This window comes from Ovis aries, chromosome 20 (assembly GCF_016772045.2).
Source record: "Ovis aries strain OAR_USU_Benz2616 breed Rambouillet chromosome 20, ARS-UI_Ramb_v3.0, whole genome shotgun sequence".
NCBI lineage: Eukaryota > Metazoa > Chordata > Mammalia > Artiodactyla > Bovidae > Ovis > Ovis aries.
Genome location: NC_056073.1, coordinates 43696211 through 43984568, shown reverse-complemented (window position 1 = coordinate 43984568; position 288358 = coordinate 43696211). Strand labels below are relative to the sequence as shown.

General features: G+C 44.3%; 1 protein-coding gene and 2 long non-coding RNA genes across 31 annotated transcripts; 1 reads left to right on the top strand and 2 right to left on the bottom strand.

Annotated features, from left to right (window-relative positions):
• Positions 1-45002: 45002 nt before the first annotated feature.
• ADTRP (androgen dependent TFPI regulating protein) lies at positions 45003-171589 on the bottom strand. 29 transcript variants are annotated; one of them, XR_009597676.1, is made up of 12 exons: positions 171307-171589; positions 157234-157368; positions 155584-155685; positions 128288-128403; positions 115663-115814; positions 95509-95620; positions 74675-74768; positions 64514-65267; positions 64195-64364; positions 63027-63181; positions 49529-49610; positions 45003-47044 (listed from the first exon to the last, which is right to left on the bottom strand). XR_009597676.1 is itself a non-coding variant. In XM_060403526.1 (6 exons), exons 1-6 carry the CDS (start codon positions 158856-158858, stop codon positions 97933-97935), a joined length of 570 nt encoding a protein of 189 aa, XP_060259509.1. In that variant the 5' UTR covers positions 158859-171589; the 3' UTR covers positions 95654-97932. The 29 variants fall into 29 exon arrangements, 8 of the variants coding, with proteins under 8 accessions (XP_060259509.1, XP_042092682.1, XP_060259508.1 ...); XR_009597678.1 differs by having other exon boundaries at positions 64195-64329; XR_009597683.1 differs by having other exon boundaries at positions 63027-63072; positions 64195-65267.
• Positions 143093-185674, top strand: LOC121817385 (uncharacterized). The gene is made up of 5 exons (XR_006057267.2): positions 143093-143362; positions 164585-180030; positions 180239-180284; positions 182414-182510; positions 184333-185674. It is a non-coding gene; the product is annotated as an uncharacterized LOC121817385 (long non-coding RNA).
• A 92132-nt stretch (positions 185675-277806) lies between these two features.
• On the bottom strand, positions 277807-284730 carry LOC121817346 (uncharacterized). The gene is made up of 3 exons (XR_006057188.2): positions 284459-284730; positions 282058-282199; positions 277807-281046 (listed from the first exon to the last, which is right to left on the bottom strand). It is a non-coding gene; the product is annotated as an uncharacterized LOC121817346 (long non-coding RNA).
• Positions 284731-288358: the final 3628 nt, after the last annotated feature.

The following is a 288358-nucleotide window of genomic DNA, read 5'->3' as shown; positions in this document are numbered from 1 at the left end:
CACTATGTTATACATCTGAAACTAACACAATATTATAAATCAACTACACTGCAATTTTTAAAAAAGTCCTTGGCATCCAGATGACCAAAAGCACGTGAAAAGATGCTCAACTAATCATCAGAGAAATGCAAATCAAAACTGCAAAGAAGCGTCACTTCATACTGCTCAGAATGGCCATCATCAAAACGTCTACAAACAATAAATGCTGGAGAGGGTGTGGAGAAAAGAGAGCTGTTCTGCACTTTGGGTGGGAATGTAAATTGCTACGGCCACTGTGAAGGATGATATGGAGGTTCCTTGAAAAGCCAAACATAGAACTGCCATATAACCCAGCGGTCCTACTCCTGGGCCTGTATCTGGAAAAAGCCATAATTTGAAAAGATACATGCACCCCCGTGCTCACTGAAGCATGATTTACAACAGCCAGGACGTGGAAACAGCCTATACTGTCCATCAGCAGAGGAATGGATAAAGTAGGCGTGATACATCTATATACAGTGGAATATTAGCTGCAAAAAAGGATGAAATAATGCCATTCTTAATGGGTAGAGTTTATCATACCAAGAGAAGTAAGTTAGACGGAGAAAGACAAATACCATATGATATTGCTTATACGTAGAACCTAAAAAAAAAAAAAAAACAAAACTATAACCTTAATACAAAGCAGAAATAAAGTCACAGATGGAGTAAACAAGTTTATGGTTACCAAGCAGGAAAGGGGAGGAGAATGATAAATTGAGAGATTGGGATTGATGTATACATACTACCATATATAAAGGAAATAACTAATAGGGGCCTGCTATATACTACAGGGAACTCTTCAGTGCTCTATAGTGGCCTACATAGGAAATGAATCTAAAAAGGTGGGGGATATACATATATGCATAACTGATTCACTTGGCTGTACAGCAGAAACTAATGCAACATTGGTAAATCGATTATACTGCAATAACATTTTTTTTTAAAGTTAAACCAAAACAAATAGAATAAAGAACTCCAAAAAAAAGGTCCTTGGACAAGTTAACAGCTTCTAAGTCAGAGTGCTCTGCTCTGCTGAGCTCTGCTGGGAGCTGAGAGTTAAGGCGTGGAGGTTCCCATGCTGATTCTGTTCCTAGAAAGGGCTGGAACTTCCAGCAAACACCTTCCCCTCTATCTCAGCCTCTGTGGCTTTTTTTCTTTTTGCTTGTAAAGCATTGGTATGTCTGGGATGAACTTCACCCAATTCTAAAAGCCGTGAGGAGAGTATCATGCTTAGAGAAAGCTCTTAATGGGAGGACATGATGTGGAGGGAAATCGTCAAAAAATCAACAGAACTCATCTTTTACTTCCACCTTCCCCTGGGAATCTCTGCTTTCTACTCTTCGCTCCTCATCTCCTAAGTTTCTGAGTCTTCTAAGAATTTCCTATGAGGCCTGCTTTGGGCCTGAAAGATACTCTCAAAGCATCAAGAAAGTTGAAACCAGAAAAGGCAGACTACTTTTCATGTTTAAACTGAAAATTTTTAAATGGAAAAAAAAAAAAAAAAACCCCACCAAAAGCAAAAACCCTCCTTGCTTAGGAAGTAGTTGCTGCTAAGTCGCTTCAGTCGTGTCTGACTCTGCGAGACCCCATAGATGGCAGCCCAACAGGCTCACCCGTCCCTGGGATTCTCCAGGCAAGAACACCGGAGTGGGTTGCCATTTCCCTCTCCAATGCATGAAAGCGAAAAGTGAACCGGCAGTCGCTCAGTCATGTTCAACTCTTAGTGACCCCATGGACTGCAGCCTTCTAGGCTCCTCCAATCCATGGGATTTACCAGGCAAGAGTGCTGGAGTGGGTTGCCATTGCCTTCTCCAGGAAGTAGTAGCAGGTTCAAAGTGTAACTAGATCTGAGGAGAAGCTGGCATCTCGTGTGCAAGGGTTGGGCTTCCCAGGTGGCGCTAGTGATAAAGAACCTACCTGCCAATACAGGGGACAGAAGAGACGCAGGCTTGATCCCTGGGTCGAGAAGATTCCCTGGAGGAGGGCACGGCAACCCACTCCAGTATTCTTGCCTGGAGCATTCCATGGACAGAGGAGCCTGGTGGGCTACAGCCCATGGGGTTGCAAAGAACCAGACACAACTGAAGCGACTCAGCAGCAGCAGCAGCAGTGTGAGGGTCAGCTGCAGACACGGCTGGGACCCCACCTCCCCTCAGAGGCCATGGCCTCAGGTTGCCTGGTGAGAGCATCCCAGCCAGGTCCCCCTACCTGCAACCCCTTGTCAATGCCCTCGGTTTGTGAAAGAATGTGTAAATGACAAATTATTCATAATGCTTGGCAAAGAACCTTCGGCTGACTCTGTTCATAGGGGAGCACTGCTGTAGAAGTACTGTGTGTGTGTGTCTGACTCTTTGGGACCCCAGCAGGGAGGACCACAGTGGGGACTCAAGTCCATTGTCAGCATTTTTCCAACAGCATCTGCTCACTTTGTGTCTCTGTGTCACATTTCACTAATTCTCACACTATTCCAAACGTTCTCATCCTTATTACATTCGTCATAGTGATCTGTGATCAGTGATCTTTGTTGTCACTACTGCGATTCACTGAAGGATAAGATGATGGTCAAGAAAGTACTTTTAAATTAAGGTTCGTATGTTGTTTTTAGACATAATGCTATTGTACACTTCATAGACTACAGTAAAAGTTTGTATTACTTTTTTTTAATTGTTACTTGTATATGCACTGAGAAATGAAAAATACCATGGGACTTGCTTTGTTGTGATGGTCTGACACCAAACCCACAGTGTCCCTGAGATATGCCCGTACCTGTTTTCACAAACTGAAAGAAATTTGAGGAGGATTTCTGCTTTTAAGAATAAAGGCAAAAGGCAAAAATCGCATTGATTTATTTTGTGCATCCGTTTACAAGCTGTGTCTCTAGGTCTTGCTCCTTTGCTCCATTTCAGCTTATGAAAGTTTTCATGAGAACACTCTGCCTGCAAATTGTGGGGGCCCGCACCTCTCCGAGCTCTCTACCTGGGGCACACCTGCTGAGCTGTCCATGGCTAGGTGCTCCCGGAGGCCCCGCCCCAAGGAAAACTCTCATTTCAATTACTTGCATGCAACTGCATCCTGCCTTTGCTTTTTTTAAGTGAAGTGAAAGTTGCTTAGTCTTGTTCGACTGGTTGCAACCCCACAGATTGTAGCCCTCCAGGCTCCTCTGTCCATGGGATTCTCCAGGCCAGAATACTGGAGAGGGTTGCCATTTCCTTCTCCAGGGGATCTTCCTGACCCAGGGATCGAACCCAGGTCTCCCACATTGCAGGCAGATTCTTTACCGTCTGAACCATCAGGGAAGCCCAAGGATACTGGAGTGGGTAGCCTATCCCTTCTCCAGCAGGATTGTTTACCAGCTCAGCTACCAGGGAAGTCCTTGCTTTTGTAAAAGGATTTGCTAAAAAGGAATGTGGGCCTTTGTCTTTAAATGTCAAAGCAATGTTTCACTCTAAAAACAAAACCTTTCTTTTGGTTCTTCTGAACGTTACTGATAAGACCAAAGGGGGTAAAACAGGGAAAGAACAAGGAGAAGAGAAGCTTTGGCGCCAGGGCCTGGAAAAGGGCTCTCCGTGGGTGGAAAATATTCCAGTTGTTTCTCCCAGGCAAAACTTGAGGCAACGAAATCATGCTGAAAAGCTCATGGAAAATCAGAGCAAAATATTTTTAGCTGGTTGACCTTTTAGTAAGAGTAGTATCTCCTTTAAAAGGAAAAATTATCAGAAGAATGTTGTGTTACTAATACTTGGAAGGGAGGTGGGAGGGTGGGGGGATAAGCCAGAGGTAAAAATATCCAAGTTTGCGGTATATGCTTTGGGAGCTTGGGTGCCCACTGGCTCATCTTTCCGGCCTGGTTGGTACTGGAGCTTTGTTCCCGCATCTGGTATAACTGCATCCCTCGCCTGTTGGAATGTATCTGCAGAACCATTTCTCAGAGTGTTCCCATACAACCCCCCTCTTTCCCCTCTTCCCTCCTTCCCTTCTTCTTCCTTCCTTCCTTGCTCCTTTCTTCCTTCTCATTTTCCTTACTGCAGCCAGGAAAATACAACACCTGGGAGGTGATGAAGCTTCCGGTTAAGAGCAGACTTCAGTCCTACTGGCCTGAATCTGGGTCTGGACTCTGCCCCTTACTCTATGAGTGACCTTGGACAAGTTGCTTAATTTCTCTGGGCCTCAGTTTCCCCATCTGTGTAATGGGAAGAATAATAGTACCCGTTTCTCAGTGTGGTTGGGTTTGTCACGAGGGTGTATGCTCCTCAGTTCTGTCTCGTCACAACAAAGATTTGGAGTGACGGTTATTAAAGCCCCCTCGGCGTGTCACCTGAAGTCCTCACTCCGGTCCTCAGACCTTCCTGTGACCTTCCTTTGTTCTATTTTCGCGGATTTTTCCCTTCCTTATCTTTTAGTCCCCGCCAGTTTGGACTCTTGTTTTCTATTCTAACTACCTAACATTCCCCCCTCAAGAGATGGGAGGCCCAATTCTTTGGGAATAGGGGCATCGAGGTCTTTCTGGCTACTTCCTGCTGAACTGGGATGGTGAGGGGTATTGGGCCTCCCCCTCTTGCTAGACTCAAGCCTCAGAGCACATGTACCGTGCTCAATAGAAGTGAGTTCTCAGGAGAAAGGGAGATGCTTGTAGTAAGACTGTCTGCCCGGGGGCCACGAGTGCAGGATAAGCCAGACTGTGAGGATGCCTCGTCAAGACCTCGATTTTCCCACTTTCTGTTTTCATGCTAGTGCCTCCTGACTTTATTCCGTTGAACCTGGTGGATTGTTTTGATAGAAGAAACTGAGCTAATCCCACGCTGTGTTCTGCAAAATTCGCTGATACTAGCGTTTCTTTCCCCTCAAGGTACTCCACTGCTCCCCAAATAATGTCACCTCTGGGTGAAATCACAGCGCACGCAGGGCTCTGTTGTGGTACCGTTTTGGTCTTGCTACGCTCTGCCTCCTGTCTGTAAGCTTCTCATCTCCATCTCCTCCCTGTCACCCTAGAATCCCAAGGGGTCTTGCTGTCTAAAGTTTTCACCCCACTGCCTGTCCACTTCCACCCTCTTCCTGGTTTTCCAAAACAGCCTGTCTCAGTGACCTTGCATCACACGCATCTCCTGGGACAGCTGAAAGTGACGTGGAAGTGAAAGCCCCCCAGTCGTGTTCGACTCTTTGTAACCCCACAGACTATACAGTCCGTGGAACTCTCCAGGCCAGAATACTGGAGGGGGTAGCCTTTGCCTTCTCCAGGGGATCTTCCCAGCCCAGGGACTGAACTCAGGTCTCCTGCATTGCAGCTGGATTCTTTACCAGCTGAGCCACAAACAGCTGATATTGGCTAATTTTCAGGAGTCAGCCTAAGGCTGATGCCGTGATGCCGTGATGCATGGTCTTCCTCTTACTGTGCTTCTCTGCTCACTATGATTTCAAAGGCTCATTGCCAGTAGTGAAAGAGGCAGCAGTTCCCAAGCAGTAAGGACTTTCCAAGGCACCCCCAGTTGTGCCTTCCTGCAGGGATTTCCCTGCTCTTTCTTTTGTAAGCCTGGCTCCCAGTATGCCCAGGGTCTCATCTCCCAGGATGCTCATGGCTGAATCAAGGGAACAGGCTGCATGGGTGGATGCTAGACAGATCCCTGCAGAGGGGGCAGAGTGGCCAGGCACCCTTGCAGGCAGCGACCTTGCCTTCCTGGGTATCCTCCTGGCCCAGCCTCACTGCTTGGCACCATTCTTGGAATGGATACCAAGTCTTCTACTTTTCTCAGAAAATCTTGTTGAGCTCACTCTTGCTTGGACACTCACCAGCTACTGGAGAGGAGCGTGCCTCCGGGGCTTGGGAGGGGCTGTCGTAAGGGCTCTGTGGAGCCTCGTCCTTCTGCTGATCAACAGTCTGTCCTACTTTCAGTTCAGTTCAGTTGCTCAGTCATGTCCGACTCTTTGTGACCCCGTGGACTGTAGCACGCCAGGCCTCCCTGTCCATCACCAACTCCCGGAGTTTATTCAAACTCATGTCCATTGAGTCGGTGATGCCATCCAGCCATCTCATCCTCTGTCGTCCCCTTTTCCTCCTGCCTTCAATCTTTCCCAGCATCAGGCTCTTTTCAAATGAGTCGGTTCTTTGCATCAGGTGGCCAAAGTATTGGAGTTTCAGCTTCAGCATCAGTCTTTCCAATGAATATTCGGGACTGATGTCCTTTAGGATGGACTGGTTGGATCTCCTTGCAGTCCAAGGGGCTCTCAAGAGTCTTCCCCAACACCACAGTTAACCAGATGGAATTCCAAACCGTTTACACTCCTGTCACCGCCCCCTCTGAGCCTCCCACCTGACCCCCTGGCTCAGGGAGCTACCGTGGCTCATCCGAGGGGGACTTCCACTTCGCTCCCCTGCCAGCTGCCCTCACCTGCCCTTCCCTCCTTCATGCCTTCCTCTTCCTCTCCGAGCAAATGCTTTGTCCTAGGAACCCCACCCTGGACCCCAGTAAAGGCAGAAGCCCGGGTCTGTGTTCTCTCTCCCTCCCTTGCTTTGGCCCCCAGGACTTGTGAGTTATGTATCTTGGTTTTTCTGAGTTCCCGGATGATTGTCGTGGAGGTGGGGACAATCTGCGATCATGATGAGAACAATGAGGACTGGTCCAGTCTCCAGGTAGCTTTAGTGGGGGGACTGTCCGTGGGGGCTCCCTGCAGGAGCAGGACCCAGGGGAGTGCCCCCAGACGGTCCTGGCGGACAGGCTGAGACCAACCCCAAACAGCAGCCCTGAGCGGGAAAGACCGTAACCCCTGGAGACAATAATGATGCCAGGGTGACTTCCGATCTCTGGGAACGTGGGGAAGAGAGGGGCAGGAAGTGGGAGGGGAGAGGACGGCGGGCGAGCTCCGGGGCTTCGGCGCTTCACTCAGTTTCTTTTGTGGGTTCAAGGCAGGAGAGCCCCGGCGTCTTTCACAACTACGCTGCCTGGACTGTGCCTTGCCTTTTGAAATATCATCATGTATCTGTGTCTCCAGGCAAGAATACTGGAGTGGGTTGCCATTTCCTTCTCCGGGGATCTTCCCTTCCCAGGGATTGAACCCACGTCTTCTGCGTGTCCTGCACTGGCAGGTGGGTTCTTTACCACTGAGCCACCCGGGAAGCCCTCTGTGGAGGAATGCAGCAGCACAAAACCGCATTCTTCCTCAAAGCCCAAAGCAATTTTTATCAGCTTCCAGAAGTTTCCTTTTAAAAATCATCTGCTAAGTACCTATATTTCAGGAACTTGGAATGGGTAGTGTAACCATCAATACAAGGGAAATCATGGTAAGCCAGGCAGGACTTTCAGATCCCCATCAGCCACCACCTCCAATATCCCCGCAGGCCAGGACCTTCCAGAGTCTCATTTGGAGCCTCCCACTCAAGAATCCATTCCCATTCTTGGCTTGGCTGCCCGCAGGCGGGTACAGGAGGCCTGGGAAAGGAAGAAATCCTGATTGAGGCATCACAAGCCTGTTTCCCCTAACACTCGAGTGTGGGCACTCCCAGGCACCGTTTGTTCTCATACAAAGGAAAAAATAGGTGTGTTGTGAGCTCCCTGTGTGCCTGCTTGGTTACCTGATGTTGGGATGGTTTGTTTTCTGGGATGTCTAGCGCCATCCGTGTTCCTTTCTGGGGCGAGTGCTTTGTAAAGACATAAACAGCCCAGCAGGCTGCAAGGAATCAATGTATAGCTGACTCTTCTTTCTTCGGAACTACATTCCTGCAGAGATAAATACACAGAAAGACAGACGGATTATAACAGGGGAAGGGAAGCCGCGTCAGCATGACGGCTCCAGAGAAAACAAAAGGGCTACCTTGTGCAGGGGCTGAAAATAGAACGTAAAGCTACTGGGACTAGGGGAACAGTGGAGGCCTCCTGGGGCATCATTTGCAAAGAGATCCTGAGCCTCCCTGGAAAACATTCTGGGCGGAATCAGTGTGAGAGTGAAACTTAGGAATCCGTATGAGTGACACCAACGGCGAGAGACGCGAGAAACCACCACTTTGGAGGTTTGCTCTGAGCAAGGCATCCTGGCCTCAGGCAAAGGGCTTATTGGGACGCTGCCCTGATTGAGGACGGTGTATCTGGGCCAGTGGGAGGGTGGGGTAGACCTTTGACTTGAGCCCCACTCAAAGTTCAAACAGAAAGATGGCAGGGCTGCTGCAGCACGGCTGTTTCTAAAACAAGACTGTTGTGGTTTAGTTGCTAAGTCGTGTCCAGCTCTTTTGCAACCCCATGGGCTGTAACCCACCAGGCTCCTCTGTCCATGGGATCTCCCAGGCAAGGATACTGGAGTGGGTTGCCATTTCCTCCTCCAGGGGATCTTCCCCACCCTAGAGATGGAACCTGCATCTCCTATGTTAGCAGGCAGATTCTTTACCACTGAGCCATGAGGGAAGGCCGTCCAAAACAGGATATGGTGTGTTAATTTTACATTTATGACTCTTTTAAAAAAGCAGATGCCCTCCCCCCCTCCCTCTTCAGCTGTTTGGCAAGCTTGCTATAACCCCGTGAACCAAGGCAGGCTGTCCCCAGCTCTTATCTTGTACAGGATCTCCATTCCTGTGCATATCAAGCAGTAGCTATGAGAACCTGCTGAAGAAAGGGCAGGGCTCAGTTTCAACAGCATTTCAATGGGCAGTTAACCCTGGAGTTAACGACTCTGCACCCGTGGTCAGCTTCCTCCCCCTGGCAGGCACTTCCACCAGCCCTCCTTCAATTCCAGTACATCTTGTTTACTGGCTAGTTTAAGATCCACTTGGCCACTTGCCCTGTCAAAACAGAGGCAGCCCCTGAACTGCATTGAGAACCATCCTCTGTGAGTGCAGCCAGCTGGGTCAAAAAAAAAAAAAAGGAAGGAAAGGAAGTGGCCTTTTAAGAAACCCCGGTCTTCTGGTTAAAGTAAGAATTACAGTCTTACTTTAGGTAAGTAGCTCTGCAGGAGGGTCTTTGTGCAGCAGCTAACATTTAAAAACATTTAGCCGCCCCTAAATCGGAGTCCCAAGCTCAGAGCCTCAGTGGCTGGGGTTCAATGACAAGATCAAAACGGTTTAAGTTGTAAACATCGGTTGTCTGCCTGAGTCCACCTAATGATGGCTTTCAAGGTGGAAAGTGCCCCCAACAGGAAGTGGGCTGCTTCATTCTGCATTTGCCTTGAAAGCCACGAGTGACCCTTCCAAATTCAAAGTGAAAGTCTCTCAGTCGTGTCAGAATCTTTGCGACCCCATGGACCATACAGTCCATGGGATTCTCCAGGCCACAGTACTGCGCTGGGTAGCCATTCCCTTCTCCAGGGGATCTTCCCAACCCAGGAATCGAACCCAGGTCTCCTGCGTTGCGGGAGGATTCTCTACCAACTGAGCTATCAGGGATTCCAAGCTATCTCTGCCTATAAATAAATTTGTACTGACTTTTGTTGTTGGGATGGTGATCTATGATTTAATTAAGAATGATCCTCATTCTTTACGAGATTGCTGTCTTAAAGACATGAAATAATATATAGCATGCTCCGCTCTACCCAGAAATGCTGGAAGAGGCCCTACCTGCCTCTTTGTGACACTAAATGAATCCGAATCTTCAGCATCACAGAGGTACCTCTTATCTAGAGAACCCAAGGGTGGTTTAAGGATCTCATTGTGTGTGTTCAGTTGCTTTAGTCATGTCCGACTCTTTGTGACCCTATGGACTGTAGCCCTCCAAGCCTCCTCCGTCCATGGGATTTCCCAGGCAAGAATACTGGAGTGGGCTGCCAGTTCCTTCTCCAGGGGGTCTTCCTGACCCAGGGATCAAATCTGCCTCTCTCATGTCTCCTACATTGGCAGGCGGCACTCTGTACCACTAGCGCCACCAGAGGGTGAACCTAGGGAATGCAGAGACTAGATAATGCAATTGCATCGGTTATGGGCTGGGCAGGTGGGCGGCATGGATGAAATTACGGTCTCAGCCCCACAGACACCCTGTTTTACTCCTCATGGACCCAGTCTTGTGACTGAGTTTCAGCACTGAGCCTCTTGTCTCCTTTAAGACCTCCACCCCCATACCGCAGTCTACGGAAGGAGCTGAAAAATGCATCATGTTGATTTCAGGAATAATCTGAATGCTGCCAGGAAAAGGCTTGCTGAAAGCTCTGTGGGATTGATGTGAGTCTGGTAGAAACCAGAGCAAGTGAGCGGAGCAAAGCCAGCCGCCCCTGGCTCTTTCCCCAGAGTGCTCAGCCTCACCCTCTTCTGTCTCTCTTGGATCCATGTCTGGAGTCCTTTTCACACCAGTCGTGTTACCGGCATCATCAGGAGATTTGATGTGGTGTGAATTCCTGCCACCGGGATGGACTGAGAAATTCACAGAATCTCAGAAAACGAGAGCAGGGGAGGCTTATAAGGGTCTTTTTGCGAAGCCTGAGTCCTACAGGCGCAAGCAGGAGCTCTGGGAACTGGCCCCTCCAGATGACTGGCTTCAAAGCTACCTGAGAGTGGGGCCCACAGGCTTTCTGGGGGCTTATTTCTATGTTTCATTCCGGGGGGGGGGGTCCCAGCTTCTGCCCTTGGGCCTACTAAAATCTATCCCATTTGTTCCACACCCACCCCAACGCCTCTTTTGTTGAATCTTAATTGTGTGCCTGTGAGTTGGTCATCCATCCTTCAGAAAGTACCTCCCACCCCAACACCTACCCAGCCTTCCATTTAGATTCACAGTGACCGGAAGTGTTCATTGATGCTTTTGAATTGGGGGAGATGAGGGAGAATTAGTCATTCACTCATTCAAAAATTAATTTTGAGGGTCTTAGTTATGCCAGTCACTATTCTGTGATTGGGATACATAAAGGAACAACAACAAAAATTGTTGTCTTGAAAGCTTATATTATAAGAGTGGGAGGGGCGTACAGAAGACAGATGGTAAGCAATAAGCAATAAATCACACGGCGCATTCGAAGTTATAAATACTGTAGAGAAGATAGAGCAGGTGAAGGGACATCTGGTGCGCAGGTGGAGCAGGGAAGGGACGACGCTAGCAAAATTTCCAAGTGAACTTTCCTGAATAAGGAAAATGACAAACGAGTGTTTCTATTCCTTCCTGTGAAGAATAAATACCTGCCAATAAACAAATACTGGGATAATGACATATCATTGTCTGAAGCATCACAGTTTATTTTCTACAAATATTTTTATTTATCTATAAAATAATACATGGGGAAAATGCAGAAACAGTGTTGGATTTCATTTTCTTGGGCTTCAAAATCAATCTGAACGGTGACTGCAGCCACGAAAGTAAAAGACACTTGCTCCTTGGAAGAATAGCTATGAACCTAGATCGCGAATTAAAAAGCAGAGACATCACTTTGCCAACAAAGGTCCATCTAGTCAAGGCTATGATTTTTCCAGCAGTCATGTATGGTTGTGAGAACTGGACGAAAAAGAAGGCTGAGAACTGAAGAATTGACGCTTTTGAATTGTGTTGCTGGAGAAGACTCTTGAGAGTCCCTTGGACAGCAAAGAGATCAAACCAGTCCATCCTAAAGAAAATCAACCCTGAATATTCAATGGAAAGACTGTTGCTGAAGCTGAAGCTCCAATACCTTGGTTACCTGCTGCAAAGAGTTGACTCACTAGAAAAGACCCTGATGATGGGAAAAATTGAAGGCAAGAGGAGAAGGGGATGACAGAGAATGAGATGGTTGGATGGCATCATTGACTCAATGGACATGAGTTTGAGCAAACTCAGGGAGATAGTGAAGGCCAGAGCAGCCTGGCGTGCATGGGGTCACAAAGAGTCAGACACGACTTAGTGACTCAACAGCTGCAATAAAATAATATTCAGGATACTATTTTACAATTATATACATCTATGTATGTGTATATGTATAATCAAGTGTACGTTATAATTGAAAAAATATATATCAGAGGAGTTTTGTAACTCTGTCAAGTCAGGTGGATATACAGGAAATTTCTAGTTCCCCAAATAGTCTTTTGGTTTCCTCAGGAAGAACTTTCTAAACTGACCCATTTGCATCTCGTGGTGACATGAACCACAGAAGCATCTCCCTGCCTTTGGCCCCTTCCTGCTGATGAGGCTTAAAGACGCTTCGCGCCAGCTCGTAGGAGCAGAGTGGTTCTGAGCTCGGGGGCTGGTGTGGATGGCAAGCTCGGCCACTGCCCTGCCTGTTTCTCTCCCACTTCATTCCTGCCCTGAAGCCCAAGGCAGGACCCCAGTTGCTGGTCTATCTGAAAGCTCTCGGTGCACAAATAAGCACACGGAGGAAAAGGAATGTGCAGCCATTGTTTGAGGATTTTCTGGAATTCGGAGCATTGTGATTTTCGCTGTTTAGAAAAGACTTTGGTTGGCTGTTTATCATGCAGTGCAGGCTCTTGAATAACTTCCTGGGGGAGGCCCACATTCTTGGTCCCCTCGGCGTCTCTTGCCCAGCAAGGCTCACTCCGGGCGTCTTCCCTACATCCTGTCTGAGACTGACCTTCTTTTCTCCGTTGACGAAGCTCCGAGTCCTCATTGAAATGACCTCCTGCACAGGAAGGCCCGGCGGTGGCGCCTGGCAAGAGAAAACAGCCCTGATTTCTAGGAAGTTAGATACTCACACACTCCCTGCAAGTCTCGTTCAGAAAAGGCGAAATGTTTATGTTCTTCCACGGGCCTGAGATGGAAAAACCAGCAGACGTGCCAGGAACGTGCAGAGCAGAGGCGAAGGCAGGCCCAGGGAACACAGCTGGAAGCCTGCCGCGGGGTCGCAGCGGCCTTAGTGACCACACCGCGCGGACGTGGGCGCTGAGACGCGGCCAAAGGCGTGTTCGTCCGCGTCTGCACGTGCGCCGTGTGCTAAGTCACTTCAGTCGCGTCCGACTGTGCGACCCTATGGACCGTAGCCCTCCAGGCTCCTCTGTCCATGGGATTTCCCAGCAAGAATGCTGGAGTGGGTTGCCATTTCCTCCCGCAGGGGGGTCTTTCCCACCCAGGGATCGAACTTGAGTTTCTTATGTCTCCTGCATTGGCAGCCCCCTGGGAAAACCCCATTCGTGTCTGCCCTCAGGCTTCGGACTCAGCCTATTGAAAGCCTGCGAAACCTTCAGCGTTTAAGAGAAAAATAAGCATGGAATTTATCTTAATGTCTAGAATGAATTTTGTTCTTGCCAAATATTTTCTAAAGCTGTGGGGCTTTTTTCGCTTTTTAAGTGGCACCAGTCAGAGCAGGGGAACCCCAAAGAAAGGGATGTGTCCTTTAAATTCTTTCTAGGCCTTCAGTGAGAGCTGCTCGCACTTGATAAAGAAATTTAAGGAGCTTCCTCACTCTGGTAGGATGATCCCATTTTAGAAATAAGACCCTCGTAAGGTCCCAGGTGGTGTTCTTAGTAAAGAACCCACCTGCCAAGGCAAGAGACTTTAAGAGTCTTGGGTTCAATCCCTAGGTTGGAAAGATCCCCTGGAGGAGGCCATGGCAACCCACTTCATATTCTTGCCTGGAGAATCCTGTGGACAGAGGAGTCTGGTGGGCTACAGTTCGTAGGGTCGCAGAGTCAGACACAACTGAAGCCTTAGCATGCCCACACATGCACACAATGGGCTTCGCTGGTGACTCAGCACTAGAGAATCCGCCTGCAGGACAGGAGACCCAGGTTTAATCCCTGGGTCGGGAAAATCCCCTGGAGAAGGGAATGGCAACCCTCTCCAGTATTCTTGCCTGGAGAATCCTATGGACAGAGGAGCCTGGTGGGCTACAGTCCATGGGGTCGCAGAAGAGTTGGGCATGACTTAGCAACTAAACAACGAGGACACAGACAACGCCAGGGAGTCGTGTCCTTACTAAAGTCCTGGTTAGAGGAAAAAGCCCACTGGGGGCTCAAAGGAATCCAATTTGCACTCCAAGGACTTGAAGGTAGAAATCCTGCAGGAGCTCCTCAGCCACCGAACGGAGAGTCCTAGAACAAAGCCCGTTTTGGTCTTTTGTTTGATTAGTGGGTGTACCCTATCTCCTGCGTACACTACGATGCTTATATTGTTTCGGTGCCAGCAATAAAAAGGAAAACGCCACCAAGTGTTCTGGCTGGCTTTGGCATGTGCAGTTTAGGGTGGGAAATTCCCTCGGATTCTGGCTGGCCACCTAGTATTTACTTTTTTTCATAAGTGTGTCAATTTCAAAATACCAGAGGCTCTCCTTAAAGAATCATCACAAAGAACTGGACATTCTGGTGTTTGGAACAAACATTCCAGCTTACTGGCATCACCGGCCTTACTGTAATATCAGTGATAACAGCAGTGACCACACTGCAGTGTAAGATCCCTGGGGACTTCCCAGGGAAAGCCTTTCCATTTATGGTAAAAGCCAGTAAAGAAATGGGGGGCTGATGTTTAAACTCAGTTCTACTGGTGGTAGCACTTCCTAGGTGTTCCAGTGATGAGATCAGTTGGCTTCAATCAACTGCCTCCAGCCTCAGAGGCCCTGGGCCCTTGACCACTCCTGATTGATCCTGTTCAGGAATCCACTCTCGGCTCAAGGATCTTGGGCGTTCCTTGGTCCTAACTTTGGGAAGCTTCTGACTTGCTAGTTTGCTCTATGTTCTGATCCCTAAATCCGATATCCTGGCTTGCTACCTTGTCTGGCAGCGGTCTGGGCCCTGGCTACCCACAGGTGGTCCATGGACCAGCAGGCAGCAACAGCATCCTTTGAGGGCTGGTTTGCAACTCTGAATCTCAACCCTACCCTGGAATGACAGAATGAGACCTGCCCTTTATTAAGACCCCAGGGTGATTAATTAGCACACTCCAGGTTGAGAAGCTCTGTGCTAGAATTCCTGAAATAGAGCCACCCTGTCCTATATGTCCAGGAGATAGACCCGCCATTCACTGCGAGAGTCCAGGACAGTTCTTTTCTAAAAAGAGTGGACCCAATTCAGGAAACTCAGGGGGGCACTGTCAGAACTTGACCCGTTTTCTGCTCTGTGATGTTACCACCTTTTCAATCAAAAGGGAAATGTCATTTTCTATTGAAAGAAATGTATTTGGGGAGAAAAGCTCAAATGAAACAAAAGAAAGGGAAAGCACCCTTCATATCACCCCACTTACAATGAACAAATAAATGGAAGTTTCCCTACAGCTTTTCTAATCCCACCCATGAAAGTACGCACTGGTAATCAATTCTACTTATATCCTACCCAAGATATTCCTATGCGTATATGTTTGCAGTTTGCCCCCTGTCAGCTCAGCAAGGAGGGAAACCCCCATGATGGGCAAGTGCCTCTCTTTGGCTGGAATTGTGGAGGCGCAATGGGCTTCCCTAGTGGGAAGCACCTGCCTGCAATGCAGAAGATTCGCAGGGGGTGGGAATTTGATCCCTGGGTCAAATATGCTCGTAAAGGAATAAAATGAAAAGCATTCGATCCTTGTTCGTATAGGTTTGAAAAAAAAAAAAAAAAAAGGTGAAAGTGAAGTTGCTTAGTCATGTCCGGCTCTTTGCAACCCCATGGACTGTACCTCCCAGGCTCCTCCATCCATGGGATTTTCCAGGCAAGATTACTAGAGTAGGTTGCCATTTCCTTCTCCAGGGGATCTTCCCAACCCAGGGATTGAACCCTGGTCTCCTGCATTGCAGGCAGACTCTTTACTGTCTGAGACCCAAGGGGGCATATAGGTTTACATAGATATAAAATGAAAATCATTCTCAATGATTATTTTTCCATATGCTTTCTGAGTAAGCACAATGAAAACATGTTAGAGGGAGCCCACGGAAAGGCCTTCCATTTAAAGTAGCATGTGTGAAAAGCATGTTGCTGAAAGAGAAGACAGCAGGGGGCCTTCCTCAAAATAGGACAACCCAAACCCAAATGGGAGTCCAGGGTGGCAGCCAGGTGGCTAACAACACTCTGCTTTCTTTTCGGATTTCTTCAGGTCTCCCTGCCAACCCCACAGAATATGTAAGACACTCTCCAATGACCCGTGTTCTTCTGGAGTTTACAAATATGGCTCGAAGTCCGTGGGTGGGGCCAGGAGACCCAGGGAACACTCCCCACGAGGTCGTGAAAGAGCTCCAGGACTCCTTCGAGAAAGGGATTGTTTCCTAACAAATAGTTTCCAATTGTTTTACAACATCCCTGATGTGTTCTAAGCTGGAGCTTTCATTCTTTCTTGGAGGACTAGGCCAAAATCCAGTTGAGGTCATCAATTTCCAATTCTTCTCTAACATTTGTTTGGAAAATCCTTCGCTTAGCTTCCTTGATCCACTTAAAATGCCATTGCCCTGAACCTTTCTAAAATTAAAAGAAGTTCATATATGCATACACCACCTGAGTTGAACAATCCTGATTGTTTATAGCATTTTTACACACTACCCTTCCACCTGCTTGCTTTCGTCCTTTTATATTCCCGGATTTAAGTTTTATTTGTGTTCTTGAAAGGTTCAGGGCCCTTTGGTGACCAGTGCTTTCCTGCACAGGGCTTCTCTTGTGGCTCAGAGAGTGAAGAATCTGCCTGCAATTCAGGAGACCCGGGTTTGATCCCTGGGTCCGGAAGATCCCCTGCAGAAGGCCATAATTACCCACTCCAGTATTCTTGCCTGGAAAATCCCATGGACAGAGGAGCCTGGCGTGGCAGGCTTACAGTTCATGGGATCACAAAGAGCCAGACACAGCTGAGTGACTAACACTTGCACTTTCATTTTCCTGAAGAAATTTCATCTGAGGAAGGGACACAGTCATATGCCAGGGAGACTGCATCTCTTCTTCTTACGTGTAGAGGTTAGGAGAGAAAGGATTGCTCCCCTTCTAGGACTCATGATCCATGTCTCTGTGTATATTGGTTCCTTGTTGCCTGTATAACAAATTAACACAAATGTAGCGATGTAGAGTGGAGAAGGCAATGGCACCCCACTCCAGTACTCTTGCCTGGAAAATCCCATGGATGGAGGAACCTGGTGGAGTCCATGGGGTCGCAAAGAGTCGGACAGGACTGAGCGACTTCACTTTCACTTTTCACTTTCATGCGTTGAAGAAGGAAATGGCAACCCACTCCAGTATTCCTGCCTGGAGAATCCCAGGGATGGGGGAGCCCGGTAGGCTGCCGTCTGTGGGGTCGCACAGAGTCGGACACAACTGAAGCGACTTAACAGCAGCAGCAGCAGCAGCAGTGATATAGAGCAGCAATTTGTCATCTTATGGTTCTGGAGATCAGAAGTCCAAACTCGTCTCATTTAGACTGACGCCCAAGTGTTAGCAGGGCCGGCTCTTCCTGGACGCCACCGGGAGGGTCCTTGCCTTAACCCCTTCCAGCTTCTCGAAGTTGCCAGCACTCCCTGGCTCACAACTGAATATCTCTGACGTTCGCTTCCATCATCACATCTCCTCTGATTCTGACCCTCCTGTCTCTCCCTCGTAAGAGCCCTGGTGATTACAGCCTTTAACTTCATCACATCTGCAGAACCCCGTTGCCTTGGGTAAGATCACACCGTCATAGCTCTGGGGATTAAGATGAGGACATCTTTAGGGGGCTTTATTCTGTCTGCCACAGCCTGAAAGACAAAACTACTGAGATCGTGAGCTTTCAGTGTGCTCGACCAGCTGAGGTGGGATTTTACGTATTGCCTATGGTTTGAGCTGCTTGGAATCAACTCTCTTAATTCCCCCAGATGTCTCAGAGATGGAGAGGCAGAACCATACTTTTGACAGACCTTTGTTGTGGTTGTTTAGTCGCTAAGTCGTGTCCAACTCTTTTCAACCCCATGATGGATTGTAGTCCACCAAGCTGTTCTGTCCATGGACTTCTCCAGTCAAGAATACTGGAGTGGGTTGCCATTTCCTCCTCCAGGGGATCATCCCCATCCCAGGATTGAACCCGCGTCTCCTGCACTGCAGGAGTTTCTATCACTGAGCCTCCAGGGAAGCTTAATTGTGCAAGTGTTATGGTCTATTAGCACAGCTTCCATTTTATGTTGGTGTTCAGGAACCTCTACCTCTTAGTAGAGATGCTGTTCCCACATGTGGTTTTTAATAACTAGAGTTACATTCCCCCAAGAAAGTATATTTATAGATTTCCCAGAAACTCTCTGCTGTTGGTAAACTTGGTCTAACCTAGGGCTTCAACACATCAGCAGAATGAATCCAGGCACCATTAGGGAGGTCAGTGTTCGTCTTGCTTTCTGGTAAATCTCTGATTACTTCCACCCCCACTTAATTGGCCAACAGCCCGTTGTGTCTGCTTAACTTTGTTCAAAACAGAAACTATTTGAGTGTTCTGATGGCTGTAATTCAAGACCTTGTTATATAGAATACGTTCATATTTAGCTTACTTTTATTGACTGTCTGTCATGGGCCGTGAGTTGAGCTGAGCTCCTGGCACAAAGCTCAGTAAGAATGTGATGGAAATGGAGCTGCTGCCAGCATGTTCTACTCCAGTAGGTAAGAGATTAAGTGGCTTGAAGTGATGAGGAGGATGTCATGGTCTCACTACTTCCATTACTCTCTGACCTGCCGGGAAAGAGCCAGGTGACTGGAACCCAACCTGGCTTCAGTATTTTCACCTCTTATTCTCCACTCTCATGGAAACTCTGTTTCAAATTATGTGTCTGCCTATTGTCTGTCCAAAAGCAACTGTCATGAGTTTTTATGTATCCTAAGGGGAAAAAGTGTCAGACTTTATTTTTTTGGCCTCCCAAATCACTGCAGATGGTGACTGCAGCCATGAAATTAAAAGACGCTTGCTCCTTGGAAGAAAAGTTATGACCAACCTAGATAGTATATTCAAAAGCAGAGACATTACTTTGCCGACTAAGGTCCATCTAGTCAAGGCTATGGTTTTTCCTGTGGTCATGTATGGATGTGAGAGTTGGACTGTGAAGAAGGCTAAGCCCGAAGAATTGATGCTTTTGAACTGTGGTGTTGGAGAAGACTCTTGAGAATCCCTTGGACTGCAAGGAGATCCAACCAGTCCATTCTGAAGGAGATCAGCCCTGGGATTTCTTTGGAAGGAATGATGCTAAAGCTGAAACTCCAGTACTTTGGCCACCTCATGCAAAGAGTTGACTCATTGGAAAAGACTCTGATGTTGGGAGGGATTGGGGGCAGGAGGAGAAGGGGACGACAGAGGATGAGATGGCTGGATGGCATCACCGACTCGATGGACGTGAGTCTGAGTGAACTCTGGGAGTTGGTGATGGACAGGGAGGCCTGGCTTGCTGCGATTCATGGGGTCGCAAAAAGTTGGACACGACTGAGCGACTGAACTGAACTGAACTGAAGGGGAAAAAACGGGCTTCTCTGGTGGCTCAGATGGTAAACAATCCACCTGCAATGCAGGAGATCTGGGTTAGATTCCTGGGTTGGGAAGATCCCCTGGAGGAGGGCATGGCAACCCACTCCAGTATTTTTGCCTGGAGAATCCCCATGGACAGAGGATCCTGCTGGTCTACAGCCCAAGGGGTCGCAAAGAGTTGGTCGTGACTAAGTGCAAAAAAAAAAGGAGAAAAATGGAAAACAAAGCCGTAATAGAGGAATTTAAACTAATTTCAGCCAATCTTGGCATTTCTTAGGTTACGTTACAGGCGGTGTGTGGGGGCTGGCCTGGGGCTCTGTCTTCCCCAGTCCCTGGCTTGGTTGTTTGATAATGTTAGGCGTGCAGCTTGAAACTGCCTATGGCAGAGCTATTTATACCATGAAAATCTGCAAATACTACAAATCAGAGCCCTCCTTTTTCTTTCCCCTGAAGACCTAGTTTGCCAGCATACCACTGTCACCAGCTCATGCATTTTGTGTATTTACCAGAGTCAATTAAAATCGGTAATCAGTCAGTTAATTATATGAAGACATGTTAGTATGTGTTAGCAGTAGTAGTTGAACAATGTTTAAAGGAGCAATATTTTAAAACCATAGATCTGTGTGCTGAAAGACGTTCTCTGTCAGTCCGCATATTTTTCCGTTTGCCAGGGGAGGAGGCAGATTTGACTCAATAAGAAGAGCTCTGATCCTTCTTTCTGGATGATGTAAGCCAGATGCACTTGGAAATGCCTTTCTGTGTGTTTCCCCAAAGTTTCAGCTGTTAGGATTCAGAGGTTACGGGTGTTCACAGGGACATGTTAGTCAAAGCTTTGCGAGGGTCGGGGAGAGGCAGAGAGAGGGAATAAACTCAGGATTCAGAGATCTGAGTGGATCCGTCAGGGATGGTTTGCCTCTGCCTAAACTTGCAACAATTAACAAGATAAACAATTCCTGTTTTTCACAAGTCCTTTATTAGTTCCAACCCCCCGCTGCATGTCCAGCCCAGGCATCCTCGGGCCTGAGCCAGGGTCAGCCACAGGCTGTTACGGGACTCTCAGCTGCAGAAACTTCCATGACACAGGCAGGTACGGGGGCTCAGGGAGAATTCAGGCCAGAAGCAGGTGTCTTTACTGTGTCAGTGTTCAGGAAGTTTTCCTTCCAAAGTTAACCAAACTGAACGGATTGATTTGTTATAAAAAATTTTCCATAAGGAGAAACTTTACCATGAAACAGCCCGTAGGAACATAGGCTTTCTGTGATTAGCATCCGGAGAAGAACATACAGATATTTCTTCTGTCAGCATGCCCTGCTCTGCACTCCCTGTTCTGCTGGCTGGACTCAGCCCCACACCGAGCCCACTGGAGCATGAAACTGGGGAGGTCAAGCATCTCACATGGACTCAATCACAGATGTCACCCTCCAGCTTCCAGACCACAAGCCACTGAACCATGCAGGGCGAAGGTTAGCGCTGCAGTACTTGGCGCTTGCTCTGGGTTCCTGGGAGCCGTCTTCTCTCCCCATGATCCTCTGGCCTCCACATGTTGCCTCCCACCCACTAACCCCACCTCATCATATAACCATCCTTGTAAAACTAAGCAAACAGGAAAGATCATATAATTAGCAGTTTACATATGAACTCTGCTGTGTTGTAAAAGCTGGGTTCTTATATTCCACCACCTAAGGTGAACCCGGTCGTGTGTATTTTATATAGTGCTATTGTTTAGTTGCTAAGTCGTGTCCAACTCGCTTGCGACTCCATGGACTGTAGCCTACCAGGCTCCTCTGTCCGTGGGATTTCCCAGGCAAGAATCCTGGAGTGAGTTGCCATTCCCTTCTCCAGCGAATCTTCCTGACCTAGGCGTTAAAGCTGGGTCTCCTGCACTGGCAGGCAGATTCTTTACTGCTGAGTCACCCAGGAAGCCTGTTTTGCATAGTAGGATCTGGAAATGGAGTTTATGTTTCCAGAAGACCCCACAGCAATGACTATAGGTTAATGCAGCAGCTCTTTCCAGAAATTTTACTAGCCTGGAACTTCCTCTGCTCTTGCAAACTTCTTAGTTATTGCAGCCAGGCATAAAATAACCAGGACTAACCTTCTTAACTGTCTAGCCAGGGCTCCTTGAACAAGTTTGTGAGGCTTGACATAGATGTCATATGATGTCATACGATGGCATGGAGAGGTTAGGGGCTGGTGGCTCAGTGAGGATTCCTCTGCCACGAGGTGTGGGCTGGGTTATGATGGTGCTGAGCCTGGAGAGGGAGAGATAGGAGACACAGGGAAGGGTCAGATGGAAAAGATTTTGTTCCTTATGGGATTTAGGGATTCCAGCATTAAGAAGAATCATCTCTAACTCCAAGGGCTTGAGTCTGAGTTTTGGGAGAAGGCAGAGACCATTGACCGACATGGAGAAGAATTAAATGGAATCAGTCCTGGAGCGGTGAATACCTAAGGGAAAAATTCTTGGACCGCATTGATGTTATTACTAAACATGGATTCTGTGGTACTGGTTCATAGGATAATACTATCAAAAGAGATATTAATACTGATTAAGCACTGATTGGCCTAAGGCAGCTGCGCTGAGGGTAGAAGAGAGCAAACTGAGACGGGTCAGCCCCCTCCTCTCCCCAGAAGGCTGTTCCCCTGGATGGGTTACTTCTGCTGCTATGCATTTATAGCCTCTTGAGACAGAGCAAGATTGCTGGCAGCCACTCAGACAAGAGTCGCTCGCCAAGTGAGACCACCTGGAACGTTTCCATTCCAGAAGAGTTTATCCTGAGTCATTCACTTGTTTCACAAACCCTGACTGAGTATCCTGTAGGGCAGGCACCGGGCTTGGCCCTGAGTGTGGGTGTCTGTGCTCAGTTATGCCTGACTCTTTGCAACCCTGTAGACTAAGGCCCACCAGGCTCCTCTGTCCGTGGGATTCTCCAGGCAAGAATCCTGGAGTGGGTTGCCATTTACTTCTCCAGGGGATCTTCCCACCTCCCTGAGTCTCCAGCATTGGAGGGCAGGTTCTTTACCACTAGCGCCACCTGGGAAGCCCTTCCTTTACCTACATTGTTGCAGCATGCCAGGGGCTGTTCACCTTGGAGACCTGCTGCGGATATGGATATGGGTACAGCCCTAGGAGCAGATTTACACCCTCTCCCCTGGATTTTCGAGGAGCCAGTGAGAGCGTACCCGAGGCCGCCGGAACCTTGATGCAGAGTAAACCAGAGAGGCATTGTCCCGCCACCGTGAGCATCCTCAGGTGTGTCTTAAGATGTTGGTCTTGATGGAAGGTGTGTTACTCTCCTAGGGCTCCAGAGCAAAGTTCCACAGATGGGGTGGCTTAAACAATAGCAGTGTATTTCTTCCCCGTGCTGGAGGCTGAAAGTCCAAGATCAAGTTGTTGGCATCACCGGCTTTTCCCTGGGCCTCCCTCCGTGTTCTGCAGATGGCTGTCCTCTCTCCACGTCCTCACACTATCTTGCACGTATCTGTGTATTCATCTCCTCTTGTGAGGATGCCAGTCATATTGAAGCCCGGCTCATCCTAAGACCTCATTTTACCTCACACTCCTGGGGGAGGAAATGGCAACCCACTCCAGGATCCTTGCTTGGAGAATCCCATGGGCAGAGGAGCCTGGGGGGCTACAGGCCATGGGGTCACAAAGAGTAGGACAGGATGGAGTGACCAAACAAGTTCTTTGTGCTGAACTCACTACAGGAAGTGAAAGTCCCTCAGTCGTGTCTGACTCTCTGCATATGGACTAAACATATACAGTCCATGGCATCCTTAGGCCAGAATCCTGGAGTGGATAGCCTTTCCCTCCTCCAGGGCATCTTCCCAACCCAGGGATTGAACCCTGTTCTCCAGCATTGCGGGAAGATTCTTTACCAGCTGAGCCACAAGGGAAGCCTGAAAAGTTTTCTCATTTTTTTTTCCAAGCTACAGCTCTTTGTAAAATTCTTATTTATCTCTACAATTCTTTCCTATGACTACTCAGAATTCCCATCCCACCTGGGTGGCATGGAATTCAAATCCATGGCCCTGTGACTCAGATATTATTGGCACGAAGTCATCTTATCTAAATTATACATGATTACTCCAGTCCTAAAGAAAATGCATCTGGTCGTGAATATACATATGGTCGTAGAAGGAGAGCACACACTGCTTTGGAGGAGAGTGGGAACTATTTTGAGTAGAAGTCTCATGAGCTTATTAGGTCTTTTTTTGTTGTTTTCAAATTCTACTTTTTATGCCTGAATTGCTGACAAAACCCGATCTCTTCCAGAAGAGTTGGCAACAGTATTTAAAAGTCCATAAAAATCAGACAATAGGTCGTTAACGTTTAAGCCAAGTGTTGAAAAGTTATAAGCCGTGGTAGGCTAAGAAGTTACTTTAGGCCTTTGCTAAGCCAGTACAGTTGCTTCATAAGATCTGGTTTGATGTTAATGCTATTTTTACAAAAGTATTCTGTAACTTGATTGTTTGAAAGGGGGAAGAAGTTATTTTCTTGTAAATATGAGAAAGTCTTAGTGGAGGACTTTAGACTGCTAAGCGCAGGCTGAGATTTTTCCTTCTTGTTTGGCTCCTTCAGTTGTGTGGGACTCTTTTGCAGCTTCACGGACTGTGGCTGGCCAGGCTCCTCTGTCAATGGGATTCTCTAGGCAGAAATACTAGAGTGGGTTGCCATTTCTTCCTCCAGGGGGTCTTCCCCATCTAAGGATGGAACCCAGGTCTCCTGCATTGACAGGTGGATTTTTTTTTTTTTTTTTTTAACCACTGCACCACCTGGGAAGGCCCGGGCTGAATTTTAAAAGAGAAAGTTTCTCATGGTCTGGAAAACCAGGGGAGACCACATGGGTGGGGTTTTGGAGTGAAAAACTCATCACCAGTTCGATTGGTTTCCTAAATACTGCCTATATTGTTATTTGATGAATTCATTCATTGTAGTGGCAAAGGAAATGGAACCCACTCCAGTATTCTTGTTTGGGAAGTCCCATGGACAGAGAGGAGCCTGGCGGGCTACAGTCCACGGGGTCACTAGAGTCAGACACGACTGAACTGCTAAACAACAAAAACAGTTCATTGTTTACTTGTGAAATCTTAGGGAAAGAGTAGTTATTATTATTGTTAATATGTATTAGTAATAAGCACAAGAACTATAATAAGGATGAAGACAAGTTATCAATGTCCAACTGCTTGAGAGACTCCTTTTTCTGAATCTTAAATAATACTGTCTGTTAGAGGAAAACCAGTTAGTGCAGCGCTGCCATTAATGCAAGATGTTTGAACTTCTGACCTTTTTAATCTCCAAAAAGAAAGAAAGAAAAGCAATAAGGGCAAATATTTTTGATATCTTGTTTAAAAATTAATATCTTCTGACCTTGGCTTATTAGAATAGCAACGATAAAAACCAGTAGGATAGCTATTTTGTTTCCACCCAGTACTGTAATTTGCTTGGCTGTGAAAATTTCAAGAGGCCAAACTGAAAGGCTGAAGAAAGCTTGTGCTCCAAAAATAGCGTGGAATCTTTCTGGAGGCCCAAGGGAACAGGCAGAGGAGCCTTCTCTCTGTCTGAGGCAACCTGCTGCTCTGCTTTTGCGGTTCAAAGATGGCTAGGTTGCGGGAGGTGGGATGGATCCTAATTCTTTCCTCCAGAGAAAGACCATTTCTTGGCCCCTGAGCAGAGGTGGGTTTACCACGAAGTCCATGAAGCTTGAGCTCTGGTCCCCCCACCCCACGCCCACTGTGCAAAGGCCCTCCTTTCTGCAAAGGACCTAGACAATATGTTCATAAGTAATAAGCCTTTGACAATTTATGGAAGGAATCTTTTCATATGCATTTTCTTAAAGAGGTTCCCCAGATTGTCTGAGCTTCAGGGTCCACAAAACCTGGGTTTCTGCCCTTGCCTCTAGGATGACATTGTTGAGAAGCGTTTTGGGAGATTCAGCAAAATTGTGCTTTTTCTACCCCCAAGTGGCTCTGGCCCCTGACACAGGGACCAGGCTCTTCATGGACCGGAAGCTTGCAGGCCAGGCAAGATAGTCAGTCCTCCATGGGTAAATGGGGGTGCTTTCCACCTAGAGGGCTGTGATGCACAGACCACTGCTCTGTGAAGAGCACCGATGGAGGCCAGCCAGGTGGGAGAAATCGCCAGCACTAAATTATCTTAAGCCAAGCCAAGTGTGTGCTTTTAATGTGAGAAAAGTCCCCGTGGGGAAACTTCTTTGAAATCCCAGGCTAGAGGCGGGTTTTCTGTCCATGTGTACCTGACCGATTGGTTTCGTAAGAGCTGGTACATGTTGTTGACAGTAGCTGCTTCTGTTTCATGAGTTGCTTGCTAGTATCCATCTTTTATCTTCTCTGCATCTAGGATCAGGGCTCAGCAGAGCGGCTGGGAAACAGAAGGTCTTGAAACTATTTGCTAAACACTTTTCTCTTTCTCATTCTCCCTCTCTCTCTTACTCCTCCTCTCTCTCTCTTCTCCTCAGGTGCTTTATAAAAAAGGATGCTGATATACCCCAGGATCTCTCAGGTGAGGCTATTATTGTGTATAATTTTTGTACACAGACCCTTGTAGAGTGTAGGCAGCACCAGGCTTTTGAGTGGCTCTTCTAAGTGACAACTACCGCCGTGTGATTTTTAGGGAAATCAGGCAAGAAGGATTCCTGCCTTCACCTACCCCATCCACACTGATCGCCTCCTCATCAGAGCTGTCTTCCTTTAAGTATGAGAGTTTTCCAGTACATGTGTATGTGTGTGTGAGCACACGCTTAGTCATGTCTGACTCTGTGCAACCCCATGGACTATAGCCCGCCAGGCTCCTCTGTCCATGGGACTCTCCAGGCGAGAATACTGGAGTGGGCTGCCATGCCCACCTCCAAGGGATCTTCCCTACCCAGGGATCGAACCCACATCTCTTGCATTGGCAGCTGATTCTTTACTACTAGCGCCACCTGGGAAGCCCAGTATGAGTCTACTTTTCAAATGGAAATCTTCTACCTTAGTTATCAGTGAGTGCTTTAGTGGGATATTTGGAGGAAAGGGACACACTGGACACCATGAAGATTAGGAACTGAATGGAAGGCAGGCGGCAGCAAAGGCAAATGTTTGCTCTGTGAATGTCCAGAATGGGTCCTGAGTGGCTTCTCAGCTTTGAGGGGGTGGGGATGACAGGCTCATATCCCAAAAGCTTCCAGCCCTGGCCAAAAAAAATCTTTCAGTCCTGCATGCCTGAGGCCTGGGGGTGGGAAAGCCCGCAGAGGTCAGCCCATGGGCCCATGTGCCCCATGTTGGCTTTTCTGGTGGACGCACTGCAGGCCATTGTTTTATTTCAAGGTGTTTGAATGGAGGAGGAAGAAAGTGGTTTGTTTGTTTCTTTTTTTTTTTTCTTTCATGTTCTGGGGCACTGAAGGATAGCAGCGGGGCTTATCTGGACAAAGATCAGCCTTTTCTCCATCCCAACACTCATGAGTCCACCCCAGGGAGGGGCTCTTTTCTTTGAGAGAAAAAGTCGGAGAGCGCTGTTGGCCCCTGCTGGCCCGGGCTGGTGACCCTGAGCCTGAAGAGCTGAATGCATGGACTGTCAGGGAGGAGCAGAGCGGGGCACCTCTGCAGACCTGTATCTGCTTTGCCAGGAGGGCAGGGCCGGTGGATGCTGACCTGGCTGTCCCTGCCAGTGTGCTCCAGCCTCCATGAGAGCCTGTCCGGACCCTCGGGCTTTGACCTGTGTGTGCAACATGTGGTTTTGAACCTGCCTGCCTTTGGCTATTAAGGCCGTTCTCACATCCCTCAGACTTTGTGCCAAACATGGTTATGGACGTTGAGACTGAGAATATTTTTAGTTAAGGCCTGACTCTGTGGTTTCATTAGAAATGAGGCGGAAAAGAGGAGAATTTTCCTTTGAGTTTCGATAGGGGTGGCTGATCTCTATAGGGAGGCACCATGGATGGTCCAGACAGCTGGTGAGCACGGTGTATTGCGATTACCCTTTTGACCGCGTCTGTGTGTGCTTAGCTGCTCAGTCATGTCTGACTCTTTGTGAGCCCATGGACTGTAGCCCTCCAGGCTCCTCTGTCCATGGGATTCTCCAGGCAAGAATACTGGAGTGGGTTGCTATTTCCTTCCTGACCCAGGGATCAAACCCAAGCCTCCTGCATCACAGGCAGATTCTTTACCGTCTGAGCCAATAATGTTGTCATAAGGCTGCCTCACTTTTTCCTACCTTCACTGTTCTTTTTTCCTTTCCAGCTATATCTATGAATTTCCAGCTGTCTGCTGGGCACTTTACGAGGCAGCAGGGGAAGCCCTGCAGTTGCCCTCAGAGACCTCACTGTCTGGGGTGTTTTCTCCATCACATCTGGCATCTTGTGTGTCCTGATCCCCCTTTCTTTTAATATGAATTCTAAGAAGACCACAGAAAAAGGAACTGCTTTTCCCATGTGGCTGATAAACTGGTTATAAAGAGGGGTGCAAAAGAACAGCCCCCAAAATAATCTGAGCAAGGACAGCACGGTTAGAATGAACATAGTTTTCCATGGGGATTACTTTGAAGGATGCCATTTATTTGGAGATGGCAGTTCTGGTGTGTCACTGAGCAAACAAGAGCTGAACTTCCTTACCTAAACAGTCACACAGTTAAACCCCACTATCTTTGGGCCCTGGGAGATTCTTTGGTTGGGCTAGAAAGTTCTTGGGGTTCTAATGTTCCACTCTGATCATTAACTGATGCTAAGAAATCTCCTGTAATCATATTTTTATGTCAGAATTGGGTTTACGCAATTTATCTCACTGGTGTCTTCAATGTATCCTTCTTTCCTTGATAAGTGATAGATTGAGAACTGAAATTATCTATTTCTTCCTAGAGGTCCAGGTGGTTTAGGGAAATGTGGGTGCTGTATCTGTGTCTGTGTGTGTTTGCATTTAGCAAAATGGGCTTGTACTGCGTTCATCACTTTATAACACGTTGTTACTATTATATTATTGCTTTGCGATGAACGCAAAGCCCGATGTCCTGTGAACTCTCCTTGTCATTCTTTCTTCTATGTCATATGCAGTCAGGTGTGTGATCTGGGGAAAGGATGGCCACCTTTGCTAAAAGGGGGTATTAAGAGCAGCTCTTTCCGAGTCTGGGCTGCCCTGGGCAGTCGCCCTGGGTAGGCATGCACTGGAGGCATCATCTTGGTGCTGAACTCCTTGGCTCCCTGGACAACAGGCGCCCATTGTCCCTTGTCAAGGCTGTTCGCTCCCAGCAGACCAATTACTTCATTCCTTCTCTCCCCACCTCTTTAGTTTATTGGAGTCATGCTTTCTAAATTCTTCTTTCTAAGTTTACAGACCTCAAGTCACCTTTCTATTCTCCAGGAAAATCTTAAGGCTCTCATTGCTTGTGTCTCTTTAATGCTCAGTCATGAACTTAGCAACTGTGTCAAGCACGTGACAAGCCCTCCATTCTCCTCCCCGGGACCCTCTCCACCCACTGCCCTGCCTCTCTCCATCTTTTCCTCTTGGGGGCCTCCGGGTACTGTAGTTTTAGTCCTTGTATCCTGAAGGAGTGTTCCCCTGGAGTTGCTCAGCGAGCCTAGGCTGGGCACTAATCCCAGGCTGGTGGCTGTCAGGATTCAGAACCCCTGGGCAGTGCACAGGGGATGGTCCTTGTATGTCCCAGTAATTTAAGATTCACAAGTATGAGAGGTTAGGTTCAAAATCACACGTGCGAACCATGATAGGCTCAGGGGCGTGGGAGAGAGGAGACCATTGGAGAAACATGGGGAGCTGTCTGGGGTGCTGGAGAATCCCTTTCTCTACACCGCAGGGTTCCCAGCTCCTTCTGCCATGGCCCCGGGGTCATGGAGACCTTGAGCACCATGGCAGAGAGAGCTGAGAAGCAGCCAGCAGCAAGATGTGGCTAGGAGATCTATGGAAGAGGCCTGATCAGCTAAGTGCCTTAGATGCTGAAACATGAGCTGGAGTTTCCAGAAAACTCTGGACCTTGCTGCTGCCACATTTCACTTGGAAAAGTACAAAGGGCTCAGCTCACCACTTAAGCCAACAAAGGATAATCTGAGTTTCAACCCAGCACCAGCTCTGATCATCTGATGTCCCTAAGACTTCCCCATGGCAACCTTGTGAGCTGCTTCACCTGGCTAGGTCTCAGCTTTCCCATCTGTGAAATGGGGCTTCGAGTAAATGTTCTCCGAGTCCTTCTTCTACTCTACAGTTCTCTTCCCCTCTACTCCTCCCCCAACCCCTCCTCCTCATCCCAGCCTCATTCTTCACACAGCTGTCTTAGATGCCCTCAGCTGACCGTCTGAAATTCTTCTCTGGGATCTCGGTCAACAGGAGAGTTGCCAAAAGCTTGGAGGTCTGCCACCCCCACAAAGAGTGAGAATGTGTGTTGTTTGGAAAGAAACAGAAGAGGGTCATTAAAGCTAATTATGGAAATGACGAGTTTGTGAGACATCCTAAGAGGAGAAAAATCCGGGTCTCATTGCCTGGTGGTGATGAAATCATTCTGGGTTGGAAGCCTAGCTCCCCTAGAGAAGTTGTGGGAGGAGGGAGAGTTAGGGCCAGAGGGTGGGCAAGAGTTGGTCATCTTAAACCACAGTTGTATCCCCAAGTGTCTGAAGAACTGGAGACCAGGGTAGAATAATATTTATAAAGCTAGCTGGGCAAAGCCCATGATAGCAGCCTCATCCCTCCTAAACTGGTCTATTTCTAGAAATCCTTTCTCCTCAAATGTAAGGAAAGAGAGCTGGTTTTCATTTGTCATCACTGAATTAAACACACAGTGACCACGACTTGCTGGAGACCACTGGCTGTCAGTTTGCTGAGATCTGGTGGCCGCAGAGGATCCGCAGAGTTCAGCAATCACCTTGCCTTACTGAGGGGACTTTGCTTGAATTCAGAGGAGATACAGACAGTCACAGGAACACAGATGGAGTGGCCCTGCCAGGCCCCAGCACACATTTCCTCACAGCAGGTCCTGTAACTTCTCTGGGAAAACCTGAGACCTTGAGAAAGCCCAGTTTAAAAACCACTTGTGTAGTTGAACCTTCTTATTCACTCAAAAGGCTTTTATTGAGCACCAAGAAGAACTGATGCTTTTGAACTGTGGTGTTGGAGAAGACTCTTGAGAGTCCCTTGGACTGCAAGGAGAGCCAATCAGTCCATCCTAAAGGAAATCTATCAGTCCTGAATATTCACTGGAAGGACTGATGGTGAAGCTAAAGCTCCAAAACTTTGGCCACCTGGTATGAAGAGCTGACTCATTGGAAAAGAGGGAAAGATCGAGGGCAAGAGCAGAAGGGGATGACAGAGGATGAGATGGTTGGATGGCATCACCGACTCAATGGACATGAGTTTGAGTGAGCTCCGGGAGATAGTGGAGGACAGGGAAGCCTGGTGTGCTGTAGTTCATGGGGTCACAAAGAGTCAGACATGACACAGCGACTGAACAACAATGTGCTGGGTTTGAGGCTTAAAAGAAGAAGTGAATATGGGAGGTCAGCCATCCTTCTTGACTTAACTGTGCTTCCCTATTTGGAGGTTGCTGAGGATGGTGGGGGCCCGCGTGGGTGAAGTGGGGACACGTGGTTTTCACCACCCACCTTCCTTGGTGAGTCTGCCTTCCGGAGTACGAGAAATCTGAGCCCTCCCTCATGTTCATTCTCGCAGAAGCCCCACTCCTTCGACCCCACTGCCGACCCACTCCTAATCGTGGGACAGCCTGCCTGGCTGTCTTCTCATCTGCCCACAACTGCACCGCCTTGTTGGAAACTCTGAGCAGTCACTTAGCATTCAAGGCGAGGGAGAGCCTGGTGTGTGACCACAGAGCTGCGATGAAAAGTGCTCTCGTACTCAGCACTCCTGCGTTCTCAGCACTAAGCTGCTTCTGAGAGCCCAGGAGACAGACTGTTTATTCTTAAAACCAATTTCATAGGTGAGTCAGACTGCTAGCTCCATCCTCATAATGTGCTTGTTTGCAAGAAGGACGCTGGTGTCCCCCACACCCCGACCTGGCGAGAGTTCTGGTCCTGCGTGGGGCCAGAGTTAAAGAAAGAGCTAGGAGCTTCTGCCACTCTGCAGTAGGGCTTGGCAGCTGTTCCCAGCAGAGCCAGGAGCCCACTGTGGTCCTGGGGCTGCCGAGGGGCCAGGTGACCCCAGGAGAGAGGAACCTAGGAGACTAGGAGCACATGGTGGTCTGGCTCGTTCCTGGCCTGCATCTCTCTTCTCACTTCCTGGGTCCAGGCTCCCTTCATCAGCTCTTACAAGGAGGACAGCAGTAACCTCCTCCTGTCCTTCCATCTCACTATGGCCAAAGTTACTCAGCAGAGCCGACATTCTCAACAAAGCCCTAAATTAGCAGTGATAGTTGTCAGCGGTGGAAGAGAGAGATGGAGAGAGGGCGGGGTGGGGGACAGACAGAAAGAAAGGGAAAGAGGATCCCTTGATGCTGCCAGACTGCTTGTACTATGAAGCTAAGATCTCTGAGCATGGTGGTCAGCGACACCCACGCACAGAGTGAACACTCAGCACAAATGTTTCTTTAAGCAGAGTTAGTCATTCCTTTATCTATGTTTCCACATGTGATGTACACCCTCCTTCATACCAAACATTTCTTTTTTTTTTTTTTTTTTAATTTTGATTTATCTTTGGCTGTGCTGAGTCTTCATTGCTGTTCACGGGCTTTTTCTCCGCTTGTGGTGCTCAGGCTTCTCGTTGCAATAGCTTCTTATCCTGCAGAACATGGACGGTAGCCTGCTCGGGCTTCAGTACTTTTGGCTCCTCAGCTGCAGAGCGCAGTCTTAGTAGTTGTGGTACACGGCTTAGTTGCTCTGGGGCATGTAGGATCTTTCCGGACCAGGGATCGAACCCATGTCTCCTGCATCGGCAGGCAGATACTTTAGCACTGAACCACCAGGGAAGCCCCAAACATTTTTATTCTAATTATCTATTTCTGTGACCATCTTGGCTTCCTTGGTGAACCAGATGGTAAAGAATCTGCCTGCAGTTCAGGAGACCCACGTTTGATCCCTGGGTTGGGAAGATCCCCTGGAGAAGGAAATGGTTACCCACTTCAGTATTTTTGCCTGGAGAATTCCATGGACAGAGAAGCCTGGTGGGCTACAGTCCATGGGGTTGCGAAGCGTCAGACATGGCTTAGTGACTGAAGAGCAACAAGACATACGTGTGTGTGTGTGTGTGTGTGTGCGCACAGATGTGTGCATATGCGCATGAGTGGGTGCACGCATGCAGTGTGCCTTCACTGCCTGGGAATGCCTTTTCTTTGAGATATCGTTGCCTGGTTTCTTGTAGGGCCCTTTCTCTATTTTGGTGGGGGAAGCTTCCTTTTTTTCCTCTTTGCTTGGCCTTATTTTTCCCCATATGGAAATTTTCCCTAGCCCTTTATAAACGGGATCACTGGCAGTGAATGCTTTTCCTGACCTCTCTGTACCCCTGGTTGGTAGAAAGGATTCTAAGTCCTAACAGCAAATATTTTTAAAGAAATAGGAACTCTTGGACATAATAAGGCTTCTTTTTACCCACTCTCCTTGCACACAACTGTGTATTTAATAGAAAGAAATGAAAAGCTATATTTTGGCTCACAGAGAACAATAGACACAATGAGGATAGAGCTAGTCATGTATGTGTTTTTTTTCCCCCTCCCCAGACTGTTTCTCATTAGAAGAGAGGTATGTGGAGGAGTGGAGGTTGAAGACTGAATTGTGAGCCCAAATCTTCCTATGTGACTAGAACTGTTAGAGAACAGGGCTAAGATGGGCAGTTTCCTTTGGTCGGTGCCTGAAACTGACATCCTGGATCTCAATTTACTGCTTGTTCATAGAAAAACAGCCTGTGGGTTTGAATAAGAGCCCATCGGAGCAATGGAGTGACAGATACAGCATCCAGGGAATTCGGGGAGAGAAGAGGCCAAAAGACTTCCAGGAAACAGGCCAAGCTTCTGCAGCAAACTGCTTTATAGCTCACCCCTCGGCCTTTATTAGACTCATAATGTAGTTACAGTGATCCGGGACCTTTTCATGGAGTCGCACCTTCCTAAAGGCAGAGGCGTTTCAGAGCTGTGCAGGGAAGTCAGGAGCTAGAAGAAAGAGCAATGCAAGTTGTAGCTCTGATAATCAGCTCCCAGCCTGGCTCAGGAGGAGTCATCAGACAACTGGCAACTCTGTCTCCCCCACTTGGCTACACCCTTTCCTCCAGAACTAAGGTGCCTGGTGCAGCCCTGACTCCAGGAACAAGGGATTGGGTGGCTGCACATCGAAGGTAGAAAGCATGTTAATGTGAAGGGAACAGTACATGTTGAAGGGCTGAAGTAGATAGTTCTTCATCAAGCTTTTCTATGCATGCAAATATTCTACTCATACTATGATTTTACAGAGTTTAAGGCATTTATAAAAATTTTAAAATAAATATCTGTTAAATCCTTAAGACTGTAGAATAATTATAAAGTGGCATGAATATAACAGAGGAGTTGGGTTATCTCTTCCCCAGTTGCATAGTAGTGTTTTGTGACTGTTGTCAGGCTGAAAAATACTGGTGGAATCTGTTTCTCAATCTCTGCGTGTGTGCTCAGCCACTCAGCCGTGTCTGACTCTTTGGGACCCCATGGACTGTAGCCCACCAGGTTCCTCTGTCCATGGGATTTCCCCGAGCAAGAATCTTGGAGTGAGTTGCCATTTTCTCCTCCATTCCCAGTCTGTTCAAGGGGTTAATAATAGCTCCTACTTTGTAAGATTCCATGAGTGATAGCTCACTGGTACGAATCAGAGAACTCTGTAAGGGCTTGTGTTTGCTATGACCAGAACTTTAGTAGTAACAGTAAAGGTGTTGGTGCTTTCCTGGTGGCTCAGTGGTAAAGAATCCCCCCACCAAGGCAGGAGACAGGGAGATGCAGGTTGGATCAGGAAATGGCAACCCACTCCAGTATTCTTGCCTGGGAAATCCCATGGACAGAGAAGCCTACAGTCCAGGGGGTCACGAAGAGTCAGGACTGAGTAACTGAGCATGCATGTCAAAGGTAGCTGCAACAGAAGGGGGAAGTTTGTCTTACCAGTGAAAAAAATAAGGAATGAAAGAGCTGGGGTCCTTCTCACATTTGTCCATTTATGAAAATGTGTGTTTGTATTCATTTCAAGCGGCACTGAGATGGATTCAACTGAGGTGGCTGCTGCCGGTCCTGCCTGGTGAGAGGACTTGACTTCAGTGGTTTTTGACTTTCGGAATCTAAATGTGAATGAACCCCGCTGTCCTGGAGGCTCATCAAGTCTTTACCCCTCAAGGCTCTTTCCAATTACTCAGTGAAAGAGTACAGCAGGAGAAAATGGACATGCATGCTGTTAGTGCAGGGAGACTGATGCCATCTGAAACTCTATTTGTAGGTCTGTAATATTCTCCTAAAAATCCCTGTGCCCAGAGTCAAATTATGGTTCCCTTTACTATGATCTATCTTGAGAGAATAGTAGAAGGTTGTGGCTGGATGAAACCTTTTAAATCAAACCAATCCCCCATTTACAAATGAGGAAACCAAGGCCTGGAGAGGTTAAGCCTGAGGTCACCGAGCTAATTAGTGGGCCTTGAGAGAAAATGAAGCTTTGCTTTTTCTTTTTAAGAGGGTCCTGGTGGCTCCACTCTGAGTGCATGTTATAACTGCCTTTGTGTAGTGATACCAAAACTTTTTAGTCGAAAAGGGTATTCTTTGAAATATGAAGCCAATTCTCTCCCTGCCAAGATACTTAACAACAGCAATGAGCTAGGACATCTGTCTGTCATGGGGAATTTGGGAGGCAAATATTTTTACAGAACCTAAGTGTTCAAACAAACATGAGCAGCAAATATGGTCTCAATTCCAGCTGAGCCATTAAAACTTGGACAGGGGAGCAACAGAGAATGCAAATAGAAGGTGGATAGGAAATTCAGAGTCTAGGCTTCTTGTATGAATCACACGAAAAAATGAAATTAATGCAGGCTTGAGTTTTCTTTAAACGACATGACTGCGTTAGAAGACTCATCATTGGTTTCTAGGAAAGCATTTGAATTTATAAGTTTCTCCTTTGGAGTGTAAGTCTCTGGTTAAAACTTGGCAAGGCTGGCTGTATGCTTAGAGGATTGGGCAACCTGAGCCAGGGAGAGTCTTGTTTCTGCCCTGCAGGACTGGGGTGGCTTGGAATTGTCAGGGCTGTGAGTTGGACGTAGAGCCTCTCCAATAGAGTCAAGCCAGGACTTGATTAGGCAAGCAGGACCAGGGCAGAGAGAGGTCATGGATGGGGAAAATGCAGTATGGGAGGACCAAGAGCAAGGGCCAGACTACTGGACTAAAGTAACTCTAAGTCATTGGGTGAGGTGGGAGCTGTCACGGAGGGAGGCATCCAGGCCTAGATTTGCTCCTGGTAGGGGAAGGCCACATGGGAGCAGGTAAATGAGGGGTCTTGACTTTGAACTTTCAAGTTCTTTTTTAAAAGAAAATTTATATTTACTTACCTATTTGTATTGTGATTAAAGTCACATAATGTCAAACATGTTATTTTAACCACCCTTCACTACACAGTTGAGTGGCCCTAAGTACATTCACATTGTTAGTGAACTCTCACCATCAACCATCTCCTGATTTTTTCACCTTCCTAAACTGAAACTCAAGGATACTTGTTCCTTGGAAGAAGAGCTATGATCAACCTAGACAGCATATTAAAAAGCAGAGACACTAGTTTGCCAGCAAAGGTGTGTATAGTCAAAGCTATGGTTTTTGCAGTAGTCATGTATGGATGTGAGAGTTGGACTATAAAGAAAGCTGAGGGTAGAAGAATTGATACCTTTGAACTGTGGTGTTGGAGAAGACTCTTGAGCGCCCCTTGGGCTGCAAGGAGATCCAAGAAGTCCATTCTAAAGGAAATCAGTCCTGAATATTCATTGGAAGGACTGATGCTGAAGCTGAAATGCCAATCCTTTGGCCACCTGATGTGAAGAACTGACTCACTGGAAAAGACTCTGATACTGGGAAAGATTGAAGGTGGGAGGAGAAGGGGACAACAGAAGATAAGATGGTTGGATGGCATCACCAACTCGATGGGCATGAGTTTGAGCAAGCTCCAGGAGTTGGTGATGGACAGGGAGGCCTGGCGTGCTGCAGTCCTTGGGATCACAAAGAATCTCAGACACGACTGAGTGACTGAACTGAACTGAATACTGAAACTTGGGCTTCCCAGGTGGCTCAGTGGTGAAGAACCTGCCTGCCAATGCAGGAGATGCAGGTTCCATCCCTGGGTTGGGAAGATCCACAAGGGAAGAAAATGGCAACCTGATCCAGTATTTGTGCTGGAAAATCCTGGGGACAGAGGCGCCTCATGGGCTAGAGTCCATCAGTTTGCAAAGAGTCAGGCTCGACTTAGAGACTAAACAACAACATACTGAAACTCTGTTCCCACTAAGCACTACAACTCCATCCCCCACCTCTGGCCCCTGGTGTCTTACCAGTGCACCTTCTGACTCTAAGAATTCGACTATTCTAGATTTCTCATATGCGTGTGTGCTAAGCTGCTTCACTCGTGTGCCACCCTTTGCAACCCCATGGACCGTAGCCCGCCAGGCTCCTCTGTCCTTGGGATTCTCTAGGCAAGATTACTGGAGTGGGTTGGTTGCCATGCCCACTTCTGGGGGATCTTCCCAACCCAGCAATCAAACCTGCATCTCTTATGTCTCCTGCATTGGCAAGCGGTTTCTTTACCACTAGCACCACTCGGGAAGCCCAGATATCTTGTATAAGTGAAACCAAACAGTATTTGTTTTCAGGTGGTTTTGAGGTAAAGGGTGGAGCAAAGAGGTGTGTTCCTTGATGCTCCTCCTACACTTACCCATGAGTTCAAGGTGGGCCAGGAGTGCTAGGTGATGCCAGGACAAGTGGAAATGGAAGCCCTTGGGATAACTAACGTTATCCGAACTGGAGGGAAGCCTGGCGTGCTGCAGTCCATGGGGGTCGCAAAGAGTGGGACACAATTTAGCGACTAAACACCAGCAACAGCCGTAAATATTGACACAGACCCGATTCTCCCCTTCTTGTTAGGGAAAAGCTATGCTCTTACAGAACAATGGGTGCAATTCTTCACTGTCTCTTTCGAAATACTCCTGCCTAGATATAGGAGGATCTTCTCTCCCTAAAGCAAATGACAGTCTTAACAAACCCCCCCAACCCCCACCCCTGCTGACCAGGAATACGTGATTGCCTACAGGACTAACTTGAGGAACCTCCTGAAAAACTAGCTTCCTCAGGCCAAGGCGACAGTTACTGGAATTTCAACATTAGAGATCCTTTCTTTAGCGTCGACTGTAACGCTGACAGTGCAGCTTGCCTTTAGAATGTGAAATACTGCTGGGGTAAATGAAGGAGGAAACAGACAGAACAGGCTCCATCTTGAAAGCAGGACTCCATCGTGGGCTGGACTGTGGCCTGTGAGCTCTATGCGCAGTATCTATGGAAACGACATACCAACTGGAAAACCAGGCCCCTGGAAGGAAGAGCCCAGGGCTCGTCCCTAGACTCTCTTTACCCTAATTATCTGTGTAACTGAACAGAATCATACATTCCATTATGCTTTTTGGGGTATGACCACAGGCCTATTGATAATTGTCCACTGTCAACTGCCTAGGCTTAAGGCATATGAATCACAGGTTAACTTTGATTGTATCTTTCTTTTCCTTTGTTCAGACTAGTTTCAGGGAATTTGGGGAGGTGGGTTTGGGCATGTATACTTAGGGCATGTAAGGTTTTCACAAAAACTGGTCGGGGTCCTTGGCTAAGAGGAGACTCTGCCTTGGGCCTACAGGTGTAATAAACTGCACTCCACTATCTACGTTGTCCTTCTGAGTAAGTTTGTTTCCCAGAACACGTGGCTTCAATGTGAATTAACTCAGCAGTTCAGGGTCCTGTGTCAGCTCTGAGTGAGGACGGGTGGGGAAGGAAAGCTGAGAGGTAAAAGCAAGGGCCATGTGTTGAAAGGGAAGAAGAAACCCAAGGTGAGCTCTGCTTATTGCAGAAAGCTTTCCAGGTGGCTCAGTGGTAAAGAATCCTGCCAATTGCAGAAGGTATAGGTTCCATCCCCTGGTGGGCAAGATCCCCTGGAGAAGGGAATGGCAACCCACTCCAGTATTCTTGCCTGGGAAATCCCATGGACAGAGGAAGCTGGTGGGCTGCAGCCCATGGGGTCACAAAGAGTCAGGCGCAACTGAGCGGCTAAGCAACAACAACATTGCAGAGGGCCGTCCTGGAAAACACTGTTGCTTGTCTGCTTCTGATAAAACACAGAAGATGTGAGCAGACTTGGTGCCAGGTATTAATAATGTCCTACGTGTCCAGGGAAAGGCAGAGAAGACTAAAGCCTCTCCTCACTGTGGGTTGTACTTTCCTTAACAGAATCGCGATGCATTTACACAGTGATGTGCACTTCCGGTGTGCGTCCATAACCGATATTTCATTTCCTCTTCAGAGTACTGTGATGGAGTAGGAGGAAGCACTGTGAGAGCAGGCTATAGGGAAGATGAAACCTGAGGGCTCAGGGAGGTAAACTGGTTTCCTTGATGTCATAATGTTAGAGGTGATCTATTGAAAAGCCTCAGTGGATTCCTGGAAAATTAGAGGAAGAAGCTGGTGATGATGGTGGTGAGTCGGGGTAGGGCTAGGGTTTGTAAACACTCTGGAAAGGAACTGAAAGTTTAATTCTTGCAGAACTTCCCCAGGGTCTGGTGGTTAAGGATCTGCTTGCCAGTGCAGGGGACGTGAGTTGGATCCCTGGTCTGTGGTCATAGTAGTGTTAGTCGCTCAGTCATGTCTGACTCTTTGCGACCCCATGGCCTGTGGCCCACAAGGTTCCTCTGTCCATGGGGTTCTCCAGGCAAGAATTCTGGAGTGGATTGCCACTTCCCTGGTCCAGAAAGATCTCAAATGCCGTGGGGGCAACTAAGCCCGTAAACGACAACTACTGAGCCCGAGTGTTTCAAGCCCATGCTCCATGACAAGAGAAGCCCCTGTTCGCCACAACTGAGAAAGCCCTGTGCAGCAGTAAAGACCTAGCACAGCCAAAGATAGATACATAATTTTTAAAATTTTTCTTAAAAAAATATTTTTTGTACATACATATGTGAACTTTTATTGAAGAGATTTTTACTACATTCTCAAAGTAGTCCTTGAACCACAAAACTAAGACCTTTAGGCTTTTCAATGTGTCACTGGAGTGGTATGGAAAAAAAAAATCACCAAACACAACCCTTTCCGGAAGAGATTAGGGGTCCATAAGTGAAGTAGGGAGTCCAGGCTGGGAGTGGTGGTCCCTCTGCTTCCAACATTGCTTAAATGACCCTTCCTTGGGCAGCAGACAGTGTGGCTAGGAAGACATCCATCTTCATTACTTACTCAGAAGACCATCCAAAAGCACACAGGTACCGATCCTAGAGCATTTGTTCATATGTAACAGAGGTTCAATCTATAAAATGTTAATTTATAGGCTTGTTATGATGCCTATAAGTTTCTTTGAAAGTTGTGTCCGACTCTCTGTGACCTCATGGACTGTAGCCCGCCAGGCTCCTCTGTCCATGGGATTTTCCAGGCATGAATACTGGAGTGGGTTGACATTTCCTCCTCCAAGGGACATTCCCGACCCAGAGAATGAATTCCAATCTCCTCAGAGTGACGCTCTGTGTGTGTTACTTTAGGTCAATCTCAGGTACTAATTAAGACGGCCTAGTTTGGATGGAGGACCCTGGTAGGCTGCAGTCCATGTCACAAAGAGTCGGACATGACTAAGCGACTTCACTTTCACTTTTCACTTTCATGCATTGGAGAAGGAAATGGCAACCCGCTCCAGTGTTCTTGCCTGGAGAATCCCAGGGACGGGGGAGCCTGGTGGGCTGCCGTCTATAGGTTCTCACAGAGTCGGACACGACTGAAGCGACTTAGCAGCAGCAGCAGCAGCAGTTAGGAGGTGGCCAGCCAGGGTTATATTAGAAAGGTCATTCACATCTTTTATAAGGTCTCCTCATTCAGTTACATTGCTTTGCTAATTCATATAATTATCAACAATGGGTTTTTATTGATGAAACTAGAGTCTTGTTAATTACTTCTCATTGTGAATTTAAAGGGATTCAAGATGCATAAATTAGAGCTCAGAGGTGCTCCTTCTCTGTGAATGAATAGGACCTAAGATTCAACTCAATGACAGACCCATTTCACATCTTAGCTTGATCCCTATTTGGTCCTGCATCCCGTCATTGGTTTAAGGGATGAAATGGTGTCAATTACAATGTTTTGACTCTTACCTAGGAATTTTGTTGTATCTGCAGTGAGCAAACGTGTTACAGGACATGTTTGGCACACCTAAAGGAACAGGCAGCTGGGGCTTGGTCAAGTTTAGAAACCCAGTTGATGAATTGTTCTAAGCCTGTTTTGTTAATGGATGTTTATCAGATAGGTGTCTGTGTGTGAAAATTTGGCCTGAGACTCACTCTCAATATGGCTTGCTAATGAGGTTGCAAAGGAAAGTTAACTATTTTCCATTCGAATGTTTTTGAAAGCTACTAAAATTTACCAAACCAAACTGCAAAAGTTGTCCATGACCAAGGTGAATTAAGTTACTTTCAATAATTCTGTTTGTCAGGCTTCCCTTGTGTCTCAGCTGGTAAGGAATCCCCCTTCAATGCGGAAGACCTGGGTTTGATCCCTGGGTTGGGAAGATCCCCTGGAGAAGGGAAAGGCTACCTACTCCAGTATTCTGGCCTGGAGAATTCCATGGACTGGATTTATTCCATAGATAGATTCTATTTATCGGAAGGTTGCAAACAGTAGATCAAATGTAGAATTTACTTACATGGATTTGGAACATTTTTATTACTCCAAAATAGTGTGAGGCAAAAAGGCTACTGTTGAAGAGGATTCAGTGAGATGAGGAAGAAGGGGTAAAAAAGTAAGCGCAGTGAGACAGCGTAGCCGAGGTCTTCCGAGTCTAGGTGAAGATCTGCTCTAGAGCACACTGGGGAAGGGAGGCCTCACTTCTGGATGGAATGAATGGAAACAAGAGCAGAAGCTCCACCTCTCTCCCTGCCCCCGGCAGAATAGCTACAGAAAGACAATGAAGACTTTGGTGTTTCTAGAAATTCTTAAAGGTGCCCGGAGAAAGGTTCTAACTGGATAGTGAGTACAGCAGGACCATAATATCTTTGAAAGCTTTCTACTTCTGTTTGTGGAACTCTGTAAACTGGGAGCACTGTACTTGTCTCGTGATATCGGCTTGGACCACACCTTTGTAGGGATTCCCTTGGTTCTGTGTTTAGCAAAACCAATGAAATGTTTTCGTCTGTGCCCCGTTGCTCAGTGTCTGACTCTTTGTGACCCTACGGACTGTAGCCCACCAGGCTTCCCTGCCTGTGGGATTGTCCAGGCAAGAATACTGGAGCGGGTTGCCGTGCCCTCCTCCAGGGGGTCTTCCTGACGCTGGGATTCCTGGTTCTCACTCCTAATAATCGTCATTGGTGAGAATGTGGAGAACTTGGAAGCTTCAGACATTGCTAATGCGGATGTAAAATGGTGAGACTTTGCAAGACAGTCTTGCAGTTCCATACACAGTTAAGCATGCAGTTACCATATGATTCAGCAGTTCCACTCACTCGCAGGTGTCCGTCCAAGAGGAATGGGAAGATAGCCGCACAGAAACTTGCATATTCATGTCTGCTATGCTGTTCTGTCATGTCTGACTCTGGGACCCCATGGCCTGTAGCCCACCAGGCTCCTCTGTCCATGGGATTCTCCAAGTAAGAAGACTGGAGTGGGTTGCATTTCCTTCTCCAGGGAATCGTCCCATAGCATCAGTATTCTTAATAGCCCCAAAGTGGAAACAACCCAATGTCCAACAACTCTTGGATGGATAAATAAAATGAGATATAGCTACATAAAAGAATATTATATAGCAATAAAACAAACGAAGCACTGGTGTATGCTACAACATTGGTGAACCTTTAAAACACTAAATAAAAGAAAGTGGAAGTGAAGTCGCTCAGTTGTGTCCAATTCTTTGCGACCCCGTGGACTGTAGCCAGGCTCCTCCGTCCATGGGATTCTCCAGGCAAGAATACTGAAGTGGGTTGCCATTTTCTTCTCCAGGGGATCTTCCTGACCCAGGGGTTGAACCTAGGTCTCCCGCATTGCAGGCAGAGGCTTTAACCTCTGAGCTACCAGGGAAGCCCAAATAAAAGAAGCCAGGTGCAAAACACCACATATATTATGATTTCATTTTATGAGATGTCCAGAACTGACAAACAGAGACAGAACAGAATTGACAAAATAGGGACAGAAAGTAGACTAATAGTTGCTCAGGGCTAAGCAGGGGCTTCCCAGGTGGTGTCCGACTCTTTGCGACCCCGTGGACTGTAGCCCACCAGGCTCCTCTGTCCATGGGATTCCCCAGGCAAGAATACTGAAGTGGGTTGCCATTTCCTTCTCCAGGGGATCTTCCCGACCCAGGGATCGAACCCAGGTCTCCTACATTGCAGGCAGATGCTTTAACCTCTGAGCCACCATGGCCAAAGAGCGTGGCAAGATCCCTTAGAGAAGGGAATTCCAGTACTCTTGCATAGAATATTCCATGGACAGAGGAGCCTGGCAGACTACAGTCCTGGGAACATGAAAAGTCAGACATGACTGAGCAACAAACAGACACTTTTGAGCAGATATGCAGTGGCTTTGATTTGTGTTTCTCTGATAACTGGCAATATTAAGCATCTTTCATGTGCATGGTGGCCGTTTGTGTGTCTTCTTTGGAGAAATGTCTATTCAAATTCTCTCCCACTTTTAACTATGTGATTTGTCTCTAGTCATAACAGTTCTTTAAATATTCTAGATCCAAATTCCTTATCAGATATGTAATGTACAAAATTTTTCTCCCATTCTGTGGGTTGTCTTTTCACTCTTTTGATGGTGTCTTTAAGGAACATTAAGTTTTAAAGTGTGATAACTTCATAGGCTTTTAAATGTGAATTACATCTTCTATATCTTTGGGTCATTTACATATAGACCTTATTAAATGTGTGTGTGTTTGTTCAAGTCTGTCAGCTGTATCCAACTCTTTGCAGCCCCATAGACTGTAGCCAGGCTCCTCTGTCCCTGGGATTTCCCCGGCAAGAATACTGGAGTGGGTTGCCGTTTCCACCTCCAGGAGGATCCTCCAGACTCAGGGATTGAACCCTTGGCTCTTGCAAGTGGTTTGTTTCCCACTGAGCCACCTGCAAAGCCCAAGGGGCCTTATTAAACATGTGATAATTAAATATTTGCTGAAGAACATATAGTGTATTGATCTATATGAGGCAGGTTCAACTAGATATAAAGGACAATATGTATATATTTTTTAATTTGGCTGTGTTGAGCAGCTTGTAAAATCTTAGTTCCCTGACCAGGGATCAACCAGAGCCTTGGCAGTGAAAGCAAGGAGTCCAAACCACTGGATCACCAGGGAATCCCCTAAAAGACAATAAAATTGATGAATGCTTCCGTATTAGGAAAAACACACACACACACACACACACACACAAAAGTAGAGTTCAGTGACTGAAGGCACGTCGTGGAGAAGGGCCCTTGCAATCTTGTACAACTAGGAATCATTCCACTTGCCTGGTATCAAAGTTCCCCTAATTAGCATCATCGTGAGAAGAAATAATATCCTTAGGGAACAGAACTCACATAGAAAAGGACACCCACAAGAGACTATAGTTTATACTTTTCTGCATTCTCCTGCTTAGAATGCTCAGAGCCTGGTGAGCAATAACTGTTCATTAATGAGGCCAGGTATTCTTGCTCATGCTCAGTCCAGTTACTTTACTGTATAACACGGGCTTTTTGGTAGACGTATGTGTATTTATGCATGGGTGAGCACTTTTATTACACTAGTGGATGAAGCCAGAGTCCCAAGTTGTTATCATTATAGCATGAATAGAATGAAGTATTTTTTTTCCCCTTGTTATTTTTCTTGTCTTTCTCCCTCCACTTCCCCCAATCCTGCCACTTCCCGTCTAAACACAGGAATATACTAATCAGGGAAACATGCACTGCTGTTTAGTGAAGGGGTCAAATCCATTTGGATGGAATTCCAGGCTGAACTTGCTAACAATGGCAGGAAACCGGGTCCTTGAGCTGGCTGTGGGAGGAGCTGCTGAGCGATAGATTGTTGAAAGAGCCGGCCCTGGGGTGTGCTACTTTGGCTTGCTTAGTGTTTGGAATGCTGTGCTTGTTCCAGACACAATGAGGGATCTGTCTGTCCACACAGGAGAAGTTGTAATTACAGGAACAGAAGCTATGCTGCTGCCCCTAATTGCAGATGGTCTGTACACAAGGCGGCTAATTTGTTCTCTGGACTGTGTAGGGACAGGCGGGATTTTTAATTTAATGATGTGGGTGATTAGGGGAGAAGACCTTGTATCTTATGTCCACTTCATCTTCTTGCGGGTGTTGCCAGGATCCCTTCTGACTACCTGTCTTCTTGACTTTGATAACTCAGGCCAGTATGTGACCTTGTCTCTGCTGAGAAGACGGGGTGTTGAAAGTCTCTCTGTCTTTGGTGTCCTAAAACCTTGACTGGGTGTGACCATAACATCCTGTAGAGAGGTCTCCTTGTGTGCATCATTTAGGAACCATCTCCTAATTAGCGAAGAAGGCTGAAATCCAGCCTGACACCATATTCCGGAAAACAACAGATGAGAGCTTGGAGCCAAACATAATCATCAAGTGGATTTTATTTTTATTGTGAACTAGAATCTTTGTCTCTTTATCTATTATTATACAATATAGTAGGAATGAACTGAAAAGTAGCGTAAGGAAAGTTCTGCTCCATGAGCTTACAGTCTTGCGGGGATCAAACGTCCATGAGCAAGGCAGGGGGATTGTACCATGATAGTTATGAATATTTCGTGGCCTATAGATAAGAGCAATGAAGAATGTTTTGAGAAAAAGCCAAAAACCTTCTCTCACAGATCAACGCTCAGAATTGCGACGCAGATCAGTACTAAACCAGGCACTGTTAAGGCAGATAGTCTGACTCTTAGACCAATCAGTCACACTTCAGGAGATGGAAGGAAGGACATCTTTCCTCCACACAAGGCAGTAAGGGGAGTTGTGGACCCCCAAATAAAATCCAGGCTTTGTTCGCAAGGACTGACGTGTCAGGGAGCCCACTCTAGCAGCAGAGGGGAGAGTGGAGTGGAGGGGGCAGCTGAAGGCAGGGAGACGGAGAGGATGTTCTCAGGTATTTCGGGAGAGGTGATGACAGCTATCAAGGAGAAGGGGGAAAAGTGCTGGGAGTTGCGAGGAAGAAATTATAGCAGTGATTCTTAAATTTTTGGGGGGAAATGAAGCCTTTTGAGAATCTGATGTAAGCACTTTTGTATTAAATGTCAAACTTGCTCATTTGCTCCTTTCAGCATCCGTGTGACCTCAGTGACAGGGAAGCTGGGCTGGGAACCCCTTTGTATGGGCCTTAATCTTCAGTTTGGATAGAAACTGGTGAATTCTCACCACATCACGGGGGTTGGAGAGATAGAGTGAGAAGCAGCATTTAGCAAAGACTGACTAGTTTTATCACGCTCTGAGGACCGGCCCCGCCATGCCCCCAGCCCAAGCAGATGGGAAAACAGATGTTATATACGATCTTCAATGTCCTACACTGAAAAATGTCAGCTCTCGAGTTGGAGCTTGAGGTTGCCTAGTTCAGGATGCCCATCAGCTGCCTGCTGGAGCTGCCATATTTGGTCCAGGTGTGAATTGCGATGATTCCCAGCTTTTTTCTTTCCTGAAATTCTTTGGTGGCTCCTGTCGGTACAGCTGAAGTAGACACTCACTACCTCATTGCTGACAGTTTTGGGAGCTGACCGCAGAACATTCAAAGAATGGCATCAAGTGACTTTCCTCAAGGTCATTTCCTGTCTATGAACTCTATAAGGATCACATTCCTTAAGGATGCGTAGGGGTCAAAAACAGCCCCTATTCTGTCAGGCGAGAGACGCCTGGGCCAGCTGTACTAGCCAGATGAGTGTGTGTGTGAGTGTGTGTGTGTGTGTGTGTGTGTGTGTGTGTGTGTGTGTCTACATCCTCTGTGACATGCTTTGCTGCTGAGCACACCCCCTCCCTGACACTTGGCTAAAAACAAACCAGGTCTGCTAGGCTGCCTGACTCATGCTTGAACTGGAGTCTACACCCCGAGTCAATAATTCTCATTTTAAAGGCAAATGTTGAGCTCAACAGCTATTGGGATTACGCTGCCTGGGGCAGCTCTCTGTATTAATTTGACTTACTAGAAACAGCACCTCCTTAGGTTCTTGAAGCAGGACTTTATGCAATGTAGTCATGCTATACTGAAGAGTGTTTATGATTCTTGAAGACAAAGTGTGGAAGGTGCCTGGGCCGCAGTTGATGCCTAATAACATGGACATCAGTGTTCACTTTACTGCGTTCCCTCTGCCTCAGTGGGATGGGGTTTTCTTCCTTCCCCCTTTATTTTGCATTAAGAGCTTTATTTATTTATTTGAAGGAGAAAAGTATTCGGTCTAAGTGATGTATATTATACACACTCCAGAGGGGCTTTCGCCACCTCTCCCATCACCTCTGCATTTTGCATCACCAAAGAGAGGACACTGGTTAGAGCCAGGGTGATGGACAGGGAGAAAGAGCAAGCACAGGTCAGGCACCCACCTTTGGCTCTTCTCTGACTTGATAAAGGCCCGTGAAAAAGTCTCCTAAACTCCTGGGACCTCCGTTTGTTTGTCTGTAAAAAGAGAAAGTGTCAGTCGCTCTGCTGCTGCTGCTGCTAAGTCGCTCAGTCGTGTCCAACTCTTTGGGACCCCATGCACCGTAGCCCGCCGGGCTCCTCCGTCCATGGAATTCTCTAGGCGTGGATACTGGAGTGGTTGCTGTTTCCTTTACCAGGCGATCTTCCTGACTGACCTGGGATGGAACCCCAGTCTCTTGAATTGCAGTCAGATTCTTTACTATCTGAACCATGAGGGAAACCAGAGGCTTGAACTAAAATATCAGAGAATTCAGGCTCTTGCTGGGCTGTTTCTGGGGGCTGTTCTCTCTCAAGGATTGACTTCAGTTCCTATAGACATTTTTCTCTTCTGGCTGATGCTTAGGATCACATTTCCTGTGGCTGGCACACTAACTCTTTGCCCTGAATGTTCCTCTGGAGTATCAGGCAGACAGGGCATGTTTCTGTTTATCAACCTACACATTTCCAAGAAAATTATGTTTCCCCCCTGTAATTCACACACATGGCTTGCGCATGTGGAGATTTTAAAACACAGTCGATTTATAGAGGGGTGAATTTCCCTGTAACATAATTTGCATTAATAATTCCCAAGATATAATTTGCATTAATTATGTCAGCTAGTTAAAACTAGCAACCTGGCATGAGTTTGTTAAGACAGTAAATATCACTCTTCTTGTTTTTCTTATATTCAGGCATGAAAGGTTAAGAAGTACATTTCCAGTTCATAAAACATCACAGGGATTCATTGGGTCTCTTTATGTTTTATTCGAGGGTATGGAACATGAACCTTTGCTCCAAGTGAGGACTGACCAATAGGGTGAGAATGCTTGGGCCAGGCATTCTTAAAAGAAACATTCTCAAACCTTCTCAGCATCCTAGGATGCTAGAGTTTGGAAGGGATCTGAAGAATTTCTGGGCAATTCCTTTTCTTTCTCTCATTTGTCCTTCTTTTAGGTCAAACCTGAGATGCATTAAAATTTATTATTTTAAAGAAAGTTTTCACTTAGAGGAAGACACCTCTGCAGGAACACAAATTGCCCCAAGTGGTGGGGGTATGTCAGATGGGAATTTTTTTCAGTAAGAAACATAAATTCCTTGTATTAGAAATGTACCAAATAAGCTGTATCAAGGTTTTTCATATCTAGTTCATTTGAGAGGCATATTTATTAATACATTCTGTGAACGCTCAGAAGTCAGTGTGGATTTTGCCAGCAGGTGGCACCAAATGTTTTCACAAGAAAAATAACGTTGCGAAGGAAAACCTCCTATGCATCCTCCCTACTAGTAAAAAAAAAAAAAAAAGGCGTTTAAGTGAGTGCTGCGGTTCATTCACCCAAATTCAGGAAACACGTGCCTTTCTTATTTGATAGCTCTTTGGCAGTACACTGTTGTAGTTCAGGGTGAGTTATTTCCTTAAACTTTGTTAAAAGGGAAGTATGGCAAAATAAAAGACTTGAAACAAAGGTTTATTAGAGTTCTGCCGACCAGTTAAAGTCCAGTCTCTCAGCCTACAAACCCTTCCATCAGCCTCTTCTAGGCCTGCAAGTACACAGGATGCCAAGACAAAGAGCAGTGAGATGCTTCAATTTTCCCTTTTTATCACAATCTTTTTTTTTTTTTTTTTTCAGACTCCTAAGCCAGCTTTTATGGTCTGGCTAAAAGTTTGCTCTTGTGGTGCTGATCGTCTGGTGGAAGAACCGGGTACTAACCAAGTCACCTACATGAATGTATAGAGGCCAGCTGGGGAAAGTGCTCTGAAGGAAAGGAACACTATTGCATGGTACTGTTGAAGCGAGGAGGCTGACCGAGATTCAGGGGCAGTCATGGTTGCTTAGGGCAGGGACCCTGCCTGGAGCTGAGTTATGAAGGATGAGGTGGGATTAGTTAGATGAAGGCGTGGGAGGAGCTGAGACGAATGTTCAGACCAGAGAGCAGAGACTTCAAAGACTCTGGGACGGGAGCGAGAAGGGAGACTGAGACGCAGACCTGCAGGTGAGGGAGGGACTCAGCGATGGGAAGGGAGATGGATGCTGTTACACGAGTGAAAACTCATCATGATCTCTGCACTCTTTTCCATTTCTATTAAATTTTCCCTCCATCAGAAAAAATCCAAAAAGGTCAAAACACTCTCTCCAAAATTCAGTTACTACCTGATCCCCACTAGTCCCCTGCTTTTGTAGTATTATTGAAGTCAGTGTCCAGCTATTTCTGAAAAGTTTGAGCATTTTCCTTTCCCTGGTGTGCTGGGCTGTGCTTAGTCACTCAGTCGTGTCTGACTCTTTGCAACCCTAGGGACTGTAGCCCGCCAGGCTCCTCTATCCATGGGGATTCTCCAGGCAAAAATACTAGAGTGGGTTGCCATGCCCTCCTCTAGGGGATCTTCCCAACCCAGGTCTCCCATGTTTCAGGCAGATTCTTTACCATCTGAGCCACCAGGGAAGCCCTTCCCCAGTATAGTGACATATAAATAGACACAAGTACCTTTGGGGAAGGCAAGGAGGAAAATTTACAGAACACACTTGCAGCATTGGTAGAACTTGACTCCTTAGGCATTTTCCTTTTCCTGTCAATAGAGGATATGATTCTGTGAATTGATTGGGGTTTAGAGCTACCGTATGACCCAGCAACTCCACTCCTGGGTATATATCAAGAGAGAACCGTAATTCATAAAGACACATGCACACCGATGTTCATTGCAGCACTATTTACAATACCAAGACATGGAAGCAACCTAAAGGTCCATCAATGGGGGAATGGATAAGGAAGATGTGATACATATAGACAATGGAATATTACTCAGCCATTAAAAAAGAACGAAATAATGCCATTATGGACTTAGAACCCAGGATCTACTGCAGAGCCCAGGGAACTCTGCTCAATAATCTGTAATGGCCTTTATGGGAAAAAGTTGAAAAAAGAGTGGATATATGTATATGCATAAGAGATTCACTTTGATGTACACCTGAAACTAAATACAACATTGAAAATCAACTATACTCCAATAAAAATTTAGATGACTCAGACATTTAGAATGGTGGTAGCCTTAATTCAAAAGACTTGAAAATTTTTTCAGTTGTATACATCAAGCTGGCCCGGAATCTCCACGACCAATCTACCACACCCTAAAATCTTGCTAGGTCCATCTATTCTCATGAGCCCTAATGTCTGTTAAAGTAACCACATTCATTTGTATCTGACTGTTCTAGTGTAACTACTTACATTTTGCCACCTTGGGACTTTTCATTGTAATCAAGGGGTCCTGTTTCTACCTATCCCAAACCCTTACAAAATAGCCACTGCACTGCTTCTCGAAGATGCTGGTATTTCCTTTACCAGTGTCTGTCTCAGGCCTTGATGATGAGATCATCTATAGGCCTAAATCTACAGCCACATTCCTCTCTCTTGACATCTTTGAATTCTTTTCTGTAATTAAACCTCACCATTTCCGGCATCTCAGCTTTCCCTAGGCTACAGTCTAATTGATCTCAAGTCTTCTTTAGCCAGCAAAGCGAGCTAATAGAACCACTCTCTGTTGCTCAAGCTAGCATCACTGCATCCGGAGTCACTGCTTGGTGCATCCAAATTTACCTTGATCAAAATGATGTTCCTTCCTCCATGACCAGTAAGCCCTTGTGATCCCTTTCTTCACACATATTCAGACCTTTGCAATATAACTGAGTACAGTCCTGCAAATCTTCTCATGGGGAAATCTCTTACTGGATTTGACCTTGTAAATATCCCTCCTCTTCTGGAATGTGCTGCTCTCCGACTTCAGGTATAGGGCTCAGGAAATCAAGAAACTGTGTGGAGTGGGGACAGCTCTCAGGATATGAAGAATCTGTGTATGGGGTGGGGACAGAGCATGATGAGAGTCTGGTCCCCTCTTCCAAGATTACTAATGGCCTCTGGGAGAAGACAGCAGTGTTCTCAGATCAGACCCGAAGCACCTAATCAGACAAGGAAGAAGAGGCTGGCAAGGGAGGCAAGAAGGGCCAAGAGTGAACTGGGGGCTGGGAAAACTGGAGGTCTCTGAATCCTCCCACGCATCCCCATTCCAGTTGTCTCCCAATCAGTGTCCTTTGTTGTTCAGTCGCTCAGTCATATCCAACTTTGCAGCCCCAGGGGCTGCAGTACGTTGGGCTTCCTTGTCCTTCATCATCTCCCAGAGTTTTCTCCATTTCACATCCATGGAGTCAGTGATGCTATCCAACCATCTCATCTGTTGCCCACTTCTCCTCTTCATGCACATATGCATTTTGGAAACTGGGACTTAGAATTTCTAAGTCAATTACATGCTTCCCCACCCCACCCCACAACCCTGGTGTGGACAGATCACACTATATTCAGGGATCACACTATATTCAGGGATCACACTATATTCAGGGATCACACTATATTCAGGGGATCACACTATATGGGGATCACACTATATAAGAATCACACTATATCCAGGGATCACACTATATTCAGGGCATCACACTATATTCAGGGATCACACTATATTCAGGGATCACACTATATTCAGGGCATCACACTATATTCAGGGGATCACGCTATATTCAGGGATCACAGCTCTGCCAATGGCCAGTGGTGGGATCACAGGCAGTCTTTTGCTTCTCTCACCTGTAAAAGGAGGGTGTTGCCATAGAGGATTTTAGGGTCTTTTTGATCTATACTTTTCATATATTGAGGGAGTTAGGAAGAGGGGCTGGAGGAAAAAATAAGAAAGGGAAGAACAAAACAGGCATTATGGCTTTTTCGTGTGGCTTTTTCACGGCCCTAGGTCTTCTAACAGCACGAGGAAGACTGTATTCTCATGGCAGAGTGAGGAAATGGCAGTTCAGAGAGCTCAAGTCACCTGCTCAAGTCTACTCAGGAACGAAGCAGCACTTGAACAGGAGCCGTCTGGTTTTGAAAATCCTGCACTTTCCGCCAAACCGCCCCGTCCCCTGCTCTAAGGGAAACACGAGAGTCAGCAGCTGCTTGCTTGAGGCGTTTTTCCTTCCCCCAGCTTTGGGTGCTCGCTCTTAGATGCCTCGGGTCCCCCAGGTTCCTCTGACCCTGTGCTGTCCCATCCTGGCGCACGTGTCCTTGCCCTACGTTAACCCACTTGCCTTCTCTCTTTTCAGCTTCCCTCTCTCTTGCTGAAATGCAGTCAGGAGACGGTGAAATGCCCCGAATGAACTATCCCAGGCTCCCAGGACTGAGTGCCGCTGATAGCTTGCTAATCTGGTTAATATATATGTTAATGGGAGAAGGATAAAGCAGAGGCAGGGCTTTCTGCCTTGAAGCTGTGGAATGAATTAGACATCCGTTTCAGTCCAGTATCTCTAAATTATACATCCATATAAACTGTGAGTTTAGGGCTGAACACCATTAATTCACAGCTGATGTTGCTTCTAGTGTAGAGGCAAGAGCCCAGGGCCATGAATTGGGAGAGCAGAGTCCTAGCTCCAACTCCGGGGGACGTGGAGGAGTGGGGTGCAGAGCGATGAGAGACAAAGGAGAACTTCCGAGCACCTGCACTCCCACGGGCAGCTATCAGGTCTACCCCAGCCTAGATGCTTTCCCCAGTTTTCTGTGTGTGCTGCCCTGAGCAGAGATCAGAATGCAGATTGAATGAAAGTTTGGGAAATTAGGTTAGAAACAGATGACCAGTGGCGAGTTCTGAACGGATGTGACTGCTTTTTCTCATCTCAAAGAGTGTAAGGACTGCATTTCCCCATGGTAACACCGAGGCACGGTGGTCTGGTGGGGAAAGCGGTCTACTGGGAATCAGAGCACCTTGCTTTGGGCCTGGTCTTCAGTAAATTAAGTAAATCCTCTATGCCTCCGTCCCTCTCTTCCCCCCTTTTAAATCAACTTTATTGAAGCATAATTTACAATACAGTAAAGGTACTCATTTTAGGTGTACAGTCCCTGTTGTTTGGTGTTTAGTTGCCAAGTCGTGTCCGACTCATCTGGTGTGCTGTGCTGCGCTCGCTCAGTCGTGTCTGACTCTTTGTGATCCCATGGACTGTAGCCCAGCAGCCTCCCCTGTCCATGGGGTTTCCCAGGCACGAATACTGGAGTGGGTTTCCTCTTCCAGGGGATCTTTCCAACCCAGGGATCGAACCCACATCTCCTGCATTGGCAGGCAGAGTCTCTACCATTGTGCCACCAGGGAAGCCCATAAGGCTTGATAAATGGATGTTTGCCAAAATCAAGATATATGACTTCTCCATCAGCCTCAACTTCTTTATAGATGTAAAGCTATAAAGATGATTTAATTCTTGGGTTTTGACAGTTTTTGTTTTTTAAGAAATTTGGCTATGTCACCTCTGCCATTAAATTTATTGGCATAAAATCATTCATAATATTTTCCAGTTATGCTGCTGCTGCTGCTGCTAAGTCACTTCAGTCGTGCCTGACTCTGTGCGACCCCATAGATGGCAGCCCACCAAGCTCCTCTGTCCCTGGGATTCTCCAGGCAAGAATACTGGAGTGGGTTGCCAGCTCTTTCTCCAATGCATGCATGCATACTAAGTCCTTTCAGTCATGTCTGACTCTGTGTGACCCTATGGACAGCAGCTCATCAGGCCCCTCGGTCCACGGGATTCTTCAGGCAAGAATACTGGAGTGGGTTGCCAGTTCCTTCTCTACCTATTATGCTAGCAAGGCCCATATTATTATGGACACTTAATATTCAGCAAAAGTTCAAGGGTAGCCCTGTTCAAGTCTCTGAAACACTTTCTCTGTGCAGCTCTGTATTCTCCTGTCCTTTGTCCGATATATTCTTTATATCGCTTTAGCCTCCCTGGGTTCAGATGTCTGTATTCTCAATTCACTGAGACTGCCACGCTCTGGCTAGGTTCCCTTGTCCTGTGTCAAGCTCCAGAAATTGCCTACAGGAAGAAAGCTGGTCAAATTGTCATGCTCATATTACTTGCTCTTGTTTTTTTAGTGATTACAGTTTTGTATGCCTATTTCCCAGTAACTAAAAACACTTGTTTCATACATTTTGTCTAGGTTTATACATGTTTACAGTGGAAGAACAAGTGTAGTACTAGATAATTCTATTTGAATGCAAGTGAGAGTCCTCTGAAATATTTTTTATCCAGTAAATTATAGGTTCTAACAATATTTGCCTGGCCTATTTCACTAGATGATTATAAAGATAAATTAGGATAATGTTCATCAAAGTCTGCTTTATACACTGTAAAATATTATACAAGCCTGTTATAATAACAATAACAGCAACAATAACTGTCATGATTAAATAAATCAGCAAGGACATCAGTAAGGCACAGCTCTTAATGATAAAAGAATTACAAAGAAATACCTCCAATCTAGGGAGTTATGACATATATATTGAAAGTCCACATCAAAATAAGGTGACAAATATTAGGTGCCATATAGTAACAGTATAGCTACTCTTCATTAAGTACTTAAGACATGCTAGCTAAGTTCTTTATAAACATTTCTTGTAACCTTTGAGAATCTTTTGAGGTAGATATTAGAATCTTTTCTCCACAGATTAGGAAACAAAGTTCAGGAAAGTTAAGTAACTGAAAGGTTCGCATAGAATGTGCTAGAGCTTGAATTTAGACATATGACTATATCTTGAGTCTCCATTAGGAGGTTAGACCATCACTTTTATGAATTGAGAAGATAAAGAGGGATATATTGGCTTGAAGGCTAAGGGAATGCTTTATATAGAAAATGGCAGTGTAGATGGATCACTTTGAAGAAAATTTAAATAAGAATAAATAGGAATACAATTTTAGAAGAAAAGGATTACAAAGAAGCAAAGAAATAAAGATCGTGTGTCCCAGAGACAGGGACTAGAGTAAATTTATTAGTTTGTAGGAGTAGCAGCTATGTGTGCAGCCACATTGAGTAAGGCAGTGATAAATTAAGTTTAAGATATTGATCCATTATTTCAATTTTAACATATCTTCAAATGTGATGCAAGTGTCAGCTGTTGCTTTTGTTACTTAAAAAAGTAACAGTTACCTGTGCCAACTTATTTGACTATTAGTGCTTTCCACCGGTGTTATTCCACAATCTTGCAGTTTTACAAAGCATCTATTCATTTCCTTAACATCTGTGAGTGTCTGCTCTATAGTAGGCCTTGTACTAAGTATGGAGGATATAAAACAGAATCTGATATTGCTCTTGCTTTCAAGGAATTCAGTTAATTTTCAAGCAGGAAGCTCTGTCAAGCAGACAGAACTTGGGGGGTAGAATTCTGGAGAGAAGTCAAGGCTAGAAAAGTAAATTTTGGAGTTGCTGACATGTGCGCAGGGAACCCACGGACCTAGAAAGACAAACGATGGAGAGATTTAAGAGAGCAAACAAGAGCAGCTGGAACTTTTAAAAAAACTTCTGAACCTTACACCACTCACACAACTATTTTAGCTAATCTTGCAATAAGCAGAAAATGAGAAATGTTACTTTGCAGTCACAGGCTAGTTACTATTCCAATGTGCACACTCCCTCGAATCAGTGGAGTACTCAGTAACTGGGGAGAAATGGATGTCGATGTTACTTGGGTAATCAATATCTTTTAAATGCTTATGATGAACCTGTGGTTAAATGCTTCTGAGCTTGAACTGAGATTTATTTTCTTAGGGAAATGTAAATCATTTTCTCAGGACTCTCGCTCTTGGAGTAGAAGAAAATAGCTCCTTCCCAGAGGTAGAGCTGAACTGTGCTCAGTGTATTGGGACTCATCTTTTCTTCAGGAAAAAATTTTATGGGGAATTAATAGCAATGAAATCTGATCACCTACATATGACAAACCCAGGGATTTCTCTATCCCTCCTATATTACAATGGAGCGGACTGCAGAGGGTTCTGAATAAAAGGACTTGGGAGATCCTGGGGGCCTGAAGGCAGCTGCAGAACTTGGCCCCTGGCCAGGGATCCCAGAGGTCAGGATCATTGAGAGTCACCAGGGAGGGAGTTACCCCCCTGGGGATGCTGGATGAAGAGATGGTCAGCCTGGGACAGGAAGAGTGAGGAGGGGCAAAGGTCACGGGTCAGGACCCTGGAGAAGGCCTGTGAGTAGGGTGTGGGAAAGACAAAAGGATTGAGAGGAACAGAAGACGAGAGCAGTTTCAGCAAAGTGTTGACTCATAGAAGATGAAGAAGAAAGATTTCGTCAGAATCAAACACAGCTACATGAGATAACACAACAGATTTTTAAAAAGCTGAGATTCGGCTTTGCAAAGTCATCAGCAAAATTTTGGTTCTAATTTCTCATCTTAACTTTCTGAGATCACCAAGATGTTTTGTTAGCTGCATTTAAAAAAATAATTTTATTTATTTCTCTTTTGGCTGAGCTGGGTCTTCAGTCCTGCGTGGCTTTTCTCCAGCTGTGGGGACCAAGGGCACCTCCCTAGCTGTGTGCACGGGGTCCTCCTTGCCACGCACTGCTCTTGATGTGGAGCACGGGCTCTAGAGTTCTCCGGCTTCGGGAGCTGCGGCCTGTGGTTGCGGCTCCTGGGCTCTAGAGCACAGGCTCAGTAGCTGTGGTGCAGGGGCTCAGTTGCCCCATGGCATGTGGGATCTCCCTGGACCAGGGATTGAACCCGTGTCTCCCACACTGGTAGGTAGATTCTTTACCACTGAGCCACCAAGGAAGCCCCATTAGCTGCCTTTTTTGTTCCTGAAAGCTGACCTTGAAGATCAAATCAATTTGTATACATACATAAAATGAGTAATAAGCATATTTGCTACTTACTTGTAAGATCATCTACAGAGAAAAACACGAGAGAAAAGAGGTTAAATATTAATGCATATGTAAGTTTATAACAGTTGATGAAAGCAAGTTCAGGAGCCTTCTCCGTACAGAAGCCAGTGGTTCCCTTTGTCTACAAGCCAGAGCACTCCTTATTCTGCCTGAAAGTCAAAACTCTGCCCTTTGTCGCCCAGTACAATGACCCCTGTACCCACCTGTGTACCTTTGCTTACCCCTCCACTTAGACTTCCTTTGCTCTTTTTTTCCACAAGTATTTAGACTCCTTCTGTTTACCAGGTAAGGGGATGACTGTGGCGACTAAGACGGCCATGGTCCCCGGTCATGTGAAGCTTGACGTCTTGTGGGAGAGGAAGACATTAAATATCACATATAAGTTGTGTGCAGAGGAAATTGATATACAGCTATAATGGCTAAATAAAAAGAGCTGGACTCAAGTTGGTGTAGAGCGGAAACTTATGCCAAGATCTGAAGGGTATGTAGTAATTAAATTGGTAAAAGGTGGGGAAAGTGTTGGAGATAGAGAGAACAAGGTGAAAGGCATAGAAGATGAGGAGGAAACAGCCTAGGATGGGGTGGGGAGGAAGGCAGGGGGCAGGGTATGCCATGACCTGGGTCAGAAAGAGGCTTTGGTCTTTTCCCAACAGGTGATTGGAAGTAACTGAAAGATAGAAGCAGAGTAATCACACAGTGATTTTTATGCTTTAAAAGATCAGTCTGGGGTAATATGCATGAATAAGATTATTTTTGTATAATGACAACAGTAAGTGAAATTTAAAAGAGGCCATCGCCATCACCCTGATATCAAAACCAGACAAAGATACCTCAAAAAAATAAAAGAAAATTACAGGCCAGGATCACTGATGAGCATAGATGCAAAAATCCTCAATAAAATAAGCAACCTGTACCCAGCAATACATTAAAAAGATCACACACCATGATTAGGTGGGATTCATTCCAGGGATGCAAGAATTTTCCAGCATCCGCAAATCAATCAATGTGATACACCACATCAACAAACTGAGGAATGAAAACCATATGATCATCTCAATAGAAGTAGAAAAAGCTTTTGACAAAATTCAGTACCCATTTATGATAATAACTCTCCAAAAAGTGTGCCTAAAGGGTACGTACCTCAACTAAATAAAGACCATATAGAGCAAACGTACAGCTAGCATCATACTCAGTGGTGAAAAGCTGAAAGCATTCCCTTTAAGATCAGGAACAAGACAAAGACGTTCACTCTTGTCACTTTAATTCGACATAGTTTTGGAAGTCCTAGCTATAGCAATCCTCTTACAGCAAGTAAAAGGAATCGAAATTGGAAAAGAAGTTAAACTATTGCTGTTTGCAGATGACATGATACTATACACAGACAATCCTGAAGAGAGTACCGGAAAACTACTAAAGCTCATCAATGAATTTGGTGAAGTTTTAGGTAACAAAATTAGTACACAGAAATCTGTTGCATTTCTATACACTAACAATGAAAAATCAGAAAGAGAAATTCTAGAAGCAATTCCACTTACTATTGCATCAAAAAGAATAAAATATCTAGGAATAAACTTGTACTCTGAAAACCATAAGATGCCGATGAAAGAAATCAGAGAAGACATAAGCAGATGGAAAAATATACCATGTTTGTGGACTGGAAGAAACAATATTTTCAAACTGACTATACTATCCAAGGCAAGATACAGATTCAATGCAATCTCTATCAAACTACCAATGGCATTTTTCACAGACCTAGAAGAAAAGAAAGGCAATGCCAAAGAATGCTCAAACTACCGCACAATTGCACTCATCTCACATGCTAGTAAAGTAATGCTCAAAATTCTCCAAGCCAGGCTTCAGCAATACGTGAACCATGAACTTCCAGATGTTCAAGCTGGTTTTAGAAAAGGCAGAGGAACCAGAGATCAAATTGCCAATATTTGCTGGATCATCGGAAAAGCAAGAGAGTTCCAGAAAAACATCTGCTTCTGCTTTATTGACTGTGCCAAAGCCTTTGACTGTGTGGATCACAATAAACTGTGGAAAATTCTGAAAGAGATGGGAATACCAGACCACCTGACCAGACTCTTGAGAAACCTATATGCAGGTCAGGAAGCAACAGTTAGAACTGGACATGGAACAACAGACTGGTTCCAAATAGGAAAATGAGTACGTCAAGGCTGTATATTGTCACCCTGCTTATTGGCCTTATATGCAGAGTACATCATGAGAAATGCTAGGCTGGAAGAAGCACAAGCCATAATCAAGATTTCTGGGAAAAATATCAATAACCTCAGATATACAGATGACACCAGCCTTAGGACAGAAAGTGAAGAAGAACTAAAGAGCCTCTTGATGAAAGTGAAAGAGGAGAGTGAAAAAGTTGGCTTAGAGCTCAACATTCAGAAAACGAAGATCACGGCATCTGGTCCCATCACTTCATGGGAAATAGATGGGGAAGCAGCAGGAACAGTGGCTGACTTTATTTTTCTGGGCTCCAGAATCACTGCAGATGGTGACTGCAGCCATGAAATTAAAAGACGCTTACTCCTTGGAAGGAAAGTTATGACCACCCTAGACAGCATATTAAAAAGCAGAGACATTACGTTGTCAACAAGGGTCCATCTGGTCAAGGCTATGGTTTTTCCAGTGGTCATGCATGGATGTGAGAGTTGGACTGTGAAGAAAGCTTAGCACTGAAGAACTGATGCTTTTGAACTGTGGTGTTGGAGAAGACTTTTGAGAGTCCCTTGGACTGCAAGGAGATCCAACCAGTCCATCCTAAAGGAGATCAGTCCTGGGTGTTCATTGGAAGGACTGATGTTGAAGCTGAAACTCTAATACTTTGGCTATCTCATGTGAAGAGTTGACTCATTAGAAAAGACCCTGATGCTGGGAAAGATTGAGGGCAGGAGGAGAAGGGGATGATAGAGGATGAGATGGTTGGATGGCATCACCGACTCGATGGACATGGGTTTGGGTAAACTCTGAGAGTTGGTGTTGGACAGGGAGGCCTGGCATGCTGCAGTTCATGGGGTTGCAAAGAGTCAGACACCACTGAGTGACTGAACTGAACTGAGAACAAAAGAATTGTGTACCATGACCAACACGGGTTTGTTCTGTGATGAAAACCTGGTTCAAGGCGAAATTTTGTCAGCATAATCTACCATGTTAACAGGTTAAAGGGGAAAAGTCACATGATCATATCATTCAATTGAGGATGAATACTTGACAAAATCCAAAAGCCATTCATCATAAAACAATCAGCAAAATAGGGGTCGAGGAAAACTATAATCTAGTAGAAGAATGTTCATAAAAAAATCCTATAGCTGCACCAGTTGTAATGGTGAAAAACAGATACTTTCCTTTTAGGATGGGGAACAAGCCAGGATACCCACTCTCACAACTATTCAACACAGAACTGGAAGTTCTAGCCAGTGCAGTAAGGAAGAAAAGGAACTAAATGGTGTCTACATTGGAAAGGAGGAAGTGTTCCTGTTTTCAGATTACATGTTGTTTCACAAAAAAATCACAAGGAATGTATTGGGTTGGTCAAAAAATTCATTGAGATTTTTCCATTTAAGATCATCTGAATTTACAGGAAAATCTGAATGAACTTTTTGGTCAACCCAATATTGCAAACTAACTCCTACAACTGTTTAGTGACTTCAGTATAGATACAAGGTCAACATAAAAAAATCTGTTGTATTTCTATACACTAGCAATTAACACGTGGAACTTGAAATTAAAAGTACAATACTGTTTACAATTGTTAAAAAAATTAAAATATTTTGATGTAAATCTAGCAAGACATATGCAGGATTCATATGCTCAAAACCGCCAGACAGTGATGAAAGAAATCAAAGGAAACCTAAACAAATGGAGAGAGATTCCAAGTTAATGAACTGAAAGATTCAATGCAGTTAAGAAGTCAGTTCTCCCAAAGTTGATATACAGATTTAATATAGTTCTTATCAAAATGTCAGCAAGATTATTTTGTAGTTAGAGACAATATTATTCTAAAATTTTCGTGGAAAGGCAAAGGAGCTAGAATGTGTAAGACAACTCTAAAGAGAAAAAAAGAAGCCTGTACCCAACAGGCCCTGTGAGAATTAGGGCTTGTAGGCTGCTGTATGCAGGGCTGCCCGGGGCAACAGGTCGGGTGTCTGCTCTGTGCTCTTCTATTGTATCTGCTGAGACCAGTGGCAGTGGCTCTGTGTTTCTTCTATTACATGAATAAAACTGAGATTTATTGAGGCGCTGTAGGCTCAAGAGGATCAGTTCTGTTTTTCCCTTCATCTTGTTTTTTTGTGCTTTGAAACCTGCCTGAAATTTTAAATATTTATAACATTCTTTGCATAGAAATTGTGTCTCTCTCTTTGGATGTATTCATCTTATTGGCTTATTCATTCATTTTAGGGATGTTTTACACACTGAACCATGAAATAATTTTAGTCTTGTAACCAAGGTGTAAAAATGGTCCCCAAAGTTTTCCTATGCTCTTCTTCTAGCTTCCACAAATGTTAACCATAGTACAGTGACCAAAACCAGTTAAAACAGTATACACATGCCTTTAATTAATTGACAGGCCTTCTTCAGACTTTACCAGTTGTCACACTAATGTTCTTTCTAGGATCTAGCATCTAAGACAGCATCAACAATTGCATTTAGTTGTCATCTGGCTTCAGGGTAGGACAGTTCGTCGGTGTCTTTTTGTCCTTCGTGAACTTGATACTTTTGAGACCTCTTGATTTGAGCTGATCTCAGTTTACTTGTGGTTGATTTCAGTTCTGCAGGCTTCTCCCTTTTAGGCCCTGGGTCTTGGAAGCTTGGGAGCTGGAATGCGTAGTCAGCTATTCAGTCATTATAAGCCTGTGTTCTTAGTGAAGGGCACGTTCATTTAGAGGAAAAAGAACTGCTTCTGGCCCCACCCCTGAGCTATAAAATCAGTTCTTAGTGCAACTAATCCAACACTTATAGTTCACCTCCTGGGTTTTTATAAAACATTTTTAAGGCACATGAACTTTAAGTGTTACATTATTTAATGTACTATTTAAAACAGCTAAATACCTGGGAGTGTCAGTTTGAAATCCCTATCATTAGTCATCATTAATTCACTAGGCACAGAGCTAAATCATCAAAAACGAATTCTTAGGCCAATTACTGGATCAACTGAAATTCCTGAAGACTGGAGTCACCCATAAATAACCTCAGAGTTTAACAGTTCTTTAGGCCAAATGCACCAACAACTGATTGTGGAGCATGGAGGGACTGACCCTTTAAGAGATTTACCGGCTGGGTATCATTACCAACATCTCCAGAACAGATATGGGAGGCTGACAGCAGTTCAGAAGTTCTTTCAAATTTTTAATTTAGTTGCCACATGAAGCTGATAACTGAGCCGGGAATCAGAAACCCAGTTCCTGCTTCCCAACTTATCACTGCGTTGCCATAGTCAAGGAACCTAACCTACATCATTCATCCGTTTTTGGAAAAGAGGGGATTGTGTGTGCTTGATGCTGTACCAAGTGCTGGGTGTCCTATGTTGAATCAAAACAGATAAAGAATAGACCAGGGACTTCCTTGGTGGCCCAGTGGTTAAGCATCTGCCTCGCAGTGCAGGTGCACAGGTTCAATCCCTAGTCAGGAAACTAAGGTCCCACATGCTGCAGAGAAACTACGCCCGAGCAGTGCCACTGATGAGCCTGCAAGACACAGCTGCAGAGCTCATCTCCACAACAAAGACTCGCGTGCTGCAACCAAGACTGGACGCAGATAGACAAATAAAAAACAAGCTAACAAGCCAAACAAAACAAAACAAAAACACCTCAGTGCCTATCAGTAGATGAATATATGATTTGTCGTCTGTCTATACAGCGGAATGCCTGCCTGCATGCTAAGTTGCTTCCGTCGTGTTTGACTCTTTGTGACTCTACGAGCTGTAGCCCACAGTCTCCTCTGTCCTTGGGATTCTCCAGGCAAGAATACTGGAGTGAGTTGCCGTGCCCTCCTCCAAGGTATTTTCCTGACCCAGGGATCAAATCTGAATTTCTTATGTCTCTTGTCTCGGCAGGCAGGCTCTTTGCCACTGGTGCCGCTTAGAAAGCCAATACAGTGAAATACTACTTAGCAATAAAAAGGAGTTAGTTATTGATTAACAGAATCTCAAAATAATTATGTTGGGTGAAAAAAGCCAGACAAAAGCAAACACTGTGAAACAGAGGCTCAGAATATGTGTGCTTACCTTATGAGACGGAGGATTCACCACTGGCTGCAAGGATAATCGGATGCTGCGTAGATGAGAGGAAGAACGGTCAATGGTGAGGGTCAGGTATGCCCTGCAGCTTTCCCTCGGTGTCCCAGTTTTCTTAGCCAATGAAGGAGTATTTCTTAAGATTTCTGTGACAATCAAACAAGGTCATTTATGTGAAAAGTAAAAGCAAAAGCATTAGTTCCTAAGTCATGTCTGAGTCTTTTTGACCCCATGGACTATAGACTGCCAGGCTCCTCTGTTCATGGAATTCTCCATTCAAGAATACTGGAGCGGGGAGCCATTCCTTTCTCCAGGGAATCTTCCCAACTCAAAAGGTTCATTCAGTTCCAAAGTTTTATGGATTTAAAAAAAAATAACATTTTGCAATTTATAAATAACATTTATAAAACTGTATATGTAGAAATGCTTTGCAGTTTTCAGTATAATGTGAATTGTCAGTTTTTTTTTTTTTTAACCTGTAAAAATTTAGAACTGAGCCTTTTGGTTCAAGACTTAAAAAAAAAAAAAAGTAAGCAAGAGTTAAGTGGCTGGAGTCTCCAGATAGCTGGAGACTCCATGAGGCAGGACAGTGTCTAGATGGCAGGCTCTGAAGCAGCCAGCAGAGGGCCCAAAGGAGGGCAGCGACGGGAAAGCTGACTCCCTGAAGGACATTACTTCTAAAGCTGTTTTTTCTGTAGATTTAAAATGCAATAAAGACGGGTGTCTTAGAAGCATATATACGCTTTGAAATCTCGTACATGCTACTATAAATAAGTTAAAGAATACAATTGGCATTCTCATAAAATAGTTTTTATATTAATGTGTTTGAATTTGTATAACACATATTACCAGTTCAAATCTGGGAAAATGCCATCACTTCCATTTTAATTTAATTGTTTGTTCAATATCATCTCCCTATCTCACCATCCTAAACACACACACACACACACACACACACACACACACACAAAGTTGATGATACCAGTTGAACTGACTAGATGCTTTAACTCCACATGTCACTCCTGTCATGTGGATGGAGGAGCCCGGTGGGCTGAGTCCATGGGGTCGCTAAAAGTCAGACACGACTGAGCGACTTCACTTTTACTTTTCACTTTCATGCACTGGGGAAGGAAATGGCAACCCACTCCAGTGTTCTTGCCTGGAGAATCCCAGGGACAGGGGAGCCTGGTGGGCTGCCGTCTCTGGGGTCGCACAGAGTCGGACACGACTGATGCAACTCAGCAGCAGCAGCAGCAGCAGTCACTCTTGTGTTGACCTTGCTTTTGCCTTGTACCTCAATGGTCAGCATTGGAAATAAAAGCATTTATTCTATGGGAATCACAAATAAACATCTTACAATTGCATTTATAGAGTTATATATCCAATAGCACCTATAATATAATTGCAAAGCAATATTGAGTACTTTAGGTGATTATTTGTTATGCTTTTTGAATATAGTTATTTATTTATTTACTTACTTTTGGGCTGTGCTGGGTCTTTGCTGCTCCTCAGGTTTTTCGCTAGCTGCAGCAGGCTACTCTCTAGTTGCAGAGTGCAGGCTTCACATTGCGATGGCTGCTCTCATTGGGGAGCACGGGTGGACTTTGGGGTGTCTGGACTTCATTAGTTGCCACATGTGAACTCATTACTTGAAGTTCCCAGGCTCTAGAGCGCAGGCTCAGTAGTTGTGGCACGCGGGCTTTGTCGCTCTGTGACATATGGGATCTTCCTGGATCAGGAATTGAACCTGTGTCTCCTGCACTGGCAGGCGGATTCTTTACCACTGAGCCACCAGGAAAGTCCTTCTTACGTGTTTTTTTCAAGTAAACTTTTAGAACAGTTTTAGAAATACAGAAAGGTTGTGAAGATAGAATAGAAGTTTCTGTTTACTCCATTCTGAGCCTCTCCTGGGGTTGACATCTCCCATTACTATGGTGCATTTGATCAAAGGACTAGCCAGTATTGATACATTATTATTAACTAAGATTCATGCTTCATTCAGATTTCCATAGGTCTTACCCCATGTCTGCTTCTGTTCCAAGGTCCCATCCACGATGCCACGTTACATTCCGTCCTCAGACCTCCTTAGGCTCCTCTGCGCTGCCACAGTGTCTCAGATTTTCCTTGTTTCCAATGAACTTAAGGTTTTAAGTTTTGCTGCTCGGGTATTTTGCAGATGGTCTCTGAATTGAGATTTGTCTGATGTTTTTCTCATGATGACACTGGGATTCTCTGTGGTAAGAAAATCACAGAGGTAAAATATCATTTTCATCCCATCGCATCAGGGACACTTCATTAATATAACAGTTGATATCAACCTCAGTCACCTGAGTTATTAATAAATGTGTACTGTGATTTGTGTTGATTACTCTGTGCTGTAGTCAGCCTGCCATTTATTTTTTTGTTTTCCAATATTTTGAGAATTTGAAAACATACAGAAAAGTTGAAGGTTTAAGCTTTTATAATAGCTTTTTTTTAACACATTCCTCCGACGTGGATGATACCGTTGGCCTTTTACCACACTCACTTTATCACATTTACTACACACACTGTATCATATACTTGCCTGTCTATCCATTCCATCATTTTTCACATCGTCAGGCGCGTGTATACACCTTGGTTCTGGCTCGTCCACAACAAAGATTTGGAGTGACGGACATTAAAGCCCTCGGCGTGTCACAGCTCTTGGGTCTTGGACAGACTGTGTTATAGCTCTCAGGTCTCAAACGGACTGTGTTATTGCTCTTAGACAAATCAGTGTTACAGCTCCATGTTACAGCTCTATTTTATTTAGATAATAGCAGGAAAATCCATCCTTGAGGCGTGAGGGCATGTTGACCCAAAGACGCGAAGAGAAGAGCGCTCCAGTGCAAGGGGGTTCAGTTCAGTTCAGTTCAGTTCAGTCGCTCACTCGTGTCCGACTCTTTGCGACCCCATGAATCGCAGCACGCCAGGCCTCCCTGTCCATCACCAACTCCCGGAGTTCACTCACACTCACATCCATCGAGTCCATGATGCCATCCAGCCATCTCATCCTCTGTCGTCCCCTTCTCCTCCTGCCCCCAATCCCTCCCAGCATCAGTCTTTTCCAATGAGTCAACTCTTCGCATGAGGTGGCCAAAGTACTGGAGTTTCAGCTTGGGTGAGGGGGAGAGAGGGAGAGAAAAAGTCCCAGGCCTTCGGCTCCTCTTTCTATATGTTCCCCCTCCCTCCCCCACCCCGGGCCTGCCCTGTGTAAACTGGGTTAGCCAGGAATGCAGTTTGTTCTACCTGAGGTCCTCACTCTGGTCCTTGGACCTTCCTTGGTTCTATTTCTGTGGGCTATTTTCCTTCCGTATCTTTTAGCCACTGTGGTTCTGGACTCCTTTTCGCTGTTCTAACTACCTAACAACATCAACCCACCTTTTAAACAAATTCTGTCATTTATTTAATTTTTATATTTATTGTTAGCTGCGCTGGGGCTTGGTTGCCGTGCCCGGGCTTTCTGTTTTTGTGGGAAGTGAGAGCTACTCTTCCTTGCGGCGCTCGCACTTCCCGTCGCGGTGGTTTTTCTTGTTGCAGAGCACATACTGTAGGGTGCGCAGGCTTCCGTAGCCATGTCATACGGCCTTAGCTGCCCCTCAGCATATGGAATCTTCCCAGACTAGGGAGCGAACTCATGTCCCCAGGGTTGGCAGGCAGATTCTTAACCGCTGGACCACCAGGGAAGTCCTGTCATTTATTTCAGATACTGCCAGTTTTGCCCTTTAAAGTGATAGAAAATACAGCCAGCCTCCTTGCAAAGAGACCAAGGGAGAGAACCGTGCTGGATTTTAAGATAGAAATTTTATAGATGTGAGGGAAGGGGCACATTTAGAAGAACTTGAAAGCTAAAAATTAGCCTGCAAGTTAAGAACGGCAGAAGTCCTTTGGCATGATGAAGTAAGTCAGGATGCTCACTGGAACCCCAAAGATTGCCAGACATTTGCATGGAAAGAAGCAACACAAAACTGGTTCAAAGCCTGCTGCCTTTAGGACATTTGAAAAGAATGGAAGAGCATTTGACAGTTTTAGATACCCAGGAGCATGACTCCGAAGGGATCAGTTCAATTCAGTGGCTCAGTCATGCTCGACTTTTTGCAACCCCATGGACTGCAGCACGCCAGGCTTCCCTATCCATCCAAAGGGATACTGCCAGAGAGACCAGACTTTGCATTCCCATTTCCAGGAACCCATCCCCAGCACTATGCCAGGCATGCTGGGATACCATTTTGGTTATCCACTCCTCTAATGTAAGGAGTGAGTAATGTCTATCTCCCCTTGACTACACGTGAGTTTCTCCAGGAGAGTGGTCTTTGTACAATTTGCTGGGGCTGCTGTCAGAAACGAGTACAGGCTAGAAGGCTTACACAACAGAAATGCATTTTTCACAGCTTTGGAGGGCAGAAGTCAAAATCAGAGTGTTAACAGGGGTGGTTTCTTCTGAGGGTGGTCAGGGAAAACCTGTTCTAGGCCTTTCCCCTTGGCTTGTAGACAGCTATCTTATCCCTTGTCTCTTCACAATATCTTTTCTGTCTACTTGTGTTCAAATTTCCCTTTTTATAAGGACACCAATCATACTGAATCAGGGCCCACCCTGATGGCTTCATTTTAACTCGATTGCCTCTATGAAGGCCTTGGGCTTCCCCGGTGGCTCAGCGGTAAAGAATCTGCCTGTAATGCTGGAGACGCAGGTTCGATCCCTGGGTTGGAAAGATCCCCTTGAGGAGGGAATGGCAACTCATTCCGGTATTTTTGCCTGGAGAGTCCTATGGACAGAGAAACCTGACGAGCTACAGTCCATAGGATCCCAAAGAGTCAGACATAACTGAAATGACTGACCATGCAGACGGGAAGGCCTTATCTTCAAATAAGGTCACATTCTGAAGTACTGGGGTTGGGACTCAAATGCGTGAATTTGGTAGAGGGACACAATTCAACCTGTAAGTCTTCAAGCTTATTTTTTGCATAACCCTTAAAGAATTTGGAAAAACTCTGTGTCCCTCACACAGTTTAACATTGGCATTTAAGGATTTAGCTCATAGATTTAAATTGTTCCAAAGAATAAAATTTCTGACATTTTGTAAATATTAACACTTGAAAATAAAATGGTTACCCTTTTAAGTGTATCCAAAGAAGTCTAAATACTATAACAATTTGACTCAATAACCATAATCCATTATGAAAAATGCATGCATAATTTCCTGTGGAAAGTTTATTTCTTTCCATTTTCTCTTTCCATTCCGATTCTCCCACAGAATTTTATCTTCATTTAATATATTTTCATGCCAGAAAGTCTCTTTTTGAACCACCCTATCATACTTCTCCTTAACAAAATAGTGAATGGAAATTGAAGTTTTAAAATATGTTCTATTTCTTGGGATCATAAGGCTGTATTTAAACTTTCTTGTAGATTGAGTTGTTGCAATTATTATTATTAATACAATTGATGAATATAATTTTTTTATAAAATACTTTTTCTATTGTAATTTGTTAAACAGAAAAAATGAAGTATCATTGAAAATGTTTCTCTGAAATAATGCTTGTCTCTCTAGTTAATTCTTAAATCCATTGATGAGTGGCATAATGCTAGAACAATACAGATTTCTGCATTGATTTTATTTTTGCCCCAACCTCATTTTTATAGCAGTAAGAATGAGAAGCAGAAAGACTTGGGCACTTGCACTAGAAGGTGAAGTGAGCTCAGAGCAGGGCCTTAGGATGGTGGGGGTGGCTTAATTGATAAGTCATGCCTGACTCTCGAGACCCCATGGACTCTATCCTGTCAGGTTCCTCTGTCCATGGGATTCTCCAGGCAAGAATACTGGAGTGGGTTGCCATTGTTTCTGTGGGTTATCTTCCCAATCCAGGGATGAAACTGGGCTCTCCTGCATTGCAGGTGGATTCTTAACCAATTAAAGACTCCAGGCCACTAGGATACTCTGTGTGATATTAATAATTTCTGTAATAGCTGAAAAATAAAAACATTAATTTTGTTACTAATCAAAACATTTATCTTATCGTGTTTTAAAATATATTTTCATCAAATTTAAGTGGCAGATTTATCTCATTTAATTTATTTTAAAAAAAGTCTTCCCAGTATAAATAAAACCAGTACCTTTTGTTAAACCTATCAGCAGGATAAGATTTATTTTCTGACAGAAATGTTTTAACTTCATTTTTAATTCAAATGTTAATACCAAATTAAAAAATCTCATTATGTATTCCTTGAATTTAATATTGAGTAAATATTAAATACTACTACAACTAAGAAATAAATTTCAGAATGCATATAGTAAAAAGAGATTTTAAGAAATGCAGATGTAATATAATTTATTTACTTTATAAGAAGTTATACAAACAAGATAATGAATTGAGAGGTTGTTTCTCATTATTTAATTTATAATAATGTAACATACTATATTTAGCAAAAATCATAAATTATTTTGAAGTAGGTATGTGATAAAAAGCATGCTGGTTCTTTGGCAAAAGTGTTTGTGTATACATATTGATTGTTGGTATTTTGCCATGAGGAATAATTAAATTAGAAGCAAGTATAAATATCATAAATAAATAGCACTATTAATTTTTAGACCTTAAGATATGTTCTTAGTATTTAAAGGAAGGAAAAAGAACCTACGCTGAAACTCATTGAGCTAGAAGCAAACATATAATTTTATTATTTTTTTGTTAGAGGACTAGAAAGGATTAAGTGCTTTATAAATAAAATTATATGAGAATTTTCTTCAACTGTAATACATGTTTAATGATAAGCTTTTATCACATGCCTTTTAGCTGCTTTATTGAAGCACACACACCAAGTCAGAAAGGAATTATATTTCATTTGTGGATTTTATCCAGTTTACTTTGCACAGTTTGGTAGCTCCAGGAAAACAGTTCAAGTGCATTTAAAACAAATCCAAGTCACTAGCATGTATTCCTCTGGTTATTCAAAGCTACTTTTTTTTCTGGCTGATGATATCTTTTGTACATAAATATTGAGGACAGCCTTAAAGAAAGGCCTACACCTGAAATTGCCTATACATGAAAAAGCATTGAAAAAAAGTATTAAAAATATGTTACCTGTGACTTGCTCTCATAAACTTCCCCTACCCCACCACTGCCAATAGAGTTGCAATTTTTGACATTAGTCTAGGAATAGTGGAGGCAAAACAATAGAGGTAAAAATGCAGAGGTTATCTCTTCTACCCATCTCTACTGTATAAATGAATTTTCCATTTTAACCCCAACTTCACTCTTAACAGAAATGTGTGTAATATAGGAAAGACTAGAAGACCAAGGGCTTTATGGTACTCTAAGTATCACGAAAGGAACCTTCTCTTTTATTTATTTACCTAAAGGTTTTTAAACTCAGGAAAAACACACTGAAGTAAGATTTGGGATGAATGTGGAAGGGCCTTTGTGATCACAGGCAGCTCCTTAGGCCAGTTCAGTAAAACTCTGTGTTTGTGAACTCCTTGAATAACCCTGGTGTGAAGACCACCAAATTCTTGGATATGTTCAATTTTAATATATACTGCCAAATTGCCCTGCAAGGTATTTTTGGCTAATTTGTACTTCCACCCCCTGTGTATAGGCATTCCCATCACCCTACCTGCTTGGCAACATTTGATATCATCAGACTTTGAAATTTTTTGCCAACTTAATAGGTGAGAAAAGTTATTTCATGGATTTTGCTTCCCATTTCCCAAATTATTGATAAGTTTGGGTTTAAATATTTGTTGGCTATTTGTGTTTCTACTTCAGCCAATTGCCTTTTTATTACTTTTCTTCATTTTTTCCCTTTTGGTCACACTGAATGGCATATGGGATCTTAGTTCTTGAACCTGCGCCCCCTGCGTTGGAAGCAATGAACCACTGGACTGCCAGGGAAATCCCACTTTTCCTCATTCTTTGATATTATTTTTTTAAATGTAATTTTGAAGTTCCTTATATGTGTATATATTCTATATGCTACTCCTTTTTCATACATTGCAAATATTGTATTCTAGTACGTCACTGTCTTATAACTTCAGTTATAGTCATTGTCCTCATCATTATCATCATCTTTTTAGTACGGTTAACAATAACCATATAGTTAAAGTATATTGAGTGCTTACCTTGGAGGAAGGCATGGCAACCCACTCCAGTATTCTTGTCTGGAGAATCCCATGGACAGAGGAAGCTGGCGGGCTACAGTCCATGGGGTCACAAAGAGTTGGACACAACTGAGCGACTAACACACACACACACCCCTTATGCCAGGTCTACTTAGGTACTGTAGGAGTATTACCCAATTTAATTCTCACAACAGCCCTCTGAAACTGATGGTTGTTATATACCACACTTTAAAAACTGAGCTATAGAAAGGCCTAAGGAAATTGACCGAGGTTGTTCAGCCAGTAAGTGGCAGAGACAGAACTGGCACCAAGGCCATCTCTTTCTGAGCACTCATGCTTAATCACCGTACTGTCTCATATGACTTCACCTTAAATACAATATAAATAGTATTACAATCTTCAAGTTGCTTCATTTTGTTATAGTATAAGTGGTATTGAGTGTTGTAGTTAAAAACTGCTGTCCACTTCATTTTGAGAATTGACACGAAGTTCCCACAATGGGTTACATACTACGCTAGACTTGTGGATTAAGTAAAGAAAGAAAAAAGACAGTGTCCCACTCTCTGAGAGTTTATAGTGCAGAGGGGAAGATAGACAATTGCAGTACTGCGTGATGAGCATTGTAATAGGATTCAGCCAAAAGCACAGAGAGAACTCATAGCAGGGGTCCCTAGCATGCAATCATGTGTGATCATGTAAATAACCACTTGTATGAATGATTCGGGGCTTCCCCAGGGGGTCAACAGTAAAGAATCCACCTGCCAATGCAGGAAATGCAAGAGACATGGGTTCGATCCCTGGATCAGGAAGATCCCTTGGAGAAGGAAATGGCAAGTCACTCCAAGTATTCTTGCCTGGAGAATCCCATGGACAGAGGAGCCTGGCAGGCTACAGTTCATAGCATTGCAAAGAGTCAGACACCACTGACGCGACTTAGTACACACGCATGAATGATTCATATTGAATCTTCAGTCAATAAAACTGCCTTATCTCTATCATGTGTGCCAAACTTCCCTTATCTTACATATTAGTTGGGACCTAAATGTCTTAATTAAGCTTGTTTATCTGCTTGTTGAGATGTTTTTGGACTCTCCTTCACCCGTGGAAAGTTTTAGCTCGTGTTTCCATCAGTTGCCATTTACAGTTGCTTAGTATGCTATTGGGTGGAGAAGGCAATGGCAACCTACTCCAGTACTCTTGCCTGGAAAATCCCATGGACAGAGGAGCCTGGTAGGCTGCAGTCCATGGGGTTGCTAAGAGTCGGACGTGACTGGGCGACTTCACTTTCACTTTTCACTTTCATGCATTGGAGAAGGAAATGGCAACCCACTCCAGTGTTCTTGCCTGGAGAATCCCAGGGACGGGGGAGCCTGGTGGGCTGCCGTCTATGGGGTCTTAGAGTCGGACACGACTGAAGTGACTTAGCAGCAGAGGCAGCAGCAGTATGTTATTGACATCCTTATTCAAGTCTTTCACCCATGAAAAATTGACAAGAGTGCTAAGATAGGTTTCTCAGACAACTCTGGGGACGACAACCAGGCCACTGCTCAGCACTGAGAAGACAGTTCACCAGTGTTCCATGTGCTTCTAGAACACAGAGGGTTGTGGGGGGGGGGGGGACAGAGCAAGGTGGTGACCCACCTGACAAGCAACTGGGGCAGCAGTCGTGGGGGTGGCATCAGTGGTGGTCACTGCTTCTCCTTTTCTCTTTCCTTTATATTTTTACATACCCCACCAATTCTGTGTCATCCCTTCAAGAAATATAATGGAGCTTTAAGTTTCTGGCTGAGCTGAAGATGACAAGATTTATGCTAAAACTGCCAGCCCTTCAATTTATCCCTCTTTCAAATGGCAAAAGTAATGCTGGACACTAAACGAAATTTTTGAAATTCCTTAATGTGTTTTGGAGAGAAGAAAGATTAAGGAATGCATGAGATTATTTTCATTTTTAAATATTTGTGCTACCATCGGGGGAAAAAAAATGCATCGAGCGGTTAAAGCCCTTGTGATTTCATAGCAGGGCAAGCGTTGTTTTATCTGGATTCTTCCTATTGTGTCATTCCAGATTGGTTATTTTTAAGCACACAAGCACAAATATTTATTTCTTGGCTGCTCGTTTTTGGTCTCACCTCAGTTGCTATTTTAGCAATTGTCCTATAAATGGACAGTACTGTGATCTCACAGAGGGCTGGAAAAGGGAGAGGAGAAAAGCAAGAGGCAAGCATGATGACATGGCTGGGAGGAGCGCGGAGCCATGAGTGCTGTCAGCCAGAAGCCAACAGGAAAGCAAACGGTGAAGATGCTGCCCCAGGGGTGGGGATGGGCTCTTTGCCATTTAGGGGAGAGCTAGGTTCTTTTGAATCATAAGAAGTGAGCCTGGGGGACATCGACCACAATGGTAAACAAACAAGGAGAGAGTTCCTTCATTTTCTCTCTATTAAGCCCTGATGGAAGAGGCAAACATGGAAGGAACAGCAAAGCAGAGACGCAGTTTGCAGAGCGGGGCCAGAATCACAGGGCCAAGTAGGGAAAGGTGGATTTCACGTAGAGAGAGTAGCTTAATAACTGACTTAGTGACAGAGCGTGCTAGGATGAAGTCCTAGCCATTTATTATGAATACACTTATAAGCATGGTCAGAATCAGGATGGCAATTAAGGCAAGTAGGGGAGGACATAGACTTTTCCTTGGAAGGAAACTATTATTCGTTTCTCTATGAAAATGTTTATTCTTACAGTCGCTTCCACGGGGTTGGTCATTTATGCCGTGAACATTGCTCATCAGCTCGTGCGTTTACGTAGCACACATCAGGATATGCCATCTAGGGTTATGGTGTTGCTGCCTGGGGCCTGTCTGCAGGAAAGGGGGCTTATTTAAAGTTGAGTTTTCCACGTGGTGGCAGCAAATTTGTCTGAAGCCTGGCAGTGTTGTTTTGTTTTCACCATGGTCTATTCTCATTCTCTGTTATCAGAAGGTGTGTGTGTGTGTGTGTGTGGAGGGGGCTGGGGGGAGATTGATTTAAAAATATTAAAAAATAGAAGCACTACCTCATCCCTGCTACTTAATCCATTTTTGCAATCTCTTGGGAAATTAGAGAGAGGGAAGGAAGTCTGAGTCTCTCTTTAGGCCCTGATTATATAAGATGAGGTTAGTTTTCCCATCTGGTGCATGGAATCCACCTCATGGCTTTGCAGTAATACTTTCCTGCCTCCCTTAAGTCTATTTGCGTCTCACTAAGCACACAGAATAGGGTGTAGCTTAGAATAGAAAAAAAAAAAAGGAGATGGGAAGGTTAAAAAGAGGAAAAAAATATGTGGAGGGCAAAGTGGGAGATAGAGAGTAATTTGTTTCTAAGCTCGCTTTTCAGAATGAGTCCAACCTACTAAGGTCCAGTCATGCATTCAGGCATTTACCATTTATTGAACATTTACATGCCAGGTATTGCAGAATACAAAATCTCAAGACAACAAGGCATATAAAGACAAATAAAACATGACCCTTACCCTCAAGAAGCTTTCTGTCCAGTAGAGAAGCTGTGTGAGTGAAATCAGCCACAGTGCAATATGTCAAGAGCTCCATAGAGACGTGCACAGGGCACTGGGGGAGAAGAGAGAAAGGGTTCAAAATCTCATTAGAAGTATGGAAGGCTTCCTGGAGGAAGTGGTGCCATTAGCTGGTTGAAAACAAAGAAGATTTGGGGTAGAGAGGCAAGCATCTTTTAAATCATAGGGCCAGAAACTAATTCAGTACATCTGGAGCATAGGGGAAGAGACAGAACAAGAAAGAGAAGAAGGTGGGGCTGTCAAAAAGTGAAGGATATGGAATTTCCCCCCATTTGCAGGCTAATAAGTTAACTGGGTACCATTTCAGGGATGCTGGCAGGTGACACACAACTCCTAGGTCAGAGGCAAAGGACTTTACTGTCAATGGTTTAGCAAACATCATGGGCACCAGCCTATTTACACTGGTTTTCCTTCCCCTCCGTGTCCCACTCAGCTGATATGATAACCTAGATGGATGCTACCCATTCAGTGGGTTTGCATAGCGGCTGAGAAAGTCAAAGGCAAGGACACAGCAGTGTTTATGGAAGCAGTCAACCATCCAGTTCCCCTCGTCAAGGGAGTGAGCAGGGGCACAGTAGTCATGCTGTGGGTGCCTCATGTGACCGGCTCCAGTGGCTGCTCCGGGTCAGGAGATGGGAGGCTCTTGCAGTCTGGCACCCTCAGCAAGAGGGGAGAGACACTTAATGCCCCTGGTGGACGGTCTCCCAACAGCGGCTAGAGAGTTAAGCAGGGGCTACACCAGTAAGGGAACCTTAGGCAATGCTAAGGAATTTGAACTTCGAAAGCATGAGGAGTCATTGAAGACTTTTGATCAGAGAACTGTGATGATGATCACTATAATTTGAAAAGATTACTCACGTAACTGTGTGCTGAAAAGATTAGACAGATAGCTGAGAGAACGCAGAAAAACAAGTTAGGAGGCAATTCCAGCGTACCATGTGTGCAGTTAACTGCCCAAAGTCAAGGTGCTAGAGATAGAGCTGGGGAAAGTTTGCAAGTCCAAGGATATTACAGAAGGTAAGATCTAAAGCATTTTTGTGGGTTTAATAAAGAGAAGAAATTGAAGGAAAAATGTGATAGGTGATATTACCAATAGCTTACTTTGTGTCCTACGTTATATTAGCATTTTACATGTATTAACTTACTTAATCTCATAGATACTGTTAGTATCCTTATTTTACAGATGAGAAAACACATGGGGAACCTAGAAGGTGGCTTTCCAGTTACCCGGTTAGGCAGCTGACTGGGTGGTGCTGTCCTCAAAGAGATGAGGACCTCAGAGGTGCAGCTATGTAAGTGTGAGGGTGAAGCGTTTGGTTTTGGCTGCTGTTATACACAGAAGGTCTGTGTCCCCTCCAAATTCACATGTTGACACTATCATCCCGAATGTGATGGTATTTAGGGCCTCTGGGATGTGATTAGGGTTACATGAGGTCAAGAGGCTGTGATGATATCAGTGCTCTTAAAAGAAAAAGGAGTCAAATAAATCTCTCTCTCTATACACACACACACATACACACACAGAGGCACCAAGTTAAGGCCATGTGAGCTCACAGCAAGAAGTATGGCACTATGTATGGATGTGAGAGTTGGACTGTAAAGAAAGCTGAGCACAGGGATTGATGCTTTTGAACTGTGGTATTAGAGAAGACTCTTGAGAGTCCCTTGGACTGCAAGGAGATCAAACCAGTCAATCCTAAAGGAAACGAACCCTGAATACCCATTGGAAGGACTGACGCTGAAGCTCCAATAATTTGGCCACCTGATGCAAAGAACTGACTCATTGGACAAGACTCTGATGCTGGGAAAGATTGAAGGTGGGAGAAGAAGAGGATGACAGAGGATGAGATGGTTGGATGGCATCACTGACTCGATGGACATGAGTTTGAGTAAGCTCCAGCAGTTGGTGATGGACAGGGAGGCCTGGCGTGCTGCAGTCCATGGGGTCTCAAAGAGTCGGATGAGACTGAGCAACTGAACTGAACTGAACTGAACCAGCCAGGAAGAGGGCCCTTACCAGGAATTCAGTCAGGTGGCACTTGGATCTTAGACTTTCCAGACTGCAGAACTGTGAGAAACAAATTCCTGTTGCTTATACCACCCATTCTGTGGTGTTTTTTTATGGCAGCCTGTGCACACCAAGACAGCCCAGATGAGTATGAGGTGTCTGGGGAACATCTTACTCATGCTTTCTAGTAGATATTTCAGGTCTTTGTTGGAGATATGGATATAGAGGCAGTCACTGAGTGGGTGGTGAGTGAGCTTGAATGTAATCCTGAAAAGTATAAAGAATGAGAGGAGCAAAGGGCCATGGAATGGAGCTGTGCAGAGTGCCTACATTTTGGGGTCAGGCAGAGGAAGAAAGCCTCCAAAAGACAGAAGAGGAGTAGTTGGGGTGTTGGAGTCTGGACTCTGGTCTAGCATTCCTGTGCTTGCTTATGCGAGTAAAATTGAACACGAGGGGTTAAGAGAAGAGATCAGCTATCTTGTCGGTTTTGCTGAAACAGACCGCTGTTTGTAAAAGTGCTGGGAGTCTTTAAAGATAGTAGAGAGCTGAGACGGGCCAAAAAGATCACATGATAGAGACCTTTACTCTTTCACTGCAGTTAATTAACAGCCTTTATTTCAGGGAGACCATAAAGGAGAAAAGAAATGCTACAAAACAGAAAGAAAGAAAACATGGGCATAGGGTCAAACAGTAAACTTGTTTTAAAAGGAGATGATTATTATAATTAATGGTGATCCATATGGACAATGTCAGTTTGTGAAAGCTGTGTATTATTTCTATTTTTTTCTCCTTCTGCAGACCTCTGCTAACTCAGCTACTCCTTTCTTCTGCTCTGTAAAACCTGGTCACCATGTTGTCTTTATATTTATGGTGTGGGTTTTGGTAGGGGGATTCTAGATGGCCAGACATATAGCTATGATAAGTTGTTCTACAGTAGGCAAATATCCCGAAATAATAAAAAAAAAAAAAAAAAAGAGGGAGGGAGGCTGGATAATGTTCTTAGTTAAATGTAATTCAACATGTAACTAAATTCATGGTCACCCATGATCAAAGTGAAGTCACATCCTTCATCTAAAGATGGTCTTCCCCAAATACTGACTATTGCCCACTACCTAATCAATTGAAGAATTACTGAGACTTTAAGGTGGAAGGGCTTTTAGAAATCACATTTTCTCACTTATTTTTACACAGTAGAAAATTGAGGCCTCTGTAGGTTAAATCATATCTCCAATAGGATGGTGATATTCAATATTGGATTGGTGATATCCAAAATTGGATATATCCAATAAATTAAATCACCAGCAGCATGGTGGCAGGCTCTAAATTAGCACAGAGGTTTTCCAGTAACTTTACTGTTACTCTTTGCGTGTGGTATACATGTGAATTGTTGTTTTATTGTCACTTAGCTGCCAAGTCGTGTTGGACTCTTTTGCGACCCCATGGACTGCAGCACACCAGGCTTCCCTGTCCTTCACCATCTCCCAGAGCTTACTCAAACTCATGTCCATCGAGTCAGTGATGCCATCCAACCATCTCATCCTCTGTCACCCCCTTCTCCTCCTGCCCTCAGTCTTTCCCAGCATCAGGGTCTTTTCCAATTATTCAGGTCTTTGCATCAGGTAGCCAAAGTACCAGAAATTCAGCTTCAGCAGCAGTCCTTCCAATGAATATTCAGGGTTCATTTCCTTTAGGGTTGGCTGGTTTGATCTCCTTAAATATATTATTATGTGTTCAGACACATTTGAATATATTTTTTAAAAACTGCTCCCTTCTATACATTTAGGCTTTTTTTTTTCATTTACAGACATGAATTCAAAGACCTATTAAACTAGACAACAAAATTTTATTTGTAGAGTATCGAACTAAATTTTTGAAGACCTTAACTCTTTCATCTTTCTAAATCCTGCTTTTCAAAAGCTTCTTTGGTAACCTTTCACTATGGTGATGAAGGAAACAACCTGGTTAGCTTGACATAAGCCCAATTTCTCTGAGAATCCTGCCCAAGGAGGGTTCCTTGGAACACAGGGTGGTCTCTGAACTGTGAAGAGGTGAACAGGAAGCAAAAAACACACAGAGGAGGAGAGCTGGTGAAACTACAGGGCTTTGGCAGCGATCTCTCTAGCTCCTGCGTGGTCTTTTCTGGAGAACTTTGTCTCCTTGAATATTCACCTTTGAAACCTGCTCTCAATTGCTGCTTATAAAAATAGCAGTTATGTCACAGATGCATGTCATTCTTTCTGACATCAAACAGACAGCTCATGTTCTTTGTTGGCATTGTTTCCCGAGGCTGAAGAACAGCCTCCCTTAGCAGGCATGGGCTCATTAGTCATAAGTCTCCATCTTTACTTTTCATTTCTTATTTCCATCAGAACTTGTAGCATCAATAGTCAAATCATTAATTTTCATGAATGTTTACATTTGCTACTGTTTTTTCTGTTTGTCTTTGAAAAAAGCACTGTCGAAAGTTTGGATGTCATGCTCCTGTTTAGCTGCTTCTGAACGTGGTGCTTATGCTTAAGTCGTTTAGTCGTGTCCGACTCTTTGCCGCACTTTGGACCGTAGCCCACCAGGCTACTTGGTCCATGGGATTTTGGGGGCAAAGAATACCAGAGTGGGTTGCCATTTCCTCCTCCAGGGGTTCTTCCCAACACAAGGATCAAACCTGCACCTGCTGTGTATTAACTCTGTGGCTATAGCCAAGTCCCCTGACTTCTCGGAGTCTTATTTTTCCCTTCTATAAAATTAGAAATGTTATGCCTCACCTGCTTCTTCAATAAGGTGAAGTGGGAGGGTTCTTGTCATTTTCTGCTAAGTATGATAAACAGAATGCAGAGATAGACCCAGAGATTCGCACCCCTGGTATACGTGTACCCTGTGTAACCCTCTCTCCTTGAGTGTGGATGACATCTGTGAATATGATGAGGTTTTGCTCCTGTGAAGTTTTTTTTTTTTTAAGTTCTATTTCAGCTTTATTTTTTTCAATTAGAAAATAATCACTCTTTGTGATGAGTAAAGACTTTTTAATAGCTACAGTAAGAATGTAGACTTTAACTCTCATGCTAACCAGTATGGAGGATCTCTCTCCCTGTCCCCAAGTTGTCTCTTTTTATCTTCCTTTAAAAAATATTTTTATTTTTAAATTAATTTTTGTTGTAGTGTAGTTGCTCTGGCTTTCCCAGTAGCTCAGCTGTAAAGAATTTGCCTGCAATGAAGGAACTAGAGGAGACTGGGGTTCAATCCCTGGGTGGGGAAGATCCCTTGGAGGAGGGCATGGCAACTCACTCTGGTATTCTTGCCCAGAGAATCCCATGGACAGAGGAGCCTGGCGGGCTACAGTCCACAAGGTTGCAGAGTCAGACACGACTGAAGTGACTTAGCACACATAGATGCTTTACGATGTTGTGTTAGTTTCAACCATAGAGTGAAATGAATCAGCCATACATACACATATATTACCTCCCTTTTGAACTTGAGGTCCCTTTCTGAACTTTCCCATTCAGGTCACCACAGTGCTTTAAGTAGAGTTGTCAATGCAAAGGTAGATTTTCCTGGGTTGACTTAACCTAAGCCAGTGAACTCTTAAAAGAGAGCTGAGGCCTCCCTGAAAGAAAATATGAAGTCTGAGATACCCTGGTGGTCCTGAAGAAGCAAGCAGTCTAACTGTGAACTTCCCGTGACGGATGGACCTGTGGACATTGCGAGAACTTGAGTGCTGCCTCTGAGAGCTGAGAATGGCTCCCAGCAGACAGCTGGCAAGAAATCAGGGGCCCCAGACACAGAGCTGCAATGGTGCTACCTGAGGGGGCTTGGAAACAGATTCTTCCCCCGTTGACTCTCCAGATAAGAATGCAGTTGGCTGCCACCTTGATTATACCCTTATGAGACCCTGAACAGAAAGTCCGGCTAAGGCGATGCCAGAATCCCCAGGCCACAGAAACTGTGAGATAATCAGTTTGTGTCATTTCACACTGCTAAGTCTGTGATAATTTATTATGCAGCAGTAGGAACTGATACACTCAGTACTGAACACCACGAGGTGAGAGTAAAGGAAGTCAAGACTGCCTTTCTTATCCCTCTAGCAGCTGGGGCACCAGCTTGGCTGATCAGATGTGCCCACCTGGAACTCTGAGTCTGGAGGGAGGTATACAGACTCGGGTGCTTTTAGAGGTCAGCCCCGGAGAATGGCTGCAATGGTGGCGCAATCCCAGTGCTGGCATAGTCTGGTGAAGAGTCTGACTAATTTCCACTGCGATTAGTCAGGAATCATGTCTGTTATTTGCCTCCAAGTTTATTGTAGATTATTATAGATCATATATGTAAAAGTGCTTTGTAAACTTTGGCAAATTGTATAAGCATAACTCTCATTTTAATTATTTCTCTGGTTTCACTTTCCTTCAGGTGCATATGTTTGACCTTTGTCTCTCTTCAAGCTATTATAATTCTTGGTGTCAATCTTCATGCTACCATTCCAATGAACAAAGTTACCTTTATTCTTAAAAAATAGAAGTAATGTGTAAGTCTGTGTGAAGATGAGATTATTAGCCAAAAAAAAAAAAAAAAATTGAGTCAGAACATTTAGGAAGTCATAAAGAGGGACTGTTTCCTGGGAATTTGTAGGGCTTAAACTTAGGTTTAAGGATATGCTTTCAGTCACACTCAAAGATCAAACAGCAATCTCTGGCTGCCTGGAACCATTTAGAACACAAGTGTCTGCTACTGTGTGGGTCTCCAGAGAAGATGCTTCCTTGACCATTTTTCTGAATGGATTTGACTCTAGTGAGCATATGTTCCAGTTGATTCAAAATCACATCTTCGCTTGCAATGAACCACAAATCTGTACATATCCTCACAGATTTCCTGTATCCCTGTCACTGAAAGGTACAGACTAAGGAATAACTGCAATGGAAAATATCATCTTTGAAAAGAAATGATTGAAAAGCATGGTTAAAAAAAAACCCAAAAACGCTGCATTTATCAGCGCCACCTCAGTGGGTAGGAGTTTGGGCAGCTAATCAGAGTCCTTGCAGCTATGCTCTTAGATTAACATGTTGGGATTTTGAGGCTATAAAAGTTTGAGAGAACTTGATGACTGATCTATTTTTTTTTGACTGTCTAAACCCAGGACCATTGGGTTAGTTTACATATGGCCACTGGGGCTCCGGGAACTTTTTATGCAGAAAGTCCCCTGCATTTAAAGGGAAAAGACTATAACCCTGACTTTCTCCACTCATGACATTAGCATCTAGTTACCAGCAAGGGGAAATGAGGTTTTTGCCTCTGACTCATGGCCAGAGATCTCCGGTGAACTACTAGTCCTACTAGGGGCTGGAGGCTGCTAGAGACAATGAGTTCTCTTTAGAGCACAGAGAATATGGAAGGAAGAAGAGGAGTTGGGCTGTTGCATGGTGCTTTGCTGAATAGCTTCCCCCGTAAAACAACCAGAGGACTTCATTTAAGTTCCTGAATAGGGAAAAAGCCACCAACACTGCTTTAAAAAGCAGTAAAAGTGAGTAAACATAGCAGCCTTGAGTAGCAGTTTACCTGTAACCCTTGGAACAGAAATGCTGATTGTACCAGAAAGCCAGCAGCCAAGTGATACCCAGTGGGAGGGGGTGGGTAGGGGTGGGGACAGAGTGTGCTGGTGGTAAAGCAGCAGCTGCAGGATAAGCAGAGCAAAAACAGGAAGCCTGCCCTCTGACCTCCGTGTCAGCAGACTCAGACTGAGCTGGATGACAGGCTTAGAGGATCAGTGTGGCGACTGCCCTAGGCCTGGCCATGTTTGTCCCCGAGGAATCTGTTACCCTGAGGCCGCTTATGTCGATTTGCCTTTAGTGGTGCAGCCCAGCATGGGGCGGGGGGGCGCAGGGGGGAGGAGGCAAAGTGTGGACAGGGAGTGTGGTAGTGCTTTTCTGGTTTTTAATTTTTCAACAAACATTTTGACTGCCTTGGGTCCTACTTGTGGCATGTGGCTCTCTCCGATTGTGGCATGCAAGCTCCGTGGGGCCTGGGCTCTGTGTAGTTTGCAGCACACAGGCTCTCTAGGTGAGGCGTCCAGGCTTAGTAGTTGCAGCAAACGAGTCTACTTGCCCCAAGGGCATGTGGGATCTTCGTTGCCCGGACCAGGGATCAAACCCATGTCCCCTGCCCTGGAAGGTGGATTCCCAACCATTGGACCACCAGGGAAGTCCTCATCAATTGAGTTTTTCATTTATGTTTTTGTATTTTTCATTTCTAGATGTCCTACTTGGTTCTTCTTCAAATCTGCTAGGTTATTTTTTCAAGTTTCTACTTACTGTAGATTTTTTATTTTTTTTAAACATAAGTATTTTATAACTTGCCTCTGGTTATTCCAGGATGGGAAGCCTTTCGGGGTCTGTTTATATAGTTTCGTACTTTTCTTTTGCTGCTGTGTCTTTCCCATGGTAACTTCTTGTGACTTGATTGTCATCGCCTTCTCAGTGTTCCTTGTCCATTAGACATAGTTTTTGGTGATTCCTGTGGGTTGAGTAAAGGAGCCCTTCTCCAGACAGTCTTGTCTTTGCCCTTCCAGACATTTATGGGCGCTACTACTAAATTCTGGAAAATAGTGAGGACAGAGGAGCCTGGCATGCTGCAGTTCATGGGGTCACAAAGTTGGACATGACTTACCAACTGAACAGCAACACTTCTCTGTAACCAGTTCAAACTCAAATAATAACTTGAAGTTTTCTGAACTACTTCTAGGATTTGAATTCACACTATAAATTCTCAAGGGGCTGGTCTCTGGGTAGAATTATTGGAGTTCAGATTATGTGTGTGTGTGTGTCTGTTTTCCTTCTTTGCTCTATTAAGACATCTCTGTCTTTGGATTCTTGGTTTTGGTGGTTTTTTGTTTTTTTGGAAGTTGGGAGTAAGAAGTAGGTAGTCTTACTTCTGGTTTACCTTTATCCTGTGGTGGGTTCTCCCTTTGGGATTCTAGGTTAACAGAGGTGGTATCTAACACTGGTCTTTCAACCTGGGTGGACCCTGAGCTTTGACTTGTCTCTTTTACTTTGTCAAGTCTTCACAAGAGTAACACAAGTCCCCCCTATATGTCTTCAGGGCAAAAGGCTTTGGTTGTTTTTCTCGCCTTTCTGGGTTCTTAGATTCTCTTAGAACTTGATCTGGTAATTCCTCATTATCTTATCATTCCTTTGATTCTTTTAAGGAGACTGGAAATTTTTACAAACTTTTAGGAAAATTATTTTATGAATTTTTATCGGGGGGTAATGCAAATGGCCCATCCCTTTATTTTTAGAAAAGGAGGGAAATTAAACTTGGAATGTTTTTAATAGTCTCTTTTTCACCGTTTTCTGAGTATAGAAGCATTCCCCTAAACTGGTAAATTTCACTATGTTTACACAGTGAATTTTTAAAATTCTGCATGAAAAGAAAGAAAAAACAAAACACAAAGAAGGCCAGTAGACACTCAACAAATGGAGAGAAGTATTTGAAACTCATACAAAGAGTTAGACTCAAAGGAAAAGACTGATTTCTTAGAATACTTGGAATTCTACATTGTTATTGGTTGATATGTAATAAATTACTTCAAGCTTAGAACAAACATTTATTATCTCTCAGTTCCTAAGGATCTAGAATCTGAGAGCAGCTTGGCTGGGTGGTCTGGATCAGTGTTTCTCATGATGAGATTGTAGTCAAGCTGTCGGTAGGGATCACAGCCTCATCTAAAAGCTCAGCTGGGCCTAGAGGACCCACCTCTAATGTCATTCATGTGACTCTTGTCAGGAAACCCCGGTTCCTCACTGGCTGCCTGCTGGAGGCCTGGGTTCCACAACAATGGCCTTCTCCATCAGCAGGTGGCTGAGAGGGCAGCTGGTTTCTGCCAGAGTAAGGAGCTTGAAAGAATGGACCACCAAGAGGGAATGACAACATCTTTTACAAGCTGATCGTGAAATGACATGCCATCACTCCTGCCATATTGTATTGTGTCCCTGAGACCAACCCTGGTAAGACACGAGAGAAGATTACACGAGGATGTGAATATCAGGAGTTGGGGGTCATCTGGGGTCACGCTTGAAGCTGCCTGCTGTAAGTGCCTACAGTTCAGTAAGGCAAAAAACTCTCAAAACAGAGAAATGGAGAAAAGATACAAAAGTCTGTTCATAGAAACACATATATACTACACAAACTAAAATACATCTTAAACATAAAAAGACTCTCAACCTCACTCAAAATAAGGATAATGTAAATTAAAACTATATTGAGATACTGTTTCTACCCATAAGATTGTATAACCCACTGTATTGTTGAGAATTTGGGGAAACAGGGTTTTATGTCTTGTCAGTGAGTGTAGACATTGGTAAAATGTCTTTGAAGAGTAATTTGGCAATAACTCAGTAGTTAAAAAAAAATTCAACACTTCCACTTCTAGGAATTTTTCCTAAATATATTCTGGCACATATGCAAAATGATGTCTGTATGAAGATCTTTACTGCAGCATCAACTTATAATAGCAAAAGACTGGAAACCATCTGAATTTCCATCAATAGGGAACCGATTACATAAATTATGGTAGTACACATATAGGAGAATTTTATTAATCTCTTAAAAAAGAATGAGGCAGCCCTCTTTACACATAGTTAAGATTTTCTCCAAAATGTGTGGAAGATGTGAAAGCAAGGTGCAGAACACAACGTCACTACTTGTGAAAAAATACTTCTATGTAAAAAAATACGTATATGCTTGTACATGAATATAGTATCTCTAGCAGCACATGAAAGAGATTGGGATTGTAGCTTGCTTTCTTAGAGGGAAACTGGGTAGTTAGGGAACTAAGAGTATGAAAGAGACCTATTTTTTATGTATTCTCATTGTACTTTTTGAACTTTATAATATGTGCATGATTTAATCACTCAAAAGTAAGTAAAATATTAAAAAATATATATTGGAATAACCTGAAATCATGGTGCCCTGAGCTAGGCTGGTGTCAACAGAAACAAAGAGAATTAGAATTGGCACGACATGGTGAGTAACTGGAAAGGCAAGTGGAAGAAGGAAGGGTCCAGGATGGTGCTCAGCTTTCTGCTACAGGACCCAAGTGAGCAGAAAAAGAGCAGCGAAGAGTATCTCTCGTAGAGGAAAATATGTATATTTGATAAGACGATTATGTTTTATGGAAAAATCACAATTTAAAAAACTAAAGGCTATTATTTTCTGTTAGTTCAGTTTAGTCGCTCAGTCGTGTCCGACTCTTTGCGACCCCATGGACTGCAGCGTGCCAGGCCTCCCTGTCCATCACCAACTCCTGCAGCTTAGTCAGACTCATGCCCATCAAGTCGGTGATGCCATCCATTCATCTCATCCTCTGTTGTCCCCTTCTCCTCCTGCCTTCAATCTTTCCCAGCATCAGGGTCTTTTCTAAAGAGGCAGTTATTCAACAAAGGACAGGAGCTTCAGTTTCAGCATCAGTCCTTCCAATGAACACCCAGGACTGATCTCCTTTAAGATGGACTGGTTCAATCTCCTTGCAGTCCAAGGGACTCTCAAGAGTCTCCTCCAACATCACAACTCAAAAGCATCAATTCTTCGGTGCTCAGCTTTCTTCACAGTCCAACTCTCACGTCCATACATGACCCTGGAAAAACCATAGCCTTGACTAGACAGACCTTTGTTGACAAAGTAATGTCTCTGCTTTTCAATATGCTTTCTAGGTTGGTCATAACTTTTCTTCCAAGGAGTAAGCATCTTTTAATTTCATGGCTTCAGTCACCATCTGCAGTGATTTTGGAGCCCCCCAAAATAAAGTCTTTCACTGTTTCCATTGTTTCCCCATCTATTTGCCATGAAGTGATGGGACCAGATGCCATGATCTTAGTTTTCTGAATATTGAGTTTTAAGCCAACTTTCTCACTTTCCTCTTTCACTTTCATCAACAGGCTCTTTAGTTCTTCTTCACTTTCTGCCATAAGGGTGGTGTCATTTACATATCTGAGGTTATTGATATTTCTCCCAGCAATCTTGATTCCAGTTTGTGCTTCATCCAGCTGGCATTTCACATGATGTACTCTGCATAGAAGTTAAATAAGCAGGGTGACAATATACAGCCTTGATGTACTCCTTTCCCTATTTGGAACCAGTCTGCTGTTCCATGTCCAGTTCTAACTAAATCTGCATACAGATTTCTCAGGAGGCAGGTTACATGGTCTCATAATTCCATCTCTTGAAGAATTTTCCACAGTTTGTTATGATCCACACAGTCAAAGGCTTTAGCGTAGTCAATAAAGCAGAAATAGATGATTTTCTGGAACTCTCTGGCTTTTTTGATGGTTCAATGGATGTTGGCAATTTGACCTCTGGTTTCTCTGCCTTTTCTAAATCCAGCTTGAACATCAGGGAGTTCACAGTTCACATAATGTTGAAGCCTGACTTGGAGAATTTTGAGCATTATTTTGCTAGCGTGTGAGATGGGTGCAATTGTGCAGTAGTTTGAACGTTCTTTGGCATTGCCTTTCTTTGGGATTGGAATGAAAACTGACCTTTTCCAGTCCTGTGGCTACTGCTGAGTTTTCCAAATTTGCTGGCATATTGAGTGCAGCACTTTCACAGCATCCTCTTTCAGGATTTGAAATAGCTCTACTGGAATTCCATCACCTCCACTAGCTTTGTTCTTAGTGATGCTTCCTAAGGCCCACTTGACTTCACATTCCAGGATGTCTGGCTCTAGGTGAGTGATCACATCATCATGGTTATCTGGGTCATGAAGATCTTTTTTGTATAGCTCTTCTGTGTATTCTTGCCACCTCTTCTTAATATCTTCTGCTTCTGTTTGGTCCATACAGTCTCTGTCTTTTATTGTGCCCATCTTTGCATGAAATGTTCCCTTGGTGTCTCTAATTTTCTTGAAGAGATCTCTAGTCTTTCCCAGTCTATTTTTTTCCTCTATTTCTTTGCACCGATTACTGAGGAAGGCTTTCTTATCTCTCCTTGCTATTCTTTGGAACTCTGCATTCAGATGGGTATATCTTTCCTTTTCTCCTTTGCCTTTCACTTCTCTTTTCTCAGTTATTTGTAAGACCTCCTCAGACAACCATTTTGCCTTTCTTTTTCTTGGGGATGGTCTTGATCACTGCCTCCTGTACAATGTCACAAACCTCCATCCATAGTTCTTCAGGCACTCTGTCTATCAGATCTAATCCCTTGAATCTGCTTGTCACTTCCACTGTATAATTGTAAGGGATTTGATTTAGGTCATACCTGAATGGTCTAGTGGTTTTCCCTACTTTCTTCAATTTAAGTCTGAATTTGGCAATAAGGAATTCATGATCTGAGCCACAGTCAGCCCCCAGTCTTGTTTTTGCTGACTGTATGAGCTTCTCCATCTTTGGCTGGAAAGAATATAATCAATCTGATTTCGGTGTTGATCATCTGGTGATGTCTGTGTGTAGAGTCTTCTCTTGTGTTGTTGGAAGACGGTGTTTGCTATGACCAGTGCGTTCTTTGGGCAAAACTCTGTTAGCCTTTGCCCTTCTTCATTCTGCACTCCAAGGCCAAATTTGCCTGTTACTCCAGGTATCTCTTGACCTCACTTTTGCATTCCAGTCCCCTATAAGGAAAAGGACATCTTTTTTGGGTGTTAGTTCTAGAAGGTCTTGTAGGTCTTCATAGAACTGTTCAACTTCAGCTTCTGCACCATTACTGGTCGGGGCATAACTTGGATTACTATGATGTTGAATGGTTTGACTTGGAAATGAACAGAGATCATTCTGTTGTCTTTGAGATTGCACCCAAGGACTGCATTTATGGCTACCCATGTCTTCTAAGGGTTTCTTGCCCACAGTAGTAGATATAATGGTAATCTGAGTAAAATTCACCCATTCCAGCCATATTGGTTCATTGATTGCTAAGATGTTGATCTTCACTCTTTCCATCTCCTGTTTGACCGCTTCCAATTTACCTTGATTCATGGACCTAACATTCCATGTTCCTATGCAATATTGCTCTTTACAGCATCTGACTTTACTTCCTTCACCAGTCACATCCACAACTGGGTGTTGTTTTTGCTTTGGCTCCATCTCTTCATTCTTTTTGAAATTATTTCTCCACTGATATCCAGAAGCATATTGGGTACCTACCGACCTGGGGAGTTCATCTTTCAGTGTCCCATCTTTTTGCCTTTTCACGCTGTTCATGGGGTTCTTAAGGCAAGAATACTGAAGTGGTTTGCCATTCCCTTCTCCAGTGGACCGCATTTTGTAAGAACTCTTTATCATGACCGTTGGTCTTGGGTGGCCCTACATGGAATGGCTCATAGTTTCATTGAGTTAGACAAGGCTGTGGTCCACATGATCAGTTTGCTTAGTTTTCTATGATTGTGGTTTTCATTCTCTCTGCCCTCTGATGGATAAGGATAAGAGGCTTATGGAAACTTCCTGTTGAGAGAGACTGACTGAGGGGTAAACTGGGTCTTGTTCTGATGGGTGGGGCCATGCTCAGTTCAGTTCAGTCACTCAGTCGTGTCTGACTCTTTGCGACCCCATGAATTGCAGCACGCCAGGCCTCCCTGTCCATCACCAAATCCCAGAGTTCACTCAGACTCACGTCCATTGAGTCAGTGATGCCATCCAGCCATCTCATCCTTGGTCGTCCCCTTCTCCTCCTGCCCCCAATCCCTCCCAGCATCAGAGTCTTTTCCAATGAGTCAACTCTTTGCATGAGGTGGCCAAAGTACTGAAGTTTCAGCTTTCGCATCATTCCTTCCAAAGAACACCCAGGGCTGACCTCCTTCAGAATGGACTGGTTGGATCTCCTTGCAGTCCAAGGGACTCTCAAGAGTCTTCTCCAACACCACAGTTCAAAAGCATCAATTCTTCGGCACTCAGCCTTCTTCACAGTCCAACTCTCACATCCATACATGACTACAGGAAAAACCATAGCCTTGACTAGATGGACCTTAGTCGGCAAAGTAATGTCTCTGCTTTTGAATATGCTATCTAGGTTGGTCATAGCTTTTCTTCCAAGGAGTAAGCGTCTTTTAATTTCATGGCTGCAATCACCATCTGCAGTGATTTTGGAGCCCCCCAAAATAAGTCTGACACTGTTTCCGCTGTATCCCCATCTATTTCCCATGAAGTGATGGGACCAGATTCCATGTTCTTCGTTTTCTGAATGTTGAGCTTTAAGCCAACTTTTTCAGTCTCTACTTTCACTTTCATCAAGAGGCTTTTTAGTTCCTCTTCACTTTCTGCCATAAGGGTGGTGTCATCTGCATATCTGAGATTATTGATATTTCTCCTGGCAATCTTGATTCCAGCTTGTGTTTCTTCCAGTCCAGCGTTTCTCATGATGTACTCTGCATATAAGTTAAATATATAAGTTAAATATGCTATGCTCAGTAAATCTTTAATCGGATTTTCTGTTGATGGGCGGGGCTGTGCTCCCTCCCTGTTGTTTGACCTGGGCCAAACTTAACTTTGTTGTTGTTTTTCAGTGGCTCAATCCAATCTGATACTTTGTGACCCCATGGACTGCAGCAAGCCAGACTTCCTGGTCCTTCACCATCTCAGGTGCTCACACAGATATCTATTGAGTTGGTGATGCTATCCATCCGTCTTATCCCCTGTTGCCCTCTTCTCCTTTAGGCCTAAGGAGTTCATGGACCAGCATATCATGTAGTGCCTGACTTGCTATAGACGCTCAATAGATATGTTAGACAAATGTCTGAAAATTAATTTTTTAAAATGTGTTTATCTTTTCATAAGGATTAAATATCTGCCCAGATATTTGCAGAGTGAGAGCATTAAATAGATTGAAAATAAAATACCTCATCATCTCTTTATCGAATGGGGAAGGGACACAGGTGGAGAAACAATGATGTTCATGCAGCAAGTTGCTAATGAGAATAACTCATAGGACTTTCACAACAGAAGGGAATTTAATCTAAGAAAACGAAAGAGTGAGTTTAACCACCAGAGGGCTCTCATCATTCCATTTAATTGTAAGCCCAGAACTATTCATGAGATAGACAAAACTGCGTCTGCAGACCAGAGGAGGATGTATGGTTTCCCACTCCGTTAGCTGGACATGACCATTGCAAGGACATCCTGCCGAGTCGTCTTACTACAAGATGAGAGAATTGAAACTAGCCAGTGTGCTTTAAACACTCTGTCTCTGAACGTCCAGGAGGGCCTCTTTGTCTTTTGTTAGTTGAAAAATGAATTTATCTCTAATGCCCTATGATAATGCAAGGACACTTGGGAGGTATTCCCATGTGTTGCATGGAAGGAAGAGGAGAGTTACAATGGAGCTTAAAGTGGTGACGTTCGCTAAAATTTCAGCGCTCTGTCAAGACTTAGAGGAGTCTAAAACTAGAATTGCTGGGTTGGCATTTACAAGTTTTCATTGCCTTCTCTCACTTTTATATTGTTGGGTCATTTGTAATGGTCTCTTATTTGTATTTTTCAGTCAGGGAATTATTGGGACCCTTTTGTTGATTTTGTGAAGCTGTGCAAGTGATAGATTAGTGTCCCTCCCATTAAAATTTTCTGACCCCTGGTGCCCCCATTATTAACCCCTCATTGGATTAATAGAGCCTTTGAGTTAAGAGAGCAGAGAAGGAAATGGAAGTTTATTGGGGGCCACACACTGGGCTGTGTTCTAGTTTCGTTATTAAAGTCTGTCCCTAAAGTAACTCTAACACAAAGTAAGTATTGCTCTCTCAATTTATATAGGAGGAAAGCCAGATCTGAAAGGTTGAACGCATTACCCAAGATGGTAAATGTTGCGGACTCACTGAATTGCTTACCTGTGAAGTTCATCGTCTTTCAGACCAGCCTCAATAATATGAGCTTGCATGCGCGTGTGTGCACGCTTAGTCGCTTCAGTTTGTGTCCAACTCTGCAGTCCTATGGACTGTAGCTCACCAGGCTACCCCGTCTAGAAGGTTCTCCAGGCAAGAATACTGGAGTGGGTTGCCATGCCCTTAACTCGTGCGTTCTTTATCCCGTGGCTACCCAAGGAGTCTTCTCCCCAGACCATTTAGGAGCCTTTGAAAGTGCAGCTCGTTGGTGGAGCAGTGTGTTCAGTAGCCCCTCCAATGAGCCTCTGCAATGCCTGCTGAAAGTGTGGTGTGATGGCAGCTGCAGCAGCACCACCAGGCCCCTCTGCACATGCAGTAGGAAAGGGAGGGATACTGTCCCCCAGCCCTCCATCATCCCCTGTGCAGGGGCCCGTGATGACCCTTGCAGAGCTTCTGCAATAACTGCCATGGTCTGGCCATGGCTATTCTTCTCATCTCGGGCTTCCCTTGTGGCTCAGCTGGTAAAGAATCTGCCTGCAATGCAGGAGACCTGGTTTTGATCCTTGGGTTGGGAAGATCCCTTGGATAAGGGAAAGGCTACCCACTCCAGTGTTCTGGCCTGGAGAATTCCATAGACTGTATAGTCCATGGGGTCGCAAAGAGTCAGACACGACTGAGCAACTTTCACTTTCCCTTCATTCTTCTCATCTCAGATACTAATGGCCTCTGACTGTGGAATGGTCTGCAAGTAAAGCACAAGTCGGGTTGATGAGGCTCCAGAGTAATTGTAACATATTGATCATTTGTGTTGAACTTTTTTAAGAATGAGCTTTGCCCCCAGAAGGAAGGCAGGAGAACATATGCTTATGGATTTGTCCTGACCCCTTTATTCCTTTACTCCTGACTCCTTTACTCAATGGACATGAGTTTGAGTAAACTCCGGGAGTTGGCTGACAGGGAGGCCTGGCGTGCTGCAGTCCATGGGATTGCAAAGAGTCGGACATGAACTGAACTGAACTGTGTAAGAATGGGCTTAGCCCCCAGAAAGAAGGCAGGTGAACATATGCCTATGGATTTGTCTGACCCCTTTACTCCCTCTGACCCAGTGCACCTGGTAAGCAATGTCACATGGACAGAGGTAGTGTGAGGCTGGTTGTAAAATCTGTAGCCATGGAGGGCAGTAGCCGTTAGCACCTCAGTTGGGAAGTCACACCCAAAGCTATGGCCTCATGAGCATCATTAGCACATGTGAGAATGTGCCAAGGATGAATCTCTGTGGTCCACAACCAGCCCCTTGCAGCCCAGCCCCTAAAGCAGAGAACTTTGATACACTGAGGCCTGGTACAGTTGTGTGTGGAACAGTCTCAGAATTCGATTTTCAAAGCAACATTCATGCATTAGATTTTTTTCTGAAATCTGTTCCACTGAATGAACTCATCCAAGGAAGGACAGACTGTTGTTTCCTTGATTGGATGATGTGGGATCTGGGGAGACTCTTGAATGAAGAGAGGAGAGAGAATTTGTCAAACGGAAGCTGAGGGCTTATTATAGGCCTATGAGTCACAGGGGCTGCAGGCGTCATCAGAGAGGGTTGAATGAATAAGGGGCAGGCATGGAGCGAGGCTTGGGAAGGAGGGGCGCAGATGAGGAGGAGGAAGTGAGGCTGGGGAGGGGAAGGGAGAGGGGTGTGTTAGCCAGGGTTCTCCAGAGATGCAGAGCCAATAGGTGGGGGTGTGTGTGTGTGTGGGTGTGGGTGTGTCTTGGTGTGTGGGTGTGTGTCTGGGTGGGTGTGTGTCTGGGTGGGTGTGTGTCTGGGTGTGTGGGTGTGTGTCTGGGTGGGTGGGTAGGTGGAGAGAGAAAGAGAGACAGAGGTTTCACGGAGGTTGGCTCAGCTGTCGTGGAGGTTGGCAGGTCCAAAATCTGTAGGGTGGGCCTGCAGGCTGGAGATCCAGGCGGGCCAGTGCCGCGGTTCAGATCCGAAGGCTGATTGCCAGCAGAGTTCCCGACAGGAGCCTCCACTGGGTTCTAGCCGTCGTGCTTTGTCTCTGCTAGGGAACAGCAATGACATCTACAGGCAGCTGTGAGAAGACCCCACCAGAAAGCTCTGGAGAGGACTGTGAACCACCCTCAGAGGCTGGCCCCGTACTCTGCCCGAGTCACCTCCGATACTGCATCCGACAGAGCAGACCGTCAATGAAGCCTCCCAATCTGCTGGGTGCTAGGATGGCAGGGCCTCAGAAGGCAGTGAGGATAGAAGGCGGGGGCTCTCCCAGGCGATGTTTAAAGCAATCAAAACTTACTATATTCAACTAGGCCTCAGCTGCTGCTACTTCAAAATAATATACAAACAGAATTCCCATATATCAGTGCTTCCAACTTTGGCTGCCCATTGGAATGACCTAGAAGTGCTTTTAAAACTCCTAATGCCTAATCCAAAGCCTAGAACAATTTGGAATTTCTGGAGGAGGGATCTGGGCAAAATTATTTTTATAAGCTTCTCAGATAACTCCAAATATGCAGGCAAGACTGAATAGCTCTTCTGTATACAGCTCCAGCAGCTCTTTGCACTATGGCTGACCTTGAGAAACACAAATCTGAACTGCACAGGTCCACTTTTACGCAGGTTTTTTTTTCTGTAGTGAATGCTACAGTACCGCATGATCTGCTGTTGGTGAGATCTATGGGTGTGGAATCACGAGTACCGAGGAACCTCGGATCCAGAAGGCTGACTATACAAGATACAGGATTCTCCACTGTGGGCGGGGTTGTCACTCTTAACCCCTTCATTGTTCAAGGGTCAGCTGTATTTCCTTCCCCGCCTCCCCACATTGCATGAGGCTCCCCACAATGTCCATGTAACCCATTTTCATGGCCATTTGAGCTGCTCGGGCTCTGAAGAGAGAGTTTTCCACCATAATGTGATTTTCCTGGGGCCTGTACCTTCCCATGCCATATCAGAGGGTATAAAATGATCTTGAGGAGTCAGCAGAAAGGACTGATCATGAGGGAAAGACATCATGAAGGAAACAGAAGCAAGATTTGGTAGAAGTTACATGGTGTAAAGAAAAGGAGCCATCCGAACTGACCAGACTGGGCTTGGGCTCCATTTTTCTAGCGTAACTTTCTTTCTTGGTCATATTCATCAACCTCATTGAGCCTGTTTCTTTATCCTTAACATTGGGATAATTATGTCTGCCCTTCAGACAGGGAAGGACTGGAGAGATCAGTTTCGTTTAGTCACTCAGTCATGTTCGACTTTTTGTGACCCCATGGACTGCAGCACGCCAGGCCTCCCTGTTCATCACCAACTCCTGGAGCTTACTCAAACTCATGTCCATTGTGTTGGTGATGCCATCCAACCATCTCATCCTCTGTCATCCCCTTCTTGTTTTAGCTAAATGTTAATTAAGATTATTTAGATACTGGATAAACAACTTATCTGATGATATTCTATGTTAGGGGCTGAGTCCGCTAGCACTGGGAGGGTGTTCAAGGGTGACTGTGTGAGAGATGCATGAACTAATGAGTGACGCATGTAGAGGAGGAAAGGGAAGAGGCAGGAAGGCAACACGGAAATGTTGAGTTGCTGCCTGCCCTGGGCACCTCCACCCACCAACCGGGGGAAAGGGGCTTGCTGCCCTTGAATCTCAGGTGTACAAGCACAACTCTTATAATGCACACATAAACACATGTACACACAAACAGCTCAGACTTTGCTGGCTTTCATCCTTGGACATCCGCTTCTAGAGTTGTGATCTCAATCTCCGTCCCAGTGAGCAGCCACAGAAAGAGCACATAGCCTTTTCATTAAACCCACCAGAATGACAGCAAAGTCTCCCTTCATCATTGCTGATACAGTCACACAAGTAACCCCTATATTCATTCCATGCCGATGGTCTAATATGGCCCCCAGGTGGGCCCGAGTGAGGTTCATCTGTAACTGGGAAGAATATTTTTCAACCCATCTTTTCTTTCCCTTAAAGTGAGGCTTACCCACACTGCTGAGCAAGGCGGCCGTGACTGAACTGGGTGCAGATAGATCTCTTGGCCTCTTTCTTTTGGTTTGGTGATATAAGGGCACTGGAAGTTCACGATGGCAGGAAGTCTAAAGGGGAAAATGCAGGCAGTGCCAACGCAATTTATTTCACAGTAAAAAGAATTTTATTTAACTCCATGATTTTAAAAATTGGCCAAGTTGCATTAATGCATGTACATAAAATGTCCAACATGAGTACATTTTAGGATTTAGTTAGAAAACTTTTCAAATGGAATAAAACATGCCTCGAATAAAACTGAGAGTTCTCAGAATCCTGTACCAGATTCCTGGCAAGGTAGAAGTCGTATAGTATTTGTTTTCCTAACTCTGCGTCATCTAACTTCATCATTTGAATCTTAATAAAATTAAGTGTTGAGTGAAAACAAATCCCCAAAGTGTAACCAAATATATTGGCTCAGGCCAGACTTAAGCCTCAGCGGAAGGTTTTGTAAGCTCTCGCAGTGGAAGTGTTTTTTCTCTTCTTCCTGTCAGCATCTCAGAGGAGCTGAGCCTGGCAGAGCAGCTGCTAACAGACTGAGCTGGAAAAACTAGGCTTGGTTCTGTATTCCCAGGGGTGCAGCAAGATAAAAGGCCGCACGCCCCAAGCCCTAATGCAATGATGGCCACCACATTCCTGTCCTCAGGCCACGGTGTGCACTTGGCCAGGGTCATACACAAAGTATCCCTGGTGGCTCAGATGGTAAAGAATCCGCCTGCAGTGCGGACGACCTGGGTTCAGTCCCTGGGTCAGGAAGATCTCCTGGAGAAGGGAATGGCTCCCCACTCCAGTAATCATGCCTGGAGAATCCCATGGACAGAGGAGCCCGGCAGGCTACAGTCCTTGGAGTCACAAAGAGTCGGACACAACTGAGTGACTAACACTTCCACTTTCATACACATAAGCTAAGCTAAGTCACTTCAGTTGTGTCCAACTCTGTGCAACCCCATAGACGGCAGCCCACCAGGCTCCCCCATCCCTGGGATTCTCCAGGCAAAACACTGGAATGGGTTGCCATTTCCTTCTCCAATGCATGGAAGTGAAAAGTGAAAGTGAAGTCACTCAGTCGTGTCCGACCCTCAGCAACCCCATGGACTGCAGCCCACCAGGCTCCTCTGTCCATGGGATTTTCCAGGCAAGAGTACTGGAGTGGGGTGCCATTGCCTTCTCCGTTCATACGCATAGTAGGCACTTTATAATTACTCATTCAATGAGCAAATGAATCCCACAATATGATGGAGTACAGTGTTGTTCAACTGATTGGTTGCAACCCTATTGCTATTGTAGTAAGAAATCAATTTATCACAAAATCTTTCAAATAGTGGAAAATAATAGGGTAGAAAATAATTGGTCTATCATACATATTAAAAGTGTGTTTTGTGTGTGTGTGTTTCTGCTGGGTCATGATGTAAAATGCATTTCTGAAGGCATCAGAATTGCTTCAGGAGCCAGTGGGATCACTTTTCGTCTTTGCTGTCTCTTCTCTTCTTAAGAATGGTAACAACCCTGCAGTGACTTCTCTCCCCAGTCATAAAGCAAGTTTAAATTCTTGTGGTGCAGCCAGTTGGTCAAGACTGCAATCATCAAGTGTGGTGGGTCACAGCCATGCTTCTTCAAAGGGATGCTGAGTTTCTTTGACCCATCAGTGGCTAAGATCACTGCCTACTCTATCTGGGGGTACTCCAGCCATAGATTAGCTCTCAGAAGGAGGGGTGAGCATCACGGCACACATAGCCAGTCATTTCTTGGCAGCCAGGTGGTAAAACATTGTGGACTAGTAAGGTTTGTCCTCTGAGTCCAGCTGACTCTTTCTGTACTGTTCCTTTTCTTACAATATCCCATTTTTATTCTTCTAAGCATGCCTCTTGCCATATTAAAAGACATTTTTAAATCATCAAATATCCTTCATTGATAATTGGACATGGATGAGTGTAAGTCAATAGGTAACTCTCTCATAAGAAGTGAAAGTGTTAGTTGCTCAGTTGTATCTGACTCTTTGTGACCCCATGGCCTGTAGCCTGCCAGGTTCCTCTTTTCATGGAATTTTCCAGGCAAGAATACTGGAGTGGGTTGCCACTTCCTTCTCCAGGGGATCTTCTTGACCCAGGGATCAAACATGTGTCTTCTGCATTGCAGGCAGATTCCTTACCATCTGAGCCACCAGGGAAGGCCTCAGAAGTGTTTATGTTCAATATGTCTTTCCATGTAAAATGAAAGGTTTTAGTTTCTAGTGAAGGAGGTTTTTTGTACATTGGCAAGATATTTGGGGTGGCAGAGTCCTCTTTCCAAGGTCCCTGAAGACTCATACCATGGAGTGACTGACGAAGTCTTAGTTATGATGAAGTAAGAGTTAAACTAGACCACGCCTCAGTGACAGCAGGCATCATCTGTGAGGAAGAGGTGGGCAGGCACCTAAAGGAAAATAAATTTAGAGCTAAATATGGTTTATTTCTGATGCCCTCCCCCCTACCGTTTAAAGGTCTCCCTGACTTGAATCCTAGTATCCTATGGGCTCTCCTTGGGTTAATCAATGTCATTCTGATAGTCCAATCTGGAAAGTCACCTGTATGCAGTGTTTATTCTTCAGGCCTTCCCTCATCTTTCTTTTTATTTCTTTATAAAAATTTACTCATCCTAAGTCCCATCCTATCCATATGCTTTCCACTGCTATATCATGTGAAAATTTGATCACCATTGTCAGTAGGATTCTGGGACTTAAGATGGAGAAAGTATCTTAAATGAAACAGTGAATCTCATGCTGGGACTCTCAGCTTCCGGAAAAGGAGGAAGCTATTTGGTGATTCAGTTCAGTTCATTTCAGTTGCTCAGTCGTGTCCAACTCTTTGCGACCCCATGAATTGCAGCACGCCAGGCCTCCCTGTCCATCACCAACTCCCGGAATTCACCCAAACTCATGTGCATCAAGTCGGTGATGCCATCCAGCCATCTCATCCTCTGTTGTCCCCTTCTCCTCCTGTCCCCAATCCCTCCCAGCATCAGGGTCTTTTCCAATGAGTCCACTCTTCGCATGAGGTGGCCAAAGTATTGAAGTTTTAGCTTTAGCATCAGTCCTTCCAATGAACACCCAGGACTGGTCTCTTTTAGGAGGGACTGGTTGGATCTCCTTGCAGTACACGGGACTCGCAAGAGCCTTCTCCAACACCACAGTTCAAAAGCATCAATTCTTCGGCACTCAGCTTTCTTCACAGTCCAACTCTCACATCATACATGACCATTGGAAAAACTATAGCCTTGACTAGACGGACCTTTGTTGGCAAAGTAATATCTCCGCTTTTTAATATGCTATCTAGGTTGGTCATAACTTTCCTTCCAAGAATTAAGCGTCTTTTAATTTCCTGGCTGCAATCACCAGCTGCAGTGATTTTGGAGCCCCAAAATAAAGTCTGACACTGTTTCCACTGTTTCCCCATCTATTTCCCATAAAGCGATGGGACCAGATGCCATGATCTTTGTTTTCCGAACGTTGAGCTTTAAGTAAACTTTTTCACTCTCCTCTTTCACTTTCATCAAGAGGCTTTTTAGCTCCTCTTTGGTGATTAGGCCTGTAAAATTTGGAAGTTGTAAGTAATCCTCAGGTGAGTCTGCACGTATTTTCAGTACTTTCTCCCGGCATGGAGTTAGGCATTATGGGGGATACAGACAACTACCTGGGCTCCAGGAGTTTGCAGTTAAGTGAGGTGGAATGGGGAGGGGACATGCCAAACACTTGCATGCATCGCTTCAAGTCATCTTACTTGATCGGGATTATCAGGTGATTTTAAGGAACCAAGATTCAGAAAAGTAAACTGTTTTCCCCAGGTTCTATATAAGTACTGAGTGGTGGAGTCAGCATTTAAATTCAGGTCTGACCGGGTTCTGATGCTTAGGTTCTTTTCAGCGTTCCTTATCGTTACGGAAACAGAATCCCAGAGGGAGAGGTGAAAAGGAGAGCGTAGAAGGCGAGGCGGGGCCTGCGGCGGGAGTTGAGAGGAAGAGCCCGCAGCCCTGGACCAGCAAGAGAGAACTCTTTAGAACTAAGTGACACTCAGAGTTGGAAGCCGAAGGACAACTTCTTTGATGACAGCTGGAAGAAGGGTCTTTCCAGGCTTGTTGTCGCACTCAGTCGTGCCCGACTCTTTGCGACCCCATGGACTGCAGCACGCCAGGCTTCCCTGTCCCTCACCAGTTCCCAGAGTTTGCTCAAACGAATGTCCATTGAGTCGACAACGCCATCCAACTTATCCAAGTAGGATGGCCAAGAAAGGAAAGGCTTGGGGGTGGAAATAGAAGTGTGCTGAAGGACAAAATCCTGGAGATCTGATTAAGGGAGTGAAAATTATTCCTGTGGTCTGCCTTTGTTTTTGCTGCTGCTGCTGCTAAGTCGCTTCAGTCGTGTCCAACTCTGTGCGACCCCATAGACGGCAGCCCACCAGGCTCCTCCATCCCTGGGATTCTCTAGGCAGGAGTACTGGAGTGGGTTGCCATTTCCTTGCTTTTAGTGCATCTTAATTCAGTTGAGGGTGGAGGAATCATTGCTGGAGATGCTTTCCCTCTAAGGGACAGGAGTTCAGGAAGCTCAGCCTTCCACGCAGTTTTACCTGGAGCCACTGCCTCTGAGAAAGCAGCTCAGGATCCCCAGGAAAGGGCCTTTCTCAAGAGTCCCTGGTGACGCAAGTGGGGAGCTTCCGGGGAGCCAGGCCGAGGGAGCCAGGTGCTTCTTCCTTCCTTTTCTGGAATCCAGGCCAGTTTCAATTTACATAACACAGCTTAATCCACAGAAACAGGAGCTGGAGGCAAGTTCTTTCCCATTTTCTTTTTTTCTCTTCACGACACAGAAACCTTTATTTTCTCCCTACACCACAAACCGGTGCTGTTAAATAATATTGGATAATTGCACCTGTCGTACTCCCCATATTGTGCTGGAGAAAAATAATTGCTGGTTTTCTGCTTTGCAGTTTAGCTGTGACTCCGTCATTTGACTTGGAGCATGTCATTTTCTCCCATTTTAGACTGTGTACAGTCAAACTGTGTGAAAGGACTCTCAGATAGCGGCCCTGCGTGCGTGAGTGGGCGCGGGCCTCATTCAGCAATGATTTCTAATTTATACAGCATTGAAAATCCACTGCTATAAATAAACAGTTCTGACTGGCTTTGCTACCTACTCAAATGCTCTTATTAAAAAAAAAAAAAAGAAAGGAACCATCAGCTACATGAGAATGGAAAATAAAGTCTGGATATGGACTCAGGTTTCTGACACTTGTGCCCTTGGGGTGGGGGTACCCAGAATTGGAGTGGGCTCAGCGCTCAGCCAGGCAGTCTTCTGGAAGACTGGCCTCCTCACTCTTTCCTCAACCCCCCTCCCCACACCCCACACTCTCCGCATGCCAGCACCACGCGTTTGGGGATTACAGTGTATGAAACTGACTTCCTGTAATGACAAGTATTGCAAGCAAGTAGGTGCAGAGGAGCCAAAAATAGCTTGGGAAACGAATGACCCATTCGCAGGGAGGATGGGGCTAATGCCTGGTTTGTTTAGGCAAACCAGGCAAGTCTTCTCCCCAAACTCAAAATTGGTGTCACATGGGAGAGAGCAACTCCAGAATATAAGCACAGGATAGACCAGCCCATGAGTTTGAGCCAGCTCCGGGAGACAGTGAAGGACAGGGAAGCCTGCCGTGCTGCAGTCCATGGTTGCAAAGAGTCAGCCATGGCCGAATGACTGAACTACCCCCAAGATAAATGAGGTCTTGGAGGTGAGAGTGGCTCTAAATTCATGACCCTGTACAAATATTGCCAGTTTTCTCATCATTATCATTTGGTTTGTATTGTTCTCTAACCACTAAGGGTCTAACACAGCTTTATGTAGGCGGCTGACACTATCTCCCTTTTAATGAACACATTAGTGTTCGTGACGGGTGTTCTATTGCTTCTCCTTTCTTAAGCTACAGCAAGACCAAGGAAGCACTGTGTGATTACGTCTGTGCTCAGTGGGGAATGGTTCTGAGGTATTTCTAGGGCTGGAATAGCTACTGCACGGTGGCCAGTCATGCAGCTAGCAGAGTTTAATTTGGTCCCAGGGACAGTGAAGTCACAAATAGAAATCTGCAGGCTCATCCCAGGCAGGAGCTTACTATGATTCTGAGAAATAGGCAGCCCGAGTCATTCGGGGGGTGTGGAAAATTTGGGTGATCCCCTGTGGGCTTCACCTTTGGAGAATGTCCCCTGTGACAACTGCTTCTGGGCTCCCGCTGAGACCACGTGTGTGGAACAGTCCAGAAGCAGCTGGTGTGGGAAAGGAGGTGGTGTTTCCAGCTTCAGAACAAAAGACTCGAGGCTCGTATTTGCATAACTGAAGAGGAGTGGAGATCCGGCAGGCCTCTTGGTGCCTGTCCTGGTCTTCCCCTGTCCTCCCTGCCCTATCGGAATATTCTGCTCTCTTCCCTAAATCCATCAAACCGCCCTTGATGTCCATTTTCATTGCATTTCTCCTATATCATGTTAGATTGGAAAGCCCAAGTACAATTCACCCAACCCCTATGGGTCTGCTGGAGTTTCGATGGACTCGAATGTGATTACCTACCACTAATCATTTGTGTTCTTTATAAAATGTGTCTGAAAATAAAGAAAAAATTCTCTAGGAAAAGTAAAGCAGGTTTATGAACACGTTCGTTAATCAGCTGACAATCAGCGTTTGTAAACCATAACCTAACTAAGCCACGAGATGAGCTGGATGTCCACTGAGCCAATGGACATGAGTCTGAGCAAACTCCTGGAGATGGTGAAGAACAGGGAAGCCTGGCGTGCCTCAGTGCTTGGGATCACAAAGAATTGGACACGACTGAGCGACTGAACAGCTCAGCGAAGTGCTTCATGCCAAAGCTGTCTCAGCAGTCATAATCATGTCACTTCCCATCCAGACTGTTCCCCAAGTAAAATGTACATTTATTTAACGAATCAATCAGTGTTCCCATGTAAGAGATTCTAACGATGTCCCTGTGTTCCATGTTTCCTTGCCCCAAATGCTTGCTCACAAAGGGATAGATTTCCCAATATTTTTATAACTTATTTTCTCATTGCCCCAGTTAATTTGCTAGCAGCAGCCATCTTCCTACATTTCCATTTACAGGAAAAAAAAATAGATGAGAAACCCATGAAAATAACTAGCTTATGAAAGTGCTTCTTTTGAGGAAAATTGGGATTATTCAGAAATGGGCCAGGACTGGGAGTTGGCAGGTCTGGGAGATAAAAGTTGTTGTCTTGGTTCTAACACTATAGGTTTGGCTGCATGAGGTAACTTCCCGTCTAGGTCCTCAGGCTCCTTCTCTGTGAAGAGTGTGGATGACCCTAAGTTCCTTTCTCTTTAAACATTCTCTGACACTGCATTTCTCTAAACATTCTCTGACACCGCATTTACATGAGTTTCTTTGGCCTTCAGTGAGACGTTGACCACAGACCATCCTTCCCAGAGGTCAGACAGAGGTCACAAATTCTGCGAGAGCAGGAATTGTTTTAGGGGCAAATGTTTCAAAAAGCCAAAAGTCCTCAAATTAATCCCCTACTTTCATAACCCTTGTTTAAAATTTATATATCATTCTCTGTCCCTTCTACTTTCCTATGTTGCTCCACCACCTTCCCCTACCAGGAAAAATAAAACAAAGATGGGAAAAAATTTCTCATGTTTTCTTCCTTCTTAGTTCTTGGAAAACGGTGTCTGATCACTTCCTCTTCTTCCCCGGTTGCATTCTGTCACCTGTACAAATGAGAACAGAAAAAGACCTCAGTCATCAGGGCTTCCCTAATGGGTATTCTCGTGTGGAGAGTTGAGGAGACTTTTCCACAGGCGAGATGATGTACTTGAAGAGCTCTGAAATCCGCCAGCACTGCTGCAAGCACAGGAGGGGACATTTCTGCTGTCCTGCTTGGGGCGTGGCTCACAGCTGCCCAGCTGACCAAAGGGGCGGTTGGCATCCTGTGGCTCTGAACATTTCCTGTGAACCACTGATGGCTGTTGCCTTCAGCATGTGTTTGAAGGCTGCACATAGTCTGTCGACAAATTTTGAGACTTTGCAGATGAAGAGACCACATCAATCAAATGAGAGAGGAAACAGAAGCGTGGCTATTTTAGGGGCCATTCTGTGACCTTTCACCAAATCAGTTTATTGGCATGGGTAGAAAAGTACTGGCATATTGGTTAGTGCTTAGTAAGCTTATTAGAGGGGTATATTCTACTGAAATTGTAGCATTAGATTTCTAGAATGACTTCCATTTAGCCAACCATTGGTACCTCCATCTTTAATGATCACAAATCTTCGCATAAACTTTGAAACTTCAGAAACTTCATTAACTCATTGTCCTTCCTGTCTTGCCAAATGCAGTCTTTTTTCAGCTCAGCCTCTTCTCAGCCCTTCTAGAGCCCTGTTACTCCTGGCTCATATTACCACAACAGTCTCAGCTTGCAGTTCCAGGCTTTATTCTTGAAACCCTACCCCCTCCATCAGTTATATCCTTAACAGTAAACTTTAAATAGCTTATCATTGCATTTTGTTGGAACCCCCCTTCTCAGAGGTGTTAGAGACTGATGACATGAGGTCCTCCTCTAGCCGCCTCATCACACTGATTTTCTAGGGCAGCTAGCTCCTAATCACTCAGCCCCCACAGCCACCTTTGAATTCATGTCTCTCAGCATCTTTAAGCACAGTCTCCTTTCTTCAGTTCCTCGTCAATCCATACTACATCCAATAACTTAAGTGAAGCCTTGCTGATTTATCTAGCTTTACATGTTTCACGTTCTTTTCATTGATGCTTCCTCTTGTTTTACATTTTTGATGTGAATTCTCTTTGCCCCAGTTAGGTCTTCTCTACATTAGGTCTGTAGACATAAGCACAATATCTTCTCTTTTCTGAAGTAGACATTTAGGGCCTTTAATGAATCTGTTTTCAGGTACACAACACATGGCTGCTAAGTCGCTTCAGTCGTGTCCAACTCTGTGCGACCCCATAGACGGCAGCCCACCATGCCCCTCCGTCCATGGGATTCTCCAGGCAAGAACACTGGAGTGGGTTCCCATTTCCTTCTCCAATGCATGAAAGTGAAAAGTGAAAGTGAAGTTGCTCAGTCGTGTCTGACTCTTAGCGATCCCATGGACTGCAGCCCACCAGGCTCCTGTCCATGGGATTTTCCAGGCAAGAATACTGGAATGGGGTGCCATTGCCTTCTCTGAAGCAACACGTTAGTTCTCTTGTATTGAAGAGTTTGCTCATTGTAAACTTCTCAAAGTTGTTCCTTCTAGGATTTCTCTGAGGCAACCTAAAACTTTGTTTATCCATGTTGTTACCAACCCTCAGCACTTCAAGTCTAACTGTAATCAAAAGCTCATTGCTTCAACCCTGGGTGCCAAGGACTGAGGATTCCTTCTCAAGTCAAGAGACACAACAGAACCATTGCTTCAACCCCGGGTGCCAAGGACTGGGGATTCCTTCTCGAGTCAAGAGACACAACAGAACACGACGTCTTGGAGAGAAACAGCAGAAGCAAGAGTGGAGGCGATGGTGGGAAGTTCCTCAGGGAAAGGAAGGCAGGTGGCTCCTTCCACTGGATCAGAGTCTCCATGTCCAACCACGAAGCTCTGAGGGCACTCACACCCTGTGAATCATATTTTTTTGTTGGGTTCTAGAAGGTAGGGATGGGTTCTTAGTCCTGAATTCTCATGGGGCTCAACAGTCTCTAGATTCCTTTGAGTCTTCAGAATTTATCTCTGAACATGTTTTCACAATGCATAGCTGGTTTTTGTATATACATTGTAGTTTTTTGACTTGTGGTTATTGTGGAGTTCATATATGCTGATCTGTAACTATATCCATTTATTTTAAACTGGTAGTCATTTAAGTTCAAACAGACCCTAAAGTTCAGCTCAGTTCAGTTGCTCAGTCATGTCCGACTCTTTGTGACCTCATGGACTACAGCATCCCAGGCCTCCCTGTCCATCACCAACTCTTGGAGCCTACTCAAACTCATGTCCATGAGTTGGTGATGTCATTCAGCCATCTCATCCTCTGTCATGCCCTTCTCTTCCTACCTTCAATCTTTCCCAGCATCAGGTGGGCCAAAGTATTGGAATTTCAGCTTCAGCATCAGTCTTTCCAATGAATATTCACATTCTAAAGGGTCTACATTTCCCCCTCTCATCCCCATGTTTTGTGTTTTTGATGTCACATTTTATATCTTCATGTCTGTCCCTTCCCTGTTTATTGTATAGTTTATTTTACATTTTTATCTTTTAAGCTTCATGCTATCTTATGTCAGTGGTCGATCCACAGCCTTTAGTATATATTCGCCTGTACTAGTAGGATTTTCCCCTTCCTATAATTTTATTTTTTTTATAGCCTTTTCATTTTTATTTAAAGACCACCCCTTAACACTTCTTGTAAGATCGGTTTCTCTCTCTCCAGGTACTCCGTCATGTCCGACTCTGTGACCTCATGGACTGCAGCCTGCCAGGCTCCTCTGTCCACGGGATTTTCCAGGCAAGAACACGAGTGGGTTGCCATGTCCTCCTCCAGGGGATTTTCCCTACCAAAGGATCAAATCCGCATCTCCTGTATCTCCTGCACTGGCAGGTGGATTCTTTACCAGTGAACCACCTGAGAAGTAAGATTGGTTTAGTACTGACAAGCTCTTGATTTTTTCTTGTCTGAGAAGCTTTTTATCTCTCCCTCAATTTTGAAGGATAACCTTCCTGGGAGGAGTATCCTAGGTTGTAATTTTCTCCTTTAAGCACTTTACCTATATCATGCCACTCCCTTCTGAACTGCAAACCTTCTGCTAAAAATCAGTTGATAGCCTTAGGCAGGTTTCCTTGTATGTGATGCTCTGTTTTTCTCTTGCTGTCCGTAGACTTCTCTTTTTGTCTTTAACCTTGTCCGTTTTAATCATGATACGTCTTAGTATAAGTCCCTTTGGGTTCAACTTGTTTGGAATTCTCTGTGCTTCTGTACCTGCGCATCTGTTTCCTTCTTCAGATTTGGGAAGTTTTCAAACCATGATTTTATCAAATACATTTTATATGCTTTTTTCTCTCTCTTCTTCTGGGAAACCCTAAGACACAAATGTTAGTACAATTGATAATGTCCCAGAGGTCTCTTAGACTATTCTCATTTATTTATTCTTAAGTTTGTTTTCCTTTTTGCTGTTCTGCTTGGGCAATTTCCATTATTCTATCTTCCAGATGCATTGCTCTATATCATGTAATCTCCTGCTCATGCACTCTAGAGTATTTTTCATTTCAGTCATTGCATTTTTCAATTTTGACTGATTCTTTCCTGTATTTTCTAGTTCTTCGTTGAAATTCTTATTGTGTTCATCTATACTTTTCTCCAGTTTAGCATTCTTATTACTATTTCTTTGGATTCTTTGTCAGATAAATTATTTATCTGTTTCATTAGCACTTTTTGTTGTTTGTTGTTTCATTTGAAACATAGTGCTCTTGTCTTCTCGTTTTGTTTAACTTTCTTCATCTGTATGAAGTCAGGTGAAACAGATGCTCCTCTCTGTCTTGACGTCAAGTCCTTGTGTTGGAGCATTCCCCTGGAGTCTGCGTGAGCCCCTCAGCTCTGGCGGGAGAGCCGGCTTTGAAGTGAGCATGTCTTCATCCAGGGTGTGCTGCTGGTCATGGCTTTGGAGGGGCGAGAGCCAGAACCAGGTGCAAGCAGAGCTGCTTCTGTGCTCAGTGACTGTCACTGCTCTGCTGGAGGGGGGGCGGTGGCTGGGGGCAGCGGGGCTGGAGCAAGGACCGCTGAGGTAGCTGGTTTCTCTCAGGTGTGACGGCCGTCTCCATCTTGGTTTGGGACAAAGGCAGGGCCTAGGGCCTTGGGGCCGCACTTGGGTGCTGGTTTTACTCTCTCCCCCGTGTGTGCCCTCAGTTAGAGGCTGATGCCATGCCACTGAGCTGACCCCCCCCCCCCCCCCCGCCCCACCGCCCCCCCGAGAGGATCTGTCCTGCTGCAATGACACTCACCCTCCGGAGTGTGGGCAGGGATTCATGAGCTGGTAATGGCTGCCTCCACCCTGGTCAGAGCAGGGCCAGGGGCCAGGCTGGCTCCTTGCCCTCAAGGGCACACATTCCCGCTGGCAACGGTGGCCTCTGCCTTAGAGGAGACCAGCACCAGCAGAGCAAGAGGGGCTGGAGCTGGAGCCTGGTGCGGGCTGGGGGGCACCCCGAGGCGGCCCCCAAGCATTTTGCAACCAGTTGCCTCTGTGCTGTCGTGGGGAGAACGCAGACCTGTGTGTGACCTCCTTAAGACAGGAGGCTGTCTCTCACAGCGTTTAGTAAACCCCACTGGTTTTCAAGCCAGCCAAGCGGGCTCATCTTTCCCGTGTCGGACCCAAGGGCTGAGGTGCCTGATATGTGGTTCAAAGTCCTCGTTCCCCAGGGAGGATCCCTTCGCCCATGATATCTCCCCCTCCCCTGTGTCCCCCACCAGTGAGGGGAGGTCCTGAGCAGATTGCTTCTCCTCCCTCCTCCTCAGCTCTGCGTGGATCTTTCTTTACAGCCTGGGTTGTAGAATAGCTGCTCTGCTGGTCCCCAGGTTGATTTCGGCGAGAGTCACTCTATGTGTAGTTGTGGTTCTGATGTGTTCATGAGGGAAGGTGAGCCCGGCATATTCCTACTACCCTATTTGGATCTCCTCCCATCCTGAATTATTTCAATCCTCTGTTTATCCTCCGTTAGTACCAAGGAGTAGAGATATTTTAGGCCAAACATTTAATGTTCGTCTCATGCAAGATTCAAACATTTTCTGCGGGCATGGTAAGGGAAACCACGCCTTTAGTCAACATCACTATGAACACATACATAATTATATACCTTATTATTCGTACAGTTGGAACATGGGATAAGTACAATCATACTATTTCAAAACATTGACAGCTATGTATCCACAATCATAAAAGCTACTGATTTAGAGCTGAAAATCTGAAGAACATTTGTTGAGCTTCAGAGGCTTGGCTTGGAAAAGGGTGAGAAGGCAGATTGTTGGGGGGATATGAGGTGTTAGAAGAATGAGATTCGAACATAGACGAGTGCAAGTTACAGTGCAGAAAGTAGTGGGAGGAGATGGAATTGAGAGCTGGCTGGAGAATCCTCAAGGGAAAAGAGGCTGAGGAAGAGGGAAAAGTAATAATCCTGAGCGGACTCTCTTAGAGCTTAGAGAGATGAAGTTAGGACAAGAAATGCAAAAAGGAGCTGTTTTCTTCTTTTTGACTAAATGGTGCCCAGTGGGGTTATGCTTTATACATACATGTGGAGACAACTGACAGTAGGATTCTTTTTATGAAATGATCAGGGACAATATGCAAGATCGACCTTATAACAAATCTCTTCATGGATAAAACCGAGGGGATATACTAGATGGCCTCTAAGCAGCTTTCAACAATACAGTCTCCTTTAAATAAATCTGATCTATAGGAAATGATATTAAAGGAAGATTTTAATATCATTCTGTCCAAGGCACCATCACAAGGTTACTTGGCCAGATTGGAATCTTCAGCTTATAAACTATCCTGGTGGGGAAAGAATCTGTGGTCTTGGGCCTTGACAAAGGATACACCTGGCACATGGCCCTCATGTGAATGTAAGGACAGGGACCATGGGCCCCAGGTAAGCTGACTGCCTCTCCAGCCACACCTACATATAAGAGGCTCTCCATTTTGGCCTGGAGGCACTTGGCCCCTTTCAAGCCTGATATCTCTTGTGGTTTGTTGGGTTTTTCTTCCTGAGGGACTTGTGTCCTGGCGTCAGCATCTTTATGTCTTATCAAGAAGGGGGAAAAACAAAAAGCAAAGTTCAATATTAAGTGGCAGAGAAGGGGGCCTGTGTTGGGACCCCATGACAGCCCCTCTCTCTGAGTATTCAGAGTGGAAGCAATCTGTCTAGAGCATCTCTAGGTGTTCAGACATGGTGAGCCAAGCTTTCAGTGATCTAACAAAGACTGCATCCCCCCGTTGGCTTTCGTCAGTGATGGAAATCCATGTTCCACCTCACTCTGCCTGCAACATAGAAAATGACTCTTACACAGTGGGTTTCTGGCCACAATAACTGGCTCAGTGCTTGTCCACCCCTCTGTTCCATGACACAGAAAAGCTAGTACAGGTCTGGGAATGAGATGGTAACAACTCAAGCAGGTTGGTCCTCTGGAACCTCTTGAGAGCTTTCGGAGCCACAATGTCTTTTTGAAGGCTAGCGGCACCTTCCTGCGGGCCTGACAGGGTTGTCTCCTGGTGCCCAGGGCTTGCTCTCTGCATTTATATACCCCTGGAGAATGTCACACACTTCCAAGTTTACATTTGATTCCTGGTGTCACTCATGGTTATTGCCCTTCTAAAACTTCTCCTCATTTTCACCCACTGACATGACACATGAGGAGGCAGGAAGTGTGTAGACATGACCATCATTACCAACACCCTTCTCGTCCAAGCAGCTGACTTGGGAAAACACCATATTGCACAAGGAAGCTAGTAGATTCAATTATCTCAGCTGGGAGGAGTCCAGCGTCCTGTGGCACATTGGGCCTTGTTCTCAGACCAGCAGTGTCCATCTCTCTGGGGGCACATGCTGGAAGGACAGAATTCCAAGCTTTTCTTCAGATCTACTGAATGAGAGTCTACATCTTAACAAGATCCTAATTTTAACAAGATTTGCAGGTGTATACAAGTTTGAGAGGCACTGTTCTGTGACAGTGGTTCTTGACCCTGACTATAAATTAAAATAACTGAGAAGTTTTGAAAAATACCCATGCCAAGTCCCCATCTCCACGGATAGATTTAATTGGTCTGGGGTGGGCTTGGGACTTAGTATTCTTAAAACTCCCCTAGTGATTTCGTAAATCCATAGTTACATTTGAGCACGACTACTAGAGAGACCCCTGCATGTGACCTGGGTCCTAAGGGATACTTCTTGATCACCTGGTGGCTGGCTGGTGACCCCCAGCGAGGGTAGCTCAGGATTTCAGTAGCAGAGATTCCAATTACTTTTAGCCTCAATTAGCCTGACCTCCCATTTCACTCTGTGAGTTCTTTAGGAACTACACTGCTAAGCTGCTAAGTCGCTTCAGTCGTGTCCGACTCTTCGTGACCCCATGGACTGCAGCCCACCAGGCTCCTCCCTCCATGGGATTCTCCAGGCAAGAGTACTGGAGTGGGGTGCCATCGCCTTCTCCAATGCATGAAAGTGGAAAGTGAAAGGGAAGTCGCTCAGCCATGTCCGACTCTCCACGACCCCATGGACTGCAGCCCACCAGGCTTTTCCGTCCATGGGATTCTCCAGGCAAGAGTACTGGAGTGGGGTGCCATCGCCGTCTCCAATGTAGAAGAAACTACACTACCTCTGTCAATTTCGTTCTGTTAGGTGGTTGCTCCCACTCCAGTGTTCTTGCCTGGAGAATCCCAGGGACAGAGGAGCCTAGTGGGCTGCCGTCTATGGGGTGCACAGAGTCAGACACGACTGAAGCGACTGAGCAGCAGCAGCAGCAGCAGGTGGTTGCTACTTTTAACCACCTTCAGCTGGGGAAAACTGATAATGTATGCATGCCGTTCAGGAGATGATTGGAATATCCACACAGAAAAGAAGGTTACTGATTTTTCCTTGGTGAGAATGAAATTATTACGGCAATAGTAATAATGTAATTATTACGGCAGTAGTGACTAATCCTGTGTGCCAGACCCTGTTCTTGGCAGTTGACACTTCCCAAGTCATTTCTGATCCTCCAGAATCCTATGAGGAGGGAACTAAAATTGTCTCCATGATGCATAAGAGAAAAACAGAATGTGAGGACATGGAGTGCCTTGCCCAGGGTCACAGGTCTGTAAGTGCTGAGCCCAAAGGAGGAGCCCAGGCAATCAGGCACAGAAGTTTTCTCCTAACCACTGCCTCCCACCACATCATCAAAGCACTCCTCTCAATTTCTGTTCTCATCCAAGGAAGCTCAGGCTGTGGGAAAGGCCAGAAACAGAGTTAGCCCTCAATTCAGATGGAGGAGCTGGCTACCTACACGTTTCCATACATCTAGAACAGAGGGCTTGGAGAGGGACTCAGAGGTAGGAGGAGGTGTTGTTCAAGCCTGGCCAGGGTAAACAGTGGAAACAGTGTCAGACTTTATTTTTGGAGGCTCCAAAATCACTGCAGATGGTGACTACAGCCATGAAATTAAAAGGTGCTTACTCCTTGAAAGAAAAGTTATGACCAACCTAGATAGCATAATTCAAAATTAACCAGGACAGTCCTGGGCAGACGGAACTGTGCAATTGCCCTTCATACAGGTCATCTTATCACTGAGGACCTGAATGCATTAATGCAGATAGGTGAGCAAGAGTCAAGGCAGGGCCTAACTAACAGAGACCCTTGTGAGCCTTCTGAAGACTCAGACTTTCATCTGTCAATTGAGGAAGACTTACAGAACTTTCAGGCTTCCCTGATAGCTCTGTTGGTAAAGAACCTGCCTACAATGCAGGAGACTCCAGTTCCATTCCTGGGTCAGGAAGATCCACTGCAGAGGGATAGGCTATCCACTCCAGCATTCTTGGGCTTCCCTGGTGGCTCAGCCAGTAAAGAATCTGCCTGCAATGCGGGAGATGTGGGTTCGGTCCTTGGGTTGGGAAGATTCCCTGGAGAAGGGAAAGGCTACCCATTCCTGTATTCTGGCCTGGAGAATTCCATGGACTACACAGTCCTTGGGATTGCAAAGAGTCAGGCATGACCAGTGACTTTCACTTTCACTTCGTTTACAGGGCTTTCAGCAGAATCAGTTCAGTTCAGTCGCTCAGTCGTGTCCGGCTCTTTGCGACCCCATGAATTGCAGCACGCCAGGCCTCCCTGTCCATCACCAATTCCTGGAGTTCACTCAGACTCATGTCCATCGAGTCGGTGATGCCATCCAGCCATCTCATCCTCGGTCGTCCCCTTCTCCTCCTGCCCTCAATCCCTCCCAGCATCAGAGTCTTTTCCAATGAGTCAACTCTTCACATGAGGTGGCCAAAGTACTGGAGTTTCAGCTTTAGCATCATTCCTTCCAAAGAAATCCCAGGGCTGATCTCCTTCAGAATGGACTGGTTGGATCTCCTTGCAGTCCAAGGGACTCTCAAGAGTCTTCTCCAACACCACAGTTCAAAAGCATCCATTCTTCGGTGCTCAGCCTTCTTCACAGTCCAACTCTCATATCCATACATGACCACAGGAAAAACCATAGCCTTGACTAGACAGACCTTAGTCAGCAAAGTAATGTCTCTGCTTTTGAATATGCTATCTAGGTTGGTCATAACTTTTCTTTCAAGGAGTAAGCACCTTTTAATTTCATGGCTGCAATCACCATCTGCAGTGATTTTGAAGCCTCCAAAAATAAAGTCTGACACTGTTTCCACTGTTTCCCCATCTATTTCCCATGAAGTGATGGGACTGGATGCCATGATCTTCGTTTTCTGAATGTTGAGCTTTAGGCCAACTCTTTCACTCTCCACTTTCACTTTCATCAAGAGGCTTTTTAGTTCCTCTTCACTTTCTGCTATAAGGGTGGTGTTATCTGCATATCTGAGATTATTGATATTTCTCCCGGCAATCTTGATTCCAGTCTGTGCTTCTTCCAGCCCAGCATTTCTCATGATGTACTCTGCATAGAAGTTAAATAAGCAGGGTGACAATATACAGCCTTGACATACTCCTTTTCCTATTTGGAACCAGTCTGTTGTTCCATGTCCAGTTCTAACTGCTGCTTCCTGACCTGCATACAGATTTCTCAAGAGGCAGGTTAGGTGGTCTGGTATTCCCATCTCTTTCAGAATTTTCCACAGTTTATTGTGATCCACACAGTCAAAGGAAATAAAGCAGAAATAGATGTTTTTCTGGAACTCTTGCTTTTCCATGATCCAGCAGATGTTGGCAATTTGATCTCTGGTTCCTCTGCCTTTTCTAAAACCAGCTTGAACATTAGGAAGTTCAGCAAAATAGGAAGTGAGAAATGTTTTCACATGTTTAGTTCTGTTTAGTTGTAGGTGATTTAACTGTTCACTGGGGACATGGCTAGCTTCCCAGGTGGCTCAGTGGTAAGGAATCTGCCTACTAATGCAGGAGACTCAGGAGACGCAGTTTCAATCCCTGGGTCGGGAAGATTCCTTAGAGTAGGAAATGGCCACCCACTCCTGTATTCTTGCCTGGAAAATCCCATGGACAGAGGAGCCTGGTGGGCCACGGTCCACAGGGTCACAAACAGTTGGACATGACAGAGTGAATGAACATGCAAGCCAGTGTTCACTGCCATTGGAATTTTATGTGATCTAATTTCTCTTTTAATTTCTTATTGAACCAGTTATAATTAAGATCAGTTCAGAATATAACACATCCTATTCCAGTGCTACATAGAATTCATATATAATACCCATTCTATTCTTAAGGAGTTAAAAATCTAGAGAGAAGAGAGAAACACAGCCACTGATGGTAGTGTCTGTCGCTAACATGAATATTCACATATGCATGATGCAAATGAGTGACCACATGTTGACACTAACTCATTTGCTGGGGTTTTTGCTTGTTAAAAGGGCTTTGTGTTGAAAACAGCAATTTCAATTATATGAATGCAGTGACAATTGTGTTTTTTTAAATTCAATAAAATGTTTAAAAGTCACTGTAGCCTGTCAATTTTAAAATTAATCCTATTGAACTCAATACAATTGATTTAAAAAGTTATTGTTCTCTAAGCTCTGAGTAATCACTTTTTTTCTCTGCACATTTTCTGCCAAGTTTTAAATGGATTAGTTTTCTTCCTCCCTTTCTTTTTTTTTTTTTTAATATAGATTTTGGGAAGGCATCAAAAACCTCCCCAGAACTTCAGGAAGCCAAAACTAGTTAGAATCAGAAGTCAGCACATCTGAAATGTCAACACTCTTTTTTTTTTTTTTTCCTGGATAATTTCCTGTGATTTGAAATCCTGATTTTTTGTGTAATTTTTAGTATTTCATTTTTTTCTTTTAAAGTGTTTACTTTCAAGGAGAATATTGCCTTTGAGGCTTTCTTAACCAGTTAAATTCTCCAAGAGTCGAAAATATGTGAAAAAGCCAGGCTGTATGCTTATTTCTCCAGGGTCTCAGTCTCCTCTCAGAAATAGACACTCTTGTACTGAACCTTCAGACTGTTGGTTTTTCTTTTTAATTTTTTTGCATACACAGGCTTATGTTTTCACACCAGTTCATAGATTGGGCGGAAGATGCCACTTCTATTTTAATAGAACAGAATGGCTCGTGGGTGTGTGGTGGGGGACTGTGTGTGACTCTTGCCTTCCTTATGTACAAAATCAGAATGGAATTCCTGCACTTCTCCTGGGGTAGGTAACAAATCATGGATATTTCGCAACCTGACTTTTCCGTGGTTACTTTTCCAAAAGAAAATATTCTGGGGGTGGGAGCAGTAGGGGGAGCAGGGAGGAGAATGAAATCTTTCACTTTAAAACCAACTAAGTTGGGCTTATTTTTTTGCTATGAAGAAGCAACGTAGTTCTGCCTGCCTATAATTAGAAAGCTCAGCTCTCTGACATACTCACATTGCCTAAAACCTCCAACGAGAATTCTGATCTCAAGTACAGGGTGTGATTTTACCTGATGAACACTTTACTGAAGTCTGAGAAGCAACCTAGTGGGAGAGGGCTGGTAACTCTTCAGGGAAGGGACAGCTGAGGGCGGGAGGAGCTCAGGTCACCTGGACCCATTTCAGTCGAAGAAGAAATCTTGACATTGAAGAGCTTGTGAATCTCAAGTCCTCACTCAAGAGAGGGAGGTTCTGAGTCCATTTTTTCATGGAGGGGATGGTGACACCATGCTCTTTGGATCCAAAGCTCTCTAAACAAGATGGCGTTTAGCTGTAAAGTTAAATGAGGTGTCGTTTGGAGGGGCAATGGGGGAGATGATTTGATGGGGTCTTTTGACAAAGTGGGAACTTCCCCCAGGCTTTTTCCTACTTTGGACAAAGGCATCAAACATTACTGCCTTCTGCTTTACTTGGGTATCCTTCTGTTTTCAGGAGGAGTAAAGACACATAACAAAGAAATGTTTCTGTAGGTAAAAGAGAAAAGCACTGACCCCATTTCCAGTGGTTGAGCTTCTCTCCAAATAGGTAGATGCCGATGATAAAGATGTGGCTGAGAGAGAACAAGGCTGCTAGACCCACTGGGCTGAGTTTGGCAAACACAGGATATACCCATGTACCCGTCTCAGAGTAGATCCACAGGGTCCTGCAAAAAACGACAAATCACAATGGTTAGGGCAGCAACAGGGAGAAAGCCGTAGTCGCTTCAAGACCAATGAGATCCTGGAATCCAGGCAGAGGAAAAGAAGCCCCAGGGGACATTTTTTTTAACAGCTGAGGTGTTTTCTGAAGCTACAGAAGTGAGTATTTCTTGGATAACTAGACTGTTTCACTGAGACCTTCTGTTTTATGCACTGGGCTGGGCTGTTTTACCCAATCCATTAAAATTCAACGATTGTAAAAGAATATGGGAAAATATTGTACACATCATTAGCTAAACAAAATGTAAAAGAACATGGATTATTTCTTCCCCTGAGAGATGTGACCTGCTGAGACATTGAACTTGCTAAGATGGTGCCCAATATGCTCACTCTCAGCCAGATAAGTGGGGTTTGCTTTTCTGTACCTAAGAGTGCAATGTGGCTTTCTATTAGCTCCCCCAAGCCCGTTGGGGTAGGAGGGGCAGAGATCGAGCACTACTACTTTAATACAATAGGCCTGGGGTTTAATTGCTGGCCTCGATTTCAGCTCGGGGAAATAGCCATAGGTAGAGTATTAAGTAGGAATGGATGGATCTCCAGGAGGCTCAGATTTTGTTCTTGTGAGGATAGAATATAAGTCATTTCTGTCAGCCAAGAGAAGGAAAAGAAATGCTAGCAGAGGAGCCGTGATGTCTAAGTGAAGCCTAAAAATGCAGTTTGCTGGAAACAAACTGCGTCAGAAGATGCCAGAGTCTGAAATAACTCCTTAAATATGAGGAAGATGATATAGCAGCTACAGTTTATAGCTGGTTAAGAGTGCAGAATGTGGAATCAGGCTTCTGTGATTCGGGTCCTAGTTCTGCTTCCTACCAGCCATGCTGCCTTCACTAATTTATTACGCTTTCCTCTCCCCCTAAGCTCTGTATAAAGTGGGGGTGCCCAGGGCATACACTTTATAAGGCTATTGTAAAGATTAAGGGTGTTAATTTAACACATGCAAATTACACACAACAGTGTCTGGCATATCGTAAGCATTCTATAAGAGTTTAAAAGCTTCTCTTCTCCGAGGAATGGCACAGCGGGCATGCCTCAGCAATTTCTTTATGGCTATTTATCCCTTATAAAACTTAGCACAGCCTAGCTTATGCTTCAGAAACGATGTTCAGATTTGGATATCCCAGGTTGTCATAGGAGTTCAGATGGAGGAATGAAAATTGTGCACTTAATTCACCTTTTAGAACCCAAGCATTGTTGGTAGTTTCGAATAGTTTGTCAAATGCTTTGTTGGAAGAGAGAAGGGCTAATATCAGGGCCAGGACTAGGGTGAGGTGAGGGAGGTGAACCTAAGTTCACCTCTAGTATCAAAGGACACAACCAACAGAATATAAAAGGCAACTTACAGAATGGGAAAAAATATTTACAAATCATGCATCTGATAAAAGATTATTATCTGGAATATGCAAATATATAAAGAACTCCTAGAACTCAACAGGAAATAAAAAATCCAATGAAAAATGGAAAAAGGACTTGAATAGATCTCTCAATAAAGAAGATATACATGTGGTCAACAAATGCAGGAAAAGATACTCAGTGTCGCAAATCATTAGGGAAATGTGAATTAAAACTGCGGTCAGATACTACCTTCATGCTCATTAGACTGTCTTCTATTAAAAAAAAAAGAAAGAAAACACATCAAGTGTTGAAGAGAATGTGCAGAAGTTGGAACCCCTGGGCACTGTTGTCGGTGGGAATGTAAAATGGTGTAACTGCTATCAGTGTGGCAGTTCCTCAAAAAATTAAACCTAGAATTACCATATGATCCAGCAATTCCACTTCTGGGCACAGACTCAAAAGAATTGAAAGCAAAGACTCAGAGATATTTGTACTCCTATGTTCTATGAGTACCAGCATTACTCACAATAATTAAAATATGAGAGCAACCCAAGCGTCCATTTAAGGATGAACAGATAAAGTGTGGTACAGGTGCACACACACAATGAAATATTATGCAGCCCTTGCATGCGTGTGTGCTGAGTCATTTCAGTCGTGCCCGACTCTGCAGCCCACCAGGCTCCTCTGTCCATGAGATTCTCCAGGCAAGAATACTGGAGTGTGTTGCCATGCCCTCCTCTAGGGGATCTTCCCGACCTAGGGGTCAAACCCACATCTCTTAAGTCTCCTGCATTGCAGGCAGATTCTTTACTGCTGAGCCGCCGGGGAAGCCCTATGGCACCCTCAAAAGGAAGGAAATCCTGACATGTGCTACAACATAAATGGAACTTGAGAATACTAGGTAAGATACGCCAGTCACAAAGGGGCAAATAAATACTGTATGATTCCACTTATGTCAAGTGCTTAGGGTCATCAAACGCAGAGACCAAGCAGAATGGGGCTGAGGGGAGGAGGGAATGGGGAGTTTCTGTGTAAGGAGTACAAAACTTCAGTTTGGGAAGAAAAGCATTCTGGAAAAGGATAGTGGTGATGGGCACAACAGTGAGAATGTCTTTAGTGCCCCTGAGCTGTGTACTTGGAATGGTAAATTTCATGCTGTGTGTGTCCCTCGTTTTGGCCCTGCTGCCGCCGCTCTGCTGCCCTGGACTTGTCTAGATGCTGCTTTCATGTCCTCAAAACAGGACTGGATTGAAAACAATAACAGTTATTAGCGTTATGACTAATGCTGGAATTCTGTGACACGTGTATCCCGTGGGTGCATTCTAGGACGCCCATGCCACTTCTTTCCTGCCTGGCTGCATTGCATGACAGGACAGAGAAAGGGACAGAAAGGAACATTTTAGGGACAGAAAGCAAATACCCTCAGGTACCTAGGGCCAGGCGTTTGGGGTCAGTGAGGAGCTCCAAACAGACTCCAAACGGCTTGCATCATTTCGTTTGCTTTGTTTACTTCCTAGAGTTGAATTCAGGGCTTCCTAGTTTCCATGCACATTTATATAAGATAGTCTACAAATAAGGACGTTCCCCTAGAGTTCCCCTGGAAAGTTTCTGTTTATTTACTTTTTGTTTCCTCCAGAGTAAGGTTTGTAAAGGAAAGTTCCTGAGGCAAGTTAATGAAGTCTGTGCTTTCCCAGAGAAGGTGCAGAGAAAGTTTTAAGTGTGATAACTGATGGCGGGGAAAGTAATGTAAATACAAATAGAGTGTCAGGGGAGATGGCAGTCAATTTAATGCAGGGCAGTCCGCAGAGAGGCTTGAGTGCAGAGATAGCCATGCTCAGGTGCTATTACCTCTTTATGGCTTGCCAGAATATATGTAAAAAGGGAAGAAAGAGAGGGAGGGAGAGACGGAAGGAGAGGGCGGAAGATGGGAGGCATGGGGGAGGGAGGGAGAGGCACTCAGCCTGTGTGCAGCTGAATCATCCTGGTTCTCCGCCTCAGTGTTAGGTCCTCCCTGGTGGTGGTGGTGGTGGTGGTTTAGTTGCTCAGTCGTGTCTGACTCTTGCGACTCCATGGGCTGTAGCCCGCCAGGCTCCTCTGTCCGTGGGATTTTCCAGGCAAGAATACTTCAGTGGATTGCCATTTCCTTCTCCGGGGCCGGCCCAGCAATCGAACCCAGGTCTCCTGCACTGCAGGCAGATTCTTTACCACCCGAGCCATGAGGGAAGCCCCAGGTCCTCCCTAGATACCAATCTGATTCCATGGAATCCTATTTAGGTATTTCTGCAGGGCACTCATTTCATGATTTCAATCCAGGCTCCTTCATTCCGTCCACTTTCCATACTGCAGTAACTCAATAATGTCTCTAAAAGAGAAATACCTATTAGCACTCCCCCTCCTCCCAGGGGATCCACATTGATTTAGGAAAATGCCCACGCTCCTCCCCCAGCCTACTTGGCCATGACCTGTCCACCCGGCCACCCATCTGTCCTCAGATCTGCAGCCCGACCGTTACGGACCCATTTCTGTTTCTTGAACGGACCAAGCTCTCCAGCTTCTGCACCCTGCTATCGTCTCTGGAACAACTCTGACCTTCACCGTTCCTAGGCACACTTCTTACTCTGTCCCTAGCTGGATCTCCCTCACGTTTGAATTTCAGCTTAAAAGTTCATTTCTCCAGAAAAAGTTTCCTGCCCATTCTTCCCACAGTTCCCACCACCCCCATCCGATTAGGCTGCCATGCCATGCGCTCCCCCGACCGTGAATTTACCCTGGTCTCATATTCGTCTGTCTTCCTTCAGGGCTTCTGGGAGCTCTATGAGGACAGGGATTTTATCTGATATGTGTTATCTGTTTCCCAAGTTCCTTATTTTTAAATAAATGACTGTTGAGGTGGCACTATGAGCACCAGTGTTTCCTTTTAACTGCTGTTCGCTGTGGCTTCTACAGGCAGGCCTTGGCTGCTGACACATCAGGAACACCGCAGAAGTGTAAACAGTAGCCTTTCAAATAGCAGTTAATTGGCTGCTCATTTTATTAATACTTTGAAGAGGCCAATGCTTCTGACCCTCAGTTCGGCAATGAATACTGTATATGGAGCTGTCTGCCGTGTGAATCTATGTGAGTCAGGCTAGGAGGGCATAACGTGGTAGCCAAACATTAATCTTTTATAATCTCCTCATCCTAAATCTTGTAGCATCAAATGATGATCATGAAATTTGTATTTTCTGTATCTTATCAATAGTGGAAGTCTGTTGGGTTAGAGGTTAGTAGATAACTAAGGGTTTGGTCGGCTGCAGGCCCATAATTCTCAACGTTTTAATTCTCATGTCATATCTTTCGAGACCAGCAGAATAAACAGAATGATAGGAGCCTCTGGTTCCATGTTTTTTTTTGTAGACTTCATAAATAACCCTGTGAGAGGGTCACAGTTACATCTGATGCCAGAAAGCGAGCACAGTCTGCATTCACATTTTGCAAATAAATTCGACAAGTTAGCAGAAGACTTCCTGCACTGAAAATGCCCCTGAGAACTTGTTACCTGGTGACTACTTTGCATGGAGGTGGAGCTGGTACTGACTTCGAAACTCCTGCCTCAGTTCACCTATCTGTCCAGGGTTTCTGTTCCTAACGAAATATGAAGGATGATAGCTTCCCAGGTGGTTCAGTCAGTAAAGAATCCGTCTGCTATGCAGGAGACCCAGGTTTGATCCCTGGGTCAGGAATATCCTCTGGAGAAGGAAATGGCAACCCACTCCAGTATTCTTGCCTAGAGAATTCCATGGACAGAGGAGCCTGGCAGGCTACAGTCCATGGGGTCACAAAGAGTCGGAGATGACTGAGCTACTAACACTCACTTTCCTAGCTTTAATAACTACAAGAGTTAAATTTTTTTAAAATATAAAGTTGTGAAGTTCTACTAGTGCCCTAAAAATAAATTTCCTGCATGATTTACTTTCAAATAAATCTTAGGTGGGAAGCAAAAAGCATAAATAAACAAACAATAATTTTTTTTTAAAGGAGTGAAAAGAAACTGTGAAGCTAGAGTGTTAGATAAACAGTTTACCTGGATGGATGTTTAAAATATCAGCATTAATGAGAGTTGTTGGGGGTGGCAGCCTCTTCATAGCATTTAAAACTGTTGTCTACCCTCGCTGGAAGGCTCCCTTCTGCCTCAAAGATTCCTCCTCCCTCAGGGGCATGGGGTTCTTGCATCTTCCTGGTTTTCTACCATCTGGTCATTCTTGGCTACTTTGTGGCCCCTTCGGCCCTTAGAGGAGGGCGTTTCCTCAGCCTTGGCTGCCTACTTCTTTCCTCTTCCCTCTGTCGCTTCTTAAGAAACCTCATCCCACCACGGGGGCTCCACTTCCTGCATCTCCACAGTCCCACCTCCTTGGAGACTGCCAGGTCTGCACTTCCAATTGCAAGTTCCTCTAGACAAGTGGCTCATCTTTGACTGAAGATTTAGAGTTGTCTTTAGGGCGTTAGTCACTCAGCCATGACTCTTTGTGGCCCCATGGACTGAATGTAGTCCACCAGTCTCCTCTGTCCATGGAATTCTCCAGGCAAGAATACTAGAGTGGGTAGCCATTCCCTTCTCCAGGGGCTCTTCCCGACACAGTGATTGAACCTGGGTCTTCTGCATTGCAGGCAGATTCTTTACCATCTGAGCCACCAGGCTGAGTCCAGAGTTGCCTTGGGGATTCTAAAAATTCTGATGCCCAGGACATATCCTGAACCAATTAAACCAGAATCTTCTGGAATGGGACCCAGGTATGGGCTTTTAAATTGGCTTCTTAACATTATACCCCAAAACTATTTATTTTCTAACTTTTCCATATCTTCACCAACTGAAAATCCTGAGAATTCTCCTTGATTTTTCCTTTTCATTAGCCTACTACACACCAATCAATCCATAAAACCCCATTCTGTTCCACCAACAATATATCTCAGGTATGTCCCTCATTCCTAATTGTACAGCTACATCCCTTTTCAACCTCTTCTTATCTCTTACTTTTGTAACAGGCATTTTGGGAGAGCAGGAGTTGAGATTTGCACAGGAAGAATGAAAAGTGTAGACACTCATTTCCACGCCTAGCCCTCCATTTCCATTCCTCTTCAATTTGCATACAGGCTGGCCTGGACCCCAGATCCTGATAACAGGGGAAGCTGTGTGACATCTTCATATTTATTTTCCTATATTAATTTACATGAGGGCTAAGGAGTTCTTCTGTGGAAAATGAGGCTAGGATTCTGACCCCAACTTTGTAGGCTGTAAAACAATGGTGCCATCTAGATGGTCCTGGCCTAAGGGGAAAGGGTCACAGTGGCTCTGGGAGGGAATTTACACAGTGCACCAGAGGGAGTAGGAGAGGATTGTTGGTGCATGTATAACAAGGAGGCTGGTCCTGGAACTCAGCTCAGTTCGCCCTTCTGGCAGTTTCTAACGTCTTCTCTGGGTAAGATGTCTGTGTGTGTAACTATGCATGTGTAAATGGGTGCAGAAACTTAGAGGGTTATTACACCCGAGTGAACACAGAACAGAAGAAAAAAATCATTTCTTTCCCCATAAGAACTGCAGTTGAGCAGTGACTTTCCAGATCTCTCTCCCCAGGCTGGGTTATAGCTGCCTATCTGTGTGACACTTGCGCCTGGCATGGAATACCAGACACGCTGGCAGAGGCACCTACTGCACCAGCGGATTTCTGGTCTATCAAGAGCAAGGTGCTGGTGTGCTGCAGGCAGCTGGGGCTGCTGCAGTAGCAGCAGCAGCATCCTACTTCTGCCAACAGCGGAGACTGATGGGCAGGGGCAGTGTGTGCCGGGACAGCGGCGGGGCGGTAAGCTGACCTTAAGGCAGGTCCCAGTGGGGGTGTTGGATCCCGGAGGTTGGGTACTGTGACTTTACAGTCCATGAGGGAGAGGAATGCTCAGGACAGTGTACACAGGGCCATGTGTGAACGCTCACTGAGTTATTAAGATCCCTTGGAGATGGAGGTCTTGGAGGACTAGGCCCCTTGCAGAAGGATGTTCCAAGCATCCAGACGTGGGGTGACACTGAAATTGTGAAATATCCGTGGATGGCGAATAAACCATTGCGGCTGAACTAGATGACTTCAGAGTCTTCTGGATGACTTTTTATTTGGACATTGCTTGATTCTTGCTTTCTACGTCTTGCCGCTTCAATCCATTATAGGTACTGTTGTCAAGATAGTTTTTTTAAAGCATGACTCTCTGGCCAAGTTACAACTCTCACTGCTAACGGCACGGCAAACAAACAGCAGCAATAGGCACATCTCACATAGTCCATAGCGTGTCCAACCCCGTCCAGCCTGCCATCTGCAAGACTGTGAGCTGGCAGTTTCAGGGTCATTTCCTGTTAGTTTCTTTCACTAGTAGGTCCGGCTAAAGTGAAACCATTGCTTTCACATGATCTGTGTCCTCTTGGCTTTGCATTGGGTTGTGTTGTTCAGTTTCTCTCTCTCTTTTTTTTTTTTTTGCTGCTCCAACCCAGCCAGTCCTTGAGGGCCCAGATCCAACGACACCTTTGATGAAGTCCTTCCCACATGGCCCAGCCAGATGTAACCGCTTCCTCCTTGTGTTCCTGTTGGCTCCTTGTACTTGTTATGACATTTTATCACTTCCTATCTTGTGTTCTTATAATTTGTATGCATGGCTCATCTCCACTTATTAAGTACAAACCCCCTCCAGGCTGGGGCTTGGCCTTATGTAACTTTGCTTTTCCCAGCAGGACCAGTCCTGTGTTAGGGGAAATATTTGTTCAATAAAAGAGTGAATAAAAGCCAGCAGGAGGAACATTTCTGTTTTTCTGCTCTTCAGCACAGCCTCAGAGAGAGTTAGGTGAGGTGTTCCAGGGCGAGAGAGAAGGGAGGAGTGAGTGGGCCACCATATTTATAGATGACTAATGCTTTCCAAAGGAAATGAAAGATTTACAGTTATTACTACTTTGCGAAGCTTTATTTTCCCTCTTCGGGGCCAACCCTCCAATTTTGCAATCTGAAAAATAACAAAAAAGCAAGTGCCACATAGGAGGCCGTCCCCATGGTCTTGGGGACTATTTTTAAGTCATTGTAATGTGGTTTCAGCAGAGAAATGCTTCCCTGGGTCAGGGTTGTTGCCATTTTTTTGACTCATGTTGGTTTCCCACGCTCTCTCTGGCTCGGGACCATATTCTTTACCTCATTCCTGCTATGCGGTTTCCCTATTTGAGCATCCAAACAGACATGCCTGACAGATGACCCTAAAATATCTCCATGGATATCCACAGTCTGTGGGACCTTGTTGATGGCCATCTGTGGCTGAGAAGGCCCATGTGCCCCCAGAGTGTTATGTAAGGGTGGAGGCAGCTGGCAGCAATGAATCTGAGCTCCCCTGGCGAGGCAACAGCCAGAGTGGGGAGCTGTCAAACAGGAGGGCAGCAGAGAAAGCTGGCGTACAGGTGCCTTTGGTCCATTCCAGCAAAAATGAGGCCTACTGTCCAGAGTGCTGATTTTGTACTTCCTTAACGATTTGTTATTGTTGTTTCATCACTAAATTGTGTCCGACTCTTTCATGACCTTGTGGACTGTAGCCCACCAGGCTCCTCTGTCTGTGGGTTTTCCCTGGCAAGAATACCGGAGCAGCTTGCTATTTCCTTCTCCAGGGGATCTTCCCGACCCAGGGGTCGAACTCCTATCTCTTGCATTGGCAGGCAGCTTACTTACCCATGAGCCACCTGGGAAGCCTCTCATTAACGATAAGAAAACCCAAATCCCAAATCACTTCAACTCCCTGTCAGGGTCCACCAGCCTACATTTCTGCGGGTGATAGGGCTCCATCCCTTCCCTTCATTTGCTCCATTATTTCACGGTAACGTACAGTTTGAGCACAGACCCAAGAATGACTTCATGCAAGCTTTTAGACTCTAGAGATGATGGTAAAACTGTTTGCATTCTCACCCTCTAGCAATTAGTAGCGTATGTTTTACACAGTGTTAGTCCAGGCTTCTCTGCCATGGGATTCTCCAGGCAAGAATACTGGAGTGAGTTGCCATTCCCTTCTCCAGGGGATCTTCCAGACTCAGGGATCGAACCTGGGTGTCCCATATTGCAGGCAAATTCTTTACCATCTGAACCGCCAGGGAAGCCCCACACAGGGAGTGAACAAATTCTTGGCCATCTGAATACACTGAAAAGAGAACTGGATTTGAAAGTCCTTGATTTAAGTCTCAGCTTTGATTTTCCCTCGCCATGTGACCTTGGCCATGTCATGTTTAATCCGCTGAGCCTTCCACCACCCACCCTCTCTGATTCTGTTTGGAGATTGATTGCTATCGCCATCTGTAAGCCAACATCAACTCTCCTGAGTTACTGCAAATGCCACAGACCGGCTTCCCTGTCTTGTTCCTCTTTAATTTCCACACTTTTCAACCAGAATCATCTTTCTAGTCACCTTTCTTCCACAAGCCACGTCATTTCACCTGTCTGCGAAAACTTTCACAGAGAAAACCCCTTCCGTTTAGAAGTCTGAACCCACTGATGCGGATCCTTGATCTAATTCCTTCCTGTCTTCCAGTTCAGCCACGCCCTCAGCTCCTCCAGCCTTTCAGACATGCCCTTCCCTCTGCCTGATGCTCTTTTCCACATGGCTGTTGACTTAACTTCTACTTATTCTTCGGGTCTCAGCTTAGACACTGCCTCCCTTGAGAAGCCAGTCCTCGACATCCCCCAGCACCCTGTGCTTGTCCCTCTGAGAGTCTCATCACCCTGTCTGACCATCGTCTCTTTTCCTTCCTCTGCCTCAGGCAGTTCTTGAAGGCAGCCTGGTATTTTGTACATCTGTGCGTCCTCATACCCTTGCTCAATGCCTGGCAGTGAGGAATAAGTGCCTTCTTGTTACACCTCCTTTCTCCAACACCCACATTCCCTGCATGTCAGGGTACATGCCCGGGCAGCTAAGGGCCAAACCCTCTTGACCACTGTGTTTCATCTTTATGGGCATCACAGTTTTCTCAAATACCAGTGGCCTCAGGTGCTCTTTGACCTCCTGGGTTTCTGAGGAGAAAGAGTGAGGGTAGATATGAGGATTGATGATCAACTCCCAAGTCCTTAGGCAGAAAAAAATTAATAGACTAAAAATCCCATCTTATATACAAAGTCTCAAAGTTACCCTTGGCAAGAAAGAATAAAATCAGCTGAAAGTCCACCAAAAAAAAAAAACCAGTATGGAAATTCATGTGCATAATCAACCAGCTACCATCCTGCTTCTTCTCAACACACACAAGAGAAAAAAATGAATCTTTTATGCATATGCTTACCCCACCCCAGGTCCTAGATATTCTGTAGTTAGGGATTTATTTCTTTGGTTAAGCCAGACTTAGAAAATACACAGTACATGTCCCACCACTCTCCAGTTCAGTTCAGTTCAGTCGCTCAGTCGTGTCCGACTCTTTGCGACTCCATGAATCACAGCACGCCAGGCCTCCCTGTCCATCACCAACTCCCGGAGTTTACCCAAACTCATGTGCATTGAGTCAGTGATGCCATCCAGCCATCTCATTCTCTGTTGTCCCCTTCTCCACCTGCCCCCAATCCCTCCCAGCATCAGAGTCTTTCCCAATGAGTCAACTCTTTGCATGAGGTGGCCAAAGTATTGGAGTTTCAGCTTTAGCATCAGTCCTTCCAATGAACACCCAGGACTGATCTCCCTTGGAATGGACTGGTTGGATCTTCTTGCAGTCCAAGGGACTCTCAAGAGTCTTTTCCAACTCTGCTCTCCAGTCACATGCTATTGGCAGATATTGATAGGTGATAGCACAAGTCTTTTAGGGCCCCAGAATCCTCCTCGACACCGTGTTCCAGACCTCAGCTACCAGCAGGTCCCCAATTTATGCTTTATTCTCTCAAAACGTCCTTTGTTAAAAGGCAGAGGCCCGGGCTAGTGAACAGTGTAGGTCAGTGGAGAGCTGGGGTGGATTTATTGAGCGAGTGATTTCTTAGGGACAGGAGAAACCTGAAGGGACTTTGTCCTCAGGGAAAGAAGGCTGCAGAAGTGTGGGAGGAACATATCCTGCAAAAGGGAAGGGAAGGCTAGCGAGGAACCAGCACCTGAGTTCCTGAGTTCTGGGCACAAAGCTCACGGCTCTAAGACAAAGGCTGGGGAAGCAGGTGCTGCTGGAGACCAAGCCTGTGGACTGTGTTCTCTTCCAGGCTTTTGTCTCTACCGGTGCACTGCCCTGGGGGAAACTTTCCCCCAGTGGGGGTTGGGGAGTTAGCCAGATTGGCAGATGTGAGAAGCTCAGGTGAGTCGAGGCTAGAGTAGGAACACCGTGATTTACATTCAATCTGCAGGTATTTTGCTTGGCACCCCCCACCCAGTAGAGCCAGAGCTTGGCCGTGGATGAGAAGGCTGTGGAACGGAAAGGGGGGTTTCCAGTTACCGGGTGCATGGCCAAGCACTTTCCCTTGACTACAGACATTGGGCAAAATTTCTGAGAATTAGTGTCGCCAGGTGGCTGAATGATGAAATCTAGGCCAGCTCCTTGAATTATCTCCCAGGCCTCCAGCTAGGCTGTTCTGCAAGCCCCTGGGCAGTTGCTCAAATGCCCTCTTGGTGCTCGAGTGCCAGATGTTGATGCAAATAAGCCCACGGTGATCCAGGCAAGCAGGATGGACCAAACCTTGGCTACTCAATCTGTCAAATGACTTTTCAGATGGAATATGTTTGGATGCCCTAGCTCATTCAACCATTCAAACATTTTAATTACAGATGGAACCAAAGATCAATGTTTTTCTAGGGAAGGTAACATGCATAGCTTTACACTGATGAATTCTTCATGGAGGGGGTGGGAGAGCTCGTGACCTGCTGTGTGTGTGCATGCATGCATACCTGCGTATTCTCGGGCAAGTGATGTTTCCACGGGCGGCAAAAGCGAGCAATAAGATTCATTTTTTCTTGCAAATTAAAAGATGGTAAAACCCTTGCTGTCCCAAGATAAAGGCACGCTTATAGAACAGTGTGCTGCTTCTGGAATATTCCTCAGAGTCTGGAATGACCAGTCCAAGTTGATTTTTCTCTCTGCCAGTCTTACCTGCTGACATAGGCGAGCCCAGCAGCAGTCAACAGAGTGAGTCCTTTCTTCCTCAACGGGTAGCAGTGTGGTCTGAGGATGACCTCGACTAGCGAGAAGGGCAGGATGAAAGTGTGCTGCAGGAGGAAGCGTGAGAGCTCGTCAAGTCAGGGAGCCCCAGCTGCCCGCAGCAACCCCTCCAATTCTCTCTTTCCCTCCAGTCTCCCCTCCTACATAGACACCAGATGAAACTTTCCAGAACTTGGCTTGGCTCTGCTCCTCAGATGCCAAGGGCTTACAGTGGGTCTCTACTGCCCACCACATCGATCCGGACTCCTCTGTCTGACTACCAAGGCTCCTGGTAACACGCAACCACCCTTCTGGTCTTGCGTATTGCCTGCCTAACACACACACACACACACGCACGCACGCACGCACATGCAACACTTCGTCACCGACCCAGGCTGTTTCCTTCCCTCTTTGCACTCAGCGTGCCTGCTCCCCCTTCACACCCCTGTTCATGCCTCGACAGTCTGTGTGGAGCGTGTCCCCCCCTACCCCGCGCCCCCACCCGCCCGGGTTCATCTCGTCCACGCTGTTCGCAGCCAGCGCAGTCTTCCACGCGGCTGTCTCTGAATTTCCCTCTCGCTGGTTTCGCTCCCCCAGTGCCGCTGCATTTATACCCCGTGCCTGGAGTCTAGCACTCGCGCGTGTTCGTTGCCTCTGTCGGGGAGAGGCCTAGAAGCCATCAGCCCATCTCTGCCCGCCGCGGGGCCCCTGGCTCCGTGGGACGGTCCTGCTGACAGTGACGGGTGCTGGGCAGGGGGCGGGGAGAGGCTCCTCTGAAAACCGTCCTCTCCCCGCGCCTTCCCTGCTTCACCTCCTTGTTTATAACCATCTGTTTTCTCACATCTTTCAAACTCTTGAACACTAGGTTTTACTAAACGACATAATCGCGGATGAGTGGTGTTTTCTGGCACAAAGACTGCCGTGTCCCACTCCACTCTGGTTTCCGGGAACTCATCTGGGAAAGGTGGCTGGAGTCTACTGGCAACGTCCTTTCATCTATTAAACGCGTTTATTCAGTTCCTCTGTGGTACTCTGTGCTTATTGGCAAACATCCCGCAGTGTTAGTATTTTACACTGTTTACGTTTAGAGCGAGCATCCCTCTTCCATCCCTGCTCCCCAGTTCCCTCAGCTCTTGGGAGCCTCTCGCATCAACAGATGCATCCGCCAGCTCTATCCGAGCCCCACTGCTGAGCCCCGGCACAGCCGTGTCAGCACCTCAATCACAGCAGTGGCCGGGGCTTCGGAATGTCACAGAGCCGCGTCACATGCTCCCGTGCCCGGCTGTGCCATTGTCCCTGTGATTGCCATCCTCCCCGTCGATGGTGACCCCGTGTGGAGTGGGGTGAGTTCAAGGTTCTGGGATGTCCACAGCGCCAGATGTCCAATGGCAACCTTGCCTGCGGCCGGCGACTGGCTGGAGTGTGGTTGCGGCTCCACAGGTCCCTCCTCAACCCATAGCTGCTGCGCACGCTCCCAGCGATGGCCGCCTCAGAGCCCTAGCAATACTCTGTGACTGACACCGATGCCCCTTTCATCCTCCAGCAGGCCAGAGATGGGGCTGTCTGCCCAGTAGAGCTGCCTGCCTCTCTGCTCTGCCTTCACTCCGTCAGGAAGGTCCGACTTCTATTAGGAACCATTAACAGTCCCATTATACTGGCCACTGATCTGATGGAGTTTATTATCCCTGCCCACAGTCAGCAGCTTCTGTTCTCCACGTTAATGATCGCTTGGAACAGAATTCCTGTGTTACAGTGTGGTGTGTTTGCATGGGGAGCAAATGAGTTCACAGTGATTAATGCTTTTACGACAAATAACTCAGGAATGCACGACTGGTCGCCTCTTCTAGGAGCCTGCCCTTTGCAAGTGACATTCAATTGGATTTCCAAATGAGTTCTCCCTGATGGCTTCTGGGAAGTTCACTTCAGTGATGTCATTAGTGATGGGCCATATACTGTGGCTTAATACCAGCTAAAAGGTCTTTAAAAGAATCACATTGTTTGGTCAGGGCGGAGGGGTAGGAATGTGGGAAAGAGGAAGATTGTATTCTGTGAGCTTTCTAAATACTGAGCTACTGTGAAGAGCCAGGTGTGACGCCATAAACCTCTTGGTATTCCAGAGGTACTGGCATTTCACCTCAGGTTGACATAAATTACATAACCTTTCTCAGGCAGTACATATTTTTGAAAAAACAGGAGAAAAATTTAGTAAGAGAAAAATCAAATATGCTTTCTGCTTCCAAAAAATCTAATAATTAGGCTGGGATTGACACAAATTAGAATGCTGCCAAAAATTACTGAAAACAGTGACTCATTCTGTATTTCAATTAACAGTTTCTCAGTTTCCCTTATAAACAGTGAAGCTGACAAAAATTAATTATCTCAGAGGGGGTAAAATATTTCCTTCCAAAGTAAACAAAACATCATGGGCTGAAACAATAGTATGCGTAAACAGAGGGGATGGGAGGAAGCTATCTTTCCTCATCAGCTGAGCCATCATTTCGGTCGATTTTTATTTAAATACCTCATTCCAAGAGCATTGATTAAAAGGCAAGTGTTGTTCTTTTTTTTCATCTTTTTCTACTAAGTTACACCTGTCCTTCTATCCTTTGTGTGATACCCACTTCCATCTGAACATCTTGGAGACAGAAATATAAGCATGAAAGATTGATTTAAGTATTCATATAATAATTGCACTTCAGATTCCATGGTTGCAAAGTAGCCTTGCAGATAAGTACTAAAATTTGCCAGCCTATGGAGAATTCCTGTAAGGTTATATGAATGGCAACACAGAAAGTAATGAGCATTTGTTTTTACTAACTTCATTGTAGACAAATAGCTGCTCTAAATAGCTTCCCTGTGTCTGAGGCTCAAATTAAAACAGGATGCATTTGCCTGACTATTGAGAAAGACACAAGTCTTGATCACTCAGATTGCCCACAGAGGCAACAAATCTCCCTCCCTTGGAAGGCTAGGATAGCCACACTCTTATCTCCAAGATTCTTGGGGATCTGAGAGCACTTAATTGTTTTCAGTGAAAGAAACCCAGAGAGCTGAGACATTTTAAAAATCAGACAGTAACATTTTAAAGTCAGTTCTCTGCCTCTTTCCTCGATTTCATTTCCTTACGACACCAGCTCTTAGGTTGAGTTGACCAATATAAATACGCCACCTTCTCAGACTGGTCATTGAGAGGCTTTTCCCTCCATGTGCTGTTCCTAGCCCTGAGCTGGTGTAACATTGCCCAGTTCACATTTGCTCCAGTCTTCTCCCTCCTTCCTCTCTGTTCGGCAACACTTGGATCTGAGAATTAGTTCCTTCTATTGGCTATCCCCAAACTGAGATTCTTTCTCTCGAGTCTCTAAGATCACATCTTTGGTTTGTTTATGATACTAATGGATAGACATTTAAAATGAAGTTTTAGTGCGCCAGTAAGATTTTCCTTCTTACATACACAAGAAGATTTTGGCTTACTGTATATTAAATATATTATTTTTAAAATGTGTTTCAAAATGGAAGCCTTCACAAAATCTCCTCAGGGCAAACACATGGTCAAAACATCAATTAAAACGTAAACATAAATAAAACAATAGACACGAAAATGGAGGCAAAACAAATCTTAATAGAACATTGTACCCAGGCTTGTCATTACAACGGCAGATCATGTTCCTTAAGCTTGAGAACTACACACGGTGAAACACACACAGTGAATGGTTGCTTTGTCAGTCTTAGTAAGGCAGTCTCTGGCTTTGATCATATCCATTTGCCAGCTAGAAAACTTGACCTCACTCCTCAACGGCTTCTCTCACTGCAGTTTCTGCCTCTAAATCCCAAAGTTTGGGACAGGGGTGATGGTCTTTCTGGGAATATTTTGTATCCAAAAGCAGAGACCATCTGTATTCTCTGTGGCTGTTATGTTACTAAAGGTGCCGTTTTGCTGCATAGATGGTAATCTAGGTATGTAGACATAGGTTATATTACTTATTTATCTGAGGGACTTTTTTTCACTCTTCCACCAGGAGTCTTTTCCATCTCAAGTACGAGAATTTATGAAAGATAACTGGATTTGTAAAAATTCCCTCTTTTACTTTCTAAGAACTCAAGGGCACAGGTTAGGCACCACTGTAATTAAAGTGTCAATGCTTGGGTATGAGGGACTGGGAAGATAAGCCACCCACAGAAAGAGCTAAATGCTTCTCTTTGATCTTCAGAGTCTTTGGGTAAAAATTCAGAGAACAGAAGTTAAAAAACAATAGTTTCATTTATTGCAGAAGAGTAGTAATGTTTGCGGTTTACTCTGACTGGGGACAATGGAGGATGAGATGGTTGGATGGCATCACCGACACAATGGACATGGGTTTGGGTGGACTCTGAGAGTTGGCGATGGACAGTGAGGCCTGGTGTGCTGCGGTTCATGGAGTCGCAGAGTGTTGGACACGACTGACCGACTAAACTGAACTGAATTGCACCAAAAATAAGATGAGTTGGTAGATAGATAGATACATAGATTTATGACAAAGCAAATACAGTAAACTATTAATAGTAGGACCTAACAGGCAGGTTACAAGTATTCTCTATAAAATTCTTTCAGCTGTGCTTTATGTTTAAAAATATTCCTAATAAAATGTTGGGAGCAATGTGAATAGTCTTACTTACCTGGAAAGCGAAATGAATGCTCCATTGGGCTGAGGAAGAAAAGCATGCCGTCATTTATGAACTTGTATGTGACTTGAGCAGGTGGTTAAATGATAACTTTCTGAATCCTCTGAACTTTCTAAGTGATTTTTTACTTACTACGCTATTGTCCTTTGGGTTAATAAGTAGTTTAGCCAACATTTCAAAGCAGCATTCTTCTATTAATAGGAAGCTAGTTGGCTCTGATGGTGTCCAGCCTGGTGAAGAAGTGCCCATTTAGAGTGTATCCAGTTAAGGATGAGACAAAAGAAAGATCTGGGCTCTTAGGACCCTGCCTGCCTCTTCCTGTTCTCCTCCTCTCTGTCCCTGCCTCTCCAAAGCACCCAAACCCCTTCCTCCAAGCTGACTCTTTCCAGCAATAATAAGACCCCAAACACCAGCTGTAATCAGTGACGCATTTCTTTTCCTTCTCAATCCAAACTCGATTCACTTTCCCCCTCAGATGCTTCCCATGCCCACCTATTCCTTTTATCTTCCGCAGTATCACCTTGCTCACTTTCTCCTATTTTGGTACATACTCAACATTGCAATTAGACCAAGCCTCTTAAGGCAAGTTTCGTGTTACTTCTGCGGCTCCCTGTTGCCTTAGTCCACCGTCCACTCCTCTGACCTCATCTGTCTCTCGCATTTCCCACAGTATCTCCAGAGGCTTCCACTCAACCCCAGCTCCTCATTATTGTGTTTCATTCTGTCTCCTTCTCTAGAACTCCTCCCTCTTCTCATCGACCTAACTCTTTGCTCAATTCTTCCCTCTCAATCAGACCCACACACCTTTGAGATGCCTCCCAACCAAAAGCACATACATTAACATGAGAAGATGTGAACGGTCATGAGGACCCAGGAGAAGAGTGAAACAGGAACGCGCCTGCCAGAGGTTTGCTGGACTGCGGTGGTCGAGACTCAGACTTAGCAGTTCCATTCCAGAGCCAGAATGAAAAGAGAGAGAACGTATACAGTTCCTTGTCTAGGGGAAATTAAGCTTTTCCACTAGTAATTAGGCCTCAAAGAACTTTTTTTCTGTTGCATTTTATTATAAAGAGAAACTAAAGAGCCTCTTGATGAAGGTGAAAGAGGAGAGTGAAAAAGCTGGCTTAACGCTCAACATTCAGGAAACTAAGATCATGGCATCTTCATGTCATCACTTCATGGCAAATAGGTGGGGAAACAATGGAAACAGTGACAGACTTTATTTTCTTGGGCTCCAAAATCACTGCAGACAGTGACTGCAGATGTGAAATTACAAGACGCTTGCTCCTTGGAAGAAAAGCTATGACAAACCTAAACAACATATTAAAAAGCAGAGACATTACTTTGCCACTAGGCAAAGGTCTGTTTAGTCAAAGCTATGGTTTTGCAGTAGTCATGTATGGATGTGAGAATTGGACCATAAAGAAAGCTGAGTGCCAAAGAACTGATATCTTTGAACTGTGGTGTTGAAGACTCTTGAGAGTCCCTTGGACTGCAAGGAAATCAAATCAGTCAATCCTAAAGGAAATCAGTCCTGAATATAGATTGGAAGGACTGATGTTGAAGCTGATGCGAAGAACTGACTCATTTGAAAAGACCCTGTTGCTGGGAAAGATTGAAGGCAAGAGAAGGAGACGACAGAGGATGAGATGGTTGGATGGCATCACCGACTCGATGGACGTGAGTTTGAGCAAGCTCTGGGAGTTGGTGATGGACAAGGAAGCCTGGTGTGCTACAGTCCATGGGGTCGCAAAGAGTCGGACATGACTGAGCGACTGAACTGACTGACCAAAGCAATAGTGCACTGGTCTCCCCAGTGTCCCCATAGCAGAACATTTCAGAGACCTCAGTACCCTAAAATGATACAATCTGATACAATCTGGAAGCAAAATTATAAAACATACTTTGAGGGGGATTCTGCCAGTAAGGGGATAACACTGTACGATCACCTAGGCTTCTGAGGATCAGAGCGATAGAGGGACTCCAGAAATAACATCTGTGCCACGAGCGCCTTTGTTGGCTTTCACTCTGTGAGTCAGACAACAGCCAGTGTTTCTTTCTCTGTTTAGACCCTAGAGTGTAGGTATGATGCCGCAGAGATCTAAAGGCTTGCAGGAATTCAGAGTCAGTGGCGGTGCTGACATTCTTTTATTGCAAATAAGCAGCCTCACCACAGAAACCATCCTGCCTCTCAGAGCTGAGCGCCCAGCCCTTTCTGCCACCTCTGGGGCCCAAGTCACAGGCGTGTCACACCCCTGACACATCCTGCTTCTGCATGAGATGCAGACTCTCCCCTGCTCTTCCTGCAGCTCTTTTGGTTTACATTAGGCTCTTCTGTGCTTAGTTATATTCAGTTTTCATTTTTTACACTGTTAATTTCATGTATTTTTCTTCTATTCTCAATTAGATTATAAACAATTTAAGGTCAAAGCTCTCACTTCCTATTTTTTTCTGTTTTCAGGACTCCCTTTTACCCTCTGATCAATACATACTTTTTGACTGATTTACTTCATTGGAACCTGTGTGTTACAAAGAAGAATTAACCCCCTAATATGGACTGCAAAGCTCCCCGTGATCCGGTTGCCTGCCCCACCTGACTTCCTTGCCCTGCGCCACCTCTGTCCTACGACCTTCACCCAGCCCTTACCCCTCAACTACACTGCCCTCCACCCACGGTCCCCGTTCTCACCCCTGGTACATTACACACAGCTATGTCTCTCCTTCCTCAGCCCCCTCCACCTTCTCGAGACCCTTGTAGGGCTCAGGGTAGGTATCACGGCCTCCAGGGCAGAATGGAACCTCTAGCAGGCACCCTTCCTTGGCAGGGCTGGATCACCCCCTCTGCTCACCTGCATCACAGCATCACACTATCTCATTTGCCCAATTCTAGCCAGACCTTCCAGAGATAGGAACAACTCGAGGCTGAGGGCTGTCTCCAGGTGACCTCCAGTGTCTAACACAGGGCTCAACCTCTCTGGCCACTGAATACCTGTGGCATTAATGCTTGAATCAGTGAATCAGCAGAGTGGGACAGAAGAGAAAGAAGGGTTCTTCTGCATAGCCTGGGAAGACAGTCAGTGTGCCGGAGCGAGAGGACAACAGCCACAGGCTAGACGCAGCTGGCCTTGGCAGCCGCAGATCAGGCTGTGCCCATGGTTAGCGGGGCCGCAGAGTCAACCCCACTTCAGACTGGCCACCTTCACCCTCTGACATGGCTCTAGTGTGTGCATGCATGCTGAGCTGCTTTGGTCACATTCGACTCTTTGTGACCCTGTGGACTGTATTGCGCCAGGCTCCTCTGTCCATGGGATTCTCCAGGCAAGAACACTGGAGTGGGTTGCCATGCCCTCATCCAAGGGATCTGCCCCACCCAGGGATTGAACATGCGTCTCCTGTACCTACTACATTGCAGGCAGATTCTTTACCACTGAGCCACCAGGGAAGCTATAGACGGCACTCCAAATCCTGAAAACGGGTATGTTGTGGGTCACAGGAGCACCTGTAAGAAAATGTGACTCCTGGAAACAACCTCTGGGTGCCCACATGATGTCAACTAAACTATAGACTCAATAAAGATGGGTCACCCTCCCTGCAGCCCTGCAGGAAGTCAGGAGGTGTTGAGTCAGCAGACTCTCTTTTTCTGGGGCCCACTGGCTGGGGCCCTCCGTTCTGAGACTGGCCCAGATGGAAACTTGCCAGGTTTTGTCCGCTGTCCTCTTTGTACCCCCTCCTCCCTGTCCATCTGTAATCCATGCTCCCTCCATGCTGCTGTGCCTGGCTCCACAGAGCACACACATGGAGACTTGTTTTTAAGACATAGACAGATGGGCAGCTCTCTAGAAAGCTGCTCCAAGTTGTAGGAAGGAGACTGTTCTTTTCAAGAAAGAGAGAGTTTGGGAAGCGCAAGAATCCACCCTTGCTTTAGAGTCCCCGTCTCTCAGGACGCTGTCCTGTCCTCTCGACAACTCTCTCCTCCCCTTGTCGCTAAAGGTCTCGATGTGGAGGCAGCTGGCTTCCCTGGGAGACAGCAGTGAATCGGGAGAGCATCGGGTAAACACAGGCACTGGGGGAAAAGTTCCAAACTCTCCGGGTGATGGATCCTGCAGTGGACCATTTCCACACTGTCTCTTTCCTGCCTCCAGCTCTCCTTGCTTAACCCATCAGGGTATTCCTAAAGGGACTCACCCGCTGTTTGGCAAGAATGGTGGTTGCTCACTGAGGATTTTCCCAAATGTATGTAAGTGGTTGATTGAGGGTTAGCCTATAAGTTAGTCTGTATGAGGCGGGTACATGAGTTCACTGTGTCTCCCACGTATAGGAAAGAGATGGATCAGAATGGGGTCTGGAAGCAAAAGAAAAGTTTGCTTGGGAAATGCCCTCATCTGATATCCATCAACCACCTTGTGAGCAGCAGAGATTTCAGCATTCCAGGCCATTAAAAGGTCCAGAAGATATGGTCTTGGAACTCACAAAGATACTGATGAATTTCAGCCTACACTGACTCTAACACTACAGGCTGCACACAGACCTGGGCAGGTTCTCTGTCACGGAGGCTTTGACAGCATTAAGCAGCAGCAGGCGGCACTGGGTTGAGCCCTTGAAGTCCATATCCAAAGAGAACATGTTGTCATTCACCGCAAAGACCACCTGCTTCTCCTTCACACACTAGGTAAGAATTCATCACACCTAAGAGACTCAAGGATTTCTCTCAAACAGCTTTTGAGGCATCCCAGAAAAGGAGTGTCAAGACAGTCTGTGTCTTAACGTCTCATAGACAGTCACTAAGCTGTGTTTTGTTATCTCAAAATAACAGTCAATCTTCATTCTGTTTTATTAAAAGCAGATAACTATAATCACAGACTACTTTTTCAGTTATGAGCAATTATTTTTCTTGCTGAGCATCAAAAAGCCCAACAGTGAAAACAAAAGGGATCTTTATAGGATAGCAAACGGAAGAAGCCCGGTAGGACAGAAGGTACACAAGTTTGGTGCCCAAAAGAGAAAGCTAGCTGGAGATAGAGCTGTGTGAGCCATCAGAGTGAGGATGATTATTTAGTGGTAATTGATGAGATAACCCAAAGAAAGCGTGAGAGTGAGACTAATAATAAGGAATCTAGAAGTAAACACTGTGAAAGCCAGGGTTTCTCAATCTCTGAACCACTGACGTTGAAGAAGAGATAATACCTGGTCATGGAGGGCTGACTCTGCCTTGTAGGAGGTGTGGCACGGTCCTTGCTTCAACTCACTAGAAGCCAGGAGCGCCCCCCACCCCCAGCCCTGGTTGTGACAATCACGACTGTCTCCGCATATCGCCATGTGCTCCCTGGAGAGCAAAAGCAATCCCAGTTGAAAATCCCTGATTTAAGTGATGGACAGAAGAAGCCCATCTTGCAAAGGTAGTTGAAAAGGAGTCTGGCAGTAAGGTAAAGGCAGAGAGTATTTTGAGAAAAAGATGTAGCCCAACGCCAAGGAAAGGTATAGCGCCCTTGGCTTTAGGGCTGAGAACACGTGGTGAGCAGAGAGCAGCTTGCCACCATGTCCCCGGTTGCTCCTTCTTCCTCCTAGGCTGACTCTCATGTTTCTGGTCCAGTTTCCTGCATCTCTGGGTTTCGACCTCCTCTTCATAGTATTGTTAGGCTTGGACCTTGGAGCCCCTGCGTCTGGGAGAAGGTTAACATAAAGATGCTTCTGTGGCTGCCACGGCCTTCTGTCCTACAAACCCCCAGGAGTGGGCGGAGATCTAGACATGTTTGTAAGTGTAAAATTTGGGAGCCTGCGTGTGGGACAAGCTGATGACAAGTCCGCTTGTTCAGAGCCCTCTCCACTCCCAGGAATGCCAGCCTGGGGGACTGATATAGTGTCCCATTGCCAAGAAATGTGGCTGACTTCCTTATTGCAGTCTTCTTAGGAAAAACAAAACAAAGTTTCTCAAAAGGTCACAAAATTCCGTCTTACCATGGAATAGTAAAATGCGGCTTTTATGAGTTCCTAGATGTGTTTGGAGAGAGGTGCTCTAAACACACGAGTTTTTATTCTCAACCAGTTTGTGCTAGCTGAGCTCTCCAGGATGCCCCTCTGAAATGATTTTGCATTTTCTGGTTTCCAAGTTCAGGGGGAAAATAGCACAAAGGTTTTTGTTTTGTTTCTGTTTAGTTTTTATAGCTTTCAGATCTGAATTTTCACTGGTAAACTCTGTTCTCAGTAAGGGAAGTGAAATGCTAAAATCTCCCTTGCCTTTATGAGGCCTTCTTTTTTTTTTTTTTTTTCCACTTTCTGTTCTGCCCTCAACATAAGGCTCTTCATTATGATGGATTCTTAAAACATTAGGTTCCATGAAGCCCCCTAAGTTGTTCTTTTTCTCTTGGTGGAATTCCACACTACTGGGCTTACGTTTCACATATACTAACGCACCCCATTACTTACTAGCTTCTGCCCATTAACAAGAACCCTTGGTTGGATCTTATCAAGAATCTGTCTCAGAGCCAGGGCTAGCCCAGCCAGAAAGAGGAAGGGGAAACTGACCTTTCACACACTTTCATAGAGTTAAAAAATAAATAAATAAAGAGGCTATTTTTGCAACGGATTCTTCTCCTCTTCCCTTTGACTGCTTTTCTTTCATCTGATTACCACTGCGGTCATTTCTTCATCCCTCTCCTTAAGTTCAGCCTTTGCCACCCTTCCTCCTTGATTTAATGGGTTTTTTGGAACTCTCTTTGGCTACTTGAATACTCAGTTACCTAACAGCTGAGAATGGTGATAGCAGAGGAAAGTGTAAGCCTGGAAATGGTTTCTCCAGAACTGTTTTTGAGCCACAGTTCAGTCCAAATTAGAACAAATATCAACTGTTTTAATAAAAGATATGTCATTACTATGACTCTGTACAACTCGTTGAGCATAAATCAGTCCTATATCTCAGATAAAACAACTAAAAGCACCAGAGATATTTCAAGGTACCAATAATCTCTCTAGAATTTTCGTCACTTATAACTTTCTGTACAAAAGAACACCTCAAAGTTTCAAGCATATAATATCAGCCACAGACTCTGAAGGCAGGGCTGCTAAAGGCTTTTTCTCCACCTTCAATGCCCTTTGGCCCCACACACCTCACCCTGTACCACAGGAGGAACTCTGGGGTCAGTGAAGGGCACAGAGGAGCCGCCAGGGCAAGAGGGGAAAACTTCGTTCATTCTTTGGTGCAGCCGAATTTCATGACCTGTCTACCCCAGGCCGTGTGCTGTACGAGGTGCTGCGAGTAAATGTACACAAACCTTACAGTTTAATCAGCAAGATTTTCCATAAACAACTAAACAGCCACATAGATTCCAGTCATGATAAGTGAGCTAAAGAAACAAACAGGAATCTACTTATCAGAAGGAAAGTGGAGGGAGGCGCTTGCTTTTCCATAACACAGTCCAGGAAGGCCACTCTAAAGAGGTTTTTAAGCTGGGATTTATATGATAAGTGCAAGGCATGGAAGAGCGGACAGAGAACATTCCAGGGACGGGGGACAGCATATGCAGAGACCCTCATGTGGGAAAGAGCTCTGACAGAGGCAGGAACAAAGCAGAGCTGAAACCGCTGTAACACAGGGTCAGGGGTGACAGGCTCCATCAGAGTCTAGAACATTCAGCCGGGCCCAGGAGAAGTTCGCGCTTTATTCTAAGTATCATGGAAAGTTATGCAGGCACTAGGAGAAAGACACGATTTCCTGTTTATTGCGTTGCTCTACGGAGAAGGTTGAGGATGGAAGCAGGAAGACCGGTTTGGAGGTCTAGATGAGGAGTGAAGGTGGACACCAGGGCGCTGGCCTTAAAGAACACCATCGTTTAGGGCAGGCAGAGGGCATGTCAGAGACTGAGGCAGGAGGAAAACTAGTCGGTCTGCTGTCAGTAGAGCCAAAAAAAGGCAGAGTTTCAGGGAAGGAGAAGTGCGGTAGGCTGAATGCTGCTGAGCGGTAACTAAGGTGGGGGCAGATGCAGGAGCCCTGGGTTTGGCGGCATGGGGACACTTGGCGAGCAGAGTAAAAGGGATGAGCAGAATGTACAGGGAACTCATGTGGGTCTGGGGCAATGCTCTCGGGTGCTGCTCTGTTTGGAAAGGCACGCATGCTTCTAGTATGTGTGGCTGGAATAGTAGTATCTGCCCTGAAAGGGACTTCTAATTAGCCAACCCCACAGCCCCCAGCAAGTCTGCCTGCAATGAGGGAGACCCAGGTTCGATTCCTGGGTCAGGAAGATCCCCTGAAGAAGGAAATGGCAACCCACTCCAGTATTCTTGCTTGGAAAATTCCATGGACGGAGGAGCCTGGTAGGCTTACAGTCCATGAGGTCACAAAGAGTCGGACATGACTAAGTGACTTCATTTTCACTTTCTTTCTTCCATAGCCCCCAGAGGGCTTCCCAGGTGGCACCAGAGGTAAAGAAGCCACCTGCCAATGCAGGAGACAAAAGAGACGTGGGTTCCATCCCTGGGTTGGGGAGATTCCCCTGGAGGAGGGCACTGCAACCCACTCCAGTATTCTTGCTTGGAGAATCCCACAGACAGAAGAGCCTGGTGGGCTACAGTCCATAAGGTCGCACAGAGTTGGACACGACTGACGGGATTTAGCACGCACACACGCCTCTGTTGATAAAGTCTCCATGTGGGGGCACTGGGCAGCTTCCGGAGAGCTGAGAGCTTGGTTTCCAGTTAGCTCTCTCAGTGGGAGAAATCCCAGTTAACAAGTAGGACATGCATTTCTCCCCTCCACTCACTAGTAGATCCCGATTATTCTGCACATGTGTGTGCAGAACTCCCCTGTTGACATTAACAGGAAGGTAAACCAGGCAATCTTGGGACTTTAAAACCCAATCCTGAAACTTGAATTATATACGAACAAATACACAGCATGTACCAGAATATTAAAAAAAAAATAACAAACTTGTGCTTAATTGTTACATTGCCTAGTATGAAAGGCAGGCAATTTGATCACCTCCAGAGATCACTTTAGGATCAAGAGCCTCTTCTTAATTGCCAGGAAACTCTCAGGACCTCCTCTCCAGGGACAGTCGCCAGAAGTAGAAAGGAGAACACATCACCAAAGTCATCTATAATCACAATTTAGTATTATTAAATAGCAGCCTGTGGAATAAGCCTGAGGGAATGGGGCTCTTGTCCCTAATAAGTGGATGAACAAAAAGGGTGATTTAATCGTTAATTCTTTCTTTGCTTTTGTCTACCCTTTTAAAATGAGTACTGCAGAAACTTTGTGTTTCCCTTTCAAATATATTCTGACCTTCCCATAATGCCACCGCACCCATCCCCACCCCCTAGCATATCTGACTCCATTATTAACTGGAATAGCTCAGTTAGGAGTCGGTTACGTAATTTAGAGATCTGTGCCTTCAAGAACACTACAGTAGAAATGCTTCTGGGGGCATATGAATTTAATCCTGCAGAACAGGTGTTTCTTTAAATCTACCTTACACCGGGGTCCCGTTCCCATGCTTGTCTCCACACCTTAGAGTAGCCTCTCACTATGGATTTGAATTTTTATCAGTTTTTTTCCTATTCATTTTTTCCCTTTCTTCTGATGTAGAATTCATACACTCCATTTCTATGTGGCTAAAAGACACTTACTCCTTGGAAGGAAAGTTATGACCAACCTAGATAGCATATTCAAAGCAGAGACATTACTTTGCCATCTAGTCCATCTAGTCAAGGCTATGGTTTTCCCAGTGGTCATGTATGGATGTGAGAGTTGGACTGTGAAGAAAGCTGACCACTGAAGATTTGATGCTTTTGAACTGTGGTGTTGGAGAAGACTCTTGAGAGTCCCTTGGACTGCAAGGAGATCCAACCAGTCCATTCTAAAGGAGATCAGTCCTGGGTGTTCATTGGAAGGACTGATGTTGAAGCTGACACTCCGATTCTTTGGCCACCTCATGCGAAGAGCTGACTCATTGGAAAAGACCTTGACGCTGGGAGGGATTGGGGGCGGGAGAAGAAGGGGATGACCGAGGATGAGATGGCTGGATGGCATCACTGACTCGATGGACGTGAGTCTGAGTGAACTCCGGAAGTTGGTGTTGGACAGGGAGGCCTGACGTGCTGTGATTCAGGGGTTGAAGAGTCAGACACGACTGAGCAACTGAACTGAACTGAACTGAACCTAGACATTAGTGTAGTGAAAGTGTTAGGCACTCAGTTGTGTCTGACTTTTTGCGACCCCGCAGACTGTAGCCCACCTGGCTCCTCTGTCCCTGGGATTCTCCAGGCAAGAATACTGGAGTGGGTAGCCATTCCCTTCTTCAAGGGACCTTCCGGACTCAGGATCAAACCTGGGTCTCCTGAGTTGCAGGCAGATTGTTTTACCCTCTGAACCTTCAGGTAAGCCCATTCTAGACATTAAAACATGCTTATTTAATGTGGCAATGGCTAATATAAATCATTATTTCTAGCCCTCCCCACCAGCAATTGAGGAGGGGCATAACTTACGTCTAATCAGCTCTCTCTCAACTTACCATATTTTCATCCAGGATTTTAGTTCATTCTTTTTAAAATCACCGTAAACTGAACATGTTACTTGTCACCACTTTTGGTATCTCGCATTTCCCTTTTGAGGCCATTTTCTATCTTCCTGCAGTATAACCTTTAGTATTTTCCGTTACTGTAGGTCTGCAGGTGATAAGGTCTGTTTTGGTGTGTCTAAACACGTCTTTACTTTGTCCCTGTTTCAGAAGATACTTTCAGTGAGGAAATAGGTTGGCCATTTTTTTCTTCGATACATTGAAGCTATGATTCCACCTCTTCTGGCTTCTTTGTTGACATCGAGAAATCAGCTATCAGTGTAGCAGTGTTCTCTTTTGGGAAGATGCATTTTGTTAGTCTGGCTACTCCTAGGATCTTTTTGTCTAAGGTGTCTGTGATGTCATACAAGAGATGGATGCTCTGTGTCTTGTGTGTGTCTTCTTTTTAATTGCACTTTTTGAATCTGAGGATTTGTTTCTCATAAATTTCAAGAAATAATGAGTGATTCTCTCTTCAAATACTGCCTGCACATCGCTCTTCCTTAGCTCCTCTTCTATTTTATTTTAGCTTTGGGGAATTTCCATTATTTTCTTGTAAGTCAAATGTTTACTAATATTTTTAAAATATTTTGTGTGATATTTGAGGTGTCTTGTAAAGTTTGTGTGTGTGTGTGTGCGTGTGCGTGTAGTTGCTTCAAGCTACTCTTGCTCCCTGTAGCCAGAAACTGCCATCACTCAGGACCTTGTTTCCTTTGGATGAATGATTCTCTCCTCTAGTTAAGGGTTGAGGGCATGATTTGGAAAGATGCAGGAATTCACTCTCATTATCAGTCAGGATCCCGCAGGAACGGGGAGCCCACTGAGGGTTTCCAAGCATGAAGATTCCAGAGGCTTTGGCAGTTATTGGAAAGGGTGAAGTGGTAAAAGCCACAGAGACTTCCACTACGAGATAACGATCAAGGAAGTTGGCCAAGAAGCTGCAGCAAATCTCAGCAGTCTCTGGGCACTGCCTCCCTTGGACTTAGCCACTGAGGATCAAAGCCTGCGATTCCTGGGTGCCTGTCCAGGAGCTGATGCTAACCTCACATCTGCACATCTGTTCTCAACGAACATTAGATAAAAACGGCTTCCTTATTTTACATCTCCACTTTTACCTCTCATGGGTGTGCCTCTCATTGACTGACTCTTACCTGGAACCATATGGAGAAAGGGATTCTAGGAGCTGGCATATGGTTCCAAGCTTACCTCTTGCTACACAGAGGATGGAGAAGGGGGGGACTATGATTCCAAGTTCACAACAGTTTGGCATAGGTTGCTACATATCCCTGATAGCATTTTATATTGCACACATATCATTTTATCTGCTCCTAGTAGCATCACCTTTGTCAACAAAGCTATGGTTTTTCCCATAATCATGTACGGATGTGAGAGTAGGGCCATAAAGAAATCTGACTGCCAAAGAATTGATGCTTTCAAACTGTGATGCTGGAGAAGACTCTTGAGAGTCCCTTGGACAGCAAAGAGATCAAACCAGTCAATCCTAAAGGAAATGAACCCTGAATATTCCTTGGAAGGACTGATGCTGAAGCTGAAACTCTTAATACTTTGGCCACTTGATTTGAAGAGCTGACACATTGGAAAGGACCCTAATGCTGGAAAAGATTGAGGGCAAGAGGAGAAGGGGGAGACAGAGGATGAGATGGTTGAATGGCACCACCAACTCAATGAACATGAGTTTGAGCAAACTCTGGGAGATAGTAAAGGACAGGGAAGCCTGGTGTGCTGCAGTCCATGGGGTCACAAAGAGTTGGACACAACCTAGCGACTGAACAATAGCATCAGGGAGGATTAAGAAGAGTAAACACACCTATTTTAAGGAATTAAATCCCAATGTAAGTCTATTAGCTTTTCCAAACACCACACAGCAAGACAATCCCAGAAATGGGGCTAGAACTGAGATTTTCTGGTACCTAAGTAAAATCTTTACATTAAATCAAACTTTAACTTGTAGAAAACTTATTGATCTGAGATGGACCATTTCTGCAACTGAGACCCAGAGCCAAGACATTTTGCTTCCATTCATCCCCAACTAAGGTTTAGGGATCAAGGTCCAACACCTTTCTTCCTAATATTTATCCATTCTAACTTTCTAGCCCAAGAAGAACCTTAACAGATGTGAAAGGACTTATGTGAAAATAGATTTTGGTTCACCAGATGGCACATTTCCTGATGATCTGCACCTGGAGTTGTCTTAGACTATATATACCATGCTCTAAAAGTCACTGTCTCAAAAGATATTGCGTCATTCCCGTTGGATATGCAGCTTAATATTCCAGTTGTCAAGTATCATTCAACAAATATTTCTTAAGCACCTTTTTTGCTAAGCTTACAATTTCTGTGATCACCGTGATATTTTAATGCCACTAACTCTGACATGATTAGGTTCGCAAAGTATTTTAAAATATGTCAGAAAAAGTATGCATATTAATTTAAAATGTTCCCACATATAAGCCTGAAACTAAACTCCCTAGGTTGAATGGAGACAAAAGACTTTTATTAAATACTGTTTGATAGGTTAAGTATTTTAGCAGCTCTGCCAATCACTGCTACAAAAGAATGTCAAGCACGAATTGGGTAAAAAGGGAAATTTCACAGCATTATTGTCTGTTAGTCACATATCCTAAAACAATAGCAAAAACAGTATTTTCAAGCAATCACTGGTCATGCCCTCTTGCTCCTCATCAGCAGCCTTGTTTCTAACGTCAGGTTTTTATTCTGTTATTAGACATTCATAATTAGATAGCTGATTCTTTGAGTGACTAGGTGGAGTGGGCGCTACCTGCCTATAGATTTTTGTAATAATGGAGATACTCTTTAGCTGCATCTGGGCCATACTGGCTGTCAGACCAGAATTAAAAGACGGTGCACATACATCCAGCACTCAGTGCAGAATCACTGAGCATAAGAGCAGGATCTTCTCTTTGAGCAAACCTTTTGCTCATACTCTCATAGGTTCTGGCAGTCACCCCTGCCTCACGAGGCTCAACACTCACAAACTCCCTAGGTCCCTAGAGAAAGAGCTCATTCTCGTCTCCATGTTCTCACTCCTCTTAGGCTTTGCTCTAAATATAAACTTTTAGAGAAAACAAATGAATCTAGTGAGTACATGAAGGTGATAGAAAAGGGCTGAAGCTGGTAAGTAAGTTACGGTGGGTTGGAAGAGCTGTTGAGATTTAGGAAGCAGCTGGCAAGCAAGTACCTATATATAAATGACTGTGCCCATTGGGTTGGGAGGGACAGAGGGCAGGGCTGGGAATTCAAAACTTTGAATATAAGCATGTGAGAGCTAAGAAACCATGTGATCGGTGTATATAATATGTGGGCAAGTGGAATCACCATCAAATAGACTAGATAATTCTCTATAGAAATCATCTTCTTGTTGTTGTGGTTTAGTTGCTAAGTCCTGTGTGACATTTTGCAACCCCATGGACTGTAGCCCACCAGGCTTCTCTGTTCATGGGGTTTCCCAGGCGAGAATACCGCAGTGGGTTGCCATTTCCCGCTCCAGTGGACCTTCCTCCTGCAGCAACTCCTGCCCTGGCAGGTTAAATCTTTACCCCTGAGTCACCAAGAAAGCTCATAGAAATCCTCTCCTGGAGATGAGAGTAAGACCTGCAGGTGAGAGGAAGATCAGAGGACTCGGAGAGGCTCAGTTCCCAGTCAGGCATGAGTGATTGCTCTGTAGGCAAAGAAGATAAAGAGACCAGGGAAAGAGATGTGGGCGCTGGTTGAGAGTCTGGCAGCAGCTCCCTGTTCAAGGGTAGGACTCTGCAGCTGTCAGTGTCTGCTGCCGGGTTACGAAGCAGCTAGAAGCATGAAGGGGCTTTTCTGTGCTGGCTTCCTAATTAGGAAGGGGATGTCCATTCAGATCTATCAGAGAAGGCTCTCCCACCTTCCACCAGGCTGTTTGTGGGCATTTTCACTTCTGTTCTGAGATCATGGGACTTTAACGCTCCCCTACACTTAGGTCTGTCTAGTCAAAGCTTTAGTTTTGCTAGTAGTCATGTATGGATGTGAGAGTCAGACTATAAAGAAAGCTGAGTGCTGAAGAATTGATGTTTTTGAACTATGGTGTTGGAGAAGACTCTTGAGAGTCCCTTGGACAGTAAGGAGATCCAAGCAGTCCATCCTAAAGGAAATCACTCCTGAGTATTCATTGGAAGGACTGATGCTGAAGCTGAAACTCCAATCCTTTGGCCACCTGATGCAAAGAACTGACTCGTTTGAAAAGACCCTGATGCTGGGAAAGATTGAAGGCGGGAGGAGAAGGTGTTGACAGAGGATGAGATGGTTGAATGGCATCACCAACTCGATGGACATGAGTTTGAGTAAGCTCTGGGAATTGGTGATGGGCAGGGAAGCCTGGCATGCTGCAGTCCATGGGGTCGCAAAGAGTCGAAAACGACTGAGCAACTGAACTGAACTGAACTGAACCTACTTAGATTCTACTTATTTGTCTTGGAATTTCAGGGAGGTTTAGGATCTTCTATTGTGAGTTTCTCCATCCTGGTTATTCTCTAGCATCCTCGTGGTGGTATTGCACATGGTTGTCATGGAAGTAGGGATTAATTACATCACACAGGAGGGGAGAACTGCTAGCAAACCCTCAAGGGCACCAAATGATTTCAGTTATTCAAATTCCCAGTAACTTCTTAGAAGATGTGTATAATTTTTGATCATTAAAAATCTTTGATCTTGATTTTGAAATTGGGATGTATTTTCTACTGGTGTTCTTCTATTTAAAGGGCAGCCCCTTGATAGAGTATCACTGGATAATAGAATTTTAAAAGAAAGCTACTCTTTAGCACACGTTGGAAGTTCTCTGAATTGAAATTAAAAAAAAAAAAAGATATACTTTCACCATTCTGGTTCCTACTCTCAAGTGATGAAGAAAGCAGGTACTATGATTGCTTGGTTCTAGTTATATAAAACTCTAAGTGGACTGGTAATCCTTTGGAAGTTCATTATCAGAATCTCCTCTGTTTACCTTAAGACTTCCTAAAGGGTAAGATGGCTTTATTGTCCTTACTCAACTCACTCTGCCTTCTAATTCCAGCTTAGCTTCTGATTTCACTGCTGAGCTTTAAGCTTTCATTTAACCTCACAGTGTTTCTCTAGTCCTGTTGGAGAGCCTAATCTACCTTAGATTAGGAGGTGAATGGAAAGAATAAGGTATTTTAAAGCAAGAGGACAACTTATAAATAACACTGTAGTGATCAAACCTGAAAGAACACCCAAGTCAATATCAAGGTGTGATGAATGATTTTAGTTTCACTCTTGCCCAGGAGCTTTAGGACAGGGCCCTGAAAAAGGGTCTTTCCCGTGGTTACAGCATCAACACATCCAGTCACTGGCTTAGCTAGAGCCGCTCTTCCCTCTGCAGAGTCACACGAAAGGTTATTTCCCAACACCCTTCTCTGGCCATTGTTGGTGGTCACGGCCTCTTTTTCTAATGTGGACTTGGTCTAGAGAACAAAATGTTCAGAGAAGGTTTAAGAATGCAATGGTGCAACAGATGAGAAGGAGGAGGAAACCATGGACAGAGGAACGTGGGCAACTGTAGAGGGGCAAGGCATGGAAACAGACTCTGCTCTAGACCTTCCAGAGGAGCGCTGCTGCTGACACCTTGAGTTTATCCCATCTAAGACCCATTTTGAGCATGTGATTTAGTCGCTAAGTCATATCCAGCTCTTGCAACCCCACGGACTGTAGCCTGCCAGGCGCCCCTGTCCATGGGATTCTCCAGGCAAAAGGACTGGAATGGGTTGCCATTTCCTTCTCCAGGGGATCTTTTCCACCCAGTGATCAAACCCAGGTCTCCTGCATCACAAGCAGATTCTTTACCAACGGAGCTACGAGGGACGCCCCTTGAACTTCTGACCTCTAGAACTGTAAAACAGTAATTTGTACTGTTTTAAGTCATTAAGTTTGTGTGAATTTGTCACAGCAGCAGCAGGAAAGTAATACACACAGCACCGCCAGAGCTCTCCTAGGCCCCCTGGATCAAACTTCTCTCCTACAAGTCACCAGAGATCACAGCTGCAAATCCAAGGATCGTCTTCCAGTGACATTCTCACTTGACCTCTCAGCAACTTTTGACACAGAATATTTCTTCTTTCTTGAGATATTTTTATACCTGCCTTCCAGGAGACTGAGCTGCACTGGATCTCCTCCTAATTCATTGACATCTCCTCCAGCTCTTCTATTGAATTCTCTTGCTTTTCCTCACAAGTACTGAAATTTGGAAAGTCCTAAGGCTTAGTCCTGGGGTATCTTCTCTAACCATACTTATTTTGTAGGTGATTTTATTTAATTTTAAAGCAATTTTTATAATGAAGACAATCAAATTTATGTAACCAACCTAGAAATTGCCCCCCTCTCCCAGGCTTATACGTCCAGCTGCTTATTCGGCATCTAAACTGTGTTGACCAATGAGCATCCCAAACATGTCCAAACAAAACACGTGTCCTCCACAACCCTTGCACCTCCCCTACCATCTTACCTTCTATGTGTCTTAAGCTAATAATCTTGTCTCCCTTTTTTGCCACAATTCAGTGAATCCTGATGATTCTACATTCAAGGTCTATACTGAACACCAGCACAGCACATCCACGCACTCAGACTAAGCCTCCAAAGGATCTCACCTACCATCCTATGAGTGACATGGGCTGGGACACTGCTTTATCGGCAGAACATGCTCTGGCTATTGTCCTATATCTTATGGAGAGAGAGGTAGATGGGAGGCAGAGGCTGTCATAGGAACCCTGGCCAGGACACCCTCTTTCTTTTCAGACTTGGACTTTCTGGGGAATAATACTGGAGAAGAGGCAGTTGTTTTTTAACTGCGGCAAACATTCTACCAAAGATGCTGCGGACCACAGGCTCTGCTTAGAGCAGGTTGAAAGGATAGGTAGGAACATGCGTATAGATAAACCATAAGCTTCTTGAGATTAGGAATCATAGCTAATATTTCTCTTGTCTGCCCATGAATAATTCTTAATTTTACTTGAACTCACTTGGGGGCCCACTTTTCAAGTATATGCTCAGTTATATCAGGAGATTTTCATCTGAGGTCCATAAATGGACCTTTGAGGGTCTAAGAGCCTTCTACAACTCTGCACAAAATTTTGTGGTTATTTGTGCTTTCCTTGGGAAAGAGTTCATAGACTTCCTCAGATTCACAAAGGGTTCTATTTCCTAAAGGCTAAAAACCACTGAGCTATCCAGAGATACCTAGATTGTGGGTCTCCTTTGCCCAGAAGGGCTGGGATGAGGAACCAGGGAGGCATGGGTGAGGGGCTTGTAATGTTGAGGACAAAGGGTGGCCGTTTAATACTGATATTCCCACAGGCGACCTTCTATTCTCATCAGGACTCACCTGCCTCTACCTAGCGGCCCAACAGTTTCACACCAAGCTTACGGGTGGGAGAGAAAAATCTGAAACTGAGCTTGAATTTAGTGACGGACAATGTCTTGCATGCTGTAAATGAGGAGGAAACTGGAAGAATTGGAGTTTCACTTCCAATTGGAAGAATTGGAAGTTTCTGCTTCCCCAGCAAGCTCTCAGACAGGGTTCAAAGGCTTTCCAGGTTGCCCAGTCATGACCCTCAGCCAGGCTGGGACATACAGGGCAGAGCAGTCCTCCCATCTACCTTCTCCACTTGACAGTTATCACATACCGCTGCATAATACTACCTATGTATTAGTGTCTACTGTTACCTCTATTAGCTCAGCTTTGCATGTGTAGACCAGGCTCAACAAGATTTAAGGGTGCCAGAAGTCAAAACTCTTGTCAAATATCCATCATGGCGTTATCTATAAGGTCACTACTTCATTATTGTTTCAGATGAACAAATGACAACACGTTAAATAACTAGGTAGCTGGATTTGGTATTTACTCCAATCTAAAGAGCCAAGATAAGGCCTATCTCATAAGAACAGATAGTTTTGAAATCTCCATTAATGTAAATGAAGGCTTTTCTGTTCTAAAGCTCTGTGATCACGGACGGAGAGTCTTACATGATAACAGATATTGATATTTATGCACTCCTTGGTAATTTATAAGGTGCTTATATACACATGCTCAATAATCGGGTGGTATTTTCAAATGCAAAGGGCCTCTGGTGGTGGTGTGGGGGGGGGAGTGGTTCTCTGATATTTTCACCTTTCATTTGGAGAAACCTGAATGATGTAGGTTGATTTCCAGAGAAATAAGTTCCCCAGATACCCCAGGTTAGGATCTAACTGTTTTCTCAGTTACTGAGTCCTCCTCCTGCTGTTTAAATCTGTCTTTCCTGGTTCTATCTTTAGTAGTCATTTAGATAATGCCTGAGGCATTAATGTTTTCCTGGCAAAACCTGGTGGAATACTTTGTTGTTTCTTTCCCTTCTTTCATGAAGACTGGAGAATGCTTGGCAATGAAACAGTTGGATTGATCTACTTTAAATAAGGCAGCCTGACCATGGTGGATGTAGGCATTTCATTGATGTTACTGTTTGGTTTGAATGTACAGCAAGGATAGAAAAACGTCAATTAAAGATGATCAGCTTTGAACGGTCTTACTGTAGTGGCAAGTCTATAATGAACTGGAGGGGTTAGGCTGGAAGGAGACCAAAGACTTGAAACACAAAGGTTTTAGAACTACACTGTGTCAAAGGGGAGAGTGGTATTTCTTAATTTGACAAATATTACTCATACAACCCAGGGCAGCACCGCTAATGGCAACAGGAAGAATATTCCAGAGCTAAGGAATAGCAAACGTAAATGCTGTTGTGAAATGAAAGACCCTTTCAGGAAAGCATAGCACTGGTTTTGTACAGCAGTCATTCTTATAGTGTGGGAAGAAAAAAAAGGAACAATGCCGGTTCCTTTTAAGGCCAGGCCCAGCCCCACGTGGAGGCAACGAGACCAATGTCCGGTTTGACTACCCGTCATCACTTTGGCTGCCACAGTGGTGGTTTCTGGGTATTTTTATTTACTCATTTGAGTTGTCATGCAAGGACACTGTTAAAATGTAGGAAGTGTTAACAAATTAACCCAGTAACAGTCATTTCTGTATTCTTTTGTACCAGTATTTAGAAAATTAACAGAGAGCATTCCTTGAGGCCACAGACCAGGAGATTTTAATACTGAGGACAGAAAATGTCCAGAGTAAGAGTCGCAGGTTGGGGGAAGAGGGATGAGAGGCAGTCATGAGCACATTGGATGTGGATCAGACATGAAAAGGAGCCTGGAAGTTTGGGGATGACCCCACTGGGAGTACCCAATGCTGGTTTTGCTGACACCAACATTTTCACTAGAAATGGCTCTCTTGAGAGATTTTCCAATTAAATTAACAAAATCACAGAAGAATCTGTGTCTAACCCAGGGCAGGTTGCCTTTTTTGCTCTCTTTTTCACTCTCATCCCACTTTTTGACCCTAGCTCTTTCACGTTAAAGGATTCGGGTTACCTGATTGGCCAAAAGTCAAGGAGCAGGGTCAAAAGAAACCCCTAATTGTGAAGGTACGCAACTATTTTATGTTCTGTGTTGTATAGTATCTGCCTTGCTAATTAACTGATGGATAGGATGTACATTATGAAGCTGTCTGCTTCCAAAAGTACCAAAAACCCATATGGCTGTTTAGCAAGCTCACATGTGCTGGGCATCACCATCACAACTATTTGGAAGAAACCTAACTTTACTTCCATGTGGGAAAATGGTACCCCAAAGAGGTAGGAAGCTTGGAATAGATGTAGGAAAACTACTAGCTGGGCTAACAAAACCTCGAAAAGGTATTTATTTGATACATGTATTTGGCTCCAGATAAAAGACACTTTCAATACTCTGCCTTTTTATTTCAGTAACGTCTAGCTCAGTCAGTTGTCTCAAATAGCTTCATTTTCTTAAGTAGTGCTTTGGCTTATTAGCAGGCAGATGGGGATTTTGGATTTTTTTAAGTGAGAATTCTCACTTTGCTATGTTAATCAAGCAAAGTGACATCCTTTTTGATTGCCTGGTGAATTATGAAACCAGATCGAACCGAAAGTTCTGCACTTACTGTAACATAAGGTGATGAAGGGTGAATCAGCCTTGGATTTAAATACTGTCCCACTTATGAGTTCAGTGGTCCCAGGTAAATCACTTAAATTTTCTGAGTATTTTTTAAATTTGGAAAAAAAAAAGTCAGGATTGTAGTTGTTATTGAAAGAAAGTTGTGTGAATTAAATGGGCTCCTATTTGAGGAAAAGGCTTAACACAGTGTGTGTGTGTGTGTGTGTGCGCGCGTGCGTGTGTGTGTGTGTGTGCATGTGTGTGTGTGTGCGCATTCTCAGTCACGTCTTACTCTTTTCGACCCTATGGATTGTAGCCCACCAGGCTCCTCTGTCCATGGGATTGTCCAGGTACTGGAATGGGTTGCCATTTTCTCCTCTAGGGGATCTTCCTGACCCAGGGGCTGAACCCACATTTCCTGTGTCTCCCAGATGGGTGGGCTGATTCTTTACCACTGAGTCACCTGGGAAGCCCATGTAACATAGTGTAACTGCCCTAAAATATTCAGAATATTCCCTATGTAAGGGATTCAGATTAATGCTCATGGGAAGCTGGGAAGGTGAGGAGGTGATCTGACACAGAGAAGGTTGTAGGAGGGGTCTCTGAGAGGTGCGATTTATTTAATACACAGCTTTTGGTCCTGAACTCTAAATGAGATTGGAATTTTATACCTTAGTTAATAATTAGTATCTCACTGAGAACATATTTAAAGTGAAAGTATGTTTTTTTCCTAAGAGGCAGGCCACGTGGTAGAGCAGAGTTAGTGGACTGAGCCGCTTTTCCAAACTGCTAATCATGTAAGTTTCGGACAGTGGAAAAGTTGAGGGTGCGAGAAAGCCTGTGGGCCCGAGGAGCCTTGACATTCCCTGTTGTTGTTCAGTCGCTCAGCCAAGTCTGGCTGCTTGTGACCCCAAGGACTGCAGCATGCTGGGTGCCTTTGTCCTCCACTATCTTCCGGAGTTTGCTCAAATTCATGTCCATTCAGTCAGTAATGCTATCTAACCATCTCCTCCCTGCTGACCCCTTCTCCTTTTGCCTTAACACGCTACTCCCTTGTGATTTCCCGGAGGTTTTTAAACGTCATTTGCTTCACAGACTCTCGGACCTCCTTCTGAACTCCTGACTAATGTGGAAATGCATTTTGTAAATATTGAGAAGTGGAGCAAGCTCTCTGAACAATTGCTTTGTGCCCATGACTCAGACCTCCTCCTTCATCCCAGACCTGGGCAGTCCTGCTCCAGCTCTGCTTGTCCAGGCCACTGTCACTGGTATCCAGATACCATGACCTGAATAACTCAGAACAGGTCCTGTTTACTCTTCAGCTCCTCAAAAATAAATGCATGAATAAAAAAAATCAAACGGGAAACAGAATTATGCAGAACATTTGTGATAAATGTTCCTGATCAGGTATCAACTAAGAAATTACTTCTGAGCTGTGACATATGCTTTGAATATTTGGGTGGTTTGATGGGGGAGGTATTTAAGTATAATCGACACGAATTACATATTAGTTTCAGGAGTACAACATAATGATCTGATGTTCGTATGTACTGCCAAATGTTTACCACGATAAGTCTAGTTAACATTCAGGATGGATTAATCTTAAAGCTTGCTTGATTCAATTCCTAGGTAGGAATCTCATTACATGTTATCAATATTTGTTTAAGTTGCTTCTCTTTCAGGACTGGAACCTCCAAGAAGTTGCCTGTCCTTTTGGTTTCATGTCTTTTCAATGACTTCATAAGCAACTTGGCAAAGAATTTTGCCTGGACATCCCATCTGCTCTCAGTGACTCTGACTACAGCACCACTTTTTGTTCATTTCATATTCTCAATGTGCTCTTTAAATAAATAGTGACGGGGTAAAGCCGGAGGAGTGAACAGGATGCTGGGGCTTGAGGAGAAGCTTGGAAACATAAATAAGGCACTTGGAGTTCTCAGAACAGAGTCTATTGCTTTTCAGGATTCACTAAATTTTCCTTTTACTCACCATTGCATGATTCAACCACACTGGAAAGACGGTATCTAGGACCTTAGGGTAAATGAGTTCTCTATCGTAGAGAAAGATAATCCAGAATGCCAGAAATACAAACTGCAAAATAGAACAGAAAAATCACACCATTAGGTTTTTTTTCAATCAGTGCTTCCTAAGATAGTCAAGAAGACATAGCAAAATAAAAATAGATACCAGCTTTAAAGATACATTCTTATATAGAATTATTAAATGAAGGAAAAAATTATTTATCATAGAATTACAATGCTCAGTCTCTGGGGACTTCAGAGAGTTAGGAATCACTTGTCACTGTGGCAAAGAGGATGTAGAGACACAGGATTCGCAGATCATTAAGTCATTTCATTTTAACCAATGACTTCTCTCTCCTCTAAGCTTCCCCAGGAGGGTTGAAAGCAGCCAAATGCAGTGGCTAAGCCTTACACGTGGCTTGCCCACACTCTAGGTAGGCGTGGCCAGGGGAAGCAGGAAGACTGGGGTCAGGGTTGGGGGGTGGTAGCGGGGCAGATAAGTGACAAGCCCCCAGGATAATCCACCAAGCTAGTTAACTGACAGTTGGATCTCTTTCTTGCTCAGAACTGGATTGATCTCCATCCTCTTGTACCCCTTGGCTATCTTTTCAAAGTCTCTGCCTTCCATGCTACAAAATCAATGCAGAGATGGAAAAAACAAAAACAAAAACATTAATCTTCTGATCGTCCTGTCTTCTTAAATTCCAAAGGCTCAATTTCTAACTCTTAAAAAAAATGAATAAACTCCATTGTTAAGCAACTTGGCCTTTAGAAGATTTTGGGGGGTGGAGGAGGTGTCGTGCAAAGTAAGATTGGAATGCCAGTACTTGCTCTGCTATCTGAGAACTCATTAGTGCTTGGAGAGTTTCATGCTGGATTTAAGTTTAAAGTTTCAATACTGTAGGAATCAGGACAATGACAGGTGGAAGGAGATAGTAATTTTTCATTACAGGTCCTGCTGGGCCGTTGGTGTGCCTGGCTTCAGTTTGTTTTCATTCTAACTAATGAATGAAATCATAAGTGATGTTGTAGGAATGTGGGCAGTAGCAGCTACAACTGCCCCTTGCATATGTCTTGCTTTTTCCCAGCGTTCACTCATTCAACAAAAGGCATGAGGCCCCACCCACTGTGGGCCCTACCCCAGGTATTTCAGACAGACTGTCTCTCTCCTCTCAAAACGTCAACTTTGAAAGGTTTCATACCTTAAAAAAAAAAATGGTTTCCACTTGCAAAAGTAACAAATGCCTATTGTTCAAGTGAAACCAGATGTATGAAAGGCAAGTTACTCATCTTCCTCTTTAGCACCCTCCATTCCCATCATCCTGATGGAACCAAGGTTATCTTGGATGTATTTTGGTTAAGAAAGGTCCTTTAGACTTCCCTGCCAGACAATAATAAGGATCTCGTATCAAACATTCACAAAGATACAAAAGCTAATGATAAATCTTGGCAGTGATTTGTCTTATTTCCCCAAGACACCGGGCAGTGCAATGCAGTCCTCGGGCCATTTACGCAAATACAGTTCCCAGGGATTACGGTAATGGGCTCTTGCTGCCTCGGAGAAGCGTTGGTCCGTATGACACGTGCCTTATATCACCTGCATATCTTTGTAACTTACTGTGGATAGTGGAAAAGCCAGTGTGGTGAAAAGCAGGTCTCTGAAGGCCGTTACGAACTTAATGTCTTTTTCCCCTTTGGTTCTTTTCAGCACATCTTCCAGGCAGGCCACCCCGAAGAAAATGGCCTGCAAGAGCTAAATTCATTACAACAAATGAGCACATTCTCATTTCCTTTAATTAATACATTCTTCACTGAGGTGAAGCACCATCCCTCTGGGAGCAGGATTGATTTGAGAAGCAGGGGGCTGCTGGCTGTTCTGGTTGGGAGCCAACTGGAAGGCTGGTCTTTCAGCTCACTGGGCCCTGACCTTGCTCACTAAAACGGATTGTGTAAAGTTGTTTAGGGGATAATAATGTGTACAGTAGTTAGCGTAATGGACTTGAGTGAAGATGGAAACAGAATAGAGTCAGCTTAACAGGAGAATGTAACGAGATAGATGCCCTGGCTGCACAGAGGAGGGGAGAACCAAATGAACAGCGCAAGGGCGCAGCACCAGACTCAATGGTGGGTGTACTCTGGCTCCTTCCTAGGAAGAAAATAGCTTTAAATGTCTGGTGTTGCAATCTCATTAGAGAAGCCAGAATCAGGGTCAAGGGCACCATGAAGGAGCTCTGTGCTCCCCCAGGGGAGACCCCCACAACGGCATCTTGCTTGTCTGGGGAAGAAGCCAGTGCCCCCTCCCCACCTCATTAAGTGGGGGCTGATTCATGCGAATGTATGGCAAAACCACTACAGTGTTGTAAAGCAATTAGCCTCCAATTAAAATAAATAAACTAAAAACAAAAAAAAAACAGAGAGGCAATCCAAAGGCTTTGCAGAGACTCTCTGTCTGAGGGAGTGGTTTCAGTCCACGGGGACAGAGCACTTGGTGGGCTCAGGTACATCTCTGAGCACCCTGAGGGTAAAACAGCAGCACGTTGTTACAGAGCACCAGTTTGAGTGCCCTGCGTCGTACTGAAAATTCCCACTGGCTATCTGTCTCACGGACGGCGGTGTATATGCCTCCGTTACTCTCTCTGTTCGTCTCACCCTCTCCTTCCTCCCCACTGCCTTCTCTGTAAGTCTGTTCTCCTCGCCTGCCTGCGAGGGGAAAGGTGGGAGGTGGGAGGGAGGTTCAAGAGGGAGGAGCCACATGTACAATGGCTACGGCTAATTCCTGCTGATATCTGGCAGTGAAAGTGAAAGTGTTAGTCGCTCAGCCGTCTGACTCCTTGCGACCCGAGGGATTGTAGCCCACCAGGGTCCTCTGCCTGTGGGACCGTCCCAGCAAGAATACTGGAGTGGGTTGCCATTCCTTTCTTCAGGGCATCTTCCCCACCCAGGGATCAAACCTGAGTCTCCTGCATTGAAAGCAGATTCTTTACTGTTTGAGCCACCAGGGAAGCCCCCCCCCCCGCCCCCGCCCCGATGTGTGACAGAAACAAAACCAATATTGTCAAGCAATTATCCTTCAATTAAAAATATTTTTTTTAAAAAAAGAAGTAGGGCCATTTTTGAGGACATAGATCACAATCAGAGCAGACTCTGTCCATTCTCACAATTTGCCACACACCCACAGCTTCTAAGAAGTGTCATGACAGTACATACTAGGAGCTGGTTTTGAGTTATTGCCTCGGAATCCATCCTGTTCCTTGAGAGCTCTGATTGGTACGGAAGGAACAGCCTGGACTCTGCTCTGAGTCTGAGTCAGGCAAGTTCTGGTATCTGGGCAGTTGGACTAATTAATGATCAACCACGTCGGTGGCTAGAAAACAACCTTGGTGTCTGGAACCCCAGAAGACCTCTAGCCGAGCTGGCCTCCTGCCGCTCCTTGGGCAGCAGGGGTGAGCAGGAGAGGATGCTGGGGGAAGAGGGCAGGGACGCTCCCACCTGGGTCCTCAGACCTGCAACACCCCCACAGCCTGTTAGAAATGAGGTTGCTCAGCCTCTCCCCACCCCATCCCCAGCCTGCAGAATCAGAGACTCGGGGGACAGGGCCCAGGAATTTGTTTTCTAATAATCTCTTCAGGTGATCTTTGTAAAGGTTTAGTAGGTTCTAGAACCATGGGATTAGACACAAATTTATCATTTACAAATCTTACTGACTACTCAAAAGTATGATAGCTGTTTTGGGGAGGGGGTAATAGTTGACTTTTATTGATTTCCTGTTTTATGCCAGGCACTGATCTAAGCGTTCAGTTTCTTGTAGCAACCCCCTGAGGTAAGCAGTATTATTCCTCTCTGCATCCCATTTTACAGATGAGAAAACTGAAGCTGAACAAACTTGCCTGAAGTCTCATGGTTGATAAAAATCAAGGCCAGGAAACCCAGTTTGTTTTTCAAGCCGACTTTACAACCAACAAACATACAAACCATGTGTCGGTTGTCTAAGAGCAAAGATGAAAGCACTGTGGGAGCTCAGACCAGAGACCACTATCTCCAGGTGGGAGAATTAAAAATGACTTCAAAAAATGCCAAAGTCTGATTCTCAGCCCCCAAAGATTCTAATGTGATGTGTCTGGGGGTGCAACCTAGCTTCAGGATGTTAAAACATTCTCTCCGGTGATTCTATCAGAGCAGCCAAGGTTGAGAATCACTTGTCTAGAGGAACTTGCTTTTGCAAACGCAGACCTGGCAGTCTCCAGGGAGGCGGGGCTGCCCAGATGCAGAAAGTGAAGCTCCATGGTGGAATGAGGTTTCTGAAGAGACGACAGAGGGAGGACGAGAGAAGCGGATGGCCAAGGCTGAGGAAACGCTCTCCTCTAAGGGGCAGGAGGGGCCGCAAAGTAGCCAAGAATGACCAGATGGTAGAAAAGCAGGAACATGCAAGAACCCCTCTCTGACCCTGAGGAGGAAGCTTCAAGCCAGAAGGGGGCCTTCCAGTAAGGGTGGGTGTGCAGCAAAGCGTGGGAAGTCACTTCAGTCTTGTTGGACTTTTTGCAACGCTATGGGACCCCAGCCCACTAGGCTCCTTTGTCCATAGGATTCTCCAGGCAAAAATACTGGAGTGGGTTGCCATGCCCTCCTCCAGGGGATCTTACCCACCCAGGGATCGAACCAATGTCTCTTTAAGTCTCCTGCATTGGCAAGCGAGTTCTTTACCACTAGCACCACCGTGGGCAGTAGTTTTAAAGGCCAGGAAGAGGCTGCCACCACCCCATACTTGTTCACTCCTGCTGTTCGGCCCCTTCAGAGCTGCAGAACCGGGGGGCGGCCTCTACCCGTGGAAGCTGGCCGCGGGGCCTCGCCTTCTTTCCTCCCCAGCGGCCTTCAGCTTGCCCCCCGAGGACAGCGCAGGCAGCTGCTGGAGCCAGGGAGGGCCGGCGGGGGCCTGGGCCCCGGTGCGGAGGCCTGCACCATTCTGTCAACACGGCAATTCATCAGGCTCTGAGCGTTTGCCAGGCTTTCCCTCCTCGGGGAGAGCGGCCTCCGCCCAGCATGTGAAGTCCATGTGACCGCTTTCCGCAGCGGGACCTTCCCCGTGTCATCCCACATCAGGCGCGTCCTGCCTTTCTCTTGCCTTTTCCCAGTCGCGGAACGTGGAAACTGGGCTCTCACCCGCTCTTAGAGCCTCCAGGCCTTCTCCTTCTCCGACACAACTTGAGTCCATGCCACAAACCCATCAACCCCGTCTCCCCTCTCCCCTCAGCTCGCAGGCGGAGGCTGCCTTGGAGAGATGCCCAATGTGGACGTGAGGCAGCCTTGTCTCTGCTGATCTCCACCCGCAGTGCCGCGCCACCGTCTACATCAACAAGGAGTCTCTACCGGGGCCCTTGCGGAGGAGCCCAGGAGGCAGGCCATAGGGGGTTGCCAAGAGAAATAAATAAGGGAGACTGAGGGCTTGAGGGTTTCCCAGGTAGCCCTAAAGGTAAAGAAAATGAAAGGTGCTCAGTCGTGTCTGACTCTTTGAGGCCCCATGGACTATAGTAGTCCATGGAATTCTCCAGGCCAGATCCTGGAGTGGGTAGCCTTTCCCTTCTCTGGGGGATCTTCCCCACCCAGGAATCGAATCCAGGTCTCCCGCAATGCAGGCGGATTCTTTATCAACTGAACTATCAGGGAAGCCCTCAAAGGTAAAGAACCCACCTGCTAATGCATGAGAGATGCGGGTTTGATCCCTGAGTCAGGAAGATCCCCTGGAGGCGGGCATCACTACCCTCTCCAGTATTCTAGCCAGGAGAATCCCATGGACAGAGGAGCTGGTGGGCTACAGTCCATGGGGCCACAGTGGCAGACCGGACTGAAGAGGCTGAGCATGCACACAGGGCCTAGACGATGCTCACAGCTGAGCTGGGAGCTAGGAGAGGGAGGCTTCACGCAGAGCCTCGAGGTCAGGTTTGAATCAGCTCACAAAAAGGACACTGGTCTGCTCATTCTCTAAGGACGATACACTGGAATGTTGAGAAGACACTCACAGAAGGAATAGTCAAGGGGGAACATGGCAGCTGTTACGGACTGAATGGTACCCACTCCCCCACCCAAATTCACATGTTAAAGTTATAACCCTGAGTACCTCAGAAAGGGGTTGTGTTTGGACGCAGGGCCTTTAAAGAGCTGATGAAGTTAAAATGAGGACGGTAGGGTGGACCCTAGCCCACTAGGACCGGAGTCCTTATAAGAAGACGAGATAAGGACACAGAACCACACGGAGGGTAGATCACGTGAAGACAGGGAGATGCAGCCATCTGCAAGCAAAAGAGAGAGGCCTGTAGAAGCAACCCCGCTTCCTTGGTCGTGGACCTCTGGCCTCCAGAACACTCTGAGGAAATTTCTGCTGTTCAAGTCCCCTAGCCTGTGGTGAGCTGTTATAGCAGCAAATTAATACAGTGGCATTAAAAGAAGATAGAACAACTGGCCACCTTTTATGGCTCTTACTACAAAACTACTGTTGTTTACATTCCTCAACTATTTTGGCTGCTCAGAAAAGCAGAGCTGATGGTATCTTCTCAGTCAGGGTTTACTTCAGAGTTGCTGCTCTCTGATTTATCTTTTCGTCCCTAATTCCGTTGGTTTTTTGGTGCCTTCTTCTGAAATGCTGCTGATCTAAGTTTGCTCGCAGTCTTCCGTTTTTATTGCTAGCTGACAAACTTACCACCTGGGAGAGCTTAATTTACATTTTCTTATAACTAGTGCAATTTAAGAAACCAGAGCTAAAGGATATTCAGTTTTTACATTTTTACGTCTTCACAAGATTCACAAAAATCTTGAGAACACAGAAGCTTATTAACCTTTCTAAGCCATCAAGTTTATTTTCCTTGCTTTAAGCCAGAACCCTATTAACCTATCCCAGGAAATGAGAATTGCTTCATTTAAAAATAATTCCACAGAGGGAGATTCCACAAGTTTCCTGAGCAAGACGTTACAGCTCTGATTGAATGAGTCAAGTAATACAACGCCCAGCTCAGCTCTCTGTGCCTGACTCAGACAGGCTGGGACTTTCTCAGGTCTCGCCTTCAGAATGATGCAACACTTGCAGTGGAGATTAATCCAGAATAAAGCAGCAACTGGGGACTAGTTGTGAGGAGTTTTATTAATATATAACTGTGGTGGTCAGGGTGGTGGGGTTGGGGCAAGTAGAGGAAGGCTTTGCCAAATGGATCCGAATTGGGGCTTTCCTGGAGATCCAGTGGTGAATTAAGAACATTGAGGGACAGATTAGAAGGAAGATATATTTGTCAGAGTACTTGGCCCGTGTTGTGCAGCTGGTCACAGCTGGCTTCCGTGTAGGGGCAGCATGGCCAGGGGGTAAACTGTCTTACCAGTGGGATGGGCTTCTCTAGAAAGTCACTCTTACTGGTGGGAGTTATGTTTTAATCATTTGTTTGTGCAGCCAACATTCACAGAATGTCTGTTAGGTGCCAGAAATTAGACATGATACAGACCAGGGCAGGCTGTATGTTAATATGTCTTTATTAGGAAGAAGAAGAAAGAGGCGGCGGCGGAGGAACCTTTTCTGTACATTGACTCACATTTTGTGGGTCAGGTTTCTCGAGAAACAGTATCTGAGATGCTGAGAGCTACCCGACGAGTGTTCAAAGAGAAGGGCTCAAGAGGCAGGGAGTCAGGAGAACCGGAAGGGCAGCTCAGCTGCGTGCCATCAGCTGCTCTCGCACTCCAGGAAGGAGCTCTGGAGCTCACCCTGCCTTCAGAGTTGTCCTGGAGCCCAGCCTCTGGAGCCCAGGTCCTCCGGTCACTGGCCTTAAGCCCTGGTCCTGGTGGCTCCCTTCTGCTGAGGATAGCTGTGGGACAGGCGCTCATCTGTGAGGCATCAGCAGTCAACCCTCCTCCCAGGAGCTGGGGATTGAGTACCTTGAGGCTGGGAAGGGTGGGAGTCCGTTCGCCACACCACACAGCCACTACGTATGAGGCACAGAGAAGGTAGGTAACTCACTCAGGAGCACACAGCAAGTGAGGGGCACCTAGGAAGCTAGGCCTTCCTTCAGCCCCTAGTCTTTATACTGTGCAGAGTGAACCTACCAGAAGGCTGTCGTGGTTACTCAATAAATTGCAGTTCTTTTATTTGGGTGCCGGTGGGGACTCTCTCCTCCTATCAGCCCACATTCTTTCCACTCTCTGAGAGGTAAAACAGTGATCTCAAGTGTTTTTGTGGAATAGACAGTTAAGTGTATTTCTGACTCTGTTTGAGTGTGAGAGTGACTATATTAGACTGATGATGGAAATCAGGGGTTGGTCCCAAGTATGGAAGTCGGCTCTGGATACTGTAAATGAATCCCTGTCTTCTCACTGTTTGTGGGCTACCTTGGACTTTGGACGATGAAATGTCCCCAAGCATCTCTCTTCCCCTGGCCCTGCTCTGCCATCCCCAAGGACCTATGCGTTGGAGTTGCTGTTGTCATCCTGAGAGCTTGAAAGCGAAAGTGAAAGTAGCTTAGTCGTGTCTGACTCTTTGTGACCCCATGGACTGTAGCCCACCAGGCTCCTCTGTCCATGGGATTCTCCAGGCAAGAATCCTGGAGTGGGTTGCTATTTCCTCCTCCAAGGGATCTTCCTGACCCGGGGATCAAACCTGGGTCTCCTGAATTGGCAGGCAGATTCTTTACCATCTGAGCCGCCAGGGAAGCCAAAGAGCCAGAGAGCTTGGTGATACTCGAGTCAGAGCTGCCTGACTTGGGCAATTTTATATGAAGAGCGGAGGGAAACGTCAGTGCCTCTGTCAGTGAAGTGGGGTGTGGGAAACAGGAAGGGGCTCGCCCAGAATCTCCCCTGGAGATCCCAGTTATGAGGCGCCACCTCCAACCACATTTCAGAAGGAAGTTGATTTTTCAAAAGAGGAAAATCCAGCAAACTGTATGAATTCTGCAAGCCAATTTAAATTGTAGCTGAAAATTCCCTCTATCTCCTCTCCCCAGCTTGCATTCCCTGCGGAATCCAGGACCGCCCCTGGATGGAAGTGGAGTGAACAGAGCGGAGGGAACGTAACGTTTGCGGAAGATCTGGGCCCTGGAAGCCTAGCCAACATGAGCACCCGGAGGGTGTCCGACAGCACTGCCTGGTCTCCACGCCCACCTTGTGGGAGCTTTCCCATTCGGTGGGATTCACTGCCCTCTACTTGAGCCTGCAGGCTCTCCCCTAGGGTACCCCCCCCGCCCCCGATCCCCTTGAGTATCCACTGGGCATCTGTTATGTAGATAAAGCAGTGCCTTCACTGGGCGCCTCTGCCAGCTGGAGAGCTGGAGCACGAAGCCCATGGAGGCAGATGCTTGAGCAGTGGGGCAGGTGGCTGATCCTTGCCTGAATCCATGACCCACCACCCATGGTGCTCAGGGAGGGGACCGATGTCCCACAAAATCCCCTCCCCTCGGCCCCACTCCTGTTCTAGCTGAGATGGCTAGAAACTCACCAGCACTCTCCCACCTTCTCATTCCACTGTTTATTGCTTAACACCATTCTGGGCGCTTCCCTTGTCCCTCACAGTCTGTGGTTAGGCACTATTTTTATTTCTGTCTGACAGATTTGGAAGTAAGAGACAAAGAAATACCCAGCCCAGGGTCAGGAGTGGTAGAACTGAGGAGCCACCCACAGAACCCACACTCCTAGAGCCCATGGTGATAACACTAGGCCACGCTGCCTTCCCTCTCCACAGAGAATTGGCTGCCTCTTCCCTGGGTCAGTTTACTCCCTCGGAGACTCACATCTCTCCTCTCCTTCTTCTACTCTCCTTAGGCACCAGGCAGGAATCGGTCAGGGTGACCAGCTCTTCGTGAAATTCTCACAAATCACCTCACACCCCAGGCATCAATCCTTTGAATCCCTTGAGGTGGCCTCAGAAAGAAATGGGACACTCTTAGAATGCTGACTTGTATTAAGTCAGACTTTGTTCTCAGGGTCCATAATAGATATTCAGCCCACTAGAAATTAAGGCTGTCTAAAGAAGTGCAGGCATGCTAAGTCACTTGAGTCGTGTCTGACCCTTTGCGACCCCATGGACTGTAGCCCACCAGGATCCTCTGTCCATAGGATTCTCCAGGCAAGAATACTGAAGTCGATTGTCATGCCTTCCTCCAGGGGATCTTTGTGACCCAGGGATCGAACCCGCATCTCTCATGTCTCCTGAATTGGCAGGCGGTTCTTTACCACTAAGAAGCCACCTGGGAAGCCCCATTTAAAGGGGAGGGGTGTAAATTTCCTGGAAGCAGGATGGGGTACTGATCAGTAAATTTACGTAAAATAAATCCAAGAGTGTTATAGTAAGTTATGAGACCTCCATGACTTTATAAATGCAACCATTAGTTAATTAGCCATTTGCTAACACTAATCATTAGGAAACACAATCCTTTAAGACCTCAAGAGCTACAAATTTTAAGGCCCAGTATTTCACGTGAAGTCACATGTTTGAAGTCTGATCTTAAATTAATCCTCTAAAACATATTCAACCCATCTTTATCAATTGGAAAATGCTTCATTAAGTCACACTTTCAAGATGACACCTAACAAAAAGGAAACAGCCACAGGTAAGCCCCTCTCTGTCCATTTGAAGGGCCTGAAGCTGTCCAAAGAGACTGTACTGCTCAGGAATGCAGAAAAGTCTGAGGTCAAGTCCAGTCCATATACGAACGTGATCGTGAACGTGAACATAAAGTCGCTCAGTCGTGTCCGACTCTTTGCAACCCCATGGACTGTAGCCTACCAGGCTCCTCTGTCCATGGGATTTTCCAGGCAAGAGTACTGGAGTGGATTGCCATTTCCTAGACACCAAGTTTTTTTTATGGGATAATCTGTGCCCATCACTATAGCAAATACAATGTAGACTCGTAGAACGTTAGGGCTGGTGAAGACTTCAGAGATTAAACTCTTGTTCTAGAGCTATTTACAAATTGATTGAAATGTTAAGAATCACATGTGGGTGGAGACATGCAAACAATATATAAATAAGCAGAGACTAACAGATGCTGGAAAAACTCGGGGAAAGGGAAAAACAAATCTGGAAAAAACAAAGTGGCTCAGCAGAGATTTTTAAGGAAGATCTGAGATTTCTTTCAGGTGGTCTGGGAAAACAGCAATGTGGTGGAGAAGCCGGGGGGCCTTTCGTTCAAGGATGGTGTGACTGGATAGACCAGTGACGGCGGGAAGCCTGGGGACCAACGCTGGAGAAGACACAGGGCTTCCTGGAGAAGGGACCAGACTTACTGGGGAGGGGAGCGCCAGACGAGAGCAAAGTAGGCAGGTGAGCTCCTAGATCAGGACTTTCTATTGGTCCTGTGAGGTAGGAGGGAGCCACTCTAGTTTCTTGAATAGCTGACCAAACTTCTCAATCAGGCTCACGATGTTTGAAACAAAATAAAACCAAAACCATTTGTCAGGAAGATTAATCTGAAATCTGAGTGATGGATGGTTGCACTGATAGTGAGAGGACAATGAAGAGATATCTAGTCATCTAGGTACCAACTAATAATGAGAGAGGCGGTACGACTCGGGAAGAAGGGGAGAACCTAGCAAGAGGGAAAACAGGACTTGGTGGCTCATTACTCATATGTGGCTCATACATGAAGTCACATATTTGAAATCTGACCTTAAATGAATCCTCTAAAAACATTTTTAACCCATCTTTATCAATTGGAAAATGCTTCATTAAGTCTCTTTCAAGATGACACCTAAAAAAAGGAAACATCCACAGGTAAGCCCCTCTCTGCCCATTTCAAAGGGCCCGAAGATGTCCAAAGAGTCTATACTGCTCAGGAATGCAGAAAAGTCTTCCTTTTGTTACTCAGGGAACTAGCACTAGGAAAATTACGAAGATCATGGCATCCAGTCCCATCACTTCATGGGAAATAGATGGGGAAACAGTGGAAACAGTGTCAGACTTTATTTTTGGAGGCTCCAAAATCACTGCAGATGGTGACTGCAGCCATGAAATTAAAAGACGCTTACTCCTTGGAAGAAAAGTTATGACCAACAAAAGCAGAGAAATTACTTTGCTGACTAAGGTCCGTCTAGTCAAGGCTATGGTTTTTCCTGTGGTCATATATGGATGTGAGAGTTGGACTGTGAAGAAGGCTGAGTGCCGAAGAATTGATGCTTTTGAACTGTGGTGTTGGAGAAGACTCTTGAGAGTCCCTTGGACTGCAAGGAGATCCAACCAGTCCATTCTGAAGGAGATCAGCCCTGGGATTTCTTTGGAAGGAATGATGCTAAAGCTGAAACTTCAGTACTTTGGGCACCTCATGAGAAGAGTTGACTCATTGGAAAAGACTTTGAGGTTGGGAGGGATTGGGGGCAGGAGGAGAAGGGGACGACAGAGGATGAGATGGCTGGATGGCATCACTGACTCGATGGATGTGAATCTGAGTGAACTCCGGGAGTTGGTGATGGACAGGGAGGCCTGGCGTGCTGCAATTCATGGGGTCACAAAGAGTCGGACACGACTGAGTGACTGAACTGAACTGAACTGAACTGAATGTGTCTTCGACAGATGAATGTCTTTCTCCTTTCTTGGAAATGTGATGGCTCTGGGACATGTAACTGAGCTAGAAGTCAGTAAGCTGGTTTGAGGGAGTAGGTGATGAGTCCGCTCTTAGCCACGCTTATAGTGAAAGCTGAGCACTGAAGAACTGATGCTTTTGAACTGTGGTGTTGGAGAAAACTCTTGAGAGTCCCTTGGACTGCAAGGAGATCCAACCAGTCCATCCTAAAGGAAATCAGTCCTGAATGTTCATTGGAAGGACTGGTGTTGAAGCTGAAACTCCAATACTTTGCCCGCCTGATGCAAAGAGCTGACTCATTTGAAAAGCCCCTGATGCCGGGAAAGATTGAAGGCAGGAGGAGAAGGGGATGACAGAGGATGAGGTGGTTGGATGGCATCACTGACTCAATGGACATGAGTTTGAGTAAGCTCCGGGTGTTGGTGATGGACAGGGAGGCCTGGCGTGCTGCAGTCCAATGGGGTTGCAAAGAGTTGGTCACGACTGAGTGACTGAACTGAACTGAGAGTGAGATAGGACAGCCATACTAGAATTTAGATTTGATTAGATCATCAGTCCTGGCTGACACTGCTCCTTTTACATTGACCCTCCTTAATATAAAGCAAAAAGATACAGAAAGGTGAGACTTCTGCTGTATTATTCTAATTCTACAAAATCATTTTTTTGTTATTGTTTTCTGTTTACTTGTTTTCATAAAATTCTATGATTGAAACAGGCAGTCACCTTGATATTTTTCAAGCATGGTAGAGCTGTACTCAGGCTTCCTAGGTGGCACTAGTGGTAAAGAACCTGCCTGCAATGCAGTAGACAAGGGTTTGATCCCTGGGTCGGGAAGATCCCCTGGATGGGGGCATGGCAACCCACTCCAGTATTCTTGCCTGGAGAATCCCACAGACAGAGGAGCCTGGGGGCTACAGTCCATAGGTTTGCAAAGAGTTGGACATGACTGAATCGACTTAGAATGCTCAGAGCTCAAATCTCAAATTTCAGGTCCCAAAGTCAGATAACCAGTGAGGAGGAAGCTGAAATTCCAGGCCTCTGTGAACTGAGCTTTCTGAATTTCCTCTCCTTAGCATTACAGAGAGTCTTTTTTTTTTTTTTTCTTACCATGCATTACGTCTGCCTGGATTATGATGCCAAAGAATTGGAATCAAATACTTATATTGCACCCTAGATTTAGGTTAAAAATTCCAAAACTTAAATTAGCATCCCCAAAGGATACAGCATTCTTAGCTTTTAACTCTAAAAATAATGTTACATATTCCCCAAATGTTTTTTAGAAATCTATTTTTCTCCCGTTCACTTATACTTCATCATTTCATTCATCCCATTGTGGTCAGCTGGGCTAGGAAGAGAAGCAAGGAGCAAGCGATGTGATTGGTTTGTGGATGGTTGAAAATGTGCATTTGCCATTTGGTTGGGTGATTTGTCCTTTAAGATGGAGCCTGAGCCTATAAAAAACTTGAAGTGGGATCTGAACGTGGCAAAATGTATTTGCTTTTCTTAGATAAATCTGTTAGTCTGGGTGTGCTGTAAAATGGCATTATTCCTCCACTGGAAATTGCACTTCCTACACAACATACGCCACTCTGCCTTCCCTCACAGACTTCCCCAAGCAAAGTTCAAAATCTCTTCTGCATATGTTGTCAATGTCATCAGGAAACCATGAAACCATGACTTTAGTTCCTCGTTTAGGCTCATCTGAGAAGCACTTCAAGGTAAGATTATTTTTTTTACCCCTGAGAAGGAAGGATTTATTACCTGCAGCAAGTAAGGAGAACACTTGGGGATCTCTCATCAAGTAGTGTCTCCCCAAATAGCAAAACTGGGGAAGGTTTAAGCTAAAGGAACCTGCATATTCATGAGGGGGCTTGAACAGAGGAGAAATAAACATCCAATTGGGGCAAGGACTCGTGGACACAGTAGAGGAAGGAGCGGGCGGGACAAATTGAGAGAGTAGCATTGAAACATGGACATCACCAGTTGACAAAAGGATTGCTAGTGGGAAGCTGCTGTGTAACACAGGGAGCTCAGCCCGGAGCTCTGTGATAGCCTAGAGGGGTGATACGGGGGGAGTGGGAGGCAGATTCAAGAGGGAAGGGATATATGTATACATATATCTGATTCCAAAGACATGGCATCTGGTCCCATCACTTCATGGCAAATAGACGGGGAAACAGTGGAAACAGTGGCAGACTATTTTTTTGGGCTCCAAAATCACTGCAGATGGTGACTGCAGCCATGAAATAAAAAGACGCTTACTCCTTGGAAGAAAAGTTATGACCAACCTAGACAGCATGTTAAAAAGCAGAGACATTACTTTGCCAACAAAGGTCTGTCTAGTCAAAGCTATGGGTTTTGCAGTCGTCATGTATGGATGTGAGAGTTGGACTATAAAGAAAGCTGAGCGCCGAAGAATTGATGCTTTTGAACTGTGGTGTTGGAGAAGACTCTTGAGAGTCCCTTGGATTGCAAGGAGATCCAACCAGTCCATCCTGAAGGAGATCAGTCCTGAATGTTCATTGGAAGGACTGATGTTGAAGCTGAAATACCAATATTCTGGCCACCAGATGTGAAGAGCTGACTCATAGGAAAAGACCCTGATACTGGGAAAGATTGAAGGTGGGAGGAGAAGGGAACAACAGAGGATGAGATGGTTGGATGGCATCACCGACTCAATGGACATGAGTTTGAGTAAACCTTGGAAGTTGGTGATGGACAGGGAGGCCTGGAGTGCTGCAGTCCATGGGGTCACAAAGAGTTGGGCACGACTGAGCGACTGAACTGACTCTGACTAATATCTGATTCCAGCTGTAGTATGGCAGAACCCAACACAACATTGTAAAACAATTATCTTCCAGTTAAACCTTTTTTAAAAAGAACAATTTTTAATAATTTTTTTAAAAAAGAGATAAGATTCTTTTAAAAATAATTTTTAAAAGTGTTTCACAATTAGTCAACACAAGAGGTAACTATGGATAACTCCCAAAGTGGGTTTCTCAGAGCAAATTGCCAAATAAAAGAGAATGCCCAAACTCACAAACTATGAAGAAGAAAGATAATGGAATTTTGGACTGGATAAAATCAAAGGGTGTTAACGTTTAAGGCACTTATATGAGAGACAAATAGCTTGCTTCCTGATGCGTACTTACCAGATTAAGCAGTGTTAGGTACTTCCATTTTCCCCCCTTTTGAAAGATTAGGGATATCTGCGGATCCTTTCCTTCTAGTGAGATATAAAAGTTGAGGAAGATATACCAGCTCAAGACAAACAAGTGGTATACGCACGTAGACGTCCTCGTCATGGCTAGGTCTAAGCAGAGAGCCGTGAGCTGCTTCCTTCCAAAGTGCTTGTAACAGCTGACGTCCTAGGGCAGGCGGGAGACGGAGCGCTGTAAAATACACCCCTCTGAGACTGACAACTCCAACACAGCTGGGAAGCTCTGCTTGTGCTTGTCAGTATTTAGGCTTTGAAGAGGGCAGGGAGCCATGATGCAAGAAGTGCCCTTTGCACTATTTGGCTAGGGTGGGGCATGATTCAACAACCTCATTGGTAAGTCAAGTCTAGTGAAATACCGTCACGGCCAAATACTCTCTTTTCTACCCTTTCCTTTGGGGAAAGGAAAGCGTGAGAAAGTTGCCGTAATATATCCTGAGAGAATGAGAATGAGGTTGGCAAACCTGCTGGAAGAGATCGTGGGTACGTTTAGCACACAGACGGGAGTAACTAGAAATGGGAAGGGTGTTGTAATCTTGTTCTGAAGGTCTCTGAGGCCCTCTGAAATCTAAAATAACCTTTGATCCTCTATCGATCAGCCCCAGGGTTTTAGCTGCCCCTCCCCCATCCCACAGATTTTTATCTGTATCCTAGAAAACCAAGAGTTACTGAGAGCTGTCCCACACACTCTATTTGCATAGGGATTTCTATTCCCTGGGAGGAAAGAAGTACAGCAAGAGGTCTGTAGCCAGAGAACAGGAAGAGACGTGTGGCCCTAACCCCAACAAACCTGAGTTCGGACACCGCTGGGAGGGAATGAGGGTCTCTGCATTGTCTTGGAGTGGACAAGAACATGCTCAGGCTGGGCTAAGTTTTCAGAACTGGGCCCTGCCACAGGCCCGACAGAGGGGACCTCAGAGAGGTCTGGAAGTGTCTACCTTGTGACATCACCAGCTCGTTTCCCCCGGGCAACTGGCTCCAAGGGTTCTGAGCAGATCCCTAAGGGAAGTGCCCCTGGTGCAGTTGGTAAGTCTGGAGTGGGCGGTGCTCGGTGATTTAATCAGAGCTCACAGGAACTAGGGGAAAGAATAGCAGGCACAGGATCCCAAACATCAGGCGCTAAGCACGAGGGAAGAGCAAGCCTGAGCCAACAGTATAGGGTCTGCATTGGAAGCATTCTCAAAGGAAAGGGTAGTCTGGGAAATGAGAAATATAAAATCCCACACACAGGTCCACAGCCTAAGTTAACACCGAATATAATAATATTGCCTAATATAGTACTTACCATGTGGGAGGTATTGTTCCGAGTGCTTTGTGCAACACTCTAAACACTGCTATCAACTATGTTCTGTTGTAACCCTCACTTTCAGATGAGGAAATTGAAGCCCAAGCTGAATACATTCAACAGAAACTAAGAGGCAGGTTGAGTTGCAGTCTGAACCCTAACCAGAGTGAAGTGAAAGTCGCTCAGTTGTGTCCAAGTCTGCGACCCCATGGACGGTAGCCCACCAGGCTCCTCTGTCCGTGGGGATTCTCCAGGCCAGAATACTGGAATGAGTAGCCGTTCCCTTCTCTGGGGAATCTTCCCAATCCAGGTATCGAACCCAAGTCTCCCGCATGGCAGGTGGATTCTTTACCCTCTGAGCCATCATGCCTGACCACAAAGGAACCATACTTGCTCTGTACACCCTCAGACGCCCTTTGCAATATTTCTCCAGTTTCTGTTACGCCCGCTCTAATCCTCTACTTCTTCCATCAGAAAATTTTCTCAGGAAAGGATCAGATACGTCTTAAAACTCGGTGCTCCTGCGAATGCCTGTGCTATGTCCCCCAGGGTGGATTCCTAGTAAGCATCATCATAGATTGAGGGACTTTTATCTCTTTATACAAAACCTCAAACACAGGTCTGCAGATGGGTAAGGATTTGAGGAAATATTGGGAAAGGAGAGGAGATAAAGGCCTCAATCTCCCTGGCGTTTCCCAGGGAGCTGGTCCAGCCCTTTGTCCATCTCACACTATGTATTGACCACAGTGATTTTGCCACCATCTTGGTCTCTACCACTGCTTTCTAGCTTATGACCAAAATTTTATACTTCTAGTCCCAACCCTCTACCCATCCCCATCAAGCTTCAAACATATCTTCAGCTACCTGTTGGACATTCCCTCAATTAGTTAGATGCACCCCAAACTCAAGATGTATAAGATGAACTCACTACCTTACCCCACACCTGACTATTCCCTCCCTTCTCTGTGCATATGGACCCATTTTCTTCCTGGGAGTCCTCCTTGTTTCCTCCCTCTCAAGATGCCAAGTTCATCTCCCCAGTCCAGCTCGAGTCAGGCCTCTTCTTTCCATTTCTCCTACAGCTACCCTAGTGCAGTCTTCTTCATCTCTTTCCAGTACTGCAGTAACTCTCTTCTAACTGGTTTTCCTAATTCTAGTCTCATCCCCCAACTGTGTTCTTCACACGGTCACGGAGTGATTCAACCTAAAATGCCAACCTTCAACATCTTTCTCTTTCCCCAACTCAGGTCCCTTTACTGTGTCGGTATCATTAATAGAATAATATCCAAGTCCCATAACTTGATGAAGTGGCCCCTCTCACCTAGCTTTGATGCTCTTTCCTGCCTCACTCTTGTCTCATACTTCATGCTTCTCCGACAACCCAAATTGGCAGAGTTTCCAATCACACCAGCTATGCCACATCCTGTGCCCTTCCCCTTACTGTTTCTTCTCCCTGGTGGCCTCCTTCCAACATGTCTTTGACTTGGTATCCCATAACCATTTACTAATACAGTTCAGCAGTTTCCGTCTCTTAGAACCCTTAGCTGAACCTCTCCTCAACCAGGCCATGTTGAATAGCCATTTCCAGTCTTCCTTAATACCCTGTGCATCTCTGCAAATTGCATGATGGTTAGTGTCTTAGTGCTGTAACAAAGATACCGCAGACTGAGTGGCTTATCAACAACAGAAACTTATTTATCTCCGTTTTGGAGGCTGGGAAGTCCAAGGCCAAGGTGCCGGTAGATCCTGTCTGGTGAGAGCTTGCTTCCCAGACAGTCACATTGCTGCACATGTGGGAAGGGGCCAGCATCTCTCTGGGGCATCGGTTGTAGTGACCCTAGCCCCATCACCAGTGCTCCAGCCTCATGACGTAATCATCTTCATAAGGTGATATCTCCCTATACCATCGCTTTGGGGGTAAGATTTCAACTCATGAATTTTGGAGAAACACAGTCGATAACAATTAGGAATTTATCTTTTTTTTTGTGTTCCATTATCTCTCAAACACATACAGGTGGTGTGTTTTGATTCCTAGAGCTTAGCATAGTGTTAAGCACACAATGCTGCTGCTGCTGCTAAGTTGCTTCAGTCGTGTCCGACTCTGTGCGACCCCAGAGACGGCAGCCCACTAGGCTCCCCCGTCCCTGGGATTCTCCAGGCAAGAACACTGGAGTGGGTTGCCATTTCCTTCTCCAAAGCATGAAAGTGAAAGTGAAGTCGCTCAGTCATGTCCGACCCTCAGCAACCCCATGGACTACAGCTTTCCAGGCTCCTCTGTCCATGGGATATTCCAGGCAAGAGTACTGGAGTGGGGTGCCATTGCCTTCTCCAAGCACACAAAAAGAACTTAATAAATATCTGTTGAATAAATGAATATGTGCATACCAGGTGTGCTTGTCTAATGAATTCTGCAGGCCAGAATACTGAAGTGGGTAGCCTTTCCCTTCTCCAAGGGATCGTCCCAATCCAGGGATCGAACCCAGGTCTCCCGCATTGCAGGTGGATTCTTTACCAGCTGAGCCACAAGGGAAGCCCCTTGTCTATTGAACCTTATTATAAAGCTGTTTCATTCATTAAATACCTACTATATTCAAAATGTTCAGCTGCTGGCTTCTGGGGAGGGGGTAAAATACTACAATGAGTAAGACATAGGCTAATCCCTGTAGGAACTCACAGTCAAGTGGCAGAGACAGATATATAAACAAAAAATTATAGCACGATGTGATAAGTACTGTAATAGAGGCAGGCATAGCGTACTAATGGAGCCTAAATTAGCCTGCAAATTATTCTGTCATTCTAAATATACAGAAGACGGAGTTAAAGATGAATGCATTGACTAAAGCAGGGGAGGTTCTGGAGGTTGTGCAGGAGAAAGCAAGAATGAATGTAATCTCCCTGAAGAAAGTTGTTAGGGCCACCAACACAGGGAACAGTTTTGTCTGACAGAAACAATAACCCATTCCTAGGCCAGTCACAGAATGACTAAGTGCAAAGGGCTGGGGCTCAAACATGGGCTTGCGTCTACTGCGTGACCTTGAGCTGGTCAGACATTGGCTTCCACTGGGGTGTTAGTTAGTTCCCTCAAGTAAGAGATGGTGATTGTCTCGCTTCCTAAAACCAGGATGTCTGCTGGGCTAAAGGAGTAGTTGAAGAGGGCTAGCCTCTAAAGAGACTGGAGGGAAGCCCCACGCCCCCACAGATGCACACCCACTCCCAGGCATGCCATAGAGCCAATCACAGAGGAAGGGTTAGTGGAAGACCCTTCACAGTGATGGCCGCGGGTAGCACAATGGTGAGAGGGAATTAAGGGCTGTGGAGCTCAAAATTCTTGAGGTTATGGCGAAAAGGTTGAAGGATTATGGTTTCGTTCTGGTGCAAGGGAGGGACCTCTCCAGCTGATGATGCTAAGCAAACTAACTGGTAAATCTTCGTCCCTTTAAGCTTCAAGACAAGTTGGTGGGACTTATCTGTATTCCACTTACCCTGTTAAACTATATAGAGCCATTTTGATTTGGCTCATTCCTTTCAAAGTTGATCTGTACCTCCACAGCCCTTACACACTCTCTTCACTTCGTCCACCGTTTAGTGAACAGTCCCATTATTAAATTCCCGGCTGAGTGGGGGCTACCTCTTTCTGCTGCAGTTCTGGGGAGCCAGTCAGATTCTGAGCTCCTCCCGGGGTATCTGATACACCTCTGGGTCCTCAGCACTTTGTACATTTTGCTCTTTAGTCACCAAGTCGTGTCTGACTCTTTTGTAACCTCGTGGACTGTAGCCCACCAGGCTCTTCTGTCCAGGGGATTTCCCAGGCAAGAATACTGGAGTGGGTTGCCATTTCCTTCTCTGGGGGGATCATCCCGACTCAGGGATCAAACTTGCATCTCCTGCATTGGTAGGTGGATTTTTTTTTTTTTTTTTTACCACTGAGCCACCTGGGAAGCCAGCACTGTTTATGGTAGCAGGTAAATTCTAGATGCTAATAAACTTTGTTTGCATGGATCAGTTCTGGTATTGTGGTTTTCTTAATATCTGCCTGGGGCAGGGGAAGTTTCTCTTACCCTTGGATTTCCTGATCATTACTGCTCTCATCACCCAGAGCTGTTTGTATTTATCTAGAAGCCCTGCTGCCTCTGAACCAATATCACCCCTACAGTCTTCTAATGGCTCTTTCCCCCAATAAAAAGTAGGTATTTCTGGAAATAATTAAATCTGTGTCATGCCCAGTTGAAGCCAGTTTCAGGGGGATTAGCATCTTCCCTCCAGTGGAATTTGCATCCCTAAGGGCCCCTCATCCATTTGTTGTACAAGTGGCTGAGAACTGAGTTAGAATGAAGTGTTTCACCCTTTGGGTTATTTATGTCCCATCTAACAGCACTTGTTTCTCTCGGAGGTCATTGTTACTGCCCTGCTTTTCAAAAGCTAGAACATTTATTAAAGGTTCCAATCTGAAGTCCATTTGGTGAAACCATGTGTGAGTTTCCAGCCACCATACCAAGCCAACTCTGAAAGGCATCAGAACCTTTTTTCTTCCCTTTTCCAATCTATGAGGACTTTCCTGGCCCTTCATGTTGGCTGTTGCATCGGGAAACCCCATCCAGATCTGCCTTACTCTCTGATCCAGCTCTGCTTTCGCAGTGGAATGCAGTGTCTGAATTAACCTTCTTGGACCCACTCAAAGGAGCAGCGTTCTCTCGATAATTTTGATGGTGTGTTTTCAGTTGCAAGGCCAAAGGACTCTTCCTGTTTATAAGCATGAAATTGACTCACATTGTCTTGAAGGTTTAGAGCAGGAAAGAACCGTTTGAGGTCAGATGAGAAAGTAAAGCTCAGAGAGGTTAAGGGACTTGCCCCAAATCACACAGCTATTAATGAGGGGAGCAATGACCAGAACACAAGTGTCTTAACAATCGGGCCAGTGAGTTTCCACTATTTCTTGAATTGCTTTGTTTTGTACCCAAGTTCTAAAATTTTCAAGTGTATTTCTCTTGCTTTAATTAGTGTATTAGTTGATTATGTGAGGTCTGATGAAGTTATTAATGAGAAACTGTGTTCCTACAAATGACTTTTTAAATGCTATGTCAGATTTCATGTTTTGCAAAACTGTGTTAATCAGAAATGTGTGAGTTTTCTCATGAAAGAAAGATATTTCAGGTAGACTTTTACATGTTGAACTAATCAGCAAAGTTAATAAATGTATTCAATACTGACCAATCAGCAATTCCAATGTCAACCTTTTAAAACTCATGTGACTGCCTATTTTCCTGGGAAATTCACCACAAGAAGGTTAGCAGTTAAGCTCTGGCTACCTAATTTTAGCAGTCTATACAGTACCATGTTAAGTCATGTATATTTGTATATAGAAACTGCACTCTGATTTGCTGATTTTTTATCTAATAGTTATGCCATTTGTTGAAGAGCGGTATTGAAGGCCCTAACAATAATTATAAATTAGGCTATCTCTACTTTCCAGTCTCTCGGTCTTTCCTTTATGTGTGTGCTGCTGCTGCTGCTGCTAAGTCGCTTCAGTCGTGCCCGACTCTGTGCAACCCCATAGATGGCATATGGTATATATGGTTGTTTGGTTGTATGGTTCTGTTGTTTGGTATATACAACTTCAGAATCACTTATCTTCCTGGTGATTAATCCTTTTAACATTTTGTAATGTACCACCTTGTCTCTAGTAAGTTTCTTTGCTCAAAGCCAACTTTATCTGATATTAATATTATTACTCTTTCTTTTTGAAATTAATGCTTACATGGTACATATTTTAAATCTTTTTACTGTCAGCCTATCTATTTTGTTGACATTAAAGCAAGTTTCATGTAAATATCATTGATGAGTTGTGAGGTTTTTCTTAACCCACTGTGCCAGTCTCTGCCTTTCAATAGATATATTTAGGCAATTACATTTAAGGGAGTTTTTAGTTTATTAGGACTTAAATTTTCCATTTAGTTACTTGTTTTCTTCTTGTTTCCTCTGTTTTTTGTTTGTTTTTTACCACTGTTCCTCCTTTCATGCCTGCTGTGTGTTCATTAAACACTTCTTAAGATTCTATCTTGGTTTAATTATAGTATTTTTGAGTGTATCTGTTTGTATAGTTTTCTTAATGATTGCTCTGGGTATGACAATATACATATGTGCCTTATTACAGCCTCCTGGCACTTACTTCCATTTTAGTCTTTTTACCTTCCCCACTTTTAAATATCCTAGTCTTAGAAATCAGATTGTGTTACAATTTTTGTTCTACTCATTAAGCAATTTTTAAAACTCATGAGAAGAGTTAGTCTATTGTTTATACCACATATCTGCTCTCTGCATTGTTCTTTCATCCTTTCTGATGCTTCAAGCTTCATCCTTTGGTCATCGTCTTCCAGTTAGAATTATAGACATCCCTCAAGATCCTTGGGTGATTCGTTTTAAGACCTCCTGCAGATCCAAAATCCAAACGTGCTCAAGTCCCTTATATAAAATGGTGTAGCATTTGCCTATAACCTAGGTACATCCTCCTGTACATGTTAAATCTCTAGATTACTTAGAATCCCTACTATAGAATAAATGCTATGTACAGGCAGATCTTGGAGATATTGCAGGCTCAGTTCCAGGCCACCACAATAAAGCAAATAACATCATAAAGTGAGTCACTTGCAATTTGTTGGTTTCCCAGGGCATATAAAAGTTGTATTTACACCCTTCTATAGTTTATTTAGTGTGCCGTAGCATTATTTCTGAAAGAATGTACATATCTTAATTTTAAAAATACTTTATTAGTAAAAAATGCTAGTCACCATCTGAGCCTTTGGTGAGTCATTGTAGAAACATCAAAACTCACTGTTCACAGAACACCAAACAGATATAATAATAATGAACAGGTCTGAAATATTGTGAGAGTTATCAAAATGTAACATAGAGACACACAGTGACAGATCTGTTGGAAAATTGGTGCTGATAGACTTACCTGATGCAGGGTTGCCACAGACCTTCAATTTGGAAAAAAAAAAAAAAAAGCAATTATCTGTGAAGTACCATGAAGCAAAGTGCAATCAAATGAGGTATGTCTATGAATAGTTACAAATACAATAAAAATTTTATGTTAATAATTTCCATCTGGCAAATTAACCTTTTGCTTTTTGGAACTTTCTGGAATTTGGGGAGGTGGGGAATATCTTTGACCTGCAGTTGGTTGAATCTGTAGATGTGGATCTCATAGATGTGAACACGTTCAGTCATGTCTGACTCTTTGCAAGCCCATGGACTGTAGCCTGCCAGGCTTCTCTGTCCATGGAATTCTCTAGGCAAGACTACTGAAATGGGTTGCTATTTCTCTCCAGGGGATCTTCCTGACCCAGAGATCGAATCCAGGTCTTCTGGATGCAGGTAGGTTCTTTGTCGTCTGAGCCACCAGGGTCTTTATAGATATGGAGGGCTGACTGTAGTTTCTTTAGCCATGTTTTAAGGGCCAGTCTGATAGTAACAAAATTCTTTTAAGTTTTCCCTCATCTGAGAATGTTTTTATTTCCCTTTCATTCCTAAAGAATAGTTTTCTAAGATGCGGAATTCACTGTTAACAGTTCCTTTATTTCAGCACTTGAAAATACTGTGCAGCTTCCTTCTGGCCGCCACTGTTTTAGGTAAGAAACATGCTTGTATTTGAATCTATGTTCCGCTATGGTTAATGCTTCATTTGTCTCTGGTTGTTTGGAAAACTATCTTTAGTTTTCTGAAGGGTATTTACAATGTGTTGTGGCTTGAATTTCTCTGGACTTCCCATATTTGGAGATTGTGTAGTTTCTTAAGTCAGTAGATTTATATCTTTTACCAAATTTGAGAAGTTTTCAGCCATTAAAAAAAATGCTCTTTCATCTAACTCTTTTTCTATTTTCCTTCTGATCTCCAGTGGTATGGATTTGGCATCTTTACTTGTTGTCCCATAGTTCCCAAAGGCTCTTCTAATTAGGTTTTGTTTTTCCAGTCTATTTTCTCTCTGGTTTTTGACTTGAGTAAATTGGTCCAGAAATGATGTTTGGCAGAAACTAGAAGAATTCTATAAAAAAAATATTCCTTCAATAAATAAATATATGGAGCTTCCTTTAAAAAAAAAAGTTAATTGATTGTATCCTCTGTTATCTCTACTTTGGTACTGAGCCCTTTCAGTGAGGTTTTCTGTTTTTTGTTTTTTTTCTATTACTGTATCTGTCAATTTTATAATTTTAATTGGGTTCTTTTTTATAGCTTCTACTTCTTTGTGGATATTTTCTATTTTTCATCTGTTTCAAGAGAATTTTCAATTGCCCATTAAAGCATTTTTTAATGCTTCATATTAAATTAATGTAAAGTTGCTTTACACTCTTTGTGAGATAATTCCAATATCCTATTCATTTCTCTGTTTGTAGAAGTTGATTGTTTCTTTGAATCCAAGCTGTGCTTTTTCTGGTTTTTGATATGGCCAGGGTTTTCAATTGTATCCTAGAAATTTTGATTATTGTCTTAAGACTCTCTGAATCCTATTTAAACATTTTATTTGAGCAATCAGTCACCCTGTTTAGGATTAGCACACAGGTCCTGGCCTGACTTTCATAGACCATGGTTCTAATGACAACCTAATTTCCTGAGCCTTTGTGATGCTACCTTTATTTACTTTGTGTATTTGGTGCCACTGGGGGGCCCAGTATTACAACCAGAAGTATCTCTGTACATCACCAAAAGTCCATGGGGAGAAAATCATGCCCAAAGTGAAGACCATTTCTCTATAGAAACCAAAAGAATTCAATGTCCTCCATACGGAAGAGGCCATGAGCCTGTGGGGAGATGGGAGTATGCTCTCTCCTGAAGCTTTAGCGAAGCACCTCAGGATCTCAGTTTGTGTTTACATGCACTGGCTTGGGATGAGGAAAGGCTTCATTTGCCTCTTGTTCCATCTCAAATTTATACTCAGGGAGGATATTGATAATGACTCCTATAATGGACCAGAGTTTGATTTCCAGTAGAACCCAGCTCAGAGATTAGCCCTTGACAAACAAGTGGTCTTTATTAAGGAATTACAGCTATCGAGTTTCAAGGTGAAATCCTCTTAGTATTACGTCTATGGCAGGCATGTTTATATATTCTGCTTTAAGACATCTGCCAAAGATTGTTATCCGATACATCCTTTTTTTTTTCATGTTAGTTGGTTTTCTTCTTATTTCTGCATTGCTGAAATGACATCAGGCGACCTTTTGAAAGTTTTTTTTTTTTTGCTTTTCTGCCTGGAAACATAGGGCAGTGTTTCATAAAAGCAAGGAAAAGGTTGCTGTATTTTTTTTTTAATCCCCTTAACAAAAAAGTAAACAAAAAGATCCAAAAATGCATACAAACTGCCAAACTGTTTATTGCAGAATTGACTCATTTGGTCAAAAGGAGTTGTTTTGGTTAATAATTTACTCAACTGACTCCTGAATAGAAATGCCACACTTGACCTGTATGAAAATGAAGTGAAACCTCCCAGAACACTTGTTTACAAAATGGCTGAAGTTTAAGGTCAAATCTGTAGGCCCCTTTGGCATTTTCTGTCTGCCAACCCTGTCTGAATCATTATGTATCAATTATTCATCTAGAATGTTTCACATTGTCTGGTTGGTGGAGGTACATTTTCCATCATTCTCCTCCAGAATCATGGCATTTTGGGGCTACTCAAAGGGATTCCAGTTTTTATTGGTGCCAAAAATAAATCACATGCTAATACAGAATAAACTCAGCATCTCTCTCTTACCTTCAACAACAGTAGATTTCTTTGAAACCTGGCCTGCTCAGGATGAGAATGTTTGATAGCTTGTGAGCTCCTGTGGACAGAAGCGCAGCTGCTTCTCAGCTGGTCAGAGGTAAGGTCTCTTCCTGACCCTGTACTCCAGTATCAACCTTTTGTATACTTGTCTTCAAAGATATCAAAACTTTTCCCATGATATTCTGCCTTTTCCCCTTCCCTGTCCACCTTCCAAGATTCAGAGGGAGTAATGTTAAAATGATATGGAAAAGGCTTACATAGGGAGTAGATGAAGCCTAGCCACTTGTCCTCAATGTTGACCTCAAACCACGAGCCCTCTTTGCCAATGAGCTACTTGAAGTGCTGAGGAGGTGACTTTTTTAATGTTCTTGGGAACAGTGATTGTTTCATGGCAGGCCTATTGACTCCCAACTGTTGTAATAACACAGAACAGCTTTTACAAAGTTTTTGGCTCTCTGATGGTGTTAAAGTGAGCATCCCTGGTCCTATGAGCCTAGTTGTAGCTTTCAAAGTGAGGACTGTCTTAGGAGCTAAAAGAGGATACATTGGGCCTAGAAGCCACTGGGCAAAGTGCCACACAGGAAAACCCAGCACTCAGTCCCAGCCCTGCCGTTTTTCTCCCATCAGTGACATCATTATGGGGATACTGAGAGAGAGAGAGGGGATGACTGAGGAAAGGTTTGCAAGATGCTGGATGATTCGGGTGGTGCTCAGATTGCTTTCTGTTTGGTGAACCTGCTGGTCTGCAGCTAAATGTTGACTTCCAAACAAGCATGGGCTCCAGGGTGAAGTGAGGCAAAGCCTGGCCACTTAATGGCCAAGAGTGTGGGCTCCGAAGTCAGTGTGTCCTTCTTCAAACCCTAGTTTCACTTCTTCTCACCCATGTGACAGCAAGCAAGTGAATGAAACTCTGAATCTCAGTTTCTTCAACTGTAAAATGGGATAATAAGAATGCCCAACTCATCACAGATTGAATGAGACAGTACATGTGAAGTGCTAAGTAAGTATTCAGTCAGTGTTAGGTTTTATGATGGGAATTACCCCTAGCCTGTCTGTCCTCACAGGTGGCACCTGGTCAGAATGCCCGTCTAACCGACAGGTGCCTCACCACTAGAAAGTACAGGAACGGAAAGTGGCAGGGCCGACTTTCGCAGTGTATCTTTGCTGAAGGGCATGTTGAGGTGCTGAATCTGTCATAGGTTCTTCATTGCAAGAAGGCTAAACTCTTTCCAGAAAACATTTGATGGGAACGATTTTCAAGCATATTTTAGAATTCTCTTAAGGTCAACATTAACTTGTAAACTGAAGAAGAGCTGTTACTCTTGACCTGGGGCTTTCCATTAAGCCTGTAACCCAGAATTCCCCAGTGCCCACTGAGTGATTTCTTAGGAATTGAAAAGAGCAACTGAAATAGACGTGAAGTCCAAGGTTTGTGGATTATCACAACTCTTTCTTTGTGTGTGTGTGTGTAACAGGGGCAAGTTCATGTGGGCAAGGGTAGGTAAGAAGAAAAGTAAATGGTAAGTGTTGACCTGGAGTCTTTGCTTTAATCAAGGAGGATTGTAAGTAATAATCAGAAGTCTTCTGCTAACAGTGTGACATATGGGAAAATTCATGTGTGTTCAACTGTTGACCAAATTCTGAAGCCTCCGAAAACTGATATTGAATTCATAGCCCAAATATTATCTAGTCAGTATTTTCTTCTGAAGGAATCAGAGAGCAGGAGTGTCTGTTCCTCCACTCAGATGGGGACCCACTTGTGTGGCTCTAATGGACCACACAGGGGCCCAAGGCTCCTGGGAGTTCTCTGAGTTTGAGAAACAGAGGAACAGCTTTCAGGACCACAGAGATCGTAGACTAGGAAGAAAAGGGAAAAAGTTGCAAAAGGTCCTCACATCTCTCTGCCCTGCCACTTCCAGCCCCAGCCCAGCAGGGGGACAGCGGGACGCTGAGCTATGGAACTTTCCCCAAGCCCACAGAAGAAGGAGCCCCTGGGCCCATGCCTAGAGCTCCCGAGGAGATGCAGTGTGGGCCCTCTCAGGGAGCCTCCGCTGCACAGACCAGAGGAGGGTATTTCAGCCTCCCATCCTGCATGGATTCCCTGGACTGAGTGTTTGTGTCCTCTCAGAACTCACATGTTGAAACTCTAGTTCCCAATTGGCAGGTGTTTGGAGACGCTTTGAGGGGTAATTAGGTCATGAGGCTGGAGCCCTCAAGACGGGATTAGTGCTGTTAGGAGAATACACGGGAGAGTTTGCTTCCTGTCTCTGCTCTCTGCCTTGTGAAGATACAATGAGAAGATGATGGTCTACGAGCTGCGGAGTGATCTCACACCAGACACTGGGTCTGCGGGCACCTTGGTCTTGGACTTTTCGGCTCCAGAACCACATGGCATAAGTTTCTGTGCTTAAGTCACCCAGTCTGCGGTGTTTTGGTTATATCCGCCTGAGCTATCTAAGACAGTGGGTACATGCGCTTCACCGGCCTTCCATTTATTTGGGTGGACAGAGACATGTTCACAATGTGAGACAACGTGACAGTGGACCCACTTGGCCTGGTGTGGACGGAATCTGGCTGAAGGGTAGACTGAGGGCCTCTTCAACTGCCTGAGAAAAGGAACAAGATGAGGAAATAGAGCATGTCCTCTGAAGTGCGGAAACTACGCGCTTATTGTTGGGCAGTCGCTCAGTTGTGCCCGACTCTTTGCAATTCCAGGGCCTGCAGCACATCAGGCTTCCCTGTCCTTCACTATCTCCCGGAGTTTGCTTAAACTCTGCTGAGTTGGTGATAATATCCAAACATCTCATCCTCTGTCGCCCCCTTCTCCTTCTGCTCTCAATCTTTCCCAGCTGAAACCAGAGCTATTAAATATTGGCCATTTAAAATTATTATAACATATTATTTTCATTCATTCGTTAAACGAAGATCTGATCCACATAAATAATAACGCACTGTTTAGTAAGCACATCAGAGACCCAGGCATGTACAAAGCACTTCACACAAATTCTCTCGTTGTTTTCCTTCCCACAGCCCTCCAAAGTAGCTTCTATTGTGCCATTTCACAATTGAGGAAGCCGCATCTGAGGGTCTGAGTGGTTAAATAACTCATCCAAGGGCACAACAATAAATAGCAGAACTGGGACTTGAAGGCATTTCTCTCTGACTCAGAAACCAATTATCATATGGGGACTCTGTGTGCTTTCTTTGAAACTACTCTGTGAATCTAAAGTCATTCCAAAATAAAGAAGGTTATTTGAAAAATAACACCCATTGTCTAAATCGATTCACTAGACTATTTTTTCAAGCAACGTGTGAGAGTTTTGCTTTGCTTATTTGCTAAATTTCCTGGAAATTTTGAAAGTGTATTACATTGTCACCTGGGGGTCCTTCCGGCATCTATATTCCTAAAGTGTTCTTCTTTTATTTCTTCACGTAAAACACTGAGTAGAGCCTACCACGTGGAAAGCTCTCAGTAAATGTTAGTCATCACCACCATCATTATCACATCACTGTCTTCACAAACAACCATTGGTTACTTTATATTTTAAAAGCCAGCGAACATATTAATCCCCCCTCCTAGACAGTGAATGACTCAAGAGCAGGGCCAATAGTAGGTGCTTAACCTATTATTGAAACAAATAAATCCCTGTGCTCACAACTAGATCTTGCAGTAAAGACTTCTGACCAATGGGCGGTTTGTTCTTGCTTCTGTCTCTAATTCTCCTTAGACCTGGGGGAGCAGGGGTGTTGCCAAAGTGCTGTGTCCTCCGTGACTCTTGGCCACTTTGTAAGAGAAGCAGCAGCCTTGTTCTAGCCAGCTGATGGCTTGGGGTCGGGATGCAACTGACTTAAAAGCACCTGTTCCTAAGACAGTTTTCCTCTTGCATGTCCTCCTTTGGCTCTAACTCGGTCAAGTCCAGCTCCCCTCTTTGCTGTGCTGTGCATCAGGGGAAAACCCACACATGGGAACGCAACTGGTGTGCTCCCTCATCCCTCACGGACACAATTTAAAAGGAGGCAGATTATGTTTTCTTGCTGTCATGTTTGTTTCATACGCCATGTCCCCATTTTCACTAAATGCCAACGACTGCTTATGAATCCCCAGGAGCCGGGAAGATTGGGGGCATGGTTCCAGAAGCCTGATGCATCAGGAAATGTGAACTTTGAAAAACAAAAGTTTTCACTGAGGCTTTGCTGAGCTAGCACACTCTGTGTGTTCACTGAGACGGCAGGCCCCATCACATGAGTTTGCTCAACCAACTGGTGATGCCTGACCAGGGTACTGTTTTCAAAGATGTTAGTTCTAGGTAATTGCTGGAAAAACCCTCTAGCTCAGCACTACCCAACAGAATTTGCTGCAACGCTGGAGATTTTTACGTCTACCTTGGCCAGTAAGGTAACTACAAGCCACATGTAGTTATTGAACACTTCAACTACAGCTAGTGCAAGTGAGAAGCTGTGTTATCTGTTTTAACTTACTGAGACTTAATTTGCCTCATGTGGCTAGTGGGGAAGTCCAGAAGGCTTAGTGGTAAAGAATCTGCCTGCAGTGTAGGAGGTGTGGGTTTGATCCCTGGGTCAAAAATCTCCCCTGGAGAAAGAAATGGCAACCCACTCCAGTATTCTTGCCTGGAAAATCCCATGGACAGAGGAGCCTGGCTGAATATAGTCCATAAGATCACAAAAGTTGGACATGACTGAGCGACTAAACCACAACAAAGTGGCTATCCTACTATCATATCATAGTGCGGTTCTGGGTGAGCAAGACTGGGAATGCAGGACACTCAATGTTAAAACAAGACAATCCTAGGCAAACCAGGATACTCTATCACTCTAAGCAGATCCCTTTGCAAAATATGTTTGGCATTTTCGGAAGCGTGAATTAGACCCGTGCTGGCTATAATGTAGAGTGAAAGGGAGAGAAACGCAGAGGCAAGATCAAGAACTGAGTTTTCCTTCCCAAGCAAAACACAAATAAAATATTTCTTCAAATGAAGGGATTGATGTGCTCATGGAGTTGATTCTTCAAACTGAAATAGCCCATGTAAAACTGCAATAAAAGTATGAATATAGGAAACACCAATAAGACACTTGGCCTCAGACTATCTGAGGGCACCACCAGTAACCTACTTGAGCATAGTCTGAAGCCCACTCAGGTGGGAAAATAGAAGGTAATTGGTGGTGAATTCACTGAAAAACCATGCCTGTTTTGATTTCCTCCTCCCAGCCAAGGGAAAGTCTTCTCTACCCCAGAGTTTCATCTACCTGCCAGCCAGCAAGCCTGAAACTCACCTTGAATGGCTTCCTCTGGAGTAAGCATTGTCCTCTGTTAAAATACAGATATCTTCTAAGAAGGGTCACAGAGGGCCATATATTAGTATCATTTTGTAATTCAAAAATTTATTAGATTGATCTGAACTACCAAGATTGTGAAGGAATGAAATAAAGCAGTAGTCTCCCAGCACCTTTGAGTATGTATTCTTATCAAGAAAACTTTTGATCTCTGTCCCCAGTATATGTATATTTATTGGTAACTACTGTCTATCCAAGAATACACAGAAGAACTGTACAAAAAAGATCTTCATGACCCAGATAACCACAATGGTATGATCACTCACCTAGAGCCAGACATCCTGGAATGCGAAGTCAAGCGGGCCTTAGGGAGCACCCTATGAACAAAGCTAGTGGCTGCTAAGTCACTTCAGTCGTGTCCGACTCTGTGCGACCCCAGAGACGGCAGCAGCCCACCAGGTCCCGTGTCCCTGGGATTCTCCAGGCAAGAACACTAGAGTGGGTTGCACTTCCTTCTCCAGTGCATGACAGTGAAAAGTGAAAGTGAAGTTGCTCAGTTGTGTCTGACTCTTAGCGACGCCATGGACTGCAGCCTACCAGGCTCCTCTCTCCATGGGATTTTCCAGGCAAGAGTACTGGAGTGGGTTGCCATTGCCTTCTCCGAAAGCTAGTAGAGGTGATGGAATTCCAGTTGAGCTATTTCATTTTCTAAAAGATGATGCTATGAAAGTGCTGCATTCAATATGCCAGCAAATTTGGAAAACTCTGCAGTGGGCGCAGGAAAAGGACTGGAAAATGTCAGTTTTCATTCCAATTCCAAAGAAAGGCAAGGCCAAAGAATGTTCAAACTACCATACAATTGCACTCATCTCACACGCTAGCAAAGTAATGTTCAAAATTCTCCAAGCCAGGCTTCAACAGTACATGAACTGTGAACTTCCAGATATTCAAGCTGGAATTAGGAAAGACAGAAGAACCAGAAATTACAACAACTGCTGGATCATTGAAAAAGCAAGAGAGTTCCAGAAAAACATCTACTTCTGCTTTATTGACTATGCCAAAGCCTTTGACTGTGTGGATCACCACAAACTATGGAAAATTCTTAAAAAGATGGGAATACAGACCACCTGACCTGCCTCCTGAGAAATCTGTATGCAGGTCAGGAAGAAACAGTTAGAACTGGACATGGAACAACAGACTGGTTCCAAATTGGGAAAGGACTACATCAAGGCTGTGTATTGTCACCCTGGTTATTTAACTTGTATGCAGAGTACATCATATGAAATGCTGGGCTGGATGAAGCACAAGCTGGAAGCAAGATTGTTGGGAGAAATACCAATAACCTCAGATATGCAGACGACACCGCCCTTATGGCAGAAAGTGAAGAGGAACTAAAGAGCCTCCTGATGAAAGTGAAAGAGGAGAGTGAAAAAGTTGGCTTAAAGCTCAACATTCAGAAAACTAAGATCATGGCATCCAGTCCCATCGCTTCATGACAAATCGATGGGGAAATGATGGAAACAGTGAGAGACTTTATTTTTGGGGGCTCCAAAGTTACTGTGGATGGTGACTGCAGTTGTGAAATTAAAAGATGCTTTCTCCTTGGAAGAAAAGCTATGACCAACCTAGACAGCATATTAAAAAGCAGAGACATTACTTTGCCAACAAAAGTCCCTCTAGTCTAAGCTATGTTTTTTCCAGTAGTCATGTATGGATGTGAGCATTGGACCATAAAGAAGGTTGAACACTGAAGAATTGATGCTTTTGAACTGTGGTGTTGGAGAAGACTCTTGAGAGTCCGTTGGACTGCAAGGAGATCCAACCAGTCCATCCTAAAGGAAATCAGTCCTAAATATTCATTGGAAGGACTGATGTTGAAGCTGAAACTCTAGTCCTTTGGCCACCTGATGCAAAGAACTGACTCATTTGAAAAGACCCTGATGCTGGGAAAGACTGAAAGTGGGAGGAGAAGGGGATGAGAGAGGATGAGATGGCTGGATGGCATCACCGACTTGATGGACATGAGTTTGAGTAAGCTCTGGGAGTTGGTGATGGACAGAGAAGCCTGGCGTTGCTGTGGTTCATGGGGTTGCAAAGAGTCGGACACGACTAAGCAACTGAACTGAACTGAACTATCTATCCAGGGCTTTCCTGGTGGCTCAGATGGTAAAGAACCTGCCTGCAAAGCAGGAGACCAGGGTTCGGTCGGTGGATCTGGAAGATCTCCTGGAGAAGGGAATGGCTACCCGCTCCGGTACTCTTGCCTGGATAATTCAATGAACAGAGGAGCGTGGTGGGCTGCAGTCCATAAAGTTGCCAAGAGTTAGACACGACTAAGCAACTAACACTTTTACTGTCTATCCATATGTTTTAATAAAGCATTTTTAAAAAATATTTTGAAGAAAAACCCCACTTTCTATTTTGTCTTATTTTGCTTTGCTTTGCTTTGCTGTTCTCATGTCTCTAGTTCATTTGCTCTAAATCGGCATCCATGTTAAAATGTGTTTGTAATTTCAGTCAATTGGTTACCTGAATCGCGATGGCTTTAAAAGTAATTATGTCTGAGATGTCTTGGTGTCATTAAAAAGAGTTAAAAATTATCTTGTTTCACATTTTAGCATAAATTACTTAGGTTTTATTTCTCTTATCTTGCTCCTTCACATTTAAACCTTTCTTGTACATTTCTTTTTCTTATCATTGGACCATTGGAGGATGGTGGTGAACTGGAGATACAGTTGTTGAGATACATATGAGAATGAAATCAAGGCATTGGGTCTGGCTCCTTTATGGACTTGTGGTCTTGCTGTCAGCGGTCACTAAACTTCATTGTGCACAAGAATTAGCTAGAGATCTTTTTTAACCTCTGATGCCAACCCAAGAGATTCTGTTTCAGTGGGTCTGGGGAAGAATCAGCCTTTGGAATAAGATCCCCTCCCCGCCCCTCCCATGCAGGCAGTCCGTAATTGGGCTGTACTCATATCTCCAGAAATACTGGAGGAGACAGTGGGAATGGGTGATCACCAAGGTACCCTTGCTGCTGCTGCTGCTAAGTTGCTTCAGTCGTGTCTGACTCTGCACGACCCCAGAGACGGCAGCCCACCAGGCTCCCCCATCCCTGGCATTCTCCAGGCAAGAACACTGGAGTGGGTTGCCATTTCCTTCTCCAATGCAGGAAAGTGAAAAGTGAAAGTGAAGTAAAACAGTCTTGACTTTATAACATGGTGACAACAGCTCAGAAACGTGACTTCCGTCACAGAATTGCTAGAAATGGGGAAATGGAGGGGCGGAGTGTGTGGCTGTGGGTGTAGATGTAAGCGGATGCAACACCACGTTTCTATGACACAACACTTAGAATTGATTTTCTTTCTCAAGAAGGAAGCTTGTTTTGAATGTATCCGTTTTCAATATGCTAAATCCTTTAGAAATTATACCTTTTTAGTCTTAAGCTTCTGAAGAATTATTTGCAAATTCATGTCTCATTAACAACTGTGCCACACACAGCCCCGGAAGCCCCCCAAAAACAATTGTTTAAATCAGATATCTTGATTTGTGGTTCACAGTGAGACTTAGGTCAGACGCTGGGACACCAAGAGAACACACTAAAAGAACCAAGAGACACTAAAAGAACACAGACAGCTGATGACGCACAACTGTACACTTTCCTTTCTGCCACAGATGGGTTATATAATCAGGAGGACAGAGACAGTTGAATAATTCTCTTCCTAGGAACCTCTTAAGCCCAGTAAGCGTACAGACCCTAAATAGATGAGCCTAATCCCCAGATCCTGAGCATATTCAGACCTGTCTGTACCAGCATGAACACAGGGCGTGGTTCTGAAGATAGAATTTTATGTATGCCTACTGATTAAGAGAATGGTAGTTATTGTTGGGGAGAAGACAATGGCACCCCACTCTAGTACTCTTGCCTGGAAAATCCCATAGACGGCAGAGCCTGGTAGGCTGCAGTCCGTGTGGTAGCTAAGAGTCGGACATGACTGAGCTACTTCACTTTCACTTTTCATTTTCATGCATTGGAGAAGGAAATGGCAACCCACTCTAGTGTTCTTGCCTGGAGAATCCCAGGGACGGGGGAGCTTGGTGGGCTTCCGTCTATGGGGTCGTACAGAGTCGGACATGACTGAAACGACTTAGCAGCAGTTATTGTTGAAATAGAAATAAAACCCCAATTCAAATTTAGGCTTCTCGTAAAGTCTTCTTGCAATTCAATATTCACTTTCACCACTTTCTTCTCTTTTCTTTGTTTAGAGACATGCATGACCTCGAAAAGTCAATGTGGGTCATTAGAAAATGAACTTCTTTCTTTGCTTATAGGAATTAATTTGGCAGGCCATGATTAATTGAGCAAGAATGCTTGCAGTAACCATATTTTGTGTATCTAACCCTCTGAATAAGATTGCGCCCTGTGATTACTTTGAAATGCTGCCTAAGTTTACGTTTTGAGGGCTCAGGGTTGCCAGAGGGCTTTAGGGAGAGCCTCATGATGTGAGAGAGGAAGGTTTCTTGTTGCTTGATTTCACAGAAGTCATATTCTCAAGCAGAATTCTGTGATTTGCTTCTCATTGAAAGCATGTCAGTCCTGAGAGAAAAGTATTGATCATTCTAATCAAATCCCTGAGATTTGCTGGTTTAGTTCAATAGGAAGATCTAACAGGAGAAGCACCACGACTCACCCTAACCAGCAAGGTAAACTGTGATACAGAGGGTTTACGTGAATTTAGCACCTTATCCTATTCCCCTCTCTCCGGGGCCACAGCGGTCCACCAACAGATTTCTTCCCCACTCTCTCATACACCTTAAGGATGTTTTTCAGTGTTTCTCAAGTACTTATCAGTTTCATCCCTTTTAAGCTGAGAGGCTGAAGAGCTGTGACAGGGTGGAGCAGGTTGCATCAGGCTTGACCAGTGGCACTTAGGGGCCAGTAGTCGGTGTGTGTGTGGGGTGCCCTTTTCTTCCCCTCTGCTGCTCCTAGCTGGAAACTTTGCCACCAAAAGTTTTCCCTGGCTCGTTGGTGGTAACTCATCTTGTTGATTGAAAAATAAAAGAGAAAAACACTGGGCACCACGGTGCATGTCAATACCTGGGACATCGGGAAATAAGGCAGGCGAGACGGTGCTAAATTCCTCTTAGCTTTATTCTTTCTCAGGGTATAGGGGAAACTTTTTCTGATTGTGTTAGTGAAAGTGTCAGTCGCTCAGGCGTGTCTGACTCTTTGCGACTTCATAGACTGTAGCCCACCAGGCTCCTCTGTCCATGGAATTCTCCAGGCAAGAATACTGGAATGGGTTGCCATTTCCTTTTTCAGGGGATGTTCCTGAGCAAGGGATCAAACCTGGGTCTCTCGCACTGCAGGCAGATTCTTTACTCACTGCAGGCAGTGAGCTACAAGGGAAGCCCTTTTCTGATTGTAAAGAAGAGAATAAATTACAGCTGGACCCCTAGGCTTTGAAAGGAAGAATGATGAAGGAAAGGGGCGTTTCTCAACTTGTACGCACTCAGTGCTCCAGAGATGATTCATGGAGCGTTCAAACGCTGGGTGCCTGAGGCCCTCCCACTACAGCTTGGCTGGGTAGGTGTGTTTGGTGTGGCCTAGCATTGGTGTGTTTGGTGTGGCCTAGCATTGGTGTGACCCCACTCCAGTACTCTTGCCTGGAAAATCCCATGGACAGAGGAGCCTGGTAGGCTGCAGTCCATGGGGCCGCTAAGAGTTGGACATGACTGAGTGACTTCACTTTCACTTTTCACTTTCCTGCATTGGAGAAGGAAATGGCCACCTACTCCAGTCTTCTTGCCTGGAGAATCCCAGGGATGGGGGAGCCTGGTGGGCTGCCATCTCTGGGGTCGCACAGAGTCGGACACAACTGAAGCGACGTAGCAGCAGCAGCAGCAGCAGCAGCAGCAGCAGCAGCATTGGTGTGAACACCAAAGGAGCAAGTGGCAGGACACCCCTGGCTTGCTCTTCTCTGTGCCTCATTGGGTTTTTCTGGCCTAGATCTTCCAGAGATGGTCACTCAGCAGCACAGGGTCCGCAGTGACAAGTGTACTTGCCAGGGGCCTTCCGGCGGCAACAGTGCTGTATTGGAGAGCTAACACAATAATGACTTAGTGGTTTAAAGTTTAGGAAAGTTTTCACTAAATTAGAGGAGGAGGAAGAGTACTTGAGCACATCACTGGGGAGGATGCGCAGGTGAGGAAGGCCTTTCAGTGTTTCAGAAAGCACATCTCTATAACACCCTGCTGACATTTACCCTATAGGAGTTTGATAATAGATACTCACTGTCAGTGGGTATTTTAAGAACACAAGGAAACAAGATGCCCTGCGTAGTGTTTAAGTTGGAGAAAATGACACGTGGAGGAGGAAAGGGCATCCTGCTCTTAGATCTCAATGTATCTAGTGGGCAGGGAGATTCCTCATCACCCCCTCACCCCTCCATCATCTTTGACCAAAGAAGTTTAAAAGGCATTAAACCTCTCCATGCGATTTCACATGAGAACTGGAATTGAGCAGACATCTGGCAACACTTCACTGGCACAGAAAACAAATGTTCAGAAACTCCAGCTGGAGTTCTAAGAAGCCGCACAAATCCACGTCGCTGCCCACCCACTGGAGGGCCCCTTGCCCTCTCCACAACTGCTCATCTTCACACCCTAATAAAGCTCAAATGCCAACTCCCAGGCATGGAGCTCACGTCCGGCGGCCCGAGTTTCCTAAGAGTGAAAGGCAGGGAGTTGAGACCACACCAGCTTCCTGCGTGCAGGGGGTCTTCCAACCCAGAGCTCCGCTGGCCACTGGCCACCTCTTGCCCAAAGTCAGAAACGCTGAGTGGGCCGGGCAGTGCCCTCGCCCGCTTACCTGGTGATGCAGCCACCTCTCTGTCCCAGCCAGCTGTCGGTCTGGTAGCATGTTTACCTGCAACCTGTTTTTCTTAAGACTTAGCCTCACCTTGTGCTGTTTCCACAGGGATGGCTCTGTTCCCAACCACGGTCATCACATGCTAAGTTGCAAAATAGAAGAACGAGAAGGGCGACACTGGTCTGGGGAGTCCCTGGGGCTGGCTGCTTGCGAGAATGCTCTCAAAGGTAAGCAGCCAGCACGCCTGACTGATGAATGGGAACAGTTGTGGCTCCCAGGAAGTGGGGGCACAGTCGCTGGCAAGAGCCACTTGTTTTTTTTCGTGAGTGGGTGTTCAGAGGCAACACCCTGCAGAGCTGGCATCGTGCACCTGAAGGAGGAATGTACAGAAACAGGGCGACGGAGGGAGAGGGTATGCGTGCGTGTGTGAATACAGCACAAAAGGTTTCTATCACTGAAGCCAAAAACTGGATTCCCTTTTTTTGAAGTTGCTTTATTGAAGTGTCAATATACAGAAAACCGCACATATCTAGGGCTTCCCATATTGGTGATAGTGGTAAAGAACTTGCCTGCCAATTCAGGAGACATGGGAGACGCGAGCTTGATCCCTAAACTGGGAAGATCCCCTGGAGGAAGGCATGGCAATCCACTCCAGTATTCTTGCCTGGGAAATCCCATGGACAGAAGAGCCTGGTGGGCTACAGTCCATAGGGTCACACAGAGTCAGACACAACTGAAGCATCTTAGCATGCACACACATATCTAAGGTGTACAAACTGGTGAGTTCAGATGTATGCAAAGACATGATACCATCACTATAATCAAGGTAGCAGACATTTCTGAAACCTCCCAACTTTTCCTGGTATTCCTTAGGCTTTTTAAATTGTTTTTGTTTCTTGTGATCAGAACACCTAACATGAGAGCTACACTCCTAACAAAATGTCAAGTGCACGGCCCTGTCTTGTTAACTGTAGGCATATGCTATACAGCAGATCTCTCTAACTTATTCATTTAGCATAACTGAAACTTTATACCCATTGAACAACAGCTCCACATTTATAACTGGTTTTCCTTTAACTAAACCTCTATTTTACAAGAAGTTGCAAGAGCTTTGGGTTCTCCTCCCATGAAGCAGCATGATTCAGCAGTGGTTTTCAAACATTTTTTTTAACACTGGAAGCCTCTTTTTTTTTTTTCCCCCAAAGTCCTATTCCTGAGCCCCAAACTACAAAAGAGATCAAAGCAGAGGTCCTGTGGTTGGAGTGGGTGCTGGCCCCAGAGACCCAAACCCTTCACTGATCCCCCTCTCTGTGTTCAGGAAAACCCCAGAGGCACCCACATGGAGGCCCTAACGCTCCCCAGAAAATATTTAACAAACACGTGGATGAGTAGGAAGGAGTCTGGCAAACCTGCGTTTAGATTCTGATTCTGGTGTGTGTGATCATTGAGACCTTTGGTCACTCATTAACACCTCTGCACCTCAGTTTCCTCATCTGTAAAATGGGAGTAATAACACTTATGTAGCTACAAGGACGGCAGAAAATGCAATTAAGGCACTCAGCACCCAGTCTGGCACATGGGGCTCTTTATATGACTTGTTGGCTTAGTTATTTCGGGGAGTGTTGGGCTGTGGCCAGGAGAGTAAAAGAGTGACAGCAGGGAGACTTTCCTTAGCTCAGAACTGTTACAGTGGTTACTATCTTATTTGGCAGTCCTTTCTTAAAAGCATCTGAATGCTTTGTTTGGTATTCCCTCTTTGAAAATGGGGCAGTGAGGAGAGTAAATAGACAACACATTAAATGGGACAAATCTATTTGCAAATTATATATCTGATAAGGGTCTAATATTCAAAACATATAAAAACTCCTATAACTCAACAGCAACAAAATCATATCAAAATAGGTAATGACTTGAGTAGTTATTTGTACAACTCCAAAGAAGATATACAAATGGTCCTCAAGCTCTTGAAAACATGCTCAACATCCTTAGTCATTCAGTTCAGTTCAGGCGCTCAGTCGTGTCCAGCTCTTTGCGACCCCATGAATCGCAGCACGCCAGGCCTCCCTGTCCATCACCAACACCCGGAGTTCACTCAGACTCACGTCCATCGAGTCAGTGATGCCATCCAGCTATCTCATCCTCTGTCGTCCCTTTCTCCTCCTGCCCCCAATCCCTCCCAGCATCAGAGTCTTTCCCAATGAGTCAACTGTTTGCATGAGGTGACCAAAGTACTGGAGTTTCAGCTTTAGCATCATTCCTTCCAAAGAACACCCAGGGATGATCTCCTTCAGAATGGACTGGTTGGATCTCCTTGCAGTCCAAGGGACTCTCAAGAGTCTTCTCCAACACCACAGTTCAAAAGCATCAATTCTTTGGCGCTCAGCCTTCTTCACAGTCCAACTCTCACATCCATACATGACCACTGGAAAAAGCATAGCCTTGATTAGACGGACCTTAGTCGGCAAAGTAATGACTCTGCTTTTGAATATGCTATCTAGGTTGGTCATAACTTTTCTTCCAAGGAGTAAGCATCTTTTAATTTCATGGCTGCAGTCACCATCTGCAGTGATTCTGGAGCCCCAAAAAATAAAGTCTGACACTGTTTCCACTGTTTCCCCATCTATTTCCCATGGAATGATGGGACCGGATGCCATGATCTTCATTTTCTGAATGTTGAGCCTTAAGCCAACTTTTTCACTCTCCTCTTTCACTTTCATCAAGAGGCTTTTTAGTTCTTCACTTTCTGCCATAAGGGTGGTGTCATCTGCATATCTGAGGTCATTGATATTTCCCCCAGCAATCTTGATTCCAGCTTGTGTTTCTTCCAGTGCAGCATTTCTCATGATGTACTCTGCATAATTAGGGAAATGCGAATCAAAACTACAATGAGATACCACTTCACATTCACAAAGTTGGCCATTGTAAAACAGAAAATGACCAGTGTTTATGAGAATGTAGAGAAATCATAAACTTCCGACATTGCTGATGGGAATGTAAAATGATACAGTCAATCAGTCAGTCAGTTCAGTCGCTCAGTCGTGTCTGACTCTTTGCGACCCCATGAATCACAGCACGCCAGGCCTCCCTGTCCATCACCAACTCCCGAAGTTCACTCAGACTCACCTCCATTGAGTCAATGATGCCATCCAGCCATCTCATCCTCAGTTGTCCCCTTCTCCTCCTGCTCCCAATCTCTCCCAACATCAGAGTCACTCCCAACATGTGAGTCAACTCTTCACATGAGGTAGCCAAAGTACTGGAGTTTCAGCTTCAGCATCATTCCCTCCAAAGAAATCCCAGGGCTGATCTCCTTTAGGATGGACTGGTTGGATCTCCTTGCAGTCCAAGGGACTCTCAAGAGTTTTCTCCAACACCACAGTTCAAAAGCATCAATTCTTCAGTGCTCAGCTTTCACTATAAGCGTGGCTAAGAGCAGACTCATCACCTACTCCCTCAAATTAGCTTACTGACTTCTAGCTCAGTTACATGTCCCAGAGCCATCACATTTCCAAGAAAGGAGAAAGACATTCATCTGTCGAAGACACATTCAGTTCAGTTCAGTCACTCAGTTGTGTCTGACTCTTTGTGACCCCATGAATTGCAGCACGCCAGGCCTCCCTGTCCATCACCAACTCCCGGAGTTCACTCAGATTCACGTCTGTCGAGTCAGTGATGCCATCCAGCCATCTCACCCTCTGTCGTCCCCTTCTCCTCCTGCCCCCAATCCCTCCCAGCATCAAAGTCTTTTCCAATGAGTCAACTCTTTGCATGAGGTGGTCAAAGTACTGGAATTTCAGCTTCAGCATCATTCCTTCCAAAGAAATCCCAGGGCTGATCTCCTTCAGAATGGACTGGTTTGATCTCCTTGCAGTCCAAGGGACTCTCAAGAGTCTTCTCCAACACCACAGTTCAAAAGCATCAATTCTTCGGTGCTCAGCTTTCTTCGCAGTCCAACTCTCACATCCATACATGACCACTGGAAAAACCATAGCCTTGCACAGCATCTATATAGAAGGGTAGTAGTCCCTTAAAAAGTTAAATATGGACTTGTCATATGGGCCTAACAATTCCACTTGTAGGTATGTACTCAAAGGAATTGAAAACAAATGTGCAAACAAAAGCTTGTAAAGAAATGTTCACAGCAGCTTTATTCACAACATGCAAAAGCTGTAAACAACCCAAATGTTCATCCACTGATGAGTGGATAAACCAAATGGGCTCTATCCATACCACAGAATATTACTCATCCATAAAGGGAATGAAGTACATGCCAAAACATGGATGAACCTTGAAAACATACAGAGTGAAAGAAGCCAGACACAAAAGGCCAGATATTGTGTGGTTCTATTTATATGAAACATAGGAAGGAGCAAATGTATAGCAATAGCATTCAAATGAGTGACTGCCAAGGACTGGGGGAGGTAGAAATGAGGGAGTCACTGCCAGTGGGTAGCAGTTTCCTTTCGTGGTGATGAAGAAGTTCTGAAACCAGATGGTGCTGATGGTTGAGCAGCATTATGAATGTACTTGATACCACTGAATTGTACACTTCAAAATGATTAAAATATAAGTTTTCTGTTATGTGTATTTTATCACAATTAAAAAAAATAGGACAAATGCTTATCTAGCCAAGATACAGCTTGTGCATTTTAAAAGTGATTTTGGTTTTTCTTTTTTCTTTGACCTTTTGGCATACACATAGAAAACACAGCCCTAAAATGCCAGGACATTGGTTCTAAAGAAGACTCATTCTTGTTTCAGGGGCTCACCTCCCTCCAGAGGGCCAAGGAGAACTGAACTGGAGAATAAAAATGAAAGCGAAAAAGTCACTCAGTCGTGTCTCTCTTTGCGACCCCATGGACTGTAGCCTGCCAGGGTCCTTCACCCATGGAATTTCCCAGGCAAGCGTTCTGGAGTGGATTTCCATTTCCTTCTCCAGGGTATCTTCCCGACCCAGGGATTGAACCCGGGTCTCCCGCCTTGCAGGCAGATGCATTGTTGTCTGAGCCACCAGGGAAGCCTACCTGGAGAATACGAGTGCCCATTCCACCCTCGAGGGATACCTTGAAAGGGAAATATTCCAGGAACCAGACCCAGAGCCTAACTGGGTTGTGACAGAGCACCCCCGCTTGATTCCTTGGACATAGGTACTCTCAGCCTTATGGCAGGGAGGGGTGCCACATTCAGGCCTTGGTTTATGACATGGCCCTGCTAAGCTCATAACACTTTCCCTGGGCTCCTGCCCTAGGAAGGGACATGTCAGGAGCTGTAGTTTCAGGCACCTTTCCTGGGATTTCGAGTGAGACCCAGCTCTGGGGCAGGATTTGGAATCCCGTGGGCTGTTTGGCCCACATACCTCCCCTTGGGCCACCTTTGCTGTTGCCGTTATTTTTAATTGGTGGGGCAATCACTGTACCCCTTTGCACAGCTTTCATCTGGAGAATCTTAAAGCTCTTTACCACCATTCCATTCCATCACAGCCCTTTTTAGCAACAATCTTTTTTTTTTTTTTTTTTTGCATTCCAAGCTATAAAAACAAAATTCTTGGTGAGGCAAGCAGACTCCCTTCAGCCAACTAAAGGACACTCCTTGGGTAAGGAAACTCCTGCCCATTCACTTGGGATGGCCTTAGCTCACATCTGCCTGTTACACACAAATTCTGAGCCTGGTCTGAGCCAGCCTCTTGGGGTCCAAGCTCTTCTTAAAGGGAGAGCTGGATTTGATCTGCTTCTTTTGTCTTTAGCTAATTCCCGTTTTATCATTTAACAGGCTAAATTTAGTTCAGCACTCCATCTTCATAGTTCAGCTTTCCAATGTGCCATCAGGAACAGAAGTAACTTTGAGTGGGAGGCATTGGAGAGGGGTGGTGTGGGGCCTGGGCCAGTAGGTAGGAGGAGGGGCTGCTATATTAGCAGAGCTGGCTTCTGACACTTCTAGGTTGGCCTCAGACACAGAACAGACCCAAGTACCACAGAATCCCTCTGATCCAACTGAACAGAGGTTTAGAGCTGCAGTGAAATAACTAATCAGTTCTTTCCTTCTTACATCCATTCAGCAGTATGGTGTGTTGGCATAGCACACAGTACTTGTTAACCACTCCAGGAAAAGAAAGAGCCACTCACACTGATTAGCTGTCAGAACTAATTTTCAGCCGTGTTATTATATGGTAAGGAGGAAAAAGGAAATCCAAGGAAACTGTGCTTACGGCCAGTGCCTAATCAGGTTTTTTCCCCTTCATCTATTTCATACAAAAGCTGCCTAGAATTACTGGTGTGAGCCATTAGGTTCCTCTCTTCAAGTGTTAATTAAATGTGATATTTTAAAATATACACTCCTCTTTCCAGGTAGAACAAACTGAGCCTTTTGTAAACTGTTCGGTGCCCGTTGGTCCCCCTTGCAGCTCTACTTCATTGCCTTGTACCTTCTATTCCCCTGTTGGGCCACAGTTCCAGCAGCAATAAGTACAGAGCAATTATTTCTGCCAGAAGTGTTCCCCCTTTCAGAGCCTGAAAGGGGGTTGCCTTATTTTGGTTGTGTGTATCTGTGTGCTTGAAAGAAAGGCATATTATAATATCAGACCTCTTTGTTTTTCCTCTTTTAATACCCACTGGTTCTCCAAGATGTCATTGGCAAACACAACACCATTTGCTTTTGTTCCCTTTATAAATATTTTCCACTTGAGCCCTATTTCTTACTTATAACTGCTGAGTGTCTTGCTACAGAAAACAACTGTTCCAAAGTAGTAGACTGAATGAACGCAGTCTGTGTGGTTCAGATTGAGGAATATTTACTCTACTTTTGAATTGAAATGCCTCAGAATCTGAAGCAGCTTATAGTCTCTTGGGTCTTTGAAAGCAACTCAAATGGTCGGTTTGTGTGTGTGAGATGGGAGCTGGGGGCAGGTGGTGAGACCTGGAAAATCCAATGAAGCTGTCCTGTCTGTTCCAGTCATGAAATTATCCATTCAGTAGCAGTCGCTGAATGCTTGTTATGTGTTTGCTGCTCTTACACAAGTTAGGAAACCCAAGGTGACCTTCTAATCTAAGTAGAAAGCTGTACTAGACACTCCATATCAAGAAGTTCAAATCTCATTGTTATTATATATCTATGAAAGGTGGAAACCCTATTGATGCCTCAGTGGGAAAGACTCTGCCTGCCAATGCAGGAAATGCAAGAGATGTGGGTTCGATCCCTGGGTAGGGAAGATCCCCTAGAGAAGGAAATAGCAACCCATTTCAGTATTCTTGTCTGGAGAATCCCATGGACTGAGGAGCCTGGCGGGCTACAGTCCATGGGGTTGCAAAGAATCAAACACAACTGAGAAACTGAGCATGCACACACAAACCCTATCCACGAATCTGGAGCATTTCCCTATCTTGGAAGAATGTTACCATAAGACATTACATAATTAAGTACATTTTTATTCTAAAAAATGAATAGATTTTGTATTTTGCCAACAGACAAATCCTCTATAGTCTTGTACTCTGATAAATGTTCAGATCACTGTACAGAGTGCCAACTCTGTTCTTGCCAGAGTTTATTGTAATAAGATGCTTGGAAGTATTCTTTTTGTCTAGGTTCAGATCATCCAACAGAGCTTCTGATTCTATGCTAGGTAATAAGGATAAGAGGTAGGCAATTGGGAATCACATGCCTGGATAACATCCTCAAGGTTCTGCCTTCTTCCTCTGAACACCCATGTAGCCTTTGGTTTTAATTTTATTTTGCTACTATGACTCCTTCCCCCCAAATAATGGTCTGTACCTCACCCTAGATCAGGTTCTACTAACCATTCCTTTTTTGAAGCATTGTAGCAAGACAAGCCGTGATTCCTTAAATGATTTAAGTGTTTGTTAAACTCTTGATAGATTTAAGCCAACTTCCCAGGACTCCTCAGGGGTATGTGACTGGGTAGACTTTGGAGAGCTCAATTCTAATAGGATTCTCATTTCAAACATGCATCTAAGTATACAAGTGCTAGAAGGCAAGCACTGGCTCTTCCTGTGCCACCCACGGTACCCTGTCTGGTGCTAGGAGTAGGGAGCATGCACCATGTATCGCCATAGGGTAATACACATGCAGTGTTCCGCTAGTTGGCAGTCCCAGCTGACTGTTTTTGTCGAGTAGTGAAAATGAACCCTGACTTTTCCTTTTCCCATGCACTGATTGGAGATGTGTTGCATCTGTTGAGTAAGAATGCTCTAGAACTCATTTAAGAGCTCGCCAAATCTCGGGCCTTCCACCCTCTATGTTCTTACAGTGACATCATGATGTTTTTCCTGCTGTTGATTTGCTTTCAACGTGTATTGTTCTTGCAACGGTCCTCCCTGCTGTGTTAAACAGTTCGAGTCCTGCAGGAAGACTTGGCCTGTGATGGGTTATGTTTTCGAGGTGTCTACATCATGTCTCTCATTTTACAGCCTTCTTGCTTTATAATCTTGCCACCCTCTCGTAAAGCGGTGAAGCTTATTTCCCTCCCTACTCTCTTTGGATTAGGAAGTGACTCTTTTGATTAGTGTAATATTTCCTAATTACACTGTGTACCTCCACGGCAAGGTCTTAACTTTTACTTGCCTTGACTTTCTGGAAGGCTCCTTCTTAGACTCTAACAACCATGCTGGGAAGAAGCCCAAGCAGACACATAGACAAACCCACATAGAAGAGAACAGAGGCTCCCAGATAATAGTCCAGTGAAGCCCCCACATAACCACCAGCACGACTAGCATCCATGTGACTGGGGCCATTTTGGATCTTCTAGCTGTCCCAACACCCAAGCCAACATCGAGAAAAGGAGGACTATTCCAGTTGTGATAAATAAAAAATAACCTTGAGCAGAAATACTAATTAGTAGAATTCCTGGAATTGAAGGACAGGCAATGTGAGGAGCATTTTGGATAACTGGAATCTTCCCGATCTCTGTTTAATTTCCTGACTGCTTCTTTGGAAAAGTGGGAAGGATAGAAGGTGAAAAGAAAACTGAAACCTTTTAAAAATTAAGATTTCTTCTTTTTTTGATGTGGACAATCTTGAGATTTACTGAATTTGTTATGATATTTGTTCTGTTCCTTGCTTTTGGCTCTTGGGCCTCAAGGAAAAAAAATAAGTGTGGGATCCCAACTGCCCAGGGGATTGAACCTGCACCTCCTGGGTTGGAAGGCGAACTCTCAACCACTGGACCACCAGGGAGGTCCCCAGAAATGTTTTTGTTTGGGTTATAACACCTTAAAGGTGGGCCCTGGGGCTTCCCCAGTGGCTCAGATGGTAAAGAATCCACCTGCAATGCAGGAGATGTGGGTTCGATCCCTGGGTCAGGAAGATCCCCTGGAGAAGGGAATGGCAACCCATTCCAGTATCCTTGCCTGGAGAATTCCATGGACAGAGGAGCTTGGCAGGCTACAGTCCATGGGGTCACGAAGAGTTGCATATGACTGAGCAACAAACACACACACTCATACAAAAGTGGGCCCTATGTAGCCTACTCAGCTCTGTCTTGTAGGAGATGTTCAGTGGTCAAGGGAGTGAAGTCAGAGGCAGCTTTCCTCCTTGATCCCCTGGACTGTTCCTCTCCCCCCAACCCTTTCCCACTCCCTGAAACTACCAGGTAGCTTTCGTTCAAATAGAAATCGACATTGTTTATCTATAAATATCTTCAATAGCATTCAAACTAAGCAGGTTTTTAAAAAATCAACATCAGCTAGGATTCTAGCATTGATAGGAGAGCCTCTTACCATTAGGGGTCTTCGAAAAGATTCACATGAGAATGATGTTTTCAATCCTCCCCCAGCTCCTACCCCCACCCCGGAGCAGAGGCATTGAGTAGAGATGCGCCTGCCCGGCAGAAAGGGAGATTCTGTTTCACTAGACTTAGAGAGAGTTGGAGAGTTTTAAATCTTGGAATTAGCTACAAATGAGTAATATAGCATTAGCATGAGCTGGCCATAATGTCCCTCCTAAGACACATCCCTCTTGTTTGGTTATTCTGCTTTTGGAGCTTCAGCTGAACTTCCCCTGAACTTCAGCTGAACTCTCTCCTGGTTAGAGATAGCCATGTTGTGGAGCGGTGCTCCTTACATTTTAATGTGCAGGTGGACTACCTGAGATCTAGATAGAATGCAGATTCAGCAGTTCTGGAGAAGGCCTAAGACTCTGCATTGCTAACAAGCTCCCAGGTAATGCAATTGCTGCTGGTGCCCAGAACATGCTCTGAAGAGGAAGGACGTGGTGGATTTACCCCAAACGTCAAAGAGCCGTGAGACATGGATTCAGTCCAAGTTCTATATGATTCTGTGAATGTCTCATTAAAATTCTGACTTTTTGTCTGTAAAGTGACCAGTAGTAGTGTCTGCCCCTAAGCATTGTTTTAAGATTTCAATGAGGTAACCAGTTAAGCACTTTATAAGTCTTTATCAACTTATTGGTTGATGATCTTGAGCCTTACTTGGATGCTCCGCCAAGTGTGTGTTGGATAATGGTGGGCTTCTTACAGCAGAACGAAGAAGAGGATGATGGGGATTTCTCAGATTCTCAGTGACTGACCATCCTTGAGTCTGAGTGGAGGGGAAGCAAAAGTTAAAACTGATTTCGTTGATACCACTAAGGGCTGGTTGAGACCCCAGTGCTTAGGAGATGTAGCAGTTAGCTGTGTCCCCATGCATTTCTGAATAAAAGACAAGAATACATATTTCCCTTTTGATTTTTTTTTCTTATCAAAGAGAAAGGATGGGAAACAGAAAATATTTATTTAACTAAAGTGTTAGAATCAATGAATTTGTTGTACAGTTGGAGCAATTCTCTCCTAGGATTAAAAGTGATAACTCACGTCAAAGGCCTTTGAAATCTCCAGTGCTTACACAGTTCTAAGGCTTTATTATTGTAGAATGTCATTGTTGAAAAAGACTTCTTTGACCACATGTTGATCATGTTGAACTAGTAAAAGTCTTATAATTCATCTAAATAAACGTGGTTTGCCTAAGTCCTGGCTGGTAAAGCTGAATTACAGCTATGTTTAAGTGCCATGATTGGAGAGAAACAGCTTAGATAAAGGTCAAACAAGAATCACATTCCCTTGAGCAGTCATTAAATTTCTAGAGCAAATTCCTATCAAGCCCCTTTCGATATTTGTAAGTTTTTCTCCAAATCTTTTTTTTTACTTGGGTTTTCTGCCAGAAATGAGTGCAGATGCATCAGCTACCTCGCAAGAAAAACCTGTTCTCACAAGTTTCGTTGCACCACTTGGCAGAGAAAAAGGCTTGGGTACAGGCTGAGAACTTTCACATAGATCCAGAAGGCTTGGGAATTGAGCCACTTGACTTCCCGCCCATCACCAAGAAGAAATAAACTCGGAGGCCAGGATCTAAGATTCCCCTCATCAGAAAAGGGAGAAACTCTCCAGCTTTCTTTTTGAGGCAAATTCCATAGATTGTTACAAAGATAGGCCATTTCAGAATTTTCCAGGATGATGAGGGAGCTCATGGTTGCCATGGTTCCCTGGCTTCCTCTCCCCCCACCTCTCTCTCCCAACCTCCATTGGTTCAGGAGAATCTAACCCCATGAAGACGTGCTAGATGGGAGGAGGGGTGGGGCAGACAACGGAGTAGGGAGAGAGATTATTTTTGTCGAGCCATTGTGTGTCTTTGGGAGTTCATGAGAGATAAAGGATGGACTCACTTTAATTAAAGAGTAAACAGTGAAGGCAATGGGATATGTAACTAGGAAGCTATTGAGAATGTCTTCACGTTACTCACAAGTTAGTAATTTCCCCAAGAGTGGGAGTTTCTTTCAGATATTTGAAGTTTATTTTTAAGCTTTTTGGAGTGTTAGAATAGCACACACAGTTTCTTGGTATTTTCATGGTATTAAAAGGTTTCAGACCCAGGCATTTTAGAACATTTTAGATTGACTAGAATTTGTTGTTTATCGTTTAGTCGTGTCTGATTCTTTGAACCCCTTGGACTGCACCATAGGAGGCTTCCCTGTCCTTCATTATCTCCCTGAATTTGTTACAAAGATATAGTCAAATTAGTTAGAAACATCCAGGGACCTCTCAAACTCATCACAGGGCTTACTTGAAACATGTAAGCCAAAAAGTTCATTCGGGGTTTTTGCAAGATGTTATGGGAAAACCCAAATGAATGTTATGGCCAACCCAATATATGTATACGTATATCCCTCATGATCTTCTTGACGCTTATAGGTTTGAAGGGGTAGCCTTCTCACTGTCTACAGTCCTTAGCAGCGTCCTCAGATCATTATTGTTTATGCCAAGTCACTTTTCATAATTGTTACTGTGGAATATGTAAGTTAAGGGCATTTTCTGAGAACCTGTTAGGTAGCTACTGTGGCACTAGGGACTTGGAGGAAAACATACCTTCAGAAGACCTGGCCCTTAGGGCATGATAGAAGAGGCTTCTGAAAATTTTTAAGGAGAAAAGCCAGTCATGTATCTGGATCTCAAACAAATCTGCCCATGTTCCCAGGCTACTTGAAGGGAAAATAAACAATTTAACTTACTTACCATTTGTTGATTTCATAGATAATTTTATTTTAGTACTGTTAGGCCTAATGGACATGCAAAGCTGAGTGCATGGTGATTAAATGAATCTGAATCAATGAAACCCACTAAAGCATGGCACAGAGTAACAGTATAATAAATGCTATCTTATGTTATATCATCATCATCCTTTTCATCATTAGTTCTGTCACTAAGGACCTCTGTAGAGCAAATGACATGCATATATTTATAGAAGGCAGAGCGTATATGGATTACTTACTATAAGTTGGTACAGATAAAATTCTGTAGGAATCCAGGGAAAGAAAATTCAAACTGGAGATAAAGAATAAAACATATAATAATAGGGAAACACAATACTCTCCATCTTCTCAATATTGTATGTCTGAGAAGGCCAGGGAGTAAGACTTTTGTGGGAAAACATGGTAATTTGGCTTTCAGCACAAGAACCTCAAGTATTCCTGATTTCCTTAAATAATATGTTGTGGTTCTGTGCAACATTAAGTGATTCCAATCCTTCTAAGGTTTATTTATGTTTTTAATCATATGATCACTAAATGAGGGATTCTCCAGACCTGCTGTTTGTCAAGTGTCTTTGTTGTTGTTCAGCTGCTTTGTCATGTCAGACTCTTCAAAACCCCATAGCATGCCAGGCTCCTCTGACTTCCACTCTCTCCCAGAATATGCTCAAGTTCATGCCCATTGAGCTGATGATGCCATCCAACCATCTCATCCTCTGCTGTCCCCTTCTCCTTTCACCTTCAATCTTTCCCAGCATCAGGGTCTTTTCCAGTGAGTCAGTTCTTCACATCAGGTGGCCAAAGTATTGGAGTTTCAGGTTCAGCATCAGTCCATCCAATGGTATTAATAGACTTTTGGACTCAGAGGGAGAGGGAGAGGGTGGGATGATTTGGGAGAATGGCATTGTAACATGTGTACTATCATGTAAGAATTGAATCGCCAGTCTATGTCTGACGCAGGGTGCAGCATGCTTGGGGCTGGTGCATGGGGATGACCCAGAGAGATGTTGTGGGGAGGGAGGTGGGAGGGGGGTTCATGTTTGGGAACGCATGTAAGAATTAAAGATTTTAAAATTAAAAAAAAAAAGAATGTTGGAAAAAAAAATAGAATTCTAGCTTTTGATAGGTAATCCTGTTGTCACTCCATTTTTATCTTTATGATTTTGTAAACTTTGTATGTGGAAGTTAACTAGCCACACTAGCAAAATAATGCTCAAAATTCTCCAAGCCAGGATCCAACAGCACATGAACCAAGAAATTCCAGATGTTCAAGTTGGGTTTAGAAAGAGCAGAGGAACCAGAGATCAAATTGCCAGCATCCACTGGATCATCAGAAAAGCAAGAGAGTTCCAGAAAAACATCTACTTCTGCTTTATTGACTATGCCAAAGCCTTTGACTGTGGATCACAATAAACTGTGGAAAATTCTGAAAGAGATGGGATTATCAGACCACCTGACCTGCCTCTTGAGAAACCTGTATGTGGGTCAGGAAGCAGCAGTTAGAACTGGACATGGAACAACAGACTGGTTCCAAATAGGAAAAGGAATACATCAAGGCTGTATATTGTTACCCTGCTTATTAACTTATATGCAGAGTACAACATGAGAAACGCTGGGCTGGAAGAAACACAAGCTGGAATCAAGATTGCCGGGAGAAATATCAATCACCTCAGATATGCAGATGACACCACCCTTATGGCAGAAAGTGAAGAGGAACTAAAAAGCCTCTTGATGAAAGTGAAATAGGAGAGTGAAAAAGTTGGCTTAAAACTCAACAGTCATAAAACAAAGATCATGGCATCCGATCCCATCACTTCATGGCAAATAGATGGGCAAACAATGGAAACAGTGACAGACTTTATTTTGGGGGGCTCCAAAAATCAGTGAAGATGGTGACTGCAGCCGTGAAATTAAAAGATGTTTTCTTCTTGGAAGAAAAGTTATGACCAACCTAGATAGCATATTCAAAAGCAGAGACATTACTTTGCTGACAAATGTCCATCTAGTCAAGGCTATGGTTTTTCCAATAGTCATGTATGGATGTGAGAGTTGGACTGTGAAGAAGGCTGAGCACTGAAGAATTGATGCTTTTGAACTGTGGTGTTGGAGAAGACTCTTGAGAGTCCCTTGGACTGCAAGGAGATCCAACCAGTCCATTCTGAAGGAGATCAGCCCTGGGTGTTCTTTGGAAGGAATGATGCTAAAGCTGAAACTCCAGTACTTTGGGCACGCCATGCAAAGAGTTGACTCACTGGAAAAGACTCTGATGCTGGGAAGGATTAGGGGCAGGAGGAGAAGGGGACGACCAAGGATGAGATGGCTGGATGGCATCACTGACTCGATGGACGTGAGTCTGAGTAAACTCCAGGAGTTGGTGATGGACAGGGAGGCCTGGCGTGCTGCGATTCATGGGGTCACAAAGAGTCAGACACGACTGAGTGAGTGACTGAACTGAACTGATTTTCTTAAAACAATGCATCCAATCACATTACTCTTTGAAAATGCCTTCTCGCAGATCTCCATGGCTGTTGACTATTGTTCTAAGTTATAACAACAGAGTGGCACACGGAATCCGTCAGGTACACGTGTCCTGGTGAGATTCAAGAATGTGATGCTGCTTTAATCCTCTTGTTAAAAACAGTGCCATGTTAGCACAAGCTAGGGTTCCAGCTTCAGGCTAACAGAAAATTGTATGAGTCATTGATCATGGAACATTGTTTGTTATCTGCTGCTGCTGCTGCTGCTGCTAATTCGCTCCAGTCATGTTTGACTCTGTGCAACCCCATAGATGGCAGCCCATCAGGCTCCCCCATCCCTGGGATTCTCCAGGCAAGAACGCTGGAGTGGGTTGCCATTTCCTTCTCCAATGCATGAAAGTGAAAAGTGAAAGTGAAGTCGCTCAGTCGTGTCCGACTCTTAGTGAACCCATGGACTGCAGCCCACCAGGCTCCTCCATCCATGGGATTTGCCAGACAAGGGTACTGGAGTGGGGTGCCATTGCCTTCTCCATGTTTGTTATCTAGGTCTCCTAAAGAGACACTGTGAAGTTATAGATTGTGATAGCTTCTTATGAAGTTGCTTAAAAAGAAGCTGACATAATATGATTAATCTCCCACACAACCTTTACATATCTGGTGCTTGGAAAAGTTTTCATCAGATTATTTTTTGAGCATGAAGTATGTATGTATTCAGCATTGCCCTAGGCACTCTAGGGGTTACCCAAGAAGCATATGGTGGGTCCTCTGTCCTTCAGAAGTTTTAAATCTACCTGAAACAATATGAATCATAAGAGCAGGGCACGTGGCTCAGTAGAATCCACGATGTTCTGCAGTACGCTTCAGGCAGGAAGAGCTTTTAAGAGTTCAGAGAGGACAGACACGAATGTCGATTGGAGTAGGTAGGTTAGGGTCATGTCTGGGGGCTGGAGAAGAGCTCTTTTGATCTGCATTATAGAGCAGAAATGGCCTCTTGTCGGAGCTCCCTGGACTCAAGAGCCTTTTAGGAATAAAAATCATAAGTGTGCTCCTTGTCTAATGAAGAATATCCTGTGTGTCTCGCATGTGTTCAAAGATGGCAGCTGTAAGGAGCTGGGCCCAGGAGTGCTTTGATTACACTCCACGTTCTCGCTGAGCCAAGCCAAGTGATCAGCTGCCTTTCCCCGAGAAAAATGTCTGAGTTATCTTGTTAGGGAAGAGGAAAGTTTGCTGTCATCCTTCTACTTGCTACAAAGGACAGAGGAATATTTCTCAGCTGAAAGGAAGAAATGTGTCTAGTCATATCCTCAATGTCGCTGGACATTAAAAACAGCAACATCTTTTCTGCCCCCTTTTTAGACGGCGCCTTGATAGAATGGCATGCGGTCGCCAGTTTCACAGGGTCTTCATCTGTGTGTTTTCTGTTTTCATAAATTAGCCTGCACAACAAGGCCATTTAGTCAAAACAGCAAAGCCAGGGTGACAGTGGGTCAGGCTGATGCAAAGGCTAGCATCTCAGATTTAACCCAGAGGATAATTTCCTTCCTGGTCGCCAGCATAACCACCCCAGGTTACTAGCACCAACAAAGTATGGTTTTGTGGCTGAAAATATATAACATATACACTGAGCGTCCAGAAACAGTTTCTCCTTTGCTTGCAGCGGCAGATACAGGGCCCTGGAATCGTCTGTAACCAGCATGAACACCCAGGCAAAGCAGCTTGGACCAAAGCCTGGTGGCTAAGCAGAAACCTCCAGCCATTCACTCCATAAGCTCATTCATCCAACTACCAGTTGCTGAACACCTGTGACGTGCTGGCCGCCTCTCTAGGAGCCAGCTATGTGAAGATAAAGTCTCACTTCTGAGCTCTCTCTACACCTGCTGCTGCTGCTGCTGCTAAGTCGCTTCAGTCGTGTCCGACTCTGTGCAGCCCCATAAGCGGCAGCCAACCAGGCTTCTCTGTCCTTGGGATTCTCCAGGCAAGAACACTGAAGTGGGTTGCCATTTCCTTCTCCAATGCATGAAAGTGAAAAGTGAAAGTGAAGTCACTCTGTCGTGTCCGACTCTTAGAGACCCCATGGACTGCAGCCCACCAGGCTCCCCCGTCCCTGGGATCTTCCAGGCAAGAGCACTGGAGTGGGCTGCCATTGCCTTCTCTACACCTAGGGAGCCATAGACATGGATACCTAATCAAAATGCAGTATGGGAAGATGGTTATAAACAAGGTGTCCTTTATTTCAGTAGAAGGCATGACTCACTCTAAATGAGGTGAGAGGATTTCTGAGCTGCTGTGACTTGAAGGGTAAGTGGGAGTTCCGGTGGGAAAAGGGAGGAGGGCCTGCAGTATGAGAAATTGCAAATAGTCCCATATGGATGGAGGGTCTGGAGGTTTGGGTTGCTGAGCTGGTGGTAACTGATGGAAAGATGGGCTGAAGACAGACTTCCAAAGGGGCCTTTGATGGGTCCTCTGTCCCATGGGTCCTCTGCCAAACTGTTTTTTTTTTTAATACCAAAAACATTTTGTATTGAAAACTGTAGTCACTCAGTTGTGTCCAACTCTTTGTGATCCCACGGACTGTAGCTCACCAGGCTCCTCTGCCTATGGAATACTCCAGGCAAGAATACTGGAGCGGGGAGCCTTTCCCTTCTCCAGGAGATCCTCCTAACCTAGGGATCAAACCCAGGTCTCCCTCATTGCAGTCAGATTCTTTACCGTTCATATATATACAAACTTTTATATACCCTGAAAAACGGGTTTCCCTGGTGGCTCAGACGGGAAAGAAACTGATTGCAATGAGGGAGACCCAGGTAATAGTTGTAGGTGAACAGTGAAGAGACTTGGCCATGCGTATACATATTTCCATTCTCCTCCAAACCCCCCTCCCATCCAGGCTGCCACGTAACCTTGAGCAGAGTTCCGCTGTGCTTCCCAGCAGGTCCTTGTTGGTGATCCATTTTCAATCTAGCATGTGTACGTGGTGGTGGTTTAGTTACTAAATCACCTCTGACTCTTGCGACCCCGTGGACTGTAGCCCGCCAGGCTCCTCTGTCCATGGGATTTTCCAGGCAAGAATACTGGAGGGGGTTGCCATTTCCTTCTCCAGGGGATCTTCCCGACCCAGGAATCAAACTGGGGTCTCCTGCATTGAAGGCAGATTCTTTGCCAACTGACCTATAAATCTAGCAGTGTGTACCTGACCTTCCCAAAGTCCCTAACTATTATGCCAAACTTTGGAGTCAAGGGGAAGATCTCTAGCAGTTGATCATTGGGAGAATAACATGGTAACTAGGTGTCTGTTTTGGATGTTTCACTTCGCTTGTGGCTGGGGACTAGCTGGAAGTGACACAGGCCGGAAGAGAGTTATTAGGCTTTTCATTGCATGTGAGGGAGAGTTCCTGCTCTGGGTTTGCAGGAGTCTCAGCAGCCGGAGATCAACTGCCGGCCAGTTCTCACCACCACAGAAGTGAGTGCTCTGTGGTTCTCCTCCTTGATTCAGCCAGTCCCTCGGGTGCTCCCACATTTACTCCTTAGATCTTTATTGAGAAATTGCTATGTACTAGATGCTTGGAGGGCTTTCCTGGTGGCGCAGGTGGTAAAGAATCTGCCTGCAATGCAGATTGCGTTGCAATGCCTGGGTTGAAAGATCCCTTGGAGAAGGGAATGGCAACCCCCTCCAGTATTCTTGCCTGGAAAATCCCATGGACGGAGGAGCCTGGCGGGCTACAGTCCACGGGGTTGCAAGAGTCAGATGTGATTTAGTAACTAAACCACCACCACATACACACGCTAGATTGAATTCCAAGGACAGAGGAGGCTGGCAGGATCACAAGGAGTCAGGCACGATTGAGGAACTAATATACACAGACACTTGGGGATATGGTAGACATGTTCTACCCTGCCCTCTTAGAGTTTAAATATTAGAGCAAATGACAATCAGATCAGTAGTTTTTGTAACTGAGTTTGATTCACCTGGACACAAGTTAAATACAGCATCTGAAGACTGACAGTTGAAGGCATGCTAAAATAGTGCCCTTCAAATCTTCTCTGAATTGCCTAACAGGGAACCTCTAATGATGGGTTGAATGAAGGGATAAATAAATGAATGGATGCAAAGAGATGTCAGTCCCTCAGAGCTGCCTACGCCATGGACTTTTCCTGGCTGTGGGCTCCCATCTCCACACTTCAGTCCACAGGCAGAGACAGACTTACAGAGTGGGGGTGTTCAGACACTGAGACCAGGAAAACCTACTTAGGTACCCGGTTCTACATCTGCTAGGCTGGGGAAGAGGAGCAAGTCCCTCGACCTGTCTGTGTCTCAGTTTTCTGATCTTGAGAAAGTCTACCTTGCCAGGATAATATATAAACTATTAAAAGAACTTCAGTATAAAGATTAAATAAAATGAGGTATTTTAGGGCCAGGCACAAAAGACCACAGTTAAGGAGAAACTGTCATGGTTCTCGGGTCCCCTTGTGGCCTTTCTATATACAGAGAACTTGAAGGAGCTTCAGAATGACCCCAGCTCATGCCGCTCTTCATCCTAAATCCTTAGAAGACTCTCTGTTGCCTTCTTTTTTTTTTTCTCTCAGTACAGCACTTAAGGCCATTTCTGATTGAGTTACGACCTATCTCTCCAATGTCATTACCCTTTCCCAATCTGGTATTACCACCATCCCTCCTAGGGCCTCTGCATTTCAGAGAATCTTAGGATCATAGAAAACTAGTCAATCTAATCACATGGACCACAGCCTTATCTAACTAAATGAAACTATGAGCCATGCTGTGTAGGGCCACCCAAGAAGGATGGGTCATGGTTGAGAGTTATGACAAAATGTGGTCCACTGGAGAAGGGAATGGCAAACCACTTCAGTATTCTTGCCTTGAGAACCCCATGAACAGTATGAAATGCAAAAAGATAGGACACTGAAAAATGAACTCCCCAGGTTGGTAGGTGTCCAGTATGCTACTGGAGATCAGTGGAGAACTAACTCTAGAAAGAATGAAGAGATGGAGCCAAAGCAAAAACAACACCCAGTTGTGGATGTAACTGGTGATAGAAGCGAGGTCCAATGCTGTAAAGAGTGATATTACATAGGAACCTGGAATGTTAGGTTCATGAATCAAGGCAAATTGGAAGTGATCAAACAGGAGATGGCAAGAGTGAATGTCAACATTTTAGGAATCAGCAAACTAAAATGGACTGGAATGGGCGAATTTAAATCAGATGACCATTATATCTACTACTGCGGGCAGGAATCCCTTAGAAGAAATGGAATAGCCATCATAGTCAACAAAAGAGTCTGAAATGCACTACTTGGACACAATTTCAAAAATGACAAAATAATCTCTGTTCGTTTCCAAGGCAAATCATTCAATATCACGGTAATCCAAGTCTATGCCCCGACCAGTAATGCTAAAGAAGCTGAAGTTGAATGGTTCTATGAAGACCTACAAAACCTTCTAGAACGAACACCCAAAAAAGATGTCCATTTCATTATAGGGGACTGGAATGCAAAAGTAGGAAGTCAAGAAACACCTGGAGTAACAGGCAAATTTGGCCTTTGAGTACGGAATGAAGCAGGGCAAAGGCTAAAAGAGTTTTGCCAAGAGAACAGACTGGTCATAGCAAACACCCTTTTCCAGCAACATAAAAGAAGAGTCTACACATGGACATCACCAGATGGTCAACACTGAAATCAGATTGATTATATTCTTTGCAGCCAAAGATGGAGAAGCTCTATACAGTCAGCAAAAACAAGACCAGGAGCTGACTGTGGCTCAGATCATGAACTCCTTATTGCCAAATTCAGATTTAAATTGAAGAAAGTAGGGAAAACCACTAGACCATTCAGGTATGACCTAAATCAAATCCCTTATGATAATACAGTGGAAGTGAGAAATAGATTTAAGGGACTAGATCTGATAGAGTGCCTGAAGAACTATGGACGGAGGTTGGTGATACTGTACAGGAGACAGGGATCAAGACCATCCCCAAGAAAAAGAAATGCAAAAAAGCAAAGTGGCTGCCTGAGGAGGCCTTACAAATAGCTGTGAAAAGAAGAGAAGCCAAAAGCAAAGGAGAAAAGGAAAGATATACCCATTTGAATGCAGAGTTCCAAAGATCAGCAAGGAGAGATAAAAAAGTCTTCCGCAGAGATCAATGCAAAGAAATAGAAGAAAACAATAGAATGGGAAAGACTAGAGATCTCGTCAAGAAAATCAGAGATACCAAGGGAACATTTCATGCAAAGATGGGCTCAATAAAGGACAGAAATGGTAGGGACCTAACAGAAGCAGAAGATATTAAGAAGAGGTGGCAAGAATACACAGAAGAATTACACTAAAAAGATTTTCATGACCCAGATAATCATGATAGTATGATCACTCACCTAGAGCCAGACATCCTGGAATGCGGTCAAGTGGGCCTTAGGAAGTATCACTATGAACAAAGCTAGTGGAGGTGATGGAAATTCTAGTTGAGCTATTTCAAATTCTAAAAGCTGATGCTGTGAAAGTGCTGCACTCAACATGTCAGCAAATTTGGAAAACTCTGCAGTGGCCGCAGGACTGGAAAAGGTCAGTTTTCATTTCAATCCCAAAATAATGCAATGCCAAAGAAAGCTCAAACTACTGCACAATTTCAGTCATCTCACATGCTAGTAAAGTAATGCTCAAAATTCTCCAAGCCAGTGTTCAGCAATACATGAACCATGAACTTCCAGATGTTTAAGCTGGTTTTAGGAAAGGCAGAGGAACCAGAGATCAAATTGCAAATATCTGCTGGATCATCGAAAAAGCAAGAGAGTTCCAGAAAAACATCTATTTCTACTTTATTGACTATGCCAAAGCCTTTGACAGTGTGGATCACAATAAACTGTGGAAAATTCTGAAAGAGATGGGAATACAGACCACCTGACCTGCCTCTTGAGAAATCTGTATGCAGGTCAGGAAGCAACAGTTAGAACTGGACATGGAACAGACTGGTTCCAAATAGGGAAAGGAGTACGTCAAGGCTGTGTATTGTCACCCTGGTTATTTAACTTATATGCAGAGTATATTATGAGAAATGCCAGACTGGATGAAGCACAAACTGGAATCAAGATTGCTGGGAGAAATATCAATAACCTCAGATATGTAGATGACACCACCCTTATGGCAGAAAGCGAAGAAGAATTAAGGAGCCTCTTGATGAAAGTAAAACAGGAGAGTGAAAAAGTTGGCTTAAAGCTCAACATTCAGAAAGCTAAGATCATGGCATCCTGTCCCATCACTTTATGGCAAATAGATGGGGAAACAATGGAAACAGTGGCAGACTTTATATTTTGGCACTCCAAAATCACTGCAGATGGTGAATGTAGCCATGAAATTAAAAGACACTTACTCCTTGGAAGAAAAGTTATGACCAACCTAGACAGCATATTCAAAAGCAGAGACATTAATTTGCCAAAGCAATGGTTTTTCCAGTGGTCATGTATGGATGTGAGAGTTGGACTATAAAGAAAGCTGTGCACTGAAGAATTGATGCTTTTGCACTGTGGTGTTGGAGAAGACTCTTGAGAGTCTGTTGGACTGCAAGGAGATCCAACCAGTCCATCCTAAAGTAAACCAGTCCTGAATATTCATTGGAAGGACTGATGCTGAAGCTGAAACTCCAACCCTTTGGCCACCTGATGTGAAGAACGGACTCTTTGGAAAAGACCCTGTTGCTGGGCAAGATTGAAGGCGGGAGGAGAAGGGGATGATAGAGGATGAGATGGTTGGATGGCATCACCAACTCAATGGACATGAGTTTGAGTAAACTCTGGGAGTTGGTGATGGACAGGGAGGCCTGGCATGCTGTGGTCCATGGACCCAGCCAAGAGTTGGACACAACTGAGAGACTGAACTGAACTGAGACCTTTATTTTGTATTACTCCAGGTTAGAATTTGCCAACGTGAGTTATTGTATGAGATTTGGAAGGGGGCAGGAGAAGCCATTATTTTACGGAGGTGATTACATTCTGACTGGTGGTAATTTGGTTTTCATGATCAAATATTTGTTCTTTACCAGGAGCAAGCCAGGAACAGTTTTCCACAAGAAGGATAGTATGGATAGGCCAAAACGTTCACTCAGTTTCCCCATAGTGAATGGAAAAACCCAAATGAACTTTTTGGCCAACTCAAGAGTTAGTTTGCTGAAGAAGACAGACGTAGCTATTCATCTAATAGGTCTGCAGAATGAGTCTCCTATCCAGGCTTTTAGATTTCTAATCCAGCATCTCAGACTTCTTTCACCATCTGATGTGCTAGATCAAAACACCCAAGTTTTAGAGCAGCTTATGCATTAATAGTTGTCTGGATGTGTGACAGACCCTTCTCTTGTTTTCAACCCCTGGCAAAGCTATCTGACTTAATAAAACTCACTAAATCGATTAGAACCACACACTTAACTGTGACATGTGCGACCTGCTGTATCTAGCTATTTCTACCAGACCTTGTGCCCCTCAGTGGTAGGAGGCGTGTGTGTGTGTGTGCATGTGTGCACGTGTGTATGTGTTAGTCGCTCAGTCTGTTTGACTCTTTGGTAGAAGGCGTAAGACAATGCAACTTCAGTTGCATCTCCATGGAGCACCTCAACATCCCCTAGCCTGCTGGGCCCCTAGAAATTTCCCCATAGATTTGGGTTTCTGCTCTCAGTCACGAGAAGAGCATATCCCAGGTAAGGGTTGGTCCTTTAACCTCGTTCCCAGAAGAAGATACCTGAAGCAGCACCAAACAGAGCTACAGACAAGCAGAAGATCTGTGAGCAAGACAAAGCTTGTGGTTATAAACGTCTGAGACGTGGGGCTTCTTTGTTATCACAGTAAAATCTAACCGATGTACCTCTCTTGTCCCAGCCAGATGTATTTTGTAACCTCTTGCAGGCCCCTTTCTTTCCCACTACTGTTTTCTTGACTGGCAAGTCAAAATGATGTCCTTCATTCTCTTGTTCCTGATTCCAGTCTTCAATTCAGAAGTCTTTTCTTTCTTAATCCCCAGATGGGAAATAAGTTCTCCAGGTTTAACACCAAAACACTTTAGTTACATCACTCTAACGGTTCAGCACTTTCTATCTTGCACTTTACGATTTGTTTACATGCCTTCTGTAGCTCTTCTGGTTGGTTTCTCAGTATCTACTCCTTGTGAAATGGTTAGTCTAAGCCAAACATTTTGGTCCCATTCTTTCCTTAGTGCTAGTTTCAGCAGTGCTCCTGGAATCACTCCTTGGCTAGAGGAAAAATAGGGGAAAGCTCTGCTGGATTTCTAGGAAAAGTTTCCTTGTTCCCCCAGTTTTTTTTTTAAAGAGGTACTGAAGAAAGAGGCAGCCCTTCCTACCTACCCCCCAGCACCCTCCCCAACACCTTTCTTTCTCTGCTCACAATGTGAAGATCAAGCAAACAATGTGAAGATCAAGCAAACTCCAAGCTGAAAGCACTGAGAAGGAATGTCCTGCCTGCATAGCTCCAGGCCGTGAGCCACTACCCCAGAGGCCATCCCCAGAGATTTCTCCGGGACACCAGGGTGGGCCTCACCCAAGTTAGACACTTGAATAATTTACTGCATGAGTTAATAAAAAGAAAGTGTTTCAGGTTCTATATGTTTGGGATATAAGATCTTGGAGTAAATCATAATTTGATAATGATGATGTGATGGATGGCTGCCTGGGAAGTTGGTGGAGAAGCTGCTTAATCGAGATACTCATGTACGTTTGCTAGAAAGCAAAAAAAAAAAAAAAAAAAACTTTTAAGGAAATAAGAATCACTGAAAAGGAGAAAAAAAAAACAGAGAAATAACTTTCTGGAACAAAACTTGTATAATCTCCCTTTCTGAGGTCTTTGTAAGCCAGATGAAAGATTGTACAGATATTCATCTGTGCAGGAAGTCCAGGTTTCTACCCAGAGGATTTCAGTAAGTGTGGCCAAACTAAATAAGGGTGTGAACCAATTCGCTGGTGTCACTGACAAAAAGCTACACTTTAAATCCGGTCATTTATCAATTTTATGTGAATAAAACGGACAGATTTCTTTTTAGTTTTCATATTTCTCTGTGTAATAGTTTTCTATCGTGTCTTTTAAAGAATACGGTTTAATGTCTAATCATCACAATTCAGAGTGGTCATTTTCAAACTCGCTGTGGAAGGTTGTGCATAGCGATCTGATTTCTATCAGTAAGCTGTATGTTGATGATTTCTGTATTGAACAAACTCGTAGGTGATACATCTTAGGGACCTTTCTAGCACGGAGGACCTTGAGGCTCCAAAATAAGGATGGTCTTTTGAAGACCTGAGAAAATTGTTTTAACTCCTCTGAATTGTTCAACTTCTAAACATGGAATAATTAAAACTAAAGAAACACTTTCAGTAAGGTAAGTGAGGCCTTTTTTTTGTTGTTTCATCTGGAGAAATAGATATTGGTGCCAGGGCTATGTTGATAGGGGCCGTTGAGCTTTCAATTCTTAGATAAAAAAGGAAAATTACAAAATCCATTATATAATCATTAATTCCTAAATTCCTTCACCCTTGAAAACAAGAAAAACCCAGTTTTTCTCTATCTGTAATCCTTTTACCTCCTACCTTAAATCCTAAATGCATAGGTATTCCTGGGGAGAATGAGAAAAGCAGGGCCTAACACGGTTACTGAGAAATTAAAAATGGAAGTTCTCATTTAAGTCATTGCTTGCTTGCTCAGGCGTGTTTGACTCTTTGCAACCCTATGGACTGAGGAATACTCGAGTGAGTTGTCATTTCCTCGTCCAGGGGAGCTTCCTGACCCAGGGATCGAAGCTGCATCTCCTACATCTCCTACAGTGCAGGCGGATTCTCTACCTGCTGAGCTATCAGCAGGGAAGTCCATCCTGCACCAATATTTTCCCTCTTGCAACACTGAAAAAAAAAATTGCTTCATTCAAGTGAAATGGTATGTCTAACATGACAGACCTCTGAAGAATCAATATTCTTTCAAAAGTGTGGGATTTTGTCCTCTCGTGCACAGTGTGATTCTCAGTATTGCTCTCAGCCTGCAGAGGCAGTGCCGTCTCAGGGCAGTGACGGAGGTCGGGCAGGAGCGGAGAACCTAACGTATGATTTCTGACTTGGATATCGACTGACAAGAAAATGTGAAAGTAAAATCATTCTTTGTCCCACGATTCGGTTTGCTTCTTTGGAAAACGACTACATCATATTACAAAATCTTAGCACACAGTGCTGAGGAAAGCGGGTCAGATATTCTCTTTCAGACTTTTCTTTATTTGAAAAAAAGCACTAACTTTTGATTCATCAATTCCAGTCTTACAAGGAATAAGTTCTTAGCATACGGTTGTTGAATCACATCTTATAATAGCACTAAGGTGCATTTGTGGGCGGAAGGTTTCGTTCACAACATGGATTCAGAACAGTGGGCTTTGTTTGACTTTCTGGGACAGATGTTGAGCAGCCATCCAAAGGGTAACCTTGACAGGGACTTCTTAGTGGGGAGAGGGCTTGAAAGCAAGAGGAGGCAAGCTGGGGTCTTGCGCTAATTCAAGGCTGGTAACGAACAGGATAAGTGGGAAGCAGAAGAGAGGGCATGTTCTTTCTTCGTTTCTTCATTTACCTTGTTGGTTAGTGTTAGTAGCTCAGTTGTGTCCGACTCTTTGGGACATCATGGACTGTAACTCACCAGGCTTCTCTGTCCATGGACTTCTCCAGGCAAGAACTCTGGAGTAGGAAGTTATTTCCTTCTCCAAGTGATCTTTCCAACTCAGAGACTGAATCTGGATCTCTCATGTTGCGGGCAGATTCTTTACCATCTGAGCCGCTAGTAATCCCAGTGGCTTCTATTTACCTTGTCTTCTATTAAAGATACAAAATCAGTGCTTAATGAGATAGTGATAATATTTTAGACGTTTACGACCAAAGATTAATTGTATACCAATTCTAAGTTGCCTAAATAGTGGTTTGTTGTCTTTGCTTGACATATTTAACACAGTAATATTGTGGTAGTTGACTGCTGCTAAGTTGCTTCAGTTGTGTCCGACTCTGTGTGACCCCACAGACAGCAGCCCACCAGGCTCCCCCGTCCCTGGGATTCTCCAGGCAAGAATACTAGAGTGGGTTGCCATTTCCTTCTCCAATGCATGAAAGTGAAGCCTGAAAGTGAAGTCGCTCAGTTGTGTCTGACTCTTAGCGATCCCATGGACTGCAGCCCACCAGGCTCCTGCGTCCATGGGATTTTCCAAGCAAGAGTACTGGAGTGGGGTGCCATTGCCTTCTCCAGGTAGTTGACTAGAGACTCTGAAAAAGGCAATTTTTTTTTTCAATTTCCTTTGGAGTTTTATTGGTATTCACTCATTTTTACAAAACATTAAGTAGGAGGCTAAAAATAAACATGACATATGAAGTGGCTGTGAAAACTGCCTCTCAGGTCTCAGCTACAGGGGGCATAATTGACCAACAGCCCCGCTACTGCATTCAGAAAAGCAGCACCACCACCTTGGCTCCAAGACCTTGCTTCCCATGGGCTGCTCCGAGGCCAGTGAGTGAGGGAGGCAGGGTTATTGCTCGAACCCTTTCCTGGAAGACAGGGACTCTTCAGATGGACACTTGTGGCTGTGCATGCGTGCATGCTGAGTCATTTCAGTCATGTCTTCCTGACCCAGGGATTGAACCCCGAGTCTCTTGTGTCTCCTGCACTGGCAGGCAGGTTCTTTGTGGCTTGAGGAAGCCCTTGTGGCTCAAGGCCTCCCCAATAAGTTTGCCAATACTTCCTTAAAACTGCGCTGCAGGCTGAGATCCTTCATCTCCATCATCATCCTTCATCATTCATCTCCATCATCATCCTTCATCATTCTTCTCCATCATCATCCTTCATCATTCATCTCCATCATCATCCTTCATCACTCTTCTCCAAGGTCTTGGCTCTTCTAGCTTCTTCTGCTTCGTTCCCTATCCTTCTCCCAGAGACATGTCCCTTTGGGAGATCTCATCTTGAGTCTCTCATTGGGGTTCAGATTAGCACAAGGTAAAGGACGGAAGCCAGTCATTTGTTGACTGATACCTATGTAACCAACAGCATTCATTTTTTAAACCCTTCATTTGATATTTATTGGCTGTCTAACATGTGCCAAGCACTGTGGTAGCATTTAATGACAACAGAAACAAATATTTGAGGTCTGAAGAGATTTCAGAGACCTTAAAAGACCAAGTGTTGACTCAGTATCCAATCTCATGATTGAGACGTAGAAAAATTGTGGTTTAATTTTGGAAAGAGGCAGCAGATTACTAAAGAAGCAGCTGGACACGCAGGCAGGCCATGAGGGTTACATTTTCCTTGGCACTATCCTCTCTACAGTTTGATCCACAAACTCAACTTTCCAGCGCTCCAGATTTAATTAAGCTCTTATGCACTGACTCACACCAAGCAGACAAATATTCAGAGTCACTGTTGACCTCCACACCGCTGTATCTAGTGCTCAGATCTCAGTCCTCATCTTACTGGACTATCCATAGCATTTGGCAGTCACTCTCTCTGCTCTGGAAACTATGACATCACCTGGCTTCCAGGCACTGTAGGCTTCTGGGTTTCCTCTTCCCTCCTGGTCATTCAAGCTTTGTCTCTTGCTTGTTCTTCCTCATGCATTTGGCCTCTTACCATTGTTGTGCTCTGGAGCTCAATCCTTGGACTTTTTTTCTATCCTTCCCCTCAGCAGTTTCATACAGCTCCTTAAAAAAATATTATCTTATAATATAATAAGATATATTTATACAATAGTGACTCCAGAATTTATGTCTCTAGTTCACACCTCTGCTGCAAATTCCATACTCATGTTCAAATGCCTAGTTGACATCTCTATTTAGATGTCTAATTAACATCTCACGCTTAATATGTCCTAAACAGAATTCCTATCTTCTCACCCTAATTCGCTTTTTCTATAATCTGCCCATCTCTGGTAATTGCAACTCTTTCCTTTCAGCTACTCAGACCAAAAGCCCTGGAGTTATTCTTGAACTTCTTTCTTATGTAGCCTGTACTCAATTCAAGAGTAACTTCTTTCAGCTCAGCGTTAAAAATATTTCCCAATTGCAAACCTACATTACCACCTCAACGATACTGTCACCTTGGACTGAGCCACCTCCATAGCTCTCCCCTCCTGTACTCTTGGGCTTCCCAGGTGGCACAGTGGTAAAGAATCTGCTTGCAACATAGGAGACACAAAAGACTCACGTTCAATCCCTGGGTCCGGAAGATCTCCTGAAGTAGGAAATGGCAACCCACTCCAGTACTTTTGCCTGGAAAACTCCGTGGACAGAGGAGCCTGGTGGGCTACAGTCCGTGGGACTGCAAAGAGACACGACTGAGCAGCTGAGCACACACACACTTGCCCTCTTGCATCCATGCAGCATTATAATCTTCTCAGCACAGCACCCAGTGATCATGCTAAAAATTCCATGTTAATAATTCCATGATGTTAAAAATTCAGGTTAAAAAATTCCAAGTGAAGTGTTATGAACTAAATTGTGTCCCCTCGAAATTCATATGTTGAAGCCCTAATCCTCAGTACATCAGAAAATTCATGTATTTGGATACAGGGTCCTTATAGAGGTAATTTGGTTAAAAAGCAGTCACGAGAGTTGGCCATGATAATCCAATATGACTGGGGTCCTTCTAGGAAGACCAGATTAGGACACAGATGATACCCAGACTGAGGGACGACACCACAGGAGGCCGCCTCCAGGGAGAGAGGTCTCAGGAGTAGACAACCCCATTGGCACGTTGACTTTGGATGTCCAGCCTCCAAAACTACGAGAAAATAAAGTTCTGTTGTTTATGCCATCCAGCCTTGAAAGCAGCCTTGTGGCAGCCTTAGAAAGCTTTTATGAGATGATAAAATTCCTCTTCTTAAAATCCTCCAATTGTTTCCCATCCTCCTGAGAGTTCTTACAGGTGTCTACAAGGTCCACAGACTGGTCCCCAGATCCCAGGCAGGGGGTACGTGGTGGAATGACCTTAATCGCCAGCAGCCTGAAGCCTCCCACACCTTTCCCCACGAGCTGGTCGCTCTCTCCAAGCCAGTGGCACCACTGACCTGTATCCTCTCCTCTGGACAGCATAATAAAAGTGAGCTCAGTTTTCACCTTTCTAACCTCTCATTCTGTGTTTTTACTTAGGGCATCTTCCTTTGGCCATGTCTACATTATTGATTAGACTTTAGGGCCACATAAACCTTGAATAAGTTATTGAAACTGTGAGTCTTAATTTCCTCATATATAAATGGGGAATAACTTGGGAATAACAATATCTATTGTGTAGAGTCTTTTTTATTGAGTCAGGAAAAGTGTATTGAACATGGTAGGTGGCAGGCACTGTGCTATGAAGATAAAACTATGTAAAATCTATAAAGCATGACCCTCATAACTTGGCTTATATGAGTTGCTTGATAAGTGATACTGTTATTGGTATTTCACTATTTTTTATTATTTATTGTTGCTGTTATGACTGTTTTCTAATCCTGATCTTTACTCTGAGAGATGGTTTATCTTTTTAATGTGGCTTTTGCATAGATGATCTCATTCATTATTTGCTACTTTTCAAGTTTAATCCTAATAATCCTGAAACCCCACATTTCTGCAGTTGATCATCCTGTCTCTGGTTTCCTCCTTCACATTCAAATGTCTTAAGAGGGTTAACTTTGCTCCCTGTCTCTCTTTACTCATCTCCCACTTATTTCTCAACATGCTCCAATCTATTTTTTCATCTCCATCTCTTTCCGTAACAACTTTATCATCGGTAATCTAAGACCCTTGTTGCTTGTATTAGTTGGCTAGGACTGCCGTAATGAAACAGCTAAGCAGTTTAAACAACAGAATTTGTTTTCTTACAGTTTTGGAGGATGGAAGTCCAAGATCAAGGTGCCAGCAGTTTTGTTTGCTCACAAGGCCTCTCTCCTTGACTTGCAGATGGTCACCTTCTCCCCGTGTCCCCACACAGATTTTCCTCTGTGTACACGCGTCTCTGGACTCTCCTTTTCTTCTTATAAGGACATCAGGCGTATTGAATGAGGTCCCAACCTCAATACCTCATTTAACATTAATTACCTCTTTAAAGGTCCTGTCTCAAAAAACTATTAATGGGGCAGTAGTGCTTCAACATTTGAATTTGGAAAGGTAGAACCCAGTCCAGTTCAGTTCAGTTCAGTTCACTCCCTCAGCTGTGTCCGACTCTTTGTGACCCCAAGAACCGCAGCACGCCAGGCCTCCTTGTCCATCGCCAGTTCCCGGAGTTCACCCAAACCCATGTCCATTGAGTCAGTGATGCCATCCAACCATCTCATCCTCTGTCGTCCCCTTCTCCTCCTGCCCTCAATCTTTCCCAGCATCAAGGTCTTTTCAAACGAGTCAGCTCTTCGCATCAGGTGGCCAAAGTATTGGAGTTTCAGCTTCTACATCAGTCCTTCCAATGAACACCCAGGACTGATGTCCTTTAGGATGGACTGGTTGGATCTCCTTGCAGTCCAAGGGACTCTCAAGAGTCTTCTCCAACACCACAATTCAAAAGCATCATTTCTTCGGCGCTCGGCCTTCTTCACAGTCCAACTCTCACATCCATACATGACTACTGGGAAAACCATAGCCTTGACTAGACGGACCTTAGTTGGCAAAGTAATGACTCTGCTTTTGAATATGCTATCTAGGTTGGTCATAACTTTTCTTCCAAGGAGTAAGCATCTTTTAATTTCATGGCTGCAATCACCATCTGCAGTGATTTTGAAGCCCCAAAAAATAAAGTCTGACACTGTTTCCACTGTTTCCCCAACTATTTCCAATGAAGTGATGGGACCAGATGCCATGATCTTTGTTTTCTGAATGTTGAGCTTTAAGCCAACTTTTTCACTCTCCTCTTTCACTTTCATCAAGAGGCTTTTTAGTTCCTCTTCCCTTTCTGCCATAAGGGTGGTGTCATCTGCATGTCTGAGGTTGTTGATATTTCCCCTGGCAATCTTGATTCCAGCTTGTGCTTCATCCAGCCTAGCGTTTCTCATGATGTACTCTGCATAGAAGTTAAATAACCAGGGTGATAATATACAGCCTTGATGTACTCCTTTCCCTCTTTGGAACCAGTCTATTGTTCCATGTCCAGTTCTAACTGTTGTTTCCTGACCTGCATACAGGCTTCTCAAGAGGCAGATCAGTTGGTCTGGTATTCCCATCTCTTTCAGAATTTTCCACAGTTTATTATGATCCACACAGTCAAAGGCTTTTGCATAGTCAATAAAGCAGAATAGATGTTTTTCTGGAACTCGCTTGCTTTTTTGATGATCCAGCAGATGTTGGCAATTTGATCTCTAGTCCTCTGTCTTTTCTAAAACCAGCTGGAACATCTGGAAATTCATGGTTCATGTATTGCTGAAGCCTGGCTTGGAGAATTTTGAGCATTACTTTACTAGCGTGTGAGATGAGTACAATTGTGCTGTAGTTTGAACATTCTTTGGCATTGCCTTTTTTGGGGGTTGGAACTCAGTTCATAATATACGAAATAATTTTTTTCTTTTTCTTATTTTATTTGACATTACATAGAATTTAGGAGTATTGTCCACTCTAACCTTTCTGAAACTGTTTCTTCTCTAGGTTTCTAGACCCCCCCATGTGCTCCTAAATTTTCTCCTACTCTTCTAAGTGCTTCTGAGAGACCATTTTCAACTTTATCTTTCATGCTCCAACAATTAAATGTTGCAGTTCCTGGACCTTAATTTCTTCCTTTCTCACTCTGTCCTCTCTTTCTTCACGAGCTCAAGCCCCCACATGGGATCCCACTAATACACAGGAAACTCTTCATTTTTTAAATCAATAAATGAGAAGTGTTGACCTGCTTGAAATATAAGAAGCCTTAAGAAAAGCCAGTGTTAATGCTATTTTTGCTTTTTTTTATTTTTTAGTGCTATTTTTTGGTCCTGTTTAAAATGTTTGTTATATTGAAAGACGTTTACCCCCTAAAATCACCCGTCATTCCACTGCACCACCACACCCATGGGAGGGAATTTCCAGGGTAATCTCAGATTTACTTGTGTGGCCCTTTACAGAGCTGACCCACAAGTGTAACTCCTCTTGACATCAAGGTGGTGGGAGAATGGGGAATTCCAAGTTGCAGAGTGCATGAAAAAACTTTTAAAATGTTGACTGATAACCATCTCCGGTGCGAGCATTCTGTGACTCTGTCATTGTATAGTTAAGGACTCTGATGTTATTACCACACACCCCCAGTGTGAAAGAGGGGAATTTTTTTTAGTCTGAGCTGAGTTGTTACTGTGCTAGATATAGTGACCAGTTTCAAGATACTACAGCTCTCCAGATTTTAGATGCAGTTACACAGTTCTTGAGATAATATGTTACTAATTATTATTAACTATAAATGAAAGAGGCAAAATCAAGTCATTGGCAAAGAACGCATACATTGAGCATCTATATTAGGTATTGAGTGTTGTGCTTCTAAGGGAGAGAGAAAGCAAGAGATGATAAGATGGGAAGGTCCCAAGACAAGCTCATGGACCTCACTAGTGATGTGTGACTGTTCATTCTACTCAGAACCATCTGCTGCTGCTGCTGCTGCTGCTAAGTCGCTTCAGTCGTGTCCAACTCTGTGCGACCCCATAGACGGCAGCCCACCAGGCTCCCCCATCCCTGGGATTCTCCAGGCAAGAACACTGGAGTGGGTTGCCATTTCCTTCTTCTCAGAACCATCTACATTGGGTTATCTGTTCAATCTACTAACACACACACATCTTAGCTGTCCACCCTCTGCGCAGACCCTCTGTATGTTCACCCAAAGGCAGCCTAACTCTACTTTCGACTTAAATATGCAGTTCCAACCATCCAAGCTTCTTTCACCAGGAACTATTTAATTACACACAGTCCGTGTTTGTTCTGAGCTGAATTAGCCTAAGTGATAATTTGATCAAAACCTCCAACTGAATTTTGCTCAAAGGCATCTAACTTGTCAAATGTCATATAATTACCATTCCTATATTTATATATGTATATTCTTTCAAAGACTCTGACACAAGATAGTTCCAGCAAACTTTGAGTGACTGTTTCTTGGATTGGGGGGTTTCTCTCTTTGCCTAACAAGTTTGATTGTATTTAAGAACACATACACACTTAAAAATCTTCCTTTCTCTGGAAAATGTAGAGTTCCATGTGTCAATTCTGTGCACTGTGAGGGACGTAACCTCATTCAACCTTATCTAAAACTTGAGGATGGATGGGATTTCCCCATGAGTGCCCAAACCAGTGGGGGCAGGGGCAGGGGCACATTAGAAATAATGGAGAAACAGATACCTTAGGTTAGGGGTCCTCAACCTCTGGGATCTAATGCCTGATAATCTAAAGTGAAGATGATGAAATCAAAATATAAATAAAGTGCACAATGCATGTAATATGCTTGAATCATCCCGAAACCATCCCCCCCCCCCATCTCCTTGGTCCATGGAAAAAATTATCTTCCACAAAACTGGTCCGTGGTGCCAAAAAGTTGGGGACCGCTGGTTAGGTAACTTAACTTTGAAGAAAAAAATAAAAGGAATGACTTCACCCCATTTCAAGTGGAGTTAAGTGGGTTTCAGTAAAATGGAGATTAAGTGTGCTAGGATGATTTGTTCTTCCCAGGCCTGCTCCCTTTCCCATCAACGCCTCTGAGTTTTTCCTATATATGGGGCTCTCGCTGAATTCTAAAGGAACCCGGGGAAGTGAAGAGGAAATGAGAGCAGGATGAAAAAGGACCTCTTGATTTCAGCTGAGTTTACCTAGATGGTAAAAAGGGTGGGGGGGGGGGCGGGAAAGTGACAGTTTCAACCTTAGAAAGCAGTATGGTAGTATGAAAAGTCCACTTGAGCTCAACTTCAATTTCCTCTTTGATGGCTAAATAAATGTTAAATTACTTTGTAAATATTTTTAAACGAGTGGTTTTGGAGTGGGAGCGGTGAAGAAAGAAAGGGGGAGAAAAGGTTAACTACCACACATAAAACAACCAGCTCACAGAGCCGCTGGCCAGCTTTTACAGCTGGATTCTTATAAACTCCTTGAAGAGTTGGGTGAGGGACAGGTTTATGAGGTTACCATGGTAGTTCCACAGGTTTTTTTTTTTTTTTTTGACAAAATATTGTGACCCTGAAGCAGATGTATGATGGGGAGGTAGGCATAGGGGCTGGGACAAGTATAAAGGAATTTAAGACCCTCACTAAATATTTCAGCAGAGAGTGTCTCAATGAAATGTCACTGGATTTAATTAGCCGTGGAGTGAAAGGTGAAGGGTTAATCCAAGGTCAGCGTGGGGGAAAATGAAGCCTGCGACACGAGCAGCTCTGATATTTGCTGAACGCACACTCTCGGCCAGTAGAAGAGTAAATCAGCCCAGCGTGCGGAAGAACAGGCTCTAAGTCAGTTTGATGTCACGGTGTTCGCTTATTTCATTTCCATGTGTGTTTCTCCCAGGTTCTGTCAATGCAGTCCCTTCTTCTGAAGTGTTGAAAGTGTCTGCCAACTGAGAAAGAAGTGTTTTCCAATTTTTAAAGTGAGAAACAATTTGATTGAACTCAATTAGAAACTATTAACTTTTGTTTAATTGTGTTTGATGTTTGTATTTGCCTGTTTACACTACAAAAAAAAAATTGTTTCTCCTTATTCTGAAGGAAAAAAATTTTTTGGAGCTGACATTATTTTCCTTCCCGAAGTATCCATAACAAACTTAGTTGAGTAGAACACACTCTGTGTGCAATAAGGCAAGATTTGTCCGGCATCTTGAGCACCTCCAGTGTTCATTAACTGATTCCACAGGTATTTCTTGAACATCGAGCTGTGTTCCCACTAATCAAGTCAGAAGTGTTCTGTCTTCATAGAGCCCCGATGGACGGGGACGCAGAACAGCGGCTTCTCTTCAAGGCAGAGCTCTCAGGTGGCGAGAGGATAGTTTTAGTACATGGACCAAAAGAGTGCTTAAATGGTTAGTCACCTCTGCAGTCACCAAATGGTGTCGGTGGTAAAGAACCTGCCTGCTGATGCAGGAGACGTGAGAGACACGGGTTCAGGTTCTGGGTCGGGAAGATCCCCTGGAGGAGAGCATGGCATCCCACTCCAATAATCTTCCCTGGAGAACCCTATGGACAGAGGAGCCTGGCGGGCCACAGTCCATGGGGTTGCACAGAGTCGGACACGACTGAATGACTGAAGCACAAACACGTGTACCTTTGCAAGGAACAGTTGCTGAGACGCAAACTGATTGGCCAAAGCTCACCAACTATTCTAGTGTGTACAGACATACTGAATAGTTCTCTGACTTAACCAGATGCTTAACCAGATGCTTCATAGTATTTTTTTTGTTTTGATTATGCAAGTTTGACTTAATGTTTAAAATTCAATCAATATAACTAACTATATTTATACAATAAGCAAGAAAAATTATACAATCATCTCAAGAGATATAGAAAGATCATTTGGTAACATTCAAGTGTTTCTTATATAAATTCCTCATATATACTTTTATGTAATATTAAAGACATATTTTAACTTAAAAAAATTTTTTTTCTGGATCCACACAAATATGTTTAATACGCAACTCAAAAGGAGTATTTACAGGGAAGCCTGATGTGCTGTCTGAGTCCCTGGGGTCTCAAAGAGTTGGACAAGACTGAGTGACTGACCAACACAGCTCTGGTCGGAGTGATGTGAATGAGAAAGTTTCCCCTATTCACCACTAGGAAAAGAGGAAAATCAGCTGGCTTTTACAAAGTCGTAAAATGGTGAGCTCCCAAGAGGCTACTGAAAAATGTGAAGATGAAAAGCAATCGTGAGCCGACGTTTAACCATGTTATCACATTAGGCATAGACATCAATCCAAGCCAATCACAGCAGCGTTAGCCAAGGAACGCTAGCTTCAGCAGAAAGCAGTGGGCAGTTCTAAGCACCCTGGATTCTGTGGAAGATTTTAGAAGGCGCTCCAATCAGGGATGGGCTTAAGGGGAATGGCCAAAGATTAAGTATAAGCCAGGGTGAAGGCTGCGGGCCCCCACCAGCTGCCCTTCCAGGGCTGACCTTGGAGCTTAAGGGCCTGACAGCTGTGAACTTTAGCAGTTGTGGAAATAAGATACCGCAGTTTCTTTACTCCTACCCCAAGAGCTCGTGCAAGTCATCCAGTTGAAATCTGTTTACTGAAAGCCTCTCTGGGCAGACACTGGACTGAGTGCTGAAGCACAGTCCTGGACGAGACTACACTGTCCTTGCGCAGATAAGTTGAGTTGGTGGTGCAGGAGTGGGAGCTGGTGATTTGGATATTTCTGTAAACTGACGTTTTCATTAGACTGTGTTGAGTCCCTCTTGCTCTGGTGCTGCTGGTGATCTCTGCTGTCCAGGTACACAGAAGCACAAGGACCTTTACTCTCGGAGGCTCATGGGTAGCTGCCACGAAGGGGAAAATCCCCTGGAGGTCTCTGCAGGTGGCATGAGACGTCACCAGTGCCACCTCAGTACTTGGAGGATCTGTACTGTACTACTCTCCTTGCAGCTATTCAGAACTGTTAGATTGGTGCACACTGGCAGTTCGCATTCTACCTCCTTTCATTGCTGAAAACCCAACACTCCGTGGGAACCGGCCTGTTCTACAAGTGGCGTGTATTAAGAAGCCCATTAACATAAGTGTCTGTGTCTGGAAGAGTCATTGGGAAAACAAAAACAGGGGATATGATACTCCTAGTTTAACGACATAAATTTTCATGGGATTCTTAGCTGATTGCCTCATAAATGCTCAAACTAAACTGGCACTAATCACTCTTACTCATCCATAGATTTTCATCTTCCACTCAAGAAGTGTGTGCATGCGTGCTGAGTCATTTTAGTCATGCCTGACTATGCGATCCTATGGACTGTAGCTCACCAACCTCCTCTGTCCATGGGATTCTCCAGGCAAGAACACTGGAGTGGGTTGCCATGCCCTCCTCCAGGGGATCCTCCCTACCCAGGAATCAAACCTGTGTCTCTTATGTCTCCCGCATTGGCAGGTGGCTTCTTAACCACTAGCGCCACCTGAGAAGCCCCTGCTCAAGGAATTCGTTGCTGTTGTTCAGTCGCCCAGTCATGTCCAGCTCTTTGCAACACCCTGGACTGCAGCATGCCAGGCCTCCCTGTCCCTCATCGCCTCCCAGAGTTTCCCCAAGTTCATGTTCATTGCATTGGTGGTGCTGCCCAGTCATCTCATCCTCCAAAGCCCTCTTCTCTTTCTGCCCTCAATCATTCCCAGCATCAGAAACTTTTCTGAGTCATCTGTTCACATCAGATGACCAAAATGCTGGAGCTTTAGCTTTGGCATCAGTCCTTCCAGTGAATATTCAGGGTTAATCTCCCTTAAGATTGACTGATTTTTTCTCCTTGCCATCCAAGGGACTTTCACAAGCCTTCTCCAGCACCACAGTTCAAAGGCATCAATTCTTTGGCATTCTGCCTTCCTTATGGTCTAGCTCTTACGGCCATATGTGACCACTGGGAAGGCCACAGCCCTGACTATATGCAAGACTAATGTCGCTGGGAAGACCACAGCACACTGTCTAAGTTTGTCATTATTTTCCTGCCAAGAAGCAACAGTCTTCTGATTTCATGGCTGCAGTCACCATCCACAGTGATTTTGGAGCCCAAGAAGAGGAAACCTGTCACTACTTCCACCATTTCTCCTTCTATTTGAAGGGAGAACAGATACACTTAATTTGAACTAAATGAAAGCCAAACAACACCAAAAATTCTGCCTAAAAGTAATGGCTGTCACTGTTAAATACTTCTTAAAGCCAGTTTTGGGAAGCAGTTGTTACTCCTCGAAAGAAAGGATGTAGGATCTCAGTTCAGAAGTATGCACGTTTCTACGATGTCAAGAGTCAATGGCACAGTTACTCTGTTTCCGATTCTCGGTTAACCAGACGATTATCAGAAAATTCTCCCCTGCACTTTGTTAATAGGAAAAACCCTTCCATGATTGTAGCTCTCTTCTTATAAATTCAAGTAGGATGGTTGTATGAATATGCTTCGTATCTCTTAAAGCTGTAAATGTCTGCTTAGTGTAAAAGAAAAACAATTTAAAAACAGGCTGACCCTGAAACTCCAAACCCATTAAGATCTTCTTGAAATCTATGGAAGAAGAAAGCCAAGGTGAGGTTGAATTTGTTTTTCCTATTGGGAAATCAAATAGCAAGTATGGGTTCCCACTCAGGTCTGCTATGCTTGTTGATAACCACTTAAATTTCCTGTGAGCTAAATCCTCCATGACCGCTTCGATAAACATTTATGAAGTACCTTCTTAAAAGACAAGACTCTGTACCAGATTTACAGGTAATTTAAAGATGATATGAATCTTACTGAAGATTTGGTATCTGGTGATGAAATCTTATTCATGGAAGTAGGGTGTAAGTGGTGCCTGAGCTTATATATAACAGCATTCTCTTGGTGGTTTGGTTTTCTTATCTGCAGATGTCCATGTTGGGAAAAGCATTGCCAAAAAAAAAAAAAAAAGAAAGAAAGAAAGAAAAGCAATGCCAATCAAAGCCTCCAAATTGTTCTACACTGACACACTTTTTTTTTTTTTTCTGAAAAAGGTTCTAGCAACAAAATTTCCCAGCTCTGAGAGTGAACAACATAGAGGGCATTACACTAAGTGAAATAAATCAGTCTGAAAGAGACAAATACTGTGTGATCTCACTTATATGTGGAGTCTAAAAAAAAATAAATCACGCAAACAAAAACATGAACTCAGATACGGAGGATAGACGGGTGCTTGACAGAGGCAGAGGGGTGTGCATTGGGATGGACAAATGGTTGACTGTGATCAAAGGTGCAGTCTTCCAGTTATAATGTAAGTTATTCGCGGGGATGCAATGTACAGCATGGTCGCTCGGTTATTACTACTCTACTGTATATTTGAAAGTTGCTAAGATAGTGGATCGTCAAAGTTCTCATCACAAGAAAAAGATTCGCAACTGTGTATAGAGGTGGATGCTCATTGGACTTGTGGTGATTGTTCTAGAATACATTTCCCTCCTCAGTTTTGAATACATATAAATATCAAATCACTATGTTAGGTGCCTGAAACTAATGTAATATGTTGATTATATTTAAAAAAAGAGATAAATAAAAAATACTTGAGCCTTCTTCTGAAAAAACCTCACTTTGCTGACTTTTGAAAGAACCCTTAGGGCAGCAACTGAAGCTCTCACTTGGGTATGGGTGTTTCTTTGTGTTGCTGTTTGAATGACAGGGCCCATTCATTCATGTCATGGTTTTGAATGATGAATTTTCTTTAGCTCTGGGCAGGTGAGCCTACCTACAAATGGCCATGGCATAGAAAACACACACACACATACACACACCTAACATATGGGTGTGTAAAGCCCCTCCAGGTTAAGTATGCAAGACAGGGAGGCCTTTGGGGAAGGAAGGTGTTGCTGAGCTCACCTGAGTAGTAGGAAAGCCATTGGTCGGTGGACCAAGAGTCAGATACTGATACCATCAGCAAGAGCCAATGCAGCTGCGGGAGGCAGAGAGCATGACCCAGGGGCAGGCTGGGAAATTCGGTGGAGCTTCAGATGTTGGGATTAGGATTTTTGAGGTTAAAATGAATGGCCATGAGGAGCTGTCGGAAGATTTTTGAAATGTGGATGTGTTTAATCATTTAATGGAGGTGCTATAAAACTCGATGGTCACCAATAGCCTCAACGGTCACAGTGATTATTCTCAGGCAGCTGCTGTTCTGCCGGCCTTCCAACAGCACAAAGTCCTCGGAAGCCAAGAGCCAGCTTGCAAGGGGCAAGGGCTGATGGGAAGAAAGTGATGGAGACCACTCGGCAGCCTCTGTCATTCTCTGGGGCTCCAGAGGGAGTGGTCACCTGAGGCATCTCCAAAATCCAGGTCTCTTAGAAAGATGTGACAAGCAGGGCTCAGTGCTAGAACATCGGGGTGCAAGTTATTTATGGCAGAGCCCCAGCTGCCGCCAGAATCCCCCTTCCTAAAATAGCCAACAGGTGGGTGACCTGGCCTTCGGAAACACTGTGTCAGAGCATGCATGGAATACATGACTGCTTGCTTTCTCTTGCTTAGACAGCACCACTTTTTTTGTTTTTCCTACTCATAAATCCACCTCAATTAGGAAATTCAGTTAGCACAAAAACTACTAGCGCAGTGCCATTCAATAGGTATTAAAAAACGTCTGCATACTGATTTGTTAGAAACTCCTGAAAGTGTGTTTTGGGGGCGGGGATTGAAACAGCCTTTGTTCTGTTGGAATCGATACATATCATCCATTTATCTTCTTCGTGTTGTGGTCTGTTGACTTCTTCTTCTCTAATGTATGTGCCAAGTGCTTGCTGCTTCATCTTTCTAAAAGAAAGAAAAAACAGGGCCACATTTCCTCTCTCTCAGAAAATGAGGGTGACTTTCGAGAACTCATTTTAATTAAAATCTCTGCCCTTTGTGCATGGAAAAGAAAGGTGGAACAGCCTTCATTTTCCTCTTGTGGGTGGACTGTCAGGGGAGGAGGCTGGTGCTGCAGCTCAGGCTGTGGGCTGGTCTCCCACGCCCACCTCTGCCCTCTCCAGAGCAGGGAGACATTTACAGGGTGGGGCCAGGCCCCAGCGAGACCAAAGGCTTCACCACCTCGGCCCAGGGGACTGTCTCTGACCTTCAGGCCTCCACTGATGGCTCTGACATTTGTTCCACCGGGCTGGCATCCGAATCTGGAGATCCCTGAAAACACAGAAAATAACGTATGGTGAGGAAACAACTCCCTAACTGGCTCTTCAGAGCTTGTGCTTTATGTTGAACGTGGATGCATTGGGTTGAAAGCAGGGATGCTGTTAAGCCACAGGGTGGGGTTAAAAAGAAGAAAAAAAAAGACAGTGAAAGAAATGGGATTTCCAGAGAGCAGGAACAGAGGTCCTCCAGTGAGGGAAGCACCCACAGGGTGAGGGCTGACTACCCTGAAGATGTGGTAGTGAACGTGAGGATGAGGAAGGAAATCCTTCTTCCTCTCCAGAAGTGAGGAACCAGGACAGACAGGGGGAGGAACTAAGGTCACCTGGGAATATGTACAGCTTACAGGCAAATGGTGCAATCTGGGGTGAGTGACACGCAGATGGGGACAGAGAACCCCAGAGCCTGGGACTCAGAGAATCTGAAATCGGCTCTTGGCATGCTTCCAATCAGCTGCAGGCTCTTGGCCACAACATTTTATCCTATCTGAGCCTCCATTTCCTCATCTCCAAAGTATAAGCATTGCACTGAGTAACATCTAAAGTGCCTTTCATCTTTCACAGTGCTGGCCTGAGAGAAGCTGTCATTTTGATTTGGTTCTACGAGGATCGTGTGTTGTTGTTGTTTTTTAAGCTGGAAACAAGGAGAGTTTGCATAACTAAGGTGTGCTTATCTTTTTCAGATTATTATTTCCTTTAATGTTTAGCCTTACCCTCCTTGGCAAGGAGGGTAACGTGAAACATTAAATTTGCCATGTGCGATGGACCCAGGCATTCTGATCCTCACATGCTAAGATGCCTGGCAGGAAGAGCTTGGCTTGGTTAAGCTTCCCAGGTTGGTTATCAGCCTCTTCTTCAGCACCTGTGGGACTGTAGCAGAGAACACAGGGTTATCACTCACTGGCCCTTACACCAGATCTGCAGGAAACTTACAAGTACAGCAATGATCAGTGACCGAGAAATAAGTCCGCTGGAAAACCAGGCAGCCAGTGAACTTTTCCCTTTAGAAATACTCAAGGAAAACTGCATTTTGGACTTTAGACTTGAAAGGGTTCACGTGGGTATTGGAAAAATATTGGCTTGGCCAGAGAGTTTGTTTGGGTTTTTGGTGGTGTAGTGGTAAAGAACCTGGCTGCCGATGTCGGAAACATAAGAGATGCAGGTTTGATCCCTGGGTTGAGAAGATACCCTGGAGGAGGTCACAGCAACAAAATCCAGTATTCTTGTCTGGAGAATCCCATGGACAGAGGAGCCTGGTGGGCAACAGTCCACAGAGTCACAAAGAGTTGGACACAACTGAAGTGACTTGGCACGCATGCACCCACCTAGTATGTTAGGGTGTTATGCAGAAAAACCCAAACAAAATGTTGCAATTGTTTTTGTTCAGTCACTAAGTCGTGGCTGACTCTTTGTGACTTCCATGAACTGCAGCGTGCCAGGCTCCCCTGTCCTTCACTATCTCCTGGAGTTTGCTCAAATTCATGTCCATTGAGGTGGTGATGCTATCTAATCATCTCATCCACTGCCATCTGGAGGAGGGAATGGCAAGCCACCTTGGTATTCTTACCGTGAAAACCCCATGAGCAGTATGAAAAGGTCAGCCCAATACTTGGCTATAAAAATACGAAACTAGTAAAGACCACAAAAGTCACCTAACCTATCCTTGTTTTTTTTTTTTTTTTTTTTTGTGTGTGTGGGGGGGGGAAGAAGCTGAGGCTCATGAAAGTTGAGTGAATTCTCCAGAGACACATAATTGATCAAGTAAAACTGGGCTCCACTTAGGGCCTTTGGCTCTCAATCCAATGCTCCCTTCTCAGTTAGTTTCTTCTGAGCAGAGCTGAACCTACTTAGAGATGAAGATGTCACTCTCCTAGGTAGCAGGCATCAAACCTACACATCAAGAGTCTCCCAAACAGCCTGTCCCAAGACATAGAAGCTTTTTGGGAAATGGTTTCAAGTTTTGTTAGTAACGACATTGACTATAATGTCCTTGCAAACCCAGTTTGCAGCCTGAACTGTCTCTCCACTGTGTGTAACTGTCAATCTGGCTGCCAGGTTACTCCTGAAATTTCCCAGAGAGGCTGAAAAGAGGAGGAAAGCAGGGAGATTCACAGAGTAATTCTTGAAAGAATTCCATTATGACAGCACTACTCCTGATCCCTACACAACTTATATTTTCTACCTGCAATGAAACATATATCATTACAAGAAAGATAACAAGCAAAAGAGTAATATTAGAATAATAATGATAGATTTGTTTCTGCTGTTTTGTTATATTTCTGCAAATTATATTTCTTGCTCTTTGCACTGACCTAGATATTTGTGACAGGTTTGTGGAGCTGCCATTGTTTTATATAAACAAGCTTGTTATTTTTAAATATTAAGTCTAATGATTGCTTCATTACCATCAACTCCCTCTTCCCTCCAAATCACTCAGTAGATGAAAGACATTATAGAACATTATTATTATGGATCGTGTTGGAGACAGCTTTTCCTCGAAAACTTTTTTTTTCTCAAGATCAAAATCAGATCCCATCCTTTTAAGGAACAGACCTGAATTTAACTCCCTTTCCTTTGTTCTTGGTTTTAATTTCTCCCCAAACTACAGTTGGCCTTCTGATGTCCTTCTTTCCCATTTAATGCCAATAATTTGCACTTCTGTCCGCTCTTTCATCTGGTATATCACAAGGCCGTTTGAAACGGTCTCTGCTGGACTTCAGAGGGGCCCTCTAACCGGTAGATCCTTTGATGACCTTCTTTTCAAAATGTATAGCAAGAGCAAACTTTGCAATCATAGAAATCCCTTCTGTAGTCTAGGCTTAGGGGATGGTAAGTAGCAGCCAGACTTGAGTGACGTGGGTGGTCACGTGGGACGCGGGGAGCGTGGACGCACAGTGGAAGAACTTGTGAAGTCGGCTGTGCCTGCACGACACAACCCTCTTCAAGGAACAAAGTGCCCTAGGGACCTCCCTGGCAGTCCAGTGGTTAGGACTTTGCTTTCCAACTCAGAGGCTTGGGTTTGATCCTTAGTTAGGGGCTCACATCCCACAATCTTTGTGGCCAAAAAACTGAAATATAAAACAGAAGCAATATTGTAACGAATTCAATAAACGATCGTTCACTGAAGAACCATTCAAAATGGTTCACCTAAGAAAAGAAGAGAAAAAAACAAATGGCCCTAAATCCTTTGTCCTGTCTCAGTGGTTCTGACTTAACACAGAATCCTTGGCCTGGGAAATAAAATCAGTTACGTGTGTTCTCTGGATAAGCTGATTAGACTTGGATGAGAACTGGTATCCTGCCAAAGTCACTAATCTTGAGAGAGATCTGCCACTTTATAGGTAGGTGGTTGGCATCAACTAGCCAATAGCAGTTTCTGTTTGTTTGCTTTTATCTTTTGTTCATGCCGCATGGCACGTGGGATCTTACTTCCCTGACCAAGGATCAAACTCACATCCCCTATGTTGGAAGCAGAGTCTTAACCATGAGCCACCAGGGAAGTCTCTGGAAGTATTTGACATGGAGATCATCTGATCTGATTAGCTCTGGGGAAAGCTCAAATGCAAGGTGAACAAAGAAAGGTCCGGCTACTTGAGCTCAAGTTTATTTCCCTAGCAACCCTGAGATATTCTCTTGGAAGAATCTAAAATATACTGCAGACCCCAGGATGAGAAGAACGGAAACCCACGGTGACAAGGGATGGAAAATTATCCTTCTACTTCTTGTTTCCATGGGTGTGCTAAACCAATTTTCGCTTTACAGTTACAATTACTCTTTGCAGGAGAGTGCATTGTCCTGTTAGCCTCAAAGAACTTGACTAGCAGGACCAGCTCTATCGAGCAAAAATGAAAGAATACAGTACTTTTACAGCTTCAGATGACATGGACATACCCTGGGGCAGCCTACTGGTAAATCGGAGGTGATCAATATCTCCTTAGAGATGAAAACAAACTTAAAGGGATAAACTTACAGTGTGTATGGTATTGTCATATCTTGTCTTTTAAAGGAACTAAAATGCTACAGTGAAGAAGAAGGATGAGTAACATAAACATTTACCTCTCTTCAACATTAAAAAATGAGGTACTCACCTTAAAAAGGACCAATATTGTACTGCAACCTTTTATCAACGGGGCTTCCTTGGTGGCTCAGATGGTAAAGAATCTGCCTGCAATGAAAGAGACCTGGGTTCGATCCCTAGGTTGGGAAGATCCCCTGGCGAAGGGAGTGGCAACCCACTCTGGTATTCTTGCCTGGAAAATTTCGTGGACACAGGAGCCGGGGTGGCTACAGTCCAAGGGGTTGCAAAGAGTCAAACACGACTCTGCTTCGCAGAGGGCATATGGAAATGCCAGAGTGTTTCCTGGTTTAGCAAGAAGACCCCAAAGTCCCCCAGGGAAGGAGTGCCCACAGAGGGCAATCTGTATGACCCTTGGCCTTGCCATCTGGCGCTGGATCCTCACGTTATTTCCTGGCCTTCTAGGGACCAAGCTCTCCAGTGGCATGGCCAACTCATAGCTCTCCCCTCAGAGTCAGTTACAGGTGGGCTTATAGCTTCTAGATGGGGCTCTTTCTCCTCCAGAACAGTGGTTGGGAGCCACCCTTGAGGCTAGTTGGGTGTGAGAACTCATTTGGGAATACTCATAGTGGAGCAGGAAACGGCAACCCACTCCAGTATTCCTGCCTGGAAAATTCCACGGACAGAGGAGCCTGGCAGGCTACAGTCCATGGGGTCCCAAAGAGTCAGACACGACTGAGCAAGCGTGCACACATCCACACCCATAGTGCAACAAAGGGCAGGCTACCGCGTGGCACATGGATCATCTTTTGGGTCACCCCCACCTGCTGTAGCCTCAGTGGCTTCTACACTGAGCCTTGCCAGGCACAGGCTCTGCGTGACCCCTCTCTTTGTTGGAGATATTTTTCTTTATTTTACTTTTTTTTTTTTTTTTGTCCTTTTTGCTAGATATGGTTGGTACCCTGCCTCCAGGGAGCACTTGAACATGGGGACTTTTTGGAACTCCCTTGAAACAGACCTGACCACAGAGTACTCGTTCAGGTTTAGATATGAACAAGAATAAAAATTGGGGCTCGGTTAAATGTCACTTTCTTTTGGTTTACTACTGAACCAGATAAAGCAGTGCCAAGGGAAACATACATGATCAATGACGTGGTGAGTGGACCCAGCCCTCAATTCTGCCCTGGGATTTCACAGAATTCTCTCCAGCGGTCAGTGCAACCCCTGAGGAGTATGAAAGTTGTTGGGTCACAGAGTTGTGGGCCCCTTCGGCTGGAAAATGTAGCTGACTACATCAGTACCCAAGAATCTATGTACTACTATATAAGGACATCTTCACAGCATCGCACAATCATATACTTCTATGTTATATTCTTAGTGTATTATTGGGCCCCTGCCATCCTGGATGTAGAATACCCTAAATTCTTTACTTAAGTCCTAGTGTCTGACTTTGTGCCAAGGGAAAAACATAATACATATTTTGGCTAAACGTCAGGAGACATATGTTCTAGCCCTGGCTATGCCCCTAACTAACCAGTTGTGCAGACTTATACAAATCACATAATCTCCCAGAACTTTGGTTTGCTTAACTATAAAGGGAGCAGTAGGTGGGATCTCCAGTCCTTTCTAGGCCTAAAGTTCTACATGTCTGATCCAGGGTCTCCCTCAGGTATAAAAGGGATAGAATTGTAACTCATAGGCTTCTGGGCCTGGTGTAGGGGATGGATAATGTGCTTTTGAAATAAATCATAAAACTGACCTAAAAGCAAGAAACACAAGTGAGTAATGATGGACTTTAAGCATCAAGGCAGCTCTAAATCTCATTCAGCCAAAAGGCACAGCCTCTGAGAAATTCCAGATGGGCTGCTGATCACTTCATGTCCTAGGGAGTTAGGAGGAAGATAACCTAGATCTTCTTTAGATTTAGAGAAATTTGCTGGTAAAGTGAATGTGGTGGGAACTTGAAGAGAAAGTGAATTCTTGGTAACCGGGGTGAAGATGGTCAAGTGAAAGAAATACTTTAAAATTTCTAGGAAAAATGTTAAGCTGTATCAACCAAATGAGATACTGAAGAAGCAAAGAACTCAGGAGTTTTAGGATAGTCTAGAATATTTTCACCTGATTATACAATCATAAGAGATGCTGAGCAATGGGAGAAAAAGAGACATAGGAAATTTAGTTCTCAAAATAATTCAAATTTAATAAAATATGTGTAGTCCTGGAATAGTAACATAGAATCAATAACCTCTTCCCTTTCTTAGTAAATGTCCAACTCTCCATCCAAATAATTCAGCCAGAAACTAAGGAAAGTTACCCTAGAACCCTGCTTCTCACTCTTATTCATCCAGTTGCCAAAGTCTTTCCATTCTTAAATGAATTCATGTCTCATTTTGGTCTCCACTGCCACTGTTTTAATCCAGCCCTCACTGTATGTCTCAATTTACTACAAGACTCTCCTAGTTTGCACCCTTGTAGTATCCTCTAAACTCATCCTGCTAAGTCTGCTGCTAAGTCGCTTCAGTCGTGTCCGACTCTGTGCAACCCCGTGGACTGCAGCCTACCAGGCTCCTCCGTCCATGGGATTTTCCAGGCAAGAGCACTGGAGTGGGTTGCCATTGAGATCCTAGAGAGATCTATTTAACCTACAGATTTGATTATATCACTTTCCTACTTGAAGCTAGTCATCAGATCTCCACTGTGTATAGAATTCCAAATGCCAACGCACGGCATAAAATGCAATTGAGGCTTTGTTTCTAGGCATGCTCATTCACAAATGGCCCTCTGGATGATGGCTCCATTGCCTCAGAGAGAGTAGGTGTTTAATAAATGCAACTTGGATGGGGGAATGAATTTGTATGTGCATTTTAATATCTGAGCTAAGCAAAGGGCACATATTGTTGCCTAATGAGCAAAAATGGGTGTTAGCCTAGGGAAATAATATATTTTCCAGGGGATGGAGAGAGAGCTTACTGAAGAGCCATCTGAACCTGTTGTCAGTGTTATTTGGGCAAGAAACTGTGGAGCACAGAAAAAGTACAAGGAAATCAGATAAGTATCATGGTTTTTAATATAAACTGGTAAAATTAACACCACTCTCAGAAACAATTGTAATTAGGAATATCTTATGCAGATTTGGGGAAAAGTTGTTTTCTCCAGGAATCACACTAACCTCACTTCTTGTGGGGCCAGGTGACTGGTCTGGTGGATGAGAAGAGTGAGATAGATACCACGTAACTAGATTTTAGTGATGAATTTGACAAAGTTCCCACTCTACCACGCTGCAGTGAGGGAGACACATGAAAGGGAGACAGTTTCTAGTGGCCTACCCTGGAAGTCTGTCCTCCTTCCTGTTCTGTTCAGTAGCTTATCCCAGTGCTTGAATTAAGATGTAGAAATCACATTGACTGAATTCTTGGATTCCATCTGTGTCATCAAATATTTTGCAAAGATCTCAAAAGGACTTGGAGGCAGGAGGAGAAGGGGACGACAGAGGATAAGATGCCTGGATGGCATCACCGACTCGACGGACATGAGTTTGGGTAAACTCTGGGAGTTTGTGATGGACAGGGAGGCCTGGCGTGCTGCGATTCATGGGGTCGCAAAGAGTCGGACACGACTGAGCGACTGAACTGAACTAACAAAAGGACTGCAATAAAAAAGGGGGGGGGTCCAATATCGTAAAATGAAATTTGACAAGAATATAAGGACCTGTATCTTTTTCCACAACAGTATCTGTGTACAGGTTGGGGAGACTGGCGGCTGCCCATACAGTCTGAGTTGACAGAGTGATGCGAGTCTTCCTGGAAGTGAAGAATGTGGGTTGAGGAAAAGGATAGCCCCCTTTTGCCGGTGCATCACACCTGGCCTTTTGCTTTGGGCGTAGGTTGGCATCGAGTTGGAGCAAAGGTGGAAGAGAGCCAGTAGAATGCTTAAGGTGTTGCAGCCCAGGTTAGTGGTGTAGAAGCCACCTGCCGATGCAGGAGACGCAAGAGACCCAGGTTTCAATCCCTGGGTCAGGAAGATATCCTGGAGTAGGAAATAACACCCCACTCCAGCATTCATGCCTGGGAAATCCCATGGACAGAGGAGCCTGGTGAGCTAGAGTTCAGGGGGGTCACGTAGAGTCGGACATGACTGAGCAACTGAGTGCAACACAACAACAGCAGCCACACCCAGCGGAAAACAGTGGAAGGATCTGAGATGAGCAGCCTGTAAAAGGGAAGGCCCGCTGGCCAAGGCAGCCTTCCACATCAGAAGGGATATCATAGGAAAGTAGGACCTTGCTTGGTCTGCGGTCTGGTCTCATAGTAGAGCTGAGACAAATAGATGGACATTACATGGATGTAATCACATTTGAAGTAAGGGATTTATAATAATCACAGCAATGATTGGAAACCCACATAGGATATGCTATTGATTCCATCTTTTGATGGGAGATTGGCCTGAAAGAACTTCTAATGTGCCTTCTAACCTCCATTAAAAAAAAATATGCAGTAGCCATATATAATAAATTGCAGAAAATGGCCAAAAAAACCTTTCCCATTCCTTTGTGCACATACTTCTGCAATATGACTCGGCATCATCTCCCATGAAGAGTTTGTTTCCCAACCTCTTGAATCTGAACTTGGCTATAGAACTCCCTTTGATCAAAGCAGAGGCTTGAAAAGTACTTGCCTGTCAGGACTTTCTCTGTTGCAGCCCTGGGAATCCTGAAATTGCTGTGAGCCCAGGCTATCTTTTGGAGACACTCGACCCAGTGAGCTACTCACCAATAAGCAACGCAAGAGTAGACCATTCTAGACCAAGCTGCCCCTTGACCACCTGCCCACTGACGAAAGGAAAAAGAGCCCAGATAAGACCAGTGAGCCCAGTTCATGTCGCTGTGTCAACATCATCAGCTGACAAATTATTGCTGTTTTAAACCCCTAAGTTTTGGGAGGATTTATTACACATTAAAGAAACGGAGATGACAGGCTATACATGACTCTTCCTGAAATGTTTGTTTGTTTCACAAAGTCTTTTCAAGAAGGAATCTGAGCATTGTTCTTTTTTTCAGTCGAAGATGGAATCTACTCGTAACGTGTTGTATGGAGAAAGGGATGGGTTGAGATGGGATAGAAGTGGTGGGAAATATGGGAAGACCAGCAAGAATTCTGCTGACCTAAAACTTCTTTTTTAAGTTATTTACAGACATGAATAATCACTTATATGGTTGAATATCCTAATGCCTGCATGACTAAAAACAATCACCAAAGACATGAACACACAGAAAATGTGCTGTGTCTTTGGGTGTCTTCCAGAAGCGTGGCCCATGAACAAGGAGAGGCAGATTTAAACTTTCATTTATCAAGTTTTTAGGCAGGTTATTCCTGATGTTAATAACTCCACTTTGCAAAGCATATTCTAGTTTAAAAAGCACTTTGCATCCATTATATATTTATAGTTAGTATTTCACACCTAGAATGTGAGAGGTGTGTAAAGCAGATGCATTTTAGCTGGGGTTTTCAGGGACAGTCAAGGTCCTGCTCTTCCGCTGCAGCAGTGCTGAGTGGGTGTGAAGGACAAGAGGGAGCAGGGTTAAACGATGAAGGTGAATCCCCCTCCCACCTCCCCCGCCTCCCTGGGTGGGAAGTAAGGTGCTCTCCCCTTGTGGCTTGAAGAAGACAGCTTGAAGGCTTCTCACATAGCTCGGGCTTGAAAGACCAATATCAAGCCCTCTCTTTCCTTTGTCTGCTTTCCTTGGTGTGGTAACGTCTCCAGGAATGTTATTTATTTATTTTTAGGAACATTTCTAGATTTTCTTCACAAAGCTTCATTTGAAGCTATTATGCTATGAAAGAAGAAATATGACCTTTGCTGCTGCTTCATTTCATGTTTCCTTTTGAATTTCCTGTCTTCTGAGCCAGAAGCCCTTTCCCTTTCTAACAGGTTAGGCAGGGCAAAGGCCTGAAAATGGGCTCTTCCGAGTTTATCAAAGCCATGGGCTTCTTCTGCCAGGCACCCCTGGCCCTTTCTTTTTGCACTAGCTCTTTTCCTAACTTTGCTTCTCATCTTCTTTGTCCTGCTATTAGAAAGATGCTTTCGGTGCTTCTCCACTCTCTTGGGGAACATGCACATTCTTTGCTTATCCCTCTTCTAATAAGAGCCTCTAAGTACTCATAAATGCTGACCAAAGAAGAGACTTTCAATCCTGATTCCTGGGTTGGTGTGGTTCTTTTCCAAATAAGCTTTGGACACATATTCCTTCAGAGAGTTCAGGAGGCTTATCCTTCTGCAGACCCACAGGCCCTTTGAGGGTGCCTGGCTAATGGACGAATTGATTGATTCACTGACTTAGCAGATAGCACTGTGGAAGTGTTACTGAAATGTTAATTAACAGATAAAGCAGTTCTGTTCACAATCCCCTCACCCCGCAAACTAGACAATGTCCATCGTCCATGGTGCTCTGTAAGGGTGGTTTCTCGGGGCTAGTTATTGCGAAAGTGATCAAATACATACATACACATGTGCTCAGGCACTGCAGTCATTCCAGCTCTGCAACTCGATGGACTGTAACCCACCAGGCTCTTCTGTCCCTGGGATTCTCCAGGCAAGAATACTGGAGTGAGTTGCCAAGCCCCCCTCCAGGGGATCTTTCTGACCGGGGACTGAACCCGTGTCTCTTATGCTTTCTGCATTGGCAGGTGGGTTTTTACAACTAGCACCACCTGGGAAGCCCAGGCATACACATGTGTTTATGTATGTTCAATATGTGTCCTCTTATGTGCATCCACTTAATTATATGTAAGGACCTCGTGCTCTTAGAAAGCTTAATGTAGAATAATACTTTGAACTTACAAATAGCCATTTTCACTTAAAGATTCCCTTTCTTTCACTAGAAACTTTTAAGGTGTCATTTTTTCCTCACCACCCCCACACTCTCATCTAGAAAGATAGATTGGGTCGATGTCAAAATAACAGAAAATTCTTTTTATAGGCATCGTAGGCAACATTCCATTGTCAATACAGTAAACAGAAGTAAGAAATATCAGTATTATTGGGGAACAGTCCAAAATTCAAATTCTTCTCTGGAGATTATCTATTTTAGCCTCCTGGTTAGACTGAGTAATTCCTTCATTCACTTTCCAAACATTTGGCACAAGATTATCATACAGGGCATAAGTTACGACCATTAGCAAATTTATCCAAGCAAAAATGGGCAGCAAAAGGGGTGTAAAACTTTCTAAAGTTCAGTGTCTCTTTTTTAAGGCAATCACTCCTCTCAACAAAAATAGAATTTAGGGAGTGCCAGTCAGAGCATCCTGCTGACTGAATCATCTTTACAAAATAGTTGTTCTATTTTCAAAGTACTAATATGTTTTTTTCAAATCATGTTTAGACATTATGTAGCAAAAAGGCTTGAACAGAGAGATTAACCACCATGTTTGTGTTATTAATAACACTGGCTGAGACTGATAATCTGCTTAGAAAATTATTTCTCCTGCCACACGCAGAATTTTATTTTGTGTATTTCAGTATTGCTATCTGATGGTCCCAGTGGTTCACTGTATTTATATAAAGAGTCTTTGCCTCTTTTCAGAGCCTGAAATGTTTAAGTTGTAACACATACCCTTCAAAGACTTCCATGTGAAAAGTAGAATGTATTTTGGAAAACTTTTTATATACTTTCCAGAGTTATTTACTAAAATATGTTGCCTTGAATCTCTGTTTATGAGTGGTCCTCAATCAGAGGCAGTTTTCTCCACCTGGGTGATATTTGGCAACATCTAAAAGATATTTGTCATTCTCACAACTGGCATCTAGTGAGTAGACGCCAGGGGGTGTTGCAAAACATTCCACAAAGGCCAAGACAGCCTCCCACAGAACAGAGTCACCTGGTCCTAAACTTCAATGGTACCAAGGCTCTGAGACCCTGGTTGTGTGTCACGATACCACGTTTTATTCCGTCCAGTAGAGAATTCCACCCATAATAAACCAGCACAACTACCAGCGGTCTTTGGATTTATGATCCTCTCACGCCGAGGACACAACCCCTCCCCTTTCTGCATGTGTCTAGTCAGGGAGTGGACCGCCAGTTGGAGCCAGAGACTCTAGCTTCTTTCACATATGGCTCAGAAAGCTCAGTGTGGCGAAAGGGGATTTGCTGCTTCCCCTGTTCGTCACAGCAACTCTGCTGACTGCCTATGGAGAAGTGAGGTAAGGAAATGTCTTCAGTTGATATGATGGGAAAGGAATTTGATATTTTAAAAAATACTTATTATTTATTCTACCACTGGTTTGCAACATGACCTTGGGGAACTCCCTGGCTGAAAACCATTGTGACTCATAAATTCTTGGTGTCTGTCAAATGCTGAGAGCGCATGGTCCTGCCTCCATCACTTTATTTTTCTAACTCATTTTATAGAAATCTTCATATATATATATAATGTCATATATATATATATATATATATATATATATATATATAAGTATGGTAGAAAACAAATTCTACTATTGCTTTCCCCAGTAAATCCTATTTCTACTATTTCTACTGCTGCTGCTGCTGCTACTAAGAAGCTTCAGTCGTGTCTGACTCTGTGCGACCCCAAGACGGCAGCACACCAGGCTCCCCTGTTCCTGGGATTCTCCAGGCAAGAACACTGGAGTGGGTTGCTGCTTCCTTCTCCAATGCATGAAAGTGAAAAGTGAAAGTGAAGTCGCTCAGTTGTGTCCGACTCTTCGCGGCCCCATGGGCTGCAGCCTACCAGGCTTTTCCGTCCACAGGATTTTCCAGGCAAGAGTACTGGAGTGGGCTGCCATTGCCTTTTCCACTATTTCTACTTACTTCTTAACCTGAAGTCCCTACAAAAGAAGTGATTTTCTTGAGATATAATCAGGGAAGGGCCCCATAGGGATATAACTAGTCAAATATTTCCTGGTTTTAAAAATAGTAAATAGAATTTGCAAATATAAACTTATCAATTTATTAATTATTTGTTGTCATGAAAACCAAAATTTCAAGGTAATAACTATTCAAGTTTCTAAATCTGAAACCTAAGTGTTTTATCCTTTGCACCAGAAGTAATGTCAAGTATGACCTTAAGGTATATTTTAAGTTACTATAAGTTTGACACAGTGGAGAAATAAGGCAGTGATCTAGAGCAGATTGGTTTATCTTTTAAATCTTATTTGTAAATTGAGAATAATAATCATACTTTACAACACTGTTGTGAGTTGAAAAAAGTTAGAAGTCTTCATATTAAAACAATCTTTGGAGAGTTAAGCAGGTGGATGAACAGAAAAAGAAAAAAACCCATCCCTGGATCCAAACTGATGTACAATGTCAGAATTCCAAAGAACTCATAGAAAAGTCTAAAAACTTCCCAAGAGAGGAAGAAAAACTGACCACAGGCCAAAGGATGAAAATCAAATCAGTATCAGACTTTCCATTAGCAACAGTAGACTCTAAAAGGCAAGGTGACAGAATCAAATTCTGATGGAAATTATTCCGTACACAGCGAAATAATCAGTAAAGTACAGGAATAAAATAAAACCATTTCCTGTTATGCAATGAAATAAAACATACACTACTCATACATCCCATATGGAAATATTATCTGAGGGATTACTTCAGAAATTAAGAAACTTTCAAAAGAAAATAACATGATACACAGACTGAATAACAATGAAATGTGACCTAGAAGAGGTTGAGCAAGACTGGAAGCAAATTCAGAAAAAAATCAAATAGTTGTTAACTCAACATGCTCTTTGGAGCGCAAAAATTAGTGGTACAGGATCATATTACTCTTATACTGATCCCTTCACGAATAGCATTTATATAATCATAATATTTGCTCTTTTAGAGTAAATATCTAATAAAGCATATGAGTTAATTAAAAGCTTAAGACTTAATCACTAATTGAATTGAAATGTTACAAACTTTGGCAATAAAAGACAACATTGCTAATCAAAAGACAGTCAGGAAACAACACATTTAAGCAAGACAGTGTGCTTAAGCAAAAGTTTTAATTTTTCATAATAGAAATCAATAGAAACTGTCTAAAATAGGTAATTCAAGAAATACATAATTATAGAACTTGATATAGATCCCTTTTAACTTTTATTGTTAATATCTTCCCAGAGGTATCAAACAATATAGTTTCATAAGACAAATATATTAGAGGTGTGAATTGGAAGGCAGGTGAAAGAACTATCACTATTTGTAGATTTCATGCTTATGTCATTGCAAAACCTTAGAGAATCTTCTAAAAAAAATCACCCAGAAAAAATTAGCTCAGTAAGTTAGTAGAAAATATCAGAAATCAATAGCCTTAATAAAGTATAAAAATGACAATACTTTAAAAAAATAACAGAAGTCAAATTACCAAGAAATTCAACTAGATATATGTGTAATCTTTACAATGAAATTTTTAAATAATTCCTGATGGATACAAAAGTGGAAATAAAGACTGAAGGCTTTAAGTTAGGAGACTCAATATCATGAATATGTCAATTCTGCCAAAGTTAACTTACAGATATAAAATGATACAAAAAAAATACTATCTAGCCAGAAAAATTCTGAGAAGAATTGTCATTGTTTATGCTAAGCTTTAAAGTACAGTATAAAGCTTCAATAATTAAAATGGTGTGGTGGTCTGGTATGAATCTGACATGACAAAATGCAAAGAACACAGATTCACACATCGTCCAAAATGCATCCTAATATTAGTATGTGATTTCAGATGAGTGAGTAATGGGAAACTTCTTCATGAATGTTTTGGGGACAACCAAGTAGCTATCTGAAATGAAATAGAGAACCCGTATCTTTCGCTGTATTCCAGAGAACTCCAAAACAATCTGGAAATGAAATGTTAAAAAGAATCATCCATTAAAGTACTAAAAGAAAATATAGATAGTATTCTTTTTAACCTTGTAACTCAGAAGCCTTCTCTAACTCAAAATATAGGCAGCAATAAAAAAGATAAATAATTTGGACTATAAAAAGTCAATATTTTTCAGTGTAAAACATTGTAAGCAAAGTCACAAGACACATGACGAACTGGGACAAATATTAATCATTTCACAGACGAACAGCTAATCTCCCAAGTACATAAGGAGTTCCTTATGGTTGTAAGAAAATAGCCAGTGATCAGTAGAAAAATGGCCAAAGGATATCTATCAGTAGAAAGTTTGCAGAAAAATAAAAAAGTCTTTAAATGTGAAACATTGCTTAGTCTCACCAGTAATAAGAGAAATGCAGATTATAACAGTTGTGAGTTATCAGGTTTCAGCTAGCAAATTAGCAAAATCTGAAATCCATAGTAACTATGTGAAGAGATAGGAACCATTTCTATTGCTAGTGAGGAGTATAAATTAAACATAAAATTACCATATGATCTAGCAATTCCGTTTCTGGGTGTATACCTTAAAAAATTAAAAGCAGGAATTCGAACAGATATTTGTACACCAATGTTCATAGCAACCTTATTCACAAGAGCCAAAGGGAGGAAACAAGCCAAATGTCCCCTGATAGATACATGGGTAAATAAGATGTGTATACTCACAGAAGGAAATGGCAACCCACTCCAGTGTTCTTGCCTGGAGAATCCCAGGGATGGGGGAGCCTGGTGGGCTGCCGTCTATGGGGTCGCACAGAGTCGGACACGACTGAAGCGACTTAGCAGCATGCTCACAGTAGACTTTCAGTCTTTGAAAGGAACGAAATTCTGACACAGCTACAGCCTGAATGAACCTTGAGAGTTTTATACTAAGTGAAATAAGCCAGAGACAAAGGGAGGTGATACCATGCCCAATTTGATGAGGTTCTTAGAACAGCCAGAAATTCATTGAGATAGAAAGCAGAATAGGGACGGGACAAAATGCTGCGGGGAGCCGAGGGCGACTGGAAAATGAAGACTCGTTGTTTAATGAATAGCTTTCAGTTAGAGGTGATGAAAGAGTTCTAGAGATGGATGGTGGGGATAGATGCAAAGCTACGTGAATGTACTTAATTCCACAGACCTGCATACTTAGAAATGATAAATTTATGCTATGTGTATTTATCACAATAAAAAAAATAGCTACCTAAGCAGCCAGGGTAAAAGATGCAGGGGTAAGGGTGATACTGCTTTTGAACTATGTAAATATATTATCTAATTACCTAATAAGACCAATAAACAAATTCATATGAAAGACCTGGGAATTTCCCCTTGGGTCACTTTCATACTTTGGTTTCTTTCTATATGCAAATATTACTTCATTCTGTTTCAATATTATAAAAGCACCTTCATTAATAGCAGATGGACTAAAAGTCCACACACCAGAATACTAAGCAGCGATAGTTAAGAATCTGGTAGATCCTCATTTCGATGTATAGTCTCATGGGTTCTGGCCTCCAGAGAAGTGTTCTCAATTCTGGTCTTTCTGGTCAGTTAAATGCTCTGCACCTGTTACCTGGAGAAAGGAAGGGAAAGCTGACGGCTTCATTTCATGTCTGCTTCATGCTCCAAGATCACTTGTCAAAGCAACTTCGCCTGTAGCAGGATGGGGTGCTTTCTCAGCCATTAACAAATTAACGCCTCCTTTTTTCTGGTTATTTTACCTCATGTGGGTAGCTCCCCTGGCAGGGAAGCTGAGGGCCAGAGCCTCACAGTAGGCGTAGGGTTCCAAATTTCACCTCTGCCCCCAACTCTATCTGCAGCTACCCAGCCCCCAATGGAACAATTCTGTGGTAGCCAGGCACCTCATTTTGGGGGTACCCATTCCACTGATCAACAGTTCCACTGACCAGAAAGGACTTCCTTACGAGTCTGGAAACTCACCTCAGTAATTTCCATCCATTGGTCCTGGTTTTATTTCCAGGAATCAGAAAACATTAAGTTCTCTTCCTTATGATATCATTAGAGATATTTAAAAACCACTAATACATCCTTTCCAACAACATGTCTCTTCTCTAGGCCTTGGGAAGGCTTCTCCATGGAACCACTTTTATCAGTGGCTAGATTTCCAGTTACCCCTGAATCCCACAAGCTTTCTCTTCTCACCATTTGTTGGGTCTATAGCCCATTTCCATGGACATACCTTTGATTCCATTTCTACTTCTCTGCTTACTTCTTACAAATCTCTTTCCTCCTCTAGCGATCAAATAGAAATGTAAGCCCAAATAAAACACATCTGTGTAAAAACCTGGTGTGGTAGGCATTGTTAAAATGGTTCCCAGTTGTCCTCACGCCTTGTATAATCCCCTTCTCTGAAGGTACACTGGACCTAATGAGAATTGACAGTTCTAGGCTTCCACCCTAACAAATAATGACAAAATAGAAGATGTGGAAAGTCATAGCTTTTAGACGTCTGAGCATTATTGACTAAAATATCAAAAGAAATATCAAAGAAAATGAAGTTCATATTACTGTGGATGTCTTGGTATTATTTAGATAGGTTGGTAATGTTTGGATGAGCTGTAAAGCATATATAGTTAAGGTATTATTACACATGCATTCTATTTTTTAAACTTAATTTCAAGGAAGCCCAATAGTGTTGTTACAACAACAATTTTTATAGAATTTGTTCTATGGTCAGGAATAAACCAAAAGGTAAAAAATTGATTTAAATGTATCAGAAATGAAATATGTGCAATGTGTGCAGACTATCAGTATATTTTACCTAAAAGCAAATTAAAATAATTATTTAAACTGAAAAATTAAATTATTTTCATATATTTTGTTATTTTTCTTCTAAAATAGTGAAAATTAGTTGTCAGAGTTAAAAGAAGTTATGATTTATAAAACCAACATGCAAAATAAAAATTATTTAAATAGAAATCATTAGTAATCAATATACATTTTAAAAATAAAAAGTATGTAAGTAAAACTGACCTTTTAAATGTATTGAGTACTTCCAACTCTTTGCAACCCCATGGATTATAGCCTGCCAGGCTCCTCTGTCCATGGACTTCTCCAGGCAAGAATACTGGAGTGGGTTGCCAATTTCTTCTCCAGGGGATCTTCCCAACCGAGGGATTGAACCTGGGTCTCTTGCATTGCAGGCAGATTCTTTACCATTTGAGCCACTGGTGAAACTCACACTTCAAAAAAATAGTTAAAAAAAAATCCATCTAAGTTGCCAACATAATATCCAGAACCCAGATTGACTGGTTAATAGCACCCAGATTATAACTAGACCTTCATATAAATGTATACCTATTTACATACAAATAAATGCGAACTCGTTAACAAAGCAGCGGGTCTCATAGGCTCTGTGTGCAACTGTTTCAAGGCTTTGCTGATTCCCGAGCACCTCCGGAACCACAGACAGGAGCAGGAGAAGCAGGAAGATGGATGCCAGGCAACCCTGGGAAACAGGGTTTTGTTGTGCAAGAACAGAAGAATTTGACAAGTTCTTTAATTTGTCTTTTCTCTACCCTAAATGAGTCCAGCACTTAAACTATCCTACACTTGAAGCAATTCTGAAAGAGATGGGAATACCAGACCACCTGACCTGCCTCTTGAGAAATCTGTATGCAGGTCAGGAAGCAACAGTTAGAACTGGACATGGAACAACAGACTGGTTCCAAATAGGAAAAGGAGTACGTCAAGGCTGTATATTGTCACCCTGCTTATTTAACTTATAAGCAGAGTACATCATGAGAAATGCTGGGGTGGAAGAAGCACAGGCTGGAATCAGGATTGCCGGGAGAAATATCAATAACTTCAGATATGCAGATGACACCACCCTTATGGCAGAAAGTGAAGAACTAAAGAGCCTCTTGATGAAAGTGAAAGAGGAGAGTGAAAAAGTTGGCTTAAAGCTCAACATTCAAGAAATGAAGATCATGGCATGTGGTCCCATCACTTCAGGGGAAATAGATGGGGAAACAGTGGAAACAGTGTCAGATTTTATTGTGGGGGGCTCCAAAATCACTGCAAATGGTGATTGCAGCCATGAAATTTAAAAAACACTTACTCCTTGGAAGGAAGGTTACAACCAACCTGGTAGCATGTTCAAAAGCAGAGACATTACTTTGTCAACAAAGGTTCGTCTAGTCAAGGCTTTTTCCAGTGGTCATGTATGGATATGAGAGTTAGACTGTGAAGAAAGCTGAGTGCCGAAGAATTGATGCTTTTGAACTGTGGTGTTGGAGAAGACTCTTGAGAGTCCCTTGGACTGCAAAGAGATCCAACCAGTCCATTCGGAAGGAGATTGTTCTTTGGAGGGAATGATGCTGAAGCTGAAACTCCAGTACTTTGGCCACCTCATGTGAAGAGTTGACTCATTGGAAAAGACTCTGATGCTGGGAGGGATTGGGGGCAGGAGGAGAAAGGGACAACAGAGGATGAGATGGCTGGATGGCATCACTAACTTGATGGACGTGAGTCTGAGTGAACTCCGGGAGTTGGTGATGGACAGGGAGGCCTGGCATGCTGCAATTCATGGGGTCGCAAAGAGTCGGACATGACTGAGCGACTGGACTGAACTGCACACTGAAGCAGCGTCTCTTTGATAGCAGGGACACAGCCCCCAGATCGCTGTAGCACTCAGTTATACTCACATCCTGTTTCAAGGATGAGGGACAGAGCTTTCGAAAGCACTTCCCTGAGGCACGAGGCACGTCAGTCATGAAAAGGGGAGTTTTGGGGTTCCGCGTCAAGCTGTGGAAGATCTGGAGGGGAGAGCGGCTGTACTGTGCAGCCAAGTCCCCACGGGTATCCCTACTCCACCTGGAGCATGGCGCACGTTCGGTCAAGGTCTGAACACAGCTGCATGGACATCTGATGACGGTGGACTTGGCTCTCTGCCTCCAAGGGGCCCCCCTGATTAGGCTCCAGCCCTGGGCTGAATTAAACCTTTCCTCCTGCTTGAAGCTGAGCTTCCTGCTTTCAGCAAAGCAGAAGACACTTGCTGCCTTCAACACAGAGTTAAGTAATTCATATCATGAAGTGCTCCGTATTGTCCATATGATTCTTGGAGGGCACCTAACTGCGGAATGGATCCTGTTCCATTGACTGACCAGGCATCCGTTGCTTCTTCTGACCTTTTTCTGGCTTAAAGCAGCCCTTTTCTTTTTTTGTAACTGACTTTCTTACTTATTCCATCTTGGACAACCAATTCCTCTCTGTTTTCTAATTTTAGCAGCAAGTGCTCTCTCCTAGGACTAATCACGTTAATGACAACAACGACGGCCACAATGAGGGCTGCACTTATCAAATGCTTACTGAGTGTCAGGCATGTTTCTGAGCACTTGAAACCCGTGAATGCATTTGTCCTCACAGCAAGGCTACAAGATGGATACCGTTTTCTCCAACACATTTATCAAAGAAGAAACGGAGGCCCACGATGCTGAGCAACCTGCCAAAGTAGGTCACACAGGCAGTCTGACTCTAGTTCAAGTTCTTCCCCAGTTTGCTGCGTGATACTACAGGAGAGGGGGAAATGGTGCTTTTTATACGCAGTGGGCATGTTTGGCTTATTCACAGGAAACATAGGTATTCTTGCCAATTGGTTGAAAATGATATATACAAGATAAAGCACTGTGTGTGTTCACTCATTGCTTTTACTTCTGGAGATGATGCTGTCACTGATGCCATTAATACCAGAACTACTAATATTAGGAGCTTCCCAGGTCGCTCAGGGGTAAAGCATCTGCCTGCCAACGCAGGAGACACAGGAGAGATGCAGGTTGAATCCTTGGGTCAGAAAGATCCCCTGGAGGAGGGCCTTGCAACCCACTCCAGTATTCTTGCCTGGGAAATCCCATGGACAGAGGAGCCTGGCGGGCTGCAGTCTATAGGATCACCAAGAGTTGGACATGACTAAGCAACTGTGCAGGCATACACGCACTTCTTATCTAGCACCCATTTTCCCAGAGGACTGCATGTGCTCATAGAGACAAGCGAGCAGAGGAAAGGAAGAACTCCATGGAACTCCAATCAAGCACCGACCAAAAATCTGCAAAGAACCCACAGACTTCAGGGATAAGTTTACAGCGTCCCCAAGCATCACAGCCCACTGGGCAGGAAACAGTTAAATCATTTCCCTGCAAGGTCACCTTGAATGTCACTGAAGGAGTTGGGCACAGAGCCCGGGTCTCTGGATCCTCTTGCTGAGTTTCAGAAAGCAAACCATACTCTGACATTTAGCTGGTGAGACACTGTGTTTGTGTTTAGCCTTCCCTTGCAATATTTGCAACCCAAACACTATAGCAAGAGTTAGAGCTTGAATAACTGGGAAGAAAAATTGGATCTGAAGTCAAAGTGCCAGCCCCAAATGCAGAAAGAATAAAGCTAAATCTAGCCAGGTTCAATAAAGAATGCCATAAAAAATCATCTTTAAGGTTTTCTCTGCCTAATCACCAATATTAACACAGTTCGAATAACATTAAGATAGATGCATATGGTCATCATAAGAGGATTCTTGAATCTCAGCCCTCTTATTGCCAGCAATATTTGGTGAAACCAAATTTTAGGACTCTGCGAATTTACTACAGTGGAATTTGGGCTATACTCTATCAGGGTGCCCCATACATCTTAAAGATCTTAAAGAGTTGAAGGTGTGCAATAGAAAGAGGACCTGCTATTACTAGGAGGGAAAACTACCTGGTCTATTTTCCACAAGTCTGATTGCTGGGCTAAGTGTAAAGCAAGAAAACTGTCATGAGGAATTGGTATCATGGGGCTTCCCTGGTGGCTCAGATGGTAACACATCTGCCTACAATGCAGGAGACCTGGGTTCGAACCCTGGGTAGGGAAGATTCCCCTGGAGAAGGGAATGGCAACCTACTCTAGTATTCTTGCCTGGAGAATTCCATGGACAGGAGCTGGGAGGGCTGCAGTCCACAGGGTAGCAAAGATTCGGCCATGACTGAGGGACTAATAACATGCATCGGTGTTACAGGCCTGGAGCTACATCTGGTTCAGCTTCTCTATGACTATGGAAAGATCTGCATCTGACTAGTTCTGGATTGAAATCAGACTGAAAAAAGTTTGCAGATTTAGAAGGAGCTTAATTTCCCCCTTGTTTCCACAGCTCCCTCATCTTTACCCTGAAAGGTGATCCCAGCAATACTCAGAAAAGTTTCTTCCGGGCACTCTCAGTTCACTGGTCACGTGGGCCTCTTTGCCTTCAGATGGGTCCATCACGCCCTCTCAAGACCATGGGAAGATTCCTGGGGATACTGGGAGCCTTCAGTTCTGGCTCACAGTGGGGTCTTGTTGTTGCTTCCCTTTACCCTCGCACAGACCGCCTGCCAGGTTCCTGACTCCGTGTATCTCAGACTTGGCCTGAGTCCACCATCACTGCCATACTGATCTTTGGACCCCAGGGTATGCTCCCTTGGTCTCTGAAAGCTACCTGTATCAACCCGACACCTGAGAGTCCGGAGGACTTACTCATCTCCTCTCAAGTGAACCCACCCTGTGTATGTGAAGGGTTGGACCGAGTCACTCCTGCTTTATCCCATCCAATCATTTGGCGCAAAACAGTAATGTAAGCAACTTATTGACCCAGAGACTTATGAATCTGTCTTTTGTTACCCAAACATTATTGATGGAGTATTTCAATATTCAGTTACATAGCAAATCGCTGGCCATAGGCATTTGTTTCTGCAAAATTCCCCGAGTTGACAAGAACCAGACACGCAAAGGTGTAGCTGAAAACCCTGCGGGGGGCTCACCAACTCCTTTTCAGCGGGCGAAGCGTGTCTTGTACTAGATCTGTTTGTCTGACACCACAGTGCTCATCACCTTGCTGCCCCATCAAATTGAAGTCATGCTCTGGGCTGTTTCTTCGGAACTCTTTTATTATCCTCTTAGACAGTGTTTCAGTGGCCTTCTTTGGTTCATTCTAATTTGATTCTCTGTGCACCCTCTGCTTGATGTACAGGTCAATCTATGAGTCTCCAGAAGAGCATGGTGTGGGTTTTCTACAAACAACGAAGCCTGGAAAGTGTGCTGCTCAAAAGAAGCAGAGCAAGGCAATGGCTTTCTGTTTTGTGTTAGCCATACGACTCATCTTCTGTTAAACAAGACACCCAAATTGCTCACTCAGGGACTCTCATTTCTTTCTTTTATCCCTTCTTTCCTTCTGTCTCTCTTCTTCACTCCCTTCCTTTCTTCGAACAAATTGAATGATAGCTATGAGTCAGGCCCTGAGAAAGCTGTCAGTCATATTAGGCCATGACTGCTGTGCTAGGAGTCAGCATGTAGCTAGATTTTCAAAGACCTCATCATACCTTTCAAGGTAAAAACTAAAAATGTTAATTTTATAACACAATAAAGTATAACTATCTATTGGAATCACCATAAATAATTTACCATCTTAAATAATTTACATTCTGTGTTATGCACATCTATGAATTATGTTCATAGGCTGATTGAATTAAAAGTGTTGTATCACATGCCAGACTGTTGCTAGGCAACAACTAAAAGTAATACACTCACGTACACATATCTCTATATACATGTGTGACCTAATATTTATATAATCATGTCCACATTATCTATGTACACATGTGTGTATTTACTGTAATACTTAAAAAGGGATCAAACTATCTCAATACATATATAGACAGATTATTATAAATAGGTAAATATATAACATATTTCTTTGAAGGTCATTACCATGGCCTCAGAAATCATTTAAATGATTCAGTTGATGGTAAATGGCTCACGATTCTAAGAGCACATCCACAGTTCACTTGCAAGTGGTCAGACACTCCAGATGACTCTCTCAAAGTCTTTTCATGATATATGGAGAAATATTCTGGATGATGAAATACGAATCTTAAGTCTTCTGTGTTTGTGATCAATCAGAAAAAATTTTATATACATATATAGTTTATATTTTTATATACGTGTGTTGTTTGAAGTGTGAGAGTGTTAGTTGCTCAGTCATGTCCAACTCTTTTGCCATGGACTGTAGCCCACCAGGCTCCTCTGTCCATGGGATTCTCCAGGCAAGGACACTGGAGGGCATCGCCATTTCCTCCTCCAGGGGTTCTTCCCGACCCAGGGATCAAACCTACATCTCTAGTATTGGCAGGCTGATTCTTAGCCATTTGAGTCATCAGGGAAGCCATGCTTTATTTTATTGCTGCTATTATTTTATTTTAAACAATGTTCAGTCATGAGGTATAAAGGTATATCCCAAATGAATCATTGGCCTAAATCACATTGTAACTCCCAGCCCAAAGACAATCTTTGTGTTTTCTGAACTTTTTTTTTTCTTCAATGTACTTCCCCCCTTTTTTGGATATTAAGCTGCATCTCTAATAATAGAAAATTGAAACATATTATTTTAAATATTGGAACATCCAGTCAACATTGAAAATATTTAGCCATTTTATCTGAAATGTACTTAAAACAATTTAAGATTTTAATAATCTAGTAATTTCAGTACTTCATGATTTCTAATTGTATAGTTTATAGAATAAGCATAAATAATTATCTGAAAGTGTTCTTCAGAGAGAACGGTTTAAAAAAAATCTAGAGACAGAAATGTAGTACGTTCTGAAAAAGGTATTTATGTGAAATGCTTCTTTTTTATAACATTTTATTTTTATCTGCTGACGATGACTACAGCCATGAAATTAAAAGACACTTGATCCTTGGAATTGACTCTCTGTAACCCCATGGACTGTAGCCCGCCACACTCATCTGTCCATGGGAGTCTCCAGGCAAGAATACTGGAGTGGGTTGCCATGCCCTCCTCCAGGAGATCTTCCCAACCCAGGGATGGAACCCAGGTCTCCTGCATTGTGGGCAGATTCTTTACCAACTAAGCCACCAGGGAAGCCCAAGAATATTGGAAGAAAAGCTATGACAAACCTAGACAGCATATTAAAAAGCAGAGACATGACTTTGCCGACTTTGCAGTCAAAACTATGGTTTTTCTAGTAGTCGTGTATGGATGCGAGAGTTGGACCATGTAGAAGGCTGAGCTTGGAAGAATTGATGCTTTCAAACTGTGTTGCTGGAGAGAATTCTTGAGAGTCTCTTGAAAAGTAAAGAGATCAAATGAGTCAATCCTAAAGGAAATCAACCCTGAATATTCATTGGAAGGACTGATGCTGAAGCTGAAGCTCCAAAACATTGGCCACCTGATGCCAAGAGCCTGATGCTGGGAAAGACTGAGGGCAAGAGGAGAAGGGGGCAGCAGAGTAAAGATGCTTGGATGGCATCACTGACTCAGTGGACATGAGTTTGAGCAAACTCTGGGAGATGGTGATGGACAGGGATCCCAGGCGTGCTGCAGTCCATGGGTCTCAAAGAGTTGGACACGGCTCAGCAACTGAAAAAGAGCAATACATACACACTCAAATAGTAATACGGTTTATTACTAAAAACATCAGTCTCTAATCTCACTTATCCTTAGATAAGTTAGACATCTCACATTCTCAGAGACCCCACTTTGACTTTTTCTTTTGCTTATTTGACCACATCCAGTCTCGGTATGGCATGCGGGATCTTCATTGCAGAACTTAGACTCTAGCTGTAGTGTGCAGACTCCAGAGTGTGCAGCCTCCAGAGTGTGCAGACTCCAGAGTGTGCAGCCTCGGCAGTTGCAGCTCACAGGCCCAGTTGTTTGGCAACATGTGGGATCTTAGTTCCCTCCTGTGTGCATGGGTGTGTGCTCAGTTGTGTCCAACTCTATGTGACCCCACGGACTGTAGCTTACTAGGCTCCTGTGTCCATGGGATTCGCCAGGCCAGAATACTGGAGTGGGTTGCCATGCCTTCCTACCGATCCAGAGATTGAACACCTGCATTGGTAGGTGGATTCTTTACCACTGAACCACTTGGGAAACACAGTTCATTTCTCTCATCTTTCTAGGCAAAGCTGCCCAGATAGACACAGTTATTTTCCCCTCAGCATGGACCTTGAACTTTACTCTTCTTAATGGAAGCTGTGTCTAAACCATCAGAGTCAAATTATACTCCTTCTGATGCACAGCTGATGAAATCTATTTCAGACTGTCCTCTAGAAGAAAACAAAAGCCGTCTCTCTTGGTGAAGAAAACACTTCTCCATCTAGTTTTACTTTACTCAGTACTAAATTTATTAAAAGTTGTCTGTACAGGATGTAGGGTCAGTGTTAAACTAATAAAATAGCACTAAGGAAGCAATATGAAGGCATAGCAGAAAAGAATAGCCTCCTAGCTTTTTCAATGCTTCTTTTAATCCAACAAGGAATCTTTGCAGGGTGTTGGCTGAAAAATGTCAAGCCTCCATTCAATCTTACCTTTATACCTGTCACTACAGGTAACCTGTAATCCTATGAGTGCTCAGGATTTGGAGATCACTTACTCCAGCTTTCAGAAGATCAATATAGGTTGGTTTTGCAACAGTAAGTACATATATGACAAGATGGGGTCTGATCTGGTGGCAGCATCTCTTGAATAAGAATCAGCAGACCTGTGCCCCAACCTCCACTCTGCTAAGAAGTAGAATCCATCTTCCCTCCAAGGAAAGAGAGTATGATTGACCACTCCCCGTCCAAGTCCTCAAAAATATGGTCCAGTCATTTGCCCTGGATAGTCTAAGCTTCTGGGCTTCCCTGGCAGCTCAGCTGGTAAAGAATCTGCCTGCAATTCAGGAGACCCTGGTTTGACCCCTGGGTAGGGAAGATCCCCTGGAGAAGGGAGAAGCTACCCACTCCAGTATCACTGGGCTTCCCCAGTGGCTCAGACGGTAAAGAATCCACCTGCAGTGTGGAAGACCTGGGTCCGATGCTTGGGTTGGGAAGACCCCCTGGAAGAGAGCCCGGCAGCCCACTCCAGTATTCTTGCCTGGAGAATCCCCCCATGGACAGAGGAGCCTGGTGGGCTGCAGTCCATGGGGTTGCAGAGTCAGACACGACTGAGTGGCAAGCACAATCTAAGCTTCTAACCATGCACTCCCAGGGCAAGAGCTGGCTCTGAAACATTCCTGAGAGAGAGGTTATTTGTAAGGTGCTTCTTCGTAAGGACATATATGGAAACTAGAGCAGAGTGGTGATTAATAGCCAAGAGACTCTCCAACCCCTCTCTGGGCAGCATAGAGGTTAGCGTAAGGCAGGCTGGTCTTGGCTTGTGTCCAGGAAGCTCACTCCCACGAATCCTGAGAAAGACCTTGTTACAATAAAGTTATGGTACAGCAGACCCACTATGAAGGGTGAATTCAAGCCTTCTTTTACAAGGAAAAGAGTTTTGAGAAATTTGCCAATCGTGAAATGCCTCAAAAAGGAGTGTGCCCAGCAAAATATTTTGCAGTTCTTGCATTTTAGAAATAATGGGATTCTCTAAGGCAGCCCATAATAGAATTCACTGAACAAGAGTTGCCCTGCTCCCTAGGGCTTAGCTGGACTGGACAGAACAATTTAACTCAGGAATTACACTTTGCAATTCAGCAGAAAAACTTAGAAACACACATCCTAAGAAATAAAGGAAGGGCATGAGGAAACGCTCTGGTTCTCTCTTGTCTGTCTTCAATGGTTTAGATATTTGGGGGGTTTTAGCAACAGTTTAATTTCATAAACAGCAGCCTAGGCAGGTTTGCCCAACCGTTCAAGAAGACTACCTACTGTGTCTCTTTCCAGTTACGACGCATTTCACATTAAACGTTTGATTGGATTACTAATTGTAAAACTCACCACTTCAGAATCACCTAAAGCTTTCATTTCCTATCTAAAACCCTGGAAAAAAAAAAAAGTCATAATTACCTCTGAACTGAGGCAGCAGGCTGTGTCAGAGAATTTTGAAAGTGTTGGTTTTTTTTTTTTTTTTTTTTTTCTCTGAACACAGGCAGCTCGGAAGGCAGAGCACCTGCAAACAGGTTAATGAAGCTCAGAACTGCTGGAGTTGTCAAGACCAACTGTTGCGAATTCCCATGGAGTTAAGTAGGGTATGAATCCGGCTCTGAGTAAATATCATTACCCATGCGTTCTGACTTCCTGCTCTCGGGTTTTGCAGCGCGCGTGGGTTTTTCCCCTTCAGTGCAACCGTTGGGTAGCAGTTGGGCTGGGGGTGGCTGGCAGTAATCTTTAAAATGGCTCTCGGGGTGGGCAGAGGCCCTGGTGTTTATTCCTGGAGCTTCCTGAGCCGTAGAAAATTCATTGCGTTTTATTCACGAATATGTACCAGGTGAGGCTAGTGTTTTCAGAAAAACAAGTGTGGCTGGTCACTTTGAGTGTCTCGTTTTGGTGTTTAACACTTATGAGATATGGTAGAGAGGAAAAACGGCAAGAACGATCCGTGTTCTAAAGGTAGGTCCTCTTAGATCCAAATGCTCAAGTACTAACACTTACTGTTCTGATGACCTGTATGAAGATTTTTAGCAGATTTTTACTGTGGTTTAGTGTAAATGTCAGCCTCTGGTTGAAATGTATCATAGAAAGTGCACATAATCTAAGTGTACAGCTCAATGCATCTTCAGAGTGACCGCACCCGTGGAACCATAAATTCAGATCAAGAAACAGGATGTTCTCAACACCAGAAGCCCCTCTCATGCCCTCTCCCAGTCTAGACCCTACGAGTAACCACTACTCTGAGCTCTAATACTGGGTTTGTTTGGGGGGATTTTTTGGTAGCTTTTTGTTGTTGTTGTTATTGTTGTTGGGTTTTGTTTTTTGCTTGTTTTCAACTCTGTACAACAGGGAACAGACAGTGTATATTCTTTTATATCTGGCTTATTTCACATATGCAGAGATTTTACAAATATGTCATTGCAGCCTTTTACGCTGCCGTCCCATTGACAAGGAAGTCATCAATCTGCCTCAGTGCAACAGTTTGCTCTCCTCAAAATGTGTCAAGTAAAAATACTCACGTCGGAAATAAATGTATACATGGCTGCGTTATATGCTCTAGCCTGCCAATGAGCACATCCGGTTTCTAACAGATGGGGAAAGGAACATCCACTGGGCCTTTTTAAAGAAGGAGGATAATACGAGCTTGGCTATGAAGCTACAACAAAAATTTGGAGGAGGGTGGGAGGTCAAGTTGGGGAATTCCGAGTTCTGAACTGAAGCATGAAGCTGGTGAAATGCACAAGAAAGTGAGACTTATTGGTTGAATGTTGATGTGCTGGGATGGAAAATGAGAGCTTGATGTATAATTGCAGACAGTGCTGTTTCCTCCTGCTTTACCTTGGTGTGTTCCCAATAAACAGGCCCCTGCAGGTCATATTTTGCTTCCTGCCATTTGTAGTTCGCCTTACTAGGCAAGTGACTTCCGTAGCCTCCAGTCAAGGAGAGGATAATAATAGTAATAATAACAATAAAATCATTGCTCATGCCTGAGTTGAATTAAAACAGTACAACTTTGTCACTAATGATAATGCGAGGCAAAGGATTTAGAATAGAGTCATAATTGCAAGTTACAAAATAATTAAACGTTATTGCTGTGCAAAAATACTTAGGAGCCGACTTTACAGCTAGTGTTATGGGATTCTCGAGTCACACACACGTGAACCACATATACGGTTGCAGACTTATTTGACCATGCGTCAAGGCTTCCAAGAAAATCATGCACTTGTTTGAAAAGTAATCAAATATGGATTATTTCAATAACAGCCAAAGAGTTTCTTCCTGAGATCCCTGCCAGTGAAAGGCAGGGGATTTATGCCACTAGTTTTTGAGCAAGCCATATTTGTCTAATATGGCTGATCCCTCCCAGTCTAAACATTTTCTTTGAAAACCTGAAACCCTGCAATTAAATATTTCTCCCTGAAACAGGAGAGTTCACTGAACTGAGAACCAGGTAAATCCCCCATAGAGAAGACTGTGATTGGAGGGAGGCGATGTTGTTTGGTGGGAAGACCCACTGATGGAATGAAAACAGGAAGATGCTGGAGCAGAGGAGGAGAAAAACAGGAAGATGTTGGAGGGGTGGAGGAGAGGATAAAACCATGTGCCCATCTGAGGACCTTCTCTACTCAGACGTTAAGGCTGGTTGTACATGTACTTGTCCCTGAGCCATAGAGATACAGCTAACACTCAAAATATTTTTTATGTTTTTTTGGCAAGGTCACATTTAAATTAATCAAGCATTGCTACTGACAATGTTCCTTTGAATCATGTTTTGCCTTGTGAAGAAGGGGGGAAATCTTTAATAAGGGAAATAAAAGCTTTGGTGTCGAATGTTTTGCAGATGTGATTTTCCCTTCTCATGAATCTTATTTCCTTAGCATTTATCCATGGTGATGTTTCACACAGGGTCATTTCTGAGAGAGATGCAGAAATGCATTTCTTCCCATGACCACTGCGTCAGTAATTCCCTGGGAAGGATGCTTGGAAACAGGGTCTACTCAACAGCATGTAATAAGTCTCACATAGATTGTGTATTAAGGAGTGGAGGTTGAGGAGTTGGGAGTAGATACTGGTTTAGATCGCCTTCCCAAAATACTCTTTCAGTACCTTGACACAAGTCCTTGGGACTTCCCAGGTGACCCTGGTGGTAAATAGAAGAGATGCAGGGTTGATCCCTGGGCATGGAAGATCCCCTGGAGAAGAGCATGGCAACCCACTCCAGCATTCTCGCCTGGAAAATCCCATGGACAAAGGAGGCTGGTGGACTACAGTCCATGGGGTCGAAAAGAGTCAGGCATGACTGAGTGATTTAGCACGCGTGCACACCAGCCGCATTATCCCACCCTCTTCTCCAGAATTTCCGTATCAGTGAAATTGGTAGTTGTCAAATTGTTCTGCATAACACAGACAGGCACTCATATACATACTTTTATCTATTATACAGTATTATGGATTATATATTTATAGAAGATCTAGATTATATAAAACACTTGATAATTGTATTAGCGTGGGTCCTCCAAAAAGTATGCATTAAGGTGAGGCTAGCTGTGCATGAGACTGCCTCTGAGGAAGAAAGGGCAGAACCAGAGTGGGCAGCAAAGCCTCCAGGCTGCAGGGCAGTTTTGGTGCCTGTAGAGGACGAAGGCAGGAAGGCAGGTGGAGTAGGAAGAGTCTTGGGATGCAGCAAATTTCCAAGAAAGATTCAGTTTAGACTGTTGAAGAGTCTTTGATCAATGTCACCAATCAGAGGGCTCCCAAGGATCTCAGGGATGGACCTGCATTAAATCCACCCTGTGCTCAGTCATTGGCTGGGAGTGGCCCACGGGAAGCATGAACTTGGTGTGAACTGTGGTGGTGGATCTGGAGGATGGCAGCTGGAGCCATCCCCCGTTATGCTCCCCACAGCAAGAGACCTCAGCGGCACCCCATGCCGCCATGACTCTTTGCAACCCCATGGACTATACACTCCATGGAATTCTCCAGGCTAGAATACTGGAGTGGGTAGCCTTTCCCTTCTCCAAGGGATCTTCCCAACCCAGGGATCAAACCCAGGTCTCCCACATTGCAGGTACATTCTTTACCAGCTGAGCCACCAGGGAAGCCCAAGAATACTGGAGTGGGTAGCCTATCCCTTCTCAAACAGATCTTCTGGCCCATGAATCAAACCAAGGTCTCCTGCATTGCGGGCAGATTCTTTACTAACTGAGCTATGAGGGAAGCCCATATTTTGTATATATAATACATAATAATATAAAATATGTTGAAAGCATTAGATATATTTTGTAGTACACTATTTTTTAATTATGTATTCAAGAATTAAAGACTTCTTACATGGGAGCCCAATGTTCATGAAAATCAAGGATTTCTTCTAATTAGGTGGTAGAATCAAAAGGACTTGATATGGACACTTCTACTCACAGGAAGATAGAGTAGACATATATTTCCCTATTCCTCCCACTAAGTACAACTAAAATCCCTGTACCTTATATGTGAAACAAACTTAAGAAGTCTCTAAAAGGTGAGAGAAAAGGGCAGTCCAACTAGGAACCTCGCACTCAAAGATTGATGTTGCATTAAATTCCCTACCTTCCCCCATATTTCCCCAACCGGGTGCTATAGAAATTAACAACCCAGAGATGTCAACAAACACAGATTTTTTTAAAAGCCCTTACAAAAGCCTAATCTCTTGAGCCAAAGGACCAGAAAAGGGACAATCTAGCAAGAAAAAACAAAAAACTAATAGAGACAAACATCACGAGGCAGAGAAAAATCTGTAGCCACATCCCACCCACACCAGCAAGGGCTAAGTTGAAAACCTAGATTTCCCTCCTTTCTACATGTGGTAATGTATATGTTTCCATGCGCCATATGTATACCTGTGGCTGATTTATGTTGATATATGGCAGAAACCAGCAAATACCTTTCAATACAATTTTTTTAAAGAATGAATTTAAAAAGTTCCAGAAGAGAAATAATATTTACTGGGGCTTGCCTGCAGTTTGTTCTGTCCTATAAGTAACTTAACTGTTCTCCAGGATTAAGCTGGATCATCAGAAGGTTGAACTCTACTCTTGTTACTTTTCCCATTTAGCATCATAGAACTTATTTTAATAGATTGATTTTGGGGGATTATGGCATCAACCTGCTCGTATGTGCATTGTGAGAAACAAACCTGTGAAATTTGCTGTTGGATGTGCTGTCTTGATCTTACTGAGGGCTCCAGTCACTGAATCATCACACAAAATCTCAGTGAAGACCCTTGGGAGGAAATCCTTTCAGGACACACTAGCAGGAAAAGTTGTGTCTTGATATTTTAAGTATTTTATGAAGTGGGTGTATAATCACACCTTCTCTCTTTCTGATGGCTACTGGAAAGTTCAGTTGTATCTATGGTCTTCTAAAAACTTTAGCAGTCTTGAAAGTGAAAGTCACTCAGTCGTGTCTAACTCTTTGCAACCCCATGGACCATATAGTCCATGGAATTCTCCAGGCCAGAATATTGGAATAGGTAGCCTTTCCCTTCTCCAGGGGATCTTCTCAAGCCAGAGATTGAACCCAGGTCTCCCACATTGCAGGTGGATTCTTTACCAGCTGAGCCACAAGGGAAGCCCAAGAATCCTGGAGTGGGAGTGGCCACCCTACTGTAGACCGACCTCTCCTTTACTTGTTTTGCTTTCCTGATGCTTGCGTATTCCTATTTTACTAGATCACTCTCATTTATTTTTTTATCTTGCTGTATCTTAATGTATTAGTGAATATAAAAAATGACATATTCTGTAAGTCTCTATAAATCATTTTTAGAACCAGTAATAATAGAACTCAACAAATAGCTGCTAACTGTAGAGGTTGTCAGCAAAAGGAAAATTTTAAAACCAACCAGAAGTAATTCAGACAAGATGAAGATAAAGGACCTGAAATGACAGCCAGGGTAGATGAAGAAATCCATAGAAATGTGATTTGAGCTGTAACCACTATTTAAAGTGATTCATTGAAAATAAATGAGGAAGATGCATTGTTTTGAATTGTCTTCTGGAGATACCTTGGAATTTGGGAGATTGAGGGAGCAGGAAACGTATGGGAATTCTGTAAACTGCTCTGACACAATAATCACTTCTCACTCTTCTGTGCACACGTCGTGTTTCAAAATGTCAACAGAAATGCCAGTTTATATTTTCTGGATTTTGAGAAACAGGAAACCTTTAGTTATTGTAAGTTCTATCTTTTGTTGAATTTAAATTAATCCCACATTTGCTCAGTGATAGACTGTCAGCCCATAGTCCTTTACTTCAGAACTCACCCCTTATTGTGCAGGAAAAAACTTGTGGTAGTTCCTGTTCCTTAAGAGCTCAGAGATGGTTCGATGTGTTCTAAAGTACACCAACTGCCCTGTGGGAAATGACCTCCACTGAACATTACGTCCAATGGACAGTCTAGGGTTTTGGTCACTGAGTAGACCACATACCTTGCCTTCTGTTTGCTAAACAAACTGTCATGTAGACAAATCACTCTCCTTCCCTGTAAGTTCATGTACTTCCAAATGGAGTTGAGTCCTCTGCCAGCTCCAGCGATGGAATCTCACTGGCCTTTAGGCAAATAAGTAAATCCCATAGCTGGTCACTGATGGGTTCATAACCACAGCCAGTAGTACATTTAGATGAGTCTACTGGGAAAGATAGAAAGCCAAACTCTTTTCCACTAGGTTTAATGACATGAAGATTTAATGCTTGTAGTTGTTTCAGCCATCTGGAGAAAGCCTGGGTCTGCTGAGAGCGGCACACATTGCCTGGCTTAGGACTAATTCAAAGATGAGAGCACCATGAAAGTGAAAGTGAAAGGCACTCAGAAGTGTCCGACTCTTTGCGACCCTATGGACTACACCGTCCCTTCTCCAGGGGATCTTCCCAACCCAGGGATGGAACCCAGGTCTCCCATATTACAGTTAGATTCTTTATCAGCTGAGCTATCAGGTAAGCCCGTGGGAGGGAGCAAAGTAACATCCTTAAAGCCTGAAGCAGGTAATGCCTGAGGCGACGTTTGCCCATTAGGCTTTCTAATTGAGTCAATATACTTAGTTTTGCATAAGCCAGTTTCATCAATTTTGTGCTCCCTGAAACATCATGAACTATATTTAATTTTACCTTCCTGGCTGCCCTTGGTAAATAGAACAAAAACGTTTGTTTTCTTTTTTCTGTATCCCTTCTAATCAATTTACATGCCCCATATTTATTTCCACTATTTTCTTTGTTCTCATATTCTCTACCCTTCTAAACTTTGTACTACCTCTGATTTTTTTTTCCCCATCTTTATGTGAACTTGAGCCAGACATCTTGGAATGTGAAGTCAAGTGGGTCGTAGGAAGCATCACTACGAACAAAGGTAGTGGAGGTGATGGAATTCCAGTTGAGCTGTTTCAAATCCTGAAAGATGATGCTGTGAAAGTGCTGCACTCAATATGCCAGCAAGTTTGGAAAACTCAGCAGTGGCCACAGGACTGGAAAAGGTCAGTTTTCATTCCAATTCCAAAGAAAGGCAATGCCAAAGAATGCTCAAACTACTGCACAATTGCACTCATCTCACATGCTAGTAAAGTAATGCTCAAAATTCTCCAAGCCAGACTTCAGCAATACATGAACCGTGAACTCCCTGATGTTCAAGCTGGTTTTAGAAAAGGCAGAGGAACCAGAGATCAAATTGCCAACATCCGCTGGATCATCGAAAAAGCAAGAGAGTTCCAGATAAACATCTATTTCTGCTTTATTGACTATGCCAAAGCTTTTGACTGTGTGGATCACAACAAACTGTGGAAAATTCCGAAAGAGATGGGAATACCAGAACATGTCCTGCAACAGTTAGAACTGGACATGGAACAACAGACTGGTTCCAAATAGGAAAAGGAGTACGTCAAGACTGTATATTGTCACCCTGCTTATTTAACTTCTATGCAGAGTACATCATGAGAAACGCTGGACTGGAAGAAACACAAGCTGGAATCAAGATTGCCGGGAGAAATATCAGTCACCTCAGATATGCAGATGACACCACCCTTATGGCAGAAAGTGAAGAGGAGAGTGAAAAAGTTGGCTTAAAGCTCAACATTCAGAAAACAAAGATCATGGCATCTGGTCCCATCACTTCATGGGAAATAGACAGGGAAACAGTGGAAACAGTGTCAGACTTTATTTTGGGGGGCTCCACAATCACTGTAGATGGTGACTGCAGCCATGAAATTAAAAGACGCTTACTCCTTGGAAGAAAAGTTATGACCAACCTAGATAGCATATTCAAAAGCAGGGACATTACTTTGCCGACTAAGTTCCATCTAGTCAAGGCTATGGTTTTTCCTGTGGTCGTGTATGGATGTGAGAGTTGGACTGTGAAGAAGGCTGAGCACCAAAGAATTGATGCTTTTGAACTGTGGTGTTGGAGAAGACTCTTGAGGGTCCCTTGGACTGCAAGGAGATCCAACCAGCCCATTCTGAAGGAGATCAACCCTGGGATTTCTTTGGAAGGAATGATGCTAAAGCTGAAACTTCAGTACTTTGGCCACCTCATGCAAAGAGTTGACTCATTGGAAAAGACTCTGATGCTGGGAGGGATTGGGGGCAGGAGGAGAAGGGGACAACCCAGGATGAGATGGCTGGATGGCATCAGGGACTCAATGGACGTGAGTCTGAGTGAACTCCGGGAGTTGGTGATGGACAGGGAGGCCTGGCGTGCTGCGATTCATGGGGTCGCAAAGAGTTGGACACGACTGAGCAACTGAGCTGAACTGAACTGAACTGAGGCAGCTATCTGAAAGCTATTAAAAATAGGTGAGAATGTATATATAAGCTTGTTTGCCAGAAATGAAATGAAATTAAATGAAATGAAGTCCTTTCCACATTTCCACATTTCTTATATTGCTCTCCCAAGTCTACAGGAAGTCTGCAAAATGGGGAACCATGATTCAGTTTGCAACAGGTCTTTTTCATTGTTGTTCAGTTGCCAAGTCATGTCCGACTCTTTGCAACTCCACAGACTGCAGCATGCCAGGCTTCCCTGCCCTCACCTCATCATTCTTTACCAACTGAGCCACCTGAAAAGCCCCTATATGTTCATGTGTATATATGTGCATGCAAAGTCGCTTCAGTTGTGTCTGACTCTTTGTGACCCTATGGGCTGTAGCTCCTCTGCCTACGGGATTCTCCAGGCAAGAATACTGAAGTAGGTTGCCATGCCCTTCTCCAGGGGATCTTCCCAACCCAGGGATGGAACCCAGGTCTCCTGCATTGCAGGCAGATTCTTTCCCAGGTGAGCCACCTGGGAAGCCCTCATGTGCATATACACATATATTTAAATTCACCATACCCACTCTAGCAGGTCTAAACCCTTCAATTCAATTGTTTGCAAAGTGTGGTTTAAGATCCTTTAAATTCAATTTAAATTCAATTTAAATTGCTAGGGTACAGACTACAAAAGCAGATTACCAGACTCCTTCTCAGCCTCAAATCCTAACTTTTAGGAACTTGATTTGGTAATCTCAGTTTTATCGATAATAAACTCCCCAGGTGATTCATATGCATATAACGTTGAGAACTCATACCCTGGATTTGTCCTGTCAGCAGTTGCAACAGGAACTGCTGATATTAGCTATGGAATAGTTTCATATCACTGTAAGTTCTCTTCTCTTAATTTATGGGTAATGTTCAGTTCAGTTCAGTTCAGTTCAGTCGCTCAGTCATGTCCGATTCTTTGCGACCCCATGAATTGCAGCACACCAGGCCTCCCTGTTCATCACCAACTCCTGGCGTTCACTCAAACTCACGTCCATTGAGTCAGTGATGCCATCTAGCCATCTCATCCTGGGTCGTCCCCTTCTCCTCCTGCCCCCAATCTCTCCCAGCATCAGTCTTTTCCAATGAGTCAACTCTTCGCGTGAGGTGGCCAAAGTACTGGACTTTCAGCTTTAGCATCATTCCTTCCAAAGAATACCCAGGGCTGATCTCCAGAATGCTCAAAATTCTCCAAGCCAGGCTTCAGCAATATGTGAACCGTGAACTTCCTGATGTTCAAGCTGGTTTTAGAAAAGGCAGAGGAACCAGAGATCAAATTGCCAACATCCGCTGGATCATTGGAAAAGCAAGAGAGTTCCAGAAAAACATCTATCTCTGCTTTGTTAACTATGCCAAAGCCTTTGACTGTGTGGATCACAATAAACTGTGGAAAATTCTGAAAGAGATGGGAATACCAGACCACCTAACCTGCCTGTTGAGAAATCTGTATGCAGGTCAGGAAACAACAGTTAGAACTGGACATGGAACAACAGACTGGTTCCAAATAGGAAAAGGCTATACGTCAAGGCTGTATATTGTCACCCTGCTTATTTAACTTATATGCAGAGTACATCATGAGAAACGCTGGACTGGAAGAAACACAAGCTGGAATCAAGATTGGCAGAGAAATATCAATAACCTCAGATATGCAGATGACACCAACTTTATGGCAGAAAGTGAAGAGGAGCTAAAAAGCCTCTTGATGAAAGTAAAAGAGGAGAGTGAAAAAGTTGGCTTAAAGCTCAACATTCAGAAAACAAAGATCATGGCATCTGGTCCCATCACTTCTTGGGAAATAGACAGGGAAACAGTGGAAACAGTGTCAGACTTTATATTTTGGGGGCTCCAAAATCACTGCAGATGGTGACTGCAGCAATGAAATTGAAAGACGCTTACTCCTTGGAAGAAAAGTTATGACCAACCTAGATAGCATATTCAAAAGCAGGGACATTTCTTTGCCTACTAAGGTCCATCTAGCCAAGGCTATGGTTTTTCCAGTGGTCCTGTATGGATGTGAGAGTTGGACTGTGAAGAAGGCTGAGCGCCAAAGAATTGATGCTTTTGAGCTGTGGTGTTGGAGAAGACTCTTGAGAGTCCCTTGAACTGGAGATCCAACCAGTCCATTCTGAAGGAGATCAACCCTGGGATTTCTTTGGAGGGAATGATGCTGAAGCTGAAACTTCAGTACTTTGGCCACCTCATGCAAAGAGTTGACTCATTGGAAAAGACTCTGATGCTGGGAGGGATTGGGGGCAGGATGAGAAGGGGACAACAGAGGATGAGATGGCTGGATGGCATCACGGACTGGATGGACGTGAGTCTGAGCGAACTCCGGGAGATGGTGATGAACAGGGAGGCCTGGCATGCTGCGATTCATGGGGTCGCAAAGAGTCGGACACTACTGAGCGACTGAACTGGACTGAACAGAACTGATCTCCAGAATGGACTGGTTGGATCTCCTTGCAGTCCAAAGGACTCTCAAGAGTCTTCTCCAACACCGCAGTTCACAGTACATGGGTAATGTAGCTATTTTTAAACATAAAAAGTATGTAAGTAATGGGAGGATTTTTAACTGGTTGGACTGAATGAAATACAGACAAAAACTGAAGGAATTTCAAAAATAATTTTCATCTGATCATTCGTATTGAGTGTCTTTCTTCATCTAAATCAATTTTTCTTTTTAATGTTGTCACCTTTTAAAAATGCTACTACCTAGGCCTCACTCCAGAACAGGGAATTTAGAGTCTCTGAGGAAGGTACCCAGGTATAAGTACTGGCACTGTGAATGGTCCATAGGTATGAGTTGGCTAGACTAAGATCATAAAGATTATTGTCAAGGTTGTATAGGCAAAGCCAGTGTAAGAGGACACTGGATCTGACAAAAAAGGGAAGAAAAATCCATTGAATTGTGAGACCCTAGATTGTGTCTTTTACTATAATCCCTACCATGATTTCTAAAAACATAGCTCTTTACTCCTTTTATCTGAGACTTTTATGGCAGATTTCATACCTGATTAACATATCCTAATTTTCTGAGGTCATTATTAATTAACACCAGAAAAAGATTTTTTTAAATTTTTCATGCATTACTATTACCCGCATTCAATTATATTTTTATCACAGAAATATGTGTGTGTGTGTGTGTGTGCTCAGTCACTTCAGTTATGTTCATCTCTTTGTGACCACGTGGACTGTAGCCAACCAGTCTCCTCTGTCCGTGAATTCTCCAGGCAAGAATACTGGACTGGGTTGCCATACCCTGTTCCAGGGGATCTTCCTGACCCAGGAATCAAACTCACCTCTCCTGTGTTTCCTTACCCACTGCGGGTAAAGGCAGATTCTTTACCCACTGAGCCACCTGGGGAGCCGCTATATGTGTATCTGTGTATAGTGACTGCAGCCATGAAATTAAAAGACGCCTGCTCCTTGGAAGAAAAGCTATTATCAACCTAGACAGCACATGAAAAAGCAGAACATTAGTTTGCCAACAAAGATCTGTCTAGTCAAAGCTATTGTTTTTCCAGTGGTCATGTATGGATGTGAGAGTTGGACCATAAAGAAAACTGAGTGCTGAAGAATTGATGCTTTTGAACTATGGTGTTGGAGAAGACTCTTGAGAGTCCCTTGGACTGCAAGGAGATCCAACCAGTCCATACTAAAGGAGATCAGTCCTGAATATTCATTGGAGGGACTGATGCTGAAGCTGAATCTCCAATACTTTGGCCCCCTGATGCAAAGAACTGACTCATTTGTAAAGGCCCTGATGCTGGGAAAGATTGAAGGCAGGAGGAGAAGGGGATGACAGAGGATCAGAAGATTGAATGGCATCACTGACACGATGGACATGAGTTTGGGTAAACTCCATGAGTTGGTGATGGACAGGGAAGCCTGGTGTGCAGCGGTCCATGGGGTTGCAAAGAGTCAGACATGACTGGGCGACTGAACTGAACACCCACTCTAGCAGATAAAAATCAAAGGAAAGAGCCAGCTTTTCCCAAATCCACCACGAGAGGCTAAGGGCGTTAGGTGGATGAGATTCCTGTCCAGGCCCTAGTGGCCTTAATGAGCTCAGCAGTGTAAGACCGCATGGTCCAAGGTATGGCACAGAATATTCATATAGTTCCCTTTTCCTGGTGATGGAACGTCATGGCATAACAGCTGAGCTGTGACTCGATTAATTGATTCAGAATGACTTCTGTTGAGCAATTGTCTTCTCTAAAGGAATGCCGGTGCAATCTGCGAGCATCTGTCACTTTCTATCAAGTATGAATTATGCTGAATAATGGGTTCAGGTGCTCACATAAATTGACTGTCATAAAATCCTTGTGTGTGACAATTCAGTGAAATCATCTCATTCAGAAGATGAAAACACAGAGCAGAAGAGTGACAAGAGAAGTGAAGGTGATCACCTCCACACTGCTGACAAGACTAGCAATGTCTAAAGGCTGCTGCTAATTTCTTGTTCACTAAGCTCAGCAATCAGCAGCTCTCCCAAAATATTCTCAGGCACGGTGATGATATTACTAGAAAAGACAAGGTAGAAAATGGTCATGAGCTGTGGATGTGAATTGATTAGAACCACTTGTCAATGAGAATCAAAATATGTATCAAGATTACTGGCTTATCAAGATACAGTAATTACTGGGTTACTATGCACACTCTTTCTCCCCAGTAATTTTCATGTCTCGGAGTTTACCCCAAGGAGATATAACACAAGCGCAGGAAGTTACACCTACAACATTCTTCACTATAGCATCATTGAGATTAGAAAAAATTGCAAAATTACAGAAATTTACAACTGCAAAATTACAGCAAAAGGTTATATAGAGGACATGTGTATAAGGATCTATGAAAACATTAGAAATGATGACTATAAATGTATTGACATGGGAAGATATTCAATACTGACTGCAAATACAATTTATAAAGAGTATGAATTATTATGCTCTGTTGATATAATATGATATGCATACATATGTGTATGTAAAATAGAGAAATGTCTAAAAGAATGTTTATTAAAATCTTAATCACAGTTTCCTCTGAATGGTGGAATCCAGGGTGATTTTTACTTTCCTTGTACGTTTCCTGAAGGAGATCAGCCCTGAGATTTCTTTGGAAGGAATGATGCTAAAGCTGAAACTCCAGTACTTTGGCCACCTCATGTGAAGAGTTGACTCAGTGGAAAAGACTCTGATGCTGGGAGGGATTGAGGGCAGGAGGAGAAGGGGACGACAGAGGATGAGATGGATGGATGGCATCACGGACTCAATGGACGTGAGTCTGAGTGAACTCCGGGAGTTGGTGATGGACAGGGAGGCCTGGCGTGCTGCGATTCATGGGGTCGCAAAGAGTTGGACACGACTGAGCTACTGAACTGAACTGAACTGTATGTTTCCATGTTGCTTTAATTTTAACAATGCACATTCAGCAGTTTTAAAAAAACAATAAAGCTTTTAAAAAGCAAAGAATACCATAAAATGCTGTATGTGAGCACAAATGAGGCTGAGGAATTTCAAAGGGTTCTTCTGATTACACCTCCATTCAGAGATGATGATAATGATGATGGGTGAGTTGCATAATAATCATTTATGATGGCGAAAACATTAATTTACAATTTATTGAGAGTAGCAATATGCGTTCAGCGCCATAAGAAACAATAGTAATAAGTGAACTAGAAACTGAAATTAAATATACAAGCGCAAAAAACACCTGCGAGCAGATCGTAGTGGGGAGATGAAGGCCATTTGTGGGGAAAATAACATATGACATCTGAGAACTTTTAGAGGAATGAGCATGGTTTAACACAATTCAGGAGAGTTTATCTTGGCCTCAGAAAAGCTTTCGAGAGGAAATGGATCTGAGAGGTGAGTTTAAAAGTGTGAGTTAGACAGCTTGCAGGAGAGGAAGTCAAATAGGATATTTCATAGAGCCCAAAGGAAGGGAGAGGAATATTTTTGCCTAGGGATTTCCAAAGAATAAACGTGAAATGTCTCTCTAGCCCATGGATGCTGCCAAAGTCTGCAGCCAAGCTCTGTCAGGCAGGCATGCTTCCCTCAAGATGCCTTGGCAGGTTCATTGTACAAAAACTACTGCGGAGCGAGTTCACCCTCAGAAAAATCACGTCCTCAAATCCTCTGGGAAGCCTGTGTTGTCTCTTTTCAGACTGCAAAGATATTACTGAAGGCACAGCAGAAGCACTAAATGTTTTGTGTTACCATGTAAGCCTTACAGGTAGGCTTGAGTCCATATCGACTCAAAGGATGTTATTTCAAGGGTGTGAGACAGTTCTTTTCTTCCCAAAATAACCTCTGGCTGGTCCTCAGCTAGAGACTGAAATTCCTTTAAATACTTACTTCTTTTTGTGGATGTCATTGCTTTTCTGGACAAGGGTCCACAAAATAGCTCTTCATCAGCTGGTAGTACCTTATCATAGTTTCCATCATCACAGTACAGGAGACCCAGGGACTGGGATGTAGTAAGGATATTTTGAGGAAGTTGAATGAAATACCCAATCTTTTGGGTGCTACCTGGCTAGGCCTCTCTGGGAACTATAATGGCACATAGGGAGGTACAGCCAGGACCTAAAAAATATATACATCTAAATAAATAAATATATATATAATGCTTTAAAAATAAAGCATAGTTTTTAATTTAGGGTATATATAATGCTTTAATAATAAGGCATAGTTTTTAATTTAGGGTATATATATATATATATATATATATAGTACAAGCTTACTCAAATTTTGAAACTAGGCAAATGACTTCTGCAGCTCCTAACTAGGCACAATATTTATTGCAGTCCGTAAGTATTTATTTGCATAGTTGTGATTATTCTTCCCTTCCCGTTTGTAAGTTCCACGGGGGTTCAGTTCAGTTTAGTCGCTCAGTCGTGTCCAACTCTTTGTGACCCCATGAATCGCAGCACGCCAGGCCTCCCTGTCCATCACCAACTCCCAGAGTTCACTCAGACTCACGTCCATCGAGTCAGTGATGCCATCCAGCCATCTCATCCTCTGTCGTCCCCTTCTCCTCCTGCCCCCAGTCCCTCCCAGCATCAGAGTCTTTTCCAATGAGTCAACTCTTCACATGAGGTAGCCGAAGTACTGGAGCTTCAACTTTAGCATCATTCCTTCCAAAGAAATTCCAGGGTTGATCTCCTTCAGAATGGACTGGTTGGATCTCCTTGCAGTCCAAGGGACTCTCAAGAGTCTTCTCCAACACCACAGTTCAAAAGCATCAATTCTTCAGTGCTCAGCCTTCTTCACAGTCCAACTCTCACATCCATACATGACTACTGGAAAAACCATAGCCTTGACTAGATGGACCTTAGTCGGCAAAGTAATGTCTCTGCTTTTGAATAGACTATCTAGGTAAGCGTCTTTTTATTTCATGGCTGCAATCACCATCTGCAGTGATTTTGGAGCCCAAAATAACAAAGTCTGACACTGTTTCCACTGTTTCTCCATCTATTTCCCATGGAGTGATGGGACCGGATGCCATGATCTTCGTTTTCTGAACGTTGAGCTTTAGGCCAACTTTTCACTCTCCTCTTTTACTTTCATCAAGAAGCTTTTAGTTCCTCTTCACTTTCTGCCATAAGGGTGGTGTCATCTGCATATCTGAGGTGATTGATATTTCTCCTGGCAATCTTGATTCCAGCTTGTGCTTCTTCCAGCCCAGCGTTTCTCATGATGTACTCTGCATATAAGTTAAATAAGCAGGGTGACAACATACAGCCTTGACGTACTCCTTTTCCTATTTGGAGCCAGCCTGTTGTTCCATGTCCAGTTCTAACTGTTGCTTCCTGGCCTGCATACAGATTTCTCAAAAGGCAGGTCAGGTGGTCTGGTATTCCCATCTCTTTCAGAATTTTCCACAGTTTATTGTGATCCACACAGTCAAAGGCTTTGGCATAGTCAATAAAGCAGAGATAGATGTTTTTCTGGAACTCTCTTGCTTTTCCAATGATCCAGCGGATGTTGGCAATTTGATCTCTGGTTCCTCTGCCTTTTCTAAAACCAGCTTGAACATCAGGAAGTTCACGGTGCACATATTGGTGAAGCCTGGCTTGGAGAGGTTAGATCGCTTCTGTTTGGCCCACCTCATACTCCCAGCAGCCCTTGGCCCACTGCCTGGCACATAGCAAGTGTTCAGTAGCATTTAATGAATCAGAATAGAATAAATGAACCCTCAACAAAGGCCAAATACTCAAGGAGTAAGAAGAGTCAAGAGAAAGCACTGGGTGAAAAGAAAGGCCTCAAATTGAAATAATCTACTTTGCAAACTGTCTTGGGTTTGAACTGGTTTTCTGTGCTCAGTCACTCAGTTGTGTCCGAGTCTTTGTGATCTCATGGCCTGTAGCCCTCTGTCCTTGGGATTCCCCAGGCAAGAATATTGGAGCAGGTTGCCATTTCCTACTTCAGATGCTCTTCCTGACCCAGGGATCGAACTCACGTCTCTTGTGTCTCCTGCAGGCAGATTCTTGACCACTGCACCACCTGGGAAGCCCAAGCTTCTTGAGAGGAATATATATCTTGTGATTTTTTAAAGATCACTGTCACTTTTTCTTGCTGTATTACTTCTAGTTTTTCCTGTTATGCAACTTCAGCATAATTACCTTTCTCCTACCAAAAAAAAAAAAAGAAGAAGAAGAATTAAGCTTACAGAGTGGAATTCTAAGCGATCAAGGGCAAAGAAATCATGAATCTGTTCCACAGCGGTGCTTCTTAACTTTCCTTTTAGATTTGTGTTTGTCATCGTTGTTCAGTCCCTAAGTCATGTCCAACTCTGCCACCCCATGGACTGCAGCACACCAGGTTCCCCTGTCCTTCACCATCTCCAAGAGTTTGCTCAAACTCATGTCCATTGAGATGGTGATGCCATGCAAACATTTCATCCTCTGCTGCCCTCTTCTCCTTTTCCTTTCAATCTTTCCCAGCATCAGAGTCTTTTCCAAAGTGTTAACTATGAATAATTTTTGTAAATCTCCCTCTTCCTGTCTTTTCTAATTTTTACCTTCAAATTTTTGTATTAAATATTTAATAGTTTATTTCCTGTATCTCAATAACATAGATGTCAGTTTTTTCTATACTTTAAGTCATCCATCAATGCCAGAAACCAATTATTCCTATTTAGCATACTTGTATTCCCTGCTATATTATCTGGAAAATGATAAGGGGAGTGATAAAGAACTACAGAAGTGTTATCTGTGCCATGCATCACCCCTCCCCAAAATACAGGGATTCTTTCATCTAACAAGTACTTACTGAGTGCCCGCTACATCCTGGAACCTGGTTGGCAGCGCAGACAACACAGCTGGGGACTGAACAAAGTCCCTGAGAGCTAACATCCAAATTCACTCAAAGCTACTTTTCTCAACATTGAGGTTCACGTCTTGTAAAAAAAAGTTTGTTCAAATATGGAAAAATGCACCAACTTCTTAAGCATAGTACAACCAGGTTTTATTTACATTTCCAAATTCAGAGATTAACCACAATAAAAGAAGCCCCTGTCAGAAGCATCACACATCTAAATTGTTAGTCATCGTGCTCTGGACGGGAGACACCTTTTTGAACCCCACAATGGAGCAGGGCAGGGCTTGTAGTGAATCTACACAGCCTCTTAGAGTGACTCACGGAGCTGTTTTGCAAGCCGGTTGTGGACAGGATGCTGCCAGAGTTCCAGGGCTCAGGGCACTGTCACAGGGAGACAAGGAGACAGTGGCTATGTTTCTTCTCTTAAATTCCTCGTCATTATCCGCTGGGTTTATCCTGAGGGCTGTAAAACGGGGAAAGAGGACATTGTTCGAAGTTTCTCTTATCTGCCTCCCCTTCCAGCTCAGTTTCCAGTTTGAAATAGGAGTCCTTGGTGTTTATCCCTTTCCATCCCCAGTGCCTAGGTTTGAGTATCCCCAGTGCCTAGGTTTGAGTTTCCCCAGAAGCAGACAAGGCATTGGCTTTGAGCGGTGTATTTGGGAGGTGATCCCAGGAAACACAGGGAGGCGCTGTAAGTTCCCGCACTCCTGCTCAGCCTGTGGAATCCCCTGCCAGCGACCCAACCTGAGGACCTGAGGCTCAGACCTCAGACCCAGGGAAGATGGCCTCCCAGGCCCACGGGCCTCCCCTTCCCTCACGAGGAAAAGTGCCGTCTCTGTTTCCTTCCCCCAGACGGGCTGGCTGATGACTCACTCTTATGAGTGAAAGGTGGTGGAAGTGAGGCTGGGCAAGCTCTGCGCCAGTAAGAGACCCAGAAACCTCGGTGCTCCTGGTCTCTGTGGAAGGCAGCTGCCATAGTGTGAAAAATCTGCTAAATAACGAGACGTGTGTGGAGAGAAAGAAGCCACTTAAGAAGTCTCTAAGTGCCAGACCCATGAAGGAGGCCTTGGCCGGGCAGCCCTCCAGCTGGGCCCTTAGGCCATTGAAATGTGAAGGCTGCCCAGAGGGGCTTCACCCCAGTTTCTCACCTACAGAGTCATGAGAAATAATAATAAATACTGTGGGTCTACAAAGTGGCTGGGGACAATTTTTAAGGAAGCTTGGCTACTTAATACGTGTACCAACTCTGCTCGGTCACTGGCTGGGAGTGGCTCTCTGGGGTGTTCATTTCTTGGCACTTCTGGCCTGTCTCATAGGTGGGCAAAGCAGGCTTTGTCTCCTTAGAGGTCATTTCACAAAAAGAGAGGCAAGTTCCCTTGGCCTGTGGATGTCAGGCCAGTGAGAGCTGTGGAGGCCAGGTCAGGGGCTGGGGGCGGGGCACGGGCAGCCTGCCCCGGGGACGCCCACTCACCAGACATCAGAGGCCTTGTGACCAGCAGAGGCTTCCCCCTTTCCTCTGAAGGCAGAGCTCTCTACTGCTTCTGTGGTCAAAACTTAGCCCTTCCCTTCAACTGGCCAGCTGTGATCTCAGCATTCCAAGCCAGATCCTTGCCTCCCAAGAGATTAAAACCTACACCTGATCTATGGAAGCTTCTAAGTTGTCTGTTTCTTTCCTGAAGCATTTGCAATTTCTATGTCAGTGGGTTCAAGGAAGAAGAAATCCTTATTCGGCACAGTGTATTAGGTAGTGTGGAATGTGAGTGTGTGCATGTGTGTGTACGTGTGTTTGTGTGTTGTGCGAGTTCGTGTTAGCAGAGCAAAGAATTCCAGGGAGGAGAATTTCATCTTTTCTCAAGTAATTCAAAGTCTGAAAAGAGACAGGAGCCATTTAGGAAACAGTCTCCATCCGGCAACAGTATTTAAAAAAGTCATTCTCTAAATGCGCTGTCCTCCTGGATAAAAGTAATACTCCATCTAAGATGGAATGCCTGTTATGTTCCTTGTTTTTCCATTGGTGGCGATGAGGTCACCCAGAGGACCCAGTCTCTCCCCTCGTTGCCCTGGTAATCAAAAGCATGTAATTAGAAGCTGGCTGGTGACAGTGGAGAATGTGGTTCTGTGACCCAAGAACAGTTTTTTCCTAAGCAAAGCTCATTAGACCACATTAAACTCACAATAGGTTTCAATTCACACAGTGTACACTGGAGTGATCATAAGCAAAGGGTTTTAACCAGCGAATTCCCCAAACGACAGAGGAGGATTAAAATTTGTGTGTGTTTTTTTTTTTTTTTTTTTTTTGAAAAAACGTGAGCTGCTCCGTGTAGAGGTTCGGTTTTTCTGTTGCTTACACAAGGCAGGAATCGTTGCAGAGGACCCTGGTAGAGGAGGAGCAAATTACGTGAGGGAGTTGCCTGGGAGGAGAAAGATGAGAACTGGGTTAGCTCAGTGAGGTTGGATTGGAAGGGCCTTACTGCTGGATCACATTCTCGTCCACATCATCAAGCCAAGTCACAGTTTATTTAGAATTTTCTATCTCCTAAACAGCTGCCTTAGGTCACTGCTTCAAACGGTAGGATATATGTTATTTTTTTTTAAGTCCTGAAATGTTAGGGCATGTTTGTTCATATCTGTCAGTGAAGCGGTCACCCACATCTCTCTCTCTCTCTTTTTTTTTTAATTTAAAGAAAGTTATGGAGAAAAAGAAACTGTAAATTCCACATACCTTTTAAGAAGTAGACTCAAACTCTTCTGCTGTGACCAGGCTTTGGAGCATCTCCCTAAAGCTCCCCCCGGATGCTCTGAGAGCTAAGCTCTAAAGCAGCCTCTGGAGTTTCCCCCGTCGGATGTTTGCCGAGAGGACGTGAGTGGGCAGAGCAGACATGGCAGCCTGCTGTCCAAAAACCCAGTCGGCTGGAACCAAACCTCCGAGAATGACGGGCGGTGGCTCGTGGAAGCAGGCGCATGGTGAGAAGACTTCTAATCCCTCCCAAGAAACGGCCTGCTGGACTTTGAGCAAGTTGCTTAAACTCTCAGCTGCCACTGCACCACGTGAATAAAGAGGATGACAGCAGCGCCTGCCTCGCAGAGGTGAGGGCAGAGTGCGTTGCCCTTGGCCTGTAGAGCGCGCACTGAATGCTTGTCGTCCCCACTATTACCAGCTGCATTCAAGGGCATTCCCGGCGTGATGTGCTTTTAGCCATACCAGGAAATTTTTCCACACGCAGAGATTCTTCCCAGTCAGCCCTTCTTGATGCCTGCAATTCCTCATTAGAGAGCTTCTCTGGTTTCTTAAGGATTGCCCTTTATTAAAAATGCAACTGGGCAACTCCAGAAGTGCCTTGTCGTGCTTCCCCACCCCTGAGAATGTGTTGTGTGCCAAGGCGTACCCCATCCTGGGGACACAAATACTTCCCTGAGTTGGTAGGGCAGTGCCCTCCCTGTATATACAAGTGTGTCAGCACAGCATAATGCAAAGGGGCTTAACCTGTGTGTCCAAAACAGGCTTCAGAGGCGCTGATGCACCTGAAGTTAGCTGCAGAATTGTCTTGCTGCATTTGTGAGTTTGGGGCTGGAAAATCCAGAGCTTTCACTGGGTTCTCCAAGGGCTCTATAACTGAAGAGCTGCTGGAGTGGAAACAGCAGCCCGAACCAGCCCTCCACAGCTTCTTTCAAGCCTAGTGGATTTGCAGGGGCCTGGAGAGATCCCGGAGGGAGAGGGTGGATCGTCAGACTGGGCCGGGAGCGCTCCATGAGCAGTGAGCGTGCACAGGGCGAGAACCCACCCCACCCCTGTTGCCTCGGCTTGCTCTTGGAAGCTGCCTTGCAGGGAGCACACAGATAGAGGTGCCAGTAACCTTCTCAGCCTTGGAAGGGCTTGGCCAGGGGTAAGAATGAAGCCTCAAGGACTCCCAGCCTTGGTAGAACCCTGGGCCTCAGGGATGCTGAGTTCCAGATGAAGGGATTACACTCGAGATTCCTTAAAGTTTCCTTCTTTTTAAATAAAACCATTCTAATGATTCCTTAGATTTTCCTCATTAATCATTTCTTCTTCATGGAATACTTTTCCCTGTGTGTGTGTGTGTCTGCGTGTGTGTGTGTGTATATATGCTCAGTCATGTCCAACTCTTTGCGACCCCATGGACTGTAGGCCTCCAGGCTCCTCTGTCCCTGGGATTTCCTAGGCAAGAATACTGGAGTGGGTAGCCGTTCCCTTCTCCAGGGGCCCTTCCTGACCTAGGGACCGAACTCACGTCTCCTGTATTGATAAGGCAGATTCTTTACCACTGTGCCACCTAAGAATTTCTCTCCCTACGGAAGCCTGTATAATTTGGATAGAGCTGCCAAAGTAAAACACAGGACTCCTAACCAAATGTGAATTTCAGAAAAATAATGAATAGTTTTATTTTATATGTCCCCAATACTGCATGGGACATACAAATACTTAAAAAAAAAAACAAAACACCATTCACTATTCACCTGAAATTCACATTTAAATGGGAGTCTTATTTGCTGACTCTAGTGCTACGGCCTGAATTGTGTGCCCCTCCATGTAAATTCATGTATTGAAGTCTTAACCCCTAGTACCTCAGATGTGACCTGAAGAGCTAATTAAGTTCCAGTGAGGTCATTGGGATAGGCCCTGATCCAAATGACTGGCCCTTTAAGAAGAGGACATGTGGACGCAGCCAAATGCAGAGGGAAGACCATGTGAAGACCCGGGAGAAGAGGGCCACCTGCAAGCCAAGGAGAGCTAATGCTGGTCTTAGACTTTCGGCCTCCAGAACTGTAAAGAAACAAATCTTCGCTGTTTAAGCCACCAGGTCTGTGGTATTTGTTATGGAATCTGTGGACAAAGAGTGTTGTCTGCCATTTCCGTAAACAGTGTTGCCCGCCATCAAGCCATCAACTGCTGCAGCCACCCGCTACATTTTGGCCTGCGGGGAATTTAGGATGGAGAAAACCAGGATACCGGCCCTAGGTAGTTAAGATTCGTATCAAAGGAATAATGTCCGTGAGCCCAGACTTTTGCATCTTCCCCTTCAAAGGAAAGCACTAAAGTCATTAACTTGAGATGTCTGATTTTTGTGATTAGCAGTAATCTTTTTATGCTCGACCAAGTGTTGTTTTTATTTTTTTTATTTTTCCCCCCAGAAAAAACTCCTGTGTATCCTGGCTCCTCCTTTATCTCTTGGGAGCAGTTCCTCAGAGCCGTTTGAGAGGCTGTCTCCCCAGCTGCAGTCCTCAGTATGGTCCTGAAATGAAACTCTGAATTTTCAGGTTCTGTGATGTGTGATTTTTTTTTTTTTCTACAGTCTACAGTTCTCTAGCAGTCTAATACATCTAGCAACTGCATTTGGCAGGCACCGCTAAGTAAAAGGACACAAAATTATGAGTACAGAATTAAGAAAAAATGTGAAGATTTACTAGAATCACAGATCGCAGCAAGTTACTTACTTGGAGACTTGACTCCCCTTTTCAGAGACCCATTTAGGCAATGGAAACACTGGGCAACTCTGGAGCTCACAGAGATCCCAGCAAGTGGAGGCTCTCAAGCTTAAACTTTATTAATACTGTAGTCAGTTGAAATCTGCTGGGATGTTAACATCTTTCTAAAATTTTCTCTTTATTTTCCTGGTTTCACTTGATTTTCATGGCAGTCTCTCAAATTACACAATTGGGTATTTTTGGAACTCTCTCTTTATCTTTTAGGTTTTAGTCTTCTTTTCCTCTTCTAGGGGTCAGTTTTTTAGCTCTTCTATTTCATGTAAGAACAAATGTTAGAGTTTATAAAACAGTGTAAGTTTTTCAAATTAGAATTATTTTAGAAATATTATTTTAATGATATGCAAAACTTTGATATCTTTTTATTTTGTACATTGTACAAAGTCTAAAAGAGAAACAAAGAATAACACAATTTTCTTCTACATAAGGAACTCTTATAGGTAACATTTTCTTTTAGTGATAGCCTGCAAATTTATAAAAATATGTACATATATAAATGCATATGTGTATATTTAATATATTTCTGATGCTACATGGAATTATTCTAAAGCACATCTAATTATGCCAATGTGATTGACCAGTGGGATGTTGGTTACATTAGACAAAATTGTCATAACCATATATAAAAATTCTCTGTGGATAAATATATGTATATTCAAAATATCATATGTAAACAGTCCACAGAAGACATTTCTTTTTCATTTTGAATTTAAACCACTAGTTTCAACATTTTTAATTGAAGGAAGGTGTTTTTGAGCATTATTGCATAGATTTCACATTAGCATACCAGGAAATATTTTTGACCTTCAAAATACTAAATCTCTTCCTAATAGGGCTAGAAATGACTTAAATGTAGTATGATAGGAAATTGAAAGTATAGTATTATAAAAGTATAGTGATTATTTTTAAAAAATAATTTAAGACGGATGATACAAGCCGGAGAGAGGATGGAGTGGAGAGCAGGATAAGCAGATTGAAATGTGGATGAAATATCAAGAAATGAAGCTTAATTACAATACTTGGAAAATCATCTGAACTAAGTTGTGCAATGTATTAATGGATACACAATAGAAAACGAATAAACTACTATTCTAGCTACTTCAGTCTTAAAATGTCAGAA

Bases quoted from the DNA above. Each gene is read 5' to 3' on its own strand.
- ADTRP (XM_060403522.1), bottom strand. From the start codon at position 171,459: ATGACGAGGACGTCTACGTGCGTATACCACTTGTTTGTCTTGAGCTGG. The intron at 157,369-171,306 runs GTAAGTACGCAT...TAATGAATTTAG, and splicing joins ACCTAACACTGCTTAATCTG to CTCTTGCAGGCCATTTTCTT. The intron at 128,404-155,583 runs GTGAGTAAAAGG...TTCCTCCTGCAG, and splicing joins TGTGGTTGAATCATGCAATG to CACACTTTCATCCTGCCCTT.